The sequence below is a fragment of the Myodes glareolus genome, chromosome 21 (assembly GCF_982192425.1).
Source record: "Myodes glareolus chromosome 21, mMyoGla1.1, whole genome shotgun sequence".
Lineage (NCBI taxonomy): Eukaryota > Metazoa > Chordata > Mammalia > Rodentia > Cricetidae > Myodes > Myodes glareolus.
In genome coordinates this window covers 13,438,970-13,703,866 of record NC_142046.1, presented here as the reverse complement: position 1 = coordinate 13,703,866, position 264,897 = coordinate 13,438,970, and the positions used below count along the sequence as shown (strand labels likewise).

The 264,897-nt window shown below is 50.5% G+C and overlaps 5 protein-coding genes across 10 annotated transcripts; 4 read left to right on the top strand and 1 right to left on the bottom strand.

Annotated features, from left to right (window-relative positions):
* The first annotated feature begins 34,289 nt into the window (after positions 1-34,289).
* On the top strand, positions 34,290-91,687 carry Lamc3 (laminin subunit gamma 3). Of its 2 annotated transcripts, XM_087899774.1 has the most exons (28): positions 34,293-34,772; positions 45,743-46,047; positions 47,937-48,067; positions 50,973-51,139; positions 53,039-53,227; positions 53,309-53,426; positions 56,560-56,658; positions 59,012-59,148; positions 60,189-60,299; positions 61,468-61,660; positions 61,816-61,934; positions 63,201-63,425; positions 65,769-65,957; positions 67,950-68,195; positions 69,051-69,204; positions 69,903-70,045; positions 70,527-70,705; positions 72,002-72,143; positions 72,996-73,201; positions 73,576-73,652; positions 75,107-75,241; positions 77,808-77,955; positions 79,325-79,474; positions 81,188-81,290; positions 83,185-83,384; positions 85,153-85,299; positions 85,797-85,896; positions 90,278-91,687. In XM_087899774.1, exons 1-28 carry the CDS (start codon positions 34,316-34,318, stop codon positions 90,520-90,522), a joined length of 4,815 nt encoding a protein of 1,604 aa, XP_087755900.1. In that variant the 5' UTR covers positions 34,293-34,315; the 3' UTR covers positions 90,523-91,687. The 2 variants fall into 2 exon arrangements, with proteins under 2 accessions (XP_087755902.1, XP_087755900.1); XM_087899776.1 differs by lacking the exons at positions 83,185-83,384; positions 85,153-85,299; positions 85,797-85,896; positions 90,278-91,687 and having other exon boundaries at positions 34,290-34,772; positions 80,547-81,288.
* A 3,514-nt stretch (positions 91,688-95,201) lies between these two features.
* On the top strand, positions 95,202-119,935 carry Aif1l (allograft inflammatory factor 1 like). Its single transcript, XM_048432046.3, has 6 exons — positions 95,202-95,355; positions 95,503-95,564; positions 108,436-108,502; positions 111,340-111,381; positions 115,594-115,756; positions 117,211-119,935. The coding sequence occupies exons 1-6, from the start codon at positions 95,325-95,327 to the stop codon at positions 117,296-117,298; spliced, it is 453 nt and encodes a 150-aa protein (XP_048288003.1). The 5' UTR covers positions 95,202-95,324; the 3' UTR covers positions 117,299-119,935.
* Positions 119,936-121,660: 1,725 nt separating this feature from the next.
* Positions 121,661-202,189, top strand: Nup214 (nucleoporin 214). 2 transcript variants are annotated; one of them, XM_048432050.3, is made up of 36 exons: positions 121,661-121,818; positions 123,556-123,751; positions 124,718-124,869; positions 126,309-126,507; positions 127,040-127,110; positions 128,052-128,115; positions 128,525-128,628; positions 131,428-131,534; positions 132,384-132,450; positions 133,490-133,616; positions 135,125-135,286; positions 138,586-139,039; positions 140,247-140,419; positions 142,458-142,552; positions 146,076-146,162; positions 146,366-146,515; positions 147,731-147,889; positions 150,319-150,422; positions 152,421-152,603; positions 153,218-153,291; positions 153,388-153,471; positions 158,555-158,818; positions 159,129-159,290; positions 161,400-161,499; positions 169,911-169,986; positions 170,948-171,026; positions 174,108-174,198; positions 175,951-176,012; positions 178,720-180,489; positions 183,152-183,222; positions 188,426-188,579; positions 193,515-193,667; positions 197,510-197,681; positions 200,851-200,990; positions 201,594-201,618; positions 201,923-202,189. In XM_048432050.3, exons 1-36 carry the CDS (start codon positions 121,774-121,776, stop codon positions 201,954-201,956), a joined length of 6,210 nt encoding a protein of 2,069 aa, XP_048288007.3. In that variant the 5' UTR covers positions 121,661-121,773; the 3' UTR covers positions 201,957-202,189. The 2 variants fall into 2 exon arrangements, with proteins under 2 accessions (XP_048288007.3, XP_048288006.3); XM_048432049.3 differs by having other exon boundaries at positions 188,423-188,579.
* A 13,789-nt stretch (positions 202,190-215,978) lies between these two features.
* On the bottom strand, positions 215,979-232,367 carry Fam78a (family with sequence similarity 78 member A). 2 transcript variants are annotated; one of them, XM_048432051.3, is made up of 3 exons: positions 231,968-232,367; positions 230,339-231,363; positions 215,979-218,958 (listed from the first exon to the last, which is right to left on the bottom strand). In XM_048432051.3, exons 2-3 carry the CDS (start codon positions 230,659-230,661, stop codon positions 218,430-218,432), a joined length of 852 nt encoding a protein of 283 aa, XP_048288008.1. In that variant the 5' UTR covers positions 230,662-231,363; positions 231,968-232,367; the 3' UTR covers positions 215,979-218,429. The 2 variants fall into 2 exon arrangements, with proteins under 2 accessions (XP_048288008.1, XP_087755898.1); XM_087899772.1 differs by lacking the exon at positions 231,968-232,367 and having other exon boundaries at positions 230,339-231,458.
* A 12,015-nt stretch (positions 232,368-244,382) lies between these two features.
* Positions 244,383-257,631, top strand: Plpp7 (phospholipid phosphatase 7 (inactive)). Of its 3 annotated transcripts, none has more exons than XM_085681377.2 (2): positions 244,383-244,511; positions 256,428-257,631. In XM_085681377.2, exon 2 carries the CDS (start codon positions 256,445-256,447, stop codon positions 256,790-256,792), a length of 348 nt encoding a protein of 115 aa, XP_085537503.1. In that variant the 5' UTR covers positions 244,383-244,511; positions 256,428-256,444; the 3' UTR covers positions 256,793-257,631. The 3 variants fall into 3 exon arrangements, with proteins under 3 accessions (XP_085537503.1, XP_085537502.1, XP_048288011.1); XM_085681376.2 differs by having other exon boundaries at positions 244,383-244,757; XM_048432054.3 differs by having other exon boundaries at positions 244,383-245,093.
* Positions 257,632-264,897: the final 7,266 nt, after the last annotated feature.

The following is a 264,897-nucleotide window of genomic DNA, read 5'->3' as shown; positions in this document are numbered from 1 at the left end:
TGGATAAGGTCTTCTGTAGCTGTGGCTAGCCTTGAGCACACTGTGTAGTCAAGAATGCCTTTTTTTTTCATGCCCCGCCTCTCTCTCCCTAGTGCTGGATTCGTACTACCAGGCCTGGTTCATGTGGTGCTGAGAATGAGACCCTCCCCACATGCTGGGTGAGGGCTTCACCGACTGAGCCACATCCCAGCCCTACTTTGTCTTTTCTTAAATATTTGAAGTGTGACCCATGTGGTGCATCTTAGGGGCCTGGTTTCCTTTGTTTGCCATTGGATCACACAGTCCATCTGCCTGTGTATGTCCTTGGCTCAGCCCTTTTTACTGACCATACGGACTGTTCCACCTGTGGCTCTGCTGCTGCTGTCTCTAAGTCGGTGGGTCTCTGGTCTGCCTCTGTTCAGGCTGTGAGGGAGGGACGGTGTGAGCTGCTCTGGGCGCTTGCGCGCATGCTCCTGGTGCGCACGCACTTCATGTTTAGCCTCCGGACACTCTGCAAGATCATAGAATGGGAGGGGCTCTAAGTCCAAAAGAACTGGCCCAGTTGCTGTGTGGTAGCAGCTCCACCACTCACCCTCGCCCACAGAGGGTGGAGGCCGAGCACCTGCTTCCCTTCTCCACTGCTCAGCGGGAACCTGGGTGGCATCGGCATCGTGAGCCCAGGTGCACCTGTTACTCTGTTCCCTGCCCCCCCCATCACCTCATCACACCCACCCCCTGCAGGGCAGCGTGCCTCATCCAGTGTGAATCCTTAGACTAAGGGGAGGGGTGTCTGTCTCCAAGGAAAGCCTGCCCCCATGGGTACCCTCTCTCAGTGTTGCCTACCAGGGGGCTGGTCTTAATGCTGTGGCAGGGCAGGCAGCTCAGCTGTCACTGCGCCTCTGAGGAGGTTGACACCTGGGTCAACAGTGTCAGTGGAAAGGAAGGGCACGTGGATCATCTCCTTCCAGTTTGGTGGGCTTCAGTGCCCAGCCCCCACTAATGCCACAGCACTGGTCCCCTCCCCAAAGCTGCCTGGTTTCTTTCCTATGCATCTCGACCAATCCCCACTCCCACGTGCAGGGAGACTTGCAACCCCACAGTCCCTTCCTTCCATGTCACCAGCCACTCAGGCATGGCTGGCTTCTGTCTCCCAACTCGCCTTGGTTTGGGGGTTTGTGCTGAGTCCCGCTCAGACTCTCAGTTGGAGTGACAGGTGATACGGGGCAGTAGCAGCGCCCTAACCTCACAGAGGTTTCAGCTGGCCCCTCGAGTCATCTCTCCAGCTCTCTCTTCTGCTGCATCCGTCCCTACACAGAGGCAATCTGCCAGCAAGCACCTTCAGCAAATATTTATTAAGCGCTGCTATGTGGAGTTTAAGCCTAGTGATGTTAGCTACAGTTAAATGGTGTGCGTTTGAGAAAACGGAACCAGGCGTGAGGGGAGAACTATTGTAAGGGGGCCACTCAGACTCCCGAAATAACCACACAGAAACCATATTAATTAAATCACTGTTTGGCCCATCAGCTCTAGCTTCTTATTGGCTAACTCTTACATAGTAATGTAACCCATCTCCATTAATCTGTGTATTGCCATGTGGCAGTGGCTTACCAGCAAGATTCCAGATTATCTGTCTTGGGGGGCTACATGACTTCTCTCTGACTCCGCCCTCTTTCTCCCAGCATTCAGTTTAGTCATCATCCCCCTGTCCCCCCCCCCCCCCGCCTAGCTCTGTTCTGCCCAGCTCTGCTATAGCCTCAAAGCAGTTTCTTTATTCATTAACCAATAAAAACATAGACAGAAGGACCTCCCACACCAGAGAACTCTCTCTCCAGGCACAGGGAGTAGCAGGTACAAAGGTCCTGAGGTCCCAACAGAACTGGCAGGTATTAGGGACAGGACAATGGAGAGATAACGTCAGAGACAGAAAGAAGGCTTTGTGATGCAGGCAGGGGACATGCGGAGATTTCACAGCAGATGGGAGATGGGAGCCATGGGAACACTGCAGGCAGAGGTAGGTGAGCCAGCAGCCAATGGACATCTTTGCCGGTTCCTGCAGGGGATCTAAGGGCATCTAGGGCAGCCTGCTATGGAGGCTGCCACTAGTGCAGGAGGTGGAACAGCTCGGACTACAGTGTTTGAAATTCAAAATGGCCAAGTGAACAGGTTCAGGGCAAGGCTAGGATGGAGCCAGGAGGCCTGAGAGACAGCAGAGAAGGGGAAGGGCGCTGTATCACTCAGTTCTGTGCTGCTGTGAGCTAAAGCAACGCGAGGACACAAAGGTAAGTTTTGGCTCACAGTTTTAAAGGAAACATCATTGGGGATATTACGACCAACAGGAAGCAGGAAAAAGAAAATACGGGATAGAGCCGGGGCAACACAGATCAGAAGAGGCACTCCTGCATTTCTCTCAGGTCTCTGAGGAACTACTGTTCTCAAAGTTGACAGACTGTGCAACAATCCTGAACCCAACTGAGCTACCAGTCAGAAAACTAGATGCAGTTTAGCAAACTGCTGTGTTGGGAATGTTTGTTACACAGCACTGTCACAGCCATAGCTGACTAATACACAAGCAGAGGCAAGCAGTCTTATATAAAATCATGAAGATCATCTACTATTGCATCTAGAAGCTATCTTTGTTACCAGTTTAGAGTACTTCTTTCAGATCTGTTTTGTCTGTTTGTTTTTAGACAGGGTCTCCTGTAATCCAGGCTGGCCTGGAACTTGCTATGTGGCCAAGGATGACCTTGAACTCCTGATCCTCTTGCAACCCTTCCTCAGTGCTTGGAGTACAGATTTGAGCCACCACAGTTGGGTTGTGCAGTACTGGGCATGAAACCTTAGGCATGATGATGCTGGGAGGGCTCTACAACTGAGATTCCAGCCCTTGCGCACACTCTCAGTCACTGCTGGAGACTGTGGACTTACTGCACTCCCAGACAGAAACTCCTTAGGAATCCATGCCAGGGCAGCTTATGATGAGTGAGGGTTTGCCAGTGTGTAGCCCCTTGGGGCTTAGATGGGAAAATAGCAAAGCTCATTTCATCAATATTTACCACAGCCCTGCGCTGCCTGTGTTGTGAGACCTCTGGCCTGTGGGCACTCAGCTCTGTGGGCACTCAGAGCTTGCCACCGTCCCTCCCCACATCGCCTCCCTTTGACCTCAGTGCCTCAGGGTTGTCTTCAGATCTGACCCTTGTATGTACAGCTCCCACGAGGCAGCCAGAGTCATGTGTGCGGTTTGGTTGGTATCACCTTGGCCTTCCTGTCACCTTTAGTGAATTCTGGTCTAACTGGTGTTTAGATTCTGCTGCCAAGGTATGACACCAGCTACGGGATTTGTTTGTGGGGGCACGTGCCATCGGTGTCCTTGTTGTAAAGGGGGGCTCTAAGGCTGAGCAGGGGTGGCCTTTGTGTTTAACCACATACATACACCATTGTATTACCCAGTTGGAAGAAGGTCCCCATATTCTTTTGGGTTTTTTTTTTTCAAGATAGAGTTTCTCTGTGTAGCCTTGGCTGTCCTGAAACTCTCTCTCTCTCTCTCTCTGTAGACCAGGCTGACCTTGAGTTCAGAGATCCTCCTGCCTCTGCCCCCCAAGCACTAGGATTAAAGGTGTGAGCCACCCCTGCTCCCATATTTTTAGGCTTTTCAGATCACGCTTGTTTTATTTTTTTTTAATTTCTATTACATTTTATTTATTTACTGTGCACACGTAAGTGTGTGCGTATGTGTGCCTTCCTGTGTGTGTATGTGTTCGTGAGTATATGTACTGTGTACATGCATGTGTACATTGTGCTCCACACAAGTACAGGTCAGAGGACAGCTTTTGGGAGTCGGTTCTCTCCTTCCTCAGGCCATCGGGCTGGGCTGTTGTTCTTTGAAACCTCTAACTTACACGGCCCATCAAAGACCTTTCAGAGGGTGTGTCTGGCCTGTGGCTTTGGGAAGCCTTTTGAAGATGATTGGGGTCAGCAGGGGAACAGAGAAATATGAGTAGGAAATTCTGGTATCACCATGTTAAATATTCCAAACTTCCTGAATAATTAAGTCTGTTTGACACTGGTATTAAGTGATGTGTATAGAGGGTGTCCTGGGTGCCTGGAGCTGAGCTGAGTTTCCGTGGGTACCAACTGGTCTACCCTCCTCAGGGATCCATCTTTTAGTAAGGTTACCCCATTTACAGATGAGGGAACAGAGGCCCCAAGAGGCCACACAGGTTAGCCTGGAGCCCCCCACGTGCAGCCTGCCTAGCCTGGAGCCCCCCACGTGCGGTTTGCCTAGCCTGGAGCCCCCCACGTGTGGTCTGCCTAGCCTGGAGCCCCCCACGTGCAGCCTGCCTAGCCTGGAGTGCCCCCCACGTGTGGTCTGCCTAGCCTGGAGCCCCCCATGTGCGGTCTGCCTAGCCTGGAGCCCCCCACGTATGGTCTGCCTTCAGAGCTGGAATGGCGGAGCTGTATATTTGGAAAGCTGACTTCTTTTTGGACATCTCTTTCCACTTTGTAGCTGTTGGTAAACAGCACCCCATGAACAGCCTGCTTCTCAGAACAGCCTCACACATCTCGGCCAACCTCACTAATTATTCCCTTAGATGGATTCCCAGGAAGAGAATTACCGAGTCAAAGGGCAAGCCTGTCTTTAAGACACGCCGCCATTCCCTCACCCAGCCCGGCCTTGCTTCTGCCGTTTCAGGATGCCTTTCCCACAGTGCCTAGAGCCCCGGGTGGGTGGGAAGGCTCCAGCCTTGGCCTACCCGTGTCCTACAGTGATGCCTTTCTCTGCACCCGTTGACACGGGGCACCCTCTATCCGACGTCTCGGGTCCAGTCCTGCAGCCCAGAAGAGAGGCTGAGGCTACATTGGGGCCATAGGGAAGCAGGGCTGTGAAGGACTAAGCTTGCTCCAGCACATAGTGGGGCTTGGCTATGGATGAATGAATGAATGAATGAATGAGGCCTGACTGTCTGCTCCCAGTTACAGAGCATCTCCCTGTGGACCAGCCTCTCATCTGATGTCACAGGTATCACAGGCCCCCACATGGGGCAGGCAGCTTGCTGCCGTGGAGTGAAGGGAGGTGGGAGTCAGTGTCTGTTGCCAAATCCCGTCCTCACTCTCATCTTCAGTTTCATCCCCACCATCATTGTCAGCGCCAGCCCCACCCTGATCATTGTCACCCATCATCTTCATCACATCACCATCATTGTTAACGTCCTCTCTACTATAACCATTGTCACCGTCATTGTCAGCTTCATCTCCGCCACCATTACCACCATCACCACCATCACCACCACCACTGCCTTTGGGGTCGACTGTATCTCTTAGAACTGTACCCCTGGGCAGACTCTTCTCATCTCAGAGGCCTGGCTTCCACCTAGGGAGCTACTTACCTTGTTAGTCTCTCCAGCTGGGGTTGGCTGGCTCCTGCTCACTCGGCCTGGCTTTCCTCCTAGAGCGCCCACCCCCCCATCATGTGACTACCCTAGAGGATACCAATACTCAGCCTGTCCCCTTGGGGCTTGCTGTGAACTCCAGGCTGAAGGGATGGCCCCTCTCCCAGTCATCCTTGATGCCATCCAGAAGAATAAGTCACACGCTGCTGCATCACCCACTCTGAACCCAGCAGCAGAGGGAGCAGACCCTGTCCCTCTTCTTGTCACTCAGGTAGTGTGGGACCATCCAGGCTTAGGCTGTGCAATGGGAGAAGGGCCTCCGGGGTGCCCCAGTTCATGACACCCTCTCCTTTCTGCCTAGCCTGCATGTCTGAAGTCTCAGCTCAGAGAAGACAGCCATGTTAATCCTGTCCCGGGCTGGTGGTCACCCCACTTGGCGGGGGGTGGGGGGAGGGGAGTGGGAGTGGAGCCAGCTGCCCAGAAAGCTCGTGCTGAATCTGGGTTGACAGCCAATGGCATCGCAGCGCCACCTGGAGATTATCTACCAGTGGCTAGCTCCCAGCAGCAGGCCCCAGCGCCCCAAAAGAAAGCGGCTAGCTATTAAAGAGATTCATGGGAAGGGGTGAGGTGTGAGGGAGGGCTAATCAAGCTGTCCTGATTGTAATTGTCCAAAGGTGCTGGCCTTGCTCATAAACAGCCGGCCTCACCCGGCCGCCTCGGCATCTCGGCAGGACTTCTCCCTGCTGGGACCATGCGAGGTAATGTTCTTTCAACATAACTCTATTTAAATTCACATTTCCATCATCCCCCAGAGGAGCTGAGAGAGAGCTGAGCTGCGTGGTATAAGCCGGCAAAGGATTAGATGGGGTGGGTGGTGGGGTTTTTTCCTTTTTCCTTTCCCTTAGTGATGGAGATGGGGCCATGGTGGTGCAGGAGGGTGGGGGCTGTTCTAGAATCCTGCAATGTCAAAACAGGAAGAGCTGCTAACAGCCAGTCAGCTTAGCCCTCTTGACGTCCAGATAGGAAACTGAGGCCTGCAGGGGCCCTCAGCATGCCCAGAGCCCCTCTGTGGCTCCTTCTCCAGAAGACCCTGAGGTCAATGACATGGAAGGTCATCCGGGAAAGGCCAAGGAGGGCCTTCAAGGGCCAGAGCTGGGCCTCTGCGCCTGCTTGTTGCCTGGGGACCTGACTTTCCTCCAAGCCAATGGGCAAACCGGAAGGAGCCCCAAGAGACCCAGCTCCTTCCCGGCTGCTCGGCTAAGCCCAGGAGGTGACATAGGTCACCTTTCTCCAACACAGCTGGCCCTCATTTCCTCCGCAGGAGGCCTCTGGGAGCTGGCAAAGGCCATGGCTTCTCAGCGGACGGACGATAAGAGGTAGGCGGGGCCTGTCAGTCTGACCAGGGCCCTGGCACAGGGGTGGATAGATCAGCCAGGAGTGTGACTCCCTGGGGAGGACGAAGTCTGTGTCACAGGCAGCGAGCGAGAACAATTTGGAAGTTAAGGGGAAACTGCAGACCCACTGGCTGCTGAGTTTGGCTGGGAGGTGCCTGTCTCGGGCACTGTCACCTGCGGGTTGGGGGAGCTGGAGACAGCAGCCAGGAGACAGAGAGAGGAAGAACAAGCATTTGGGGGGCTCCTGCCTTCAGAGAGGAGAGAACGCCAGGAGCGCTCAGAGAGGCATCTGTTTCGTTTTTCACATCGCCTTCAGCAGCTTGGGCACTGGGGACTACAGCCCAGCTAGGTCCCCCAGTCCGGAGGCCTCACCACAGGGACAGTGGGGTGAGCATGGGGTCTTCTTTCTCCTGGCAAGCAGACAGAGCCAAGTGCCAGTGCTGGTGCCATGATCAGGAGAGTGACTCCTCCTGCCTTTGATACCCCACTCTGTACCAGCATGAGGGGGCAGCTCCACCTGGGCTCCCGGGAGGCTGGGGAGAACCCGGGAGCCAGGCACTCTGAGCACTTGGTCAGCAGTTTCCTTGTCTGTACTCTGTGACCTCTGTTGAGTTTTATCTTCTCTCTGGACTCAGTTTCCCCATCTGAGTCAGCTTCCCCATCTGTTAATCAGCTTCCTTATAAAAGTCAAAGAGATAAGGGACATGAAGTTACACTGCAGAAGGTCTCATGAGTAGTCCCAGGCTCAGAGGGCAGCTGGCCAAGAGGGAATGTCAATCACCAGAGTAGAGACATGGCCTCTGGTGGGTGCCTCCGGCTGACCAACGTCTGCAACCCTAAGTGCTGGTCCAGCCCTGCTGCTCTGAGGGACCTCAGACAAAGGTCAAAGACAGAGACAGTGTCTCCCAAAGTCTCAACTCATTTATCTGTAGATAAAGATTAAAAAAAATACAGTAGGGGAAACCTGCCTGGGTAGCCATAAAGATGAAACACAGCAAGTTGGCTCTGCGGCATGGGCCTGGCATGTACGAGAGCTATTATTACCATCATCATACCCCTAGCTCATTGTGCTGGCTAGTTTATGTCAACACAAACTAGAGTCATTGGAAAGAGGGAACCTCAACTGAGGAATGCCCCTGCCAGATTGGTCTCTGGGCAAATCTGTGGTGCATTTTCTTGATTAATAATTGATGTGGGAGAACCCAACTTGCTGTGGGTGGGGCCACCCCAGGCTTGTGATCCTGGGTGCTGTAAGGAAGCAGGCTGAACAAGCCAGGAGGAACAAGACAGTAAGCAGCACCCTCCATGGCCCCTGCATCAGCTCCTGCCTCCAGGTTCCTGCTCCGATGGACTGTGATGTGGACCTATGAGTTGAAATAAACACTTCCCTCCCCAAGTTGCTTTTGTTCATCACAGTAATAGAAACCTAAGACACTCACCATCACCAAAATTGCCTTTACCGCCTCACCACCATCACCACTACAACCATCAATCTCTTATCACCATCACCATCATCATCACCACCACCATCACTATCACCACCACCATCACCACCTTCACCATCACCACCATCATCACCACCATCATCACCATCATCATCACCAGCATCATCACCACCACCATCACCATCACCACCACCATCACCACCACCACCACCACCACCACCATTGTTGCCACCATCACCTTCTTTACCACAATCACCCCTCTATCATCACTCCCACCCCATCATCGCCGTTACAGCCACCACCCTCCTTGTCATCAGTGGTCACCTTCACCTCCACCGTCACACCAGCACCGTCTCCGCCACGCCTCCCCACCCTGCACAAAGGCCTCCCTGCCCTGCTCTCTGCAGAGACCACCAGATCCTTTCCCAGGGTCAGACTTAATCTGCACCCTTGAACAGCGAGTACCACAGAGCTAAAACATGCCCACTCACAGACAGCATTAATTCCTTGATTACCAGGCTCTGAAGCGATGCCGGCTCAGGGCCACCTGTGGGGCCTGATTAGGAAGCAGGAGCCTATTTTTGGCCTAGGTTTACTGCTCATGGCTCCCACTCTGTCCCTTATGGACTCCATAAATTATGACTGCAGAGGGCTCACAAAAGAGCCCAGAGGAACAGACCACAGCCATCCCAACTCCTGGGACCCTAACCTCAGAGGGGTGAGAGGGGTTTGACAAGGCCCTGCTATCCTGCCCTGGAGCCTGGCCGCCACTCCCCCTGAGGCCCTGGAAGAGGGCAGGTTTCAGGGACACTGACAGTGAACATGAGGTGAAAGCAGATTTGACTATTTTGTTCTGGAAGTTTCCTCGGACTGCTCCATCTAATCCTTGCAATTTGACTCTAAGCTGTCCAGACCAAAGTCACCTGTGCAGTGGCCTATGTGACACCCCTCACAGGACAGTGCCCATCCTGTGTCCCTAGAGGCTCCCGAGCAAGTCTGAGAGCCAGGGCTGGTGGCTGATTTCCTCCCAGGCCCTGTGGGAGGAGAGGGCACGCTGCCACAAGTCAAGGGTGAACTGTGGCAGAGTGCTCAGTGTGCCAGTACACAGACTGCCCTCCAGGGAGGGGGCTCCATGGCCGTCCTGACCCATCTGTCCTGAGGGGGGAAGGCAGATGTGAAGATCTTTGAGTGGGACCCCAAAAGACAACAGCTAGGATCCCACACTGGAACTTCCTTCCAGGACGGTTGGAAGAATTTTTTTTTTTTTTTAAAGCAAGATAACAAATGGTAGAGGAATTGGAAACACGACTCACATGTGAGGCTGGCTTGTGCACGCCAGCTTGGAGGGTGGGTGTGGGCTGCCTGGGAGGGGGTGGGAACGCAGAGGGGGCTGGGGAGGCAGCAAAGCTACCAGGACACCTGTTTCTGAGTCATGGCCCAGATACGACAACTGGCTCCCAAGCTGGCAGAACCCCCTCTGCCATTGCACCACAGGGGCCCGCTGACCCAGGGCACGCCTGAGCCCCGGAGGAGCCCTCCTGTCATATAGAGCCTGTCCCTGTCTGTCCAATAAATGTCTGGCCTGGCTTCAGTTGTGATGGTCTGCTCAAATGAGGTATCACCCGGGGGAAAGAAACAATACAGAAAAAAAACCCAAACACACCAACAGCAGAGCTGTTCTAGGTCGGCCGTTCTTGAAGGGTCCACATTGCCCTGATGACCTCAGTGTCTGCCTTCAGCCGCTCCTGCTACTGTGCGTGACCTTTCCCAGGGAGACAGAATAAGCCCCTGTTCACCCAGATAGGGCATAGGTGGCAGACCTGTGACTCCAGCCTGTGTGGGTGACCCAGTGAGTTAACCGGGCTTAAATACAGGCGTGGGTGACCACAGCATGGGTGGCCGTTCGCTGTGCCGGGCAGCTGCGCCAGACAGGTCCCCCCTCACCAACTGCTTACCGCTTTTATGACTTTGAAGAGGGGAACTGCGAAACTTACAACTTGATGAGACTGAATATTTTTTTTACATCTTGTAGGAATTGGTTCTCGCCTTCCGTCGTGTGGGTCCCAGGGATCGAACTCAAGTCGTCAGCCTTGGCAGCAAGCACCTGCCCTCCTGGGCCATCTCACTGGCCCCTTCCTGAACTGCTTAAGCCCGTTCGATTCCTGAGTCCTGTACATTTGCTCAACTTGGATCCTGAGATGGGGATTCACTCCATAGCCCTGGCTGGCCTGGAACTCCTTATGGAAGCCAGACTAGCCTCAAATTCACAGAGATCTGCCTGTCTCTGCCCCTGAGTACCAGGATTAAAAGTGTGGGCTCCCATGCCCAGCTTGCTGAGTCTCCCTCAGAGTACTATAGCTACACAACAGCCCCACAGAAATCTCTTCAGAGAGCCAGAGGCTGTAGGCACAGGTGGATGTATGCTTCTGGTGCGATCTCTGTCTCTGTCTTTCTCTCTGTCTCTGTCTCTCCCTGTTTCTATGTCTCTGTCTTTGTCTCTCTGTCTTTCTGTGTCTGTCTTTCTCTGTCTCTGTGTCTCTCTCTGTGTCTGTTTCTCTTTCTGTGTGTGTCTCTATCTCTGCCTCTCTATCTCAGTTTTTTTTTCCCTCTGTGTCTGTCTGTCTGTCTCTCTCTATCTCTCCCTCTCTCTCATGTTGGGGATTGGACTCAAGGGCTTGGGTGTGTCAGGAAAACACTGACCTACATCTCTGCCCCCAACACCCCAGGTCTGCCCACGGCATGGAATCATCTCACTGATACAGCAGCAGGCTATCTTAAGATTCTAAGTAGATCCGGGCCCTGTGCCAGCCCAGCCAGTGACTGTATGGCTATGGCCACTGAGCCAGGGTCCAGACGTCAGCTGAAGCAGGTGATGAGAGGAAGAACAGGGGACACAGTTGAGCTGGTGAAGTGACTCTCAGAACCCAATGGCGAAGGAAGAGAGAGGCGGATTCCTGGGCCTCACTGGACAGCCAGCCTAGCCTGCTGGTGAGTTCCAGGCCAGCAAGAGATTCATCTCTTAAAAAATAAAAGGTTGAAACTGGTTGGTGGTGGTGCATGCTTTTAATCCCAGCACTTAGGAGGCAGAGGCAGGTGGATCTCTGAGTCCAAGACCAGCCTAATCTACAGAGTGAGTTCCAGGACAGCCTAGGCTACATAGGGAAACCCTGTATCAAAAAAAAAAAATTTCACAACTGCTTTTTACACAGAGAAACCCTGCCTTGAAGTAATAATAAATAAGTAAAATAAAAGGTTGGTGATACCCAAAGCTGTCCTCTGACCTCTATAAGCATATGTACACACACATATATACACACAAAAGGAAATGTGTATTAACTGTTCTGAGGGTGAACCCTGGAAGACTTGAAGTCACCTCGTACTGCTTTGGGGTCTAGGGATTAGGGCTCAAGACTTGACGAGCACAGAGTAGAATCCCTGTGTATCCTTGTGTGGCCCCAAACCCCTCATGGTATGGAGAGTCCAGGGGACCAGAAAGGGTCTACACCTGGGTGAGTGAGAGGAGGGTTCCTTCAGAGAGCCCTTTGGAGCAGTGGTGTCAGGACAAGTGATAATCCCTGGACCCCAGTGTGTGCGGGACACGGAGTCCCCAGGCTGGAGCAGGCACAATTCAGCCTTGGGTGTCAGAGAAGCAGCTAGGAAGAATGGTTCTGAGCAGGCATTCAACGTGAGCATTTTGACACGGGCCAGTTCCCCTCGAGGGAAGCTAGGGGGAAGACAAGGTTGGAGTTAATCTGAAGTTTGAATGGACAGGCTGAGCCAGGGCAGACCCTGAAGAGACCCGCGGGGGAGAGGCAATGAGGCAGCAAGGTGGGGACCCAGCCCAGATGGGCTGCGGGTGCAGACTCAGAACTGTGCCAGGGTGCTGGTGTGCCAGGGTGCTGGTGTGCCAGGGTGCTGGTGTGCCAGGGTGCTGGTGTGGGCCTTTGAGGACTCCATGTACCCAGGGTAGGAGGGACTTCCTCCACTGGGGGCTACCCCTAAGGGCAGGTGAGTTCCCCATTGAAGACCCCCAGAATTATCTATGGCAAACCCGGTAATAAATAAAATGTCTTGGAGCCGATGTGGCCGTGGAGCCGTCAGCCTGGGCCACTAGGATTCAGTAGTACCTGGCACAACCCAAGACTCCGGGGCTCTAAGAATGGGTCAGTCATCACAGAGCCTCCTGGGGGACCTGCCCATGCCTCTTCTCCCACCCAAGTGTCTCCAGCTGACCCTCTACCTGCAACAGTGGTCCCTGGTGTTAGATGGAATCCAAGGGAGAAGGGGCGACCCTGAGCCTGCGGTCTCAGGGACGAGAGTGGCCTGCCTGGCTCGGGGGTTCGTCAGAGAGCGCCACAATATTAATAATGAAAGGACAGCTCCCTCAGAGACTCAGGGCCTGCGCTGGGCTCTGGCAGGAGTTTGGAATGCCAAGTCGTCCCAGGATGCCACCATAGACAGATGAGGGGGCACAGGCTATGGTGGGCAGGCTGGCCTTTGTGGCAGCCTGCCCCTAGCCCCCAGGGGCTGTCTGGGATGTCTTTAAGGACGCTTTGTTAAGTCCTATTAAATATGCATCGGCCCCTATTAAAATTTAATGCCCACTTCGAGGTGTCACATTCTTTACCTCCTTTCTGGGGTTGGGGGAGGGATGAGCAGAAGAGAACATATTGGGGATCCAGGCAGAGGCAAGGCTGAGGGGAGCCTGGGCTGTGTGATCTTCAGCCAGTGCCCAGGCTTTGGGCAAGGCAGGGACACACTGCTCCAGCCTTACTCGCGTCCAAGCCTCCAGGCTGGTAGACTCTGTTCTTAGTCACCCGTTAGCAGGAACCCTCAACTCCACAGAGAAACAGCAAACACCTTAGATTTTCCACAATCGTCTTTGATTTGTTTCTTTTGTGAGTCTTCAGAACTCCAAACAACATTCTTAGCCCAGGGCTGAAGGATAGCAGGCTGAGCAGGGTGTGACCCTGAGAGTCATGGTTTGCCTGCTCTTGGGGCTGCACTGTGCCTGCAGAGGTGGGGACCCCTCTGCAGTGTGGTGGTCCTGGGCCTGGCGTGTCAATCTCAGAAAAGCTCATAGCCTGAGCACCTCTGGCTTCCCCTGACGGGGACAGGACAGATGCCTCACCTCCCGGCATGACCCACATGACCCGAGGAAATGAGACAGATGGGGGACACAGAAGTAAATCCACTAAGGGTTCTGGTGCTTAGGAATACCAGCAGAACTGCCGTGAGAGGCGCTCACACCTGTGCAGCTAATGTCCCAAAGAGCAAAGCCAAAGGAAACTACACAGTGTTGTTGTGGATGGAGACAGGAGCCCTCAAGGTGGCTGGCAGTGCAAACAGTATACCATTGTGAGTGGAGAACAATGTGGCAAAACATTAAGCCGAGTCAGAGTCAGCACCAGCCCAGCTCGTCCACACTCAGGTGTATGCATGAAAGGAGTAGGTCAGTGTGCACACAAAAATATGCATGCCCATGCCCAAGGCACACAAAACACACACAAACATGTACATCCATGTCCAAGGTACACAAAACATACACAAACATGCACACCCATGCCCAAGGCACACAAAACACACACAAACATGCACACCCATGTCCAAGGCAGCATTTTTCCTGACAGCCAGGCAGTGGAGACACCTGTCCTTCCAGATGAATCAGGAGAAAGGTCACCTGGACACATAGTACAATGGAATACTCTTTAGCCATAAAAGGAAGAGTTAATGCATGCTCCGATGATGGGAAGGGTAATTTAGGGGAGAAAGGGTTGGCTTTAGCTTGGAATTCCAGGTTTCAGTGGATCATGAAGGGGAAGTGAGAATGGCAGGTTTTAAGGTTGTACTGCAGCCCACACAGCTTAGGGGTTGACCTACCTGAGAGATGGGATGAAGAAACAGGAACAGAAAAGCTGGGATCGAGGGGGCCATGAGCTCGCTGGGCCTCGTACTCTGCTGGAGAGGCTCCAACACTTGGAAACTCAGTGTGTTTATCTCTTGCATCTAGACTGAGACAGGTTTTTTCATATACCACTGAACAGTAGGCAGGTGTAGCTAATCTTCACAGGACAGCCATCTCTGACTACAAACATCCACACAGAGGAAACTGTGGTCAATACTTTCTACAGACACCACCAGCAGACCAGGGGTCTCTGCCGTTCCCATGGGTCTGAGGCACCGGGGACACTGATACGGCAAGCTCATGCCAACTCATTCACCCACAGCCAAGAGCTGAGAAGGAATCGTGCACACCTGTGCTGGGCTCTTTCTCTGTTCTTACGCAGTTCAGAACCCAAAACCAGGGAACGGAATAGCATCGTCCAGGCTTAGACAACCCCCAACAGACACACCCACACCAGGACAACCGCTCATGGAAATTCCCTCCCAGCTGATTCTAGGGCAGGGGTTCTCACCCTTCCTGACTCTGCGACCCTTTAATACAGTTCCTCATGCCGTGGTGCAACTATCCAATTATTTCATTGCTGCTTCATAACTCTAATTTTCTATTGTTATGAATTGTAATGTAAATGTCTATCCTGTATGCAGGACACCTGACGTGCAACCCCAAAGGGGTTGTGACCCACAGGTTGAGAACTGCTGTTCTAGACTGTGTCAAACTGACAATTAAAACCAATTGTCAAATGTACTAAACCGTGAACTGGTCTCAAAATCATGCTGAGTGGAAGAAGCCAGACGGGAAAGGCTGTGGGCCACAATTCCTTTAATAGGAGATGTCCAGAAGTCACCAAGCTATGGGGAGAAGTCAGAAGTTTCCAGGCACTGGGTATGGGGGAGCAGCACCAACTATTCAATTAGTCCCCGTGTAGGGTGCTGAGAAAATTCTGGATCTGGATTGAGATGGCGGTTACACAATACTGAGTGTGCTAGATGTCAATACGTCCAGTAGCCCAAAATGGCTAAAATGGTGACTCTCTGTGTGTTTGTCACGGTGCTAAGAATGAAAGAGTGTGGCTGGGGGCTGGAGAGATGGCTCAGAGGTTAAGAGCACTGACTGCTCTTCCAGAGGTTCAATTCCCAGTAACCACATGGTGGCTCACAACCATCTGTAATGAGATCTGGCGCCTTCTTCTGGCCTTCAGGGACACTGCAAGTAGAATGCTGTGCACATAATTTATTATTTATTAATAAACAAATCTTTAAAAAAAAGAAAGAAATAGTGTGTCTGGCTGTAAAGTACAAACTACCATTTTTATAGAATGGAATCCTGTGCACAGGCTCCTGGGATACAGGCCCGTGGTGAGGAGTCAGGAAATCTGGATTTTTCTGTCTTCTCAAGTAATGCTGGTATGTCGCCAGCGTTGGACACTGCCAAGCAGGATGGCAGCCACCAGACCTCAGGGAGGTAAAGTCTGAAACATGAGCTCACAGGACAGAGATAAAATGGGACTGGAGAACTCAGTCGCTAATGGCCCCTGTTGTAGGAAACTCCCTCTGGGGCCTGGAGCAGCCAACGTCTGTCATGGAGGGACAGGGAGCTTTGGGGGGCAGGTCAGAGGCTCCCCAGTCTTATCTCAGGTGCAGTCTCGGCGAGGACACCTGTGGGGTTTCTGGGCTCAGAGGAGGGTGGAGTCCTGTGGTCCAGCCTTCAGCAGTGTCTGGAACACTCAGTAAAGGCCCAAAGAAGAGCAAGTGACAGAGGAGCAAGTGACACCTCATTTTTCAAAATGTATTAATAATTTACTATAGCCAGACACTGTAGTAGATAATTCACACATGTGGACTGTGAATTTAAGGCTCTGGAAAGAGCAGAAAGAGGGAGAGAGGGAGGGACCAAGGGGTAAGAAAAGAGAGGGAAGTGCTCCTGGGAGGGAGGCATCTGCCCATCTCTAACAAGTACTGGGCTGGTCCCCATCTGTCTGCTTTTATCCTAAGAGCATACTTGGGAGGCAGAGGCAGGAAGATCTCTAGCTCCAGGCCAGCCAGGGCTACAATGTGAGAACCTGTCTTAAAACAAAGGAACAAACAGCAAAGGCAAAAGAGGAGAAGGGTCATAAAGCTCTTTATTCACACCTTTCTTTACTCACACCCTTCTTTACTCACAACCATCTTTATTCACACCCTTCTCTATTCACACCCTCCTTTACTCATACCCTTCTTTATTCACACCCTTTCTTATTCACCCCCTCTTTATTCACACCCCTTTTTGTTCATACCCTTCTTTATTCACACACCTCTTTATTCACACCCTTCCTTATTCACACCCTTCTTTACTCACACCCTTTCTTATTCACACCCTTCTTTACTCACACCCCTCTTTACTCACACCCTTCCTTGTTCACACCCTTCTTTACTCATACCCTTCCCTATTCACACCCTTCTCTATTCACACCTTCCTTATTCACACCCTTCTCTATTCACACTCTTCCTTATTCACACCCTTCTTTATTCATACCCTACACTCATGAGGAATGTTCTAGGCTCTTGCTGTGTCGCTTTGACAGGCCCCCATGTGTGTACTTAGAAACACTATTTTCATCTGAGGCACTGGTGGCTACAGGAACTGACCTCAGAGGAGGTCCCCACAGCTGTGGCTATGTCCCCCCTTCTCTCCTTTTGTCCTCCCCAACTTGCACCCATTTCAGAGGTGGAACCCACTGCTGTGCAGGCTCAGGGACTTGGCACTGTGGGAAGTGACACCTCCCTGTGTCCCTGCACCTCAAATGCTGTTCCCATGAGGCCCCTGTTAGGTCCTGAAGAGTAGGGACACAAGGATGACCAAAGACAAGAAGCCTGTGCTCTAGAAAGGATGCTCCCAACCTTCTAGAAGCTTCTACAGCTTCCTGAGGAGGCCCAGAAGTTTCTGGCTCCTACTTAGCCCAGAGAGAGGATTCCCCAAGTCTGTTTGGGACTTTGTTTATAAAACAAAGGGGTAAGAGAAGAAAGAAGACAGGTTGCCCCAGACCATCCCGTCCTCTTTGGTGGAACCATCATCCTGAAGGTCAGGCTGGATTTGATAACTCTGCGTGCCAATCTTCCAAAGGGTGGATACATCCCTCTGAGTGTGCTCAGAGCCAAGGAATGCCCAGCCCAAGGAATAACCACCCTGGTGGGAAGGAGCTGGAGTGACTGCCCACACTGCACCCTGAGCTCAGGGTTCTCAGGAGTCTCGCCATCCCTGAACTCTGGTTCTGGGAGAAGACAGGTTCAGGGGTGGTGACCCCGTCTGTGCTAAAACCTGGTTCCTCCAGCTTCAGGCCCAGAGGCTAAAGACCCACACTCTACTCCTAACTGGGTCCCTGGACCTTGCATCACAAGGGGTAACCCAGCAAGAGGCTCCCATAAGTTACCAAAACAACCTTCCTGCCCATTACTGGCTGGAGAGAAGGCAGGCCAGTTGGGGGACCCCAGCCCCACCTGTTCAGCCTCCATACAGCCTCACCCTCACCTTGGGCCAGGCTGGTGTCCCCACCTCAGGGCTGTGCTAGCTCGCAGTCTGTGCTTTGATCCTTGCCTGGTCCTGCTGTCTGCCACCTTATCTTCCATCTTCCAGGAAGGGGCCGGTGAGTCACACCCACCTGCCCCAGATCTCAGCTGCCCTGTATGGAGTCTGGCAGGGCTTTCATCTGTCAGAGCCTCAGAACTGGTAGACATGCTGCTTGCTGCCTCTGCGGTCTTGTGAGGTGCAGTAAGAAGTGTATGGATGGCCACTCCTGGGAGGTTAATAAGGTGCAGTACACAGTGCATGGCAGTACCACTGTGATGACAGGGATCACTCTCCCTCGGCTGCAGCATCCAAGGGCAGAGTACAGAGGAAATGGCATGAGCCCGCCCGTGTGAATGCAGAGCAACATGGGATCTGGCCTACTCAGTGATCAAACCTGCTCAGCTCTTACATCTGCCACTCAAAACACAGCTGCCCCTCAGGACAAACACCTGCTCAGCACATGAACCAAAGCAGCACTCACCTGCTGCTGAGCACTCTTGCCTGCTGCTCTGCATTCACACCTGTTCAGCACTCTTGCCTGCCGCTCTGCATTCACACCTGCTGAGCACCCACACCAGCTGTTCTTCATTCACACCTGCTTCACACTCACACCTGCTGCTCTTGTTTACACCTGCTCAGCACTCACGCCTGCTGCCCTGCATTCACACCTGATCAGCACTCAAAACTGCTGTTTTGTGTTCACATCTATGTAGCACTTACACCTGCTGCTCTGCATTCACACCTGCTGAGCACTCACACCTGCTGTTTTGTGTTCACACCTGCTCAGCACTCACACCTGCTCAGCACTCACAACTGTTCAGCACTCACAATTGTTCGCCATGCACACCTGCTGCTCAGAATTGCTATTCCACAAACATCTGCTCAGCACTCACACCTGCTCAGCACTCACACCTGCTCAGAGCTCTCACCTGCTCAGAGCTCTCACCTGCTCAGCACTCACACCTGCTCAGAGCTCTCACCTGCTCAGATCTCACACCTGCTGTCTAGAAGATCAGATTAAGCCATGGCTCAAGGCTGTTCCAACTACTAGGTGAGGCTCAGAAAAGTGTGTCACTTGCCCATAGCAGTAGGCAGGTAAGAGTTTCCTAGACCTGTGTGCTCCCAAAGTCCAAGGTTTTCTGCAGCCAGCCTTCTCTTCATGAGTATGTGTGGTGCTGGTTCCAGACAGATGCTGTACCTGGAGCTGTCCAAAGCAGCACAGTGTATCTCTATGGCCTTGGGAGCACACATTTTGTCCCCCATCATGCCTCTTCCTGGGTAATAATGCTTTCCTTTACTTAGGGGTGACCTCAGCACTGTCAGAAAAACCCTGGGAGATCCACAGAATCCAATCATTGTCATTAAATGTCCTCCATAGTCCCTGCGCCAACTAGGAGGATACGGAGCAATCGGCACAGAATGAAGCTGTAAACAGATTAGCCCAACCCAATCGAGTCAGGGGCCCTGGGCAAGCACGCAGGCTGGCGAGAGCAGAGAGAGAAACCAGAGACTGGGTGGCCTGAAAACCGGGCCACTCAGGAGCTCTGTACTCCAACTCTTGGAGGTGGTGGATTAAAAGGAGGGCATGTCCAGCCAGGCGACTCTGGTGAGCAAAACTACTAATCAGCTGAGAAGGTAGCCCCTCCAGTTGCCTGGAATGGTAAAATCATTTTATTTATTTTTTTAAATATTTTTTATGGTTTATTTAACTTTATTTTATGTGCATTGGTGTGAAGGTGTCAGATCCCCTGCAACTGGATCTTCAGACAGTTGTGAGCTGCCATGTGGGTGCTGGGAATTGAACCCGGGTCCTCTGGAAGAGCAGTCAGTACTCTTAACCTCTGAGCCATCTCTCCAGCCCGGTAAAATCATTTTAGTCCTAAGCTAGCATCACTTGCCCCAAGAAGCCTTAGAGTTTGTAGAAACGTGTTCAGTGAACCAGCAACTCCTGCAAGGGTTTTGTGCCAAGTGTGCATGCCATGGTGGCTTCAGCACTATGCCGTTGTAGAGAATCCTGCTCAAGGCAGAAGCTCAGCCTCTGGCTCTCCCCGGAAGCCTGGCCCTGCTGTAACATGGAATTGTGAATTGCAGTCTTTGAAAAAGTACTAGCAGCGCCAAGGTTCATATTTGCTAACGCAGGAACTGAAGTGCAAGAGATGTACTTGGGTTGGCGGTAAGGCTGGTCTCTCATGGGCACTGAAGACTTAGAAAACCAAATATACAGGCTGGAGAGATGGCTAGTGGTTAAGAGCACTGACTGCTTTTCCAGAGGATCTGGGTCCAATTCCCAGCACCCACATGGTGGCTCATGACCATCTGTAATTCCAGTTCCAGGGGATCCAGAGCCCTCTTCTGGCCTCTGAGGGTACCAGGCCTATATATGGTGTACATATATGCAAGCAAGACACCCATATACATATAAAATAGTAAAATCAACCTGTTAGTTTTTTTTTATTAATCTGAACATTCAAGCATGACGTGGGATTCTCTTCTGTATGCTATGAATATGTTTTGTTGCCATTGGTTAATAAAGAAGCTTCTTTGGGCCAATGGCTTTACAGAATATAGCCAGGCTGGAAAAGGTATATAGAGAGAGTAGGTGGAGTCAAAGAGACGCCATGTAGCTGCCAGAGGAGGCAAACACTGGAGAACCTTACCGATAAACCATGAGTCTCGTGGTTATATATAGATTAATAGAAATGGGTTAATTCAAGATGTAAGAGTTAGCTAGAAATGTGCATGAGCTAATTGTCCAAGCAGTGTTTTAATTACTACAGTTTCTGTGTGATTGTTTTGGATCAGGGCAGCCAGGAAACAAATGAGCAGCCTCTGCCAACACATGCATCTAGGAAAGTGATTTAATGCTGACATATACCTCTGGCCTAAGGAATTTAAATATTGCTGTTACTTTAAGCACCCAGAATATACTCCTCATTGAATTTTTTTATTGTAATGCCAAGGACCAAACCCAGACCCTTATGCATGCTAGGTAGACATTCTATTGCTGAGCCACTTCCTACCTAAAATAATAAAATCTTATAAAAAAAATTGTTCCAGGTCATCCTCAGCTACATAGCAAGTTTGAGCTAGCCTGAGCTGTGAGGTCTATCTCAAAACAAAACAAAACCAAAAAGAAAAGGAACCACACACAAACAAAACAAAAATAAAACTGTTTAAAAATCCAAACAGAACAGAAGTTGTATCTTTTCTGTTTACACCATATCTGGTGGCTCTTTCCCAAGAGATGTAAGCCCTCAGAACTGTAGGCAATGGCTGGGTGTCCCAAAACAGAAGTGGGGGGACTCTGATCTCCCATCCAGGACCTTCATAGGTTTTGTTTACCCTACCACAGTAGGGAATGGGGAGATTCCTGGAGCCCAAACAATGTTCAGGAAACATCCAAAGTACTGAAAGTAGGATTGAAGTCGGGGAGTCAGGGTGGGACAGGGGATGGGCATGGTGGAGTGGGGGGTGGGGATATGGGGTGGGGGAATGGCAGTGGTGGGGGTGATGAGCTCCAAAGCCTTTGCTACAGGCAAGGTCGTGTTGAACCTGGAAGATGCCAACTCTCTCCCTACCGACCCCTGTCACAGCTGAGGAGTCCCAGTCCTGCAGAACTGCCAGCTGCTGATCTGACTGGGAGCTGGTCTGCCAAGCAGCCTTTGTATGGGTCATCCTCCCTCACCTCTGCCTACTGACCTGATTACTCCATTCTACAGACTAGTTAACTGAAACTCAGGGAGGCTGGGATCACAGAGTCTGCAGATCATCCTGGTCAGGGACAAGCAGCTGCTAGCCCCGCAGACCTCTCTGTGGTCCAAGCCCACTGTGGGACACAGACCTCATGGGACATCCATGGAGGACGTTTTGTGGCAAAGAGCAGAGTCAAGCAGGAGGGAGGCTGGCCTGGTCTGAAGGCAGGAAGGCATGGTCAGGGTTGGGTAGGAACCGGGCTGTAAAGGAGCCCGTTACCCTGTAACCTGGGCTCCTGGTGGCCAAGAGGGACATGGGTGGACCCACTGGAGACACAGCCACAGCAAGCAGAAACAGGAGGCCCTGGAGCGGTGGTTCTCAACCCTTCTAATGCTGTGACTCTTAAATGCTGAGGTGACCCCCAACCATAACATTATTTTTGTTGCTACTTCCTAACTGTAATTTCGCTACTGTTGTGGGCTATAATGTAAATATCTGTGTATCCTGACGGTAATTTTGCTTCTGTTGTAGACTATAATGTAAATATCTGTGTCTAAATTCTGATGGTCTTAAGTGACCCCTATGAAAAGGTTATCCAATCTGTGAAGGCCGTGAACCACTCTTCTAGAGGAAGGCCAGTAGGGGATGGGCATAGGGGTGGTACCAGGTGGGCAAAGCCTGGCAGGTGTATCCCAAGTGGATGTTCTCGGAACAATTAGGGTCCCTGGAAGGCTTTAAGTAGTAGAAGGACACTGGCTTCCTGGAGACCAGCAAGGTGAGACAGCAGGGCCACCATGGGAACCCAGACAATGAGGGTGGAACCTGTTCAGCCTTGGCATGAGAGGGAGATGGGGTACCATTTAGGAGTAGGTGAGAGGGCCAGGCTGAACCACAAAACACCGGTGCAGTGTCTCAGAACTTCCCACGTGGCAGGCTGCGTGGGACAGAAAATTGTGACCTCAAGGATGCCCGGCAGGGCTGTGCAACTGGCCTCTTCAGAGCCCCCAGGGCCTGGCCCGAGGTGCCCTCGCCACGACCTGAGCCTCCTAAGTCGTCCCGGAGGAGTGCGGGTAATTCGGTCTGTGTGTTTACTCCTGCGGTGCGCGTCTCCGAATCTTTCATCTTGACTGCTGACTGTATCAAAATTCCCGTGGTAATTGGATCAGGTGCAGTATTTTCCATGAGGATATTAAATCAGGCCTTCTGCCCGCGTCCAGAATGATCCGCTTCAGAATATAAAGACGCGGGAGATGGCATTAACCGACGCATCTTTCCTCCTTTAAACTGGTCCCCCCCACTCTTAATCGGCCAGCTCTTTATTTGTTGCCAAATAAATTGGGTCTTCTTTCCCTCCTCCAGTTAGGAGCTAGAGAGGAGGAAGATTCCTGTGGGCGGAAGGGAGACAGGCTGGAAGTGTGGGCTGACAGAGTCAGGTCACCCTGGGTTGTCCCAACTCTGTCCCAAGGCAGAGTCCCCAGCACGGAGTGGAGAATCCATGTCCTCCACTGTCACCTTCTCAGGCCCGGGATGGCCACATGAGGGGCAGTGGGCACCCAGCGTGGGTGGGAACCCTGTCAGCCAACCTGTTCCCACGGCTAGCTCATTTCACTTTAATGTGTGGGGTGTGTGTATGTGGCAAGGGGTACAGGCACACATGTATGTGGGCATGTGCACATGTGGAGGCCGAGATCACCATCCATGTCCTTTTCCAGGCACTGTCTTCCTTGTTTTTTTTTTTTTTTTCATTTTTACTACTGTTTTTCGAGATAGGGTTTCTCGGTAGCTTTGGAGCCTGTCCTGGAACTAGCTCTTGTAGACCAGGCTGGCCTCGAACTCAGAGATGCGCCTGCCTCTGCCTCCTGAGTGCTGGAATTAAAGGCGTGAACCACCACTGCCCAGCTTTTTCTTTTCTTTTCTTTTTTAAAGATTTACTTTTTGTTACGGTGCATCTGTGTGTGTGTGTGTGTGTGTGTGTGTGTGTGTGTGTGTGTGTGTGTTTCTCTCTCTCTCTCTCTGTCTGTGTGTGTGTTTGTGTGTGTACCACCTGTGTGTCTGGTGCCTGTAGAGGACGGAAAAAGACACCGCATCCCCTAGAACTGGAGTTACAGACAGCTGTGAGCTGCCATATGGGTGCTGGGAATTGAACCCAGATCCTCCGAAGAGCAGCCATCTTCCCAGTCCCTGCCCCTGGCTTCTTGAGACACAGTCTCTCCATCCATAAGAGAGTTCATTAGGTAGAAGCACTTGCCACCAACCCTGAAATCCTGCTTTTGCTGCCCAGGACCCACTTGGTAGAAGAAGAGAAAACTTCTACAAGTTGGTCTCCGACCACTAGATGTAAACTGTGTATTTGCATGGCCACTCCCATAAATTTGCATAGCCACACCCATGAAACAATTTTAAACACAAGGCGTCTCCTTGGCCTGGAGCTCCTGATTTACTTGGGCTGACTGGCCAGGGAGTGCCCCCTGTCTGTCTCCCCAGGGCTGGATCCTGGCTTTTTGTTTTTACATGGGTTCTAGGAATCAAAGGCAGGTTCTTGTATTTTTGCGGCAGGCACTTGGTGAACTAGCGCATCTCCCCAGCCCTGGGCAATTCTGATGTCACCTGTAACACTGTAGGAAGACTTCCAGTCTTATGAGCCTAGGGTTGGAGGGGAGGAGAGGCTCAGAGTGGTTCATGTCTAGAGATGCCTACCTACAATCCCAGCACTCCAGGAGGCACAGGCAACATGAGCTCCATAAACCTTAAGCCACTCTACAGAGCTGGAGAGACGGCTCCGTTAAGAGCACTGACTGCTCTTCCAGAGGACCGGGGTTCAATTCCTAGGATCTACATGGCAACTTTCCGTAACTTCAGTTCCAGGGGATTCAACATCCTTATCCCTACATAGACATAACATGCAGGCAAAACACCAATGCACATTTAAAAAAGAAATCATTAAAAATAAATAAATATAGCCAGCCTGGAGGTCAATCTGAGCCTCAGAATGAGGCCCTGTCTCAAAAAGACAAAAAAAAATGAGGGTTGGCTGTAGTTCAGTGGTAGAATGCTGGCCTAGTGTGTGTGAGGTTCTGGGGTCACTCTCCCAAGGCATTAAAAAAAGAGAGAACTAAGATCATATGAGAGGAGACAAAGTCTTGGCAAGATGGCCACCACGGGAAGCAGCCAACAGGGTTGCACAGCTGTGTGCGAGCGGAACGCCCACAGCTGTTCTCTAGAGAATGTCTGGTTTCACGTTCTGCAAATTTCGCCTTCACACGGCGCTAAGGGGGCTCCTATCAGTTGCCTGCCGGGTTTATCTCACTGTTGATTGAGCCTCTGGCAATTGGCAGACCCTGTCAACCTGAGTCTGTGGGGAGGCAGTCTGTTGTGGGAGGAGAGCGTAGTGGGGTGAACCCTGGCCTGCTCATAGCCTCCTCTCTCCTGTGGCCCCCAATGTCGCTGTAACTACCAGCAAACTGACATCACACAGAGACCAGAGAGGCTGAAGAGGTGGGTAGGGAAGAAAGGCAGGCTGAGTCAGGTTGGGACGGGGAAGGAGACAGCAGGCAGATGGATGGAGGGGAGAAGAGAACCAGGCAGGCAATGTGGGGAGGCCAGAGTCCAGTCCTCAATCACTGGGGGGGGGGGGAGTGGGGGGTGAGGAGTGGAGGGGATAGCAAGGTCCCTCTAGAGGGCTGATGGAGCTGGGCAGAGTGTAGGGGACTCACAGCGGCAGGGGAAGCAGCCTGAACAGCTGGGGTTAGTGGTGATATTGCAGAGCACAGCCATGGATATCCCCGTGCACAGCAGGCACTGCTGACTGCTGAAGTCAGTGGGACGCCTCGGATTCTCACGAGTTGCTGTAGGGGAAGAAATGTCACACTCACTTTGAAGAACAAGGCATCGATGACCAATGATATTCACAAAAGGTCTCACTTAAAGGTTCATAGCTGCTTCCTTCATGATAGCCTCAGATCCGGAACAGTCCGGTGTCCACCCAGGACAGTAGGTGAATGAATGTCCCCTCCCGTGGTAGACGACTGCACAGCAATTATCTATGCCACAGGTGAGACTCATGCATATTCATGAGGGAAACAAGTCAGCCGACACAAGAGCCCAGGTTATGTGATTCCCTTCACCTGAGTTCTTCTGCCTATTGAGTAAGTTCCCGGCCACAGGGACAGGCTATGCTCTGCCACCCCCCACCCCCACCCTCACCCCCGCCCTTGCCATGGTGTGCTGCCTATCACAGGCCTGGCCGGGGCTGCAAAGGTGGAAACCAAAGCAAACCTTTCTTTGCTATAAGGTTGTCATTTCTGTTATGGCGTATTGTTATAGCAATGGCAGGGAACCCAAGGCCCCATACAGAGCGGTTCTGAGAACGTGGTGCTTCATCTCTGGGTCTGTAGCACTATGAATGGCCACTAGGTGACGGAGTCCCTGGGGATACTCTCTACCAACACCAAGCTTTGTGCTTGGAACTAGGCAGCCTGTCACAACAGCCACCTCCTGTCCTTTCTCATGGTGGGGGTGGGTGGCGGCAAACAGATGCCTGCCTCAAAGGGGGCAGGTGGTCTGAGCAAATTTTTATGTATTTTGGGGATCCAGCCTGTTTGTCCTATGGGGAGGGGCTGGCAGTGAGCATCAAGGGGGACCAGATTCTGATTATAACTTCGTAACAGGCGCTGGCTACTCGCGAGGCGCTGATATTTATGGAATAAATACGGTGCAATTTATGGCCGTATCTCCCTCTGATGTCCTATCTGATATGCAATTCAATTTCTTTTATTGTTTTTGGATTTTTGCCACCGAGGAGAACCCATAAATAAATAAATATATGGGCGAATGGCAGCCGGCAGGCCAGGCCAGGGCTGCCAGCCCGGCGTCTCCAATCCCATATTAGGCCCATCGATCACACGTTATGAAGCCGGAGCCTGTCCCCCGGCTGGGATGCGCTGCAGAAGGGCCGGTCAGTCGGTTATTTAGGGGCCTCAGTTGGCAGCCTGCCCTACCTGTCCTCTGCCTGCCACCAGGCCTTGATGTCCCTCTGCCTACCTCCGTTCAAGGCTAAGGAGAGGGTGTCCCCACTCCCGCGTGGGCAGAGAGCACCTCGGGCACCTGACATTTGTCACCTGTCAGGCTCTCCTGCATGCCAGGCAGTCTGACAGGAGGCTGTTCTCCAGGGAATGACCTGCTTCTGGGAGAGCCTCAGGACCCAGGCTCACGTCCTCCGAGAGGGGGTGCTTGCCCCTTGGGTTCTCTTTGGAGATGAGAAGAACCCAGACACATGAGGCACAAACATACAGGTACTCACAGGGCGAAGCACTGATCCCCTTTTGGTGGTGACAGAAAGCTCCACTAGCTGACCTCAGGACTGTCCCTACTAGAGATAGGGCCCTAAAGTGCAATAAGATCAAGCAGGAGCCCTAGGGTGACTTTGGTGCATGGACACATGCACAGCACATGTGTGTCATGTACCCCAAAGCCTCATGCACATGTTCACACACCAGATACACACTGACACATCACAAGCATGTACACCTACATGTCATACCACATGCACATACATGTACATACCATCCATGTTACATGCTATGTGCATACACACATCAAACCCTTCCACAGCACACACAAACATGTACATACATACATACCATCTGTCTGTATGTACATACATACCATGCCATACTGCACCCACTTAAATGTTCTTCCAAATACATGTACACACCATGGACACCACCTTCAAACACATCATGCCTGGATACACAGACACAAGACATTCACACAAACACAGATCCCACTTACCGTGTCCGGTCCGTGTCCCGTCCCCCGCCCGCCCGCCCCCCCCCCACCCCGGCTCTGCCCCCAGGCCCACTGGAAAGTCCCATAGTCCTTAGCTCTCCTTTAAGACAAGTCACCTGGGAAAAGCGGGTTGCAAACAAGGGGGCAATCTAGAAAGGCAGCGACCTCAGCTGAGACCCCACCATCAGGGCAGGGGTGGCTTTGGGTGCTGTGCGCTCACCATGCCCCGAAGCCCAGCAGCAGCTCCCAGTACAAACCTAAAGATGCTGGGCCAATGTGGGTCTCCACCCTTCGGGAAGCAAACAACTCTTTCACAGGGTCATACACCACATGTCCATTATACCATTTACATTACGATTCATAACCGTAGCACAATTACAGTTATGAAGCAGCAATAAAAATTTTATGGTTGGGGTCGCCACAACATGGGGAACGGTATTAAAGGGTAGCAGCAGTAGGAAGGTTGAGAATAGGAGTCTTGGGAGGCCTGAAGGCAGCCTCGCTACCTGCCTGGCCTTCTATGTGTTTTACTTGGCCTCTCTGAGCCTCATGGGATTAAAGAGCTCCCGACCGGATCCCGAGAGGGAATCCCATGACCACGAGGGGCAGGGGGAGGGACCTCTAACGTCTCCGCCCCTGTCTACTTACTTCTCCGGCTGCCCACCCTCTCTCTGCTCCGCCCACCGCCTGCGAGGGAACTCAGATCTGGCAGCCACACTGTTTTTTTCCCCTGTCCCCTGGCCTTAGCTTTCAGCAGGGACCCCAGCAGGCGGGACATAAATTTCCCACCACCCCGAAGAGCCCCATTAGCAAAGCCATGCAAATGCTAAGCGGTTCCCAGAGCAGTCCCAGACGGGAAACTCGCCTTCCTCTGACATTTGGAAAGTTCACGTTTTCAAAATAAAGGCACGTGAAAGCAGAGGAGGCACTGTATCACTTCCATCAAGGGCTTGGCAACTCCTTCCGTGCCCTTGGCCTTCACTTCCCTTTTGAAGGGCCCAGGGCCTCTGTGGAGGAACCCACAGTGGGAGGTGGGAGTCGCCCTTTCTCCAGGCCTGCTGCCTGCTCGGTAGTCCCTCCTGTCTCCTGCTCACTCCTTCATGTGTTCTTCCTCCCATCAGGCTAATTGGGCACCAAGTGTACACCCTTCCTAGGATGTGTCAAACCCATAGCATTTTCTAGAAGAACACCAGCCCCAAGAAGGGCCACTGGGTGCCAGAGAAAGTGGAACAAGCCAGGTCCCAGGTGGGGGTGCCTCAGGGTAAAAGGGCAGCCTGGGTCCCAGAAGAGGCACAGAAAGGCCAAGTTGTTCCTAATACAGCCTCGGAGGCTGCCCTTCAGCTTATAGCTAGGAGTTCTGGGACTCAGAGAGGGCTCCGTCTTGCCCAAGGAAACACAGAGCGGCTTCTAGACACTACTCTCAAATGGTCTCTGGTATTTGCACTTTAAAACAGAAGCTGTCTTCTCTAGGCCATGTTCCTTGGTCCTAACTGGGGCTTCAGTGCCAGGGCCACAGCCTCACCCGGGCAGCAGTTGGGGACCCCCCACCCCCATCCCTTCCTGCCACAGACAGGCCCGCTACCACATGCGTGGGCCACATGGCTCCCTTGGCCCCCACCTGCCTCTGCTAGGCCACCACTCTCCTCAAGGCCCCCATCCCACACCTATGCTTCCATCCCAGCCAGGGGAGGGAGGGTGGGCTGGGGATCATACAAGCCCACCCACACCATTGCTGTGGGTCTTCCACACAGCCTGGCTTCCTGAGCCTTCGGGAAGGCAGGCCCTCAGTCCCACGCTCCTTGCCTTCCTTTGGGCACTTACACAAGTACCCACCTTCCCCTTCATGTCCCACCCGCCTCTTGGCAAACTCCCCTTTGCTCTCTTCCCTCTGAGCCTCTCACATGCTGTTCCCTCTGCCTGGATGCTCTTCCCCATCCTCCCAACTTCTGCAGGTCTCAATGGAGACCTTGCCTCCTCCAGAAATCCCTCCTTGGCCTCTCCAGACAAGCTAGACACCTCCTCCTCCTCTTCCTCCTCTTCTTCCTCTTCCTCCTCCTCCTCCTCTTCCTCCTCCTCCTCCTCCTCCTCCTCCTCCTCCTCCTCCTCTTCTTCTTCTTCTTCTTCTTTTTTCGAGACAAGGTTTCTCTGTAGCTTTAGTGCCTGTCCTGGAACTAGCTCTGGTAGACCAGGCTGGTCTTGAACTCACAGAGATCCGCCTGCCTCTGGCTCCCGAGTGCTGGGTTTAAAGGTGTGCACCACCACCTCTTCATTATCCTCACTGATGGAACTAACACATTAATCCTAGTTAAATTACTGTGCTATTCTCCGGGTCCCCCAGTACAAGGAGAGCTCTAACATCACTCTTCCCGTGGTCCCCTACATCCTACTCCGGGCTCTGCACCTCCAGGAGTACTTTCCTCTTTCCTCATCTCTCTGGACCCTTAGCTGACTCATCCCGCCTTGGGGGTGGAGGGGTGGGGAACTAGCATGGCTAGGAGCAGCTGAGGAGCTAAGACAGTTGCTGGGCTGAGTGGTGACATGCCCCCAGGACAGCCCTGTCTCTCTGCCTGTCTGACGGTGTTACCTCCTTGAGAAAAGATGCTCCCAGAGTTGACAGCTGAAGGACCCTGTCCACTCCAATCTGTCTGACCCCTGCCTCTCCATGTTCCCCGGTCCTATGTGACAGGACTCTGCCAGACTGCCACCTCCTCCAGGAAGCCTTCCCAATTGCCCTGCCCTTGTGCCTCCCCTGGGAGTTCCTCCAGACTCTTCAACAGACACAGAAGCATTGAACTTTTCTGCTTGCTTTTCCCTGGATCCCTGATTTTCCAGGGAAGTTGGTGGCGTCACTGACAGCCCATGCCCCTGCTCCACGACAGCCCTGGTGCTTGGGTGGGCACAGAACAGGCAGCCCTGGAGGAACCAATGAATGAGTGGGTGGGCACACTCAGAGCAAAGCAGAAAGACTACAGCCTGGGCACCTGTTACGGTCCCCCACATCCATGCCCACAGCAGACCCCAGTTCTTTCCCCATGTTCTTGGAACTGCATGTAGAGCAAGGGAAAATTGAGGTGCAGGCACGTGGCTGGGCTCATTCATTGTGCAGGTAGGGAAACTGAGGCGTGGCTCTGCCCAAGAGATCTCAATGTGTCAGACCCGAGTCCTGGGTTCCTCCCAGGCATCCAGGACAGGACCCTGGGCTGGGCTGTGAAGCACCTTTCCCCTCTGGGGTGCTGGACTCCAAGCCCCAACAGGCTGCACTGCACCAAGCTGTCAGGAGGGATCAGCAGCCCCAGCATCTCCCCAGATTTAATTAACGAGTCTTTCATCTCAGGTCCGGGAGGAGTCAGCTATCTTCTGTCTCCTTAATTAACGTTCATTAAGCAAATCAGGCTTTGCTCCCTCCTCCTTGCCTGGAAGGTTTTAACCCTTGGTAGGTGGGCTTTGGGAGGGGAGCCAGGACAACACTGGGTGCTGTGTAGGCACCTAAGCAACCCCACCCCCCAACACAGATGGGGATGAACCCGCCCATCAGCACCTCCAGCCCTACCCAGCTTCCTTTGGGACAGTATAAGCATGCTGTCACTTCAGAACCGTACACGCCCTTGCCTAGATCAGAGTCCTTCTTGTCTCAGTCCATCCCTTCACCAGCCCAGCCTCGCCTCCCTTGCTCCCTACACTCCCATACATTGTCCCTCCCCACTCCTGCTCTTTAAGGCACAAAAGTCCTGTGCACACAGTCCCTTTCCTGCCCAGGTTGCTGCTCCCAGAGAGAGACCAGACAAAACTCTCCTGGAGGACAGGGTTCAAAGTTAGCAAGCCACGTGAATTCAGAAACTGGTGCATGCACGGCCCTTGCAGGGGCATGTGGCCTTGGAATGGGGGTTGGGGCTTTCATCCAGGGCTTAGAGACTGGCCTCAGAGTTCCAGGCTAGAGGGAGATAGGCCATGTGACCTGAAGCATCTGCAGGTTTAGAGTTACGTTGGGGGTTTGGGGTCCTGGCTTTGGGGTCAGACACTGGCCCATCCCAGAGGCTCCTTTTGGGGACCCTGGGCCTTGGGTATGCTAGGCATGCGCTCTGCTACTGAGCCGCTCTGCAGCCCTTCCATACCTCATCTTTACAGAATGGCACAGGGGAGGACTCCCCCCCACACCAGAGGAGTGAATGTGTGAGTTGGCACAGAGTAGACTTCCTACCGCCACCAAGGGCTGAGTGTGGGGGTTGGCACAGGGTGGACCCCCCACTCCCCAAGGGGTGAGCATGGGGGTTGGCACAGGGTAGACCACCTTCCAGAGGACTGAACGTGGAGGTTGCACAGGGGTGAACGTGTGAGTGAATCCTGAACGCACTGAAATGGTAGCAGCACAGGCTCCTTGATGGACATGTGGCCATGCCTGTGCACAGGAGGCACACTGAACTGTGTCCATCCCAAACCCTCTCCTAAGAAGAGCCAACCATATGGAAGGGAGGAACTTGGCCTCTTACTGTCCTGACATGCCACTTCCCCATTAAAGGCCCCAGTTCCCGCTTGGTACAGATAGACCCAGACCTCAGGGATTTTACAGGGATCCCAAGACTCTGAGAGTTGGACAAGTCTCTGCTTGGACAGAGACTCCCCAAAATTTGTGGTGAGTGTGGGAGTGAGTGTCTGTCCTGGATAGTGGGGTGAAAGATAGTTGGAGCCCTGGCTCTGCCCCATCCTGCTGTGTGTTCCTGGGAGCCACTCCTGTCTCCAAGGCCCTCTGGAGTTGTTTGCCCAGTTACAGGACTGTACCAGGCTGTACATACCTGCCATGTGGGCCCTCGGTGGCAAGGGACAGGTCTGGAGGAGAATGAGGCAGGCAACCTTCCCGGGACTTTATTCCCTTCTCAGGCCTGATTGACTGATTACTGGTCAACTCCACACAGCGATGCAACCCTGGGCTACCATGTTTTAGGCCTCTAGGGGGCCAGAGAGGCCTGTCCCTGTACTACAGCCAATGTCGCCACCTGGTGGTTGACATTGTACAGCTTGGGGATTCAGGAGAAAGGAAAGTAGGGACTCTTGGGTGTCCCTTAGGACCTCCACTGAGGTCACCACCCAGGGCAGGGGTGCTGGCCCAGTTGGTGATCATCCAGTTGGCCCTGAAAGGGGCCATCACCTCTAGATCAGGCTCCCAAACCAGCCTGGAATGTTGTGCATTCCTCAAACACGCCCTGGATGCTGTCGGGTACAGGCATCCTCTTTGATGGTCTTTCCCTGCTCATCCCGTCAGGATCGGGGTTGGGGGCGGCTACCAAGCAACCCAGCCTGCTGGGATGGAGAGCAGGTCCTGGTGATGGGACGAGGCTGAAGCAGGTGCCATGGTAACAGTCCCACACCATGCCATGAACTTGTCTTTGTCCTATACAGGGACTGCAGGCTGGGTGCTTTCAAGAGGCAAGAGTCAAATGTACCTCACCCCGGTGTCCCCAAGACCTGCACAGTGAAGGTGGGCAGAGGGTGGTGCTTGCCTGAGCCCAGTCTAGCCAGCTCCCAGGGTCATGGAGCTCTCTCTTAGCGATGTATGTAGAGTAGGATCTTGGCTTCACTGTAGGGATCATTGTCAATGATCTGGGCTCTGAGCTGCACGTATTGCTCCAATGTTTAGGTATTTCTGATGGAGCCTAATTTATGTGCTCAAGTAAAGGTTGGAGGGACCTGAGGGGCTGCCACATAGGACATTGCTCCCAGGGAAGCTGCTGCCGTAATAGTGCAAGCACCTCCGCTGGCTCTGATTGAAACCACCCCCTCCCTGGGCCTGGGAATCAGGAAGCTAAGGCTATGGCTAGCACATAGGGGCCTCAACGTAGACTGTAGAGCTGAAACATAAAAGGCAAACCCTCCCTTCCCTGGGATCTCCTGTGTACCAGAACATTCCGTCAGAAGGGCAAATGACAGCCCCAGGGATGCTGGCTGCAAAGACAGCTGGGCAGAGAAGATTTGGGGGCAGTCTTAGTGGGACAGAGGCTCTGGCCTCTGCCACAGCCACTTGAGCGGTAAAGAAAGGACCCAAATATCAAGTGGCTAATGGCTTCTGTGTCATGCAGCGTGGATCCCTCGCCTACTCAGTCTCTCAAGCAAATCAGCAAAAGCTCCATAGGTTGAACTGAGAGAGTCACTAAGAACCTCACCCAAGTCAAGTCTCTGACTGAGAGTTACTAGGGGTGTGGAGGCGGGGTCGGCTCTGCTCTGCAGCCAGGGGCAAAGGGCACTGGCCTCCCCAGTCTGCCATTTCCACAACACTGTCTCCAGCTCACCCCTTCCTGTGGGTCCAGCCCACACAGGCCACCCGAGTGTTACTCAGAGGGGCAGATCTGATCCGTCTTCATCCTATAATTATGTACAGACTCTACAGGGCTTTTTCCACCAGCTGTTCATGCAAGGAACCCCTGTGACCCCGGTATCCATCCGGGCGAAGAAGGAAGCCCCAGAGGCAGGCAGCACAAGGTCCTCACCACAGGTTCACACTCGTGCCTGACCCCAAGAGAACCATATCCCTAACCCTGACCCTCACGTCCATGCAGGGCTGGAGGCTTGCTTCGTCTCTCCACCCCTAGGCCTGATAGTGTCCAGCTCAGGGGGATGTCCCTATCATGGGGTCATTTTGTTTCACTGTCTACAAGGGCCCTTAGCTGCCTTGGGAAGGACATAGGCTTGGTGGAGAGAAGGGGAGCCTCTGCTGATGAGAGGGAGCTCCCTTGAAAAGTCCCAGTTGGATAAATAAATATATCAACTTTGGGAGAAGAGAAGCCAGATGCGGCGGCCACTTTTGAAGTAGAAATGCGGGCAGGTATGAAAGGAAACTCCCAGAGGTCATTCTGCCAGGTGAAGAAGACCGGTGCTTGCCTTGCCCTTCAGCTCATGAGCAAGGCTCACGTGCAAGGCTTCCATAGAAAAGTCCCACTGGCAGAATGAAGAAGTGTCTCGCCAAAGCCATTTCGCAGAGGGAACCGCGGACCAGGCTTACAGTACGGGTCCGCAGCCCAACCAAAACAAGCAGGCACTCCCGGGCACGTCCAGCAGGTGGGGGTGAGCACGAAGGGACTGAGGTCGGACGGTGGGGTGTCGCCTGCGTGGGTCCCGCCCTCAGATGCCGTCGGGTCCCGCCTGCAAGGGAGGGCTACTGGGCCAGTGGAGCGCAGAGGGGCCGAGTGCCGAATGCCGCGCAGAGTGGACCGCGGCACAGCCCGGAGCCGGGCGCGGGCCATGGCTGTGTCCGGGGTCCTGTCCCACCTGGCAACGGTGGCGTCGGTGGTGCTGGTGACGCTGGTGATGCTAGAGGCGCATTGCGCGGCGGGTGCGGGCATGGGCTCTTGCTACGACGACGCGGGTCGCGCACAGCGCTGTCTGCCTGAGTTCGAGAATGCGGCTTTCGGCCGACGGGTCGAGGCCTCGCACACGTGCGGACGGCCCCCAGAGAACTTCTGCCCGCACGTGGGGGTGCCAGGCGCGGGACCACAGTGCCAGCGCTGCGACGATGCTGACCCCCAGCTCCGCCACGACGCCTCCTACCTCACTGACTTCCACAGCCCCGATGACAGCACCTGGTGGCAGAGCCCATCCATGGCCTTCGGGGTGCAGTACCCCACCTCGGTTAACCTTACCCTGCGCCTAGGTAAGCATGTGTCCCCTGTCACCTTGTCCCCATTCCATGGAGACCCAGTCAGAGGAGGAGGACTGTGCAGCTGGGGCGGGGTGCAGGATACCAGCCTGAGGGGTGCCTCTAAGGGCAGGAGAAAGCCCCCCTCAGCTTTGGCAGAACCGTGGAACTGGGTGCAGCAACAATTCCCAGGAAGGACAGTTAGGGAGGTGGAGGTGGGGGAGACACCTCCATGGATGACCTGGTCCAGGCAGGGACTCCCAATCTGTTCAGCTTCAAAGACCAAGTGAACCTCCAAGGTTGTGAGCACTCTGGGGCAACTGCCACCACACCCTGGGCAGGACAAACAGTTTCTTCCTGCCACTGGATAGTTACCTGAAGCATTTGGTGTAGCCCCTCTGCCTTCCCCATGATTTGCCCCACCCAGCCTGAGCCAAGGTGAGGTAGCATTAGACCCCTGGACGTGGAAACCCAGGGCCCCACTTCCACCCTGAAGCTGAAATATTCTCTGACCACTCCAAGCTCAGAGGAGTCCAATGTCCTTCTTGGGTTCCTTGCTATGTCCTGGACACTGTACAAATCTTACAAAGTTTTGATAACTTGGATTGGGTATTTTCATAACTCATTTTGGCACTAAACCTGACCTGAGGCTTTATAGACTTTGTGTATCCGAGTAAGAGCCAATATTCATACATCTTGCTGCTGAAATCTCATTTGAGTACAGCCTACAGCCCCAGAATGAAGCCCGTTAGGAAAGCGCTCCGTCCCTTAGCTATATACACCCTCATAATAATACCTCGGAGAAGCCCTGAATTCCAAAACACACCTGGAGCCGAGTTTGGATACCAGATGGTGAACGAACTATGTTCCCGTGAAAACCTGGAAGCTCAGAGAGGTTAAGTGCTTTGTGCACAGACACACAGCTGCTAAGTAACAGTCAGGACACAAACATTCCTGTGCCACAGAGGTCAGAATGTAAACTTGGCATGTGCTGGACCACTCATGACTAAGCTGGTCCTCCCTAGACATGGGTGGCAAAGCCTTGGCAAGGGCTGAGAAACAGCCTCATCCTCAGAAAAGAGTGGTGGGAAGGATATTTAACCCCTTCAGCAGCGCGGGCAGGCACATTCCTCTTGTACCCCAAACCCGTTTCCAACGGGTGACGACATGGTCTCTCTGGTGGAACTTGGATGAGGTGGGGTCTGCCCAGACAGGAAGCAGGAAGTTAGGGGAGTTGGTTGATGAGGCTGGCAAGACCCCAAGGCCATGAGAGGAATCTGGGGCAGGGTGGGGGACTGTGAGGGAGACACAGTGTTCCCTAACAAAGGCTGTCACATGTGCCCATGAAATCCAGATGCCAAGGAGAGGGCTCAGGCCTCAGACATGGGGGCGGGGGACAGAGTGGGAAATCCTGCGTTTGCCTTAAGGGGCAGCCCTGTTCACAGCAGTGCTTGTGCTATGCCTGATAAATGCTCCTGCAACCTTTAAATGCTTCAGCCAGATGCCTCCGGGCAGCTCAGATCCTGGACCGCTAGAGTGAGCAAAGATGCCACGCACTCATACATGGTACAAGGCACATACATCGGGTGGGTCCTCCCCTAGGGCAGCGTTCCTCCCATCCTGCTGGACAGCACCAAGCTTATAGGTGGAAGGCCAAAAGAGTTTGTACCATGAATGAATGAAGGAATGAGTGAATGAATGACAGTGTCACACTGCATGCTGGCTCCGAAAGGGGGACAGGGTAGCAACCTTGCAATGGGACTTTGGACTCAGGCAAAGCACAGCCACTACTGGGAAGCTGGGACTCCGTGTTGCACCTCAGTTTCCCTGCCTGTACTGAGGGACAAGAGGGAGGCTGGGGTAGTGACTCAGTTGGTAGCGTGTTTGCCTAGCATGTACGGGCCTGGATTTGATCCCCAGCACTAAATGATACTGACAGTACCCAGGAGGTATAGGCAGGAGAATTAAGGAGTAGGTTAGCCTTGCCCTGTCTCAAAAAAATAGTTGCTGCCTCTGAGGCCAGTACTGCAGTGACAGGCGATCATGTTGGAGCCCTCACGACCCTCATGGTGGGGCCTGAGGCCCGTGGGTGGGCTCTGTATCAGGGAATAAGAGCTCACCCTGTCCCACAAGACATCTGGACCCAGGACCTGACTGTGATGGCCTAGTTGGAGGCTGGGTGTCTTAATTTTGCTGCAGCTAATTCATGGACTCATGAGATCCAGGGATCAAAAGTCCCCTGGCCATTGGCTGAGGTGGGCTGGTGACACTCCATCAGTCTGCTGCCTCTGTCTGATAGGTCTCCTTCCCTTCCATCAAGGCCCCAGGGAGGGGCAAGCAGAAGGCAGCTCTGGTCAGGGTCTCCTGGAGGGGGTGAGGGTGAGGAGTGGGAGAAGAGGAGGCGGAGGTCAGCTAGGGATGAAGGTCACAGCGTTCCCAGCTCCCCGCAGCTCCTGACATCTGGTCCAGATCCTGTCCCGCAGTTGCTGCTGAGCCGGGTCTTCCTGCCTGGGATGAAAGGCCACAGTGGGGATGGTGAGGTTGGCGGCTTCCCTGAGGCCTGGAGAAGACAGCAGGGCTGGGGTGAGGGGTGGGTGGGGAGAGGAGGAAATACAGGGACACGGGGTGACAGACTGTTCAAGGACCAATTAGTGATTATGACTGCACCAAGGACACTTTGGCCAGCGCTTCAGCCAGGTTGAATTTATTCTTCACATATGGGGAAACTGAGGCTCTGAGGATAAGGTCAGTTGTTCAGGGTCACACAGGGAAAAGAATGGCTCAACTCCAGAACTCCGAGGCTGGCCCTGAGCTTTCTTTGCCTCCACTTTTGGTGTCCTCTTGTCTTGGATTGTCATGACTCTCCCAGGACCCATATAAAGGTGCGGCTGGGTCCCAAACCCCCAGATGGAAGGGGAAGTAGCCAAATAGGCCACTGACACCCACCTGCCTGGTACTTAGGGAGCCTACGCCCTTGGTTCTTGGTCATAAGAATACAGCTATACCCATGACTGCGGACCAGCCATAAGACACCATGGGAAGAATCAGAGCTCCGAGAACACACATGAGGCATAGAAGCCTCAGCTGGGGCAGGGGGTCAGCACCGGTCTTTCAAGGCCTGAAGGTACTAAGAGTTAAGAGAAGCCAGAACACCCCAGATCCGAGGGATCAGACAGAGGCCGCTCCGTAGATCTGGACTCTCCAAGCCTAGATGACCCTAGAGGAGAGGAGAAGAGCGTGGAGGTTAGGCAACCACAGTGAAGGGTCTGGCTCAGAATGGGTGCAGGGACCCCCCAGAAGCCCCAAGACTTCGGAGTCTCCTGAGTTTCGGCTCAGTTTTGCCTCCTACGGAGTGGGTGGTATGTTTGCCTTGGCTAGGACCGGAGCCTGGGGACAGAGTCCTCAATCCACCTCCTCAGGGGATTTGACTGGAATGCTAGGCCCCAGGCAGGTCAAGAGTCAAGGCAGTGGTCTTGGATGGCCTCCCTCCACCCACAGAAGTGGCCCTGGGCCCAGCTGGCCTTGCCCCCAGTCCTCAGGTCCTCCCACAAGGATCCAGGAGCTGCAAAGGTGGAATGTCCTGCAAGGGGGGAGGAGTAAGTGGCTTCCCAGTCTCCCAGGATCCCTTTCCACCTTATCTGTTCTGACTATGACCGTGGCTCTCTCCAGGCCACAAAAAGGGCCACGACTCTGCTCTTCCTTCCTGCGGGCCTTGCTGTAAACACCCTCACGTCTTTTCAACTTCTGGTAACCCAGCCTAGCTCATTAGCCAGTGGACACCCACTAGATGCCAGATCCCAATCCCCGGGGATGTGGCAGAGAGCCTGTCTGTCCACTCAGCTTAGGGTGCCCTCCTCGCTGGGCCTGCACTCACCTGCCTTCCTGCCTTGGCCCTGTTTGCCACCATCCCCAGCTCTGAGCTGCCATGGAGAGGAGGAGCGCCCTTGTTTTAATAGCTTCACCCCACACCCTGCTCAGGCTTCTTGGTCAGTGTTAGTCGTGAGTACCCGGAATAACTCAACAGTGGCTGAAGTTCACTCGTGAGCCTGCTGCTCAAGAGCCTCGCAGACATCCGTTTGCTTCGCCCTCAAATAGTTACGCACATTTTGCAGACAGGGAAACCGAGGCACAACACTGACCTACCCAGTTATCAAGAGAGAAGTCAGGCAGTGGGTCAGTGAGTCTCCAGCGCCCAGTGTTCTCTGCCAGAGCAGGGGAGGGTGCTAGTGGAGAAATGTTGAGTGAAAGTCGGCCCTTCTAGAGGCATTGCTGAAGTCTTCCAAAACACGGCCTCCTCCCCGCCTGGCCCGGGCCCTTCTGAGGCCAGCCAGCCCCTCCCCCACCTAATGGCCTGACTTCACAGACTAGAATCATGATCACCCTCTGAGATGACCCTCCCTCTCCCAAAAGCAGCACTCATCTTGGTCCAGCTCTGCACCCGAGCCCTAGACTGGATCATTTAAATAGCTTCCTTGGGCCTCATGCACAGGCCAGGAGCAAAGGCCCCTGCAGTGCTCCCTCCCAGTGGTCAGGCTTAGCACAGCTCAGCTGCGTGAGGACCATCTCCACAGTGCAGGCTTACACAGCCCAGAAATGAAGCAGAGAGATGTGTGCTACAACAGGAACGAACACTGAAGCTATGTGCTAGTCACAAGGCAGCACATACTTCATGATTCTACTTCTAGAAGGTACTTAGAGCTGTCGGATTCATAGAGGCAGAAAGTAGAACAGGGCTCTGAGGGGTTGGGGAGAGAAAGGAAAGCAAGTGTTTAAGTGGACAGTGTTGGTGACTGAATAGATGCATAAACCACTTAATACTGTGGACTGCATGCTCAGAAACCGTGGACTGCATGCTCAGAAACCGTGGACTGCACACTCAGAAACCATGGACTGCTTGCTCAGGAACCGTGGACTGCATGCTAAGAAACCGTGGACTGCACGCTAAGAAACCGTGGACTGCACGCTCAGAAACCGTGGACTGCACGCTAAGAAATCATGGACTGCATGCTCAGAAACCGTGGACGGCATGCTCAGAAACCATGGACTGCACACTCAGAAATGGCTAGGAGCATGTGCTTTGTTTTATATACTTTTTTTAAAAGAAAAGCTCCACCCGCCACTCCCCCATGTACTTAGGCAAGTATTTTCAAGTCAACACCCTCTTCAGCCCCAAGACTTGCTGTTTCCCAAAGTGTTCAGTCCCTCTCTGGATTCCTCATTAGGCCTTCTCTCCACCAGTCCCTCTGCCCTTCCTCTGTTTATTGCGTATGTTTATTTATGTCCGGCTGTGGTTTGGATGCCCATCCCCCTTCTTTATAAACTTGTATCCTGTAGACGCCAGCGATCACAGCTGGGACCGGACTTCAGAATGTTTCTTGACACAAAGCCTTATGCAATCACCAATTAGAGAAAACCTGTTTCCTCTCCAAGCTAGACAACAGACTTGTCAATCCTGACGTGTGTTAGGTGAGGGGCAGAGGTGGGAGGGCCGGTATGGGGCCAGGCCGGGTTCAATCTGGTTCCTGTGGCCTGTGGATTGTGATCTCAGAGGGACCCCAGTTCCTCACTGGGATTCCAATTGCCCAGGACTGCCAAAAGCTGGCTTGAGAAATGAAGTACTTGACAGTGGACGTCAGGACCTGGGGCTCAGGCCTGGGATTGCCCTCCCCCTAGAAGTGACTCCCAGTGGCAGGTATCAGCCTGGCCTGCCCATGTGTTTCAGCTCAAATCTTGCTGCCCCCTCTGGCGCCACCCCACTCCCCATCCCGGATCCCCAGATGGCTGTAATTAAAGTTTGCTTTGCTTCCATCTTCTCAAAATAAGCCTGGCCTACCCACCAGGTCAGTACCGGATGCAGACCAGCTTGGTTATTGGCTGTCCCGTGTCTCGACAGGCTTAATGCCCCAGCCGATGGGGTAGATGTGCCTTAGCACCTGGTACTTGACTGAGGGGCCCCGTCAGCCACTACATCTTCAGGTGCCAAATCCTGGGAGCAAATCTCTGCATCTCCATGAGCATCTTTATCCCTTTTCTGGAAACCCTGTCTCCTGGGCACCCAGGGAGCCCGGGGGCAGGGTAGCTGGCTCTGTATAACCTTTCTGAGGGCCTGAGGACCAAGAGAGATCTGACTGTTTTCTGTGTAGAGATGGCCCCTTCTCTCTGAGCTGTAGGCTTCTCATTAGTGGAGTACATAGCACAGTGGGACTGGAGCATCAGACAGTAGGCAGGTGTGTGCACCCGGCACATAGTAGGTGCTCAGTGCAGTCAGCTGAGCCGGGAAGCACGGGACTGCTTCCACGGGACTGTTGACTGTAACGAAATAGTCCCGCACTAGCTCAGAATGTAATAGACATGGGTTAAATTAAGATGTAAGGGTTAGTTAATAAGAAGCCTAAGCTAATAGGCCAAGCAGTGTTTTAATTAATACAGTTTCTGTGTGATTATTTTGGGCCTGGGTCTCCAGGAAACCAATGAGTGGTCTCTGCCTACAGAAGTAGTGAGGGAGTTGGAGAGAACATATTTTTTTGTTTGTTTTTGTTTTTCGAGACAGGGCTTCTCTGCAGCTTTGGAGCCTTTCCTGGAACTAGCTCTCATAGACCAGGCTGGTTTCGAACTCACAGAGATCCGCCTGCCTCTGCCTCCCGAGTGCTGGGATTAAAGGCGTGCATCACCACCGCCAGGCTGGGAAAACAACATTTGAGGTAGAGGGACAGTACACTGGGTGGCCTAGAGCTGAGGTACAAAACCATCATCCTGGAATGACTCTGGCCCCCGGAGCTCACAGGAGCCTGGGTGGCTGTGGGTCTAATGCCCGTCAATCGTATATTGGGGCCATTTCCTTTCCCTGCTTTTCAGGCTGCCTTCCTCACAGAGCAGGCTGGAGTTGCTCTTCTAATTAACTCTCCAACAAACCATCCCGCTGGGCCCTCTGATGTTGCCTCAGCACCTCTCACCTCCTGGCTCGGCAAGGAAGGGACCACGACGTTCCCCAGCGCAGACGCCACGCTTGCTCTCATGCAATACCAGTGACCCTCTTTTTCCGAGGGCAGCCTCCCTGGCAGCCACCTTTGAAGTGTCTTCTGGCTCCCTCCTGGGAAGCGTCTGACTGCTCATTGTTTACCGGGTTTGCAGCACCTGTGTCCGCCCTGGTGGGTGCACATCTGGGCTGGCGTCCCAGTTGGAGAGCCAGCCAGGCACCACCTGACCTTGCCTAGGCCCCTGCCCACCCCCCAATGAAGGGCTCAGAAGCCCGATGCCAACTGCGCTGCCACGGAAATTTAGAAAACATCTTAAAACGGAACCTGGCAAGGCGGTTGCTTTTTAAAAAGTTTCGTAAAGCTGGGTTCTCTCCAATTTTAAATTAGAACAAGCTTCAGGAAAGAAAATTGGGAAAAACAGAGGGAAACCGAAGGAGGAACAGTTGTGCTGAGTTCCGAGGACAAACATGCTCGCCAATTAGACGGCTGTCTTCGGGGGCCCGTGCCTTTTGTTTGGTTTTTCCGAGACAGTCCCAGGCAGCCCAGCCGGCCTTCAACTCCCTGCATAGCCAAGGACGGCTTTGAACTCACGACTCTCCTGCCTCCACCTCCTGAGTGCTGAGGTGACAGGCATACACCACCGCACCTGACTGGGACCTAGTCTTTTAATTTTTTTTTTCAAATAATTTCTGTGTGTAGTTTCTGTGTGTGTGCACACGAGGTCGACTTGGGGTGTTGTTCCTCAGTGGCCGTCTACTTTGTTCCTTGAGGCAGGCTCTCCCACAGGAGTTGGGGCTCAAGGATTCAAGTAGGCTGACTGGCCAGTGAGCCCCAGGGTTATCCTGTGCCCTCCCTACACCCAGTTCTTTATGCTAAGGATTCTAACTCAGGCCCTGGGGCTCTCCGTCAGGGTCTCCTTTATGACCCCGCACAGTGCCTTGGGTCTTTTCTTCTTTACCGTTTTTGACTCTAACTTTCCTGGGTGTCTTCCACTCTGCTGACGATCTCGGGCTTTGGTCACAGTGAGAACTGCTGTCCTGGAGGTCCCTTTAGCTATTTCTTCAGATCCTCAGTTTTCCCAAGTCTATAAAATGCCTTGATGATTGGTCTGCGCTTTTAGGCCATGACCCCCCCACCCACGAAGGCCTTTTTTTGTCAGTTGCTGGGAATATTCCTGCGGCTCCTCATCCCTGTCACCAGACTGCTTCCCAAAGGGACAGTATATTCACTCTAAATTTTCCTTTTGTTGTGGGGAAATACACATGGCTTAGGAGTGGATCCACTTTTAAGTGTGTGCAGTTTGGGGTCACACATTCCCCCTGCTCTGAAGCTGTACTGAGGGCTTTCAACTTAAGAAACAGAGTAAGCTGCCCTCCTCCAGTCCCTGCAACCCCCTTATAAAATGGTTATTTTTTTAAAAAAAAATATTTGTTTTACTGTTTAATTATGCATATGCGTGCAAATATCTGTGTGTGGGTATGTACACAGGAGCGAAGGTGCCGAGGAGGCCAGAGAGGCTGTTGAGTCCCTTGGCGCTAGAGTTACGGGCAGTTGTGAGGCCCAGTGTTGGGAATTCTAGTACTCTGTGAGAGCCAAATACCAGGCCCTGTACTACTGGCGCGCGCGCGCGCACGCGTGTATGTGTGTGTGTGTTGTGTGTATATGTGGTGTGTATGTGTATATGGTTTGTGTGCGGGGTGTGGTTGTGTGTATGTGGTGAGTATGTGTGTGTGTGTGGTGTGTAGGTATGTGTGGTGCATGTGGGGAGTGTGGGGGATGTGAGAGTGTGGGAGTGTGTGTGGTGTGTATGTTTGGTGGGTGGTGTGGGTGGTGTGTGAATGTGTTTATGGTATGTATGTCATGTTGTGTGGTGTGTGTATGTGATGTATGTATGTGTGGTGTGTGTGATATGTATATGTGAGGGTGTGTGTATGTATGTAGTGTGCGTATGTGGTATGTATGATGTGTAGTGTGTGTGTGCATGTGTACATATGGAAGTCAGAGCAGGTCAACAAGTGTCTTCCTTTATCATTTTCTACTTTGTGCCTTTCGACAGGGTCCCTCACTGAACCGAAAGCTTGCTGTTAGGCTAGGCTGGCTGGCACTAAGTGCTTGGGGTCTGCCTGTCTTTGCCCTCCCCTATTCCCATCCATTCCATTCTGGGGTTACAGGTACTTGCAGCCCTGCTTGACTTTACACAGGTGATGAGATTTGAACTTGAGTCTTCACGCTTGCCGAGCGGGTGCTGCTATCTACTGAGCCGCCCTCCAGCCCCTCCCGGCACTGTCTCTGTGTGTGCGATGCCAGGCATGTTGGCAGTGTTGATCTGATTTGACACGCTCCTTCCATCTAGCACCACACCCTCAGGGCTTGACTGTACTTTCAGGGGTCAGGTTGTCCCACTTTCCCAAGCTGAACAGCTGCCCCTCGCATGGCTGGGCCATCTGTGTGACATGTGCTTGGCTGTCCTCCACCGTGGGTGCTGTGAACACAGACGCACATGTGTCTTCCTTGATGCCTGCCTCAGCTTTTTTAGGATATGTCACTCTGAGCCTGCCAGGCTGTCGGGTAAGACTGGCTTCCGCATTTCTAGTGACCTGCTCCTGTTAGCCACAGCGGCGGCATTTATTAACACTTACCATGCACAGAGTGGCCTCTAGGTTGTCACCAACACTTGCTATTGCCTGGTGTGAGTGGTGTGTGTGTGTGTGTGTGTGTGTGTGTATGGGTGTGTGTGGTGTGTGCGTGGGGTGTGTGTGGTGTGTGCATGATGTGTGTGTGTGTGGTGTGTTGAGCGTGTGGTCTGTGCATGTGGTGTATGTGGTGTGCGGTATGTGTGGTATACATATGTGGTGTGTGAGTTGTGTGCGTGTGGGTGTGTGCGTGGGGTGTGTGCGTGGGGTGTGTGTGGTGTGTGCATGGGGTGTGTGTGTGTGGTGTGTTGAGCGTGTGGTCTGTGCATGTGGTGTATGTGGTGTGCGGTATGTGTGGTATGCATATGTGGTGTGTGTGTTGTGTGTGTTGTGTGCGTGTGGTGTGTGTGTATGTGTGGTGTGTGTAGTGTTTGCATGTGCATGTACAGTGTGTGTGGTATTCTGTGTGGTGTGTGCATGTGTGTGTACGCGTGTGCACGTGAATGCGAAGGGCGCAGCTCAGTGGTACCGAGCTTGCTTAGCTGATGGGAAGGGCTGGCTTTGCCTCCCATCCCTTGAAAGGAAAAGTGAACAGGTTCACGTGCGCACCATGTTTCCTCCAGGCCCCACCCCGAAATCCAGCTCCCCTTAGCAATCATTTCACTATTCCACAGTTTCACCCTGACATGCAAACACTGCTAACCTGTTTCCTGCTGCGGCTTGGCTGTTTCTGGGCGCTCAGCGTAAGTGAGGTCAACTAGCAGGTTCTTCTGTTCTACCGGCTTTGGCATCACCTCTCTGCGGCCATGACTGGGTGGCGCATTGAGACGTCGCTCCTTGTTGCCTAGTCGGTGGGCATCTGGGCCGTCCTTGAGCTGCCATGGACATGCACATCTGAGTCTTCGTGGGTCACACGGCTGCTTTTGTGACTGGAATTCTTGGGTTATATACCAACCCTGTTCAGCATGCTGGCCTGACACCAGCTTGCTTCCCAAAGTGCCATTCCATCCGTACCACCAGTTATGGGGGCCTCACTTACCACACACCCTCCATGATACTTAGTGCTAGTCTTTATTTTAATTAATTCATTAATTAACTAAGTATTTGATTTACTTATTGAGCAAAAGCATTCTACACTGCTGGTCAGGGTATAATGGCTCAGATTCTCATTCAAAGGGGTGAGGTGAATGGAGGTGGATAAAAAACGGACAAGTAGCCCTCCCCATGTTCCGCTGATTGCATCAGCAATCGATGGTGGCGCTCCTGCCCACAGCTCCAGGGAGTTTCTGCTCCCCGCCCGCACCCCCCCCCCCCTCATTCCAGGGCTGTGCACCCATTCCCTTCTATAAGAGGGTCTGCATCTGCCTGGTTGCAGGGAAGGCCTACGAGATCACCTACGTGAGACTGAGGTTCCATACCAGTCGGCCCGAGAGCTTTGCTATCTACAAGCGCACACACACCAGTGGACCCTGGGAGCCCTACCAATACTACAGTGCCTCCTGCCAGAAAACCTATGGCCGTCCTGAGGGTCACTCCCTGTGGCCGGGTGAGGATGAGAGGGTGGCCTTCTGCACCTCTGAGTTCAGCGACATCTCCCCCTTGAACGGGGGCAACATTGCCTTCTCCACCCTGGAAGGCCGTCCCAGTGCCTACAACTTTGAGGAGAGCCCTGTGCTGCAGGTCAGTGGGCAACAGGGCCTGGGGAATCATGGGGCGATGGGCAGGCCTAGGATGGGAGACAGCAGGCCAGCCAGAAGAACTAGGATCTGAGAAGCCCTTGGGACCTCCTGGCTCTCAGACCTCAAACCCTACAACCCTTTTCTGGGTGCCTGGTTCTCAGTTCCACTTTTTTACTTTTTATTTTGTTTTGTCTTGTTTTTTGAGGCAGGGTTTCTCTATGTAGCCATGATTGTCCTGAACTCACTCTGTAGACCAGGCTGGCCTTGAACTCAGAGATTGGCCTGCCTCTGCCTCCTGAATGCTGGGATTCAAGGTGTGAGTCCTCACTGCCCCCTGCTATTTATTTATATATTTATATTTTAATGGAAGAGAGCCAGTGTGGCAACTTATTCTTATTCTTGGGATCTCAGCACCTGATAGGCTGGACCAGGGCAGTCACGAGTGGCAGACCCACCTGCAGCCTGCCTGTTTGCCCCAACCGTGTGAGGCTGCCCCAGGGATAACGTGTTCTACTCGGTGGCATAGTCATGGGACTTCCACTGGTGATTCATTTTGTGTCCCTGCCCAGGCCTTGGCTCCCTGGTCCTCAGAGGCCTCAGCATCTCCCAGGGGTCTTTCTGAGAACACAGAGCCCAGGCTACAATGTGGCTTGGAGATTGCATGCTTGCCCAACACGCCCAGGGCCCTAAATTTGACACCAACACCATAAACAAAAAGAAACGCAGGGATCCCTGTCTGCACAGCTCAGTGGGGAGAGCATTTGCCTAGTATGATGGAAGCCCTGGGGTCCCTCCCCAGCCGCATATAATCTGGGAATGGTGGCGCATACCTGTTTAATCCTAGCTCTTAGGAAATGGAGTTCTGGCCATCTTGGGCTACATGTAAGGCCAGTCTGGGATGAATGCAACCCCAACAGAAGAAGAATAAAAGTGGGAGGGAGAAGAAGAAAGGAGGGAGGGGAGGGAAAGGTGGACTTCAGCCTCGCCCCGACCTCACAGCCAGACCTGCCTTCAACAGACCCCTGAAAGCACAGTGACCTTTGCAAATCCCAGCCGCAGGTGACTTGGAGAGTGACAGGGACCCGCAGCCTCAGTGCTGTACAGGCTTCTCAGGACTGAGTCCTGCTGGGGTGAGGAGCAACTGTGCCAGGAGCTCATTTTCCATCCTGACGGCCTGATTGCTAAGCCAGGGGCTCCTGGGCTGAATTAAAATGTTGATTAATATTCAGCCGGAGCCGCCTCTGATTATAACAGCAGGCGGATGGAAATGTCACTCTCCACGTGCATCCCCCACTTCCTCACCACGCGCTTCCACGGGGAAGCTGCTCATCCAGCCCGTCATCAGCAAGTATTTATCAAGAGTCTGCTATGCGCCAGGCGGAGCCCAGGGGCTCTGACTTGTGGGGCTCATGTTCTGGGGTGTCAGTTCTCTGCATATGAGGAATTACAGGGAGAAGGTAGGCAGCCTGTATACAAGGGTCTCAGGTGGGCTGCCTCAGCCGCTGTACACACACACACACACACACACACACACACACACACATGCTTGCACGTGCACACACACATACACACGTGCATACCACTTTTGTGCAGATGCCAGGCCCCAAACCACATGGTTGACATTGCCACCCTCCTCTTTACACCTCAGGGAGCCTCTAACCTGCTGCATTTTACAGATGGGGTCAGAGGCACCAAGGCATTGGGGCTTCTCACCAGAGCCAGACAGCCCCAAGACTGACCCAGGCCTCCTGATTCCTGGCCTCCCCTCAGGATTTGTCTCAGCGGGACCTGTCCCTATGCCCCAGGATCACCTCCACTTCCTGGGAGCAGGATTTCCCAGCGGAGCAGGCCAGGAGCGCTTGCTGATGGTGTCCCTGTCCCCTTCCCCAGGAGTGGGTCACCAGCACTGAGATCCTGATCTCTCTGGATCGGCTCAACACATTTGGAGATGACATCTTCAAGGACCCCAGGGTGCTCCAGTCTTACTACTACGCTGTGTCTGACTTCTCTGTGGGCGGCAGGTAAGGCTGCAAGCGGGCCCAGAACCCGGGGGAGGCCGAGGGACCAGGCCCCATCCTTCTGAGAGCCGCAGAGTTGGTAAGGTGTCTGGTGTGACCCGGATGAGAAGGGGTGAGCAGCACTGAGCAGCACCCAGCCCCTGCCTGCATTGGGGGCCTTGCTGACAGCTCCATTCTGCCTCCACAGACCACCCCACAGGTCCCCACATCACCTAATCCTCACTGGGAAATGAGAAGAAACAATAAGTTCCAACCCCAAACCTGTGGTGTGGAGGACATGAATCCAGCGGCTCTCGATAAATACATCAATGTACACCAGAAAAAAAAAAAAGCCCAGGGTGGCCTCAGTGTCAGCTCTGCAGAACAAATGATGGGGGGACACAAGGCAGTCCAGGGAGAAGCCTCCATGACTGGGAAAGCTGAGCCTGAGAACGGAGAAGACTGTGAGGCTGGAGTGAGGGTGGGGCTATGGGCAGAGTTAATTCCCATCCCTCTGTCGCTAGGGAGTCATCGAAGGCCTCAGAATGTCAAAACACTCAACCCCCGGTTGTTCGTTGATTTCCCCCACTGCTGTGACAAAATGCTTGACAAAGACAGCTCAGGGGAGGGGAGATTGACTTTGGTCCACCAGAGCAGTTTGGGGTCCAGTCCGTCATGATGGGATGGCCCAGTAGCAGGAAGTGAAGCAGGGAGGCATGAAGGCTGGCTCAGTTGACTTCCCACTGTTATCCTCTCTGGGACCCTAACCCAGGGATGGTGCTGCTCACCCTCAGCTGGGTCATCCCTGCTCAGTTAGCCCTCATCTAGAAACTCTAGAGGCACGCCCAGCCCAGAAGGTGACCTAGGCCCCGTCACGTTGACAATATGAGCCGCTGCACCTTGGTATAGCCGTATGGGAAAGGGTGAGAAGCTGAAGGGTGGAGACGGGGTGCTGGGACCATGCAGGCACGGCCAGGGCCAGGAGCCTGGGGTGACAGTTAACTAAGATGAGAAAGTAGCTCCAAGTGTGAGTGAGAGGCTGTGGATGTGGGGAACGGTGAGGATGGCCCCCAGACGCTGAGCTACCACGATTCAGGGGTGCTTGGGTGATGTTAAAGATGGGGAAGTCAGGGAAGAGCCTGTGCCCAATGGCGGGCGCTTTGAGAGGCCTGCTTCATTGAAGACCAGGTGTGAAGGAACCTGAGTGGACTCTGGTGAGGAACTTCAGATGATTTCTCTGCCGTGCGAGTTGGGTCAAGCCTCCCAGCAAGACGCCAAAGACGGTGGCCATGACCCTCCATCTGCTATGCCTGCTGTTCTGCAAGCCAGAACACATCTGGAACCCAGCTGTGGGACCCAGACCACCCTTGGCTCCACAGCTGTCTGTGACGGATGCCTTCAGGAAGGAACAGCTCCTTCCCTTGGGTCAGCTCCCTCTCAGGGATAGAGATGTCACTTGCGAGTTCTCATGACTTCCACCTTCTAAAACCGATTGGTGTTAGACTCAAACCTCCTGGTCACAGTGGGATGTTGCACACCCTGTGCCCTGCCCCTGAGCAAACAGTACCATCCTCCCGTGTCCCCAAATTAGAGAAGGCACAGTGGGGAGCCTGGAAGTGACCAGTCATCTATTACTGCCCTCTGAGGACAGAGGGAAGGTGGGACTTGTCTTTGGGGAACCAGGAAGGGCTCTGGCTTATAGCTTTGCCCCTTGGGTCTTCCACTGTTGTGTCCCGAGCCTGCTTCACCATCTGGGAAGCTGGGGTACAGAGTCCTTCCTACCTCCAAAGACTCATGCATAGTCTGGAACTGTTTGCTCTGTCTGGGACCATCTCAATGCAAGCCAGGAGCAGGCCATGGTGGGCCCTGAGCCACCAAGGATGTTGGCCACAGAGGGTCACTCTCCACCCATTTCTCCACATTGCCCACCCCCAAAAGCCGTTCTTGGTTCTTGCTGAACTCACCCATCTCTTGACCTCGTAGGTGACATGAGAACATAGACCCAGGGCTGCCTACCACAGCTCAGACTCTGGGAACTTCTTGAGAGCTGACGCCCGCACAGGGCACCTCTTTCTTACCCTTTTAGACACAATTGCAGAATTACCTGTCATAACCTTAGTTCCTAAGAACTGACCCTGTGACCACTTGTCCACCCCCACCAGGGGACTGAATTGGCTTCTCCCTGGGTCCCAAGACCCCCTGAGCTGGGACTCCACTCAGGCAGAGACGTTCTGTGGCAGCCACCTACTAGTTGGCAGCCACGGATGGACAGCCTTCCAGGCCTCAGTTTCCCAGACTGCTCAAAGGGGACAGCAGGAGGTTGGTGACGACAGATGTGCTTGCTAGTTAGTTAGTAGTTTGTCAACATAACACAGACTGGAGTCATTTCTTCAACTGAGAAAACAGCTCCCTCAGACTGTCCTGTAGAGAAGTCTCTGAGACATTTTCTTGATTAATGGTTGACGTGGGGGACCCAGCATACTCTGAGTGGCGCCACCCCTGAGTAGGTGGTCCTGGGCAGTATGAGAAAGCAGGCTGGGCAAGTCATGGGGAGCAAGTCTGTAAGCAGCCCTCCTTCATGGCCTTCCTTCAGTTCCTGCCCCCAGGTTCCTGCACTGACTTCCCTTCATGATGGGCTGTGATGGGGATGTGTAAGGTGAAATAAACCCTCTCCTCCCCAAGCTGCTTTTGACTGTGATGTTTATCACAGCAGCAGGAAGCAAACTGGGCAGCAGGGTTCACTCCATGGAGCATTTGGGAAACACCCCCCCGCCAGTGCTCTATTTATAATAATCCCTAGGCATGTAGTCAGGGCTCAGGGATCCCCACACTTGTGCTGCAATCAAGGGGTGCCTGACAGTGACACCCTTGCTCCTCCCAATGTCTGTGCCAACTGTCTCTAGGTCCCCCCTCCTGGTGCTTTCCTCAGGTGCAAATGTAATGGTCACGCCAGTGAGTGCGGCCCCAACGAGGCTGGTCAGCTGGCGTGCCGCTGCCAGCACAACACCACGGGTGTGGACTGCGAGCGTTGTCTGCCCTTCTTCCAGGACCGTCCGTGGGCCCGTGGCACCGCAGAAGACGCCAATGAGTGTCTACGTGAGTGTCCCTCGGGCAGCGGGCTAGTGATGCTTGCTGGGAAACAATCCCCAAACCTCACAGCGGGGCCTGCTCCTGGGTGGGCCTGGCATGCGGTGTGGAGTCCTCAGCTCTGAAGGAGAGTTAAGAGAGGCTGAGGGGAGCATCAGTCCTCCCTCACAAGCCGTTCCTCCAGGACAAGTCCACCCAGGGAGGCGCCTGTGGTCGGAGGGCAGGAAGGTCCCCCAAACCAGACTTAACCCTTTGTTTTAACTGTTCCAACCCTGGCAGCTAATGAAATCCAGTCCTGCCACCCCCACCCACAGGGCTCTGACCCGCCTACCCCAGCCTTTCCCACAGTCCCCCACAGTCCCCAGAAGTCCTTTGATGTTCCAGCTGTGTGTGATGTGGCTCTGCCTGCCTAACCTCAAAGAGACACTGGTAAAGGGAGGAAGGGGCCCTGGAACCTTCTATATGGACGGTGGGAAGGGAGGAGCCTTCCCACAGGGGTGTGTGTACCGCTGCATCCCACTTTCCCTTGTCTGGCCTCGTCTCTCCTCACAGTCCTCTGTTCTGCCTCGGGCTTCATGCATGCAGTGCCTGGAGCCAGACACAGAAGTTCACACATAGCCTCCTGGGCCTGGGCCGCGGTCTGCCTGGGGACCATGGGAAGAAATCAGCTCTGTCCTCGGGACAGACAGCTTTTTCCTATCTGCAGTAGCTGTCCCAGGGGGCAAATGCAGTGCTAAGTTCCTCTTGGCTTGCTGGCCTGCCTCCCCCAGGGAAGCTGCACTGCTGGCTCTCTGCTTGGGCCAAGCCCATGCCTGTTCCTATGGTGGGGGTGTTACATGCCAGACAGCCCACCTGCCATGTCTAATTTCTGTTCTCATAGTCACCAGTCTGGATTTTCATGTTTGACCCATCACCTCTGACTCCTAGCCCAGGCAACCTCTGAGCCCCAAATTATTTTTCTCTCACGTCTCCCGAATCCATTCCACTGTCTCTGGGCATGTCACTCTTCTCATGACTGTCTCTGGCCTCCAGCCTCCTCCACCTACAGAGAAAGGCCTTCAGAGAGTGCCCTCCCCTCATTACACCCCGTCCCCTCCCTGAATATCTGGGCTTCCAGCCTCCTGGCACCTCTGTTTCCTGGCCACCTCGCCACATGCCAGTCACCTCGCGGTATGCCCATCCGCTGCCCATCACATGGCCTGCTGTCCACACCCAGCTTCTTGGCACACACACACACACACACACACCCCAAGCAGACAATGCTTCTCTGGTCCAGACCTTCTCCTCCTGGCCAGCATGGGCTTCCTGCTCCATCATCTCCCATATCCCAACACATTTCTGACTCCCTCCAGGAAGACATCATTTTGGAATACTTGTTATAGGGACCACCTAGTTCTTACAGAGCCCCCTATCTGGGAATATCAGGTGCCTGGGCTCAGTGGACTTGGTCACGCTGAGCCTGCAGGCCATCCTAGACTCTGGCCCTTGGTGTTAACCTCTTCCCGTTGCTTTGACAAAATGCCTGACACAAAGGAAAGGCTTGTTTAGGCTACAGACTGAAGGTGCCATCCCCTCGTGATGGTGGCAGGATTGTGAGGCACTGGTCACGTCACTTGTGCAGCCAGGAAGCAGAGACTGGTCAGTGTTGGTGATCAGCTTGCTCCCAAGCTCCTTTTTCGTTCCAGGACCCCAGCCCAGGGGATGGTGCCACCTATATTTAGGTTGGGTCTCACCATCTCAGCCTAATGTTGAAACCACTGAGAGGTTTGTGGCCTCTGTGATTCTTGGTCTTGTCAGGTTGACAAGATTAACCAAGCACACCCGTCTCTGAGATGCCTGCTCCAGAGAGCAGAGCCCCTCGCCCTGCGGAGCCTGTCATTCATGCACACGACCCTCCATCTCTCACAGCCTGCAACTGCAGTGGGCACTCCTCGGAGTGCACGTTTGACAGGGAGCTCTTCCGGAGCACCGGCCACGGTGGGCACTGCCATCACTGCCGGGACCACACAGCCGGGCCACACTGTGAGCACTGCGAGAGGAACTATTACAGATGGGCCCCGAGGACACCGTGCCAGCCCTGTGACTGTCACCCAGCAGGTGAGCGGCCCAGCATCCCCTTTCCCCATCTCCCATGCTCAGCTCCTCCTGCCTCCACTGCCCTGTGTCCCTCCTCCCCAGGCTCCCTGGGTCTCCAGTGTGACAACTCGGGCACCTGCACCTGCAAGCCCACAGTGACAGGTTGGAAGTGTGACCGTTGCCGGCCCGGGTTCCACTCCCTCAACGAGGGCGGCTGCAGGTGAGGATGTGGGGATGGGTGGCCTGTGTTGACCATGCTGTGTGTTTGTGTTAAATCAGACACAGAAGGGAAGAATGCTAGCTGTCCCCACTCTACACCTTCGCCCCACATGTTCTCATTCATAGCCACCAGACCCCAGACTTACAAGAACTAGAGCTAAAGACATGGGAAGAACTAACCTGCGCAGTGTGGGTGGGGATGGGATGGGGGTGGGCGGCGTGACCTGGGAGACCCAGTACCGGGAGAGAGAGAGTCCCAGGTTGAACCTGAGAGTGAGGCCTGGTGAGTGGGGGACACTCCAAGTGGGGAGTACAGCCAAGCGTCAGGTGGGGCTCAGGTCTGGAAGAAGAGGGGTCCTTGAGGGGCTGATGGCTGTTGTGAGCAGGGAGCCAAGGCAGGTGGCTGTGCCAGAGGATACCGGAGGCTTCGGCAGGAGTAGGGCTGGCTCAGAGGAGGGGGAGGAAACAGGCAGTTTCCAGAGTCCAAGTCTGTAGTGACAGAGACTGAGGAGGAGGGAGGGATGGAGACTGGTCCCTGTGGCAGAGGGCCAGGTGGAAGTTGGGCAGGAAGCCAGGCATTATATACATATTTAGAGTGTGTGGTGCCTGGCCATAAGGAGAGAGACCAGCGAGGGACCAGCAATCTGCCACAGGCTGGATCTTAGAAGAGGGGCCAGATGCATTTACTGGTAGCTCACGGTGGAACCCACAGTGAGCCATACTGCAGACTCAGAAGGACTTTGTGGGTGTCCCCTTACAGAGCATAGGCTGGCCTTGAAACCACTACAGCCAGCAATGTTAGAAACGGACTGCTTTGTGTGGTGCTAGGGAATGGACTCAGGGTTCCATGCATTCTAGACAAGTACTCTACTGTCTCCTTGAAGCGCTCCTCAGCCAGGACTGAGGAGATGGCTCAGTCGGTAAGGTGCTGCTGCGCATGCATGAGGATGTGAATTCAATCCCAGTCCCCAGGAAAACCCACAAAAGCCAGGTGTAACAGTGCACATCTGTTGAAGGCTAGAAGGCTGGCAAAGGCAAGCGGATTGCAGGAGGTTGCCAGCCAACCATTCTTGCCAAACTGGTGAGCTCCAGGTTCAGTGAGAGACCCTGTCTCAAAAAAATAAGGTGGAACGCAAGAAACCTAACTTCAACCTACGACCTCCATACATACATGCACACACTTCCATGCACACATGTACACACACAGGAAAGAAAAAAAAATAAATGAAAAAAAAACTTGGCTCTAGTGAATAACAAACAACACTGTCTCCATACATTTGAGAGACAGGAGAAGAGCTGGAGAGATGGCTCAGTGGTTAAGAGTGCTGGCTGCTCTTCCAGAGGTCCTGAGTTCAGTTCCTAGCAACCACATGGTGGCTCACAACCATCTGTAATAAGATCTGGTGCCCTCTTCTGGCCTGCAGGCATATATGCAGGCAGAACACTGTATATACAATAAATAAATATTAAAAAAAAAAAGACAGGAGAAGTGTGTTGGGTAGACATGCTGAACGGATTGAAGCCAGGACCAGGTCTCAATGGTGGAGTAAGTGCCTGCCCAGTATGCAGAAGGCTCTGGATTCCATCCATCCCTAGCACAAACAAAAATTCTGGAACTGACTGACCCTGGCTGCTTCCCAGGTCTTGGTCTTGGGGCCTTTGCCCATATTAGTCCCCTCCCCCAGAGCATTTCCTTTTTCCAACCCCGCCTCCTTGGCCTGTGTCACCCGTCCACCGCTAGCCACTTTCCAGTCCTCTGCTAAGGCACCCACTGTTCCCCACCCTGCTCCCTCCCACTCTGCAAGGCTGGACCAGACGCACCTCCCTAGTCCATCTCCTTCCCAGCACACAGTGCAGGGCAGGGGCCACCTGTTGGTCTGTTCTCACTGGATCCTGGGGTCTGCGAGAACGGGAACCTTAAGCAGACGATGTGTGGGTGGGTGGGTGAGAGAGTAAAAGGATGGGTGGGTGAATGGAGGTGAGGAGACGATGAGCAGAAGGATGGTTGGACGGTGGAGGTGGGTAGGCAGATGCAGGAGAGAATGATGGGTGGGAAGCTAAGGGATCGAAAGATGAGTAAACAGGCGGATGGATGAACGCACCAATGGAGGGGCAAGTAGGTGGATGCCAAGAGCATGGGTGATGGGTGGATGGATGGATGGATGAACCAGTGGAGGGTGAATAGATAGGTAGACAGCGGGCAGATGGTAAGTGATAACATGGATGGATGGACGGATGGATGAATGGATGGATGGATGGATGGATGGATGGATGGATGGATGGATGGGTGGATGGACGGACGGACAGACAGGCAGGCAGGCGGGCAGGTGGACAGATAGACAGGTAGATGAATGGGTGGACGGATGGGTGGATAGATGGATGGATGGATGGATGGATGGATGGACGGACGGACGGACGAACAGACAGGCGGGCGGGCGGGCGGGCGGACAGATAGACGGGTAGATGGATGGGTAGATGAATGGGTGGACGGATGGGTGGATGGATGGATGAATGGATGGATGGATGGATATATGGGTGGATGGAGGGTGGATGGGTGGACGGACGGATGGATAGATGGATGGATGGATGGATGGATAGATATATGGGTGGATGGAGGGTGGATGGATGGATGGGTGGACGGATGAATGGGTGGATGAATGGGTGGATGGATGGATGGATGGATGGATGGATATATGGGTGGATGGAGGGTGGATGGGTGGACGGACGGATGGATAGATGGATGGATGGATGGATGGATAGATATATGGGTGGATGGAGGGTGGATGGATGGATGGGTGGACAGATGAATGGGTGGATGGATGGGTGGATGGATGGATGGATATATGGGTGAATGGAGGGTGGATGGGTGGACAGATGGATGAACGGATGGGTGGATGGATGGGTGGACGGGTGGGTGGATGCACCAGTGGGAGGGGTGGGTAGTGGGCGGGGCATCATTGCATGGGTAAATGAGATACTTCCTGGTAAAGAAGGAAGGATGACACCAAGCACAGTCTCTTGGACAGGCCTATCCATGTTTCCTCCGGAGCAGGGAAGGGCATGGAAAGTTCTGAGGACGGACAGTCCACTATGGAGTCGCTCAATAGAGTGTGTGTTCTCTGTTTCTTTGGCAGACCCTGTACCTGCAATGCTGCTGGAAGCTTGGGCACCTGTGACCCCCACAGTGGGAGCTGCCCCTGCAAGGAGAATGTCGAAGGCAGCCTGTGTGACAGGTGGGGTGCGATCTACAAAGAGCTACCAGAAGTGATTGTGGGATCTCTGGGGAGGCACCCAAGCTGTGTAGTAAGGGGAAAGGCAGGGGAGGGCCCTCAGAGACTTGGACAAACCTGTCACCCCAGGTTCTTTCTGAAACCCCAAGGGCCTTCTACCCAGAAAGATAGCCAAAGGCCCCATGGGCACTGCTGATACTCTGATCCAGTGCCACTGAGGGTTTCTTAGCTGGTAGGAAGAGCGTGTCTGATCCAGACAGCAAATACCTGGTGTCATGTTTCAGCTCTTTTGCCTCACATTCATGGTAGATGTCACAGCTGTGACAGCTCTCCCATCTCACACCAGCAGCAAACATCACTAATGGAGAGCTGTCACAGCCCTCCCATCTCACACCAGAGGCAGACATCACTAATGGAGAGCTGTCACAGCTCTCCCATCTCACACCAGCGGCAGACATCACTAATGGAGAGCTGTCACAGCCCTCCCATCTCACACCAATGCAGACATTATTACTGGAACGCAACAATCTTAAGCTTAGATCCTTCTCAATGCCTTGCTCCAAGAAGCCCCTACCAACTGAGCTAAGACAAGAGTCATCCTGAACTCTCAGAGCAGGAACTATTTGAATAACAAAATTAATAAAGATGCGATTGCATGATAAGCCTAAGAATGGGGCAGATATCTTTAATGCCAGGACATGATTGGCTAAATAAACAGATGACAGTGGGCAAATCTTCCTTCAGAATTGTAAATGACGGAGATGGTGGAGTGGGAACTCAGGCTGGAAGTGGCACACCCCAGTGACTGCCCTGCCAACCGCAGCAATGAATGCTGGCGTTAATGGAAACAGGCATTTGCATAGCCTCGAGATTCAGCTCTGGAAATAGTTACTAATTACAATGGTGGCTTCGAGGCGCTTGCAAGCGAGTTCTTTGATGTTTTGTTTTTTTTTTTTTTGGTGGGGTTTTGTGTTTTGTTTTTGCGACAGGTTCTCACTGTGCAGCCCAGGCTGGCCCCACACTATTGGAGATCTACCTGCCTCTGCTGCCTCCTGGGTGCTGGGATTAATTGTGCTGCTCTCGGCCCTCAATTTTTTTGTTTTTTGAGGCAGTGTCTCAGGAGGCCAGGCTGGCCTTGAACTTGCTACACAGCTGAAAATGACCTTGGACCCCTCCCTGGTCCTCCCTGCCTTCACCTCCTGAATGCTGGGGTTACTGGTGTGCACCACCATGCCGGGCCAGCACCCCACTTCTAAAGACTAAACTGCAGCAACTGTTTAGACAAGAAACCTGGTGGGCAGACGGTAGCGGGAGATGATGACGGAATCACGGCCACCGTCACCTGGGAGGCTGAGACAGGAGGACCGTCAAGAGCACAAGGCCAGAGCAGAGTATAAAATAAGACCCTATTTCAAAACCTAAGGGGGCTGGAGGGCCGGCTCCGCAGTTAAGAACACTGGCTGCTTTCTCAGAGCGCCTATGCGGTGGCTCTCAGCCATCTGAAACATCAGTTCCAGAGGATTCAACACCCTCTTCTGTGCGCCACAGGCAGCAAACACGCACATAGACACAGTACACGGATATGCCTGCAAACAAGACACTCATAGGACAGTTTCAATTAGAATTTTTTTGTGTTTTTTTTTTTTTTTGTTGGTTTGTTTGTTTTCAAGATAGGGTTTCTCTGTAGCTTTGGAGCCTGTCCTGGAACTAGCTCTTGTAGACCAGGCTGGCCTCAAACTCACAGAGATCTGCCTGCCTCTGCCTCCTAAGTGCTATGATTAAAGGTGTGCGCCACCACTGCCTGGTTAAAATTTCTTTTAAAAAACAAAACAAACAACAACAACAACAACAAAACCCAAAATCTGTTGGCACCTTTAGTGCCAGCCCTCAGGAGTCAGAGGCAGGAGGATCTCTGTGAGTTCAAGGCCAGCTTGGTCTACATAGCAGGTTCCAGGCCAAGCAGGGCTGCATAGTGAGACCCTATCTCAAGAAACAAACAAACACCCCACAGAAACGAAAGTGTCAAGATCACAGGAGAGGAAGAGGAGATGTTAGCAAATCAGAGGCGACAAGGGCAGGGCTAAATGCGTTAGTGAGAAAGAAAAGAAGCCCTGACGCAGCCTGGAGTTAACGTCAGGTGATGGTGATCTCTGGGCTTTGAGGCTGTGTATCAGCAGCAGAGACACTGATCCTGCAGGCACGGGACTGTCTGCCCTGTCTTTGTAATTCTCGTGATTCTAAAAGAATAATAAAAATTGAAATGTTTTCTTAAATTTCCCCAGGATTCCAAACAGTCTAGCTGGATCCCAGTCCTATCCCAACCTGACTCAGAGATGCGACCCCGCCTCTCTTACAGATGCCGCCCCGGAACGTTTAACCTGCAGCCCCACAACCCGGCAGGCTGCAGCAGCTGCTTCTGCTATGGCCACTCCAAGGTGTGTGCCCCTGCTGCTGGTTTCCAGGCACACCACATCCTCTCAGACTTCCGCCACGGTGAGCAGTGCACAGGAGCTGCCTTGGGGTGGAGTGGGGGTGTCCTCCCCTGGCTGGGGATCTCCCTTTGGAGCTAGGATGGGGACAGCCCTTCCACCAAGGATCCTTTGGAGAGATGCCCTAGGCCACAGAGCCTAGGCTGGTAGAGTGTGAAAGGGTGTCTTCCAGAACCTGCCTGCTACCCCTCAGCTCCTTCCACAACCTCCGCTTTTCCAGCCTCCAGGGCTTTATCCTAAGGGTGGTAATGGAAGACGGGGTGTGTCTGCAGGCACCCTGAGTCCTGTGGTCAGTCTCCATTCACTCCCAGAAAAGTTAGTCTCCCTTAGCATACCTGAGATCCAGCTTAGAGTCTTGGCCTCCATGTATTAAGCACCTGCTGTGTGCCAGGCACTGCTGAACTCCACGGTCCAGGGAACCTCAGCATTGCTGTAGGCAGGTGCTCTCGTTTCCATGCTACAGACTAGATCCGGGCCTGCCTGAGATTGGTTCTGACAGCCATGGTTGTGTGTTTGGACCAAGGGGGGTGGAACTCCAAGCCCTGCAATCCATCAGAGCTGGTGTGTGCCCAGCCAATGCTCCTTGGACCATTCCCCGACTCCTCGGAGTATAGTCTGGGGACTGGTCCTTGAGCCTCCAGAAACAGGGGCAGTGCGCCCTCTGCTGGACACCACACAGAAAGCAGGACAGCTTGTGGCAGTGGCTAGCCAGAATCTAGCATAGTGCATAGTCTCTATAGTCTCATAGGGCTTGTCTTCAGAACCCTAAGATAGCATGAGAGGACTTGGAATGTGGTTGAGTTGGCAGAGTTCTTGCTGAGCTTGTGCTAAGTTCTTCCAGGATGTGGAACCTCTGTCCTACCTCTGGCCTGGCCTAGTCTTCAGAGAGCCATCTTCCCCCACCGTTCCTCTCTGAGTCAGGGTCTCATCTAACCCGGACTGGCTTCAAACTCCCTCCCACTTTAGAACCCTTCGGGACTTGTCACTGGAGACCAGTCTTTGGGGTCTCACGGCTGGGGCAAATAGTCTGTCTTTGATGTTTAGGAGCTGACGGTTGGCAGGCCAGAAGCACGGGGTCATCAGAGCGTCCTCTGCAGTGGAGCCGGAATGGGATCCTCCTGAGCCTGCAAGGAGAGGAGGGACTCTCAGCACCAGGTAGGTAGCAGTCCCTACTGATCTCACCACCCAAGTTCCTGTCAGCTGCTAATAGTATAGTACCTTAGAGAGGATGAGGTCTAAAAGACGGGTTAACTTCAGCTCCTGTACGTCTTGTAGTCGCCTTCCTGTAAACAGAATCCTGAGGCGGCACAAGGCACCATGTTCCTGTTCCTATGAAGTCCCCTACCAAGATTCAACCATGGGGACCCCACCCCAGCCACTTCGCCTCCTCCTAGCCATCTCCCAGAGACCACGCTCCCGACAGTGCGGCCCCACTAGATTTTCACTTCTAAACAGTTTACGAGAGGGGTTCAATTTCAGCGGGTGTTTAGGGGTACCTGCTACAACAGGGGCTGCCAAGTGACCGTGGACTCCATGGCTGAGAACACACACATTTAGTCTGTCGGTATCACAGGCTGTGTTCCTTCAGGCTGCCCCAGAGCAGAGGCCACGTCTCCCTTGCAGCACTTGCTTACATTCACAGCTGACCGCCCTCCAGGCGATAATCCTACAGACCTCCACTATTCCACGGCCAGAGGAGTAACACCCCCCAACTCCATTCACAGCCTTAATCCTTTTTGCCTGGCCAAATTCCCTCTGTGCAAACCATCTCTCAGGGTTTAGAGTTGGGGACACCTTTGGGTACTATGAATCTTCAATCAGACAACACCATATGTGAACTCACCGAAATACCGAGTGTGTCTGTGTGTGTGTCTGTGTGTGTGTGTGTGCGTGCATGCGTGTATGATGCATGTGAGTGGGCACAGTTATGTGTACGGGTGCAAGTGCATGAGGAGGCCAGAAGTTGATGTCAGGCACCATCCTCCACCCTTCTTCCACCTTGTTCTCTGAGGCAGGTGTCTCAATCAAGCCCAGAGCTCGCTGATATGACTAGTCTCAGGCCAGCCAGCTTTACTCTGGAGATGTCCTAGCTCCACTCTCTAAGGCTGGAATTACAGTGAGCCACCATGTTCGTGTTGCATTTACATGGGTTCTAGGAATCCAAACTGGTCCTCTCACTTTTGTGTCTGCGCTGTCTCCAAGTGTTGACCTCGGATTTTCCACTCACCATGGCACACACTGTTTGGATGGCTATTGTTGTGGTCAATACAGATGTTACAATCAAGCATGTGGTGTTATCAAAGCCTTTCCTTCTTGCCTTTAGAGAAGTTCCTGGGAGACCAGAGACTCAGCTATGGACAGCCAGTCATACTGACCCTCCATGTACCGCCAGGGGGTTCCCCACCCGCTGTGCACCTGAGACTGGAGGGGGCAGGCTTGGCTCTGGCTCTGAGGCCCTCTGGTCCACCCAGGCCTCAGGACTCCAGGCAGCCAGGACAGGTTCAGCTCTGGTTCCTGTAAGTACCTCCCTGTCCTGAGAGATGGGAGTGGGGTGGGTAGGCAGGGTGATCTCCGAGGGCTAGGCACTCCGGAGGCTCCTGAGGATCCCCCAGGCTCTTGGCACCAACTGTCCCTACATCAGGCTGTCCCACTGACTTCCTGCCCCTTCCAGCCTGCAGGAGACCTCTGAGAAGGCAGACATCCCTCTGCCTGCCTTCCACTTCCAGCGGCTGCTTGCCAATCTGACTGCCCTGGGCATCTGGATCAGGGGCCAAGGCCTGGGCCATTCTGGTCAGTATGATGGCAATTCACCCCTGAGAACTCGGGTCCTGGCCCTGCATTGCTTGTGGAGGTTCTCACTCTAAGAACTCTGAGACTGAGAAATCAGGACACTTACACAGGCAGAAGTGCGTCTGAGGATAGAGGCAGTGCTGGGCTGTGGGGAACCGGGAGGCCTAGGGGAGAATTACTAGAAGGAACAGGTATACGGTCCCTGACAAAATCCAGCGCCCAGCGCCGCCCCATCCCGCCATAGTATCTTTTTGTGGGCACTGTCCTCCCCTGCTGAGAAATAATGGCACTGCATCTCGACCACACCATAGGCTAATATGGAGACTAAGCTCACCCAACTGCTTTTAAGACAGGGTCTCACTGGTCTTGACCTCTTCATCTTCCTACCTCTGGTTCCCAAGTGCCGGGATTGCAGGAATCTCACTATGGAGCCCTGTCTGGTCTGGAACTTGTTTTATAGATCAGGCTAGCTTTGAAACTCAGAAGATTAAATTTACCACCATGCCTGACAAATTTTTTTATTTATTTGTACATATGTATATCTATGGGCACACATCCATGTGTGTGCCACACGTGTGAGGGGAAGAGGACAGCTGTGGGATCCTGCAAATTGAACATGTGTCCTCAGGTTTAGTAACTTGGGTTGTTAACCTGTTGAACCATCTTGCTGGCCCCAGGCATGCACATCTGCCACACCTACCTGGATTAATCAAGATCTTGCAGTGCTAGCCTTGCACATTCTAGCACTGAGCTGGTCCACGCGGCCATCATCTGGCACTGCTCTCTTTGCTTCACTTGATTCTTTTGCCTGTCGTTTTTATTTATTTATTTATTTATTTTTAAAGATTTATTTATTTCTTTATTATGTATACAACATTCTGCCTCCACGTATGGCCGCACGCCAGAAAAGGGCACCAGATCTCATTACAGATGGTTGTGAGCCACCATGTGGTTGCTGGGAATTGAACTCAGAACCTCTGGAAGAGCAGCCAGTGCTCTTAACCACTGAGCCATCTCTCCAGCCCTTGCCTGTCGTTTTTAAAGCTACACTTAAAACCTGGCGTAGTAGCCATGCCTGCAATCCGAGCACTTTAGAGGGTCAAGCAAGAGGACAGCAGTCTGAAGACAGCTACACAGCAAGACCGTGTCTCAAAAAACAAAGGAAAATAACAGCTGACTCACAGGCCACCTTTGTATGCGTGGGCCTGTCTCACAGGTGCCAGGGAGACGTGCATGGAGGTCTCCCCTTCTCTTCCCATTCTACAGGAGCAGTGGTCCTGTGTGAAGTCCAGCTCACCTCGGCCCGGGCCCAACAAGGGCTTGCCCCACCAGCCTCTTGGGTGGAGACTTGCTCATGTCCCCAGGGATACACAGGCCAGTTCTGTGAACTCTGTGCCCTGGGATACAAAAGAGAGATACCTCGTGGGGGTCCCTACACCAGCTGCATCCCCTGTACCTGCAACCAGCATGGCACCTGTGATCCCAGCACAGGTGAGTCCGGGAATCCCATCCCAAGGCCCCCTCAGCTGTACGTCCAGCATAGTATGATGAGGCCTGGCCGTCACAGGTGGCTCTTGGGGACATAGGCTCTGGTCTGTCCTTGCCGTGCTACCTGGGCTTCTCCTGAGCGGAGCACAGGTGCCAGAGACTCCCACCATCTGCGGAGGCCTGCAGGTGTCTGTCTACAGCCTCCCTGCAGGTGTCTGTCTACAGCCTCCCTGCAGGTGTCTGTCTACAGCCTCCCTGCAGGTGTCTGTCTACAGCCTCCCTGCAGGTGTCTGTCTACAGCCTCCCTGCAGGTGTCTGTCTACAGCCTCCCTGCAGGTGTCTGTCTACAGCCTCCCTGCAGGTGTCTGTCTACAGCCTCCCTGCAGGTGTCTGTCTATAGCCTCCCTGCAGGTGTCTGTCTATAGCCTGTTGGCAGGCCTGGGAGGGGCTCCTCGGGGCCTTACTACTTGGCAGGTGCTATGAGGAAAGGCAGAGGGATTATCAGCACAGACGATGATGAAGGAAGATGTTCAGAGGGTCATACAGGTGACAGCAACTCACAGGTGTCAACCCCGAGCCACAAGTCTACCATCCTTCTGTCGCGGCTGTGGCCTTGGGAAAGTCACTCCCTGGGCACCCCATCGGTACAGTTCAGATGGTGATAGTGTGCGCACAGCCCAGGCCACGCAGACCAGGCCACGTGAAGGTCTGTGGAATTGTCCAGACTTCAAAAAGCAGCCCTGCTTTGCACCAAAGCTCAGGCGTAGTTGACCAGGTGAGCTGAGGAGTCTTTTCCTGGGAGAGGCAGATATGGGAAGCCATTCCCTTCCTCCCTGGGGCCAGCACTACATCTTTGCAGACATCGGAGTGGTACGTTCGCCATTACAGTCCCATTCTCCAAGACAGGAACCTAGGTGCAGAGACCTCATGACCGGTAGGTGGCAGAGACACACCTCCCACCAGCCTGGGGTGAGAGTGTCATTCAATAGAGCTATTCCCCACACCTGGAGAGGAGCAGAAACCTCACTGGGGATCACGTGACCGGGGGCTGTTAGGGGACAGATACAGGCTTCTCCACCTCTGTGCCACAGGCCTTTCACCCTGCTGTCTCCACGGAACAGATGGCGTCTCTATCACTCTTGATACACAGAGCATCATCTACCCATCCTGCACCTGGCAGACATCACCAATCGAGCCTAGATGAGGCCTCATAATCCTTTCCCACTTAATGCTCCCTGCAGCTGCTATTGAGGAAACAGAATCTTCTCATGAGACAGAACTGGAACTAATTTTTCACCCCCACTGAGCCCTTGACTCCGCCACAACTTTCCATTCCATATAAGCAAGCCTTCATTTGTAAAATAGGTGGAGAAGCTGGTCGGAGAAACCAGCCTGAGGGTGCGGGACTGAGGCAGGAGCCCTCCCCTGAGCTGCTTATCCAGGGAATGAAGGTCCCTTTCTTTTCCTTCCAAACCTGGCCAGACACTGCTGGTTGCTCCTGTAGGGGGCAGTCTTGCCTTTCTTTCTGTCCCTGTGGCCCGTTGTTCCCTCTATGCATCCCAGGCGCTGAGCAGACACTAGGGACTGCTGGACTGGAGAAGTGGGTGGTGGTGGGGTGTCTGTGATATCCCGTCCAGGTACCAGCAGGCAGAACAGAGTTGCCATACTGACAGTCGGTGTGTACTCATGGTCACTGCACAGAGTGAGTCCCCGCGAGGCTGGAAGCCTGAACCAGGGCCTCCTTAGGTGGGTCCTTCAGGATGAAGAGAACACAAGAGCAGAGGGGATGTCTCTTCCACTGCTCTGAGATACAAACAAGTAATGGAACAGTACCCAGGCTTCCTCCCTGGCTCTGGTACTCCCTCCTTGACTCCTCTAAGACAGGGATTTGAGGTGCAGGGTGGCCACATGGCCAATAGGTGGCAGAGCTGCACCTCCTACTCACCAAGGGGTGGCCTAGATGGTTTTCTCAGGTCACGCCGGCCTGTTGGACATGAACCCAGGCAGTCTGGTTCACCTGGACCCTTCATCCGCAGACCCTGCTGCCTCCCGTTCTAACTAGTCTACCAGGATGTGCCTCGTGGTCCCTCCACCAGGATACTCACTGTTGTCTAGGCCAGTGGCTCTCACCCTTTTGACAAAACTCTATCTCAAAAAATATTTACATTACGATTCATAACAGTAGCAAAATTACAGTTATGAAGAAGCAACAAAAATAATCTATGGCTGGGGTCAGCACAACGTGAGCAACGGTATTAAAGGGCCGCAGCGTTAGGAAGGCTGAGAACAGCTGCTCTAGGGAGTTCTGGGCCCAGGTGACAGACAGGTATTTGTCTTGCTCTGCAGGGATCTGCCTGTGTGGCCACCATACCGAGGGTCCTTCCTGTGAGCGCTGCATGCCAGGTTTCTACGGCAACGCCTTCGCAGGCCATGCTGATGACTGCCAGCCCTGTCCGTGCCCTGGCCGATCAGCCTGCACAGCCATCTCACAGAGTGGGGAGGTGGTGTGCACACACTGCCCCCCTGGCCAGAGAGGTGAGTGGCCTGTGCTCTATTCCCCAGGGAGATCAAACTCGATGCTCCAATCCTGCCCCAGCTCTAGCTGAGCAGTCTGGGTTTGGGTGTGATGGGGGGGGGGGGACCTGACCTTAGGTGTGGCGGGCATGACTACTGGGACAGTGCAGACCTACCTGGGCCTCGGCTGTGCAGAACTGACCCTTGAAAGACCCTTATATGGCCTTAGATCTTGACTCGTGGCTTAGGATGAAGCCAGGGGACCCGGGATCCTCACTGGGAAGATGGGAAACCTCAAGGCAAACCTCTCCTATGGCAAAGGAAGGCTCAGCTCGTAAAGTGCTTGCTGAACAAGCCAGGTGGCCAGGCCTACTCAGACTCAGAACCCATGTAGAAAAAGGGCGAGCGCTGTGGCACATGTCTATACGCTCAGCACTGGGGAAGCAGAGGCAGGCGATCTCTGTGAGTTTGAGGCCAGTCTGGTCCTCAGTCTGGTCCTCAGGACAGGCTCCAAAGCTACACAGAGAAACCCTGTCTCAAAAAAGAAAAAAAGGAAGATTGATCGAGGGTGATCCCCAACATCTACTTCTGACCTTCGTGCACACACACATATGTATACACACACAAACACACAAGCGCATGCACATACACACATAGGCAAGTATACACACACATGCACACAGGCACATGTATACACACACACAGGCATCTGTTCACACACACATACATGCAGACACGAGTACACACACACACGAATTTTCGGTGTTAGTTTTTAGGAATGTCTATGGGCAACATAAGGGAAACAGAGCCTTCCCACACCCAGGCTCCGTGCTTCTGCACCCCCTCTCCCTGCTGCAGAGCTGATGCTATCCCCAGAGGTGCATTTAATGGCATTTGAAATGTCTACATGCCCCACAAAGTCACCCACTTAAAGTGGACAATTAAATGGCTATTGGTATATTACATCATTAATTTTTTATCATAATAAAACCTATATCATAAAACTGTCCTCCTTGGCCATCATTTTAAGCATGTGATTCATTGGCCTCAGGGGCCCTGGCATTGTGTGCTGTCCCCTGTCACCATGCAGTCCTGTGAGCTCTGTGCCTGCTGAACTGTTGTTTGATGGCCTCTGTCCCCCCACTCCTCTCCATTATTTGACTATGCCTCTGAATCTGACTCTTTGGGGTCTTGTCTAAGCAGAAGTGTGTGTTGTCCTTCTGTGTGGGATTGGTGTCTGCCCTGAGTGGTCTTGTGGAGTGTTCTGCTCACTGGAGCTTCTTCTGAAAGCAGCTTCCTGTCCTGCAGTCGCCCCCAAGGTTGTCTGGATGAGCTCTCAGGGAGCACAGAGCCTGGTGTGTGGACTCTGTACCCCATGGGCATCACGCTTGCCCTGCATCTCTACCCTTTCCCCATGTTTGACCCCCGTGTGGTTCCCAGAGCCTTCAGAAGTGAGTAGGGCTCTGACAGTGAGAGTGAGAGGCTGGCATGGTGGGAGGGACATTCCTGAGAGGGCACATCAGGGAGTAGCTGCTGCCGCCAGAAGGAACCATCCTGAGAGGGCCTAGGGTGACTTACAGATCAGGGACTTCTGCCAGCCTCCAATTCCGCATCACCTCCCGGGGCCTTCCTTGGGAGAGAGTAACATGCAGCTTGTCTGGTCTCCTGAACTGAGCCTGACCGACATCCTCGTGATGCTGCGGAAACTGCCGGTGAAGGGGGAAGGATAAAGGTGGACACAGTGGTACCTGCTACTGCTGAGCGCTTAGCGTCGAGTGCTTGGCACAGATAACCGTGTCGAGGCCTCACAGCAGGGCTTTGGGGCATCTAGAGAGTTATCCTCACTAGAGGCAAGGAGCACCATGGCTTGCCGGGGGCCACACCAGGGGGTGATGCTCTAGGACCTGGCTGCAGGCCAGCTTGTGTCATAGACCCTGCTCAGCTTCCCAGAAAAATGACAGATTTCCTGCACCCTTGTGAGCCAGAGCTCCAAACCTGCCCTTCCACACACAGGACGGCGCTGTGAGAGCTGTGAAGATGGCTATTTTGGGGATCCTCTAGGACTCTCTGGAACCCCCCAGCCCTGCCGCCAGTGCCAGTGCAGCGGGAATGTGGATCTCAATGCGGTCGGCAACTGTGACCCTCGTTCCGGCCGTTGCTTGCGCTGCTTGTACAACACCACAGGCGCCCACTGCGAGCGCTGTGAGGATGGTTTCTACGGGAGTGCCTTGGCCACCAGGCCTGAGGACAAGTGTGCACGTGAGTACCCACTTCCCAGACCTGTAGGGTAAGGCACGGGAGCTACTGTCCTCAGCCCTCGTTCAGGACCCACACAGGATGCTGAGAGAGCTGCTCTGCTAAACTGGGCAGCCTTAGGCAGGCCTTCTCTGTTCTCTAAAACAAATTAGGGTTTGTTCTTCCCCATGGCCTCTTCAGTGTTGGCGTCTCTTAAGCTCTGGTCCTACAGTGCTGTCTCCCCCCCACCCCTCCACTGGTCATTCAGCACCATCTCGCACCCGCCCTTAGCACATAAGGTTGATGCAGGGATGGGGAGGCCATGCCTCATCTCATGTGCCCCCTCTCCCTGCCTGGGTTGCCCTCCACCTCATGCATGTCAGAGGGTCACAGCCTGCATTTGAATTGGGCTCCTGGAAGTCCTGCATCAAAGCACCTCGGCTTTCCCCCCATCCGGGTCCTCAGAGCCCTTTCACACGGTGCCGGCCACACCTCACTGTGGCTGTGGGAGTCCCTCCAGGAAACCCCATTCTGGCTTCGAGAAGGATGCCGCACTATGGTTCCCAGGAGAGTAGACGTGTGTGGCTCCAGATGGGGCTGCCAGGCTCTGCCTGTGTTCAGCAACCACATTGCTGGCCCTCTCTCCAGCCTGCAGGCTTGAGACAGACTTGGGGAAGGACGGTCTACACCCCCACTCTTCTGGGCTGGCTCACCAAGGACCTGGCAAATGGGCTGAGACCCAAGCTTGTACCTCAAGCCTTTTCCAGGAGGGTCTCAGGAACATGGCCTGTCATCTCTGGGGCTCCCTTGGCTTCTTGGCTTCTGCCTGCACCCCTAAAGCTTAAGCAAATCATTCCAACATCCTTTTTTGAAACCTAGCCTGCAGCTGTGACCTGAGGGGCTCAGTCAGTGAGAAGATAACCTGCAACCCAGTGACCGGCCAGTGTGCCTGCCTGCCTCATGTTACCGGGAGGGACTGCAGCCGCTGCAGCCCTGGCTTCTACGATCTCAAGTCTGGGAGGGGCTGCCAGAGGTAGGGGTGAGGCTGCGAGTGCCCTGAGAGGGGTTGCCAAAGGTAGGGGTGAGGCTGCGAGTACCCTGGGAGGGGCTGTCAGCGGGTAGGGGTGAGGCTGTGAGTGCTCTGGGGCGGCTGCCAGGGCTAGGGATGAGGTTGAGTGTGCTCTGGGAGGGGTTCTCACAGGTAAGGTTGGGGCTGTGAGTTCCCTGGGTGTTTTGGCTCGGGGAAGAGGACACCATGGAGCCTCAGGGAAGGGCCTGGTCTGGAGTGTGTTGTCCCAGGCCCTTTTCCACATCCACGGTGCCCTCCCCAAAGGGCATGAAAGCTCAGTCTCTGGGTATCAGATTTCTGGCTCTGCCAGCCCTGAAGGCAGGTCAAGAACAGCCCAAGGGCTGGGCAGGTGGGCAGGCAGCTGGTTTGGTCTGATTCTCCGTCTCAGTGACACGGATCACTGGGTGGCCTTTTGACCACAGCTCCTGAGACAATGTGTCAGCCCCAAAGGAAGACTCTGGGGAGGCTGAAGAAGTGGTGACTGTCCTTGTGTGGCTCCTTGGCGCCCTTAGTGTGGATTTCACCGTGACTTTCCAGACCCAATGCTGGTGGCTTTTTTCTTCAGTGTCCTATGTGACTTGCGCTCCCCTGGACACAGGCAACCATCAGAGGCTGGGTTAAGGGGTGGCAGCATCAACCTTCATACTTGCTTCTTGTTGCAGCTGTAAATGCCACCCGCTCGGCTCCTTGGAAAACAAGTGTCACCCCAAGACTGGCCAGTGCCCCTGCCGACCCGGCGTCACAGGCCAATCCTGTGACAGATGCCAGCTGGGTTTCTTTGGCTTCTCCATCAAGGGCTGCCGAGGTGAGCAAGCCGCATCCCGCTGGGCCGTGGGAGGGAGGGCTGAGGTCGCGTGCTGGAGATGACCACAGGAAGCAGGGATGGTGGGGGAGATGATGGGTAGCCGCTGGCTGGTTGCCTGAGTCTGGCCTTAAGAACATGGAGCTTATGAGTGTGAGGAAGTCAGTGTTGTAGGTCACATCTGTGACCACTGAACTCTTGTGTGTGGCCAGACACCATGTCACATGTGAGCCACTGTTTCCTCACTGTACAGTGGCAGTTCTGGGGCTCTGGGAACAGTGCAATAAGTAAGCCTTAAGGCTTGGTTGCCAGCTCTAGCCTTCTAACCTTCTAAATAGTCTGTGGCATGGAGCCCTGGAGTCTGCATTTGAGGGCACGCGGGGGTTGTGGGAATTTCCAGGTGGGGTTTAAGGATTCGGGGTAGGAGGTGGGAGATGAGTCTGAGCGCCTCATCGGGTCCCCAGAGCTGGCTTCTGTCCCCCAGACTGTAAGTGTTCCCCGCTGGGTGCTGCTTCACCTCAGTGCCACGAGAACAGCACGTGTGTGTGCAGGCCCGGCTTCGTGGGCTACAAGTGTGACCGCTGCCAGGACAATTTCTTCCTCGTGGATGGTGACACAGGGTGCCAGGAGTGTCCCACCTGCTACGCTCTGGTGAAGGAGGAGGTAAGTTGCTGTGCCTAGACTCGCCCACTCTCAGGATCATGTCACACCTCCAGGGAGCACCAACTCCATGCTGTGGACCAGAAGCTGCCTGCTCATTCACAGACCTCGAGCCTTTTGTTCCCGCTGGCTACCTTCTCCTGAGCTCCCCCAGCCTCCTCAGTCCAAGTCCCCTGACCTTCACCTGGTCCTCCTGTCCTGGATGAGCCAGAGGTGGCTCTTGTCACCTCCCTTCCTGGCCTCCCAGGGCCAACATCTCATACTTGTATAGCTCAGTGGGGGTGAGATGACAGGGCACCCCAGGAGCAACACAGACAGCACTTCAAATCGGGAAGCGGGTGGAACTGAAGTCAGGGGCTAGAGCCTGAGAGACCCCAGGCAGAGGGCATTGTTATACCCTTCCATGTTCTACTCCACAATAGCGAGTTCCTGCCTTCCAACCTCTGGGCCCAGTGGGGCTCTGAAAACATGCGGTGCTGCGGGAGAAAGCGGCACGTCCTGAGCTCTAGCTACGGGCGCAGAGAGCAAGCAGGCCAGACCTGTAAGCACAGCCATTCCCAGTTCTGCAGGACAGCGTGCATTTTGCACCCCTGGGTAAATCAAACTACCACCTGGTTTCCTGCTGCCTGGAACAGTGTTTCTTCCAGACCAGGTCCCAATCCATTTGTCATTGAGAAAGGCATAGAGGCTGGGCGGTGGTGGCGCAGGCCTTTAATCCCAGCACTCAGGAAGCAAGAGGCAGGCAGATCTCTGTGAGTTCAATGCCTGCCTGGTTTACAAAGCGAGTTTCAGGAGAGCTGTTATACAGAGAAATCCTGCCTTGGAAAATCGAAATCCCAAAACAAAACAACCAAAAGTACAAAACAAACAAACAAACAAAATATAGCAAAGAGGGTGGTATCTAAACAGGAACAACTTCCAAGGTTGAACTCTGACCTCCAACACATGCACCTCCCCAGGCAAACATATATGCATATGTGCACATACAAGCACATATACACGCAGGCACTTTCACACCAACCTTCCTGAGGCTCCTTTTCTCACCTTCTGTCCCTCCCTCAGTAGCACAGGGGTGTGGCTGTCAAGGTGGCAGCAGGTGCTAGGCTGAGAAGGGAAGTAGTTGGTGAAGCTGGGCAGACAAGACAGGCCTAGGGGCTAGCGAGTCCTTAGCTCTGAGACTCAGGCAGGATTGGAAGGAGAGAAACCACGAAAGGGGTGGACTAGGCAGAGGCCAGGGACAACTCCCAGCACCTAGAGATCCCAGCCTCATTCAGTTTTTCTTCCCATTTGTCCCGGCAGGCAGCCAAGCTGAAGGCCAGGCTGATGCTGATGGAGGGGTGGCTGCAGGGATCTGACTGTGGCAGCCCCTGGGGACCACTAGATGTTCTTCAGGGAGAAGCACCTCGGGGGGATGTCTATCAAAGTCACCACCTACTTCAAGGTACAGGAAACGGGAGAATGGGAGGTGAGGGTGCTGGTGGAGCCCGGGCTGGCTGGACGCTTCAGCTCTTAGGATAGTCATGACATTCCATAGGCCTATCCTACCATGTCCCTAGCACATCTGTGACGATATTGACAAGGGTCTCGGTCCAGTGCCTCATGGGTGTGGTCTCCTGCCCCCTGCCCTGGGCTGATTGTAAACTCCAGGCAAACCATTTAAGCACACCCTCGCCTGGGGCGCTGTTCCAGGTGCTGAACCTGTAGAGTCCTCTGATGTTTTTGCTTTTGGCCTGTTTGCTCCACTGCCACGTCTCCGGGCTGTGTTTGGCAGGTCGCAAAAATGATTAGCAACTAAGAAAAGCAGACCTGTCATTAAACCATGTGGAATGTGGCCTTGGGGCACAGGAAACTTCCAGAACGTTGAGACTGGATTGGCCCCTTTGTACAGCAAATAACTGTGTTTCAGCCGCTGGCTAAAGGTGAGCCAAGTGCCTGTGTGCTGTCAAGCGAGGGAGCAGTCGATTGGCTCCGTGTGAATCTCAGTGAAGAGTCACAGTCCTGAATTGGGTTGGGGGTCCACTGCCAGCCCCGATTCTGGAGCTACTCACTGTGGTTTCCCAGGGTCTGCTTCCAAGTCTCTGTTTGTGACTGATTGGCTAGCCTTCTCTGGGCCTCAGCCTTGGCAGCTGTCAAATGGGCAAGTTTCTCCTTTGGAGTACTGGAGGCAGGGGCAGAGTGGCACTGGGGGCCCAGCTGTGCCCAGGCAGGTGGAGGTCTCAGATGAAAGCCTAGTGAGGGGTCTTCGTGTAGAACCTCACTCAGCAATGATCACTGATTCACTGGCTGCCCACAGAGGCCCGGGAAGCCTTCCTGGAGCAGGTGGTGGACCTGGAAGGTGCCATGAAGGCCACGTGGAAGCAGTTGCAGGTGCTGAGAGGAAGCGTCCGCTGTGACCAGGCTGGAGCTCAGAAGACCTGCGCCCAGCTGACGGAGCTGGGGGAGGCAGTGCGGTCCTCAGAGGAGGGGGTCCTGCGGGCAGCCTCAGCTCTTCCGTTTCTGGTACCATGGTCTCCCCTGAACCCTGCTTCCCCTGGAGCCTGAGTAGAAATCTTTGCCCCAGTTCTGCCCTTAACCATTTGCCCATGGTGTGGTATATGCCTTAAATGATGCTTGGTGTCACACTGGGTCTCATCTACTGACAGAGGAAGGCACTGTTTGCAAAAGTCAAATGTATTTGGAGTAGACAGTGAGTGCATAATGGCAGGCCGAGTCACCGGGCTTTATGTGCAGCCATGCTGATCACCAAGTGCTGGTGTCATGGTTAGCTTTGTGCATTTTATAAAGTTATTGGCACCACCCTATTCCACCCAGTCAGCCAGCTGTGACCCTTGACCTTCCAGGACGAACCTCAGTTTCTTCCTCTGTTATTTAAGGTGAGTCTTCAGGAAGGATCCAGCCCACCCGCCAATTGGAGCCATCTGGCATCAGAGGCCCACATCCTTGCCAGGAGGTGAGCCCTGGGGCTCCTAGGTATTGGGAACTGTGTCCATACTGTTGACATGGGGGCCAGGCCTTCTTGGACAGGCTCCAGAGTCAGGGTTGGTCTCTAGGAGCTAGGACCAGATGAGCCCAAGAGCCGCTCAGTGGGGAGTAAATATTACCAATATGGGAAGGGGTTTGGGGAGTGGAGATGGAGGTGTAGGCATGATGGGGAAAAGCTTGCTCAATGGAATGCATCTCAGCATCTGGTGGCTTTTTAAAAACTCCACAAGTTTATTACAATGCAATTCACATGGGCCTAGGAAGATCGGACTGGCTTTGAACTCAGAGATTTGCCTGCCTCCTGAGTGCTGGGATTAAAGTGTTCACCTCCATGGAAGCACACTTTCCTCTTTTTTAAATATATATATATATATATATATATATGTATGTATATATATATATATAATATTTGGGGCTGGAGTGATGGCTCAATGGTTAAGAGCATGTATTGCTCTTCTAGGGACCTGAGTTCAGTTCCTAGCACTCACGCTGGGTAACTCACAACCTCCTGTAATTCTGGCTCCAGGGGGTCTGATGCCCTTTTTTCTGCCTCCAAGGGCACCTGCACTCACATGCACACAGATACACGTGCACACAGACACACATGCACACAGACACATGCACACAGATACACATGCACACAGACACACATGCGCTCAGACTCATATGCACATAGACACATATGCACACAGACTCATATGCACATAGACTCACATGCACACAGACACACATGTGCACAGACACACATGCACACAGACACACATGCACTCAGACTCATATGGACATAGACACACATGCACACAGACTCATATGCACATAGACACACATGCACACAGACACGCATGTGCACAGACACACATGTACACAGACTCACATGCATACTTACAACTTAAGAATAGGCAAATAATAAAAATTACAAATAAACAGTAAATCTACCCATGGGAGTTAGAAGGTATAGGATTCTGTGGAGCTGGAAGCTCAGGCAGGTGTGAACTGATGCATGTGGCTGCTGAGAACTGAACTCTGCGCTGTGCGTGAACTGAAAGTGCTCTTAACTGCTGAGCCATCTTTCCAGCCCAGTTTTCCTCTTCAGCTTGAGGGACCAAAATCACTTTGGAGATGAGGAGACAGATGCAGAGAATCAATTGGCTCCCTCATAGACACACAGCTTGGAAGCGATAGAGTCTGGGTTCCATCCCAGGCCAGCTTGTCCGCTCCCTGCTGTGATGTTCGTATGAGAGGCCCTGTGGTGAAAGACCTTGGGCTAGGACCACAGGTGTGACTGATCTATGACAGGAGCAGGAACACAGAGCGTCCCTGCTGGTGCCGCAGTGGCAGGTGGGCGGAAAGGAGTCTGTCCTGTAGGAATCTGGACACCTCCTCTGCGTGTGCTCTTAGTGATTGTCATACCAATTCACACAGCCACCAGGACATGGCCATCAAGATTGAAGCTGCTGCACGGAAGGCCCTGCTCGCCTCCAACACCAGCCATGAGCACCTGCGGCATCTGCTGAGAGGAAAGGAGGCCTCGGAGGCTCGGCGGGAACTGGAGGACAGGTAAGGCCTCCACAGCTGTGTGGAGAACCTTGGGCTTAGCTTCCAGGAGCTACAGAACAAGCCAGGGGTCAGTGCCTCCAGAAGCAGCTCCTCTGAGCCCGAGCCCTTCAGGGTGTCTTGGGACAGCACTCTTGTAGGAATGAGGCTGTGACAGAAGGGATGGACAAGGTAGCTAATCTCTGCCCCACAACACTCCCTGAGGGCATCCTGTCAGCTGCAGGGTGAAGTCCCGACTCTCTTGTTGCTGCTCCCTGACACCAGCTTCCTTCCCTGCCTCTGGAGGCCAGGCATCTGGGCATCTCTGTTCAGCCTTGAGCTAGGCAGCGTGGCAGGCAGGGTGAAGTCATGTGGCCCATCTCCAGAGCTGGCTGCTATGGAGTGGTCGCTCAGCTCGAGACCTCACCTTTTGTCACCAGAGAGTAACACACAGTATTAATTATACAAAGAGATTTAAAGGTGGACAGGTTTATTCTGCTCACAGTTCACTGGAGTTCTTCCTCCATGGCGAGGGAGACATTGTTCCTGGACTTGGGGTTACAGCCTGTGCCTTGACAAGCCAAGTTCAGTCACCCATCCTTGATAAACCAATTAAGAAGCCACATTAATAATGAAAAGCAGAAAAAGGAGCTTTATCGATGTGGCTGCATTGGAAGGAGGGGCAAAGATATCCAGGGGAGCTCGTTAGTGCCCCTTTGGTCCTGAGAAGAGGTTAATGTCTAAGCAGTCCTGGTCAAGGTGTGGCCCTGTCCGTGGGAGACCCATCGTTCTTCTGACTCCTTTTCCTGTGATCTTCTGGGGGAAAAGATCTTTCCCCTTAGGCTGGTTCAGACTGTAGGTTTCCCCCTCTGCATGGTTCAGAGTGTAGGTTTTCCCTCTGGCGGGTCCAGATTGTAGATTTTCCCCCTGTGCATGGTTCAGACTGTAGGCTTTCCTCTCTGGATGGTTTGGCTGTGGGCTTTCTCCTCTCCAAGCACTGGACTCCCGAGGGAATTCTAACTCTTGGGATCCACAGTTCCAGTAATTTGATAACAAAGTGAGGGGCATGAGAGACTCAGAATATCTTCATCTCTGTTGGACCAGTTACAACATGGCTTCATGCAGGGAAGGTGGCATGGGGCAGGAACAGGAGGTAGGCTGGTCACATTGCGCCTATAGTCAAGAAGCAGAGAATGAACAGGAACGGGGTCCCACCCTGAGTGACCCATTTCCTCTAGCAAGGCTCCATTTACTAGAAGTCCCACAAATTTCCCAATGCCACCAACTGGGAACTAAGTGTTCAAACATATGAGCTTCTAGGGGACATTTCACATCCAAACAGGAGCATATCTAAAGGTCAGCAGCAGGGCATGGGCAATTAAGATCACAGCTCAGGCCACAGTCCTTCCATCCCAGGTAGATTCCCCTGCAGCCTTCCAGGAGACTCCAGGGGTCTGCAGAATGTGTCATCCTTGGGTGCACTGGAATCTGGAGCCTGGGCAGCGTGGCATGCCCAGGTAATGAGTCTGTTCACTTGAAAGCTTCAGAGGTTGGAGAGATGGCTCAGCTATTAAGAGAACTGACTGCTCTTGTAGAGAAGCTAAGTTCAGTTTCCAGCACCCACATTAGGTTCCTTACAACTACCTGGAACTCCAGCTCTAGGGGATCCGACACTTGTCACCTCTCTGGACATCGGCACTCACAGGCAGGAAAATACACACATACCCTGAAAGCGGAAGATCACAGCTAATTTGTCGGTTCCCTGAACATCTGTACTCACAGGCAGGCAAATACACACACACACACACACACACACACACACACACACCCTGAAAGCAGAAGATCCCAGCTAACTTGTTGGTTCCCTGAACATCTGTACTCACAGGCAGGTAAATACACACACACACACACAAAATCACACACATACACACACACACACACACACACACACACACACACACACACCCTGAAAGCAGAAGATCCCAGCTAACTTGTTGGTTCCCTGAACATCTGCACTCACAGGCAGGCAAATACACACACACACACACACACACACACACACACACACACACACCCTGAAAGCAGAAGATCCCAGCTAACTTGTTGGTTCCCTGAACATCTGCACTCACAGGCAGGTAAATACACACACACACACACACAAAATCACACACACACACACACACACACACACACACACCCTGAAAGCAGAAGATCCCAGCTAACTTGTTGGTTCCCTGAACATCTGCACTCACAGGCAGGTAAATACACACACACACACACAAAATCACACACACACACACACACACACACCCTGAAAGCAGAAGATCCCAGCTAACTTGTCGGTCCCCTGAACATCTGCACTCACAGGCAGGCAACCCCCCCCCCACACACACACACAGAAAACTGTAGATCACAGCCATTTTCCCAGGCCAACTGCTGGGTCCTGACCTGCACAGGGTTGAGGCTGTCAGGAGGAAGGAGAGGCCTTGCAGGCTAACAGCTCCAGCCAGCGGTTCTGATAGAGATAGAGAGGGATGTCCTACAGCCTGTTCTGTGGCTCATCCTAACATCTTGACTTTTTTCCTCCCAGATACCAGGAGGTGCAGGCAGCCCAGACTTCCCTGGGCACAGCTGTGGCAGAGGTGCTGCCCAAAGCTGAGAGGGCACTGACCACTGTGAAGCAAGTCATTGGTGATGCTGCCCCACATCTGGTCTTGCTGGTCACCCCTGGAGCAATGGTCAGTTCAACGTCCCTGGAACTCCTCGTGGGGTGGCAGTGAAGGTTCTAGATCATGGAGAAGTCAGAGGGCCATGCAGAAGTGGTCAGGGATTCTTGTTCGCTGGGAAGTGACCTACTGAGACAGACCAGGCTCAGGCAATCTTCCACACCAAGGCTGGAACTGTGCGGTGAACAAGGACATCAGAGGGGTGGGAATGATACACGTCCCAGTTCCCACACCAGCAGTGACCTTGGCCAAGGATTTCCTTCCCTGAGTCTCAGCCACCAGGGACCCCCTGTCCTGTGGACTCGGGCTCCTTTAGCTTGGTTTTGGAGGTGGGAGCTGGAGGGAGTTCAGTCAGTCTGTCATTCAATACTCATCGTGTTTCCACACCCTGCCCAGCTTGTCTGTCGGGTAATCCTTAGATCTCCAGCCTCAGAAACCCGGTTTTAACAGGGCACTAAGCCGGCTCATCATGCAGCTCATGGGAAGAATGTGTGCCCGGCATGCTCAAGGTCCTGGGTTCCACCCCCAACACCAAAGAAATCAAAACCGGGAAACTATCCAAATGCAGTTGGGACACAGGTTGCCTGTGGCTACTGCCTCATGGCTTCCCCTGCTCTTCTCACGTGCAGCAACCTGGATGACCCGGATACTGTCCGGGGCTTGGGATCATACACATCTCTGCCTTTCTAACATCTGGAACACCCTGTACTCTGAAGCACATTGGTCAAGGTTCAGGAGGAGGAAGAAGCCTCCTGCGGGCTTGAGGAGGGAAGTCCACCTTGCAAGGAAGAAAGGCAGTCCTACCCGAGGGTCAGAACAATTAGCTGCAGTGTCCCAGGGCTACACAGCTAGAAACTGGTAGGGCTGGGGTCTGAGCCTTCAGTGACAGGTTCTCCCAGCCTGGCTTCTCTGCAACCCTCTTTCTTCTGCCACTGCCCTGCCCCTGGGGTATCTCAGGTGCCTGGGACAGCAGGAAGTACTCTGAGACCAGGGTTAAAGCTCCAGTTCTGGGCTAGTAGCCACAGCTTGGCCCTCAGCACTGCAGGGCACAGGCTAGCCCCTCAACACAGCTGGGTACAGGCTAGTTCTCAGAGTAGCTGGGCACAGGCTGACCCTCAGTGCAGCTGGACACAGGCTGGCCCTCAACACAGCTGGGGACAGGCTGGCCCTCAGCACAGCTGGGTACAGGCTGGCCCCTCAACACAGCTGGGTACAGGCTGATTCTCAGAGTAGCTGGGCACAGGCTGACCCTCAGTGCAGCTGGACACAGGCTGGCCCTCACCACAGTTGGGTACAGACTGGCCCTCAGCACAGCAGGACACTTTTCCCTGAACAGAAGATTTGGTTCTCAGTCCTACCTGAACCCACAATCTCCCTGCAGCCTCAGAACTCCCAAGCCAGGCATCTGGACTGGAAAGTGAAGGCCCTGGAGCAGAAGCTGGCTCAGAGGGAGCGCCAGGCAGTCCAGGCTGAAGGAGCCCTGCATGTGGAGGCTGGGGCAGTCCTAAAGAAGATGGAGCCCTTCATGCAGGTCAATTTTGAATCTGAGGCCCGGAAAAGGGAGGGGATGCCCCCAAGGGAACCTGGGGTGGGGTGGGGTGCAAAAGATGGAAAATAACACTTGCAAGTCTCTGCTGCCTCCCTCAAAATGCCTGAGAGTTTTAAAGGCGGCCAAACCAAGGGAGGAAAGGCTGCCTCCTGAGGAGAGTAAAGGGGTGTAGGGAGAGGGGATGGACAGACAAACGGACAGACGGGTGGATGGTAGAAGCCATATCCATTTACCCTCTCAGGGTCAGTCACAACTGGATGGCTCTTGTGTCTCTTCCTCCCTTCTGCCCTTAGATACCCCATGTTCAGAGGCACCCCATGTTCTGAACAGCCCATGGGACTCAGTGTTAAGTCACATAGCCTGGTGTTCAGCCCAGGGAGATGGTACTAGATCAGGGGGTTCTAGAATGGTGGTTTAACTAGGACCTGCTTGCTAACATATACAAGACTCCTTCAAAAACAATTGTGCTAGAGCATTTTTCTTGGGAGATAATTTCAGGCTTATGGGAAGGTTCTATGGACAGCACCCAAATTTCTCATACCCTTCCCGGAGGGCCATTTTTTTTTTAAAAAAATATTTATTTATTATGTATACAATATTCTTTATGCATGTATGCCTGCAGGCCAGAAGAGGGCACCAGACCTCATTACAGATGCTTGTGAGCCACCGTATGGTTGCTGGGAATTGAACTCAGGACCTTTGGAAGAGCAGGCAATGCTCTTAACCACTGAGCCATCTCTCCAGCCCCCCCCCCCAAGGGCCATTTGATGTTGGTGTTTTAGCCAGTCACAGGGCAGGTGCCAAACTCAGGAGAGCAGCATGGCACCGCCCAGGATTCTAGACTACTGGCCTGACTCAGAAGCCCCACAATGGCGGTCATGGCTTCCCCAGAGGCCCCTCAGCTTCCCTACAAACCCAGGAGACAAGGAAATACCTTTGAGAAGAAAGGCTGTACCTGAGGGTTGGATCCAGGGCCTGGCACATACCCATTCGAGCCTTACTGTGTTGAGGACCCTACATAGTGTCCTCTGACCTGACCTCTACTCCCATCTAGGGTGAGGAAGCCAGGAAGGGAGGCAGCCTCCACAGCCCTTCTGGGAGCTGAGAACCATAGCAGGGTCTACACTACTGAAGAAAATGTCTCCTTCTTCTATTAATCATTAGCTAAGTATAAGTCCACGGGGAGGAGCTGAACCCTGTGACACTGCCCCCATAACAGAAAACTGATGTTGAGGGCCCTAACTATATGCAGATCCTGTACAGGTAGTCATGGCCGCTGTGAGTTCAAGAATTCAAAGTTCATGCCATGCCCTGAAGTCAGCTTCCTGTGACTCTTACATTCTTTGTGTCTTCTCTTGCACAATCGATCCTAAATTCTTTACCAGGAATCTCCTCTGGTGGCCATGGGAAGTGATGGCCATTCTGTGAGGAGGTGCTGTTTAATAGCTACGGGCTGACATCACATTAGGGACTGAAGTATGTGGTTGTCTTTGGCTCTAGTTTCCCCATCATTCTCCAAGCTTCTGAAGATGGGGTCTTCTTGGAATTGATTTGGGGCTTGGTATCCATCTAATCAGATCAGGGTTCCTAGAATCAGGACGGTCTCCAGTCAGAGCCATTTGAGGTTTGGGACCCTGCCCATCTGGGGCCCCTTGACAGGTCTCCAGGCAGTCCTGCGTTTTCTCCTCCTTGCAGCTACGCAACAAGACCACAGCTGCCCTGACACAGGCTTCTTCAGCTGTCCAAGCTGCCACGCTGACTGTCATAGGAGCCAAGACTCTGCTAGCTGACCTTGAGGGTATGTGTGTCCTGTTGAGCCCTGGGTTCTATACAAGGCCCTGACAGCCAACTTACCTCAGCCAGGGATGTCTGGCTACAGGGAACAGCAGTATCAGGTAGACCAGTCCCTCTGCCTCCCAGGACTTCCATGCTGTCTGTCTCTCCCTGTCACACATGACACTGCTGGATTCTGGCCCCTGTGGCCACCCTAATTAGCTCCCAGCATTATCAGACCAAGCCCAGAGTTCCTCGGGATCCAGGGGAAGAGAATCTGTTGTCACCGTCAGGGGTGTGGCTCAGGAGGAACAAGCTGTCTAAAGTGTGCAAGGTTCCAAATCCTATCTTCAGTAGAGGTAAAAAGCAAAACCAGGGCATGAGGGTGTGGCTCAGTTAGTAGGGTGCTTGCTGAATGTACGGAAGACCCTGTATTAGACCCCCAGCCCCAAATAAGCCAGTTGGGCTTATTACACCTGAAATACACCTTTACACTCTGCACTCGAGAGGATCAGGAGTTCAAATTCACTCTTGGCTACACAATGAGTTTCAGACTCATGATACACTAGACCCTGTCAAAACAAAAAACAAACAACAACAACAACAACAAAAAACCCTCCCACCCCCAAATTGCTGCATAGTGGATCACACCTGTCCTCCCAGCCCTGGATAAGCTGAGTGGGGAAGAGTGCCTCAAGTGTGAGGGCGGCCGGGGTTACCATAGTAAGTTCTAAAGCAGTTTAAGCTATTGAATGAAACCCTGTATGAAAATGCCCCAGACAAAACAAAACTATGTGCTACAGTGTTTCAGTTTAGAGTGGGCTCGGCTTTGATGACAGCCAAACTTCTGGAACTTTAAGAAAATGAAGTTATACCCAGAATGGTGGCACAGGCCTTTAATTCCAGCACTTGGGGGGCAGAGACAGGCAGTTTTCTGAGTTCAAGGCCAGCCTAGTCTACAGGACGAGGTCCAGGATAGCCAGGGCTACACAGAGAAACCCAGAGAGAGAGAGAAAGAGAGAGAGAGAGAGAGAGAGAGAGAGAGAGAGAGAGAGAGAGAGAGATCCCAAGTGGCCTGTAGACAGAGAAAATCAGTCGCTCATCCATCCTTGAATCAGAGCTGAGCACTCTCTCTCTACCTCAAGGCCCACTGCGTGACTGACTCTTCAATACCGGCTTCAAATCAGAGAGAGGCCTTTGTGGCTCTTTGTCCCCTCCACCTAGCACCTTCCCTTCAGCCCTGCCCTGTTGCAGACTGGAGATGTATTAGTCCAGTGGTGTGGGGGCGGGGCATGTTTTCTAGTTTCCTTGGGTCCTGGAGTCCTGATTACTCATTGGGGCCTCCTATGAAAAGTACACGGCCGTGTGCACGCTTCTGTAACCAGAGTCACATTTTGGGAAACGTAAATCTGTACTACAGAGTGTTTTGTGTTCTTGCGGGGCATCAGAACTGTGGAGGGTTGTGAGATGCCCATTGTATGTCCCTGCCTCGCTGTCCTCAGCCTCCTTCTCTCCACATTGAGGGGCACATGACCTCCCAGGTGTCACCTTCTCCTTGTTGAAAACAGGACTTTGCTTGTGCTGGGTGGGAAAATGTCCCTCTGATTCTGCCCCATAACCTAACAGATTAACTTCCAACCTCAAGCCCAGGCTCTTTCTGTCCAGGGGCTGTGACCACTGTGTGATGAGGCTTTAACAGAGAGGTCACAATACAGACACCATCATAGCACACGGGTCTTGGCATTTGCTGAGGGCAACGTCTCACGCCTCTTGTTATTCCCGGGGGGAGGGGGCACCATGAGAGGGGGACACACAGATCTCCTGTGTCTCCAACCTCTGCTCCTGGGGCTGGCCACACATTGGCAGTGCTCTCCAGGATGAGTCTGTTCCTCCTGCCTCAGCCTTGGCCGGTTTTGCAGGAGTGAAGCTGAAGTTTCCTCTGCCCAAGGAGCAGGCAGCGCTGAAAAGGAGAGCAGGCAGCATCCGGGCCAGGCTCCTGGAGGAGTCGAAGAGGAAGACCAGGCAGGCAGAGAGGATGCTGGGAAATGCTGCCGCTCTCTCCTCCAGCACCAAGAAGAAAAGCAAAGAAGCAGAACTGATGGCCAAGGAGAACGCCAAGGTCAGGTTCAGTACAGCAGCCTTGTTGGCAACAGCTTATTTGCCCTTGGTGTTGAGGGCTGTGGGTCCTGGCTCTCAGCTCAGGAGCTCATGGGGTGACCTCACCAGTGGGCCTGTGAGAATGTGAAGACTCTAGGTGGAGCCAAGTACTCACACCTGGGTCCAGTGGGACGTTGTCTAGATTTCTAGGTTTTTCTTTGTTGTTACTGTTTTAATTTCATCTTATTTACGTTTTATACAATTTTTAAGACGTTCTATTTTGTGTGTACATTGTTTTACCTGCATATATGTATGTGCGCTATGTACATGCGGAAGTCAGAAGGGTCCCCTTGCTGCGAGCCTCCATGTGGGTGCTAGGACCTGAATCCAGGTCCACCGCAAGAGCAACAACTGCTCTTGACTGGTGAGCAATCTCTCTACCACTTTTTAATTTTTGACAATCTCATGCTTTTAATCCTAGGCTAGCCCTGAAATCACTGTCTAACTGAGGGTGACCTTGAACTTTTGATTCTTCTGCCTCTACTTCTGCCACCACCCCCACTTAATCCTGTACTAAAGATTGAACTCAGGGCCTCGTGCATTTGAGGCAAGCGTGTGTCTAATTGAGCAACATTCGCTTTCTTAGGCTTTCTTTAACTGGGGCTGAATTCTCTCCCTCCCTCTCTCTCTCTCTCTCTCTTTCTCTCTCTCTCTCTGTCTGTCTGTGTGGGGTGTGGGGGGTGTATATGTGGGTGGTGGGGTATATGTGTGTTTGTGTGTGTGTGGTGTGTGTGGTGTATATGTGGGAGGGTATATGTGTGTATGTGTGTGTGTGTTTCTCAGATCGAATGCTCACACCCAAGTGAACTCTTTTCTTGGGTACCTAAATTTCTGAAGGGCTGGCCTGAAACTAGGAATTCCAGGTACAGTTTCTTTTCTTTTCTTTTCTTTTAATTATCAAGTCTAGTTTATTTCTATGATTCAAGAATGTATCATTACATGCTAATTAATGACCATACAGCAATTGATAAAAATTAAGGAGAAAATATTGGACACATTTTTCTCTAACAATACAGAAAAGCATTTAACAAAATTTACCATCAGTTGGTGATAAGATTATTAATAAGTATGAAAAATATATATGCCAGTATAGTAAATCCATATATTTCAAGCCCACAGTTAACATATTCTTCAGTGATAAATGTGGTTTTTCATCTAGGGTCAGGAACTAACCAAGGATGCCTTTCCTATCTACTGAGTTAATACTGGGTATTCTTGCCAAATCCAGGTGCAGTTCCTTGTCCCATTGTCCAGACTTTGGGCAGTTCCTCCTCCCCCACCCTGGACCTCTGTTTCCCCATATATAAAAGATAGGTGGAATTTCTCCACTAAGGAGAAATGAGTAGTTTGCAGGAATCTGTACCGAAAGCATATCCTGTGTCCAGTGCACGCCTGTTGATTGTGGGGATGAATGAGTTCTAGGCTATGGCATAGACTTCTTGGCATCATGTCATAAGAACTCTCGTCCAAGTCAGACCTGGTGGGACATGTCTCTATCCCAGCTACTCTGCAGGCTGAGGCAGGAGAATTGCAAATCCAAGGCTATCCTGGGTAACTTAATAAGCCCCGATTTCAAAATATGAATTGGCCATGGCATGTGGGTTAGTCATAGTGCTTACCTAACTTGTATGAGACTCTAGGTTCCAACTTCAATCTGGAAAAAGAAAACCAAAGAACTAAGCCCCTCTTCCCCCAGGGGTTTATTCTTCCTTCCTGTTCCCGTCCTGCAGCTTGCGAAAGCTCTGCTGAGGGAGGGGAAGCAGAGGCACCGTCATGCCAGCCGACTGGCCAGCCAGACCCAGGCCACACTCCGCCAGGCCTCTCGGCTAGTACTCACATCAGAAGCGCGCAAGCAGGAGCTGGAACAGGCTAAGCAGGTGGGTGTGCCCAGCCCTTGCACCGTTTCCTATGCCCGGTGTCTTAGGGTTACCATTGCTATGATGAAATGCCATGACCAAAAGCAACCAGGGAAGAAAAGGATTTATTCCACTTATATTTCCAGATAACAGTCCATCAGTGACAGAAGTCAGGGTAGGAACTCAAACAGGGCAGGAACCCAGAGGTAGGAGCCAATGCAGAGGCCATGGAGGGGTGCTGCTTACTGGCTTGCTCCTCATGGCTTGCTCAGCCTGCTTTCTTATAGCAACCAAGACCAGCATCCCAGGGGTGTCACCAACCCACCATGCCTGGGCCCTCCCACATCAATCACTAAGAAAATGGCCTACAGTCTAGCCTATAGCCCTGTCTTATGGAGGCATCATCTCTGTTAAGGTTTCCTCCTCTCAGACGACTTAAGCTTATTTTAAGTTGACACAAAACTAGCCAGCCCTCCCAATCACCCCAAGGAGCCACTAAGATGTTCTTTCTGGCCAAGGTGGCCTCTGGGCTGAGCATCGTGGAGCGCCAGATCCAAGAATCTCGAGGGTCTTTGGTGAAGGACATCCAGGTCCTGTCAGAGCTGCTCGTCAAGTTGGGTAAGGAGGCTCCAAGGCGAGTCCCTGGGGAGGGGCAGTCGTAGGATACATCTCTGCTTGTCCTAAAATCCAGGGCTCCCACTTCTACCATATCACCTATCACAGGCTTTGTAGCCTTGCAAGCCCTGTGTAGGGCAGCGTGGGTGTCTGGAATTGAATTCACTGTGATTCCAGGGCATGAGAGAGACATCTACCTCCTCTACTCTGGTGAGTCTGGTGTGGGCTGGAGGAAAAGAAAACCCACTCACTTTGTTAAAGAACCCTTGGCTCCCATTGGGTGAGGTAGCAGTTAGAACCTAGAAAGAATGGCAGAAAAGCAAGGGCCATGTTGGAAATAGAACTTGATTCTGACTCTATCCCTTCCTGGGTGGCGGGACTTTGGGCACGTCGCCAGTCCCCTGAGCTGGTTTGCCCACCTATGAAGGAAGAGCGAAAGTGGACGACTTAGGAAGTACATATGTTGGGAGAAGTCAGCCGACACGGGTTCACAAGCGGGAAGGAAAATTCCACGTGAAGCCAGGTGGGATAGCACCTAGCCATAGCCTAACCCTTGGGAGACTGAGGCAGAAGGATGGACCCAAACCTTGGGTACGAGTGAAACCATGCCTCAAAAAAGAAAGAATGTGGGAAGAAGAGGTAGCTCAGCTGTTAAATCCCCCCTGCTTCCTGCGCTTCTAGAGGGCCCGAGTTCAGTCCCAGTACCCACGTCAGTGGTTCACAACAGCCCGTATCTTTAGCTCCAGGGGATCCAATACCTGATTCTGGCCTCTGTGGGCACCCTCAATATAGTCAAAAAGACATACTTACATAAAAATAAAATAAATCTTCAGTTAGGAAGAAAAGGGAAAGAGAACTCTGTACAGGTTGTAGCAAAGAGAACTTGTACACAAACAGCCAGGACCTCTGGATGAAGAGCTGGCAGCCACTGGCAGCCACAGACTTCGATGTCCAGGCAGTGATTAGACAGGTCGGGCTGACATGGACAGCATATACTTTTTAAAACTGTGCTAAGATAGACATAACATAAAATGTACTTTGTGAACATGCTTAAGTGTATATATTTTATATATATATATATATATATATATATATATATATATATATATATATATATATATTTGACATAGGATTTCTCTGTGTAGCCCTAGCTGTCCTGGAACTCACTCTGTAGACCATGATGGCCTCACACTCACAGAGATCCGCCTGTCCCTTCCTCCCGAGTGCTGGGATCAAAGGCACGGGTCGCCACTGCCAGGCTAAGTGCACATTTTGGTGACTGTGTTAGTGGGTTGCTTTGCTAAGCTCCCTGAGGCAATCAACTTAAGAGGAGGAAAGATTTGGGGTAGGAATGTGGCCCAGTGGCAGAGTGCCCTTCTTGCAGGCACAAAGTCCTGGGGGTCCATCCTTGGCACCACAAGAGAGGGTGCAGGGAGAGGCAGAGGTGAAGGCCTACTTTGGCTCAGGGTTTGAGTCCCTTGGCTCTGTTGCTTTGAGACTTTGGCTGCGAAGTGCTTCCTGATAGCACGCTGTGGGAGGCCTGGTCATGTGACACAGAGGAGGCCTGGTCACATGATAGCAGTCAGGAGGGAGCAGAAGTGCTAATATCCCAGTCAGGGCACATTCCTGGTGACCTAACTTCCTTCCACCAGGCCCTGCCTGTGAAGGGGTCTGCCACCGCCTCCCCATGCACAGGTTTTCTGTCCTTAAACATACATTGTTGTGTCTCCATCACCAGATCCATCTCCAGAACTCTCGTGGCTGTCCAAAGAGAAACAACCTCTTAAACACTGGCTCCCCTCACCTTCCCTATGCCTGCTGCCTTTCTATGGCCTTGAGTTCTCTAGGGGGCTCAACTAAGTGGACTCACATGACATTTCCCCTTTAAAAGTTATTTATCTGTGTATGGGGGTGGGGCTTGTGTACTTGTGTGTGGAGGCCCGAGGTTGACTTTGTATATCTTCTCTATCACTCTTCACATTATGTATTTATATTTATTTTTTGAGACAGGGTTTTATTATATACCAATGTCTGTCCTGGAACTCACTCTGTAGACCAGGCTATCCTGGAACTCACAGAGATCTGCCTGCCTCTGCTCCATAGTGCTGGGATTAAATTAGGCGTGTGCCACTGTGTTGGGTTATTTATTTATTTTTAGAGTTTTTATTTTAGTTTGAGACAAGGGCTCAAAACTCACCAGGCAGATTAGGCTGGCCTCCAGTTCACAGAGATCAGCCTGTCTCTAGAACTCAGGTACTAGATTCAAATCATGGACCACTGTGCCTAGATTATATTTATTTTACTTAACTTATTTATTTTGTGTATTTATATGTGTGCTTGCCATGGAATGCAGATAGAGGTCAGGGGATAATTTATAAGAGCCATTTCCTACCTTCCACCATGTGGAATTGAACTCAATGCATTAGCCTTGGTGGCGAGCACCCTTTCTCCCTGAATGACTCTCTGCTTCATATTTTGAGATGGGGTCTCACTGAACCTGGAACTCATGATTTGGCTAGGCAGACTGACCTGAAGTTACAGGGATCCTCAAACACCATAATACACACATACACACACACGCACACACATGCACACACACGCACACACATGCACACACACGCACACACATGCACACGCACACACACACATACTGAATAAATATAATAAAAAAAATTAAAGGATGCAGTCCCTAAGGGATGACACCTCAGGAAGTTAAGATTCTATCAGTGGTTAAATCCATTGATGAGTGTTTACATGATCCAATCTCCTCTTGATGATGGGATCCATCAACTAGGGACCAAGTTTTCAACCCATGAACATTTTAGGAGGCACTTTGTATCCATATAATAGCCCGCCTCTGCCCCTTTTTGCCCTCTGAGCCAGTGTTCCTTGCCTGGGAAGTTCAGAAGGACCTGGGAGGATTAGAAACCTCGTGAGGCTTGAAGGCAGGCAGCACCTTCCCACAGCAGAGGCTGGTGGTGCATGCCCTTAATCCCAGCCACTTGAGAAGCAGAGGCAGGTAAATCTCTGTAAATTGGAGGCCAGCCTGACCTAGGACAGCCAAGGCTACACAGAGAAACCCTGTCTCGAAAAGCCAAAAACCAAGAAAGAAAGAAAAAACAAAACTTTGGGCTGGTCTATCCTGTCACCCTCCCACCCAGTGGAGCTCCATTTTTCTGCTGAATGTCACACTTGCTGACAAGGTGGCCAGGCTGCTGCCACCACACTGCACTCCTGTGTGAGAACCTGCTTCCACTCCTTGTCTCTTGGCGAGGCTCAGTCCTATTGCCTGCCCCCTGGGCCTACAGCCCTTCCTGCCCCACGCCACCCTGGGGCCTGTCTGACTGGACACCCGCAGTCTACTCCATGAACCTACCCGACCAGCTCACTGTACCTGTGAATGTGCTGACAATAGAGCCAGCATCCATCTTGGAACCTCCTTCCCCCAGTTTTGTTAATGAGGATGCTGGTTTTGTAGGGAACTCATTGAGGCTTTTATTTTATTTTTTTAACTGGGCCAGGAAATGGTTCAGGGGGTGAAGACACCTGCTGCGATGTCTGAGCAGCTGAGCTCCAGCCCTGGCTCCATCATGGAGGGGAAAACAGACTTCCACTCAAGCCCGCATCAACAAATAAGTAAATATAAGTAATTATTAAAAATAAAAAAACCTACCAGGTGTGGTGGTGCATGGTTTTAATTCCAGCACTTGGAGGCAGAGGCAGATGAACTCTTTATAAAATAGAGGCTAGCCTGGTGTACAGAGTGAGTTCCAGGACAGCCAAGGTTACACAGAGAAACCCTGTCTTGAAACACCTCCCCCACCCCAAAAAAATATTAAAAAATAAAAAAACCAACCAGCTGTCTTGGCACACGTCTTTAATCCCAGCACTCAGAAGGCAGAGGTAGGAAGACCTCTGTAAGTTTGAGGCCAGCCTGGTTACAAAAGATTTAAAAAATTAAATCCCTGAGACCTTGTTTAAAGATTTTTACTTTTATTTTACTGGGGAATGTTTTGCCTGTGTGTGAGTACATCATACCCTTGCAGTGCCCTCAGAGGCCAGAAGAAGGTGTAAGATGCCCCAGCACTGGGATTATAGAGGGTTGTAAGCTACCATGTTGGTGCTGGGAATCAAACCTGGGTCCTCTGCAAGAGTAATGCCTACTCTAACTGATGAACCATCTTTCCAGCCCCAGTTCTTAACTCTGCATGTGAGCTCCACGGGGCGCACACTCAGGCCTTTACCCCCTCCTGCAGTCCTTCTCTGTCTATTTTTCCCCCAGTAGGTGGTGGACAGACCAGGTTCTGGGTGTCTGACCTGGGTCTTGGGTTCCCAAGGCCTCAAGCAGCTGGCCTCCCCTGAAGCTGCCTGTGCTCCTCTACAGGGTCCCTGGATACCCACCGCGCTCCTGCTCAGACCCTGAATGAGACCCAGAGGGCACTGGAGAGCTTGAGGTTGCAACTGGGCTCACAGGGAGCCCTGCATCGCAAGCTGAAACGATTGCAGCAAGAGTCTGCACGGCAGGAGCTGCAGATCGAGAGCTTTGAGAGTGACCTTGTTGAGATCCGCGCTGACAAGCACAACTTGGAGACCATTCTGAGCAGCCTACCAGAGCACTGTGCCAGCTAGGCCCTGGCAGCCCCTCCCCACCTTGTGTTTCCTGCCCACTCCCCATAGGTGTCCCAGGTCTGCCTGCTGTGTGCGCATGTGAATGACCACACTCCCTTGCTGGTATGTCCAGATCCTCTTCAGTGTGAGCAGCGGGAGTGAGTACATGCTCACGACTCCACAGGTGGCCCTGTGTGCAGCCCTCAGTGTGTGCTCCCTGCACACACATTAGCACCCACCCCAGCATCAGTAAGAGGCATGTCTGCATTCATTCATGTGTGTGTGTGTGATGCATTTGTGTGTTCAGAACCATCTGTGCATAAACACGCATGACAGTCGGAGCTGTCAAGAGGCAGCTATGAGCTTGGATACACTGTGCATCCTGGGTGAGTCCTGTTATGAGAAATTCTACGACTTATCTACTACCCTCCCTCCAGAGAGTAGAACTCAAACAGCGGTGGCACCTCCAAAGCTGAGAAGTTATCCACAGAGATCTTGAGAAGGAAAGACCATGGTCACAGAGCTGGCCCTGGGCCTGTTGTGCCCCCATATTGCCCACTGGTCACCGTCACCAGCAACTCTGAGAACTGAGGTGCCGGGCAGATGAATAAAGGCCAGGATTCTAACAAGATTCTCAGAAATGTCATCCAAGGCCGCGGTGTGGCTTGGGAGGCCCACAGGGCAAGGCACAGATGTTATTGTCTTTTGTGGACTCATTCCCCCAGGGATCTGGATCTGCAGCAGTCTCATTGAGGGAAGAGCCTACCCAGACCCATCCTCCTCAGTCCCCTGATCTACCTGAAGAACCAGGTTCTTCAGGGTCTGGGTCATGAGGCCTACTTAGGTGCTAGGAATGGCCCTTTGTGCCCTGGTGACCTGGTTAGCCTTTGATTGACTTTTCTCAAACCGGTCTTGTGGCCCCACCTGCCATGAAGGATGCCACAGGGGTGTGGAAGCCTGGCTGTCATTCTAGGCCTGCTGCCCATGACTGCCTCTACCCAGGAAGCCCTGGCATTTCTTCCTGCTGTTCCCCATCTTTTTCTGGGCCCTCTCTCAGTACACAGCAGGGCCTAGGCACTGGGATAATAGCCACATTTGCCAGCCCTGTCCCTTCCCCATGTCCCAGAGGAACTGATGGTGATGTGAACCAACTCTGATTATGAGAAAATAAAGGACCCTTTTCTGAGCCGGGTGTTGTGTCTGATCCTCCAGTGCTGGTGGGCAGCCAGGGCCTCCTGTGGGAATGTGGCTGGCACTGCAAGTAGGTAGAGCCTACATTTGTAATCTCCAGATGTGGGAAGGAAGTTGGCAGAACTGGGCCCATGCCATGCCAAGGTCTGTCATGGTAGGCTTTGCAGGGGCCATATGATCACCCCATTTCCTCTCAGATCTGGGGGCTTTCAAACAAAGGCTAGAGGTAAAATGGTCTTCAACTGATTCCTGATTCAGGATGAGATGCTGAGGCAGGAACCTGAACTTAAAACTGTCCAGTAGCACTGCAAGGAGCAAGGAAGGACACCAACATGTGGGAGGAAGGCTTGGGTCTGGACCTAGAAGGATGGAGAGGCAGAGGAAAGAATATCCCAGATCAGAGGATGGGCAGCAGCCAGGGCTGCAGGGCAGAGGCCTGGCCAACCTAGGTCACTGCAAACCTAGGTTAAGGTTAAGGCAGGTTGTAAAGCACACTCTAGTCTACCAAGGCTTTTAGCCACAAAGTCAAATGAACTCCCAAATTAGCTTCAACAGAAAATTAGAGGTCTTCGGAAGGGTGATTTGGAATCTTGGACTCAGAAAAACTGCCAGGCTACAGAGAAGCCTGGAGAATTGGGGCTGCTGTGGTGGGCAGCTGCTTCTTTCTGCCTCCTTTCTTGGTCCCAGCTCTGCTTAGGTCTTGCTTCTGCAAACTAGCTTTCCTCTCTCTCTCTCTCTCTCTCTCTCTCTCTCTCTCTCTCTCTCTCTCTCTCTTCCTTTCATTTTCTTTTTGTTTTTTGAGACAGGGTTTCTCTCTGTAGTCCTGGCTGTCCTGGAACTCACTCTGTAGACCAGGCTGGTCTCAAACTCAGAGATCCTCCTGCCTCTGCCTCCCGAATGTTGGGATTAAAGGTGATCACCACCACTGCTGGTACGCAATAGTCTTTCTAGAACCTGATGGATGAGGATAATGTACATCCCCTTGCCAAAGCCCTGGGCTTGCCTATCGTCAGGTTATCATTTTTATTTTGATATTTTATTTTTATTTTATATATATGTGTGTGTGTGTGTGTGTGTGTGTGTGTGTGTGTTTTGCCTGCATGTGAGTCTGGGAACCATATACACGCCCCAGATCCTCTAGAAGTTATAGACAATTTTTAGCTGCCATGCGATTATTGGGACCCAAACCCAAGTAGACAAACAGACAATTCTTTTAACTACTGAGCCATTACTCCAGCCCTAGGTCAAATGTTTGAGTGTTCAGGTCCCCAGCACGTTCGAAATAACAGGGACTCCTGGTCCAAGGCTTTGTGATGAGGCATGTCCTACACCTCTCTCCTGGAGTTATGCGGGAGGTGGGACTGGTGTTCAGAGGAGAGGCACATTCCTCCAGAGAGAATCTTAAAATGAGGGTTAAGGTGAGGTTGATGTGGTAGGTGTTTTAAACTGAGTGGGAATGACTTGGTGGGTTTGCCAGGGTCAGGGTAGAAAGGTTGAAGATAGGCAATTGGGTGTACAGCCTCTGGTGTATGTGATGCCAAGGAAATGGAGTTCTAAAATAAACTCCGGGACAGGATCTGACATTCCTAACTCCGTTTCTCCACTGATAGAAGTTCAACCCCTACCCATTTGAGCCATGAGGCACAGCAGTACCCAGTCCCAGCATCCCCAGTGGGCGGAGACCAGGCTTCCTCCATTCCTGGGTGACAAGTCTCAGGCCTGACATGTGACTCATGCAGCATGGTCATGCCTGGTGTATGCAGAGCCACTCGAAAGCCCGGAGGTGGGGCTGCTCATAACTGGGTGGAATGTAGCAGCAGCTGAACATCTGGCTAACACGGCAAGCAGCCGAGCGGAGAACTCGGGGTGGCCGCTGCCCTATCCCACAGAACAGCCAGGAACAGCTGTTGTGTACAAGTAAGTCTCCTCTGAGGTTAAGGAAGGCATCCCATCCTGGAGGAGAGCTCCTAAAGCAAGGAACTAAACAACCGAAAACAATAGCTTCAGGAACTCCCTGAAACTGACCAGACTCGCTTGGCCCCTTCCTGCCAGGGTAAGCAGACCCCACTACAAACAAAAAGACTCTCAAACAAAAAGAGCGGCCTGGAAAAGGCTAGACCAACTGAGGTACCTGGAAAGGGCGCTCTCCATGCAACCTTACTGAGCCTTCTGCAGCTGGCAGTGCTCTCCAGGTTCCCAGCTTTGTGAGCTGTCACCATGCTGCAGTGGGCTTTGGTGACACAGCTGTCTGTGAGTCATTTCTGCTCCTTTCAGTAACCCTTCACCCATATTCCTGTAAGTAACCCCAATAAAACTCTTTGGCTCACCAAGTGGGACTTTGGTGGTATCCATACTTCAGTCTGCCCGGGGTTCCCTGAATTGGTTGAATAGGTGTGTTAGGAACGTGTGTTGCGTCTCCCCAAGAAAAGTTTTGGAACACAACAACAGCCAAGCCCAACTAGCTGGGGCAAGAGGCAGTCTGAGACTAGACCAGTGAGTGCCCTGTTCTGAGTCCAGTTCCTGCCCGAGCTTTCAGAGAGAACACTACCATATAGGCTTTGACTTCTCACTTTACACTCCACAGTCCCTGCTCCTGTTTCCCATATTCTCAACAGGGAGCGTGGGATGAATGAGCAGGCAGGAGGGGAGTAACCTAGGAGCAGGGATTCCTGCCCTCTGAACATCTTTGCTCCTGTGGGCCCCATCTCATTCTGTCTGGCCCCTCCCTGTGTGAACCTGACCGTGTTTACCCCCTAAAGAAGGACAATCATCTGGTCCCAGGATCTCAATCTAAGGAGTCCAGACATGAGACAGTCTGGGGAAGGGGAATTCCTGGACCAGTCCCCAGAGACGTACTGGAGGTGGTGGTGGTGGTGTCTCCTTCCCCTGGCCGGGACAATCCTGATTATGTGCCTGTGTCCACAATTGAACAATTCGACTGATACCCTTTCTCTAGAAGAGCGGTCAGATTGGACACCGGAATGCATGGTCTTTTTCTTTATACGTCTGTAGTTCTTGCTTCCATAGCCTGGCTTCATCTGGCTGCTTTCTTCATCACTCAAAGGACTTGTGTCCCAGGCTTCAGCTTCCAGACTACTTTTCTTTCAAATTAGGCATACCTGTCCTATTTCACAGACTGGAGGATGAAATGACATACATAGAGGCAAGTGTCAGGTAACCGTGAGCGCCCAACAAAGTCTTTATTAACAACATACATATTTATCTAATTGACTTAATTGGTGTCATAGTGGCACTACCGGACAGTAAGGTGACGACAGCCTCTATTGGCACTTGATCTTCACAAGAAGCTCTGCGTACTTCTCACGGAGTTGTGACATCGTCTCTTCTGGTGACGAGGACGGGGAGAGAGGGCGGTCCCGTTGTGCATTTTCCGCGTCCTCCAGTAGAGGGGCGGCGGCGGGCTAGGCGTCCAGCAAAACAGCCGCTTTGATGCCCTGGGCACGCGCGGCCGCGGGGAGGGGCGCGGGAGGCGGGTCGCCAGCGGGGCGGGGTGTGTCCGGCCTCGCGGTCCCTCCGCCCCTGGGTCCCGTTGCCACACGCCGCTGAAACTCTGGACCAGGCGCGCTTTCCGCCCCGTCGTCCCTCGCCGTGACCGGAGTAGAGCGCACACCATGTCGGTCGTGGTCAGCAACAGGTTCCAAGGTAGGCGTCTACTGTCCCTGCGCTGTCCCGCGCCCGAAGTCCCTGAGTCGTCACCTGTGCGCGAGGCGCGGCACGCGTGGTAACTCGGAGGGGTCGCGTGGCCCGGGAGGTCGCCTTGCTTCCCCGCCGCCTCTTTGTCTCCCGCAGGAGGGAAAGCGTTCGGCTTGCTCAAAGCCCGGCAGGAGAGGAGGCTGGCGGAGATCAACCGGGTAAGCCGCGCCACCGCGGGGCACAGCGTACGAGTTCCTTGTGCCCCACTGTGCCACCCCATCCCCCAGACAAAATCAGCCCCTCCTTTCCCCATCCCTGGCCTTCCCCCAAATGCATCTCTAGCCCCTGCCGTGTGGCCTCCGACTCCAGGTAAGTCCACTCCACCCCTTAGCTCTCTGCCTGGCGGTCTCCGGTTGCAAGTTGTAACTCTCTGACCAGGGAGGTGGGGCTGGTGAAGGAGTCCGGTGCAGGCGGGCAGGGGCTTCTCGGGAGCTCACTGCGGACCACCTAAGGATTTTGGCGCCAGAAGGGACCCCCTGGGCTAGTGCTGTCTCCGTGGACGAACCACAGAACTTAACATTGGGGTTTGACTGGCAAATGCTGGCATTTCCCTGTCGCCTCCCACCTCCAACCCCAACACACAGCTCTTTTTCACCAGCTTTTAGAAAAGTTGCCCGAGGGAGTGCTTTTTTTTTTTTTTTTTAACCGGTCCGGGGAAGTTCTAGAAAGAAATCCTTCCGCTGCTGCCAGACACACAATAGCAGCTCCGTACGTTTGTTACTGAGCGCGTAGATCCCAGAAGATAAAGAAAGGTGTCAGCGCCTCCTCCATTGGCAAAGCACCGGAGGTGGCACAGCCTGTGGCTTTATGGTTCTCAGGATCCGGGTTCAGACATGACCAGTGTCTTCAGTAAGGGCTTCTCATCTCCCGCAGGGTCACTTTGTGGGCTCAGTAAGGCAGGAGCTGGCATGTTCTGGGGTCTAGCTTTAGGGAGATATCTCTTTAGTGTATCAGAGATTTCTCTTTTTCTTTTTTGCTGTACTGAAGACTGAATCCAGGACCTTCTCCATGTTAGACAAGCACTCTACCATTGAGCTATTAATACACAGAGGTGGAAGAGGTAGCCCACTTACATAAGGCCTTTATCTGCCCCTTCAGTCTCTAGATACCCGGGAGACAAGCTCCGGGCCCCTGGCGGGGAGCTGGTTCAGCACACTGGAGGTCGGGGCTGTAATGCCATTGAAGTATTTCCTCCCGATTCCTTTCTCTATTCCCATGCACTGCCTAGACCTAGGTAGGCATCTCTCCTACCCACCAACTCCAGGAGCCCCTGGAGGGCTCTGGGCCCTCTTATACTGTTCCTCCGTTGCTTGCCTCTCGGTGCTTGTCTTAAAGCATGGCTCCAGGGACTATGTACATCTGGCTGGGCTTGGGGCGGGCCTGCTGGACTTCTGGAAGGTCCCTCAGCACCACCCAGCCTTGGCTGCTTTTGCTTTCTGGACGGGAAACCTGGGACCATGACCTCATACAACCTTCCCTCCTCCACCCCTCTGCCCCAACTTGGTTAGGCAGGTTCTAACCTAGCTGACTCCACCCATAGCCAACAAGACCCTAAACCAGAGTCTGCTGGAGATGGGCACTAGGTGCTTAGAGGAGTTAGAGGAGAAAGAGCTGAGACCTGGGGATAACCTGCGCTGACCCCACCCTTGAGGAGACAGGCTTGGAATGGGGAGGAACAGGACAGGTGACTCTAAAAGGGGAGGGCCCGTTGCTGCCAGGGGCTGAATTTTTGACCATACTGGCACTGCAGACAGTGGGCTAGTGGGAACTGTGATCTAGCCACTCAGGACTTCAGATACCCGGAGAGGGCAAGTATGTGAGCCATTCCATACAGGAGCCACTGCCACAGCTCGCGACCTAGGGTCTCTTTGCTGCAGGATGCCGTTTTGAGATCATCCACGCGAGCCTGGGCGCTATAGGGCTGTAGCGTACGTAATCCAGAGTGTGGGTCCTTAGAGGTTTTATGCTAGATGGTTGAGCTGCTCCCGTGTTACAGCGGGCCAAGGTGACTACAGAATAGGCAGAGCCAGGAGGCATGCTGCCAAGCATTGCCTCTGTGAGTTTCAGGAAACTGCTTCCCCTCTCCGAGCCTCCTGGGCCACAAGAGATAATAGTGGTGATTTTCCCCCAGCCAGATGTTGTTTGTGAAATGCACCGAGTTGGCTGCTGTGAGCATCATTATTGGTTTGTGTGACGTCTCCAGGTATAGGGAGTGGGCATGGAGGTATGTATGCTAGGGACATACCAGCTGCTCCCTCTTTCCTGTAGTGGGAACAATGGGCCCACCCCTTTTGGACCCCCGTAACAGTCAATGGAGAAGGATCAACTCAAGAAATTTGCTTGAGAGTCCCAGTCTGGTTGACCCTTGGCCGTGGCTGTAGTGAATGCAATATTCTAGAGAGCTGTGTTGGCAGCGAGATTGTCTTCCTTGGAGAACACTTTCACTGCCCTGCTAGAGTGGGGATTCTGGGGAGCTGTGCTGTGCTGTGCAGTGCCTGTTGGCCCCATATAAGCCGGAAACCACACAGGCACGGCTTCATGATTCATGACATGGGAGCTGTGTGACCAGCTGTTGTGCCCATGAGCATGGGCACCCCCAGCTGCTGTCTGGGGCAGAGCCCAGCTCTAGGGAGACTTTCTGGACCATTACTCCAGTTTCCCTTAGGGTTTCCCCCTTCCCTGGGGTGGCTGTTTGCATGCGGCAAAGGTTGCTCAGTCTTAGCAACTGTTATCATCAGTGAGTCAAAGTCTAACACTGATGGGGCTGGAGGACAGCGAGGGGCAGCGGAGGCAGGGATTGGCACATCATACAGAGTTCACTTTAGTTTCTTCTTCAAAAATTATTTCTGCTGGGTAGTGGTGGCACACACCTTTAATCCCAACACTTAGGAGGCAGAGGCGGGTGGGACACCTGGTCTACAGAGTGAGTTTCAGGACAGCCAGGGAATTCCTGTCTCAAATAAAAATAACAATAACCAAAAATATTTTTAAACTTCCATTAACTTACTGGTTAATGTAAGTGTGTGCAGCATACACGCCACAGGCTGAGTGTATGTGTAAGTGTGTGCAGCGTACACGCCACAGGCTGAGTGTATGTGTAAGTGTGTGCAGCGTACACGCCACAGGCTGAGTGTATGTGTAAGTGTGTGCAGCGTACACGCCACAGGCTGAGTGTATGTGTGTGTGCAGCGTACACACTACAGGCTGAGTGTATGTGTAAGTGTGTGCAACGTACACGCCACAGGCTGAGTGTATGTGTAAGTGTGTGCAGCGTACACGCCACAGGCTGAGTGTATGTGTGTGTGCAGCATACACACCACAGGCTGAGTGTATGTGTAAGTGTGTGCAGCGTACACGCCACAGGCTGAGTGTATGTGTAAGTGTGTGCAGCGTACACGCCACAGGCTGAGTGTATGTGTAAGTGTGTGCAGCGTACACGCCACAGGCTGAGTGTATGTGTGTGTGTAGCGTGCACACCACAGGCTGTGTCTGAAGGCTAAAGGACAACTTGCAGGAGTCAGTTTTCCCGTTCTACCACGTGGGTCCCAGGGTCTGAACTTGGGTCATTAGGCTTAGCAACAAGCAACTTAACACACTGAACCATCTCAAGACCCCCGTTTTGATTTCTACGACCATTTTCCTGGCTCCTTGGGGTGTGCTGGCACTGCAGCAGGCAGCGGAATACCCTCTAACTGTGCAGTGTTGGCCCTGATGTTCCCATTTTATGCCTACCAGGCTCAGAGAAGTTGAGTTAATTGCCTAAGATGAATCAGCCACAATTTAGCCAGCGGTGGTGATGTGTGCCTGTCATCAAAGTAGGGAGGAGCAGGAAGGAGGCTTAAGTGCCAGGCCAGCCTGGGTCACAGAGGGAGACCCTGTGTCAAAACAAAACAAACAAATGAAAAACCAGCCACAGTGGGACTCAGACTGCTTATATGCATATATTTGCTTCAGCTCCGTGCTTCAGTGACCCCTTCTGTGGACACCCAGCCCCCTTCCACACTGTGTGTGTATATGTCAGCATTACTGGAGCAAGCTGGACCAGGCAAGTGCCTCCTACTCCCTCCACATAGCTGGCATTCCCCACGCCCTGATGGCATGGTAGGTGACCCCAGGCCAGCCAGGCCCAGCCTTATATGGCAATGGGAAAATTTTCTTCTGTCTTCCCATAGGAACTTAAAGAAACCAAGGGGCTGGGCTGGCGACCCCCTTGGAGTGCCTGAGCACTGGAGATGATCTGGAGGAGCTGGGGGATGGGGGTGGGCTACAGTCTGAGCCTGTGATTGGCCAGGATCTTTGAGGATGTGAGCATGGCAGTGTTCCATGCCTGTCATTCACCATGCATCAGCTTGCAGGCCAACCTCAGTGGACCGCTCTATCTCGTATGTGTCGGGTATGCAGAGAGAACCCTGAACATTCCTCCGAGGCAAGAATGAGAATACCCACCTTAGAGATGAGGCAATACAGGGCCCAGCCTAGCAAAATCACCTGCCCAGATCACTCAGCCAAGGAAGGGCTCGGATGAGGTCTGTCTTAACTCGACATCATCCATGGCCTGCTCGGGCCCCAGTCCACCAGAGGCTGCAACTTTGTGGTAGCCCAGGCCTCCCTTGCTTATGTAGGATAAGGATCTCTGGCTATTGTCCCCATGTGTCTCAGCCTTCCTGGGTCAAATGAAGGACACTCTGTGTTCCCTGTCCCTAAGGGGCCTACTGTTGTCTCAGTGGTCCCTTGCCACCTGGGAAGGAAGCTGGGAGGGTGCAGGATAGGGCGCAAGGAGATCTCAGATGTTCGGAGTGACTGTGTCTCCCTCCCGCTCTCCCAGCCACATGGGGCCTCTGAGACTTGACCCAGGGGACGATGCAGGTGTGCCTTTTCCTGTGTCCCTGGCAGTACCACTCTGTCCTTGCTGGTTGGCATTGAGGGCATTCGTCTCTCTTGCTCGTCCCTTAATATATTATAAAGGAGATGGTGATAAGGGGTCACGTGAGCCTCTGGGGATTCAGTGTCCCCTGCAGGTCTGGCCAGTTGTGACCTTGCTGTGGCGTGTCACAGGCAGCTGGAGATGGAATTTCTGTGAGGTCTGCTTTATGTGTGTGGTCACTGGGGTGTTTTTCTTTAGCTGCCCAGCTATTGGCGAGGACACTGTGTCCGGATAAGGCTCCAGGAGTGCCCTGGGGAATGTGAGCCTGCTGTCTTTGTGGGTGCCTGTTACAGGTTCCCGCTGCTCACCAGGTGCCAGGCTGGGCATTTGTGGCCTGGCCCTGGCCCTTTGAGAGCCTGTGGCCTGTGTCAGAGGCCACAGGATCCCAGTGTGGTGCTGCTTGTCCTTGGCACCTGCAGGGCATCAGCCACTAGTTAGTCTGTTGGCTGACTTCTGGGAGGGTGATATCTACTCAGCTTTTCTTCCTTTCTCTCTCTCTCTCTCTCTCTCTCTCTCTCTCTCTCTCTCTCTCTCTCTCTCTTTCTCTCCCTTCCCTCCCTCCCTCACTTTCCCCTCCCTCTCTCCCTTCCTTCCTTTCTTTCTTTTTGAGACAGGGTTTTCTCTGTGTAGTCCTGGCAGTCCTGGAACTCACTCTGTATGTAGACCAGGCGGGCCTCGAACTCACAGAGATCCACCTCCCTCGGTCTCCCAAGTGCTAGGATTAAAGGCATGTGCCACCACCTCCTGGCTTCACCTTTTCTTTTTAAAGTGGTGCTGGGGATCGAGCCCAGAGCCTCAAGCATTCAAGACAACACTCTTCCTATGTTCTCAGCCCTCATGCAACTGATGTGTAAAGACAAGTCGGGAGGGTCAGGAACGAGGGGCTTTGAACACGCTGTTTGGGAAAGGGTTTGGATCGGTTGTGGCCAGCAGTTCATCATGGACTTGCCAGCCTTCGGTGCTTTTGAGTTTTTTGTTGTTTTATTTCTGTTCTAATTTTGAGACAAGGTCTTGTGTTACCCAGGATAGCCTCAGACTCATTTGTAGTTGAGGATACACTTGAGTTTCTGACCCTCCTATCTCTATCTCCTAAGCACTGAGGTTCCAGTGCGCCCCACCATACCCAGCTGGCAGTAAATTCTTGCTCATGGAACTAACCCCTCCAGTCTCTGAGTCTTTGGGATGGGGCTGGGGTGAAGGGAGAGAGGTTTTCTTGTTTATCTCGGATGCTGACCAAAGACAGCCGGGAGCCAGGGTGGCTGGCAGAGATGAGAGCACAGCTCTGTACCAGGTGGACAGCTGTCTCTGTCACAGAAGCCAGGAGTCTGAGGACTAAGAGAAGCTTGCCTTTGGGGGGGGGAGCAGTAACCAGAGGATCCAGCCTCTTCTGGAGGTCTTCACAGATGAGTGTGCCCCCTTTCTGCTTTCTGGGTGTGGCTGGGGGGGCTGGGTGATGGTGACTGACACATGACAGTAAGGCCAGCTTTGTATATGTCATTTTCAGTCAGATGGAGTTCCCTTTATCCTTCCAGCAGACCTGTCTGTCACTGTCAAGGGTCTGTCACTGTGACCTCATTTTATAAAGGAGGAAACTGAGGCCCCGTGTGGGAAACTAAGTTAGGGCCACAGTGAGCCAGAGCCCTGCTAGATGGGGTCCCTGGAGTAACACCCAGGCAACTCGACTCACCCCACCCCTTCTTGTCTTAGCTCTTGCCCTGCACCTGGAGTCCATCCATTATGACTTTAGGGGGCTTGGTTCCTCAGGGGCCTCAGTTTCCCCAGTTAGTGACCAAGGAGCACACCCCAGATGCTTGAGTCCCTTCTGGATTCTGATGCTAGGTGGATGCTGTCTGTCACCTTCCCCAGCCTCTCCCGGAGGCTGAGAAGCCACTCTAGTGTTTCCTGTTTGTCACCTCTTATGTTGACCTCTTGTGTTTCCTGCAAAATTTAACTTTGGGGTTGGGTTGGGAAAGAAGATGGGGGGTAGCATCAGCTACTGGGACAGGACCCCTTGATTCCTCAGAACTTTGGAGGCACCTTCCTTGTTGCCTCAGGAAAAGTGACACCCACCCCCTACCCACCCCCCAGTCTTTCTTTTCCCTGAAATTTGTGGCCTGGCCACCACCTGCTTATTTGGAGCATGGAGGAAGCTGCTGGGATGGCCGAGGGATATAGACCAGGAGGGAGGTGCAATCTTTTGTAACCCTGGACTAGTTCAATGGCCCCGCCCAGTTTCTCATCCCGTCTGTCAAATGGCAGATGGGCCTTGCGAAATCTGCAGCCCCCAGTCAGGCAAGGTTAGTGATGATTCTCAAGAATCTGGTTGATAATGGATGGTGGTCTCTGGAGTGTGAGTAACAAGCCGACAATTAGACCCATGATGTGTAAGTTCCTAACAAGCATTCAGTACTGTCTGGTGTCAGGCAGTCAGTCACTGGTTCTCCCTAGCTCTTAAGACAAGCCTAGGAGACAACTGGGGTCGTCTTACTCCTGTGAGGAGCAAACTGAGGCAAAGATAAAAATACGAATTTTCACACCGCGACTAAGTGAATGAGACGCAGGCATTCTGACCCCGGTTCACCCCTTGCTGATTATTTCACTTTTCTTCCAAATATCAAGGCTGACTGTTATCTCTCTCCACGGCCTGGATTCAAGGTCCTGCTCAAGGGTATCTGCCTCTGAGAAAAACTTTCCCCAGAGGCTGAGCCGGGATGTGGGGGAAGGGGGCCCAGGGAAGGGACCTGCTCTCTGCTTCAGCAAGAACCAAGAATTCAAAGCCTGGATGGGTATGACAGAAGTTGGCACCTTGGCCTCTGTGTTCCCGACCTGACTCCTGCACACCTGTCTCCTCTGCCCCCAGCCAAGGACACAGCTGTCCCAATCCAAGGTTACCTACCCACATGTGAGTGGGTCAGCTGCGTTTCCCACCATGGTCATTCTGGTGGCTCGAGCATTTGTCACTGTTGGCTCCGAAAGAAGCTGTGACTCCGTTCCTGGAGTCCACTCCAGTGTCTGTCACACACACAGTTTTGAGAAACTGCTTATTTCCCAGAGAAGTCTGGAGGAAGCCGTGGGGACAAATGGCATGTTTCTGTGTTGAGTTCTTGCTCTAGGCTGGCCGGCGTAGGGCGCTGGGCATCTCTATGCTACTTTTCTCATGACGGGGACAAAATATCTGACAAAAAGCAACTGAAGGAAGGAAGGACTCAGAGTTTTAAGGGACGCCCACCCTAGTGGGAAGATATGACATCCGCCTGTGAAGTTGCTGGTCACATTGCATGTGCAGTCGGGAACAGGCACTGGCGTTCAGCTTGCTGCCTCCTCTCCTATTTTGTTTACTCTAGAGCTCCGGGTTCCCCTTGGGGACTGCTCCCATTCAGGGTGGGGTCTTCCTTTCTATGCTCTACCTCTCACCTTCACAGACAGCCGCTCCTTCTCAGAGGTGTTTCCATGGCGATTCCTGGTCCAGTGAAGGAGGAAGGCAGCCAGTGTTTGAGGGCACAGCTGACACACGTGTCCCGGGACCCGCCTCCCCACACCTACTGCTCAGGATGGCTTCTGCTCTTCAGCTGTGGACGAGCACAAAGGCCAAGCTGCCTGGCCTCGGAGCTCATCCCCAGCTCAGCCACTTGCTAGTGACAAGCCTGGGAAGTTGTTCATCTTCCCCGGGTCTCTGTTCACCCACTCCTTCCTAAACCCTTAACTGAGCACCTGTTCTGCAGACCCTGCATCCTCCCAAGGGCAGCTGGACGATGGGCAGTATCTGAAAAAAGCAGTGTCCGTGGAAAGTGTGTCAGGGACCATTCGTTGCCTGGGGCAGAAGACTCGGAGCAGGGTCAGGTGGATTAGAAGTGAAGGCAGACTGATGGACAGGCTGTGTTGTTTCAAAGTAGGGGCTTAGGGGAGAACCTTAATGATCAGAGTCTTGAAGCGAGGGGGAGAATCTTGCCAATGTGTGGAGGAACTTTACTCTGGAAGGGGACAGAACTGAAACAATGGTCCTGGGACGGGAGCGAGCTCAACCAATGGGAGGTGGTGTGGAAAACTGGCCTGAATGGTGGAGGGGCAGGAGACAGGAGATGGGAGGAGGGCACATTAACTGAATGATATGTAAGATGGCGATATTTGCTTCCTCTGACTGGGAGGTGGTGGTGCACACCTTTAATCCCAGCACTCGGGGGCAGAGGCAGCCAGATCTCTGTGAGTTAAAGGCCAGCCTGGTCTACAAGAGCTAGTTCCAGGACAGGCTTCAAAGCTACAGAGAAACCCTGTCTCAAAAAACAAGAAACAAAAACAAAATAATAATAATGTTTTTTGTGCATAAAGGAAGTCATCAAAACACACCCCTACTGCTCACCCCCACCCACCCCCACTCACCCCTGCTGTTTTCTGAGAGCACAGTCTGGGAGTCCAGTGAGAGGGAGCCATTATTAGCCTCTCCTGTCGTGTGTTCCCAGCCCTGCCTGTCTGAGGACGTGGAGGGCAGGATAGTACTTACAGACAGACTGTGGTGGGGCAGAACTTCTGTCCAGCTGCATAGTGTGGGAGCAGGGCAGGCCCTCTGGATCTCTCCCCTGAAGTGTCACATACTGGTTGTGTGTGTGTGCGTGTGTGTGTGTGTGTGCACACACACACACACATATACATATGGGGGTCAGAGGAGAATATTGAGTGTCTTCCTTAACCACTCTCTACCTTATTTATTTGTTTGTTTGTTTGTTTGAGACAAGGTCTTGCTGTGTAGCTCTGTCAGGCTGGAACTAAGTAGACCAGACTGGCCTTGAACTCACAGAGGCCTGCTTGCCTCTCAAGTGCTAGGTTTAAAGGTGTGTACCACCATGCCTGGCTTCCACCTTATTTTTTGAGACAGGGTCTCTCACTGAACCCGGAGCTCCTCAGTTTGGTCAGATGAGCTCTCTGGCTGGACTCCTGTGTCTACCTCCCCGGCCCTGACATGTGGCTACACCTGGGTTTTACCGGGCACTGGGGACTGAACTCAGGCCCTCGGGCTTAAGTGGCAAGCACTTTACTGAAATGTCTCTTCAGCCTTTGCTTATGCTTTTGTGTACACTCCACTGCATAAGGCTTTCCAGGCACTGGTGATGCCAACCAAACACGGAGACACAGAGAGTTAGAGGCGGGCTAAATAGATACTGTGTTAAAATTCAGAACTGATTGACTTCTGGTAGCTGTCCATGGTCATTTAAAGAGCCTTTACTTGGCAAAGGAGACACTTGGCAGACCAAATTAGGGTCCCTCCCCCTTTTAATACCCGTTGTCTTCATTGCCCCGAAGTCTAAAAGCCACTGACTTAACCTGTCCCTAAATGAAGAGATGAGGGATCAGGACCCTGGGAGGTACTGACTTGCTTTGCTGGGGCCACCAACGAGAGTGAATTGTTCCACTTTCGGTGTCGTCATGGGGAGCTTAGCGAAGAGCTGTGAAGGGAGCCTCTCTCCACAGGGTCAGCCGGAAGGGGACAGCTCTGGCCTCTTAGGGAGAAGGATCCCTCTCCAGCTAGGTGGGATCGGGGACAGTTGGGTCCTAGGGCCGGGTCTAGAATCCCTCCCTGTATTTCCTCAGTGGTGTGTAGACTAGACACCTTCTGTATCCCCTCTGCTTGCATTCCAGCCCATAGACTAAGAATGTGAGGCCTGAGGATTTATTAAGATAACACAATACTGGCCAGAGTCAATCCACATGGTGCCCTCTGAATCCAGGGCGGGGAGCTGCGTGCAGGTGGTTTTCCCCTTCTGTCAGAGGACACCGAGAAAAGCAGAGGACTCTGAGCTGAAGAAAGGGTCAGACACAGGTCACTTAGATTCTTGTCATCTCACTCTGTTGGGTTCACAATAGGCTGGAGAGGAAGTGAGCCTCCTATGCAAGATGTGTGCATACAGGCTGGCATCATTTAGTGGGAAATGACATCAGGAATTTAGAGATTGATTGGCCCATTTGATCTGAGTGTTATTACATATGTGTGTGTATGTGTATGTACATGTATGCACATGTGTGAAGAAGCCAGAGGTCAACCTTGCTCTGGTGTTGTTCCTCAGGAGCTGTCTATTTGGCTTGTGTGAGACCTGGGGCTCAGCAAATTGGCAAAGCTGGCTGGTCAGCAAGCTGCAGAGACTCTCCTTCCTGTAAAAGGAGCTAGCGGCTAGCTTTACCCGAAATAATTACACAGAAACTGTATTCATTTAAACACTGCCTGGCCCATTAGCTCTAGCCTCTTATTGGCTAATTCTCACATCTTGATTAATTTGTGTAGCACCACAAGGTGGTTGCTTACCGGGAAAGATTCAGCATGTCTGACCTGGCGGCTGGCTGCATGGAGTCTGCCTGACTCTGTTTCTTTCTCCCAGCATCCTGTTCTGTCTACTTCGCCTGTCTAAGCTGCTGTCCTATCAAAAGCCAAGGCAGTTTCTTTATTAACCAATGAAAGTAACACATAGACAGATGACCCTCCTACATCACCTTCCTCTACTTCAGAAGTGCTGGGAATTATAGGCACATGCTGTCTGACCTGGTTTTGGACTTGGTACTGGGAATATAACTCCGGTCTTCATGCTTGTGTGACTGAGCCATCTTCCTAGCCCCCCTACTGTGTGGACTCTGTAGTTCCTGGATGCCTAAGTGCAGCACAGTCTAAATGCATTCAGGCTGTAGTCCCTCGGGAAATGCCCAGTGAGTGAATGAATGAATGGATAAATGGAGGTGTGGTCCTTAGGAAACAGGGCTTAGCAGAATCTAAAAAGCTGGATGGAAACATGCCTGCTGTGTACAGATACCTAGCCTGCTACGAGCTGAGCAAAGGTGTACTTAAGATACCTTGATATTGCCCCGTCCTGTCAGCTACAAGCACTCATAGATAGCATAGGGTTTTTGTTTGTTTGTTTGCCTTTGTTTTTATTTTTTGAGACAGGGTTTAGTTTTGGAGACACTGTTTAGCCCTGGCTGTCCTGGAACTTGCTCTGTAGACCAGGCTGGCCTCAAACTCACAGAGATCTGCCTGCCTCTGCCTCCCAAGTGCTGGGATTAAAGGCATGCACCACCACTGCCCAGCGTAAGATTTTTTTTAATATGTGTGAATATTTGTCCACCTGTATGTCTGCACCGTCAGTGCCCATGGAGGCCATAAAAGGTCATCGGGGTGACTAGAACTGGAGCTACCATGTGGGTTCTAGGAACCCCAGGTCCTCTGCAATGGCAGCCAGGGCTCCCAGATGTGGAACATTTCTCCAGCCCCTTTTGTTGTTACTTTTAAGTCAATCTCTTGATACACAGCCCAGGTTGGCCTTGAACTTGCCATCCTCTTGCCTCAGCCTCCCAAGTGCTGGGATATTTTTTGTTTTAAAATGAGAGCCCAGATGTGAAGAACACCCACACTCTGCAGCACTTCGTGCTGTGGTTTAAGGTGGCTTAAATAAGGTGGAGCTCGGCAGGGTTCCTTAACTGTGTGCGCATCAGTTTCCCCAGAAACAGGCGTGGGAAAGGCAGTTGGGAGATCTGAAAAGAACCAGTGTGCCTGAGGGCCCATGAAGGCTGCTGTTACCTTCCAGTCCTCCCTGGAGCTGCCCACAGTACCCATCTGCTTCTGAAAGGACTCAATATTTGTCTCTTGTAGCTGCTGAAGGGAGGCGCACCAGGGATTGAATCTCATTTTACAGGGGAGGGTAGAGGTGGGGGGGGAGGGGGTCTCATAAGGGTAACGTTCAGCCATTTTCAGGCCAGAGGGGGGTTAATAACTGAAGCCATTCATTGGTGGCATCCCTGCAAACTCAAGGAGTCGGTCAGCCTTGATGCTCACCTGGTGGGGAAGGTAATGGTCCAGTGAGCACACTACAGACTTGGGCGCTGTCTCTGGAGCTCACAGCTTCCCAGATCCTGGGAGCTTGTTCTTCTCGGGACAGCACAGGACACATCCCTGAAGGTGTTCAGTCCCCTAGAGTAGATCCTCTGGTAAGCCCTGTCCCCAAGCTGCAGAGAACACTTCCTGCCGCCAGGGTGACTGTGGATTCACAGGAAAATGGGGTGAGCCCTGCATGGGTTACCTATAGGTGACCTTTGCCCCCTAGCTCAGTACTGTGGTCTCACCTCCCTAGGAGTTCCTCTGTGACCAGAAGTACAGCGATGAAGAGAACCTGCCGGAAAAGCTCACAGCCTTCAAAGGTGAGCCAGGGCTGCCTGCCCAACTGCCCCCGGAAAATCTGGCTGTTCCCTCAACCCATGGCACACAGGACTCCTCGGCTCCACAGGACTGGGCTGCTATTTACCCAGAATGCCCCACTTCCAATCAGGCCCTGTCTCCTTCCTCCTCCCCTGTGGACCCCTGACTGCAGGCCTGATCTGGCCTTGCCCTCTGTCCCATGTTGTTCGGTGTGGCTCAGGTTGGCTCCTGTCCTCCCCGTCCAGGCCCTGTGCACTCTCAGGGCCCCAGCACACAATCTACTCTTTGTGAGCAGCCCTTGCGTCTCCCCCTCCCTGGCGGAGCCGCTCAGGAGCCCCAGCGGAGAATAGACATTTGTGTTGCTACAGTGGGGCAGGGGGGCAGAGTTTCTGCCCATTGAATCCCAACAGCACGGGATGAAAAGAAAACAGGACTCAGGAGCCTGCGCGGGGAGAGGGGCAGTATAAAGGTTTCTCTGTTCGGGGCCCTGGTGCTTGGTCCTCCGCCAGTGACTGAAAGAGAGGAGCCTGGGCATACAAGGAGTGGGCAGACCCACCTTTCCTGCCTCTGGGGTGCGTTTGGGGGGTGGGAACCCTGAGCTCTACAGAGGTCATCCAGGAGGTCCCATCCCTCTCCCAAGTGTTTGCAGTTTGGGCATCCTTCCCATTCCAAGACCAAGTACCTGCCAGTGCGCCTCGCCTGCCTCATCTGGCTCTCAGCATAGTTGTCTCGGCCAGCACGTAGATGGCAGTAATATTAATAATAACCTGCAGGTGCTGAGAGTCAGCCCAGGGAAAGCCCTGTTCGATAATGGCTGGTCCACTCTGCTGACCCTGCTTCCCCATGCATCAGGAGGCAGGTGGTGAAATTGTTCATTTTCAGACCAACAAACTCAGGTGTGGGGAGGTAGGGTTATTGACAGAGGGGTCACATAGCTCATTAAGGGCAGAGCTGAGACTTTAAACCCTTGTCAGTCTCTAGCCCCAAGTGTCAGTCTAGGTATATGATGTCACGGAGTGGGGAGCAGGACAGGCCTTCGGGAGAGGTATGCAGAGGGCACAGGGGCCCTCTTCTTATGGGGATACACTTCTGGGAGGAAAACAGGGTCTGGGGCTCTGAAGTCACATCTTCATTGGGAGGTGAGGTTGCATCTGTCAAACAGAGAGTCTTAGTTGGAAAGGGAGAGACCCAAAGGTCCTCAAGTCGTCCATTCCTCTGTAATCCAGATGGGTGCTCACTAGGCGCCAGGCCTGTTGGTTGCAGGACCGGCGCTAGTGGAAGCTGAAGTCCTGAGGAGGAGCCTGGGCATACCCGGGAGGACACACCAGGCTGAGAGACCAGCTAGGAGCATGGAGAGGAACAGGGTGCCTGTCATTCTGGTGGCCCTGTGGTGCAGATTAGTCCCCAAGAGCTTGCACTGCTGAGGTAGGGGTGACGCTGGACAAGAACTTGCTGACATACTGCCCTGATCAGAAGACGTCAAGCTGGGGCAGCTCCTACTACCTTCCTGGCTGGTCTCGCTAGGTCTTTTGGCTTAGGAGTTGCTGTCTCAAGGTCTGCAGGCTTTGGGGAAGGTCCCACACACGCATCTCTCAACTAGGGAGGGCCCTGGCTTCTTCTCTGTTTTAGAGCCAGGCTTTCTGTACCAGCTGCCCATCAGCACCTCCTGGGATACTTGGAGGCACCCCAAGGCCTGCCCCACCACCCTCCCTATACCCCTAAGTCTCCAAGGGCATAATTTGTTTGACTTTGCAGCCTACTCTGAGGAAACTGCCTTCTTCCTATCAGGGTCAGCGTGGCCCATTGCTGCCTTTTTTCCCCTCAGGGTGCCTGTAAGACAGCGGTGCAAGCAGGGATATTGTGGATACTGGTTCTTTTTGAAAGAATTCAGTTCAGTAATGGCGAGATGGCTCAGCAGACAAAAGCACTGATCACAAAACCCCTCGATGACTTGAGTTCAATCCTCTGAACCTATGAGAGACGGAAGGAGAGAACTGATGTCTCAAAGTGGTCCCATGGCCTCCACACACATGCATACTCAGACGCACACATCATACATGTGCAAACACACACACGCGCTCACACACACATAAATAATTCAATCAAGAGATGTAGACAGTTTAAACAGAAATTGATTTATCCAGACGAAGCAAAGCAAACGTTCCAAAGAGAGTGGAGTAGGCTTTTGCTTTGTAGATGACAAGGAAGTTTTTATGAATATTTATGAGATGAATAGCATATTCATGGGGGAAGGTGATCCAAATCATGGTAGAACAGATCTTTCTTTTAGAGTATTTCTTCCCATGAGCCTCCCAAAAATTCCACAAGGGAGGTTAACACCAACACAATGATACAGCAATAGTATAATAATGTTTTTTTTATTGTATTTATTTTTATCTTATATGCAATGGTGTTTTGCAGTGGGTGTCAGATCTCTTGGAACTAAAGTCACAGACAGCTGTTTGGTCTTTTGAGGATGTAAACCCTATGTTTGTGTGTGTGAGTGTGTGCACGTATGTGCGCACATGAGTGTACCCTTGTATAACAGGAACAACCAAAACGGTGTCTAGCATATTTAGCCACAAGGGACCCCTGTGACCATCAGGAGACATGGCTGCCAACATGCACTATAGTTTCCTCATAGCTGCTTCTCACTACCTGGTATCAGGAAAAGCATTTGGCTCTTTCAGAGACAATAGCTATGATGACAGGACTCCTGGGATGGGGAGGGTGTCAAGGGCTCCCCAGGGTTTAGTCAGCTCTTTCCAGGGAGTCACCAGGTTCCACAGGGAGAGCTGTGGCTTCCAACCTAATGGCAGCTTTTGCTTGTGATTTCCAGAGAAATACATGGAGTTTGACCTGAACAATGAAGGCGAGATTGGTGAGTGAGACTCGGGTGGCAGAGGTGGAGGGTGGGTAGAAGGTTTGAGATCCAAAGAGCCTTACTGGTCTGGCGAGGGGCACTGGATGAGGCTGAAGAACTCCCCGATATTTCCCTAATGGGACTGATGGCCCGGCTACCCTGTCACCAGCAGGGGACACAAGGAAATACTGAATTGTTTTCAGAGACTTCTACTCATTCGGGGCACTGGGATCTTGATTAACACAGCAAAAAAAGAATTTCAGACTGAGTTTTTATTACCTATTTGTGTATATATATATGGTGTGTGCGTGTGTGTGTGTGTGTGTGTGTGTGTGTGATGGGGGAGAGAGAAAGGGGGAGTTTCTCTTTCAGGAGTTTGCCCTCTTCTACCATATAAATTCTGGGTTTGGGATCAAACAGGTTGTCAGGCTTGGTGGCAGGCTCTTCCACCTGCTCAGCCCCTTTCCTTCCTTTCTCCCTCCTTCCTTTCTTCCTTTTTTCTTTTCCCTGTGTTTTGAGACACGGTTTTGCTGTGTGATCATGGCTGGCCTGCAATCACAGAAATCCGCCTGCCTATAGAGAGTTTCCCACCATACCCAGCATCACCCCCTTCTCTTAATGTTCATGTTTGAATCCACCTTAAAACTCTTAATAAACTCCAAATTCACTTCATTAAAAACAATAACAGGGACTGGAGGGGTAACAGTGATTAACAACCAAGGTCATTTTCTAGCATCCACATGATGACTCACAACCCCCAATAACTCTAGTTCCAAATGGTTTACCACCCTCTTCTGACCTCTGAGTGCACAGCACACACAGTGCACATAAAAAAAACCAATCATACACATAAAAATAAATATGTCTTAAAAAATTGAAAATAAAAAGGAAGGGCTGAAGAGATGGCTCAGCAGTTCAAAGTGTATGCTGCTCTTGCAGAGGACCTGAGTTTGGTTCTCAGCACCCATGTGAGGGGCTTTATAAACAACTCTAACTCCCTGGGATCTGGCACCCTGTGGTGGCCTCTGTGGGCACTGCGGTTATGTGCACAAACACACTACACATAATTTTTAAAAGTACAATAAAAAATAGAAAGGAAGGGGGGGAGTGGGAGGGTGTTGGGAGGAGGGGCGGAAATGGAAACTTTCATAATTTAATAAACTTTGAAAAAAAAATAGAAAGGAAAGAGGAGAGTAGTGGAAGTAGTATAGTTTTTTCGCACAAAACAAGCAGAAGCTGCCAAGAAAGGCGCAGCCCGGCTTAGCAATAGCTAGCTCTATGATTTTGGTGACTTTTGACATTACTTTATCCAAAGGGTATAATCAATTTCTAAGTTTGAAAGATTAAGTAAAAAATGTTTTTGCATACTTATCTGAAGAATTCATCATTTCATAAGTGAGATTTTACAGGGTTTCATGAGTGTGCTGTTCCAGACTGAACGGGCTAAAAAGATAAAGTTGTAGGTCACCCAGATCAATGGAGTTCTTACCATCCACGGGTCACTAGGAGGTCAAGACATGTTCCGACTATAAACAGGGCTTGTGATCTTGTCTGGGAGAGTTTTCTCAGAACAGACAACAGGGTGTGCTGGTAAAGTTAACCTCAGCGGTTACACACACGTTCTGTCTGCGCGCATGGCTGGCTGACTGTTTTGTAGGTCTCGTTAGGAGTCTCTTGGGGACTGGAATACTTTCTCTAAGCAGACAATCTTCACAGCACATTTTTTTTCTGTCTTTGGGTTGAAATTCTTGACTCTTTGCCAGTATGTGACTTAGGGCATATCCTCAGGGCCAAGGGGCTCCTCTCCCTCCTCAAGCCCCTTCATCTTCTATCTTTCTATCCTGCCTTAGGCACAGCCTGCCCTGGTTCCTTCCACTCTCTGCCCGGCTTCACTGCCTGGGAACCTTCCTGGGTTGCTTCCCTGCTAGATTCCACAGCCTCCCACTCCAGAGCCTAGCGCTGCATCCCACCCAGGCCTGCAGCGGCTGCTTGTCTCCTGGACCCAGGGACTGCAGCTTCGTTCTCTCCAAGTCTGCCTTGTCCTTATTGCGGTCCCTTGCCCTGCAGGTGACAAGGGGCGTAGACACTGCCTCTCAACCTCCAGCAGAACCCACTGCTGCCTGCTGTCAAGGTGCTGGGGTGACAGAGACACAAAAGTCCCAGGGCACCTGCATTCCGGCAGGAAACTGTAGCTTGACCCTCACCAGCAGGGCTAGGCCGTGGTCCAGGCTGCTCAGTCACCCTCAGGTTGTGGATAGGACTCCAAGACTCAGAAGGAAAGGATTTGATGAGTCCCCGATGTTGGGGCATGGGCTCAGTCCCTGTGTTTGCTTCTGAGAGGGTTCCCTGTTATTCTGTCCCTTCCCAGGATATTCCATTGCATGAATGGATCCAAAGGCGTCCAGCCAACACTTGAAGAGCCACCATTTAGAATTTTAGACTGTAGGTGGCTTCATATTTTTTCTTTAGAGACAGGTCTCATGATAGCCCAGGCTGGCCTGTAACTCAGTATGTAGCTGAGGATGAGCCCCCACTGTGGGGATTACAGGCATGCACCACCATGCTCACTTTGTACGGGGCAAGGGACAGAACCCAGAGCTGCATGCGTGCGGTGCGCTCTGTCAGCTGAGCTGTATCTTCAGTGGGTTTCTTAGGTTGTTTTTTAGTTTTTGTTTTTCTGGCCAAGGTTGACCTAGAATTCACTATTTAGCTCAGGCTGGCCTCAAGCAGTCTCCCTTCCTCAGCCTTCCCCGTGCTGGGTTTACAGGCATGCACTACCACATTTGGGTTACTATTTCTGAGTTTTAAAAAATTTAAATCACATTTATTATTTATTTGTTTACGTGGAGGGGCTGGACCTCTATGGCATGTGTTTGGTGGTCAGAGGACAACTTGAGGGAGTCAGGTCCCTTCTACCGTGTGAGTTCCAGAGATTAAACTATCTCAGGCGCGGCAGCAGGCACCTTTACCCGTATTGCTGAGCTGTCCTGCCAACCTACTATTTTCTATTTTAACTGCTATTGATCACCTCACAGCAACCATCTCTCTAGATGGATCTGGTCCTCTTCATTGGTTGTCTGCAGGGTAAATCTCGCCAGTGAGGGAGACACAGTGGGTCAGGGTGTTCAGCAACCCCATGCCACGTGTCTCCAGAAGTCTTGACAGTTTGAAGGTGGGCAGTGTGTGTGCCCTGAGCTCTTTTCCACAGAGGAACCTGGAAAGCCTAGCAACTTAGGGCCATGTACAAGTGCTGCCCACCTCAACCCTGCTCACAGCGCTGAGATCTGGCCCTGCCCCCCCCCCCCCCCCCCCCCCGCGCCTTGTCTCAGATGTTGGTGGGAGCCCCCTGGGGTGGAAGGACTTTTTGGTGCCTCCCTTGTTTTTCTTCTCTTTTGTCCTTTTGTTGCTTTTCCTGCTCTGAGGGTATTTCTGGCTCCCTGTCCCCCCTAGCCTTGGGAGAGTCCTACAATAGCAGAACGGAAGTGGCAGGTGGCAACGGTCTCTGTGTGCTGTGCCAGAGAAAGTTTGACTTTCAATGCCCGGAGTCAGGCTAACTCCTGGGCACCTTGGCTCACCCTAACTCAGAGGCCCCTCTGGGAGAGAATCGCGTATAACATGTCCGCATACGGCTAATTACCATTTCTTCTGCTTTCTTTCTCCTGGAAACTGATTGTGCGTGTATGTGTGCGTGTTTGTGGGCACACATATACATGTGCACCTGTGTGTGCCTGGGTGTAGAAGATAGGGGTTGGCATCAGGGTCTTCTAAATGGCTTTCCTGTTTGTTTGTTTGTTTACTTATTTATTTATTTTTGGGCCTGGGGCTTATTTACTTGGCTAGACTGGATGGCCAGTGAGTCTCTGGGATCCTCTTGTCTCTGATCCCCCATCCCCGAGATCTTAGGCTTGTGCCAGGGCGCCTGAGTGTTTATTCGGGCTGTGGGGCTTGAACCCAGTGCTCATGCTGGCACAGCTTACCGAGTGAGCCCTCTCCCTAGGCCTTCTCCAATATGCAGCCCAGGTTGGTCTCAGACTTGCAGCGATCCTTCTGTCCCAGCCTTTCAGCTGCTGGGGTTGGAGACTTGTGTTACCTGTCATCCCAGAGAGGTGACACAATTTTCCCCAGGTCCCCCAGCCAAGAGGAGTGATGCTTGATCCCAGACCAGATCTGACTCCCTGCAGCCGGCAGTGTCCTGTCTCCACTCAGCGGATCTGCTTTTCCTCCTGGCAGATCTAATGTCTTTAAAGAGGATGATGGAGAAGCTGGGGGTCCCCAAGACCCATCTGGAGATGAAGAAGATGATCTCGGAGGTGACAGGCGGTGTCAGCGACACCATCTCCTACCGCGACTTCGTGAACATGATGCTTGGCAAGCGCTCGGCTGTCCTCAAACTGTGAGTATCTCCGCACCCCGTGAGGTCTCAGAGGCAAGGCTATCGTGTGGGGAGAAGCCCGGGCTGAGGACACCTTGGCCATCCCCTAGTGGTGGACAATTCATTGTGCTCCCTGTCGAGTGAAGATCTGGAGTTTTCTGAGCCTGTTTTCCTTACCCAGAGAGATTAGCTTGTATTGTGGTGCATGGTAAACCCCAATGGAGGCTTCATGAATGACAAAATGAAGGTGGCACTGCCTGGAACTCACTATGTAAAACAGGCTAGTCTCAAACTCCCAGAAATCCGCCTGTCTCTACTTCCCCTGTGCTGGGGTAAAAGGTGTGCACCACCACCACTGCCTGTTTTTTGTCTTTGGTTTTTTTTTTTTTTTTTACAGGGTTTTCAGAGTTTTAATTGAGTGCTCCCATGTAATCCTAGTTGGTCTGTTACTCACTGTGGAGCCTAAGCTCTCCTCAAAAGCCATTAATTCTCCTGCCTCAGCCTCCCAAGTACTGAGATTGTGGGCATGTAATACCAAACCAGTCCTGACTATGAATACTTCCTCCCTTCCCTTTCTTCCCTCCTCCCTCCCCTCTTCTCTCCCTCCCTCCCTCTCTCCTTCCCTTCTTCCCTTCCTTTTGTACAAGATGCTTATAATCAAACCCAGGGCCTCATACCTGGTAGAAAAATGCTCCAACCATTTTGCTGCACCCCTACCCTCCTGTCAACGTGTTCCGACCTGTTTCCTCCCTGAGGTTGTTGTGAGTTGACGGAGTCTGTAATCACCTCTAGCTGGGCATGTGGTAGGGCACATCTGTATTCTTAGCACTAAGGCAGTAGATGCAGGAAGGACAGGAGTTTCAAGGCTATCCTCAGCTACCTAGCAAATTTAAGGCTAGCCTGGGCTACTTGAGACCTAACTCAAATTCCTTTCACCTCTTCCCTCCCTGAAAAAGTCAATTCGAGTTTGAATCCTGGCACTGTTGCTTGTTCCCTGGTGACTCTAAGCAGGCTATCTTTGGTCCTTGGACTTTGGTTCCTTTTTTTCCTTATGTGTATACCTCTGTGTCCATGTCCGTGTGTGTGTCTGTGTCTCCATATGTGTGGTATATGTGTCCGTGTGTGTGTGTGTGTGTGTGTGTGTGTGTGTGTGTGTGTGATGGTTTTTGTTTTTCGAGACAGGGTTTCTTTATGTAGCCCTGGCTGTCCTGGAACGTGCTCTGTAGACCAGGCTGGCCTGGAACACACAGAGATCCATTTGCCTCTGCCTCCTGAGTGCTGGAATTTAAAGGCACACACCACCGCTGCCTCTGCCACCACCACCTGGCAAGTGTGATTTTTCACGCAGCTCTTCCCAGAATAGCCTTGGGGACATTCCATCGAGGACCAGCAGAGCGAAGGCTGGGGAGAGCTCTGACTGAGGGGAGGAGTCTTAACCCTTTTGTTTTGTTTTATTTTCTTCATCTCTAAACCAGGGTCATGATGTTTGAAGGAAAAGCCAACGAGAGCAGCCCCAAGCCTGCTGGCCCACCTCCTGAGAGAGACATCGCCAGCCTGCCCTGAGGACCGGCCTGGACCCTCCAGGCCACCGTCTGCACTTGGCTCTCTGCTTTCTCCACTCCTTGTCGTCTGTCTTCTGTGTTTTGTCCTAATGGACTCATTTCATCTTCATTTCCGTTTCTTTATGGGAGCACACGTTACTTGCCTTAACGAGACTGGGGAACCCTAAGCCTCAGGGCCCTGCTCTCTGATCCCTGCTGCCCTGCCCTCCCTACACAGAAGGGCTGACATCAAAGCTGGAGAGGGCGTGGGGGCCGCACACCCGAGTTCCCATGGTTGAAGAGGGTCTTGTCTATCAATTCATCTTTCTAGGTTTCTCGAGACAGTGTTTCTTCATGTGACAGCCCTGGCTGTCCTGGAACTCACTCTGCAGACCAGGCTGGCCTCAAACGCACAGAGATCCACCTGCCTCTGCCTCCCAAGTGTTGGGATTAAAGGCATGCACCACCACCGCCCGGCCTCATTCTAGGTTTCTAAGCTCAATTCAGGCCGCAGGGTTGACCCTGTTTGCCCCTCCCCTTTCCCCACCCTCAAGTGATCCTGAGCAGGCACAAAGCTCCAGGACAGCTTGGTGTTTCTGGTGTTCCTGGGTGCCTCACAGATGCAGCTGATTTCCCTTGGTTCTTGCCACTCTCGGTCCTCAGTGACGTGACACAAGGTGGGGAATGGAAGAATTGGAGTCCTTCAAAGGAACCAGAAGGAACTTCTGGCTTTACTTCTTGTGACCACACCTTTACAGACAGCTCAGAGGGACAGTGCAGTTCGGCTGTCCATTGCTGGGCAGGAAAGGGTCTCAGAGGCAGAGGTGAAGATAGTGGCTTTGGGGAGCCCCACTTCGAGGGAGGATGCTGAGGGTGCCAGGGCAGAAGAGGAGTCAGGTGATCATGATGAACCTCAGACAGAGACACAAGCTGACTGGAAGATGCCCTGAATCCGGCTATTCCTGCTTCTCCCTCCACTCACCCACTCCTCAGCAGTTGTTTGCTGAGTGCCTATTACATACAAGCTTTAAGTCCTCCTGTTCGGTGGTGATGTGTGCTATGTCCAACTCCTAGCTCCCTTCTCAGGTCACTCAAGACCTGGAGCCTGGGGATGGGACTGAGGTCACCCGGCAGATTTTAGCTGGGCCAGTCCTCTCATTTCACTGTGTGCCCTACTGGGGTTAAGGACCTTGCTGGAAGGTCGGGGGTTAATCTAGAGATGGGAGAGCGTGGACTGGCGCCCAGGTGGTCAGGTGCCCTGCACCCTGCCCTAGGCTGCATTGGTCAAAGGGAAGGGTGAGGATGACTATCTCTCAGCCTGATATTTGAGAAAGGTGTCATCCCCTCTGAAGACCTTGGGTCAGGACTCACCCTTCAAACTGGCTGTGGGTTCGGGTAAGGACCAAGCCTGCCTTGGCAGTCTGTCTTCCCTTCAGCTTCTTGACTGATCCTCAGAGACCATTTCCAGGAATTACTGCAGTGAATATCAAAGTTGACCCATCTTATCCGAGTGGGGACCTCAGCCTGACCCTGCCCGTGTTCTGGAAACTTTTGTCCTGGCCTCTCAGGACAAGACAGAGTCATTCAGCAAACAAATTTATCAAGCACTCACTGTATGCACTGAGTCCAGAACCCAACAGTGAAACGGGCTGACACGTGAAATGTGGATCTCCTGGGGAATCACACCCAGCCAAGGACAGTGTGATGTTAGGAAATGGGGAGGGGCAGCGGCAGCAAGAGGTCAGTTTCCTGTAGTCCCAGGAATTCCAGCTGACTCGTGTCTTGGTAAGACTGTAGAAGAGCCTAAACCCTAAGAGGAAAAGGCGAAAGAGTTAAGCTAGTGTGGTTTTCCTGGGGCTCCTTAGTGTCCTATAGCAGCTGGAGAGTGAAGCAAACGGCACAAAATGACTGGCCCCGGTTATCCTCTGGTCTCAACCAGTCCAGCTCAGCACAGATCATTTAGCTATGCTTCAAATGCATTCTAGTTGATGTTTAAACCCTAGCGTTCCTCCCTGTAACAGAAAATCCTGTCTACCCTCATCCCATCTATTGACTCTTTTTTTTTTTTTTTTTTTTTTTTTTTTTTTAAGAGTAGCATCTCTCCCCATTCCTTCTGCCTCGTTCAATGGTTGGGTTGGGACTTTGGACTGTATTCAGATGTCCAATTCTCTGTGACAGAGGAGGGTGGAGCCAGTCAGGCTCAGTGGGTCCACAACTCCTGGGATTACATAGCACCCCATAAGGGACAGCAAAGGAGTGTGCCTCTGACCTCTCCAAGGTACAGGAAGAGGCTCTCTATTGGGAGGGGACCCTGCGAGCCCCGTCAGTGGTCTGTAGATCAGCCCCTGGGAAGAGACTTAAGAATAAGCTTTAGAGGGAGGAGTTTGCATATATTTCAAGCTGTATCTATCTTTTGGCTCCAGGGATCTTAACCTCTCTAGTTACGGGCTTAGCTTTCTTGGGAAATCAGCTGTCTTTACTTCTGAAAAAGACCAAATCTAACTGGTGTGACCAGACACATGAGGACTGCCAAGCCAAGTATGGCTTTGCCCTGTGATTCAATAGACTTTTGTCAGGTAGATACGGGTGAATGACGTGTGTGCATGTGTATGTATGGGTGGGACACCATCTGCAGATTGGAATAAACTAGACCAATTCACCAGTGTCTTTGTGCTTCTTGGGGACAGCTCTGGGCTCAGTAAATTCAGAAGAGCAAGCTGACAAAGGTACCAGCTGAATGAGTCCCAGACAGAGGACAGTTGACTTCCTCTGACTAAGCCCAAGACCCACTTTTACCCCACTCTCTGTAGCCCTAGCTGTGCTGGAACTTCTTTGTGGACCAGGCTAGCCTCGAACTCAGAGATCTGCCTGCCCCTGCACCATAAATAATAATAATAATAATAATAATAATAATAATAATAATAATAATAAAAACAACACTGGGAGAAGAGGGAGTGGGAATTTGGAAAATCTAGCCGGGCTGTGGTGGCGCATGCCTTTAATCCCAGCACTCAGAAGGCAGAGGCAGGCAGATCTTTGTGAGTTTGAGGTCAGTTCAAACTGTGGTTTTCAAGGCAAGTTCCAGGACAGGCTCCAAAGCTACAGAGAAACCCTGTCTCGAAAAAAACCAAAAAAAAAAAAAAAAAAAAAAACCAACCAACCAAACTAATAAATTAAAAAAAAAAAAAACCAAAAACCCACCACCACAACAACAAAAAATGTGAGAAAGATGTCATGTGGCAGAGTTCATGTGGAGTTTTTTTTTTTATTGCAGGAAAGGGAATGGTTAAAGGGGGAAGGGGAGGGAAGAAGAGAAAGGAAGAAAGAGAGGGAGAGAGAAACAGGAGGTGGAAAGGAAACCCAACTAACATGCAACACGTAGTGGCTGCAGCTGAGGATGCAGTCTGTCAGGACCCTAAGGGCAGAGCCAGTACAGAGGCCTGAATGCTAACCACGCCCAGCTTCTCTTCTATTTTTATCATTATTTTACAATGAGAAGAGGCATGGGACACATAAATAACTCGTTGAAAACAGCACTTGACAGAATGTGCCCTCTGGACCGGACACACCAGCTCGAAGTTAGGAACTTCTACATTATTTTTACAGAAAGTTCAACATCAGTTAGTACATCTAGATCTTAACCCGTCCTGGCTGAGAGCCACTGGTTAATTTGTTAACCGCTTTGTGTGGAATTCCCTTATTTCATTAAACAATTTTTTTTTTTCCAGACCGGGCCTCGTGTAAACCAGGATAGCTAAGGATAACCAAGTAGCTGAGGATGGCCTTGAGATCCTAATCCTCAGGCCTTCACCTCCCAAGAGGTGATATTGGCAGGCACAAACCACCATAACAGGGTTTCTATTAAGTCACCAAACCCCTACTGGAAGGTTAAAGGAGACACTGTGGAGATGGCTTCTGCTCTGAAATGATTGTCAAACATATCTTTACTCCTTTTCCGCTTCGTTTTCAGTTTTGGGCAAAAGGGTTCAGCAACGGGACACGCAAGTCCACCTACTATCTGAACCTCTTTGCCCGCTCTTCCTAAACCTCTCAAAGTTGTCTCTTGGACACAGTTTTAAGTTCCTAACTTCCCTAAGTCGGAAGCTACTAACAGACCTGCAGCTAGGAGCTGCGGGTAACTTTCCAGTCTTTGATTGACAAAAGTGTGCGCCGCGCAACGACGGAAACCTTTGAAAAACCGGTGTGTGAGCGCGGATCTGAAAGGGAGGGCGTCGGCGCGCGCCTCGTGGCCACTCCCCGGAAAACCGGCCAATGGGGCTGGTGGGCAGGCAAGCGCGCGACTTCGGAGGAGCCCGCGACTGACTCGGGCAATCCCACTAACCGGCGAGGTTGACGTCAGCTATGCGCGCCGGAAGCGCGCGTCTCCCGCGCGCCGCTGGCACGGGGGAGAGGAAGTCGGGGCCCGAGTGGCCTGGGCTGTGTTGGAAAGGCTGCAGGCGGCAGCGGCAGCTTTTTGAACGCCCTGAAGGCGGCACGATGGGAGACGATATGGATGCCATAGTCCCTGAGCGGGAGATGAAGGTAGAGATTGGCTGGGGCCTCACTGCCTGCGGTAGCCCTGGAATTGCCCTGGAACGTCCCCCACTCCCCGCCTGCTTCCAACAGTTCGCCAGGTTCAGAGCTCTCGCCTCACAGCGTCCGCAGTTCTGTGCGTGTCGCTAGCGTGAGTTCTCTCCAAGTGCGGGTCACTTGCCCTTAGGTGGGCTTGGCCACGCCTCTTAAGTTACCCTTGCTACTCTCATGTGCTGGTCGCCATAGGAGTAACAACGACTTTTTGTTTGTTGCGTGCGAGGTGCTGTGGCCTTCGTCACCATAGCCCCTACAACTAGCTCTTAAAGAGAGCAAATTGAAGTTCTGAAAGTAAATTATCCAAAGTCACGTGGCCGAAGCCTTAAGTCTTATTTTGTTTAAGACAGGATCTCTTGTAGTCCAACTAAGTTGGCTTCTGTCCGCTTGAGGCTGGTCTTGCACTCTTGATGCCCCTGCCTCCACCTCCCAAGTGCTGGGATTATTGGTGTGCATCCCCACAGTTGGTGTAGCCCCTCACTTAGCTTTCTCTATGCTGATACTTGAAGGTGGTCCAGACTACCCAAGTGGAACCAAGAAGCACTTCTGCCTTCCAAAACCCCTAGTTAATTGGAATAGAAAGACAATTTGGCCCTGGAAGTCAGCTCGAAGGCAGGAAATTAAAGGGAAGGGAAGTGGCTATAATGATAAGAGGGATGCCCCTCCCCCACCACGTGTGGCTACTGTATTAATAGTTGACTTATATAATCTGGCAGAATGAAAACACAGAACCAAAGACAGCTAGAAATGAGTGAATTGCACAAAGGAGTTAGCCATTTGTGTGAACAGCGAATCGCTAGAATCGCTAAAATGCGTATATGGGAGAGTGGCCATATCATGATTAGAAATAGTGGCTCTTTTCTGGAGCATCAGCGCCTGTGCTGAGCCCCCTGATGGGCATGGGTCATGCTCCTCAGCTATGCTGGGGTGGAGAGGCCTTAGAACCACAGGATGAATAGCAGTGTTTCTGCCAGTGCCAGAAAGGAGAGCTTTTTTGTATTGCTTGATCACACTGATCCTTCACACAAAGGCCATCATGACCCAGTAATATAGTCATGACTATTAGGATGATAATCACAAAGAAGATATGGAGAAAGTTGTGTGAACCTTTGCCCACTATATTCAACTAGATTTGAGAATTTCCGTCTATTTGAGTAAATATGCATTAAACCTGCACTACCAGGAAAATAGTATGTGTGGTTGTGCTAGACACTGCTTATGAGACACTGCTTATGGCTCAATAGAAACAAATTTTCTCTTGGAGCTGTCACATTCTTTTCACTAAAACCCTGACCTAAAGATGGGTTTATTGGGTGGGGCGGGGCACAAATGCAGCTTAGCAAAGTGATTGCCGACTAACGAAGTGTAGGATTGTTGGATTCCCAGAAACTGGAGTTACAGTTGTGAGCTGCTATGTAGATGCTGGGAAGTAAACCCAAATCTTTTGGAATAGCAGCTAGTGATCTTAACCCCTGAGTCCTCTATCCAGCCCTGTGTATTTCATTCAACAAATGTTAATGAATATTAAGCCATGCATCACCAAAAATACAGAGAGTCTAAAAACAGAAAATTGTTGGCCTCAGGGTAATAGTGCATTTTGTTATTTTGAAATTGTGTTTATGGACTGTAATAGTAAACATAACTTAATTTCTTCCTTCCTGGAAATTGATCTTGTTTCACCCCTCAAAACAGGACTTTCAGTTTAGAGCATTGAAGAAAGTAAGGATCTTTGACTCTCCTGAGGAGTTGCCCAAGGAGCGCTCGAGTGTGCTTGCCATATCCAATAAGTATGGTATGCTCTTTGCTGGTGGTACCAATGGCTTGTGTGTTTTTCCTACCAAAAGCCTTCTTATCCAGAACAAACCTGGAGATGATCCCAATAAAATTGGTAAGCACTTTGATATGTTGTATAGCAGAGATGGCCTGTGGTGGCATGCTAATCGACTTATTTCCTTTCCGAGACACAATTTTATTTTATTTTTTTTTAGCGTGTGTATGTATGTATGTATGTATCTATTTATTATGTATACAACATTCTGCCTCCATGTATGCCCGCACACCAGAAGAGGACACCGGATATCATTAAAGATGGTTGTGAGCCACCATGTGGTTGCTGGGAATTGAACTCAGGACCTCTGGAAGAGCAGCCAGTGCTCTTAACCACTGAGCCATATCTCCAGCCCCCCGAGACACAATTTTAATGTGAAAGTTAAAATTACTTTTATGCTTAAGATTGCCTTGCAGAGTAGGGTGCCAAAAACCCCGCCTTTCTGAGTTTTCTCTTTAACCCTCTGTGCTTCTGTTTCTGTGACCTGTTCTCTAAGATCCATTCTTGTGCCATGTTTTTCTTTTGCTCAGTTGAACTTGAACTCTGGCTGCCTAGGAGAAGGCATGACAGAACCAACCCAACAGATGGAAATGTGTATTTGGGGCATTGTAGCAAAAGCCTCTTCAGCAAGGGCAATAGGAAGTCTTGGAATATTTAATGCATCATTACCTCCTTATAGGAAAGTTAAGCTGGACAGTAGTGACCCACGCCTTTAATCCAGCCCCAACCCCAGAGGCAGAGGCAGAGGCAGAGGCAGGTGAATCTCTGTGAGTTCAAGGCCAGCTTGGTCTACAGAGTGAGTTCCAGGACTGCCAGGGATACACAGAGAAACCCTGTCTGGGGGAAAAAAAGAAAGACAGAGAGAAAACCAGTTATCAGGAAAGTTAAAATTAGTTTCTATAACTAAGGATCCAAGGGTATATGTTTATGGAGATAGCAAAATGTTTCATAATTGACTTGGATAAAGGATTGTGGCTGTGTGCCTAGAACAATCTGTTTTTTGCTTTGTTTCTTGTGTTTTTGTAGTTGAGACCGTCCAGGGCTTGACTGTCCCTCTGAAATTCCCAGTCCATCACCTGGCACTGAGCTGTGACAACCTCACGCTCTCTGCATGCATGGTGTCCAGTGAATACGGCTCCCTTGTAGCTTTTTTTGATGTCCGCACCTTTTCAAATCAGGTAAGCTACTGTAACTGTGAACTGTATTTTCAACATGGAACGAAGAGATTTCCTCCTAGATAATCTAACCTGGAAACTGCATAAACTGATGACAGGGCTGCTCCATGGCATGGCTGGGGGGAACGTTTCTGTTGTAGATAGAAGGGAGTGAAGAGTCCAGAGCGTAGAGAGAAGGAAATAGACTGAACATGGCCTGCAGACAGGATGTGGCGAGAGAATAGAGAAAATAGTGTGTGTAGAGGGGAGAGAGCAGACTGGGAATAGCAGACTTAGAAGGAGACGGGGTAGCTTGGGGGTGGTGGAGTCTGTGAACTGTAGGGAATTTAGGATAGGGGAAGAGGTTAGGTGTTAGCATGGGCTTTGAAATGTGTAACAGGTACTTATGATACTGAAGGAACCTGGAAGCCAGCATGAGCTCTGATATGCTAATAGGCACCAAAGGTGAGATGTACCTCTTTGGAGGTAAGGGAAATGACTCCTTTTGGCAGATGGGAACCAGTTTCAGAAGTTCTGAGGAATGCTGGCTCTTAATCTAACCAGCAGAAATCCTCCTATCATCCTGGTTGAACCCATTTCTGGATATTTGCAGTTTGGGGAATTGGAGTAGTTTCCTTTTGACTGACAGATGCATCTCAGGTTGACATGTGAAGTCTTTCTGGATTAAAATATAGGTCACAAAAATATTTCTTAAATATAGACTCGTAAGTCTTTGAAACAGAAAGTATTTTAGCAAATTATTTTATACTAAGCCCTGTATCAAGGTAACATTTCTTGTTTACACACAAGAATGTTACTTGAGAAAGCTTAGAGATTTGTCCTGTGACAGACATGGAACTAATGGAGAAGGTTGGTGTCAGTGTTGTTTGATCTGGTCTCTCCTGATGCAGGGTCTCTCCTGAGGCAGTAGCAGTGTAGAATGCTGGCTTTATGTTTGGGATTAGGTGTTTGTGTGGCTTGTCTTTTTCATGCTTCCTATAGTAGGTACAATGTCTTCATTTACAGATGGACAGACAGACACTGGCCAAGCATGCTAGCACACACCTGTAGTCCCTAGACTACAGAAGGCAGATAGTGAATTTGAGACCAGGACAGGCTAAAGAACCTGCCTCAGAAAGCAGAACAAATAAAGCTCACTCCCACCCGAAACCAAAGAAAGGAATCTAAAAGCCTAGCCAGGGTCGTTAAACAGATCCGAGACTCCTGCTTTGCGTATCCCGATCAGCAGTCCCTTTGAGCATAGTAAAGTAGCTGATGGCCTTTCTCAGTTCCACTGAATTGTCTGTGACTAATAGATTGCTATGCAAGCCCTTCTTTTTTCCCTTGGTTATGAAGAACTAGAGAGTTTGATTTAAGAAAGGATGCATATTCAGTCATTTCCTCTGAATCCTAAGTGCCTTTGTGATTCTTAATTTATTTTGCATTTGTACCCTTATTTTAAGGCAAAGCCACTGAAGCGTCCATTTGCCTATCACAAGCTTTCCAAGGATGCAGACGGGATGGTGACTGATATGAAGTGGAACCCCACTGTCCCTTCCATGGTAGCAGTTTGTCTGGCTGATGGCAGTATTGCTGTCCTGCAAGTTACAGATGTGGTGAAAGTGTGTTCCACTCTTCCGCCCTCAGCAGCAGTTACATGCGGTGGGTAATAAAGGCTTCCCGCCCATAAAGTACAATGATGACAAGCTATTTAAAAATTAATTTCTGGATGACCTTCCTTGTTTTGTGTGGATTGCTGGGGATGGGGAGAGCGTAGAAATTGAGAATATCCTTTATTTTTATAGTTAATGGTCTTGAAACCAAACGGCTTATATGAATTAATTTGAATGTGCTTGGGCTATTGAGAGAAAGAAATACTTGAGCACAGCTCATTTAAAACTGGATTTTTGAGAATAATTGTTGCTGAGTAGCCATCTGGAAGTCATTTGTACCTCTATGAAAAGCACTAGAAGTAACAAACAGAAACATCAGGGTGATTCCTAATCATTTAAACACCTTCATTCTTGTCTTGCAAAGTTCCACTGGTAAGTAGTCATTGGCTTGTATTGTTAAACTGGTTGTACTTTCTCCACTCTTCTTGGGATGATCTCTTTTGGGGTGCTTATGTTGCTGTCTAGATATTGGGGCTGCTTTCTTTTCACTGGGTTTTTAATTGGTGGCATTCTCTTCATAGTGTGCTGGAGCCCCAAGGGAAAGCAGCTGGCTGTAGGAAAGCGGAATGGAACCGTGGTCCAGTACCTTCCTGTGAGTTCCTGCTTTGCACCTGAGAACTTTTCCTATAAGTTACCATTGTTGGGGGTGGTTTGGAACATCTTTGTGACTTTTTTTTTCCTTTTTGCTATGAATAAGTCATTGTGATTGGGAACATCTTAGTGTTAGAGTGCTTGGCTAGCGTGAGGCCTTGGGTCCCATCCTTAGCACTACAAAATAAACAAAAAGGAATTTATATTCATTGTAATCAATCTCTCCATAAATGAAGAAGAGATTTGCCCTCTTTGCTATGTCCCCTGTCTTTCCAGAGACTCCATTGTCCCGAGTATTCAGGCCTCCTCCCTCTTATGTTTGCTCATGCAAACCGCTGGTATGGTGGTGTGGAAATGCACTGTTTTGTTTTCCTGTAAAGTAAAATGTGCTCCTGCGCCATGCGCTGTTTCCCCGAGCTTCATATTGCCAGTTTTCCTTTTTCTTTTTCTTTTTCTTTTTTTTTTCTTTTTTTTTTTTTTTGAGACAGGGTTTCTCTGTAGCTTTGGAGCCTGTCCTGGAACTAGCTCTTGTAGACCAGATTGGCCTTGAACTCACAAGACCTGCCTCAGCCTCCCGAGTGCTGGGATTAAAGGCATGCCCCACCACCACCCGGCTTACTTTTTTATTTTTAAAAGCTTAGTATACTGAGGTTTTCTTTTCAGTTCTATGCAGGCAGCTTTTCTCTCCTTGGAGGCTCTGTGGTAGTCTACTGTGTAGACGGACTCGGTGATCTTACTGATGGGCGTGTGCCTCAGTACTGATAGCTGTGCACTGTGAGTGCTGCTGCATCGAGCATCTCCTCAGCTCCAGCATTTCCTTGGTGCTAGGAGTAGATGGGAGTGTGGAGGGGGTTAGAACATCAGCTTCTAGGTGATCTGATTGGATTTGAGTTAAATTGATTTAAGCATTGTTTCATTTGACATTTTTCAAATCTCTTTCAGACTTTGCAGGAAAAAAAGGTCATTCCATGTCCTCCATTTTATGAGTCAGATCATCCTGTGAGAGGTAACAACTGCTTTGCTTATTCTCTGGGCGCTATTGCAGCCATTCTAGCCATTTGAGACCCTCTGTCCCTGCTCAGGAGAGGGTAGAAGCCAGTTTCTCAGTGTCATGCGTTACTCAGTATAATAGCTTGAAATAGATCTCGCATTTTTACAAGAATTCTTCCTTTTCCCTAATAATAATCCTGTAGAAAACCCACTATTTTTAAGAAACTGGGCTAATTGATACATTCGTATCTGTGAATTATCCTTATTCAATGGAGTATGAACCTTTGCTAAAAGCCGTAGTACTTTTCTTTCTTTGTCTAAGTTAACTCTTGTAGCATGTGGTAACTATTCCAAACATAGATGCATTTAGCTGTATCTTCTTGCTGAGATTGGTGACCTAGGAATCAGGGGTGTATGTTTTTCAGTTCTGGATGTGCTGTGGATTGGTACCTATGTCTTCATGATAGTCTATGCTGGTGCAGACGGGGCCTTGGAAACCTGTCCAGATGTGGTGATGGCTTTACTCCCGGTAAGCATGTGAAAAGAACTTTGTTTTCTGAGAGTCACAGAAGTTGTCTAATAAGCTAACTTAGAATTAAATCCTTTTCCTTATTGACTGTGATTGTCGAGTCAGGTGTAAGGTTTCAATGTTATACTGTGGGCCTGGGACGAAAATGATGGTGTCCATTTAGAGCACTGACTTTGTTACTGTTCTCTTGCTGTGAAAAGGCACCATGACCAGGGCAAGTCTTACAAAAGAAAGCAATCTTGGGGTCTTGCTTATAGTTTTCAAGGTTAGTCCGTGCTCATGATGGCAGGAGACAGACATCCTGTCTGTCTGGAGAGGTAGCCAGAGTCTCCTTCAGACCGCCACAGGCTTGATGTGTGTGTGTGTGTGTGTGTGTGTGTGTGTGTGTGTGTGTGTGTGTGTGTCTGTTTTGAGACCTGGTTTCTCTATGTAGCCCTGGCTGTCCTGGAACTTGCTCTGCTAGGCTGGCCTCGAACTCACAAACATTCACTTGCCTTTGTCTCCCTAGTGCTGGGATGAAAGGCGTGGACACTACTGCCTGGCCCTACTATGAGGTACAGGTAGTTTGGGCACTGCTTTAAAGCTGAGGATACAGGGGACCAGGTCAGGCTTTTAAGGATCCCATGTGCTGATGAATGGGGGAGTTAAAAATCTGTAGTCAGAGTCAAGGAGAGAAGAAAGTGCGATCCACAAGATTACTTAGAAATATTATAGAAAAAGACACCTAAAAAGGCCATCTTGAAAAACAAACAAACAACATTATTTAGTGTTCCTCCTTTAGAACTTCTACTATTGGGAGTTTTTTCCAGTTCTTCCTTAATAAGTCTGTTTACTCCTCTGCTTAAGAAAGAAAGAATTTTAATCCTACCATTCAAAAACAACTTGATATTTTTGTACACAGATTTTCAGTTCTCCACTCTGTTTTCTATCTTGGAGACAGGGGCTCATGGGATAGTCCAGTTGGTCCTCAGACTTTTTTAAAAAATAATTTATTTAGCTTTTTTTTTCTAATGTGCATTAGCGTGAAGATATCAGATCCCAAAAAACTGGAGTTACAGACAGTTGTGAGCTGCCATGTTGTTTTTGGAGGCTGCTCGTTTGTTCCTGGCCGCTTAGTCCTGAAATAATCACTCAGAAACTATATTATTTGAATCATTGCTTGGCCAATAGCTTAAGAGTATTTCTGGCTAACTCTTCTATCTTAAATTAATCCATTTCTATTAATCTATGTATCGCCGCATGGCTATGGCTTACTGGCAAGGTTCCAGCGCTACTGTCTCCTATGGACAGCTACATGGCTTCTGTGACTCTACCTTCTTTCTCCCAGCATTCAGTTTAGTTTTCCTGCCTAGCTCTACTCTACCCTATCACAGGCCAAAGCAGTCTTTTTATTCATTAACCAGTATATAGAAGGACTTCCTGTACCACCATGTGTGTGCTGGAATTGAACTTGGGTCCTCTGAAAGAGCAGCCAGTGCACTTAACCACTGAGTCATCTCTCCAGCTCTAGTCCTCAAACTCTTAATCCTCCTGCTCTTCTCTTAAGTGCTGGGTCAGGAAATGTCAAAATCAAACAGAAGGGTCTTTCTACTCTTGGCTTTATTGGGAGCCTCTCATGTCCGTTAGTGATGTTTGTTGGCAGCCTTGTTCTGTAAGAACAATGTGGGATGGATTTGGTTCTTTCTGTGCTGCTCTATGTCCATGTTTCCAAGAGATCATTTTCTGTCTATGCTGTGTGGTGATTCTGTGTATTTTTTAATATACATATTGAGAAATGAAATCTGTAGGTCAGGATAGCTGCCCTTTTTTTTTCCTTGTAGGGGTTTTGTTGTTTGTTTTTTGATGTTAAGGATTTAATCCGTGCCACATACGTACAAGCCAGCGTTCTGTCACTAGATTATGTCTCTAGCCCTTGGTTTTCTTGCTAAAGAGTTCAATTTGGCCATGAACTCACAATTCTTTTGCCTCTACCTCCCAGCTGCTGGAATTATATGCACATTCCATTGTGCCCAGTTGATGTGTGCCTCTGATAAGCTTTAGAAAGCATGCCTGTCTATTTTAGGAGAATTGTACTAGTTATGTCTCACTACTACCAGGGCTCCCAGCATGGGGTTAGTGTGTGGTGGGCTCACATTTTAGTCCTTGCCAGTATGGGAAAAGGTGTCTTCGTGAATTTTTTTCTTTTCATATTTTTTTTCTTTTTGAGATAGGATCATTTACACTGTAGCCAGGGTGAACTGGAACACACTCTGTATCCCAGGATGGCCTGAAGTTTTCAACAGTCCTCCTGCTTTAGCCTTCCAATGCTAGGCTTACAAGGGTGAGCACCATGCCAGGTTGTTATAGTAACTCTTGGTTGTCTGCTGAGGTTCAGTTTAAAATTACATTCATTGAGATTTTTTTGGCAGTCTTAGTAACTCCCCTTCCTTGGGAGTAGCATTGACAGCACTGCTGGCCGAGTGCTGGGGCCTCCTGCCGTAGACTGAGAGTGCTTGATGACACCGTCTTCATAGCACTCGGGACTAAGGAAGCTTGTGGCTCTGCCACGCAGGTGGGAAAACCAGGTAGCACAAAGGCTGTCCTGTGGCAGGCTCTGGCAGAACTCAGTTCCTCTTCGACTTGCCTGGTGATGGGGTTCCTATTCCTATGAGTGCCCTTCAGAGCTCATCCCTATGTTTGTGCACAGAAATTGCAACAAGTTTCTGATTAAGCTTAAGTGGTTTTGTTTTGAGACTGTGAGCTGGGTAGGAGTCCAGAGAATTTGCACATAAGATTTCTCTCCCCTCCTCTTGTTTATAGAAAAAAGAAGAAAAGCACCCAGAGATATTTGTGAACTTTATGGAGCCCTGCTACAGCAGCTGCACAGAGCGTCAGCATCATTACTACCTCAGTTACATCGAGGAGTGGTGAGCAGAGATCCGTGCCGCGGTCAGAACACACACATCAGTCACTGAGTTCCCGTAGGGAGCAAAGTACAGGCTGATAGGCCTCAGTGTATTGTCAGCTGATGTAATAATGTCCTCATGGCTATGATGTCTACTTCCCAATCCTGATTTATTTATAGTCAGTGTGTACTAATCTGCAAAGTCCAATAAATGTGCCCCCACTCCTCCCCCACCTGTTTTGTTTCTTTGAAACAAGGTCTCACTGTTAGTCCTGTCTGTCCTGGACTCACCGTACAGACCAGGCCAGCCTCAAACTCAGGTCTGCCTGCCTCTGCCTCCAGGGTTGGGGCTAGGATTAAAGGTGTGCACAATAACACCCAGCATCATGAAGTCCAATTTTCTCAACTGCAGTGAGTGCCGACAGTGACAGTACTGATTGTTTTGAAAAAGAGTCATTTGTAGCTCAGACTGTGCTCCTCCTGCCTCAGCCTTCTGAGCACTGGAATTGCAGGCATCAGCTGTCCCCTGGGTTTAAAATGCTGATACTTAAGGAACCCATTCAGAGTTTCTCCAAGAGCAGCGTACCTCTGAGAGTCCATTGGAGCTTCTTCTTGAGCTGGATTTCCCTGCTGTGAGGCAGGATTCTTGTGAGCCCAGACTTGATTCTGTGTGTCCCCTTGTCCTTACATGGATAGTAGTGGGTAGGTTTTCGAGGGCTTTTTGAAACTAAAAAGCCCAGCACTACATCAAGTACCTTCCATCTTCTCTTCGGCCTGCTAGGAAACTTTGCCCTGTGTTGTACTGTAGACCCAGTCAGGCTCGAGCTGCTGGTAGACTTGAATGTAATGGCTTTTTGGTCTTGTTCTTAAGGGATTTAGTGCTGGCAGCATCTGCAGCCTCAACAGAAGTTAGCATCCTTGCTCGACAAAGTGATCAGGTAAATTTCTGCTTTTTTGTCAGTTTGTGTTGAATGACGCTGTTTTGAGAGAGGTCGCGGGAGGTGGCAGTTAAGATGTAATGCATGTTCCTTTCACGGAGCTTTTAGTGCAAAGGTTAAAGGATAAAACGCCTCGGGCAACAGCTTCTCCCTTCCCCCTCCCTCTTACACATGGCTTTACGATGTTGGAGATTGGACCCAGAGCTTTGTGCATGCTCACCACGCTGCACCCCAACCTTGGTGTCTCTTCTCGTTCCACTCGGCCCATTTTCATGGTGCCTTTTCAGCTGTTCTTGCCGGCTTCTGTTGGCGGTCACCACACTGCTACTCTCTGCATGCTGCCCTGTAATGTTTTCAGATCCCTTTTGTTTTGCTTGGAGGCTTACTTAAGAGTTAGAGTCAGCTTGGTTTGCAGCCTTGTGACTGTACCTTGAATACTCCTGTCCATGAATACAGCCATGTAGTATGAGTGTGTACTCTTCCGGGCTGGAACAGCTGTTTTCCTAGTTTCATTACTTGTCTCCTGTTTCCTCTGACCCATGCTGCCCAGTTGGCCACGACAAAAATCTAAACAGAATGTTAATGAATCATAAGACTCAGGATTTATTTGCTGAATAGAATGGAGCCCAGCTACGAAAACAGGAGCAAGAGGGATGTGACTGGGAAGATGTAGAAGTTTCTCGAGTGTAAGCAGCAGAACTGGCCAGTGGGAGACAAGAAGACAGGCCCAGTTGTCTTCTGCCTCAGTGACTAGTGGCATAGGCACCTGCATGTTTAGAAACTGCCAAATTGTGGTAGGCAGCCTGGAGCTTAGAAGATGGGGCAGATACACCAGGGGCAGGTGGAGAAGTCAGGTCACAGATGCTGGGGTACTCTTGACTTAGAGATGTTGTTCCAGGCCAGGGGTCAGAGTCCCCCTTCAGCACAGGAAGCTGACCCATGCCAGGTGTTCTCTGGAGCAGTGCTGAGAAGAAGCAGTGCAAAATGCTAAACAATATACCTCTTTGTGTTTGTCCTTTTTTCCTTCCTTTCTTTTCAGAATAATTGGGAATCTTGGCTACTGGAGGACTCTAGTAGAGCTGAACTGCCTGTGACAGACAAGAGTGATGACTCCTTGCCCATGGGCGTTGCCATAGATTATACCAATGAAGTAGAAGTCGCCATCAGTGAGTGTTGTCTAGTGATTGCTGTAGAAATGGCTGTCCTCTAATGGTTGGTACTTAGAAGCCATTGATACAATTATACCCGCAGAGTGGTGGAGGGTGCATCATGGCAGTGTGAAGCTGCCCAAAGGTGGCTACTCACTAATGAAACCACAGTCAGACACAGTTCACGTGTCTCCCTAGATTGAGCAGGTAATATCTGGTTCCCTCGTGACCTTACAAGGAGTGTCGCTGTCAGCTGGCAGTGCACCCGGTCCTCAGTTACGGGAAGGATGAGGGAGCAGAGCTTCAAGCTCATGTTTTCCACATGGGGCTTGAGCATGTTCTCTGAGAATTCCTTTTCCCTGTGGAGGTCAGCAGTGCGACTACAGTGACCGAGGTGTGATGAGGCCCTGAAGAGTATTTGCCTGCTTGAACTTGACCATATGGCTCTATCCTGGTCAGGCCTGAGTCCTTGTCCTTTCTCTGGTTTGGTAGGCACATTTGGTCTGATGGTCTTGCACTCTGATACTCTTGTGTACTTAAAATTAAATTATGAATGAGTATAAAGTAGCTTAACTTACTGTGTGTGTGTGTATGTACACGTGCATGCATGCGTGTGTGTCCGCGCGTGTGCATGCACCATCTTTTCAGTTCAGTCCCGAAACCAGCATTGACCAGAGACCAGAGACCCCTACTTTTTTTTTTTATTTTTTTTGAGACAGGATTTCTCTGTGTAACAGCCCTAGTTGTCCTGGAACTCACTCTTGTAGACCAGGCTAACTTCGAACTCACAGAGATCCTCCTGCCTCTGCCTCCTGAGTGCTGGGACTAAAGATGTGAGACACCACTGCCCGGGCAGAGACTCCTATCTTGTTGAAGTAGTTATATATTTTGTTCTGACAAATAAAGCTGTCTAGAGATCAGAGGGTAGAGCTAGTCACTAGTTAACCATAGAGGCCAGGCACTTGGGGAAACAGGAAGATGAGGAGTTTGAGGTCACACTGGGCAGTACAAGATTGAACTAGTCTAAAAATAGAGAAACAGAGCTATGCAGTGGTGGTGCATGCCTTTAATCCCAGCACTAGGGAGGTGGAGACAGGAATATAAGGCTGGTGGAGACAGGATCTAGCACCCATTCAGTCTTTAGGGTTCATGGAGTTGGGTCTGAGATGTCATAGAGGTGAAGTCTCTGGTGGCTGACTGCTCTGCTTCTCGGTTCTTTGCGCTTTCACCCTCGATAACTGACTCTGGGTTTTAGAATCACGCTTTAGGATCGTGCTGAGCCCTACTTCCTGAATGGAGGGAAACTGGGGAGTCCTGGACTGCTGGAGTGTCCAGGGCCCAGCAGAATGTAGTGTCAGGAGTGCTAGGCGCTCTTGCTGTAGCTGCTGCATGGAAGGCTGTTCACATCTGGTCAGCTGCTGTTGAACGGAGCCCCTCAAGACCTTAATAAGCAGGACAGCTGCCCTTCTAGACCTCCATCTGAAAATGGACCTGGCCTTTTAAACCTTTGTTTTCTTTTTTGACAGACGATGAAAAGACTCTTCCTGCTGCTCCGGTTCTCCTGTTACTTTCAACAGATGGTGTGCTTTGTCCATTTTATATGATCAATCAAAATCCTGGGGTTCGGTCCCTAATCAAGACCTTGGAGCTGGTCTCAATAGAAGGAGAGCGACTGCCCAAGTCATCAGGTGTGAGCCTCTGTCTGTATGTGGTCATCTCCATAGGGCGGTCTGCCGTGGGAAGGCTTGGCCTGAGGTCCTGGAACAAGTGTGCACGTCTTTAACCTCCTTTCAGCCCTGCCTTCTTTCTCCAGCCCTTACTGTACTTGACAGAGAAAGGTCAGTCATGTTGTGTTGCAGAAAAATTAGAAAACCCAAGAACAGATTCCATAGACCGTCAAGGAGGAGCATAGTCAGCATTTTGGGGTGGAATCTTCATGCACATACGGAGGTGTTAGTTTGTATTATGAACGTCTTTTTATTTTAACAGCTTTATATCATTTGTGAGAAAAAAGTGTCTTAACTTGTTAGAAGTGCTTTTTTTTTCCCATATATTGAAATTTTTTTCTTGAGCTCTGTGAAAAGATACTGATACTTTTCTTCTTGTGTAGCTAAAATGCCCATAATGTCGCTAGTTCTGCCTAAAGACTTCTGACCATTAGGGCGGGATATGGCTGATTATGCTTGGTGATGTTTTCATGTTGCTCTGTAAGCCTGAGTGGCTCATACATCACTGAGCACTGAGGTAATTGGGGCCTTTCAACTGCTGTGTGACCCCAGCTAATCCACCAGGATGCTGGCATAGACGGTGGTGCTGTACTGAACTTTGGCTACCCATGGGTGTACTCTCTGCATTATGTTCTGCCCTCACGATTTTCATGAGCACTTATACCTAGCTTCCCTAGTCTGTCTGTAGTGAGCAGGGCAGCCTGTCTGCTTGACACCTGTAGGATGGGTATTTCTCTCAGTACTATTTTGCATGAGGGACTGAACCATCATGGGGTAGTGGCCATTAGCTTTTTCTAGAAACTTTTCTCCTTCCTTCTCATCTAGTGCAGAGGTAACAGCAAAAATGGAGTAATGAAAGTAGGGGATAGTCTGACCTGGTACCGTCCAGTATGACTAAGTCTAGGTTTGGAAGACATTGATGGTTCTGCTTGTTTCTACACAGCAGCTCCAAAGATGTGGCTTTGAATGGCCAGAAAATAACAGGGTGATGGTCTTTGAATACTCAGTTCTAATTGCCCTAGGAGGAGTGTGCACAATTTTTTTTTTTACGATGTTCTGGTGTAATCCTAACGGGCATTGAATTGATTTATGTCTGCATGTTTCTTTGAAGGTGTTTCTTGCTGGTTCCATAACCATTGTGTAAAAGAGGTATTCAAGTAGCCTACTGAGAGTAGTGTTAGATACTCTTCTGGCAGTGACAGTTCACATCAGAAGGTGGCATTTTCTTTCGCTTTTGTATCCTCTCAGTGCTCTTAGTATCTCCCGTGAACACAAATCTCCATTTAGCCTAATAGCCAAGGCCAACTATTGTAAATTGTAAGTGTATTTATTTTTTTTTAAGTATTTAATATGTAGTTGAATTAACAATTGCCTTACAAAAAGTTGGGGAAGTAAAACAAATTCTAAATCAGCCTTTTCTGGGGAGCTGCTTCCCAGTGTTTCTGCATGAACAGCTTAATAGTTAAAGTTAAAATGTGGACATCATTGGAATGCTGATTCTATTTTTATTTATGTGTTTTGATATTGCTCTATTGCTAATGGGATCTTACTGTGTAGTCCTGTCTGGTCTGGAACTCACAGAGATCAGCTGCCTCTGCCTCCTGAGTGCTGAGATCAAAGATCACTGTCCCCAGCATGGCATACTGATTCTGAATTTAAGCTGTAAACTTTTCTTATGTTCATAGCTAATTTTCATGGTTTATTCAGAAGAATAAACCATTCTGTTGTGTCGTTGACTTTTTTTTTTAAAAAAAAAAATTGGGATTGTATTTACTTGCAGGATGGAGAGCGCACACCTTTAATTCCAGCACTCTGGAGGCAGAGGCAGGTGGATGGATCTCTGAGTTCAAGGCCAGCTTTATCTTCAGAGTGAGTTCCAGGGCAGCCAGGGCTATGCAGAGAAACCCCCTGCCTTGAAAATCAAAAGAACAAAAAAGAAAGAAGGAAAAAAGATTGTATTTCTTCTCATTCTTTAAATTATTTTTATAGGATTTATTCTTATGCAAGAGATCACTGGGGCCATTTTTATGGGTTTGAGACACGTTGCGAAATGTTTTCTAAAAGTCCTGCTTGGTGTATTTGATCCGTGGCACCGGGCAGAGGCTGCAGGTTGGCTTTACCTGCTCTCAAGGGCAACATGTTTTAATTGTGATATTTTAAAGGGAAGTCAAAACTTAACTTTAAATTTACATATCTTTTTTGGTTTTGTTTTTTGTTGTTGTTATTGTTTGTTCTGTTCTGTTCTGTTTTGTTTTTGAGGCATGGTCTCACAGTGTAGGCCTGGTTGGCCTGGAACTCTGTGCAGACCAGGGTGACCTCAACTCAGAGATCTACCTGCCTCTACTGGGAGTACTGGGATTTAATGCAAGGAAGCCTGGCTAAATTTACATTTTTTGTTGTTGTTGTTAAAGAGATTGGATAGTTGTTTCTTTTTGTGAATTAGTCTTTCTGCTTAAATTTGTTAACCTTAAAACAAATACAATTGACAGCTTTTTTAGGAGTTAAAACTTAGTTCTTTTTCCTCAGTTATTTTATTATGTCCCTCAGTTATTTTTATTTTGGAATACTTTGTCTGACTGTATCTTAATCAACTGTGCCAGTTCACTGTTTGCTTAATGTATTTGTAATGCTTTTAAGTAGTGTTCTGAGGCAGAGACCTGAATGAACTAGGGTTGTGTCCTGGTTATGAAGTAATGCGAATGAGGCTGACAGCTCACTCTTCAGTTTGCGGTAGCAAATTTATCGTGCTTCTGCCTGTGAAGTCCTGGTAGCTTACTGCCCGTCCCCATTTTGGCCTTCTTTAAAATTTCAATTCCCTCCTTTTCTGTTGGTTTGTTTTTTTGAGAAAAGGTTTCTCTGTGTAGCCCTGACTGTCCTGGAACTTATTATAGACAAGGTTGGCCTGGAACTCACGGAGATTCAGCTGCCTCTGCCTCCCTCCTTAGTGCTGGCATTAAAGGCGTGCGCCACCACCTCCTGGCAAAGTTTCACACATCTTATCCTGTGGAGTCCTTGGAGAAACCAATTGTCCCACCTTTTGTTTTTTGAGACAAGAGTTTCTCTCTAGCTCTGGCTGTCCTGGAACTGGTTCTGTAGGCCAGAGACCCACCCGCCTCTGTCTCCTCGCCTGGCTACACCTTCTGTTTTCTTAACAGACACTGTTTCCAACTTTATCTGACTTCCGCCCTCTCTCCCTTGCCTCTGCCATGCGACCACCAATTTAACTTTGTTCTTTTGTTTCTCCTTGGTTTTTGTTGCAGGAAGTTTTCCTAGCACTCCAACCTCTCCTCAAGCCCCGCAGAACCTTGATGCTCCAGCAGAAGCCTCTTCGTCTCTTGCACCTGTGTCTGCTGCTGCTCCTACCACCGCCTTCCCTTTGCCGTCTGCTGGGGGAGCCCCTTCTATGTTCTCCTTTGGCCCTTCATCCTTAAAGTCATCTGCTTCTGTCACCGGGGAGCCCCCTCCGTATCCCACGGGCTCTGACAGTTCCCGAGCCCCTGTGGGCTCTGGCACCTCCACCTTCTCTTTTGCCCCTCCTTCCAAAGGCTCCCTGGCAGCGTCCCCCATGGCCGCACCTGCTGCCCCCTTTACTTTTGGATCATCAAGTTTTAAGCCCACTATGGAAAGCACACCAATGTCCAACACCCCACACACAGGGATGAAACCTTCATTTCCACCCTCAGCCTGCTCTGTGAAAGCCAACCTGAGTGAAAAGTAAGTAACCTTCAAAGTTGGATTCTCTGGTAGGATGGTCAGAACTACTGCACAGTGGCCACTGGGCTCGGGTCACTGAATGGAGCACTGAACAGTCTTTGTGAAGGAGTGCTTAGCAGCGGCCCTTCACGCCCAGCATGTCTCTGCCTGTTAGAGGTTTGCACTCAAGCTGTTGCGTTGCTTTCAGACTGTAAAGGTGAGTGCTCCTTATTTTAAAAAGGGAGCTGCCCAGAGCACACACCCTGGAAACGAGTGGGTCTTTTGTAGTTCTCTCTCCTTGTATCCACCCTGTCTCTCAACCGTTTTCTGTGCAGCCACCAAGGTGACTTATGCAGTTAGGGACACATGTGATAACTCCCCTGCTTGACAGCCCTCAAAGGTTTCTTGTTGCTCTCCTGTACAGTTCAAACCTTTTAGCATGGTATGTGCTTTCCTTCAGACCTAGTTCCAGCCAGCTTGCTCATACCTTATTTATTTACCTCTTTATCTGTTTTTTTTTTTCTATTCTCCCCACTAAACTGAGCATCTGAAAGGAATGCTCCCTTGTATTGTTCAACCTTGCAGTCACAATGAGCGATAACCCATCAGTTTTTGGTTCTACTTGCCTCATTGCTGGGACATGCTGCTGCAGCCACACATGTCCATTGGCCGCTCTACTGTGGCCTACTCATTCTTTAACTAAGCAGTCATCTACTGTTGGAATATTAGATTGTCTGCAGACCTTATCTTGACGTGTAGAGTTGACTTGACGTTCTTACTGGGCCATGGTGTCCCAAAGATGGTAACCTGTTTGTTTCTCTGGTGTTTTGATACCCTGGAGATGATCATCTCCCCAAAGATGGTAACCTGCTTGCTTCTCTGGTGTTTTTGATACCCCGGAGATGATCTTCTCAGAACAAGTTCTCATAGTTGGTTGTACCACCTCCTTAAAAACAACACAAACACTTAGCTTGACAGGTTAGAAAATAAGTATTTCCTATCATGGAGAATTTGGCCTTTACTACATGCTCTGGTGGGGCTGTAGCTGATGCCATGTTCCTAAATGAGCAGGTGGAAACTGTGCCCTCGTATGAGTAAGCAGGAAGTGCGTAGTTTGTTGTGAATCAGTGGATATGAGTAGTCAGTTATTCTTGATGTCACTGCTAATGATGAGCGTGGAAGGACCCTCCAGCAGGCTGCTGTGATAGAGCTTCATTTCCATTCTCAGGTTCACCGCTGTGGCCTCTGCACCTGCTCCTAGCTCCACAAGCACACCCTCTGTGTTGCCCTTCTCCTCCTCCCCCAAACCAGCTGCTTCTGGACCACTCAGCCATCCCACGCCTCTCCCAGCGTCATCCAGCTCTGCGCCTTTGAAGTCTTCAGTTTCTCCCTCACCATCAGGTATTCTCTGGAGCCAGCAGCTCTGTCTTCAGCTCTGTTTTCAGAGGAATAGTGTTCAGCATTTTAAGAATCTTTGGTAATATATAGTGAGGCAAGTTTTTTTGTTTGTTTGTTTTCTTTTCTTTTTTTCATTTATTTATTTATATTTTTGTATGAGTGCTGTACATGTGTACCAGCAGGCCAGAAGAGGGCATCACCTACCATTGTATATGGTTGTGAGCCACCATGTCGTTGTTGGGAATTGAACTCAGGATATCTGGAAGAGCAACCTAAACTGCTGAGCTATCTCTCCAGTCCTGTTTTGTTTTCCAAGACAGGGTTTCTCTGTGTAACCTGGCTGTCCTGGAACTCACTCTGGACCAGGCTGGCCTCCAACTCACAGAGATCCCCTGCTTCTGTCCTCAGTGTTGGGATTAAAGGCATACTCCACTATCCTTGTTTGTTTGTTTTGTTTTTACTTGCTTTAATGTTTTGGTGTGCTGTGATTGTTGTGCTCAGAATTGGAAGATTCACAGTGGCTTCAGTTCCCTTAGTCTTCATTTAGCTGCTGGTGGATGTTCATAGACAGCATCTTGTGGCGGGGTGCTCGTCCTTGCACACAACCTGCTGTAATGGAAGGACGGTTACAGAACTGCCCTTCACCATGGCAGGAACAGTCCTCAGTGACTCCCGTGCTTCCTGCTCCTGAGAGTCTGAGAACATTTTTGCCATCAGCCACTCTAAGCTACAAATACAAATAATTCAGACAGGAGTTAAGACTCCAGAGGGCAAGTGCACCTGCCCTACCTTTCTCCCTTCCTGTCCTATGTACTGGGTTTCAAAACTGTAAATACTGTGGTCTTCACCAAGGTTCAGGGCTTCCTAACATTTTTTGGGGGTTGCTTATTTCTTTTTTCCTTATATGTAAAAATTTTAAAGCATGTCAGAGTTAACTGCAGACATTGTGAAACAGTTGACCTCTAGATATGCGGGCTCCCGCCTCCTAAGAGCTAGGGAAGGCCATTACAGCTCAAGGGATCACAGCAGTCAAATGAGAGTCCATTCAGATTTCCCAACTAAAGTTCACTCCCTGAATTTTCTGCATAGTCTCAGTTCATTTCTTTAGCATTTATGAGAAAGCCAGCTCAGTAGTTTGGGGACGGTCCCTTTGTATTTGATTGTTTGCACATGAGAGAACTCAGACTGCAGATCTACGAGCGCCAGTGATGTGCACCCCCAGTGCGCTTCCATTCAGACTGACTGCAGCACGTGTTTCAGTTGGGCTTGGTGGGGGTGCTTGCTGGGTGCGTGCGTGTGATTGCAGTTACGCACAGGCCAGAGGTGTCCAACACCTGGAGTTTGTTCCAGGCAGTTGTAAACCGCCTGAAGTGGACGCTGGGAACCAAAGTTGGGTTCTCTGCAGCTCACTCTTAATTACTGAGCCATCTCCCTGGTTCTCAATATAGTTTTTCAGTTGGTTATTTGGGTAGCCATTTGTTAGGATTTTTGTTTTGTTTTGAAGGCAGTGTTTTACTGTGCAGTTCTGGCTGGTTTTGAACTCACAGATCTGTTTGGCCTGCCTCTGTCTCCTGAGTATTGGGATTCAGGGCTGGACCACACCTGGCCTTGGGTAGCCATTTAGATTTGAATGTCTGGAATATTATTTTGGCAAATCCCGAGTAGATAATGAATGAGGAAATTTCCGAATTCTTTGAGTAAGGGAAGTTTCTTTCCTTTTGAAGTTTGCTGAAGTCACCTAACTAAACCATCTTGTCAGCCATCTTTGTGTTTTTGAGACAGGTCTCAAATGTGACCTAACCTTGCCTATACTTTATCTGTAGTCTAAAGTGCCCGTGAACTCAGAATCCTCCCTTGCTGAGCCTCCTGAGGCTGAGGTTATGGGTGTGCCCAGAGGACCCAGGCTGGTCATCGTTCTCTAACACAGATTGTCAACGTGGAACCAGGGACAATGTGTAACCCCTTTCCTTAGATTTGGGGACAGACGTTTGTGGTGACGGAAGTCTGTTCTGACTGACTTCTCTGCTCGTTTATGCATCAGGCCGATCGACTCCAAGTGGCCCAAGTCCAGTGCCGTCCATGGTGCAGAAATCACCCCGGATAAACACTCCTGTGGCAAAGGCGGGCTCTCCTCAGGTATGTTACATTATCTCACTACACCTGCCTTTTATAAAGTCGGCCTTTGTGCTTTAGAGTTCAGACATGGGAACAGTGATTAGGACTGCACAGGAGATGCAAGCATGTGCTTGAAGTTCTTGACATGTTGTCACAAAAGCAATTATCTATTTACTTTCTTTTGTTGTGTTTGTTTTATTTTGTGTTGTGTTGTTTTGTTTTGTTTTGTTTTAGACATGGTCTCCCTGTGGTAATCTAGCTGACTTGGAGCTCACTCTGCAGTCCAGGAGGCTGGCCTTGAACTCATAGAGATCCCCTCTGTCTCCTGAGTGCTAGGATTAAAGTCATGGGACATCATGCCCAGTTTTTTAATTGAAGTAATTTATGTAGAAAAAAAGTCCGTATGGTATGTGTACACCTCAATAATTGTCATCAGATAGCCAACAAACAAGCTGATAAGAAGGCAGTACCAGAATCTCCAGGCTCTTCTTCATATGCCCCCTTCTGGTCTTTATCCTTGCCAAGGGTCACCCACTCTCTTGATATCTAACAATCTATGGATTAATTTTTCCTGTTTATTGATTTCTATCCACTAGAGATACACAGCATATAGTCTTACTATGCTCATGATATCCATCCATCACTGTTGCTATTTTATCACAGGTGCCCCTTTCATCTCGCAGAGTAGTGCTGACCTCAGCAATGCACTGGATGTCCTCTGAACACATGTACACATTGGGGTTTAAACTTGATCATGGGCCACAGACTGCACATCGTCCTCTTTAACAGGTTGCCACCCATGGTAGACACATCCCTGTTCTTAACAGGCTTGGTATTTTTCATCTTTCGTTGTATTTGGCTTTTTTTTTTCTGATCTTTTGTTTGTGTTTGGTTTTTGTTTTTATTTAACTCACAGTTTCCTTGTGATTCTCAAAGTTGAGCTTTATTTCATATCAATTTTAGCCATCTGGATATTTTCATGTATGTAGTCTCTTAATGTTCTTAATCTTTTTCTGTTGGGTGGTGTCCTAGTTTGATTTCTGCTGCTGTGATAAAACACTCACCAAACGTACCAGTCGGTGGTGGTGCATGCCTTTAATCCTAGCACTCGGGAGACAAAGGCAGGTGGATCTCTGTGAGTTCAAGGCCAGCCTGTTCTACAAGAGCTACTTCCATGACAGGCCCCAAAGCTACAGAGAAACCCTGTCTCGAAAAACTATAACAAAAAACCAAAACAACAGTAAACCACTGTCATAGGGGAGGAATGAGTTTATTATGCTTCCCCTCAAAGTCAGTCCATCATTGAGGGAATCAAGGTAGGCTCACTTACTGTTCCACATAGCAAGCAGTACCTCTGAGGATACTGCTTGCTGACTGGCTCTCAGCCTGGCTTGACTCAGTTTTCTTACACAATTCATAGCTACCTGCATATGACTACTACTGCCCATAGCAGGCTGGGCCCTCCTGCACCCGCAGTCCCCACAGACATGTTCACAGGGCAGCCTGACGTAGAGAGTTCTGCAGTCAAGGCTTCCCTCTCAGGTAACTCCTAGATCATGTGCGTGGGATTGACTCTAGGGTCTTGTGCCTGCTCAGCTTGCATCTTATGATCGGTATCATACTTAGTGTGGAAAGACATAAACACACAGCAAAGCAGATACAGTATATCCTCTTTGTATCACCTGTGGATACAAGATCTTTACTTTAGTATAACAGATTATATTTTTGTTTTTCCTTTCTTTATTTCACACCCCTGGGGATTGAACTAGCTAGGCAAGCATACTACCATTGTGCTCTAACGCACCCTAGTTCTTAAGTGCTTTTCAAACTTGCATTTATTAGGGGTGTGTAGTGTATGTGCACATGAGTGTGAGGAGGCCAGGAAAACCTCGTGTGTCCTGCTCTATCACTTGCTACCTTATTTCCCTGTGCCAGGGTCTGTCACTGAACCTGGAGCTAGGTGGACAGCCAGGATGCCCCCTCTTCCCTCTTCTGTGGGGCTATATGTACCTATGGCCACACCTAGTTTTTGTAAGGGTTTCTCGTGCTTACCTGCTGAGCCATTTCCCCAGGTTCTCATGTCTTGTTTTAGGAATCATTTCCTATTTCTTACTCAGAAAGGTTTTCATATGCTGTTTACAGCTCTGATACTTACTTGTATTTAAGTCAGTGGCCATCACTTCAGCTTGTATGGCTCTAATGTCTGTCAGTTTCCTACTTGAGTATTCCAGGAGTAACAGTCATGCCTTTTCCTGCTGTGCCTACCGTCCTAACACATACCTGCACGGCATTAGTTTGTAGTGCAGTGCCCAGCACATGGGTGTTTGTTCGGTGGCTGTTTGCTGACTGCTTATGCACTCTGAAGCCATGTCAGGGCACGGGAGATTTTACCAGCTCTTGCCCAGCCCTTGCTCCTTCTCTCTGAGAAGCTTTTCCACCTCTATTAGCAGCACTGACAAAGCAGGGCTTTGCACAAGCACAGAAGTGAAAGCACTCGGGTCTGCTTTCTGCACTGGTAGTGCTTCTTCCCGTTCTAGGTCATCTTCTGTAGCATATATCCTCGTATGTCATACATATCTTGGGTTAGGCTTTGGCTGTCTCTTGCCTGTTGGTGTCCTGACTGCTGTATCCTTTTTGGCTTTTTTTCTCTTGCTGTCATTCCTGTCCTTTGAGTAGTAAGATGGTCGTTTTAAAATGATAAATCAAATTTCATTCAAACGCTTCTGAAACACCAGTAGTAGCTTACCAACATGCCTACAGTAGAATCTGAACTCGTTGGTGTGTCCTTAGACACTTTTACTACCTGCTGCTCTGATCCTGTCTCTACGCTTCCTTTCTGTCCTGCTCAGCTCTTAGCTGTGTCTCCTCCCTCCCTCCCTTTCTCTCTCTGTCTCTCTCTCTTTTGTTTTGTTGGTTTGTTTGTTTTTTTTGTTTTGTCTTGTTTTTTTTTTTTTTTTGAGACAGGGCTTCTTTGTGTAACCCTGGATGTCCACGAACTCGCTCTGTAGATCTGACTGGCCTCAAACTCAGATACCTGCATACCACGTGCTGTGGTTAAAGGTGTGCACCACCACTCCCCAGCTCTGCTTAGCTCTTGAAGCCCACATGACTCTCACACCTGGATATACTAGAGTCTTTCCTCCATTAGCTCCTTGTGCTTGCTCTTGCTGCCTGGAAGGTGTTTGCCTGAGCTCTGTCGATAGCCTTCTCTCCCACACCATGTTCCCGTTCAGATGGCAGCCCTGCAGGAGAACTGTTTGGCTATCTCAGTGCCTCATTCTCTTCAGGTTTCCCTGTTACTCAGCAGCAGAAATGGTTAGCAGGTTTACTCACTGTCCATCTCGTCCCTGAGCAAGTTCCCTGAAAGGTGTTATCATAATTGACTCACGATTTTCCCCATGGAGAATATGTCCAGACAAAGTGGAGGTTCAAGAGTGGTGAGCCGAGGTGTAGGAGCGCTCACCATGGCAGCCCGATGGGACTGTTGCTAGTAGCTAGACCTCCGGTGTGGAGCCCGTCTTGAAGCCTTTTCCTTCCATTGCAGGCCAAGTCCCTTCAGCCTCCTGTCACAGAGAAGCAGGGTCATCAGTGGAAAGATTCAGACCCCGTAATGGCTGGAATCGGAGAGGAGGTGAGTTTGTTGCTTGTGTTACTTTCTGAGAGTAGCTCTGACAGTGAGACTGTAGTGGCCTTAAGTGCTGTCAGCTGCATGGCCGTTATTCTAACATCAGGGCCTGATGTGGCCCCTGTGGAGGTTTGTTCTGATATTGTGGAAGCAGTGCTGTTACTGCTGCCACACAGAACCGGTTGTCTCTTTGTTCATGGTTCTCTCAGATTGCACACTTCCAGAAAGAACTGGAGGAATTAAAGGCCCGGACCTCCAAAGCTTGCTTCCAGGTTGGCACCTCAGAGGAGATGAAGATGCTGCGGACAGAGTCAGATGACTTGCACACCTTCCTCCTTGAAATTAGAGAGGCCACAGAGGTTTGTATCAGTGGATGTCTTTCCTGAGTACAAAGGGGCTTTTAGAAATTGTTGTTCCAGAACACTAGTATGAACTACTGTGTTCTCTGAAGACCATCATTGCTGCTGGTGGCGTTTTACCTGCAAAACCCTGAATTCAGCTCTGTCAGAACTGAGGCGTAAAGCTATCCTAGCTGTCTGTCAGTTTCCTCCTGTGTAAAGTGAGATCATAGTTTCTACCTTCTAGCTCATACTAGGTACTCCATTAAAGTTGGTTATAGCTATTTAAGTGTACTTTCAAGGGTTTCTTTTATGGCATTGAGTTAAGATTTTTTGGAGCATGTACAGTATAAAACGTCAAATATTTGCTGCTTAAAGCACTATTTCCTGTTACTCTGGTCACTGCATGATGGGGAAAACCAACTGCATATACCATCTGACCCTGTGCTATACCAAGATCATCTCACGAAGTCCTCACAGCTTTAATGCCTGGGCCATATTGTGACCCTCTCCATAAGAGGCTTAAAAAGGCAAGTGAGTTTCTGGAAAGCCCTGTTAGTAAACGACATTGTCAGACACGTTTTCCTGTGTCTCCATCTCATGTTCTCCAGTCTTCTGGTCTTAAACAGCAACTTGGGAAAAGAAAGTCTGTGGGGTGTTGTCTTTCTGGAGCCGGGTCACAAGTGCTGTCTCTGCTCTTCTTAGTGCCCACATTGTCAGTCACCAGAAACTGTTCTTTTAAAACCAGGAGAAGGATAATTAAAAAGCAAAAACATTAGGACCTAAAGAAATAGCTCAGTAGGTAAGAGCCCTGGCTGCTCCTCCAGAGGACCTGAGTTTGATTCCCAGCACCCACATGATATCTCCAGTCTCAGGGCATCTGACACCTCTTCTGACCTCTTCAGGCACGAGGCACTGAATGTGGCACACAAAGCAAATGCTTGTACATACAAAATTTAAAAATTAAAAAAAAAATTTAAATGACTACCTTTCTAAGCAATGAATTTTTTTTTCAGAGTTTAGGATTTTTAGTGTGTCCTACAGTCACTGAAACAAGAAACATGATATAACATCATTTTTTTACACTCCCCCCAAGACAAAACAAACAAAAAGAAGCTATAGGAAAAAAAAAATTGTTTTGTGCATGGAAACAATTAAACTTTTTAAGGTAGCTAAAATAGTTGAGAGCTTCCACCCTGCTGGTGTCCACAGCAGTTGAATCTCTGCCTTTTCTAGTCTCTGCATGGAGACATAAGCACCCTGAAAACAACTCTGCTAGAGGGCTTCGCTGGCGTCGAGGAAGCCAGGGAGCAGAACGGAAGAAACCATGATTCTGGGTATCTGCACCTGCTCTATAAAAGACCGCTGGATCCCAAGAGTGAAGCTCAGCTCCAGGTAGGCGATGCCCTTACAGCTACTGAGAAAAATACCAGCAGCAGGGCACTTGGTACCGTGGCTACGTCTGAGGTGTGGGTGATGTCCCTTTAGCAAGCTGTCATTTTCTGCTCATAACTTCTGTGCTTTTCCAGACACTTAACTTGTGTTTGTTTTGGTTTTGCAAAACAGGTTTCTCTGTGTAGCCCTGGCTGTCCTGGAACTTACCTTGTAGACAAGGCTGGCCTCAAACTCACAGAGATCGACCTGTCTCTGCCTCCCAAGTGCTGGGATTAAAGACTTGTGCCACCACTGCCATCCTGCCATAAACTTACTTGTAGCAAAGAAAATAGTACACTTTTTTTTAAATTTTAAATTAGCTTTCACAATTTAACTTTACGATAGACTTCTTTAAGCCTTGAACTTGTTGAAGTCCTTTGCTTACATAGGAATGCATGAATCCAATCATGTGTAATAAGTATTCAGTGGCAGTCTGTAAGGTGGTCTGGTGGGTATTTTTTAGGTATTATTTTCAGTCTACAGAAATAGCTGGTTACCCTATATGGTGGCACTTACCTCACGCTCGGGACAGAGGAAGGAGGATGGTGAGTTTGAGGCCAGCCTGGGCTACTAAACAAAGACCTTCTCAAAGACACAGAAAGCACAGGCCACAGTTGTTCTCAGTATGAGGGCTATGCCCTGAGCTCATGCTGGCGAGGAATAGCCCTGTGGGGCTCTGTCATCCGCTGTGCTCTAGCAGAGGTACATTTCTTGTTCAATCTTAGCCTTCATCTTTGCTTTAGCTGGTTGGATTTTGTTTGCTTCAGTGTCTTGGGTCATCTTTCCCTCCCACTCACAGAATCCCAGAGGGACAGTTTGGTTGGCCCTGGTCCTTCTCCCCTCAGACGTCAGTCTGTGAATGTGCTGAGTCCTCTTTTACAAGGGCTGAAGCCTCAGGCCTCTGGCCCTAGTGGTTTCCAAGACAAGGTTTCTCTGTTTATCTTTGGTCGTCATGGAACTCTCTCTAGTCCAGGCTGGACTTAAACTCAGAGATCCTCTTGCCTCTGCCTCCTGAGTGCTGGGATTAAAGGTGTGCACCACCACCACCTGGCTCCTGTTCATAGTTTCTGTCCCGTGCCTGGAGACCTCCTATGCCTGGCAGGTGATTTCCTGGGGCCAGGGCAGGGTGTTCCTGCAGGACTGTTCTCAGGCTGCGGCCCCAGTGTAGGCGGTCGTCTGCCAGTCCTCGCACAGGCCTTTCACCTCTGCCCCAGTTGCCCGGCCAAGAGGAAAGCATTCAGCTTTTACACAGAGAAAGAAAAAATTATCTTCTTTCATCACACTGAATAGATAATGGCAGGAAATGTAATGGCCACTTAACTACATACAAAGCAAGAATATGGAGCTTTGCTGTGACTGTCAGGCTTTATAACTAGTAAAGCCTACACCCATGCTCTTAGCCACTGTGCTACTGCATGTCGTTCCTGAAGCTGGGTAAGGGACAGTCAGGAAGAGGGACATAGAATTTTCATGCGGTTTATGTTGCCATGGGGCCACAGGTGAGAGCAGAGGAGCCATCAAGAAGTGTTTGCAGCAGGCCTTTGAAGTGTGGAGTTTTGTAGCTCCACCTAGGTGGAGCTAGTATGGACCTGGGGTCGGGGCTGAGCTGGGTAAAGGAAAGCCTCCTGTAGTCATCAGAACCTTTGGGGCTCCTATTGGCGTCCCTGGACTCAGAGGACTTTGGCTCTTTCTAAATGACATTCTCTGTTTGCAGTTGACATAATGCTTATATCCAAGAATACTTGTGAAATGCATTGGGGCACAGTCAGATCTGTGCCATGTGTGGAGCACTTACCTGGGAGCTGCTCAGTGTCTCTACACTTATTGATTGAATACTTCAGCTCTGTCTTTAATTTTTGAGTCAGATTATGTAGCCATGAAGGTTGACTGTGTCCCAGCTGGAAGAACGCTGCGACAGTCCTCCAGCTGGTGAGACCTGTAGTGGTGGTGGAGACACGCTCCGAGTGTGAGGTGGTCCGTGTGTTCTGTGCTGTGAGTGTCTGCTCTCGGGTCCGTTCTTTTCAGCACCAGTTGTTGAGTTATCTGTCTGTTTTACAGTTCATTTCATAATGGGAAAGAACTAACCGGGTGCCCAGTGAGCAGTGCACAGGGCACCCCATCCTGCCCACCCTTCCCAGGGCCTGCACTGCCGCACCCATTCTCTTTCCCTTTCTCTTCCTTCTCTCTTATGCTACTGTAGAAATGGAACTTCCAGTTTTCATTTTATTAAATGGTTTGTATTTAATGGCTATAGTAAAACCTAGTGTTTTCCTTGTTCATACAGTTCTCAATATAGAAATATTTCATAATTATTTTTATTACTTTAATACAGCTTTCTTTCTAGCTATCAGAAAAATGAGTCATTAATTTTTAATTTTTTTTTCTTGTAGGAAATTCGCCGCCTTCATCAGTATGTGAAATTTGCTGTCCAGGATGTGAATGATGTTTTAGATTTAGAGTGGGATCGGCATCTGGAACAGAAGAAGAGACAGAGGTCAGTGAGATGTGCCGCTGCCCCTGGCGTTTGTCGGAGCAGGCGAAACCTCGCAGATGTGCTTCCCCTTCCTTACTCATCTCACTTCTGAAAGTTTGATTTACAAAACCGCAAAATGGTGGTGGTGGTGGTGATTTATGTAAACCAGTTGACATCACATTATAATTCAGAAGGATAAGGGTTTGAATTTCATTAGGGCTGAGGATGTAGCTGTAGCTCAGTAACAAAGCAGTTGATTTGTATGTTTGTATACAGTATGTTCAATCCCAAACATCACAGAAAAACTGAGGCATCAAGAATGTGTAAAATACTGTGTAGTCACGGGGGCAAGCCCACACATTTAATCCCAGCACTGGGGAGGCAGAGGCCAGTGGATGTCTGAGTTCAAGGCTAGCCTGGTCTACAGAATGAGTTCCAAAAACCAGCTAGAGTTAGACAATCCTGTCTCGAAAAACAGACAAATGAAAATACTGTGTAGTTACTGAATAACATGTTCTCAAGAAATCATATTAAATGGCCAGGTAGTGGTGGCACATATCTTTAATCCCAGCACTTGGGAGGCAGAGGCAGGCAGATCTCTGTGAATTCGAGGTTGCCTAGTCTACAGAGCGAGTCTCAGAAAAAAAAGAAGAAGAAAAAAGAAATTGCATTAAATGTTTTTAATCTTGTATCAAATATATAAATAATTAAAAACATTTCAGATGATTTACTAGAAAGCACAAGCGTAGGGAAGAAGGAGCAGATCTGTGGGTGGACTCACACTTACAGTCATAGCATTTGATTAAGAGATGCTCCTTGGGACTGGAGAGGATGGCTGGCTGCTCTCCTGGAGGACCTGAGTTCAGTTTCCAGCACCTACACTGGGTACCGTATAGCAGCCTATAACTCCAGTTTCAGGGAATCTGACCTCCTTCTTCCTTTCACAAGCTCTCTGTGTCCATAAATACATTCTCATAAATGCATTCTGGTCCTGACAGACACAAACACACGTACCTTTGAGGAAAAGCATTCTAATTAGTGTGACTAGTTAAAAGAATTTGGCAAGGGGCCCGGAGAGATGGCTCCGCGGTTAAGAGCACTCAGGAAGCAGAGGCAGGTGGAGGTCTGAATTCTAGGACAAACATCAAACCACAGCAAGAGTGGGCGTTCCAGAACTGCACACACTAACAGAAGCCAGCTCTCTACCCATGCAGTGCCTGCTTATTGCAGTGTTCAGGTTCTGGCCATGGTTTCTGTTTTCAACCCTTCTCTAAATCTTACTTTGTACCAACTAGAAAGTCCTGAAAAACTGTGTTCCATCACTCACTCAGCTGCCTTTTTCTTCTTAGTGGTTCTGAGAAAAGGAACTGGAACCAACTGGAAGTTTCTGTTGTGCATCAGTAGCTTTCTTTTTGTAGTCAGTTATGTGGTAATAGACAGAGAGACAGACAGGCAATAGCAAAGAAACCAGGATCACCCATTTATTTTTTTCTTCAAGTTAGTAGAAACATTTTTACTAATGCTTAAGGAATCTAGACCTGTGTCTCTCTGACCTTAGACCTACTACCCAGCAGTAACCACCCATCTCTTTTATTCTCTGGGAGAAATGATCGCTCAGCTGCCAGTACCTGTACCTTCTCCATCAGCAGTCTAAACAACAGCTGGCTCCCACACACTTGCAGGGAACCTGGTTTATTTCCTTATTGAGTGTAATTTATGTACAGAAAACCTGGGGTCCCAATGGGCAGCTTCAGGGGTTTGCCCGTGTTGTTGGTTTCTGTTTCCCTTCTGCTGTGTTCTTTCCCCATACCTCCAGCTTTGCCTAGTTTGTACTCCGTCCTGCTTTAGGCCCCTCATTCCCTCCCTCACGAGATTCTTGTGCTTTTCTTCTTATTTTCTTTATGTTTCTTGTCTGCTGGTTGTTCTCCATTTTATTATTTTCCCTGTTAGAATTTTAGCCTCGTGTTGTGGTGTAGAAGGGAGCTATTTGTGTCTACTTCTTTTCCTTATTGCCACCAGGCGCCTGCTTGTGCCAGAACGAGAGACACTTTTCAACACACTAGCCAACAACCGGGAAATCATCAACCAGCAGAGGAAGAGGTTGAATCACCTGGTGGACAGTCTGCAGCAGCTCCGTCTCTATAACCACACGTCTCCATGGAACCTGCCCTCAACGCTTTCAACACAGAGCAGCACTCACAGGTGTGCTGGGTGAGCTGCTCAGAGGGCACACGAGCGTGTGAGGTGTGCATTGGAAACAGTTGCAGTCTGTTGGTCGTGGCCCTGGTCAGGTTCTACAACCCCTTTGACCTCTGATTTCTGTGTGTGAAAGCAGGAGTGACAGTGCCTGCCTCCAGGGTGTGTGGGCCTAAGTTGGTAATGCATGGAGTGCTGTGCCTGATGAAGTAAGTGCTCAACAGGCCACAGCGGATTCCATAGTAACACTGAAGCAGTTTTAAGGCCAATAGCTAATAATAATAGCTAATATGTTCTCACTCCCTTCAGAAGTCCAGATTTGCCACTCTGCTATAGTGTGGAGCTGTGTGGATCCTTGCAGCTAGCCAGTTTGCCCCAAACTTACCCTGACAGTGTTGTGTTTCTGCTTTAGGCCTATTAATTTTTGTTAAGGCACCAGTATTAGGCTTAGTGTGGGAGAATGTGGTGCTGAGGTTGTTAGCTTTCCTCCTGTGTATTGTTGGGCAGCTGTTTCTCTAGTGAGTATTCGCTAATCTCTTGGGTTAGATATTGAGAAGAGTGTATGCCACATAACCTCACCTTCTTGTGCTTAGTTTGGGAGTAACACTGCCCTGTTTCAGTTTTGACAGTGATCTTGAAAGCCTCCTAAAAACTACCATTGAGACTCACACCAAGCCCTCTGCCAGAGTACCAGGTAAATGTTCCCTTCCAGCCTCCCAGCTTAGTCTGTGCTCTAACCTGGCTTTTAAAGCTAAATCTTAGCATTTATGGGTTGATGAATTTCTTACAGCTAAACTGTCCCCTGCGAAACAGGCCCAACTGAGGAACTTCTTGGCCAAAAGGAAGACCCCACCAGTGAGGTCCACCGCTCCAGGTAAGGAGATCGGGTCCTGAAGCTTTCAGGGTTAGCTGTGGAGTGCTAGGGCAGGCTGAATAGATGAGGAAAATTTTCCCAGAGTCAACTGTCAGGCTTAGTACTGGAATAAGAAGCAGTTCGTATATTTTGGATAAAACAACTCAAGGTGATTCTTTGGACTTTGATATCATCATTCCCTAGGTGATATGATAATGATTCGGAATGACATGGGGTGGGCTGAGTTGGAGCCTTACCTCAAACCTTATATAGGTTTTTAGGAACATTACACTTGAGAAAAGTCTTAAGGGAAATTTATAGGGTAGGCAATGATGATTTAAATACTTGCTAAGGGACTGGTAAGTGGCCCAGTGAGTAAAGACTTCAGTCTCTAGGACTCACAGAGAGACAGGAGAAAACTGGCCTCTACATGTGCATTGTGACTCTCACACACGCATGCACACACCACAGTAAATAAATAATAGATTTTTTAAAAACTTGCTGAAAAACAACAATATAAGAGATGAAGGGTTCTTTTAAATTTTTATCTCTAATTCCTTAATTTTTTTGAATCTAGCACATGCCAGGGATCTCTACTAAAACTATTGAACTACATCCTATCCCTTAATCTTTTTCTTTTCTTTTTTCTTCTTTTCATTCTTTCTCCTTCTTTTTCTTCCTTCTTTTTTCTTCTTCCTTCTTCCTCCTCCTTTTTCTTCCTTCTTGTTTTTCTCCTTCTTCTCTTCTTCTTCCTCTTCTTCTTCTTCTTCTTCCTCCTCTTCTTCCTCCTCCTCCTCCTCCTCCTCCTCCTCTTTTTTTTTAAAAGGGTCTCATGCAGCTCAGACTAGCCTGAAACTCAAATTGTTGTTAGATACAGTTTTTCTTTATAACAGCCCAGGCTGGCCTCAAACTCACAGAGATCCGCCTGTCTCTGCCTCCCAGTGCTGGAATTAAAAGGCATGCACCACCATACCCACTTTGGAGCTGCTTCTTAAGTCTTCTGCCTACAGAAGATTCCACCAGACACCTTTTCTTGGCCACATGTACTCGGGCTGTTTTTTGTGGGGAAGAAAAATGTAAGCACATATCATGCACTCATGAGGATGCCGAGCAAGTGCAGTCAGAGGATGTCGGTGTTCTTCTCTGTCGCTCTATCTCACCCCCTTGAGATGGGGGTCTCTGAACTGGAGATAGGCAGCTCCATTGATCCTTCTGTCTTCGCCTCCCTTCTAGTGACAGGGTTTCAGGTACCCACAGCCATGCCTACTTTTTAGATAGGTGCAGGGGATTTTAATTTAGGACCTCACACAGCATGTACTTTTGACCACTGGCCCATCTCTCTACCTCCGTTAGGCCACCGTTTCTGTTGCAGTTCCTCACATTCTAAGACTTTGCCAAACTATTCCACTTTCCCAGATTCCTTCTGGGTCTGTGGTACTGACTTAGTTATCTTAGTTAGAATTTATTTTTCTAGGGGGAAAAAACCCCACTACAACCAAAATCAACTTAGAAAAGGGTTTATTTCATCTTGTGTCATCTTGTGGTCTATCATGTGGGGAAGTCAGGACAGGGACTCAAGGTAGGACTCTGGAGGCAGGAACTGATGCAGAGGCCAGGTAGGGTTGGTGCTTCCTGGCCTGCTCCTCATGCCTTGCTCAGCCTGCTTTCTTAGAGCATTCAGGACTGTCAGCAGGTGGGTGGCAGCAGTCAGTTGGGCCCCCTACATCCATCATCCACCAAGCAAATGTCACATAGACTTGCCTACAGGCCAATCCTTTCTCAATTTTCTCAATTGAGAGTCCTTCTTCACTTAGAATTCTTGCTTATGTCAAGTTGACAGAAGAAGAAAAAACAGCAACAACAACAACAACCAGCCAGGACAGGCACCAATGCCTGTTATCTGTAGCTAGCATCACCATAATCAACCTTCTTGGCAACTTTTTTCTCTTTGTGCTCTGCACATGTGGCTGATGCTGACTGCAGTACACACCTTGTGTTAAAGAGCCATCACACGTGTGTCCAACCTTGCTAGTCCCGTCTGTTGTCAAAGCACCTTTACTCATAAATCTGATTGAGTCCTTAGATGTGAGGTTTATGTAACTGTTTAGCAAATGTTCTAGATAGTGATAAATAAGATAGCAAGGTCTGACCACTCACAGTGTGAATAAAGAGCATAAACATTACTGAAGCTGCACAGTATACTTGATTAGTAATAACACACATGCTAGGGAGGACAACTGGGGACATGGGGGCTTTGTTTTAGACATAGGGTCTCATGCAGTCCAGACTGGCTTTCAACTCTGCAGAGGAGGATGGCAATCTGAACAGTGTTCCTTATAAACAGTGAGTGAACACATCTCTCCCTCCTGAATGCTAGGATTCCAGGCATTGCCACAACCCACAGTTTACATAAACTTTTTTGTTTTGCTTTTTTGAGATAGGGTTTCTCTGTATATCCCTGGCTGTCCTAGAACTAGCTTTGTAGACCAGGCTGGCCTCAGACTCTCTGATCCAAGTGCTGAAATTAAAGATGTGCATTACCGGGCTGGAGAGATGGCTCAGAGGTTAAGAGCATTGCCTGTTCTTCCAAAGGTCCTGAGTTCAATTCCCAGCAACCACCTGGTGGCTCACAACCATCTGTAATGGGGTCTGGTGCCCTCTTCTGGCCTGCAGGCATACACACAGACAGAATATTGTATCCATAATAAATAAATAAATGTTTTTTTTAAAAAAAGATGTGCATTACCACCGTCCAGCTACTTAGAATTTTTTTTATTTTTAAATTGTAATGTAATACGCCAAAAAAGTACACAAAATAAAAAGAAATGTTTAACCTCTACTGAAGTTAAGAAACAACATCGGGGCTGGAGCGATGGCTCAGCAGTTAAGAGCATTGACTGGTCTTCTAGAGGACCTGGGTTCAATTCCCAGCACCCACATTGGCAGCTCACAACTGTCTGTAACTCCAGTTCTAGAGAATCTGACTCCCTCACAGAGATATGCATGCAGGCAAAACACCACAATGTTCCTAAATAAATCTTAAATTTTTCTTAAAAAGAAAAACGAGAGAGTGAGACAGAACATACCAGGTTCTTAGAAACCCTTCTCTTGGGGCTATAGAGATGACTCAGTAAGATGCCTCCTCTGTGAGCGTGCAGCCCTGTGTTCACATTCTCAGAACCCATATAAGAAGATGGGAATGTTCGCCTGTGCCTGTAATTGCAGCATTAAGGGATGGAGACAGGCTAATCCCTGGATGTCACTGACTAACCAGCCCAACCAAGGCAGCAAATTGTGACTCAGTGAGAGACTGTCTCTAAGTAATAAGGTAGGAAGTGATAGGGGAAATTGGGCTGGGCAGTGGTGGTGCACACTTTTAATCCCAGCACTCAGGAGACAGAGACAGGTGGATCTCTGTGAGTTCGAGGCCAGCCTGGTCTACAGTGTGAGTTCCAGGACAACTAGGGATACACAAGGAGCATCCATCACCTCTCCTCCCCTTCAGCACATGATAGCGTAATTGTGGTTACTGAGAAGCAGACCCAGGCTACATGCGTTAGACAAGTGTTTTATTACTGAACCCACACCCAGCCCTGTTCCCTTTTTTGTTTTTCCTGAACTGTTTAGTGAGAGGACAGGGTATCAGGGCTCCATGAGGGCTTTGTGGTCCTTTATGTGCTTCAGCAAGTCACTGCAGACTTAGTGGCTCAGAAAAACATCCGCTGCTGCAGCCTATGCAGGCAAGTTCAGGCACTGTGTGGCTCAGCCGGCTCCTCTGCTAGGACAGAGGCTGAACTCATGGCCTGGGCTGCTCTGTGGGAACTGTGGTGAGGATACACTTCCAAGCACTTTGAGGTCACAGTTCCTGGAGCTGCAGGATGAGGTACTTGTCCCTCTGTTGGTGTTCCTCAGAATTTAAGAATAAGCTTTAATTTCTTGGTCACTTTTGATTATATAAATATATATCTTGACAAGGTAACACTGTCAAATGTAACAAAGACCATGAAAATGATAGCTGTGCCGTATTTTACAGATAAATTAATTCAGTTGGCTTCCCTAGAGCCCCACTGGACAACTTTTGGTCAGAAATAAATTCTTGACATTAAATAATAACAATTAAGTCATTTGTAAAAAATAAACTTACACATTTCAGACCTTGACATCATATTTTTAAATGGAGTTTATAAGTGGCCTTCACAAAGTTGTTTGCCTCAAAACACTTGATGACAGCATGAGCCAGCTTGTAGTCTGTTGCTCACTGAGCACTTAAAAATGTAACCTTGAAATGTGCATCTGAGAAACAGAACTTTCTGTTTCTTTACACTTGGTTAATTAATTATGTATTTACTTGAGACTGAGTCTACATAGTTCTGGCCTTGATCTCACAGAGATCCACCTGCCTCTACCTCCCAAGTACTAGAATTAAAGGCGTGCCCCACCAAACACAGCTGTACATAACTAACAGCCCCAGTGGCAAGTGGGCAGCAGCCCTGGCGTGGCCCCGGTTTCTGCTTGCATCTGTTGTGTCACACGTATGCTGAGACATGAAAATCTTGTAGCGTGATCTGCCTACGGGTCAGACAAGCAGTGGCGGAAGAATGCTGCTTTGGATACCTTGGGAAGGAACGGGGCTAAGTGTTTTGTTTTTCCAGTGTCAGTGATAGCACGCATTCAGAAGTTCAAGGTAGACGTTGGCATAAGACTGACCGCACAGTATAAAGAAGGAAGAACAGAGAAGACCATGGTTAAGTTCCATGTTGAAATCACCAGACTCATTTCAGTGTGTTGGAGACACTCAGACTGAGGCCATTCCCACTCCGCCAGCCACTGTGGGTGTTGTGAGGTTACTGTTGGGAAGCAGCGGTGACACCGTTTTTCTGCTGTGAGAGCTTAGTCTCTTGCTTTTCCACCAGCATTGATTCTTTTTCAGTTTTGTCTAACAGTTAGGCTGTTCCTGACTTAGCAGCTTAGCTTACAAAGCCCCCTTTGAGCAGAGACCACAGAACATCTTCCTTTACAAGTTGAGTGTGTCTTTCTTAGCGGTGAAATGACAACTTTTGGGTTTGCTTTTTCTCATGTTCTTTTTGGGGTGGGGCTTCTGTAGCCAGCCTGTCTCGGTCAGCCTTCCTGTCTCAGAGGTACTATGAAGACTTAGATGAAGCCAGCTCCACGTCATCCATTTCTCAGCCTCTGGAGGGAGAAGATGTCCGGTCACCTTGCAAAGAGGAGGAGGCTGTGGTCCAGGTCCATCGGCATGCCCCTGTGGTCCGCACACCTTCTATACAACCCAGTCTCCTGCCCCAGGCGGTGCCTTTTGCTAAGCCTCACCTGATTCATAGCTCCTCACCTTCTGCGATGAGCTCCTCAAGTAAGTCAGCAGTTAAAACTGTGACCATGAGCTACATGGCCATGTTGTGGTCACTCCCTGAGGCCGTCTGTCTTGTGTGCTCACTGCTGCAGGGCTGCATCAGGACTTTGTGTCATGGTGACTTCCAGCAGAGACACAGTACTGGAACAAATCCGTTTTACAAGAAACCAAGCTCTGTCTTGCTCTAAATACTTTCTTGTGCTTAAGAATTTTTAACTTTATCTTTTTCCCTTCAGCCTAACAGAATTTACCATTTTAACTTTTCTGTGTTCCCTTCGCTGACTTCTGATAAATTTTCTCTTCCCCTCAGTCTCTACTTCAGCCAGCAAAGTCATTCCTCAAGGAGCTGACAGCACAATGCTGGCAACCAAAACGGTTAAGCATGGTGCACCAAGTCCTTCCCACACCGTTGCAGCGCCCCAGGCAGCGGCTGCTGCAGCCCTGAGACGGCAGATGGCCAATCAGGCGCCAGGTAAAGACTGCAGCCCCGTTCCTAGGAGAGCAGCCGAGCTGCCCGGTAACAGGTGTGGCCTCGGAGTGGGAGGCGCTGGCTCTCTTCGTTGCTCCTCAGATATTTTAAAGATCTCAGCCACAGGGAGGGCGGCTGTAGTGTGCTTACTTGTGTTCTAGTGGGAGAGAGTCAGCAGAGAGAGTTGGCCAAGCTGCGCATCCCAGAGCTCGGCCTTCACAGACGTGCTGTGCTGTGCTGGTGTCGTCACTGGTCTCCGGTTAGGGCTTATCTTGTCGGGATTTAACAGTCCAGGGCTGGACTCGGGGCTAGTGGTCACTCGTGTCAGCTTGGCCAGCCTTTGGTTCTCAGTAAGAGGCTGTTCCTCCCGCCACCGGGCCCATACAGTTGACACAAGTGCTGCCTGGAGATGGTAAGGAAGAATCTTAAAACACAAAACCCCCCACAAGGAAAGGTTGCCTAGTCCCAGAGTGAGGCGTGCCACCTTTGAAAGCTGTTAGTGCCAAATATTTTCACTTAAGGAGACTCAAAGAGACATGGTGGTTTCATACAGGTAAAAAAGAATTATGAGCCAGATAGTGGCTCATACTTGTAATCCTAGCACTCGGGCTGAAGTAGGCACATTGTCACAGGTTCATGGCCAGTCTGGGCTGTATAGTGAACGTGATCTGCATGGACAGAGTGAAACCCTGTCTCAAAAAAGTAAAGCAGGGCTGGAGAGATGGCTCAGCAGTTGAGCCCTGACTGCTCTTGCAGAGGAACCAATTTTAATTCTCAGCTCCCACATGGCATCTCACAGCTGTCTGTAACTCCCAAGATCGGACACCTTCACACAGACATACATAGATACAGGCAAAACACCAGTGAACATATAATAAAAATAAGTAGTTGTTTTTTAAAAGTAAAAATCGCTAAACAGCAATAAATCAAGTTTAAATATTTCTCTGTGTAGTACTGGAGCTTGTCCTGGAACTCGCTCTGTAGATAAGGCTGGTCTCGAACTCACAGATCTGCCTCCCAAGTGCCAGGATTAAATAGAACCTTCTTAAAATACCTAAAATAAATAGTAAAAAGTAAAGACAAGATAGCTCTTTAAGGTACATTTAGGCTTTCAGAGCACATAGTTCTTTGATGAGCTCTTTATCCCGTGAACCACGGGATCTGGACATTACACTGATCAGGTTCCAAGGACAGCAGGTGATTTTTAAAGTTAAGGTCCGTCAGGATTTAGGATGGTGTACCTAGCAAGAAATGCTGTGATCTTCACTGTCTCTTGGAGTAAGTTTTTCAGATGGAGGCATTTTCCCAGCTCTTGTTCTGAAGAAGGGAGTAAGAGTCACCACACCCACAGGCTGCCTGGGATTGTCCAGGAGACCAGACAGCTTTGCTCAGGCCTTTCCAGTTATTAATATCAAAATGTCACTAAGGGTTATAAAATATGGAAAATTAAGATAAAAAGAAGTAAAAAGCCAGGGAGGTGGTGGTATGCACCTTTAATCCCAGCACTCGAGGAGCAGAGGTGGGTAAATATTTGTGTTTGAGGCCAGCCTGGTCTACAGACCAAGTTCTAAGACAGCTAACTCTACATAATGAGATCCTGTCTCAATAGGGGAAGAAAAACCCCTAGTAAAGCTGATGAGGTAAAAATAAATAAGGTTTGTGTCAGATGTATGTCCCTGATGCTGCTCTCTCTTGAGCTGCTGGGCCTCTTCCCGCATTGTTTCCCAAGCTTCGTGTCCCCCACTTTACTCACTGTGTTGTCTGTCTAAGGAGCTGTACTAGGCAGCTTCTGTATTTACACAGTTACACAGAGCCTGTGGGAAAAGGAGGGCAGATGAAGGGATGGCTGTTAAGATGAACCAACAGTGTGACAGATATCTGGGTTTTGCTGCAGAAAACTGGCCAGGGAATTGTCCCTCTATGCCGGTATGTTTTATTAGGTGGCATTGACGTCCATTCCTTGGCCTTTGGTAATTCAAGTCAGCCAGGTGTCCTATTGACCACACCACTGAGCAGATTTATTTCCTTTATAGAAGGTTGTTATTTCTTCAGAGATAGACTTTTTGATCCTTTACAGGAATTAATGTGGTCCTTTCTTCCCTGTTTACATAGCTGTGAGCACTCTCACCGAGTCAGCTTTGAAGAATGTCCCTCAAGTGGTAAACGTGCAGGAACTGAAGAGTAATCCTTCAGCCCCTTCTGTGGCCATGTGGTACGTCACGGCTCTTCTGTGTGTTCTTCCCACAGCGTGCTGTCCTTTCCACCTTGCCATGAATCAGCTGCAGCTCACAGCCTGTGATCTATGAATGCTTTGCTGGGGGAAGAGTTGCATGGGCATACACTAAGCGATAAGTCAGGTGTGAAGTTTGATATATCCATTTGTTTTAATTTTCTCAGGGTTCCAAAATTGACATTTCAAGTCCTAGTGAGCACTGTATAATGATGGTGTTGTAGAGACTGACAGTACCCTCCCTGACCTCCTCTCTCCCAACATTTGAACTTTTTAAACTTAACTTGCCTTCTTCAAGAAGGAACAGGATTTGAGAAGCAAGCAACTGTGTCTGCAGAACTTCTGCTTCTCCATGCTGCTTTAGGCAAGATCCTTGCCAGAGCTCACTTGGATTTAATCTTCTCCAAGGGCTTAGGGTATGTGGTGCCAGCCAGCTCCATGCCCCAGGAGTGTGTGCTGTGTGTGTGTGTGTGTGTGTGTGTGTGTGTGTGTGTGTGTGTGTGCGTGTGTGCGCGCGCGCGTGTGAGTGCGTGTGCATGTGTGTGTGGTGCACACCACTTAGCCTCTACTCACTGCACTGTTTGCAGTCACATTCCCTCTAGAGCAACTAGCCTCCCTGTGCTGTCTGGAAATCCCTTGTCTTGAGTGGATTATTACCAGGGACCGGCGTCTGTAGACGACCCAGTGTCTGGTGCCCATGGCTAGTCAGTGGCAAGGGAGCGACTACAGGCCCTATTTTTGTACACCACACTCCTGCCCTCTATTGCCACTGTGGAACAGACCTAGTTACCCAAGGCTCCATTTTCATTTGGAGTGGCCTTACCTCGATGTCTGCTGGACTTCAGTTGTTTGCATAATGGTCTATTTACCAACACTGCCTGCTGTAAAGATTTATAATTATTTCAGGGTCAAAGTAATAGCCAGGAAACCAAATTTGCCTTCTTTGCTGTCTTGGAATGACTCAAAGCTGGTATTTGTGGTTGCTGTGAACTCCTCAGAGAACTGTGCCCTGGAGCAGATTCCCATCTAGAGAAGGCAGGAATCCACTGGAAGGCAGAGTGCTGTGTTAAACACGGCATGCGGGCACAGTTTGGGCTGGTGCTTCTCAGACACTCACCACTAACCGAGGAAGAGAAGCGCCTTTGCCAGCTCTCAGCTCGTCTCCCTTTCCTAGCTCCTGCTCCTGCTCTGATGGCTGAGTCTAGCTCTGCTCTGCTCCAACAAAAATACCACAGTGTTGGAGGATTTTAAAGATCTGTTCTTTATTTCTGTCTTTGTGTGTGTGCCTCTATGAGTTGATGTGCACTGTGTTAATGCAGGAGTCTGGAGACCAGAGAGAGTGTCAGACCCCTCCTGGAATTGTGAGCCACTCTGCATGGGTGCTGGCTACTGAACCCAGACCCTCTGCTGGAGCAATAATTGTTCCTAATGCTAGGCCATTGGCGCTGAACTCTGATACAGTTATTGAAGTTGTATACCCAGTGCCTAAAACATACCTTTATTTTCATTTTTAGCTTTAAAATAGTTTTCAGGGACTGGAGAGATGGCTCAGAGGTTAAGAGCATTGCCTGCTCTTCCAAAGGTCCTGAGTTTAATTTCCAGTAACCACATGGTGGCTCACAACCATCTGTAATGGGGTCTGGTGCCCTCTTCTGGCCTTCAGGCATACACACAGACAGAACATACATAATAAATAAAAATTAATATTTTTAAAAAATAAAATGGTTTTCAGTTAGGTTCATGTTCCTGTGTGTCAGAAGACAACTTGTGGGAGCTGGTTCTCTTTCCATCCTGTGGCTTCCATTGGTCAAACTCAGGCCATCAGGCTTAACCTCTTCCTAGCTCTTTTAAATAGGCTATTACCTATTCAGTAATTGGTAACCTTAAAAATAATATTTACCACCTTCCCCCTGGGGGATGTTGATAGTGAAATGACTGGTTTTCAGGATCTTGTAAGAAGCTGTCTCTGAAGTATATTAATGTTGCGCTTACCTGCTCTCCAGTGATGTGGCCCCACTATATTGTATGGTTGTAAGGCTGTTCTTCCGTCTGTATTTAGCTGAAACACTCCGCAGCTGCTCACACTCTGTAGTGTTCAGTCACGTAATTCTGCAGCTTCCTGCAGAGCATCTGTTGTGAGTGTGGCTGCCCTGCCAGGGGTTAGGGGCAGGAGATAGTAAAGAAGGCGTTCATCCCTCAGCAAGGAGGTCACCAAACAACCAACTGTATAGTTTTGTTTCAGTGTCGTGTGTTGGGTGTGGGACAGGTTCCAGGTGCTAGGAAGGCATAAAGCAAGTCGCTCAGGTAGATTTGGGCTTGGGAAAGGGGAAAGAGTTAAGGAAGAAGATATTGTAGCCAAATTTTGAAGAATGTCCAGAAGGTGCTAGGCGGAGCAGACAGTGAGAATTCATGCTGCAGTGTGTAAAAATCAACCTTGGGAAGGGCAGAGCATATTCGGGTCACAGTTGAAAGGCCAGAATAGCTGGCTAGAGTCTCGGCAGGAAGTGGAGTGAAATGAGTACCAACAATTGGTAGGGTTTTTTGTTAGTTTGGTTTTGGTTTTTCTAGCAGGGTTTCTCTGTGTAGCCCTGGCTATCCTGCACCTCCATGAACCAGGCTAGCCTGAACTCAGGGATCCTCTTGCCTCTTCTCCCAAGTGCTAGGATTAAAGGCATGCACTACCACCACCAAGTGATAGGATTTTTATTTATTTATTATTAGCCAAAACACACCAGACTCCTCCTCTTCTTCCTCTTTTCTTTTCTTTTTTTTCCCTGTGTTTTTTTTGAGACAGGGTTTCTCTGTATAGTCCTGGCTGTCCTGGAACTCACTCTGTAGACCAGGCCTCAAACTCAGAGACCCACCTGCCTTTGCCTCCCAACTGCCGATATTAAACATATTCTTCATAAGTATCTGTTATATGCTTGGTTCCAGAGATAACACAGCAAAACAGACCCTGGTCATATTTTTTAATGCTGCCCTGGTCATGGAAACATAAATAACATACAGAATAAATATGTAGCATAGTAGAGGATAGTAGGTGTGATGCAGAAAACAGTATAGGGAAAGGCTTTGGGGACTGGAGTAGCCGTTGTAAACATGGTGACTGGGGAAGACCTCCCCAGGAAGGTAGCGTAGGAGTGAAGACTGGACAATCAAAGAGCAGGTATTGTGAGCAACAGGATGGCAGTCATGGGCGTCTGTTGCAGGATTGTGTCTGTCATGTTCCTGTGGCGCCAGGTCTCGGTAGCTAGAATAAGGGGAGACAGAGCAAAAGGGGCCACCGGGGGATCAGCTCAAGAAGCTGTACTGGTATATAATATCTTGATTAGTATTTTTTGTGCTTGTGGTACATTTGGAGGACAGAACAACCTCGGATGTCATCCTCAGACATCCCTTGAGACAGAATGCCTAATCACAGGTCATAAAAGGAATTTTTTGGTTGTTCTGTAACTCCTATGTCTTCTTATTACAAAAATTGGTTCTTATACGTAGACAAATGCACTTAAGATTCACCTACTCACTTCACTTTTAGCTTGACCTTTTAGTAAGTCTTCACATCACTGATTTGGGCTGCTGCATAAGGAGGTCATCGCCCCCTTGCCTGGGAGCTTTAAGAGCCCAATTCATCAGTGAACGTCTCTACTCTTCCCTCACCTAGTTTTAATACTGCCTCCTGTTTTGTCATTTCGGGTTCACACCTTGCTCTGTAGAGCCCACCACTGAAGACAGATTTTGGTAGGCTTTAGGAAACTGTTTCCATCTTAGGTTCTGTGTAGCTTGTAAAACGTAATGGCCTGCAAACCCTGCAGTAGCAATGGTCGGTCCTCCTCCTACTGCTATACTGGCCATGACTTCCATGACCCAGCACCAAGTGCTCCTTGCAGCCCCAACTCAGTGCCCCTGCCTGTCAGTGACACATCCAATCCTTTGAGGGTCTTAAGGTTTAGCATATATGTTTTAGACTTTGAACCTTTTCTTAGTGTACTTCTGTAATGGTATGAGGTATGGCCCACTTCACTCTGCTTATTTCCGCACCATTGCTTAGTCTTTGAATATTTGACCGATCGCCCTTTAAGTACATGATTCTAATCAATTTGCTAACATTTTAAAAATTCCTGCATCTATCTTAATGAATAATATTAATCTAGGGATTGGAGAGATGGCTCACAACTGCCTGTGATCTGACAACCTCTTCTGACCTCAGAAGGTACCCGCATAGATACATACATATAAATAAAAATAATCTTCTAAAAATTTTTAAAAAATAGTAATCTGCAGTTTGCCTTTTTTTGATGTGTGAGGATAATCATCCCCACCCCACCCCCGTCCCTGCGCTCCCCTCTCTCATAAGTCTGAAAGTTGACGTTGAACTCAGAATGTTGCTGAAGGCCCTGAATTCCTGACGCTCCTGTTGTCTTTGTTCGCTGAAATAAATGGCTGGGTCAGTCTTCTGCACTGATTGGTTTCTTTTGAGACAGACTCAAAATTGCCTAGCTGACTATCTTGAACTACAGTACTGCTTCCGTCTGCACTCAGTCCTGGTTTATATTTGTTCTTGTGATTTCCTGACTTGATTTGAGGTTACTGGTTTCAAAGCTTAGTATATATTTCTTTTTTCTAAAATCACAGCAAAGAAAGACTTGTTTATGGCAACTTCTAATAGCCTCTCACATTCTTTACTTGAGTATTTATGTACTGGCTAGTCTTTTTGGTTGGCTTATTGATGATAACTTCGTTCGGCTGTAGAGGATACAATCTCCCTCAGGTATCCCTCAGGTAGTCTGTCAAGTGATCACATTTAGCACACACTTAGCACAGAGCTCCGTTTCTCCTCCTGTTTCTGCCCATCTCACACCCTGTGGTGCATTGTTGTAAAGAGATTACAAATGTACTTCTTATTTACTCTTCAAAATCTGTTTGGTTTTTGAGACAGGGACTCACTGTCTTGAGCTCACAGAGATCTACCTTGTCTCTGTCTCAGAAGAAACTGCAGTTCCATTGAAGAGACTTTTGTTTGGACAGTGCTTTTTCTTCAGGACATTAGCTGATAGGTGTGTCTCCATGGACAGGTTTCAAAAATGCCTCAATAGGTTTGGATTCTTAAATCAGTACTTCTCAACCTTCCTAATGGTGTGACCCCCTTAATACAGTTCCTCATGTTGTGGTGACCCCAGCTATAAAATTAATTTTCTTGCTACTTTATAACTGTAATTTTATTACTGCTATCAGTTGTAATGTAAATATTTTCTGATGGTTGTAGGCGACCCCTGTGAAAGCTTCATTCAACCTGCAAAGTTGTGACCCACAGATTGAAAGTAGCTAGGTATGGTGGTTCACACTTTTAATCCCAGCCCTTGGGAGGCAGAGGCGGGCCAATCTCAGAATTTGAGGCCAGCTTGATCTACTGAATGAGTTCTAGGACAGCCAGAACTACACAGAGAAACCCTGCTTCTAAAAAAGCCCAATAAATATATAAAGTAACATTTTTATTGGTTTCTCTTTTTCCCTCTAGGTTGGTTGTCATTTCTTATTTTCTTGATAAGCTCTCCTCTCTACTTACTTGTGGATGGATGCTAAAGATTTCAGTATTCATTACATAATTCAGTAGTATGTAGTTTGGTTCTACCCCGTCAAATATGAGTATTTATTAAAAGATATGCTAATAATTCCAATCTCTAAAAGAAGACATGTGTTTCTGTTTTAGGCCATTTAAGCTGTTAAAATAGGTGAAAGAATGATTCTTTTTTTTAATTTAACTTTATGTGTATTGACATGAAGATGTACAATCCCAGGGAACTGGAGTTATAGACAGTTGTGAGCTGCCATGTGGGTTCTGGGAATTGAATCTGACTCCCAGTGCTCTTAATCATTGAGCCATCTCTCCAGCCCCATGAAGAATTGAGTTATTTTTGACCCTTTCCAGGCAGTGGACAGAATACTTACCACTAAGAAAGAGCCTGCAAAACCCTGGAATGCCTCACAACAGCTCTGGTTCTCACGGTTTTGTTTTCTGCTATGGTCCTGTGGTAATGGCTTCCTTTTTTAGATCGTGTGTATGGGTTTTTTGCATGTGTGTCGTATGTGTACATCATGTGTGTGCCTGGTGCCAGTATAGGCCAGAAGAAGGCACTGTATTGCCAGGGATTGGTTGCAGGTGACCGTGAACTGCATGTGCTCGCAGCCACTCTCTCGCCCAGGTTTTTCTTTTGAGAACAGAGTGTCCAAATGATTTCAGATCTATTTCAGGATCCTCTTGCTGGAAAGCAGAATATGTTAATTCCGAACCTGGGTTTCCCACGTATTCTCATGAACATTTCTAGTTGCTGACGTCTTATACTTGGCCTTTGTTCGTCCACATCCTTCGAGTGTATTTGTTGGAGAGTGTACTGTTCTTTGCTGTTTAACCCTTTGTTGTGGTAGAGATTTCTTGAAGCTGGCTTATGGGTAGGTTTATTGTCTACTTGTGCCAAACAGCATTTCTCTACAGAGGTGTCACGTGGCAGAGTGTGCCAGTGCTGTGACTCCTGTTCTGTGTTTGGGGACCCGGGGTGCCCGAGAGACGTTTATCATAGTCACAGGTAAATAGAACAGTAACTGCATGCAACTAAGCTCTCATGATTTAATGTCGCAAAATTTTGGGTTTAAATATTTTCCAGGATTTGGACAAATTGCTGTTTCAATCTTCATTTCTGTTTTCGCATGAGAGGTTCATTTCCCTTGTGGGTCCCTGAGTTCAAACTGTTTCTGTCAGCATGTGGACTGAATCCACCTGGGCATCTTGGGGCCCAGCAGTCTCTCCAGCACACTGCTTCTCTCTGTGGGAGACAAGCAGAGCTGCGGGAATGCACAGCACCTGAGGACCTGTGTGGTGGAACGTCTTGGGCACTGTTTGTTCTGACAGAATCATCATGGGGGTTCTGTTTCTGTTTCATTGAAAATGCATCTGTTTTTCTTCCCTAGTCTAATCAAGTCAGGGAAGCATCTCTGTTACTCCCAGAGAGAATCTGGGCAGATGGTAAAGACTAAACTATTTGCTGATGTTCATTGATGAGGTGTGAGCTTATCTTCCCTCTTTAAATTCCTTTTTCTTTTTTTCTCCCCGAGATAAGGCTTCTGTGTTCCAGAACTCTCTCTGTAGACCAGGCTGGCCTTGAACTTAGGGGTCCTTCTGCTTCTGCCTCCCAAGTGCTAGGATTAAAGATGTGCGCCACCACCTGGTATCACATTAATTTTTGATGGGAAGTTATTACTCCTCCCTCAAATCTGAAAAGTTTTCTAGAAAACAGATCCCACAACTGCAAAACCGCTACTATACATTCCAGTTAAGTAGCTTTAGATTGAGGACAATGACATTGAAAAGCTTCCCCTAAATGCTGAGGACTTCCATCTGTGATTGCGGATGTGGGTTCTTCATATGCTATCACTAGCTGGGAGTGAAGCAGTGGTCCCTGAGTACAGTGTTTAGGGCTGGTGAGAGGTGTCTGGAAGTTGGGTGTACGTTCATAGAGTAGCCAAGACGCATGGTGGAAGTGGAGCAGCAGTGCTGTGGAATCTGCCTCCACGGCTCTGCAAGCATCCAGTCTCTGGCAGCACCTTTGTATGTGTGACTGGTCGTGTGTGCCCCACAGAGTCTGTTGAACATCTTTTCTCAGACTTTGTTTGGTTGGTTGGTTGGTTAGTTGATGTTTTCGAGACAAGGTTTCTCTGTAGCTTTGGAGCCTGTCCTGGAACTAGCTTTTGTAGATTAGGCTGGCCTCGAACTCACAGTGATCCTCCTGCCTCTGCCTCCCAAGTGCACGAGCCACCACTGCCCAGGTTTTCTCAGACTTTGTGAAAGAGAATTGGAACTTTCCCACATGGTCTAAAACTAGGGAAGCAGGAAGAAAGAATGCCAGTTGTCCCAGTAAGAACAACATCTGTTTGGAAATGATTGCAAATTGTTTCATGGAATTGTAGAAAGGGAAAAGCTAACAAGAGCACTGTTTTGAATTTTATATAATTGAAAACCCAGATTTCAGGGGCTGGAGAGATGTCTCAGGTTAAGAACACTGACTGCTCTTCCAGAGGTCCTGAGTTCAATTCCCAGCAACTACATGGTAGCTCACAGCCATCTGTAATGAGATCTGGTTCCCTCTTCTGGCCAGCAAGCATACTTACAGACAGAATACTGTATACATAATAAATAAATAAATCTTTAAAAAAAAAAACAACAACCCTGATTTCATTTTAAAAACTAATTATTTCCTTAACATATTGAGTTTGGTTGGAGTCTCAGACATCTATATTCTGCCTCAAAGTGTTTTCATCTGTTGAACAGGGACCTGGCTCGAGGATGAGCATGTTTGTCCCCAGCTCTGTCTCTGAGCAAATGAGCTTTCTATGTCTTTCAGTTCTTCGGTGCCGCACTCAACAGCCAAAACACCGCATGCAGTGTTAGCCCTGGTGGCCGCCAGCCAAGCTAAACAGGTATCTGATGTGTCCCTTAGCAGCCATGCGCACTGTCTCTGTAGCTGAAGATCATTTTATGGCTTGACTTCATTTCAATGAATGTGAATCTCAGAAAGGCTGTTACTTCTTTTCCATAATTCATGCCAGTCTTTGGGTTAACGAGAGTAGTAAGTCAAGGCCTGATACTGTCCTCGCGGACCAGTGACTCTGCTCTAGTCACCGTAGACCGTATGCTCGTAGAGAGCTTCTGGACGAGGTGCTGTAGTTCACAGGGTTTGTTGTTTTGTGTTTAGTTTTGGGTTTTTGATTGTTTGTTTGACAATATTATCTCACTTCATGCAACTGACTCGTACAACAGATGTTTAGATATGTCCCTTTTGAGGCAGCTGAGGTCGGGTGACTTAGTGGGGCTCATCCAGTCAGTAGCTGCCAGGTTTCTGCCCTTGACTTCTCCCGCTGCGCTGTTGAGCGTCAGTGCTGGGTGTGGATTTCTCTCAGATCTGCCTTGGTGACCAGCAGCTTTAGATTGCCCTTGAAACCAGAGTTTGAGGCTGTGTCTTCATAGCTGCCCATTGGGAGTTCCCAGCACACGCTGTTCCTCCCTTTGCCTCTGTTCTTCTAGAGGGTGTGTAGTTAAATCATACACTGTGACAGGTGAGGATGGAAGTATTGTGGTGGAAAGGCCAGGTGGCCTCCTGCTCACTCTGTTGGAGTTCACTAATTGCAAGGACTGTTCCTCCTTTGTCTACTCACTCCTTTACCAAGTATACAAGGGCCACTTTTGTGCCAGCCACTGTCCTAGGCACTGAGAAGCCATCTTTGTGCCACACAGGTGTCTCCAGTATGATGTCATTGGCTGTTTTTCCTTTCCCTTTTTTTGGGTAATTAAGCTGAACTCAAGTTTTTGGGCTTGCTTAGTTTATGGTTTTGCGGTTCCATCTAAAGTATCCATTTAACATTTTTCTTATATTCTGTACAGGGGTCTCTGGTAAATTCTTTCAAGCCATCGGGACCCACACCAGCACCCTGTCAGCTGTCCTCTGGTGACAAGGCAGCAGGTGAGTCTGCAAGTTTGTTGATGAGAATGAAGCTGAAAGATGCTCCTGATAGTTCTCTGTGCAGATCACAGAGCCAGCAGGCAGGCAAACAAAGGGCCATGTTCCAAAGGCCTCTGCTTTGAGAAATTGCAAGGCCATTATAAGCCCTTTGAGAATTTCTGAAATTTGGAGTTGAATTTGAAAGACTTTAGACTCAGCATAGAGAAAACTTTTGATTTTTTTTTTTTCTTTTTGGTTTTCCAAGACAGGGTTTCTCTGTAGCTTTGGAGCCTGTCCTAGAACTAGCTCTTGTAGACCAGGCTGGCCTCGAACTCACAGAGATCTGCCTGCCTCTGTCTCCTGAGTGCTGGGATTAAAGGTGTGCACCACCACTGCCCAGCTTTGATGTTCTTTTTCTAAAAGAAGCATTAGCAATGCCTTCCTGCATGGTCATTGTTAGAAGCATATTAGACAGTTGATCACTGTTCCCTCTTCTTAAAGGGAAAAGATTCTCATGCCTTGTAGCACCCTTACAGATTATAAATTACTCTTTCCTTTCCCCAGTCCCTTACCTTGCCCTCTCTCTTCATTTCCTTTCTCGTCCACTAGGGGGGTCTCATATATGTATGACAAACTTCTGTAGCCTAGGTTCCCCAGTGCTAAGATTCTCTGCATGTGCCACTGTGCCTGGTTTTATACAGTGCAGGGCTTTCTGCATGCTTGGGAAGCACTCTTCTGACTGAGCTACATTCCCAGCCCCCTTGCAATGACTATTCAAAAGCTTTTAAAATACATAAAATAAACAGATTTGTTACGGTGTAAGACTTCATTAGGTAAGCTAATAATACAAGGTTTTGTAGCTTCACAGACTTTCCAATTAACTTAAGCATAGGTGTCTGTAATTAAATTAGTTTTCACAGAAGCTGGAAGTGTTTTCACCTTAGTGTGCAGTGCCTAAGTGCCAAGCCTCGCACAGCTCCAGGGAAGGCTGGCTGGGCTGACAAGGGAATGAGAAAAGACAAACACACAGGCTCACAGAAAAGCAGGGATTAGGTGAACTACCCACAGCATCCTGGAAACTCAGCATGCTTATTTTGTGTAGTTGAACATGGAGGCGGGGTTATTACATATAGGTAAATAGGGAAGTAGGGTTTTAGACATACAGCTAAATAAGGAGGCGTGTTTGGCTGATGTTGGTAGGAGCAGTGTCAGTAGGGAACAGTTTTCAGGCTGTGAGTAGGGGTGCTGGAAAAGGCATCAGTGGACATTTCTCGCACACACTATCAGCATTCACACTTTGACCAGGAAAGAAAGCTTTGCTGTTTCCTTTTGAAAGAGTTGAGCCATTGGTCCTTGGCACGGCCAGGACCCTGTCAAGCATTGCACGTTCCCTCGGGACTTCACTGGCTCTCCACGGTCACTGCAGCTTTCTCCGTGTCTGCTGTTGATCTCCTGTTGCCATCTCGTGGGCACCCCCATCTTCCATTTGATCAGCCTTGCTGACCTCGTCTGCATATCGCCCGCCACCCTGCGTCCTAGCTTTCGTTGTCATTCCCATTCTCAAGCAGCTCTGTTAGAGACTGAAGATCCCATAGCAGCTGTTCTCAGAGTGGCCACCAGTCACCCAGTCACTTCCTTCTCTGTCGTCCAGAGCCTTCTGATCTGAAACTCAGAGTGTCCCTCACACAAGCAAACCACTGTGACATAGACCAGCACAAGTTTAGTGGGTTCAGCAAAGACTTGATTCATTTAGAATTCAAACAGATGTGACTCTTTCTGGCTAATATTTCTGAAAAAGTTTCAGAAGAGTGTTTGCCTCAGTTCTCTAAATGACTTCATTGCAGACCCCTTTGTTCCAGTTAAAATTAAGGCCTCTAAAGCAGCATCTCAGGCGCCAGTGCTCAGCCACTTGCTCTCCTCTGCTGTCTTCACCTGCAGGGTGGTTAAGGCTTAGAGAAGAGCTTTTCTCTTCTAGGCTGAAACCCTGCATGCCTTTGCAGAAACCTTTCATTTTTTACTTGAGGCAGAGTACTACATGGTAGCTCAGGCTAACCTATAACTCACTATATATTGTACACTATACTGTAGTTCAGGCTAGCCTTGTCCATGAGCTTATAGCAATCTTCCTGCCTCAACTTCACAAGTGCCACCTTTTGTTTTTTGTTTTTAGTATTGTTGCATTTCTGTAGCAGAAGGGGTGTGCGTACCAGTGCTCGTGTGGGTGTCAGGACAACTCGCAGAAGTCACTCTCCCTCCGCTGTGTGGGTCCCAGGGGTCCAGCTCTGTCTTTCAGTCTTGGCAGCAAGTACCTTTACCCGCTGGGCCATCTCACCAGCCCATGTTATTGTTTGAAACACGAACAAACGTTTCCCGTGTGCTTTTGTAGCTGTGTCCCCACTCTTCAGCCCTGTTAGAGTGAACAGCCTGTTCTCTTCCTGGCAGATTCACTGTAGACATTTTAATGGCCTCACATCTCAGCAGCACTTCCAGCGATGCAGATGCTTCTCTTTCACAGTTGTGGACAAGGCTGCACTGAGCATGTGTCTTTGACCCACATTGCATTTCAGTATTGAGTCAAGCTTAACATAGGGCTGATTGATGGCCACTTCCCTTAGTGTCTACACTTCTATTTTCTCGAGTAATTATATGTAGCAAATGTTTGTTACCTCTGTAGCTAAGAAAAAGGAAGTTGGTATTTGCTGAATTAAAAAAAAAAAGCAACCATGCTTTTATGAAAAGGGCAGAAATGGGTCGATAAGTAGATCTAAGTCGCCCTGAAAGATTACTCAGAAACAGTATATCATTCTGCTTCTCTTCGGATTTTCTCCCTGCAGTGTAACTTAAGTTCAGGTAATTATAAAACGACTTTATGTGAAAGGCAGTGTGCCAGGCGGTCGGTCTAGAGGAGTGCATCCTTGATTTAGGCCTCACAGAGATTGCTTTGTCCTCTTCTGGGAAGGAGAGTGCGGCAGGCCTGGATCTGACAGAGCCAGAGAACAAGGCTGAGAGACCTCAGCACATGGCGGGCTCTAAGCTGGAGGGAGTCAGACTAGAGCAGCACTCTGGGTGACTTGCAGAATGTCCTTATTTTCTCTATTTCAGGTCCAGGGACAGCCAAGACAGAATCAGCAGTGACCTCGACTCCATCTGCTGTGGGGCAGCTCAGCAAGCCTTTCTCATTTGCTCCATCAGGGTCAGTGGTGAACTTCAGTTTTGTTCTAAGTCATTATCAACCACATCCACACGAACCCTGAGCTCTCATATCTGTGGCAGTGAATCTACAGACAATGGCAATGTTGAACATTGTAATGTGAATCTATTTTCCCTTCAGTTCAGGGTTATTATCATATTTACTCTTTTTTAAGCCTAAACTCATTTTTTTTCTGGCAGAGAATGTTTGTTCACTTCTGTAGGTCAACCAGTGTATCTAGTGCTTATATTCTGACACTGTTGAGTGGTTAGTCAGCATGGCTGTGGGATGATCTGACTGCACTGAGTTAGATCCCTTGACCTGCACAGAGAATGCCGTGAAAGACAGTAACCATTCCGAAATTTTGATCTTTGAGTAGGGAATGGGGGGGCTCAACAGAGAAACTCGTGTACCTCAGGCTGACCCCAAATTTGCTGTATGGCCAAGGATGGCCTTAAGCTCCTGAACCTCCTGCCCCGACCCACTGTGTTCAATAAGGGGCGTCTGGTTTCAAGAAACAGTGGCATGGTATAGATTTGTGAGTCAGGTTGATGAAACAAATCAGACTTTTCTAAATTTTATTCTTTATTCGCTGTGGTCTGACAGTGCCCATTTTCTGGATACCATCGTAAAAGCCAGGCAAGTTGCTGAAGCTGGCGCTTCCTGGTTTTGTTGGAGTCAGACTGTGACTGCCATCCAAACCTAACTGCAGATTTGTTACCACTGAAAGACTGTGTACTCGTTTCTTTTAGAGAAGCTCCTAATGCTTCACTGTCTGCTTCTATACCTGAACCCCACTACTTCTCTCCCTTTCCTCTGAGCCATGTGTTCCTGAGCATCCTCCAGCTCAGTGTGAGAAAAGGGCACTGAAATCAATTGGAAGCTGTACGTGTTCTCCATTTTTGTAGATCATTACATCCATACCTTCCAGGGATAATTAGAGCAGATTTTAAAGAGTAGGTCAGGGCCAGGATTACTGTAATAAATAATAAATAATAATTAGTCTTCATGTCTTTAAAATGACAGTACACTTCCGATTTGTAAAGAAAGCTGGGGGGTAAAAAAAAAAGAGCTGGAAAGGTTTGGGTCAGGGAGCCAATGGCCTATTTGGTTTGCTTTTTTGGGGGTGGGGGGCCAAGGTTGAGGCAAGCTAATTTTAAAAAAAAAAGTTTTTTTTTTAATATGATAAAAATTGTGCAGCATAACCTTGGAAGGTCTTTGTCAATTTGAGGATGGCAACAGCAGATGAGAAAACCTGAATCTTGGCATTATTTACTGTATTTGATAGGCTTTGTTTTGGAGTTACTCTGTTGAAAATGCATGCTCTTGCTGCAGTTTGCAATCTGTTGCTTTACACCCCTGCTGCACCCTCTGCACAGCAGGTCTCCTGACATGCCCCTTGACTTGAGGTGGGTGCCCAGAAGCTGTCCTGTTCTCCCTTCTGCTACCCTGCCAGACTCCTTCTGCTCCCGTGTCTTCCCGTGCTCATTCTTAGTCTGTTTTCACTGCTGCAACTGTACTTTTCTTACATTCAGCCTTTGCCCAGCCAGAGTCTTCCTGCTGCTGCTGCTCTGCTGGGCTGTGCTGACCGGCTCTGCTGCCTCTGAGATACGCATTTGAACTCTGCTGTTGCTTATCACTGGGTGTAAATTCTTCAAAGGCAGATTGTGTGAATGAATTACAAAAAGGACTATTACAGAATGATGTTGTGTCTTAAGTTTGTTCCTTTCTGACTTCTCTTTTTCCACTCATCAGGACTGCCTTCACTTTTGGGACAATCACACCAACTCCATCTTCTGGTCTCACTGCCACACCAGGTACATTCCCCATGTTGCACAGTGTTCTTTTGTGCTTCCTTAAGGAGTGGTCATATATGCATGTGTATTGACATTGTGACTCTCCCTGGGTCTCGTTCACAATTTCTGCAGTCAGGTTGACAATGGTGATATATATTAGAGGCATGTATGTCAAATGGCTAGGAGTAGCTCAGCACAGATGGCACTGAGTTTAATTTGTAGAAGTCTAGCAACAGCAGAATCTTCAATCTAGAGCCTGGTATGTTGCTGGTAAGAAAGCTGAGCACATGGCACATGGTGGAAGGAGAGAGCTGACTCCTGACTACTGTCCTGCCTGTCACACATGCATACACAGAAAATAAAAAATGTTAATGTAGACAGTTTTGGGGGAGGGTTGTTGGTGGGTTTTTTTTTTTTTTTGGTTGGTTGGTTGGTTTTGTTTTTATGGGTTTTTTGTTTTGTTTTTTTGTTTTGTTTTGTTTTGTTTTGAGACAGGGATTCTCTATGTAACCTAGCTATCCCGGAACTCACTTTGTAGACCAAGCTGACCTCAAACTGAGAGATCCTCCTGCCTCTACCTCTAAGTGCTGGTAATGTAATATTTTTAAAAATAACCTGTTGTGAGGAAAATCAATCTGTTTGCATAACAGGGGAAGGACTTGCTTCTCAAATTCATTTGCTGTGACATCTAATATTATATTAACATTTGAATTTGGACCCAAGATAAGGTAGACACGGTACTATGGAAGAAAAGACCAAACCTGGTCCTAGTCTGTGTGTGCTAGGGATCTGTAACCTCAAGTTATATTCTAGACCCACCCAAAAAGGAACATTTTTGTCGAGGTCCTCCAAGCTCTGTCTGAGTAGTTAAATATATTTTATTTCATTTTAAAAGGAAGCCTTTACTATGAAACGAAGTGTTTTTATTAGGAAGTTTGAAATAATCAGCTACTTGATGGAGTTTAGCATCACACATGAACCTCCATGGCAGGTAGCCTGCACTGGGTCGTACTTCCTTTGCAGAGTTTTGTCTTCAGCTAGTTTTCATCTGCCCCAGTGTCTCCTGTCACCTTTGTGGACCTAGTGACACAGGCTTATAATCACAGCGACTTGGGAATCTGAGGTAGGAGAATCACGAGTTAAAGTGTGTCTAGGCTGCAGAAGTAGTCAAGGCCAGCCTAGGCAACATAGCACTGCACAGTCTCTAAGTTAGTAAAGATAAAATTAAATTAAATTTTAAAAAGGCCTGGGAGGTGGAACACTGCACTGTGGCGTATGCCAGCATAGACGACGAGAGGACCTTCAGTCCTGAGCCATGCTTTAATAGTCTGCCTGCTTCATTCACGGTTCTTCTGGGCTGTGCATGGGATAAATAGTCAGTCATCTTTAGTTTTTCACACAACCACACACCTCCCCCTCTTTTGTGTTGGGAATAGAACCTAATACTTTGTATTTAACAAATCTTTTTTAAAATTTTATTATGAAACATGATGTCACTGTTGCTTAGTCTGGTCTCACACTCCTGGAAACAAGTGATCTTTCCTACCTTACCCTCCTCTGAGTACCTGGGACCATACACCACTGTGCCCAGCTAGCAGATTGCCCTGTGTGGCACTCAAGCACTAGAGTTTCCTAGTCAGAAGGATCTCTCCTAATATCCAGATGGGGCCAGGGCATTGAAGGTAGAGCAAACACTCTAAATTCTGGTCTGAGTATGGCTCTAACATTTTCAACCTTTGCCTGCTTTGGTGTAGCTCACCTTTTCCCACCCCACCCCCATGTGTTCATATTTGTGAAGCAAGCATGCATGTGTAGAGGTCAGAGGATGACCTGAGGTCTCAGTTCTGCCTTCCACCTTGTTTGACGTTCCATATGACCTGCTAGCTAACCCATGTTCCACGGATTAGCCTGTCTCCAATTTGTTTTAGGGGACTCTGGGTGAATGCTGTCTTTCTGGCTTTATGTGGGTATTGGGAATTCTGGCTTGGGTCCTCATACTGTGACTCAAGCTTTGCCCACCCAGCCTTCTTCCCAGTCCTGCCCACTCTCACTTGCTAGAGTAAAAATCAGCTCAGAAGTGTGAAAGCTTGGAGAGCAGAGCCGTTGTCCAGATCATAGGAAATGAAAGTACGGACAGGATGTGATTGTGACCCTGTATCAGCTCTGAATCAGTACCACGGTAGATAACAACACAAAAGCCATAAACGTCACCAGTAGTAAAATGCCTGTCTCAGCAAAACCCCAGTAAAAAAAACGTAATTGTAGTAAAAATTATCATTCTTTGTCCTTAAACAGTGACGAGCTTCCAGTTTGGGTCCCATTGACCTGTCGTGATTATCCATAGATTAGCTGATGTGCAGGATGGGGGGAGGCCATTACCCGACACACTTTTGAGAGGACATAGATAGCTGCTTTTCTGCTTCTCTGGGGATAATTTGTTCATTTTATATATCCTAGGTACCATATGTTTGTTAGGATTTAGTGGTCAGAAAAGACTCTTCCCTCCCACCTAGAGCTGTCTCCGTCAGGGCTAATGCTCCTATAGAGAGTAGTCCTTCCATGCTTTCCAGAGAACTCTGCCTTTAGAGCCGGCTGTCCTGACTGAAGAGAGGAGAGAGATTGCCGTAGTGGTGCAATCAGTGGAAATCTGATAAATCACATTTTGCTAAATCCAACCCTTTTCCTGGTTGTTTTGGTTTTTTTTTTTTTTCTTTTTTTTCCTTTCTAGGGGCAGCACCCCCAACTAAAGAGTCAAACCAGCTTGAGGCATTCTCATTTGGCGGGGGAAGCAAGCCTTTCTGTGAGACCATTCCTGGAAGCTCACCCCTTCCTGCAGGAGGGACACCATCACCCAGCACCTCTGTGACGGCTGCCTCCCTGGGAGATTCTGCTCCACCCAGCAGCAGACCTGCAGCTCCTGCTGGAATTACTGTGTCCACTGCCCCTAGCAAGTTGGAAACTCCTGCGTCCAAGCTGGGAGAGCTCCTGTTCCCCAGCTCCCTAGCTGGAGAGACGCTAGGGAGCTTTTCAGGACTGCGTGTTGGCCAAGCTGAGGACTCTGCAAAGCCAGTCAGTAAGGCCTCATCTGCAAGCCTAGCTGGAACCCAGCCAGCCAAGCCCTCAGGGTTTAGCTTTCCCAGCACTTCAGTGTTAGGGAAGCCTGTGGAGGCCACTGTGACGTCCTCTGTGACTCCTGCCCCAGCAGCACCAGTCTCATCTCTGAGTGTGAGCACTGGCAGTTCCTCGGCAGCAGTCTTTGGTGGTTTGCCTCTCGCCAGTGCCGGACCTTCCGGCCTCATCAGTTTTGGTGGGGCATCTCTGGCTGGTAGCAAAGCCAGTTTCTCATTTGGAAACCAGCAGACTAGTAGTACAGCGCCATCAGCGGCCCCCACATTGACCTCAGTTGCCTCAGTTCCAGCATCTTTCCCCACCTTGTCATTCGGTGGCCTCCTGAGTTCAACATCAGCTTCTTCCCTGCCTGTGTCCTCTGGTAAGAGCACAGAGGAGGCTATACCGTCCTCTGTGACTGAGAAGTCAGTCCACAGTGAGGTCTCAGCAGCAACACCCTCCCTTCCAGTACAGCCACAGTCAACACAGCCTCCCCAGGCTTCTCTGCAAACGCCTGACCCTGTCAAAAAAGAACCTGTTCTTGTGCAGACCACAGACAGCAGTTCCACCCCACCAGCATCTGCTGCCAGTCTTGTGGCATCTACAGAGGCTGCTCCAGTAGCCCCAGGGGGCCCTGACAGCAAGACAGAGGCTGTGTCTCCTGCTCCCACCTTTGCAGGGCCTGGGCAGGCTGCTGTTGCAGCAGCTGCTCTCACAGAGGCAGGCTCAGCAGTCATTGACGCCTCGGGTACTCCTAGCACCTCTAGCACAGCCACCAGCAGTGCCCCAGCTTCAGCCACGGAGACAGCCGTCTTTGGGACTGCCACTTCTGGCTCCTCGGTCTTTACACAGCCACCTGCTGCCAGTTCTAGCTCAGCATTCAGCCAGCTCTCAAGTAGCACAGCCACTGCGCCCTCTGCCACCCCCGTGTTCGGACAGGTGGCAGCCAGCAGCACAGCCACTGCCACACCACAGGCCAGCAGCTCGGGATTTGGCAGCCCTGCGTTTGGTGCTTCAGCTCCTACAGTCTTTGGACAGACAACATTTGGGCAGGCCCCAGCCTTTGGGCAAGCAACAAGCAGCCCTGCGAGCAGCTTTTCCTTCAGCCAGCCTGGGTTCAGCTCTGTGCCTGTTTTTGGCCAGTCTGTGTCCTCTACGCCCACATCCACCAGTGCGAATGTCTTTGGAGCCGCCTCGAGTGCCAGCAGCCCCGGGTCCTTCTCATTCGGACAGGCTTCCACCAACACAGGAGGGACACTGTTTGGCCAAAATAACCCTCCTGCTTTTGGTCAGAGCCCTAGCTTTGGGCAGGGAGTCTCTGTGTTTGGTGGCACCGCAGCCACAACCTCCACAGCGGCACCTTCAGGGTTTAGCTTTTGTCAAGCCTCAGGTAAGAACATCACAGAACATTTTCACTTTGTTCTCTTCTGTGCTATTTAAAATATTTGAAATAAGCCTCTACTATTCTTGTAATTAAAGTTGAGGAGCTGTGTGTTGAGAGCATGCCTATAATCCCAACTTTTAGAGGGCAGAAGCAGAAGGATCCAGAGTTCAAAGTCAGCCTTGGCTATATAGTACATTCAGAGCCATCCCAGGCTACGTGAAATCCTGCGTCAGAAACACAAGAGCAAATAAAAAGTGTAAAAGGAAGAAAGAGCAAAGAAACAAAAACTGATATCCAAGATGAAGGAGAACACTTAGTGTTCTGGTTGCCTGCAGTTACTTTGTCCTGATTGGCTGTCCCTGTGGCATGGGGCTGTTCAGCTCTTGTTCCTCAGCAGGCTCTCCTTTGCTGGCCGTAACCAGTGGCACAGGTTAAAAAAGTGCATCTCTCTGTTTAAGGCCACAGTAGGTAATTAAAATTTGGAGGGCACTTTAGAGGCCCTGGCCTTGTCATACTCAGGCAGCCTGACCTCACTGTAGAGGCGCTGGAGAGTAGGGAAGGACCTCCGTGTAGGCCACTGTTCTGTGGTAATTGTTTGGTTTTTGGTTATTTTTTGGTTTTTCGAGACAGCCCTAACTGTCCTGAGACACACATTTTACTCTTTGAAGAGAAGACTGGATGCTTCACTCTGCTGTGTTCAGTCTTGGTGTCTGATCTCACTTCTAAAAGTAGCCAGTATACGTTGTAATGTGGAGATCTGTTCCAAGTATGCCTTTCTGGTGGTCCTCTTATGAAAGGTGATTTTGATGGGCAGTGGTGCACGCCTTTAATCCTGGTATTCAGAAGGCAGAGGCAAGAGAATCTCCAAGTTTGAGGGGGCGGGGGAAGCAATTCTTTAGCAATTAGACTTCAGGCGAAACAACAGATCAATGATTTCTTGATAGGCAAAATGCAAATAATTTCGATTTATTTCTTTGGTGATAATTTATTTGAAATGACTTGTAATTTGTTAAAATGAAAATTTTCCTTTCAACGAATATTAAATTCTTATTAAAAAAAAAAAACTCTAAAGACACAGTGGAAAGAAAAACACAGCTCTGAGCCCCCAGATGCCCTGAGTCTTGCAAAACAAGTGCCCCATCTGGGTGATAGATATGTGATGGCTTAGTTCTAAGAATGGGCAGGGAGAAGGCCTAAGGAAAGCAAAATTTTAATGCTGTCTATGCTGAACATTTATGATAGGACTTAAAAGTCTATGCAAGCCTCCGCAAACCCGCTCACCAAATTTGGAACCTCCAAAGGGTCCTGTGTAAACATAGAGTGCGTGGATGGGAAGGCCTGGAGCTGTCACCTCCAGGCCTAGCGGAGGAATTGTTTGTCTGCACTCCTGGCTCATCAGCCCCAGAAGTGAGTGTGAGCTGCCTGCACACCTCCTCTCCTCCTTAGTCACAGCCCCGCCTTGCTTGCCTCACTGGTGTCCATGAAGTGTAGACATCAGGAAGAAAGATTTCTAGTGTTAGGCTAGTCACACCACGTCCTGAAAGAGACTGATGCAGCCTTAGAGTTTTGTATCTGAGGGTATCCTCAAGGGTCTAGAACTTTCCCATATGAATACTGATTAACAACTGTGTTTAGGTAGACTTTTCTCCATTTCCTCGGTGGGAAAACAATTTTTAAAATAATCATTATATATTCATTCACATTTTCATGGGTGTGTGTATAATGCATTTTGATCAGAATCACGCACACCCATCCCGTTTTATCTGCTCCTGCTCCCTTCTCAGTACACCCTCTGCTTTCTTTCTTTCTTTCTTTTTTTTTTTTTTTTTTGAATGACTGACAAGTTTGATGGTTTGATTATATTGTGCCTTCATGACATGGGTCATGGACAGCTTGCCCATAGCTGCCCTTCTAAAGAAAGATAGCTCCCCTCGCAGTAGACATTAACCAGTAGCTCTTCAACTGGGAGTAGGTCTTCTGTGTTCCCCCTCCTTCCTGGAGTGCTGGCAGGCAGGTAATCACTGCTGCTGCGAGCCATGGGCAGAGTAGCTTTAGCATGTCAGACAACAGCTTCACTGCACTCCTTCCTGTCGCTCTGCTCGCTCTTCAATCCCTTGCACTCCCTCGCTCTGTCCGTCTCCCACGGTGTTCTCAGGGAGAGCCCTTAGTCCAGTTGAGGGTTGAGCACTCAGCTGTCGCTTAGTCTCAGCATAGTTATGATTTGCAGAGAGCTTCTCTGCCCAAGACTGAGAGCAGCACAAACCTATGGGTGTAAGTGCAAACATTTGGAGGGCAAACCCGTCGTGTCCGCTAAGCAGAGCCTAGTGTAGCTTCCCGCCTCCTGCCGCTCCCTTCTCAGCCCTGGCTTCTGACGGACTGCCCTGTCCACAGTGCCAGAACGCCGAGTGGGCCTCAAATCCAAGAGAGGAGTTACTGGTTACTGCCGTAACAGTCAGCCACTGTTGCAGAAATAGGCACATCTTTTCTGGCTGGTCAGTATTGCCACATGCAGAGAAAGAACACCACCAGAGCAGACCAGTGATGGCCTTAATCCCCAGCAGCATCTGTAAACATCTGAAGGCCCTGCGTGTTTTGGTTTGGTTTGGGGTTTCATTTTGATGTTAAAAAAGTTTTATCCAAATTGAACCTTTGGCTTTATGTCTTACAGGCTTTGGGTCTAGTAATACTGGTTCTGTGTTTGGTCAAGCAGCCAGTACTGGTGGATCAGTCTTTGGCCAGGTAAGTGTGTGTGATTGTTCTATTTGTATCAGGATCTAGCCAGTTTCCCTCGATGTAATAGATTCAATTCACTCTCATGGTCCAGGCTAGCAAACAACCACATAGAGTTCTTTTTTTTTCCATTCTTTCCAGCCAGGACTTCTCTGTGTAGCCCTGGCTGTCCTGGAACACACTCTGTACTATAGGCTAAGCTGGCCTTGAACTCAGATACATCTGCCTTTGCCTTCCAAATGATGGGATTAGAGGTGTCTATTACCACACCTGGCTCCACATCTAGTTCTTCTTCTTTTTTTTTTTTTTTATTTACTATGTATACAGTATTCTGCCCGCACATCTGCCTGCAGGCTAGAAGAGGGCACCAGATCTCATTGCAGGTGGTTGTGAGCCACCACATGGGTGCTGGGAATAGAACTCAGGACCTTTGGAAGAGCAGATTCTTAACTATTCAACCATCTCTCCAGCCCCCACACTAGTTTTAAACTCAGTGCTTAGGTGCCTTTAGGGTGCAGAAGACCCCACTGCAGATGAAAGAGAATCACTAGTGTGGTGGTGGTGCTGCTGTTAGGTCTGCTACTGTTCTCTTAGGTCAGGGTTGACTAAAGCCAACTGTTGACCTTGCTTGGTTTATAGGTTTATAGTTATTATAGAGACGGAATCTAGGACCTCGCTCATGTTAGACAAGTACTCTACCACTGAGCTACATCTCCATTCCCCTGCCCCCCCTTTTAATTTAGTTTTTATTGTGAAATCAGGTCTAAGTTGCCCAAACTGGCCTTCACTTGCCATCCTTCTGCGTCAACTTACTAAGTAGCTAGAATTTGAGGCCTGTGCCACCAAATCTGGCATTTTGTTATCATGGTTTTTTTCAGTTGTTGAATGTAGGAAGAAGACTGTAGCAGAAACCACAGTGTATGATCCTGTGTGAGCTGTCTACACTCCTGAGCCTCCTGTTGGCCTGAGCTATGACATTTGAGCCGTGTAGAGTTTGGGGTTCTTTTTTGAAATAATTCATGTAATCAGGTTGACTACTCTGTAGTTCAAGGCTGTTTCTGTCCCCGTTTAAAAGAACAGTGGGGGCTAGAGAGACTAAGTACTGTTAGCACCACAGCTGCTCCCACAGCAGCCTGCCCAGGGCCTTCAGACAGTGTGGGGTGCGGCCAGTGCTGGGCGTGCTAGGTGTCTTCTCATCCTCATGAGCTCTTTGGACTATCTTTTCCCTGTGGAGATGCCCCGCCCTCGTTAGTGATCTGCTTAGAAGGGAGAAGTGCTCTCTGCTAATAAACCTAGCAAACACAGTGGGAAGTACTGTTTAAAATATGGAAAACCTATTTTTAATGATTTATTTCTTTTTATTTTATCCGCATTGGTGTTTTGCCTGGATGTGTGCCTGTGTGAAGGTATCAGCACCCCTGGAACTGGAGTTACAGGCAGGTGTGAGCTGCCATGTGGCCACTGGTCCACATGGCAGAGGTCCTCTGGAAGAGCAGCCATTGCTCTTAAGCTCTGAGCCATCTTGCCAACCCTTGACAACTCTGTCTTTAAAAGCACTACCAAACTTACTGAGCCAAGGTGGGAAAGTGGGCGTGGGAAGGCGAGGTCCTAGAAGGCAGGTAGAACCGGAAGCTAGGCTCCGTGAGCACATTCATTGAGAAACCAGGGTATTTGTAGTCAGTAGCACCAGCACCCATGGTAAATGGTGAGAGAGCAGTGGACGGAAAGCAGGGTGTGTTTACAGAGTGGAGAGTTAGAGGGGACCTGCTCTAGACCCATGGGCGTGGCCTGTGCGAGTGGCCTGATGTTCCAGTGTGGCAAGAAGAGCACAGCTAGTGCAGTTCAGGAAGCCTTCACTGTGTGCCTCAATGGTCCTGCGAACCATTGCCCACAGCCAGATCAGTTAACAAGGAAGCCAGGGGCTCTGAACAAGAGCAGAATAAATATCAGAAGTGCATTTACAGACTTAGACTGTTAGACAGCTGTGTTTTACATGTTTAGAGATGTAAAGGAGAAACTTGAAAATTCCAGTAAAGAATGGGAAATTTTAAGAAGTGTTGTAGCAACTTTATAAGGACCAAATAGAGCTCCTATTAAATAATGTACTGATCGACACCTAAAGGACTGTGGGTGTATTCAATGGCAGACTAGACCAACAGGAAAGCAGCAGAGTGTAGGGTGCTCAGCTTTGCAGCCACTCTGCTCCCCCTCACCAGCACCACAGCAGCTGTGAGCAATCTGAAGAGAGAGCAAGCTATGGGCCGGAGAGACTGCTTCACAGTTAGGAGCGCTGGCTGCTCTTGCAGAGGACCTAGATTTGGTTCCCAGCACAAAAACAGTAAGTGGGGCTTAACTTCTGAGTTGTTTAATTGGCTGACCCTTGAACTAGAACTTAGTGACGAAATCATGGAGATCAATAGCATAGAAAAGAGCCAGCTGGTGGTGGTGCACGCCTGTAATCCCAGCACTCAGGAAGCACAGGCAGGCGGGTCTCTGTGAGTTCAAAGCCAGTCTGGTCTACAGAGTGAGTTCCAGGGCAGTCGGGTATACAGAGAGACTGTCTCAATAAAATCAAAACAAAAAAGAAAAATGATGGAAGACCCTGGAAATAGTGATCCTCTAAGGGAAACCCAACACACGAGTCACTGAGACACTGAGGGAAGAGGATGTGTTGGCAATGTTTAAAGAGACAGAAATTTTCAAGCCCTGTAAACAAAAGTAACCCAAAGAATAAAGTATCCAGCTGATGCCCAGCTGAGAACGTCAGAGGTGAACACAGAGTGAGTACAGTGAAGATGAGGAGCTCTACTGCAGGGAGGAGCCTGCTGTCTGCGGTGGGAACTGACTGGAGTGTGAGAACTGCCAAAGAGGGCGTCCGTCTCCTGCGTGTTCCCAGTCTAGCACAGCCTAGGGATGAATGAGCCCAGAGCTTTGGAAGTCAACGAAAGTGCTGAGCAATTTCACATCCAGCAGATCTGAAGGAAACACAAGGGATATTTTTCAAGAAGAAAAAAGAGACCTTGACAAAATACGGCTTTAATCTTAAAACAAGTGGTGAAATGGGGAGATTGTAGCCTGTGTAACCTGTGGAGTGACTGTCTTCAGATGTGCAAAGAATGCCTACAAAGAGGACCAAAATGGCTCTCAGAGGCCTGCTCCCAACTACCAGGTGAGGGTCAGAGCAGCTGCAGACTCATGCTTGGCCAGTAGTTCTTATGGCCTTGGGGAGCCATCGGGCTTTAACAGAGCTGAAAAGGTGCAGCCTCTGCTGGCCCTGCAGGTCTGCTCTGAGTGTGTAGCCAAGAGAAATAAGTGATGCCCTTTGTCCAGCTCATAGCCATGCATCTGGAATAGGAAGCAGCCCAGCTCTCAGAAGATGAATAGGCAAGTTAGTGCCATGCCATTTAGCAGAAAGAGACAGTAGCAAAATCTAATGTGCTGCTCCTAACCCAGAGTGGCTAGCTCCAGAGAACTGGGGCTCCAGGCAAGTACTGTGGGTCAGAAGTACATGAAAGAAAAGACTTGCCAAAGACTGAGGAGTAGCTGCTGGTGGTGGCATAAATGGCCAGCGAACATGAGGAAAGACAAAAAGTACATTAAACATTGGGGAAATTGAAATCCAGCAGTTGGGCAGCACTGCTGCGTTCAGACTAAGGCGTTGTGGAGAACATGGAGAGATGCAGGCCTTCGTACTCTGTTGCTGGTTCTGTATGCTGTACAGCTATTGTGAAATGTAGCCGAGGCCTCCCCTAAAAACAGGCAGTGCTTCTGCCACATGACCCAGCAGTTTTGACTCCAGGGTTACAACCAAAGGAATTGAGAAAAGGAACTCAAGCAGATGCGTATGCCAGTGTTGGTTGTAAACGAAGCACCCGTGTGTGTGTCCATCACTGGACAGATGAACAGAGAAAGGATGTGGGATGTGCATCAGTGGAATGTTATTCAGCTATACAAAGAAATGAAGTTCTGATTCTTGCTACACATGAACAGCATGGGCAAAGCAAAACAAACCAGCTGTAATAGGATGATTCTAGAGGGCTCTACTTGTAGTAAATGCCTTCAGTGTGTAAACCCATCCGAGCGGGTTGACACTGGCGAGGGCTCGCGCCGTGCTGCTCGGCCTTCCTATGCTGCCACCCTTTAACACGGTTCCTCATGTTGTGGCGACCCCAACCATAAAATCATTTTTGTTGCTGCTTAATAATTGCAATTGTGTTACTGTTATGAATTGTAATGTAAGCATCTGTGTTTTCCAGTGGTCTTAGGCGATCCTTGTCAAAGGATTGTTTGACTCCCAGGTTGAAGACCAGTGAGGGAGAGGGAGACAGAATGGGAAGCTGTGGTTTAACAATAACAGTTTCAGCAACAGATGCTGAGTTCAGGGGACACTAGTGATGATGGTTGTGCTACTCTGGGTTTCAGGTACAATTCTTTAAGAAAAGAAAAACGGGGAGCGCTTCACAAATTTGTATGCCATTTTTGCACAGCGGTCACCTTAGTCTCGGCATGTGGCCCCATCCTTTCTCCGTCCTGCTGCCCTTTCCTGGCCTGTTTTCTTACTATCAGCCAAGGAGATAGGTTCACTAACTGAGCAGCCGCAAGCTGGTCTCCCTAAAAGGGTCAGTTTCTACACAGAAATTGAGTGCCTGGTGCTTGGTGCCGCTCTGAGTCAGCATGCCCCGAGGTGGCAGAGTCCTCCTGAGTGCCTGGATGGAGTTGAGCGGTGCTCATCATTTCAGCGGTGCGGCTAATTTAGGCTTCTCTGCAGCACCGGCAAGTCGTGGTGAATTAAAAGTACACAAATGGATAGAAATGCCTGTGAGTCACTTTACCATTGCTGGTGACTTCAGCTAACACTGGAGGAATCCGAACACATGCTGGCTCCTCCCTGCTTTCAAACCTGGTATTTGGTAGATCTGTGATGCTTGGATTTTTCCTGCCCCTGGTGTTGAGTCAGACAGTGAAGGCATCATGGCAGTGTTGAACACCCAGCTCCTCTAAATACAGTAACGCAGGAACGTCAGATCTGTAGGACGTCTTCCGGAATCTGCCTCTCTGGGGGCTGTTGAGTGTCCCTTCCAGACCTGATGAGAGTGCTCGTGCTTTTCCCTGTACCAGCTGTGCGCTCCCCTGCCAGGATGTGGAGTGCACTTTACCATGGTCTCTCACCCTTTCTTGCTTCCTCTTCCCCTCCCCATTTGTGTCTTAGCAGTCATCCACTTCCAGTGGTAGTGTGTTTGGGTCTGGAAACGCTGCAAGAGGGGGCGGTTTCTTCAGTGGCCTTGGAGGAAAACCCAGCCAGGATGCTGCCAACAAGAACCCATTCAGCTCAGCCAGTGGGGGTTTTGGATCCACAGCCACGCCAAGTAAGTTGAGTTTTCCCGGTCCCTCGGTCCTCTGATGCCATTGTCATCCTGTGGTATCATCAAAGCTACAGGAACAAACACAAAAAGGGACAAAGCTAGAGAGGGTCTATTTGAACTCTACCCACATTGCTCAGCCTTGGTCTTTAGATTTATTTTAATGAGGTGTTTTCTGCAGCCGTGAAAGGACAGCAGAGCTGCAGAGAGATGAGTGTGGTGGGCTGCTTCTCCCTTCTCCCAAGGCCCAGCTTGCTCTGCCTCATAGTACTGAGACGGTGAAGCAGTGTGGGCAGACAGTAGCCATGAGCAGCCCCACACTGGCAGTGCTTCCGCTTGCCTGCCTCTCTGACTCTGAAGGGCACTAGCAGTTGACTTGAGCCTGCCTCTTCCTAGCACTGTCTTCTCTGAGAGGTCTTCACATTCTGCATTGATCTGCCTGTCCCAGTTGGAAGTTGGGGTGGTGTGTGCTGCTGCTGCTGTGGCTAGGGCTGCAAGTTGGGTTCCTGTCATCCTGTCCTCAACTGCTTCCCTTTAACATGCTGTAATGAGCTGTACAAGTCAGTGTTGAATCTTGCACTCCTGTATCCTCTGACTGTTTTCATAATATTAAGGCCTGTGGAATTAGGAGCAATGTTTTCTACCTCAGTTTTGCTCTCTGACTATATAGATCAAGGACTGATTATTCTGATGTCTCTGGTCTGGTAACGCTGGCAGAAAAGGCATTTCCCTCCTAAGTCACCAGACTACCCCAGGAGGGGTTTAGAGCATAGAGTGGAGGGATCTCAGAAGTCCTATTCTCAAAAACTATTTTGCAGATGGACAACAGAATCCTGAAAAGCAAAACAAAAATAAGTGTGTGCCACAGCAGGGACTGAGAGTCCTGATGTAATGGAAATGTTTGACTAGGACTGAAGGACTCTGTGGACAAATGCTGTCACAGTGTGGTCCTTTCATATCAGAGCGAGGAACAGCAGATGTGGAGCTTATCCCAGATACATGGAACACATCGGGCACTGCACTTGACTTGGTATGCTGGTCAGAAACTGGGCTGCTTCCCAGACGGAGGTCAGCTGTGAGGCCCGAGTTACCAACCGGTTTTGTTAATGGCTTAGAAGTGCCAATGTCCCTGTAAGAATTCCTCTGCCAGCTAATTCTCCCTGACACCCTAGCTGCAGCTTGTCGGCTGGCTTCCCCAGAGGTCAGTCTGAGCTGGTGTGCACTAGCTCATGAGCATCAACCTTGCACACCCCTCCACACGCCCATATTCAGTGCCTGAAGTCACTGGAGGGAGTGTGGACCCAGTAGGAATAGCAAAGAGCCACACTCCAGGACCCTTCTCTGTGGATGCTGTTAGACTCACCTGCCTTCCATACCGGACACTAGTGGTCTTAATGCTTTTTTTATGATAGTTAAGAGAGCAGGAACTTCTTAAACACTGTGACCGGGTAAGTGCAGGCTAAGGAGAGGCAGGGACAGTGCAGGAGCTGGGCTGTGTTCATGCCCTTCTCTCTGTGGCCTCCAGTGACTGCCTCTCTCCACACTGACTCTAGCAGCCGATGCTTGTGAGCACTGTTGCTTTTCTGGACTGAATCCTGCCCACTTCTCACATAGGTTCTTCACTGCTGCCTTGTCTCCATTGCTGTGAGCTGTGTGTCTGTCTGTCTGTCTGTCTCCAGTCATCTGGTTTGTGGAAGGAGTCTGCACATGATCTCCTCTTACCTCTATTCCTCTTTGCCATAGTCAGGAAATCTACCACAAATCAAGTATCTTTAAGCTACTTTTATTTTGCCACAGTTCCTGTGTTGAAGCCTTTTGCAGTCTCCTACCAACTGGAGGACAGAATCCAAGTTCATTTCAGCCTGGAGTTGAGGCTGCGTGAAAGACAATCTGAGAGCACTAGCCTGAAGCCGATGAGTTCCTTTATTGACTCCACCAAATAGACTGTTAGACTCTGGGGTCATTTGAAACTCGGCACCCTGTGTGCGCACTGTCACCCAGAAGGGCCTGCTGCCTCCCAGTCTCGTGCTGGCAAGAGTTAGCATTGTGCTCCACACGTTTTTCTCTTCAGAGACCTACAGGGTATTTGTGTTAGAAGCCTGTAAAGGGCCCCTCCGTGGCTATTCCTCCGGAAGCCGTCCTGGAGTAGAGCCCCGTTGAGGCCCTAGGACCTGTGTTCTGTGACCTCAGACCTTCAGAAAGCTGACACCTGACCTCTCTAACAATCTTTATGTCAGATTTGATTTGGAATGGGTCAGCCTTGATGTTGGATATTGTTGGTGATTTTGCCAACAGACTTAAGGGGAGCTATATGAGACCTGCAGGATGGCAGCCCTGAGCCGGTGCCAGCTTTACCTGTCTTTGTTATCCCAGATTAGTCCTTGGTTAGCTCCACAAAGAGTATTTTCTGATCAACCGTTTCCTTTAGAAGTAAAGAATCTTCTACAATGAAACACACTCCATCCGCCAAGACATTTAGTTAGCATGTTATTAAAAACTGGGCCAACAGTTTAATTAAAGGCTTATACCTTTAATCCCAAAGACAAGTGAATCTTTGAGTTCAAAGCCATCCTGGTCTAAAAGCAAGTTCTAAGCTGGTCAGAGCCATACAGGGGAGACCCTCTCTCTAAAATAAATAAAATCTAGGTTGGTGAGATGGCATTGAGAGTGGTGCACTTGCCACCAGGGCCAGCATGGTGGGAAGAATGACGTGCCTGCTCTGTCCGGGCCGTGGCTCACACGTGCCTACCTATACATGTGCATACACAGACAGTCAGTAAATTGCTGTGACTTTTTTTTAAGCTGTTAGTGTGGAGCCATTCGGAGAGAACCAAGAAACATTGTTGGCCATAGAAATGGAAGGCACAAACAGTCTGGTGCCACATTTCAGAGCAACTGAGCTGCATGGTAGACCGCAGTGGTGATGTCGTCTCCACCTCCCGAGCACCTGCCTGCTCTGTGCCGACTCTGAGAGGCCGCAGGAAACCGGGGGTGAAGGAAAGCAGGGAGTCTTTTCAGTCTTCCAGAGCCTGTGTAGTAGAATTGTCCTGGGTGGTGTCGGGGACTGTGACCTAGGGTAGCTGAGTCCTTGCGTGAGGTCACAGCTATCCAGTAGTTACCTTAGGCCTGACTGCAAGCCTCAGTTTGTTCCATTGTAATGAAGGACCAAGGGATCTTTATTTTCAACTAATTATGTGAAAGTGTACATACTGATGGGGTTTTGTGTGATGTCTATATACGTGTAACATGTGCGTGTGTATACGTGTCTTCACATCAGCTCACATGCAAGGAAAAACGTCTTCTAAACATTTGCTATTCCTTAATGGAGGAAATATTTTTAAATAATCTCTCTAGCTTTAAAAAAAGAAACTGAACACCATGACCCATCGTCCCCTGCTGTTCAGTAGAACCCAGAACAACCTCCTTCTATGTGTTTGCTTCTTTACTTCATCGATTTATTTTCTGGGGGAGGGGGCTTGCACACACAGCAGCCCGAGAGTGCAGGCCAGAGGACAGTTTTCAAGAGTTGATTCTTCTACCATGTGAGTCTTAAGGATCAAATTCAGGTTGTCAGCTTGGTAGCAAGTGCCTTGACCCACTGAACCGTCTTCCTGACTCTTACTAGTTGGCATTCTCCTGTCCCTGCTTCCCCAGACTCTGGTAGCCATCATTCTCCTCTCACCTCCTATGAGGTCAGCTTGTTTAGATTCCACAGTTAAGTGAGGCTATGAGGTACTTGGCTTTCTTTGCAGCGTCTTAGCTGGGTCTCCATATTCATCAACTGGATTTTATCTTTTCTGTGTGGCAAAATGGAATATATACTGTGAGACTGGATTCATCTGACAAAAGGATCCTTAGAGAAAAGGATGGAAGTTTCTAAGTGTCTGCTAACTTTATCCCATTAAAGTCTTTGTGTTTCACTTTTTGTGTGGTCACACCACATTTCACTGAGAGGAGAGCCCACCCCTAATCTTGTCCTTGAAATTGCCACCTGAAGCTTGTGTTGCTAGGACTCCGGTCGGGAGGATAAAGCTGGAGTGAGAATCCTGGAATGACAAGCATGGGACGCTCGAGCACAGCCTCCTGGGACGCCCTCAGGATCAGATGCGCTTGACCTCGTGACTGTGGTCTTCAGGGCAGCGGCTGTGCTTTGGCAGTACCTAGAAATTAGTTATGACCATGTGCCTAGAGTGAGACCACTCCCTCCTCAGCTCAGCTCAGGAGCGCTGCAGTAGACATTATTATTATCTGGTGCAAACTCCCGTTAGGCTGCAGCAGAGAGTGGCAAGAGACCTAAGAATGTGGGGGGCGGGGTGGGCCAACCCTTCCGGCAGCTCAGCTTTGGAAGTGACTGTAAGTGCGCCTCACCTCCTTGAGTCTCCTACCCCAGGAACACCTGGTGGCTGGGGAAAGCCTGGAACATGTGTACATGTTTGCATTTTGGCGGGAATTGAAGCCTGTGTCTGCGGCAGTACTCCATCCCCACTTCAAGGCCTTCCCCTGTGTTGTCATGGCTGTGAACAGATTCCAACAGAACAGCCATCAGAATATTGTAAGGACTCTGGGGTTCTTCCTGATCCCTCTTCCGCTCAGGTGCTGTGCTGGGGCCAGACTGCACTCTGACTTTGATTCCTCTAGTCTGGCACGAGAGACCAGACCTTGTCCATAGGAGGCAAGCAACTGGCCATTTTTGGTGGGTGGGCCAAGACCTGTAGGAACCATACTGTGCAGACTCCATTGCTACCTTTAGTTTTCTCCTTAGAACTGCGCCTGAGCACCAGTGTTCCAGACTCAGTATCACCAACTCCCCTAGATGCCGGGCTACACATGGCTCCTGTCTTCCAGACACTCAGCTGATGTGTCCCCTTCTGTCCTCTGAGAAGGAAGTGACATTGCCCCCCCCCCTTCCAGCTCCCTCACACCTGTCCTTTGTCCCTTTAGATACCTCTAACCTGTTTGGAAACAGTGGCGCTAAGACATTTGGAGGCTTCGGCAGCTCATCCTTCGGGGAACAGAAGCCTGCTGGTACTTTCAGCTCTGGTGGTGGAAGCGTGGCATCCCAAGGCTTTGGATTTTCCACTCCAAATAAAACAGGTACCCCACAAGTATGACCTGAGCTTGTGTGTGTGTGTGTGTGTGTGTGTGTGTGTGTGTGTGTGTGTGTGTGTGTTTGTGTGTTTGAAAGCTTATGTAAGGTGGACCTCTGAGAGGCAGTGTCCTTGGGTGCTTATCTCAAGGGAGGAGATTGCAGTAAGAAGGAAGTTACTTTGTTCTCCAGTTTATTTTTGTATTTCTTGTCTTCTGCATTTGTAACACATAAGACATACTTTTTAAAAAGAGGCGCCAATGGTGGTGGCATATGCCTTTAATCCCGGCACTTGGGAGGCAGAAAGGCATATCTCTGAGTTCGAGGCCAGCCTGGTCTACATAGCGAGTTTCAGGCCAGCCAATGCTACATAGCAAGACCTTATCTGCAATAAAACAAAACAAAATTTTTCTTTTATAAAGAGGATATATACACTTAAAGAATTTAATCTTCTCAAGGAAGACTATCAAAATATTTAATAATTGTGGAAAAAAACAAGCATGGCAGTACATGCCTATAACCTTAGCATCTGGGCCACCCTTTTTTTTTTTTTGTAACTTTTTACTTGAAATATATATATCTATAACCAGTTGGTAGTGATGCCTGCCTTTAACCTAGCACTCCGGGAGCAAAGGCAGGTGAGTTCAAGGCCAGCCTGGTTTGGTTTACAGAGTGAGTTCCAGTACAGCCAGGACTACACAGAAAAGCCCTGTCTTAAAAAACAAACAAAAGAAGTAATACACCTCTATAAACTTTTTAAAATAATTTTTAACACATTTTTTCATTCAAAGTCTTAAAAGAACAGTATAGGTTAATATGACATATGCTATTAATGTTTATTTATGTATGTGGATGTTTTGCCTACTTGGTGTCTGTGCACCGTGTACATTATGGTGCTCTTAGAGGTCAGAAGATGGTCTTGGATCCCCTGGAACTGGGTTGTAAGCTGCTACATGGGTGCAGGGACCCAAACCCAGATCCTGGAAGAGCAGCCACTGCTATTAACTACTGAGCCGTCTCTCCTGCCCCATATGACATGTTGCTAATTTCTCTCACCTGCCTGTCTGAGGTCTGTAGCTGCCTGTGTGTTGCTTCTGTTGGGAGATTGTTATGTTGCTACTGAGAAGCCTGTCTAGAGCAGCCTGCCCTGGGGATCCTGGGGGTGAGCCGGGTTGAGTGTCCGTCTGAGGAGGTGACGGACACAGCTGAGAAGGTGGCCCTGAAGTACAGTGTCTTCCAGACACGTGCTGGGTCAAAGACTGTGGCTTGGCAGCTTGGTCCTAGGCTGCCGATTTCTAGTATCTTTCCCTAGGAAATCAAACCTTGCAGCTTTGTTTGGGACACACACACTGAATAAATTCAAAATGAAAAGGCCACAAAATTTTTAACTCTAATTTAAAAAGTATGGGGCTGGTGCTACTGATAGCTCAGAGTCAGCATGACCCCCTTGCTGACTTTTCTCAAAATCCAAGGTGGGTGGCTCCTGAGCGGTGGCCTGAACACAGCTGTAGAGCTTGCGCACTGAGATCCGAGAAGCACTGCTAGTAACCACTGAGCCTTCCCGTCTTTTTAGGCACTCTGTCTCCTTACTCCTGTTGTCATGTGTGGTTCTGTGCTCTGAGTTGTGTCCCAGCAGATTTGGTTTGATCCTGACATTTTGTGTCTTATGTCTTAGAGAAAATATATCTTCCACCCTGAAAATTAGTTTTCTCATTCTGGATTTTCTATTTGGTGAGGGCTCCGACAGGGAGTTTACCGTTACACACATGGGTGCCTTGAAAGTGTGCTCTCCCTTCAGGAGAACTGCGTCAGAACCACTGCTGGAGGCTACCAAGGAAGGGACTGTGGATGGCCTCGCTGCCGGCCCAGGGTCTGCACCTGTTAGTTATTGAGCAGTGTGGCAGAGAGCAAAGTGGGGCGTGAAAGAGCATGAGAGGGCCAGTCCCGGCTCCGCCGTCCACCCATGCTGAGAGCTCGGGTGTTCCACTGGAGGGAGGGGCCGGACTGTCAAGGAAGTGACGGGAGCTCCCAGGAAGCAGCTGCCACCCGCCATACCAGAAGCTCAGAGACCTTAGTGTGCGCCAGTAAATCTGCTTCTTGGTGGCAAGTTCATACTCGCAGGCCGTCTGCTGTGAACTCCCCCTCCTGTTTGGAGTGAGCAGTCTGTCCCCAGAACTAAGAGAGCAACCATTCTATTTCATTTAGTAGTTCCAGGTTTGTTTAACGTGTGTGTGTGTGTGTGTGTGTGTGTGTGTGAGTGAGAGAGAGAGAGAATGCATGTTTGCCTCGCTCCCTCTGTTTATTCTGTCTGCTCCTTTCCGGGTTACTTTCTGTCATTATAAACTCTCATCTTTCACTCACATTCCATCAAGAAGTCTAAACATTGAGTACAAGGTGTCAGCTGAAACCTTGAATGTCTAGGAAGAAAGTGCAATTAGATCCACGATCAATTTTAATAATTAAAGCACAGTGGGTTTTTTAGCACCTTTTTTTCCATTCTGTTCATGTTTGTAGTCCACCAGTCTCCGTAGCACAGCTCGGAATTTCACACAAGGTTTTAAATACAGAATGGCAACCCAAACACGAGCCGTGACAAAACGTATCTCCTCAGCTGTGCAGCCCCTCTGAAAGACAGACACTCGCACTCAGCAGACACCCGGCTGCTCACCTGACCGCGCCCGTGCCTTCTGTCTGTCTCTCCTGATCCCTTGGCGGAAGCAGTAGGGTGACTGTAGTAAGCCAGATCCACCTCGTGGATACTACATTGCTTTCAGTAACAAAGACCCTGCCTCCTTAGTCTCGTCACATCCGTGGTGGTCCAGGGTCCCCATTACTCCCTTTAGCACATAGTTCAAAGCCAACAAGTTTTAGCTGACTGAGAAAGAAAGCGCTGTGCTCCCCCCGCCCCCCAGTAAAGACCCTAGCATCTCCAGCCAACTCCACATATCCTCATTGCCTTTCTCCTCTAAACCTCAGAACTAGAGCAGTATCTTGAAGGTTTGGGGACACCTCAAGAGCAGGGAATTGACTCACAACAGATGGTCCTCCCCACCAGTCAGAGGAGGCTGTCTCGTCTTACCCTAACCCTGTTCTGCTGTACCGCATGCCTCACGTCTCCACCCTGCCTGTTAGGACCTGGAATCTAATGTGGAATCCTGACCTAGACACTCAAGCCAGGTGCCAACCTGGTTCAGTTTACCCAAAGCCTTCCTCAGAATGGAGGGTCAGTATGCTTTATAGTGGGGGCTGCAGAGAGAAAGCACCTGAAAAAACTCCTGTGTACCTCAAGTCAGGGACACTGTGATAGCCATGCGGCCACCTGGCTGTAAATAAATAAAATGCATGTGGCTGAGTGCCAGCAAACATCGCCCTGCTTCTGCTGTGACCCAGTTTGTGGATTCTGCCACAAACTCTGAGCCTCCAGTTTTATTAGTTGGGTTTCCCTGAAGCCAGGAGCCTACTCTGTGTGGTAATAAATAGTAAATCCTATGCTAAACTGCTATGTTGAGACACAAACTTTGGGGATGGAGTTTCTTTGAGGCGTCCCAGACATCATGGGGTTGGAAAGACAGCAGAGCTCTAGAGCTCTCACGGGACTTCATAGAAGTTCTGTCTGCTTCGGGGGGCACCCGGTGCTCAGCTCTTAGAGCTACGGTCCCCTCCCTTAGTGGGAAAGGCAGTTGACTGAGGGATTGAGGTTGGGGTGTTGTGCTTTTTGGGTTCTTGTGTTGGGTTTACTGACGGCTTATCTCCCTTTCTCCTCTTTTGATTTGGTTTCTGGCCGCTTGGTGCCTTCTCTTCCTGTCTCCTTTTCTTTCTCCCTGTTTCTGTTTGCCTCTGTTTTGCTCAGGTGGCTTCGGTGCTGCTCCAGTGTTTGGCAGCCCTCCTACTTTTGGGGGATCCCCTGGGTTTGGAGGGGTGCCAGCATTCGGTTCAGCCCCAGCCTTTACAAGCCCTCTGGGCTCGACGGGAGGCAAAGTGTTCGGAGAGGGTACTGCGGCTGCCAGCGCAGGAGGATTCGGGTAAGCTGCAGGTGGGACCTGGGGAAACCACAAACTTGTGGCAGCCCGAAGCACTGGGGCCTGGAATTCTTACATTTTCCAAACCAAACAGTGACCTGAAGGCCTTGCATTGAAGTGGGCAAAAACGTTGCTAGGAGATTCCTTTTTTTCTCTAGGACAAGGCTCAGTGTAAAGTAGGTTCTTAACCATGGTGGGATGTTGGCCACATTGCTGGCTGCCAGTGTGTAGCTGAAGCCAGGCCTATGCCTCAGGTAGTCCTTATGTTAGGAAGTCCTGAAGAAAGCTCTCAGCTCATCTTCCTCTAGGATTGTTCTCTTAAGATGCCTGTTAGCCTTTATAGACACCTCTTCTGTCCCATTCCAGCCTGACCCAGAGTGGGGTGCCCTCCACACTGCTGCTGTCCTCCTGGCTGTCAGCCAGCTCCTCTCATGGCCTGCACACAGCAGAAAATGCCATGGCAGGAATTGGCTTCTAGGTCCTAGAATTTTAGTCTGGTTGCCAAAACCCCAAGGAAAGAAATAGCCTTTGCTATACCGTAAGTTTCAACTTAACGTATGTGCTGATGGCTACAGAATCCCTCATTTGAAGGAGATGCTGATGCCTAAAACACGCCTGGACAGGCTCTCACTCTTGGTGCTCGGCTCAGAACAGAACTGAAGGTTAGGAGTGACATGGGTGTTTACCCTAAAAATAAAACCTGCTCTTACCAAGCTTGGCTCCACAGAGGGGTGCTAGACTGCTCAAGGAGAGCGTGCAAGTGATGGCATTCCCTGGATTTCTGTGGAGGCTAAGGGTCCTTGGACAGTTCTCCTCAGGAAACTGCAAGAACACAGTTAAAGGAACCTTTCAGAAGAGAGTTCAAAACCGGGCAGTGGTAGCACACGCCTTTAATCCCAGCACTCGGGAGGCAGAGTCAGGCGGATCTCTTTGAGTTCGAGGCCAGCCTGGTCTGCAGAGTGAGTTTCAGGACAGGCTCCAAAGCTTCAGAGAAACTCTGTCTTGGGGGCCGGGGGGAGAGAGTTCAGACCCTCCCAAAGCCTGATCTCCGCAGATCTGGTGGACTCCCATCTGATAACGCTGGGAGTCTTGAGGCTCTGCACATTTATTTGAAAGGAGCTCTTAGCTTTACTAGTAGAGAAGTTTCCTCAGAGGGTTGGAAGTGTAGCTCAGTGGTAGAGATTTGCTGAGCATGCTCACAGTCATAAATGACATCCCCAGCACCACCTTCAAAAAGCTAGCTTTTTTCCTATATTGGTAGCAGATGCCTGTTCAGAAGGCTGAGGAAGGAGGATTGTAGAATCTGAGGCCAGCATCCCAAAAATAGTAATAATAAAGAAATAAAAACAGGCTGGGGAGATAGCTCAGTCAGTAAGTACTTGCCACAAAAGCACAGAGACATGAATTCAGTCCCCACCGACATAAAGAGCCGAGCGTGCTGGCACATGCTTTGTGATTCCTGCACTGAGGAGGTCCATTTCTGGGGCTTTGCCAACACACTGAATCTCAGGCCCAGGTCCCAGTGAAATCCTGTCTCGAAAAACAAGGTGGCTAGCTCCCAAAGGATGACGATTGAGGCTTACCACACACCCAGGAAGCTGGAGAGTATCTGGAATATCTTAGGAATCGTGACTGACTGGCACGTTTCCTGGGGCTAGTAAGTACCAATCCTGACATTAAATCCTTGGAAAGAAACCACTCATCTGCCAGGTCCCTGGTGCCATTCTAACTCTGACCCTGACAGAGAGCTGAGGTCACCCCTTCAGAACTGGGAACTGCTGGCTGCCCTTTGATACATGCTGTAGCATTTACCCAGGTCCTGGCTCTTCTTTCAAGGCACCTTAACTCATCCCTGCCCACCTTCTGCAGGAGGCCCCTACTGAGCCCCTCAGTGATTTTAGTTATATCCTCAACCCCATTTGCTGGACCAAATCTGGAGGGAAAACCCAAAGGTGAGGTAGCAGAGAAGAGAAAACGATGTCTTTTTTACATTGTTTTGTGTATTTATTGATCTTTGTAAATCAAACAAGATTCTCAGTGAAATAACTTGGAAATGGTTGTGTGCACACACACAGTGTGAACAGATGACTACTTTTGTGTACACAGTGCCCTTTGCTCATTCAGTAAAAACAAACAAGCCAGTGATAGTACTTAGTGAGTAAAAGCACTTGCCGTGAGAGCTGATGCTTCTGTGATAAAACCCTTGATAAAAGGAAAGAGTCTACTCTCAAAAGTTGTGCCTGACCAACATCACATGCCATATCACTACATGCCAACATCCATGCACAACACATTACACACACACTACACAAATTCTTTTTAAAAGGCAAGTAGAGGACTGGGCTTGTAATCAGTGGTCGAGCACTTGCAGAGCTCAGGGAGCCTTGGCTGGGCTCCTGCTCCCACGCCTTATAAACCAGGGGTGATAAATGTCCCAGTCTGAGAGATGGAGATAAGAGGGTCACAAGGCATGGTGGCACAAGCCTTGAATCCCAAAGGCAGGAGAATCTCTGAATACAAAGCTATGTCTGGTCTACATAGCAAATTCCAGAACAACGAGAACTACATAAAGAGACCCTGTATCAAAAAAAACAAAAAAAATCAGGTTCACAAAAAGACCTTGGCTACATGGCAGGTTCAAGGCCAGCATGGGATTCATGAGGAATCGGATCCCCAGACTCCATGGCATTAGCTTGTGAAACCAGCCTTCAGTAGACTGAAGCAGGAGGAGCGTTTGAGGCCAACAGGCAACATAGCAGAGTCCAAAAAGAAGCCATGAGAGAGTCGAGGCCAAGGAGGCGCTGGGCAGGTGAACGGGCAGAGCAGGAGGTGATATGTGAGAGCTCTGACTGGATGGCCTGAGAGGAAGGGGAGGGGGAGTGAGAAGCATTCTGTGCTTGGTCTCCGCAACCTGGAATTGCTGCCAGTGACTAAGGACTCCTGCCCCAGGCGGGGCAGATCTCACACTGCATTTCTGATGCCCTTCCTTCCCAGAGCCAAGGTAAAGGCTTTCTCTGGGCTGGAGCCCATTTTCTCTGAGTCTTAGCTCAGTACAAGCCTGTCACCGTGAGTCATATGTGGTGCGTGCAAGCCAGTGACGGTGAATGAGGTATGCGGGTGGCACAGGGATGAAGGGCCGCACTAACCCTGTCCATTTCTCATGGGAACACAGGTTCGGGAGCAGCAGCAACACTGCGTCCTTTGGTACCCTTGCCAGTCAGAACGCCCCCACCTTTGGGTCCTTGTCCCAGCAGACCCCAGGCTTCGGGACCCAGAATAGTGGATTCTCTGGGTTTGGATCAGGCACAGGAGGTAAATGGCTGTGTTCTTTTCTCCCGCAGAGAACAGGTGTTCTGGGCACTCAGCTCGGTGTCTTAAAAACTGAAGTGGCTGAAAAATACAAAGTTCTTTAATTAGACTGGCAGCATTGTGCCATTTCTGAGTTCATTTTCTCTCAGGATTTGAGAACTCCAGATAATGACAGCCTTACAAGGCTTTGTACTCAAAGACGGGCATGGGAACCTTCATGTCTTGTGTGTGTGCAGTGCTCTGCGTCTTCAGAGAGCAGAGGTATATGTCCTCACATAGACAGAAGAAGCACATGCAGAACTCAGCAGAGCTGAAGGGGCTGCAGGGCTAGCAGCATAAAAGGAAAGGAAACAGATGGATATCAATAAGAAATGACACAGCACGGCTGTGTGTGCGCACGCACACACACGCACACACACACGCAGCCAGAGCTAGGGACCCTAGAACAGTGAAACAGCTCTTCTCCCAGGAAAGCCAGTGGCTCAAGAGGCCAGGCTGAGTGTCCCCTGAGCCACTGTTTAGACAGGGTCGGGGAAGGCTCGTTGTAGGACCAGACAGCTGCCCGACCTAGCTCAGTGTTGTAACCTCCTCCTCTCTGTCTTCCAGCGTTCACCTTCGGATCATCTAACTCGTAAGTAGTTGTCTGCTGTGCTGAGTGAACCTAACTCCTGCTGGGCTGTGCTAGAGCGCCGGGCTGAGCAGCCGGTGTCGGCTTTGGGGCTGCTGGCTGGCTGGAGGTCATGAACAGATGAGTGACCTTCCGGGAAGCGGGGCAGGGAAAGGCTTTTCTCATTTCCCTGGTAGTATCCCCAGGGCGGCCCACTGCCGCAGGCTCCAGGCCCGAATCCAGGCTTGTCTGTTTGTCCTGTCTGCACTTCCTTCAAGCAGAGCAAGTGCAGCTGGAGCAGGGGCTGACTCTCCTGCACTTCCTGCAGGTCTGTCCAGGGCTTTGGTGGCTGGAGAAGCTGAACCGGTGCCAGCATCCCTCCTGTATCCTGTGACCCTCTGTGCACATCCCTCCCTCTGCAGAGCACACAGGAACAGGCTGTCCGATGAACTTTCTCATGAAAACGCACACCCAGGAAGAAACATCGGAGACCAAAGTGCAGCAATCCCTAACTGCCTGTTTGCTCCTTTCAAATTTTACGTTGGGTTTATTTTTTTCTCTGCTATTAAAGTGTTTGGACTGGTTCTGTACAGAATGTCTGTGTGTTTATTTAGGTCACAGAGAAGCCAAGCCAGTGTTGTCCTGGGTGAGCCCTGCACATGGGAAAGGCGGTGTGTGGCTGACACCTTTCAGAGGCTCCACCTTAGTGACTGTGTCGCGTCCTTTTGCTTCTTTGTCAGGCTCCTCTGAGGGCCACTGTGCCCTTGGGAAGAGGCTTAGAGACCCCTCCCCACAGCGCTGTCGCAGTCCTTCTGGAAGCAGAAGTGACACCTTGTTGTCACAGCCCCTCTGCCCTGAGCCAGGCTGTGTCTGTATGCTTGTTACCAGGCTCTCCCAAGACCCACAGAACTCCAGATCCCTCTTTCCCTCCCTCCTTCCTTACTCCCCTTCTTTCCCCCCCCCCTCCCTGAGATAGGGCCTCACTGTGTATCCCTGGCTGGCCTCAAACTCAAAAGTGCCCATCAGTTTCCGACTCCCAGTGCTAGGGTCGCAGGCTTTCTGGTTTGGGTGGGGAAAGCTCACCGGGTAATGAGAGTCAGGAGCCAGTTTTGTCAGCTAAGAAAGAAGACCTTGCGGTCCTGTGCCGCGAATTAAAAATGGAAGTCAAAGAGTTGATGAACCAAGAAAAACAACTGAGAGGTAGCCTCAGAGGTGCCACGGTCCTCTCTTAGGCATTGACAGAGAACAGTGGTAGAGGCTGCTTCGGGCAGGATCAGGTTCTGCAGGCATTTTCTGCTGTTGGGCCAAGGTGGAGCAGCTCGGCCACTTGTGTGGTCAGATTTGGTTTTGGTTTTTTTCTCCGAGTAGCTTTGGCTGTCCTGGAACTCACTGTGTAGACCAGGCTGGCCTCGAATTCAGAGTTCTGCCTGCCTCTGCTCCCTGAGTGCTGAGATTAAAGGCATGCGCCACCACTGCACAGCAGATTTTTGGTTTTTTTTTAAGCAGGTACCCAGAGAAAGCTTAATCTTAAACTTGTCTCTTACTGACAGTTCCAGACAAATGCCATGAATTCACCAAACAGCTACAGAGCAAGGGAGTTCGGCTGTCTTCCAGGCTCCTCTCGTGGGTAGCTGTTGCGGGCCGGCAGCCACACCCTGCCTGTTGAAGGCAGGCTGGTGGGCCCACGGTGGCTCTGCCACATCAGATCCTCAGCTTGGAACAGCTTTGGATACAGGCCATGCTGCATTAACAATGCCCATCATCAAGCCCTTGCGTGCTTGTTTGGGGGGGCACTGTTGATCAAGGGACAGAGGTCATTTCTTGCCCCCCTAAACTGAGCATCTGTGGAACCAAACTCAAAGTCACACAAGATCCTGTCCACAGGAGTGGCAGTCACCTCCACTGAGCTCTGGCTCTGTGTAAGGGCCCTCGGGTACCACTGCTTGGCCCAGCTGTCTGCTAGGGGGGGCCCAGGACTGAGTTGTCTGCAGCCGTCCACATCCTTCCTGCAGTGCTGGAGACCTGACCTAGAAACGTCTGTGGAGGCGCAGAAGCAACAGCCAAGCCCTGGAACACACGGAAGGGCAGGGTAATGCCAAAGGGACTACAGGCCCAGCCGTTCACTCATGCAGGAAAGGAGCCGCCGGCTTTATGGGAGTCTCCCTGAGAAACCAACACCTGGCTTCTACCCCTAAGTAGCCAACTTCAGTACTAACTTCATCTTTACCAGTACAACTGGTAAAGCAAAACCAAACAGGACTGGGAGCTTAGGAGACCCACACACTGCCTTCTCCCTCCTTTTAAATCAAGCTCCATGAAGCAGCTGTATGAATGAGACAGCGAAGTCTTCCGGGGCCCAGGTGGCAGCTGTGGTCCATGGGGTGGGGGGCACTAATGGCTCCTGCAGAGTCTCCCGGACCAGGCAAGAACCACCGCACTCCCAGTCTGGCATCCTGGGCTTCAGGACACATGGGATGTTGAATGGCTGATTTGACCCTGTTACCTTCCACTGTAATCCACCCCCAAAAAAGGAGCCCAGAGGGGTTCAGCCCCCAGCAGCACATTCCTCCTGTGCCCCTGCAGGGCAGTGAGTGGTGGGGTGTTATCTGCCCGAACACAGCTGATACGGCCGTATGGCGGGATGTCGCATGCCAACTCGATGGAGGATTAATGTGGAGAATTTGAGGTCAAGGGTTTAGACTGAACTGGCTTCTATTTATAAAAAGGAGCCCATAGGGGACAGAAAGGCAGGTGAATGGCTTGAGTGCCTGGGGGGGTTCAGCGGAATGGCATGCCAGAGCAGAACAGGACTAGTGTCAGTTACATGGCCCTCTGCTGTGCGCTCTCCCCTTGGTCTTGAGAGATTGGTGTGCACAGTAAGAAGTATATGGGAGAGACAGCCTGTCTCAGCGCAGAGGGTCCCAGCTCCTCACAAGAGGCAGAGCCCCTAATTGGTGAAGCATGCAGACAAGTCTGTGGTCATAGATCGTGGAGAACGGGTGACAGTCCCCATGGGCACTGTACCTAACCCTAGGTTGTGGCTCTGATGCCTGCTGGTTAGGAAAGGGTTCTTAGAACCCGGCAGGGGACACTGAGGCAGGTTCTTCTGGAGAGGATAGGAAGCCATTGAGCACACTAGCGGGGTCCATCCTCTATGTCCTCCTACTAAATAAGGACAGAGACTCAAAGAACAACCCATCCAAGGCCAAGGCTGAGACGGGAAGGGGACACACAGCCTGTCGGACCAGAGTCACACTGGCCACACCGTGACATCAGGGTATTACCAAACACCCTATTTCCAATGTGTCAAACCCCAGACCACAGTTCTTCCCCTCTGCCCTTGACCCAGAACAAAGAACTGCCATGTGGTAGCCTGAAAGAGGGCAAGACTGTCTCTACAGAGGGCAGGCTTTGGTAGCGCCTGTCAAGGAGTTCACAGCCCACAGAGCAGAACATGCCAGGCCCTCAAAGGTAATGCACCCGCAGGAAGAAGCATGCCACTAACATGGGGTCGTACAGACAAGGAAGGCCACCTGGCAAGCTTGTCAAGCCTACACCACCCAGAGGTCAGACCTGTCTGCTTAAACAGGCACAGGCTTGCTATGCATAGAACCCAGTGGAAGCAGCTGGCTCTGCAGCCTCAGCTGTCAAGCCCACCCTTCCTGTGCTGTCTCTGGCTTTGGTCTGGATTTTTCAGGGCTCCATGAAGGCCAATCCACAGACCGTTTGGGCTGCAGCTGCCACTTCATCCCCTTCCCACTTATAAATAGAAGCCGTCCACACTGAAGCCCTGGCTGGAGATGCTCAGCATTCTGTGCTAGGGGTGGGGACTGGAAGGCAGGAGCCCAGCTCCATCTCAGGTCTGCTCCTGTCCTGCTCCACCTTGTGGCCCTTCTGGTCTTATGAGTCCAGGAACATGGAGGCAGCTTGCATCCTGCCCTCTTCATGTGTTAGCCTTCCGTCTAGTTCGAAGGGACCTTGGATGTCCATGACCCTCTTTCCAGGCCCTGTGGTCTAGCTCTCCCTTCCCTGTCCCTCCTCTTGCCTCATCTGGATGACTCCCAGATCTGTCCCTCTCCCATCTCAGGCCCACTCTGTCAGGCACTGCTGAAGCCCAGCACCCGATAGGTCTCAGTGTAGGAGTTTTCAGCCTCTCCCAAAATCCCACCACTGCCTGACCTCTATGGTTAACTAGTGGCTAGCTCCACCCTCTTTTCTCCAGGCAAGCTTTATTTGTCAGAACACAAAATAACATATAACAGATATGGGCAGGTCATTGAAGCTTCCTGAATCCCGGTTTCATCACTAATGAGAGAAGGCACAGTCACACCTAAAAGAAATGAAGAGAGGGTATGTAGCACAGGTATTGTCGCTAACAGTGGCAGCATGAGCCGCCAGCCTGAGCAGGGCAGATCCCCACTCTAATGCATTGCTATTCCTGTGTAAGCTGACACCTGGACTCAGCATGTGCGACAGTCACGTCGTTGTGAGATCTGAGTCACTGAACTGCAGAGCAGGCCAGTCGGCCACCCAGAGATAGTCTCACAGGGACCGGGCTCCAACAGGGCTCTGTCGCCCATCCCTGGAGGATGAGGGGAAGCAAGAACACGTGGTCCGTCTTGTTTCTTTCTTTTTTTTTTTTTTTTCAAGACAGGGTTTCTCTGTAGCTTTGGAGCCTTCCCTGGAACTAGCTCTTGTAGACTAGGTTGGCCTCGAACTCACAGAGATCCACCTGCCTCTGCCTCCTGAGTGCTGGGATTAAAGGCATCCACCCCTGCCCAGCTGGTCCATCTTGATCCAAAAGGGCTGGGGACGTGGCTCCACTGAGAGGACTTTCCTAGCATGTATGAAGCCTGGGTTCCGCACTCAGGGCGACGGACCAGGTCTTACAGCACAAACACAAGGCAGGAGGACCAGAAGTACAAGATTGTCCTTGGCTATACAGCAGCTTGAGGCCAGCCTGGGACACGTCAGACCCTGTCCCTACTGTGGAGCTCAGCCCTGTGGAGATGGTGTCCTCTACATGAAGGACCTTCCTGACAGCTCCTCTTGCTTATAAAGGGTGGTTGGTACCCCAGTGACCATCTGGAAGGAGAAAGGGCCCTAGGTCCGCCTAACGGGTAGCTCAGGGCAGGAGAGTAACTTGCCCTGGTAGTAGAATCTAAAAATTACTTAATTTCCAATTGTATTCTTTTTATTAATTAATTTACTTTTGTTTTATGTGCATTGGTGTTTTCCATGGATGTCAGCTGTGAGCTGGCATGTGGGTGCTGGGAACTGAACCCTGGTCCTCTGGAAGAGCAGTTAGTGCTCTTAACCACTGAGCCATCTCTCCAGTCCTCCAATTGGATTCTTAGAAGTGTTTGTTTTATCTTACTGCTGTACTGTCAAAAACAAATAGAACATTCTAAATAGAGAGGCTCAGCTGCCTGGGAACGGGAGACAGGACTTGGGGACCATCACTAAGTTACGGATGCTGGAACACCGGCACCTGGCTTTTCCCCAGGTCTAGCCTTGGGAAGTAGGAGAGAGCGAAGGGCTCGGTGACCGAGCAGCCCCTGTCTGCCTGTCCTAGCGCTCTGTTTGCAGTGGGCCTTGAACCCAGGGCCTCTGCCACTGAGCTACATCCCTGGTCACTGGGCCACACCTCAGTTGTGAGGGGCAGAACCACTCCACTGGAGCCCCTGGATCTGAAGACACAGGCCCTGTGACTGCACAAAGTGGGAAACGTCTGAGGAAAACTCTAGATCCCCGTGGCGACGCGAAGCTGTTGTACAACTTCTCGCAACATGCAGGCGTCTAGGGCAAGAGGGCACCCGGAGAGGGTTGTGGCTCTGCCGTCTGGGGATGTCCGAGTGTTGTCAGTGGCCATCAGCCAGCACGGCCTTGAGCCCAGCCTGTGGATGTGCTGCTGTGCCGTAGCGTGAGGGTTAGTGGCTCCTATGGCGGACCATCGCATTCTTGGGCAAGTGCTACAATGCTGTGCCTTTTTTTTTTTTTCAAGATTTTCCCTTAAGCCCTGGTTATTTGGTTCTTTGAATTTTTTTCTTCAATGTTTGGAGACCGTCTTTTTCTTATTGGGTGCCTGGCCTTGACCTCAGACCCTCAACCTTTCAAGTGCTGGGGTGACAGGTACGGTTTTTTAAGACAGGACTTCTCCATGTATCCCTGGCTCTCCTGGTTCTGCCTGCCTCTGTCTTCCAAGTGCTGGGATTAAAAGCATGCATCACCATCACCCAACTCCCTAGGTTATTTCTAATTTGGCTTTCCTCTGGAAAATCTGTGAGATACTGAACCATAAACTACTTCTTAGTTGAGCTGAGCAGTGTTCACCCTTTTCCAGCAAGATGGATTGATGGGAGGCTGGTCTGCCCTCTTGCCTGAGAAAACCAAAAACTACTCCGTCGTTAGGATAGTTGACCTCAGACATCAAAGGAAGGTGGACCTGGGACCCAAGAGGAAAAGTAAGGGAGCCCTGTAGTTGCCAAGGTTACAGCTTGGAGAAAGTTCCAGACCACAGTTCTGGGAAGGGAACTGGTGGAGCCTAGCAGGCTGGCTGGGGGCATCAGCAGAGTCCTGGAGAGGACAGAGTCACACAGAACACGGTATCTGGAGAGCCGCACACGCGTGCAGCTGAGCGCAGATCAGCACACGCAGGGGAGGTTGGAAAAAAGACTTCAGCAGCTCTTCAGCTCTAGGGCAAGAACTGCGCTGCCTCCAGCCAGAGTGGGAGCGCTAGTAACTCCCTCCCGCTGAGTTCAGACTCAGGTTTGCCTTAGTGGCCACACAAGCGCAGTCTACACAGAGCGCTTCTCAGTCTCAAAGGAGCTTCAAAACAAGACACAAGTGAATCAAAATATTTCCATGTGAGGGCCCAGAACTGGGCTGGAAGCATGGTTTGATGGAGTGCCTGCCTAGTGGACCAAGACCTAGGTTCAGTCCCTAGCACCACATAAACTTGGCATGATTGCAGCCGGTAATCCCAGCACTCAGGGATGGAAACAGCTAAGGTCAGACTCAGTCACGTAGTGAGAGAGTTCAAGGTCAGTCTGAGCAACATGAGACCCTGTTCAAAAAAGAAAGAAGAAAGAAAGAAACTAAAAAATAAAGCAAATGAAAAAGTTCAGAACTAAATTTAAGAACACTATGGGAATACACAAAGTAAATTTCACAATGTCTAGCATCTGACCAGAAATTATACAGTGTGCAAAGCAGCAGAGAAATATTCTCTAAGGAGAAAACCAGAATAATTATTATTATAGCTGAAATTCTGTGTTTGCAGAAATGTCTGAATCCAGCTTTTCTTTCAGGCCCGATGTGACAACAGAATCACAAAGCAAAATTGCCATAATAGCCCAGAGTACATCTTCCTCCACAGTGGCTGGGCAGTACCAACAGGGAGACTTATAGCTAACCTCACAAAGCTCTTCTAGAAGTTAGAAGGGGAGGCAGGATGTGGTGGCACGTGCCTATACTCCCAGCCATTGTGGAGGCTGATGTAGAAAGATCCAGGTTTGATGTCAGCCTGGATTATGTACCAAGCTTGAGGCTAGCCTGGGCATAATGAGGCCTTGTCTTAAAGTAAAGCCTGGCAGGATAGTGAGGGGCTGGGGTATGCACGACTCAATATTAGGGTGCCTAGAGTACACGGGATGCTGGCTTCCATCCGCAGGACTACCAAAAAAGAAAGAAGGAGAGGGGAAGGGAGGGAGGAAGGAAGGGAGGGAAGGAAAAGAAATGAAAGCCATAATAGGCAGAAATAAGCGGGACTTGATAAATCAGAAAAGAACACAAGACAAAAGAGAATAACAATCAAAAGCCTGAAACCTAGATCCATGAGAGAAGCAATTGATAAACTCTAGCCAAGCTGGAGAAATGAACAAGGCCATGTGACTTATGAATTTCCTTATGCCAGAAATCCAGAAACTTTGATAAAAACACTTGAGTTCATAAAAAATACACAGACGAGAACTTTCCCTTAAGAGCTGAATCCTCAGTCACCTTAGACCTGCGAAGGAAACTGAATTTATCACCAAAAACTCCCTGACAGAAAGGCCCAAGCCCAAATGGCTTTCCTGGCAGATTTAGCCAGACGTTAAGGGAGAAATGAAACCAAATATAGACTCTTCCAGAAGATCGCACAAGTGCTCAGGGCCAATGTGAAAGTTCTTCAGAAAATATTAGAAGTTGCTGGGCATGGTGGCACATTCCCAATCCCGCTTGGAAAACCCAATATCGAAAGACTTCAATTCCTGCCAAGTTGCCTACAGATTTTGGGGAAGCCTAAGAGATTTTTTTTTTTATTTGAAACAGTGTCTCTAGCCTGGCTAGCCTAGAAGTCTCTATTCACTTCAGACCGGCCTTGAACTCACAGAGCTCCACCTGCCTCTGCCTCCCGAGTGAGCCCCCACACCCATACCAAGGTATTAAAAAAATGATTCTAGAATTGCTGCAGAAAGACAAGGAACCTAAGACAGGGAAGAGTAATTGAAGGGAAACAATCGAAGGCCTTGTTCTGCTGGGTTTGGAGACTTTCTGGAACTACAACCTGGGATCAAGTGCGTGGCTTTAGTGCCCAACAAAGATGGACAAACAGACAGATGGACAGAGAATAGTGATCCACACAGCCCAGAGTGGTGGCGCACACTTTTAATCCCAGCACTTAGGAGGCAGAGGCAGGCGAATCTCTGTGAGTTCAAGGCCAGCCTGGTCTACAAAGTAAGTTCCATGAAACCTATTCTTTTTTTTTTTCCTCCTCAGACAGTGTTTCTCTGTAGCTTTGGAGCCTGTTCTAGAACCAGCTCTGTAGACCAGGTTGGCCTCGAACTCACAGAGATCCACCTGCCTCTGCCTCCTGAGTGCTGGGATTAAAGGCGTGCGCCACCACCGCCTGGCTGGAAACCTATTCTTGAAAGAAAAAAAAAAGAGTTGGAAGAAAGAATTTTGAATGTTTTTACCAGAAATAAATGACCCATTTTGGAGGGCATGTATATGTTCCACCTGAGTTAAACATGTTGTGAACCTGTATATTGAGCTATGGGGTCCCTGTGATGTTAGCAATGATCACACTGTGGCCATGTGTATGGGGTTCCATGTGGTCCCCGTGATGTTAACCATGATCACACTGTGACTACCTGTATGGGACTCCATGTGGTCCCTGTGATGTTAACCATGATCACACTGTGGCCGCCTGTATGGGACTCCATGTGGTCTCTGTGATGTTAACCATGACCACAAACTTGACAGGCTCTAGACACACAAGTTCACAGCTGGCCATGGAGGTGAGGGATTGTCTTGATTGGGTTAATGGACGTGAGGAGAACTCACTGTGTCATCTCAATAGTCAGCAGGAAGCTTTGCAGCACTGTATCTGAAACAGCCTCCGAACGACCCAGGCCTCACTGCCAACCCAAGGGGCTGGAGAGATGGCGCGGTGGTGAGGTGCTCTTGCAGATGGCCAGGGTTTGGTCATCAGCACCACTTGGTGGCCTACAACCACCCATAACTGGTTCAGGAGATCCAAATGAGCCCTCTTATGACCTCCATGGGCACACTAGGAACACACATAGTGCACAGACATACATGCACAAACACTCATAAAAAATTTTTGAATCTTAAAAATTAAAAGTGAGCAAACACAGTGATTGAGGCATAGTTTGGCGGTGAAGGATGATGGATACAGACTTCTCAACAGGGGCAATGTCATGTAATCGAGAGAAGTCAGCCCAAAACAATGCATGCCGTTGGGTTCATCCATATAAAAACCTAGAAAAGACAATCACACTGTAGTAACAAGGCAGGATTGTGGGTGCTGAGGGATGGTAGAGGCAGAGAGGGCAGGAGGGAGGGCTGATGGCTAAAAGGTGTGTGTGTGTGTGTGTGTGCGTGCGTGCACACATGCACGGGTCTGCATGTATGTGTGTGTGTGTTTACTAGAGTGCAGTGCCCACAGAGGCCAGAAGATGATGGTGTTGGAGCCCCTGGAGTTACAGGTGGTTGTGAGTCACCCAACATGGGTGCTGGGAAGGAAACTCTGATCCCCTACAGCACTCAGTCACTTGTCTCTGAGAAGCTGTTTTTTTTAAAAAGAGCAACATAGCCTTCCTGCTACTCCAAGCAACTCTAATAAGATCAGTAAGATTCCAGGTGTTTAGACCACGTCTGCCATCCCAGGTGGACCCGTGCCTGCTCATCTGTGTTCCCTCATGCAGCCCTGTGTGCCTGGGGTTCAGCACGGCAGGGTGAGGTGGTCCCTCAGAGTGTTCTCTGGACCCTTGAGTCTGGACCTTACGGGCATCTGTCCAACTAACAGGGGGACAAAGCCTTCTCTTTGGGAACATGTTCCCTCCATGGATGATAAAGTGTCTCAAAGGTAGGATTAGCATTTCTGGGTTCTCGGGCTGTGAGATCATCAGCCTCACAGCCACAGCTCCTGTGGGACCCAGGTCTCATGAGGAAGGCTGGCATGCTGTGTGGCTCTCAGGTGTCAGGCAGGACTGCTGAGGGGCTTGGCAGAGTCACTTACAGGAGCCAAGCAACTACTTGGCCTCACCTTCACAGGAAGTGGCAGGTTGTTTACAGGAAATCCCTCAACCTCATGCTTAACGACATCCAAAGCCCTGGTTAACCACTTGGTCTGATAGATCGCAGTGAGAATCAGCTGCAAGGCTCAGGCACGCTGCCACCAGGCTGATAACCTCTGCCCAGCACAGAATTCCCCAGTGACAGACACCTGGTCTCCCCCAATGGAACCCTTTTTCAACTCTAACAGCCAGATTAGGGCCAGTGTCCTGCCACTTGGGGAGCACCCTGCCATGGCCTGCGTGGTCTCCGTTTCCCTATCGCACCTTGGTGATGAACCATATCCGATCAGAAGAGTCAGGGACCCCGGGTTTACAGCTGTAAACACGCACCCCCAAAGGTATCATAAAAGACCTCAAAGGTACAGTGAAGTCCAGGTCACCATGGCACCCAGCAGATGCTCTCCCCCCACACACACCCTGCCCTTAGCATCCTGCCTGTGCACAGAAATAGCTTCATCCCAGAAGAACACAGCATCTCTGGTCTCTGGATAACTTTAGCTTTTAGGACAGAGAGTCCAAGCAAGAGCCCTGTCAATGACGCCTGGCCTAGTGGGGAAGGCTGGCCAGGTGTGCATACTTCCTGCTTGAACAGACAAGACAAGTGTGGTCGCCTCACCAAACCTCACTCAGCAAGACAGGGGGCAGCCAGGAATAGTCCTGGGCGCCTAGCTGCTCTCCCCAGAGAGCCACCCCTTCACCAGTCTGGTTTAAAGTGTCACCTGATAAACTACAAACCAAAGCCAGAACTGGAGTGGAGATAATCCTGTCTCTGCATTCCCAGCCGGCATGTCTGGGGACCAAGTGGACAGGGCTGTGCCCAGGCAGCAAATGGGTTGACTTTTGGCAGGGCCCAATGTGATCAGAAGTTTGTGTCGCTGGACACAGCCCAGAAGCGGAGTTCATGCACACACCTGCTCTTTCTGGGTACAGTGGCACACACATACCGTCTCGGCACTCAGGACTGAGGCAGGAGGATTGCTGTAAGTTCAAGGCCAATCTGTGACGTATACTTAATTCCAGGCCAATCGGGAGTTCAGGGAGAGACCCTATCTCAAGGGAAAGAAGTGCTTACCATGAGCGTGTAAGCAGCATGTCCAGCTTTGCACGGCACACTGAGCAAAGGAGAGTCGAGAGGCCAGGGCTGCACCAGGGAGGCAGAGGGAGATCGGAGACCTTCTCAGGGCCACTGTCTTCCACTGAGAATGTGGAATAGCTCCTGTGAGCCACAGGCAGGAAAGGGTGCGAGGACTGTGCAAGGCTGTAGGCTTTGGGGTTTCCCTGTGGCTACTTGTGTTATGACTTGGTAAGCCGGTGTGTGCGAACGCATGTATCCTCATTCTTGCATGGCAAGCACATCAGCAACTGTCTCTCATAGCCCCTTAATGGAGAATTTAGGGGTAGTGCATGTGCTGTGACCAGTTGCCACCTCGGGTGCCTGGACCCCAACCAGGTGGGAGCCAGTGTCCGTGGAGGACCCGGGGGGCACTGAGGATGACATAAAGCCACAAGAAGCACTGCAACTTCTAGAAATTTCCTCTGCAGGCCTGGGAGTTCCACTATAGCCCCCAGTAAGTCACCCAACTGGGACCCTGCTGCGTTTCCTTTGTGGCCTCATGGCTGATTCTACGAGTTTCTGGCTCTTCTGGGAGAGCGGCCAGAGCAGAGGCTGCACGGAGGAGGAGCTGTCACAGCAGTGGGCAAGCAGGGGGTCACGAGCACCTGCTTCCTGGAAGTTCTCAGTGGTGGGCTTGCCCATTCCAGACACTTGGCCCCAGGCCTGGGGTCCTGGAGGGGACCCTGCCCCTGCTTGTCTAGACCTGGCATCTCTTTCTCTCTCTCAGCCTCGCCTGGACTTCTGAATTTAATTTGCCACCAGCTAAGGCAGGGAGAGGGCTGTCACTGAGCCATCAAATGTCACTTGTGAGCCACTTGACTCCTGCACATTCCAGTCCCCAAACTCAGGCAGCCACACCCCACTGTCATGGCTGCATGTTGCAGCGACGATGGCTTCCTAAGGTCCTCGGCTCTGGCCTGTGTGATCTGACTGAACTTCTCTTTTGATGGACACACGTATGTGCGCAGGCGCGCACACACACACACACAGCCACAAACACCACGGATCTTTGTGCACAATACTTAGAAGCCGATTCCACAATCACAAACAAAACTCTGACATAAGCACCACCCACAAGCCATCCGGGTGGAGCGCGCCAGGGAAACCCATGATGCAACTTCCTGCATTGGAGCAGCAATGTAAAAAACCCAGAGCACTACAGAGAGGCCATGCCCACTCTGGGGAACCAGCCCGCAGGTGAAGCAAGCCCCTCTTCAAAGCCTGCTTTTCTGTGGACCGCACATAACTAAATGCTCAGACTTCTAGGAAGTGCTGTAGGGAGAAAGGTGTTTTCTACCTGAGGACCCTGGGTGGAGGGTGTACTGCAAGCTGAGGGCTTTCTTAATAATAACCAACTATTATTTGGCATCAACTGTATGCCCATAGTCATCTGCAGTGGTCAGTGACTCAGGCCAGGAGTTGAATCTTGGCTACCTCTTCTAAGATATGAAGTCTGCCAGTTCTTGCATGCGCACGCGCGCATGCATACACTGCATACACACACACACACTCCCTGCTTCCTTGTCCATAAGTTGGGGCAGGGGGGCAGGGACCATCATGGTGAGTTCATCAAAGCCCAACTCGTTCATCCACACTAGCAGCAGGCAGTGCTCAAGAGCCGCTTTCCACAAGGTCTGGGTTTCAGTCAAGTCCATGCAAATGGCCTTGTGCCGGAGTCACCACCAGGACACAGAGTCACTCCAGCAACCTTGGGTCCCCAACCTTTCATACAGATGCTCCAGTGAGGAGACAGCGTCCTCCTGGTATACCTGACCCACTTGACTCTTGTCAGCTAGTGAGGGACAGGTGCACAGCTGTGTGCCCGACCTTGTGTGTGTGAGATTTGCAAATGGTCCATGGGTGACGCAAATAAGGACCTGATCTAAACGCCTGCCACCTTTGATACGCATGTCTATTTATCCTAAAAGAAAAAAAAAATTAAGTTTGAAGACTAGATATAGTGGTGCACACCTCTAATTCCAGCACTTGGGGGGCAGAGACAGGCGGAGCTCTGTGAGTTCAAGGCCAGCCTGGTCTACAAAGCGAGTTACAGGACAGCCAGAGCTAAACTGTGAAAACCTGTCTCAGAAAGAAAGAAAGGGGGGGGGAGGAAGGGAAAGGAAGGGAAGGGAAAAAATTCGGTGACTAGGGAGAGGGCTCAGTCACCTGCACAAGCAGAGGGACCAGAGGTTGATCCCCAGAACCCGGGTAAAAGCCCAACATAATGGAATAAGCCTGTGACCCCTGCACTGGGGTCACTAGAGGTTTCTGGGCAACCAATCTAATCTGGAATTTGAGTTTCAGGTTCACAAAGAGACCGTCTCAAAAAATGAGGTAGAGAGTCCTAGAAAACATTAACCTCTGGTCTCCAAACAGAAACATGTGTGCACATGTGTGCACACACAGAGAGAAAGAGAAACAGGAACAACAAAAACACAAACAAACAAAAAACAGCAATCCCCAAGTCTATTCCTGCCCTGGGACCCCTGTCAGAAATATTTCTGCAGTCTAAGAGCCAGTTCCCATGGAAACAGGGCCATGAGACAGAGCAGGTGTACAGATTGACAGGCCAGAGTTCGTGTCTTTCAGCACGGGAACCACAGCCACACAGAATCTTCCCAAACACGCTCACCCTGGCCAGCCACAGTGAGCCTGAGACCCCACGTAATCACCACCAGAGCCAGGGGTGCTTTAAAATTAATTTTATTTCTCTTTATATCTTTTACTTTAAACTTTAAAAAAAGGTTCATTTGACATTGTCTTCAAGAGTCTCGCGCCTGCTGGTAAGTGCACGCATGGACTGTGTTCACAGTATCTCCATGGCCAAGTATAGTTGGTGCTTATTGCTGGAAACAGAGAGTGTTCACGCCTGGGGAGGCGTGGGCGTGAGGGACAGCGGTAGAGGGATCAGGACCCCAGAAAGCCTGGGGTCTGTCACAACATGAGGCAATGGGCTGAGGAAGCCAGCCCAAGGGAAGCTGGGTGTTCTCGGTCAGACCCCCCCACACAGCCTCTCTGGAGTCTCCCCAGCCCTGTCTTGGGTCAGGCAGGAGGGTAGAGAGAAAGGAGAGCCAGAGAAGCCAGGTGGGCAAAGCCAGGCATGCAGCGGGGGGGAGGGATCTCAAGAAACGTGGGTTTGGGAGTCCCCGTGTCCAGGGAGACACCCTTAGTGACCACCCAGCTCAGGGCAAGGGCTCGCCTCCACCCTCACCAGGGCCCATCTTCTTTCTTCAGGGCAAGGAGTCCTGAAAGCAGAAGGAGACTTTCCAGCCAATGGCCAGTCCTGGCCTAGAGCAGGGTGGGGACCCCATGCTCTCCCAGCTAAGGCGACAGCCTCCACACACGCAAAGGGAAGGTCCCAGGGGAGGTCCAGCCATGACAAGTAGCTCTCCAGAGCTCTCTCCAGTACCCCCATCTGCTCAGCTCACTGGACTCCAGGTGACTCCAGCCCCCCAACCCCGCCCCAGCTCTAGTGGCCTGAGAATGACGGGACATTAAGCACCCCTAAAGGAAATATGTCACAAGTGTAGGAACAGAGCTGGGATCTAGCCGTGCCTTTCCATGCTGTCACCAAGACCCCTCTACCAGTGGCTCATCAGCAGCAAAACCATTATTTTTCTTGTATGACGTTTTTCTGTGCTTATTATTGGTTGGAATCCAGTGATGCAGCTGTTGGCACGCTTAAAGGAATATCCCTCAGGCAGCTCAAAGCAGACATTTCTAGAAACCTTGGCATCACTCAAGGCCAAGTTCTAGGGCTCCAGAAGGTAGACCCTAAGACTGGCCAATGTGTCAAACCAGTTTCACAGTGACCTGACATTGCCCAAACATGGGACTCTCCAGCCCTGGGCCTGGGCTTCCTTCTTCAGACAAGAAACAGGGAGTCAGCCGACTGCTCCCCAGACCTCCCCACCCCAGGAGCACCTATGATGGGGAGGGAAGGGGGCCCAAGCACCCTCCAACTGGTGCTTAGAGCCCATCTACAGCTCACCCCCAGAGAGTCTGGGAGCTGCTTCCCCTGAGAATGAGCCAGAAGCCATGTCATTGGCTTCTTTACAGTGTGCTAGCGGATGGGCAGCCTGGGGCACGGATGGGCAGCCTGGGGCACCGGGACCCCGGATTCAAGTGTGACAATACAGGTCAGGAGGGAAGGGTACACCTTCTTTCCCTTAGCACAGCTCAGACAATCAGGATTCGGAGGCAATGCCCCACCCCAGCCCACCCTGCCAGGTATTTGGGACCAAGGTAAATGGAAGAAAAAAAGCCACATACCTAGGGGCGGGTTCTAGAGTTAGCAAAGGTGAAAGTTTCCTAACCCTGACCTAACACTTTGGGACCTGTCCCTTCCTTCTCCCAGAATATCCCACCAGGCAAGTTAAGGCTACTGAGAAGAGAGCCGGGGTCAAGGATCTGTGCCCAGCTGGCACCCCTGGCAGGTACTAAGGAGAGGTTCTACCGGGGCAGAGTAGGGGTTCCAGGCAGAGTCTGTAGTTTTGATTCTGCCAAGACAATGTAATAAAACAGCTGGCTTTAGACCTGAGCCCCCACTCTTGCCCCTCACCCAGACACCCAGGAAGAGTGGGCTCAGGTGGGCCTCCCTCTAGGCCCGCCTCTCTTTCCAACTTTGGCAGAAGAAGGCAGGCCCTGCAGGGAAGAGACCCGGGACCTTTCCTTTCCTCTTCTTTAAATTCAGCTTAAGGCAAAAGTTTGGCAAAGCAAGTCTACATAAGGCCGCATGGCAGAAGACAGACAGAGGGGAGGCGGGAGGGGCAGGCTGGGTCCCCTTACAGTCAGCCTCCTCCCCTGCCCCTGAATCTGAGAGAGAGAGAGAGAGAGAGAGAGAGAGAGAGAGAGAGAGAGAAGAAAGAATAAAAGCAGTGTTTCAGGAATCGGCTGCAATGAATAACTGATTGGGAGGGGAGAAGAGAAGATCAGAGGTGACGGAGCGGGGGACACCTGTGTGTCCTGTGGGGAAGCAGGTGGGAGAGCCAGGAGGCCAGCGGGGATTAGCACAGTGAGATCCGCCCCTGGAGAAGGTAGAATGGTTGTATTTTTCTGAATGACCGGAGAGGGCATCTGGGTTTCCTTCTGAGTAGTAATATTGTTTCCGTGAGTCTCACCTCGCAGCAGCCTGGCTGTTACCGGTGCTTGGGTGGGATCACCACCAGCGGCTGCCCGTACTTGGGCCGCCACATGAGGACCTGAGCATCGTTGGCATTGGGCTTGACCAGGGCACTGGGCGGGATGGGCTCATTCTTGCTCAGGATTTTCGGCTGGTCCTGGGCAATGGGCTCCCGCAGCCGGGCGCGCTGGCCCAGGGGCCGGTTGGGATTCACCTCAATGCTCAGCTGCATCCGCCAGTGCAGCGTCTGGAGGATGATCATGTCATTGGTCGAGGTGTTGGTGGCCACCAGCCACGTGGTGAAGCTCTGGTCCCGGTAGATGTTGGTCAGTTTGGCCACGTTGCTCTCGCTGACGGGCACGGCCCACGTGACGCTGGGGTAAAAGTTATCATTCATGCTGATGATGAACTTGGAGTCTCTCTTGGTGGGGCCCACGATTGTGCAGGTCTCGGTGGTATTGCCATACCACGGGTAGTTCACTCCATCCGAGTCACTGATGGCTTCAATTTTGCCTTCCTGGAGATCAGGGAGCTCCCAGCTGGACCTGGGGGTGGGGGGAAGAAGGCCAGGTTATTTTCTCAGTATTGGGTAAGGCTTTTCTGAAGTCTCATGGTGGGTCAGGGACTGTCCTGGACCCTGGGGACAGACGGTGCTCAGCAGACCCAGCCGCCTTTGCTCATGGGGCTAATGTGGGGCACAGCAGACAATAAACAGGACATTCAATACCAGGTAATATGAGTGCAGTCCCAGGCAGCTTTAATACCTCAGCACTGGGCTGCAGAGGCGGCTCACTGCTCATATACGACTCTCACAGAGCTGCCAAATCAGGAGCTCACAAACGCCTGTAACTCCAACTCCAGGAGATCTGGTGCCCTTTCTGGTCCCTGTGGGCACTTGGACCCATGCACCTACACACACACACACACACACACACACACACACACACACGTTAAAAACAAAATATTTTGGAGGGATGGGAGAGATGGTTCAGTGTGTAAGAGCACTGACTGCAGCTGGTGGTGGCGCACACCTGTAATCCCAGCACCCGGGAGGCAGAGACAGGGGGATCTCTGTGAGTTCGAGTACAGCCTGGTCTAAAAAGCAAGTTCCAAGACAGTCAGGACTGTTTCAGAGAAACCCTGTCTCATAAAACAAAAACCAAAACAAAACAAGAAAGCCCTGGTGGCTCTTCCAGAGATCCCGAGCGTTCAATTCCCAGCACCGACATGGTGGCTCACAATCGTCTATAACTGTAGTCCCATGAGATCCAATGCCCTCTTCTGGCATGCAGATGTACATGCAGACAAAACACCCATATACATAAAATACATAAATAAAATTTTTTAATACGTATATATGATATTTTTTAAAGACCCAGACTGTTTCTTCAGTACCTTCACAAACCAGACTACCCCTTCACCAGAAGATTCTTAGCCTAGTACTAGAAACCAACTGGGATCTGGAAAAACCCTATTTGTTTCTTGACAGGGACTTGTCACTTTGAGTCTATAATATGGACAAATATTGGCAAAACTGGATCTTCCCAGACATCAGTGAGGTAAACACACGAAGCCACACAGTTCTATGACCTTAGAGTGGTGACTATGGCCTCCTGGAGGCTAGGGGCTCTCCTGGACTACACAGCACTTGAATACAGACTAGGATGAGACTACAGCTCAGTAGACCTTCCGCCTGCCACATGTGTCCCTACTGACTTTTGAGTTGGTCTTCTGCAACTGTGGGAACCAATAGGAGGCTCCAGAGTCCAATGGCTATGGGGTCAGCTGACCTGGGGATGACTCTTGACCCCTCCACTGGCTACCATGTGACCTTAGACCTCTGGGCTTCAGCGTCCTCTCCCTCCTGTCCACAACTCCTACTCCTTCCATGCTGTCTCCACCACTCCCAGCAGGAACCAGCAGCAGGCAAGGCTGCAATGCCCCTACTCTCTTGTTACCTGACTCTTCACTCTCTTATCCTGGAAGACTGGCTTCCACGTGGCTGCCACTGAACCAAAGCAAGCCTGGCCAAACCACATACAGGTTTTAGTCTCGGCTCCCTCGGTGGCATGGGAAGCCAGGCAAGGTCCTCCCCATCCTGGGACCTCAGATCTGTCATACCTGGGCTAGGCAGACGGCAAGAGCTGCACAGTAACTTGTCAGCCCCAGGCACATGCACAGCAAAGGCCTGCAGTAGACACTGTCAGGATTGGTGTGGACACTCAGAGAGGAAAGGACCCGCCAGCCCAGCTGGGTTACCCCAGAGCTCCCAAGCTCCTAGGGACACAGTGGCTACTGGAGAACTCACTCCAGGCTTCAGGGCCCCTCAGATTGTTATCAGACCCAAGGACCATCACCTAGGAGAGCCCTACGTGGAGACAGGGAACAAGGTAACACCTGCTCACACGTGGCCACGGAGGGCGGTCTACTGCCCATGAGCCCGACTGCGCCACTGGATTTCCAGTGAGGCCTGGTGACATATCACCAAGGCTCACACCCGCTGCCCCCACCCTTTTCTGCCCACCTCCTCACCCCACTGCTGGCCGGGAGCCCCACTCCTGTTAGAAGTGCATTCCTGGTCAGGCACCTGCCTGGGACCCCAGTCCTCGGGAGATGGAAGCAGGAAGAGGAAGAGTTCAAAGTCATCCTCAGCTACACAGCAAGTTCAAGGTTAGCCTGAGCTACCCCGGGTAGCCAGCCAGCCAGCCAGCTTTTACCTACACTCTAGGGATCTAAACGCCGGTCCCCACACCTGCGTGCAAGCACTTCACAAGTTGGGGCCGCCTCCTCGGCCCCAGGCTCTGCTAAATTTTCTGTTCCTCTCACTGCTAAGTTCAGTCATGTGTGACAGGCTAGGCCTTGAGCATATCCAGGCACAACAAACCTGTCTCTCCACCCCCAGCAATCCCTCCGGCCCAGGTCCACATGCACTTCCGCATGGGGTTGCTGATTCCCCAGGAGGATTCAGACCAGACAGGGCCCCCAGCCCAGCCCTGAAGCTCTCAAGAGCTGCCTGCCTCTGTCTAACTCCCCTGGGTTCCTGCTTTCTTTCTCCCTGGAAGTCTTTTTAGTGCCCTGTCTGTTTGATTTGCCGTGCTGGGAAGGAAACCCAAGGCCCCAGAAAGGCTAAACAGTCCTCTAACCACTCAGCCACACATCCTGAGTCTGGAAAAAAAATGCTATTGTTGTTCCTTTCGGTGTGCGGGTTCTGTTGGGGAGGGGCTTAGAAGATCTCAGTCTAGCCCAGTCTCCCCAGGCTGGCCTTAAACTTGAGGGTGATCCTCTTGCCTCAGCTTCCATCATGAGCTACCACGACCGGCTGAAAGGTGTTCAAGAACAAGGGCCAGTCACATGGCCCATCAGCGACCGCTGCGGGGCAACCCTGAGACCCATATGGAGAAAGGAGAGAAGCTATTTCTGTAAGTCGCCCTCTGACCACCACAAGCTCACAGCAGCACCCCATGCCTCCAAATACATATACAAATGTGAAAGGAAGGGAACAAGCTTGGGAAAAACCACTGCCCCTTTGAGCTTCCAAATTACGACAGATGGACGGGTGCACGTACGCAGAGGGGGATTGCTTCACACTAGCGTGGCCTCGCTCTAGGCCCCACCCTGGAATCCTGAGCGCTGGTCCAGTCACAGACAGGTGACAGCCTTCATGAGCTGGCAGCCAGCAGAGTCTCACGAGAGACGTTACTCAGATAGATGCAAGGCAGAGCCAGCTGCACTGTGGGGGAGTTGCTGGGGGCCGACCAGGGACATAGTGTGAGGAGCACAGCAGCCTGGAATGGAAACTGAGGCAGGCATTAGCTCTCTGACAATCACAAGCGCTCAGCTGCTCATCAACAGCCCACGGCTAATTGCATGTATGCCCATCCCAGGCTTCCTTCATGAGACCATGTGCTAATTCACACCTGCTGCAACTGTGGTCGGACACCTAGGGAGACCCTCAAAAAGAGGCCTCAGCAAAGGTAGGTGTGGCTGTTGGCTCGGACCTGGCCTCCCTCATCTGACCTGAAAAAGCCTTTCTAGACCTCACTTCAAGTTTCATAGTATACACATATTTTTGTTGTTGTTGTTGTTTTAGAGACAGGGTTTCTCTGGATAGCCTGATCTGTCCTGGAACTCACTGTGCCGACCAGGCTGGCCTCGAACCCACAGAGATCTGCCTGCCTTTGCCTCCCAAGTGCTGAGATTAAAGGTGTGTGCCACCACCGCTTGTCAACACTCAGCCTTCCTGACTTGTTAGGATGATACACTACGGCCTGAAGTCCCAGCACTCAGGGAGGGGGAGGCAAAGGGGATCAGGAGTTCAGGTCAGGAAGCTGGGGGCTTAAACTAATGAGACCTTCTCACAAGCAAAAACCACCCAGAACTTGAGCCCTCATGCAGAATGAGAAGACAAGGGTCGTTCCAAAATTAAGAACTTTGACACAGCGACAGCAACTGTGGAACATACTCGTGCCCTTCTCAGCCAGGGTTGGTGCAGAGGCACCTGCTGCCCAGGCCACCTGCCATGCCCTGTCCTCGTCCTCTCGGGTGTGGGGTGCCAAAGAATATCAGGCAAGTCCAGACTTGAACCTGGACCTCAAATGCTTTCAGAGCCCCTAGCATGTCTGAGATGGTGTCCCCGGATCCTCCCAACATCCTAATCCTGCTGCAGACCGCATGGTCACCAACTCAACAAATATCTGCAGATGTCTGCCTTAGCACCAGCAAAGGCCTCAGCACCATCCTGACTCCAGCCCCTGGCAGAGACCCTGCTCCCCTGCCTGGTCTCCAAGGTGCCTCTGATTCTTTAAAAACACCAATCTGGTCACATTGCTCCGACTCTGCTAAGCCTGTCCCTGCTCTCCGCTGACATAAACCTAGAAGCCCCGGGCAGCCACGTATGCACAAGCCTGCCCACCTGACTGCTCCTGTCCTGGTCAGGGGGGAACATCTGCTAAGCTCTGGCCACCACCCCAGGCAAACCACTCTGACCCCTTACACAAGCCAGGAGCCCCTGGCCCGTGTCCAGTACCACTGGGACGCTGTAACTGTCTCCTGGCACATGCCCCAGGGCAATCAAACAGCAATGTGACCATTTGCGGGCAGTCTTTTCCCAGATGAACCACAAAAGCTAAGAGGACAGAGCCACACCTGCCTTGAACCTTACCACACATCCAGGACTCATTAGAGTACCAGGCCTGAACTTGGGCCCCAGAGAGCTTGTAGCCCAGCTCCCTGACGCCCAACAGCATGCTGGGTCACATAAGAAGCACTGAGCACCCAGCGTTGCCCATGTCTCTGATCACCTTGCCAAGCAGTAGGTGGAACAGGCACTATTAGGATCCATTGTCACCAAAGCAATGAGGGTGACAGTCAGCACCACCTACATAGGCTAAGAGCTACCCCTCACACATACATGTACACACAGACACATGAAATGTAGATGTGTGCATGTAAAATCACATGTCTACATGACACACATATATGCATAGACACATATAAGCTATTACATACTTATACAAATGCATATGCACATGCATGTGCACACAGACATGTACACATACATGCATGTGTGTGCTTACAAGAATACATGTGCACACACACACACACAGAGGTTTTAAGCAGCATGTATGACTTGGAGCAGCATGTATAAGAGTGAATGGGTTGTAGGCTTTTTCCTCAGCATGGGCAGCAGATACAGCCCCCACAGGCCCCCATTTCTCTCTTGTTCATTCTCAGGGTCCTGGGCTTGCTGACCACAGATCCTCAATCCTGGGTTCTAGATCCAGCAGAAAAAGGTGGACCTGTCACGGGGCCACATTCCCAAGCAGCATATGTTTCTGTCCACTTTATCTCTATCCATTTAATTTATCCATTCAAAAAATGTAACTGGGACCAGACATGGTAGCTTGCACCTTTAATCTCCATATTCAAAAGGCAGAGGCAGGAAGATCTCTCTGAGCTAAAGGCCAGTTCGGTCTACATACAAAATTCCAGGCCAGCCAGGGTTACACTGGGAGATGCTATTGCAAAAAGTAAATAATTTTTTGTAAAGCAAAAGAATCCAGCATTTGCAAGAAGCACTTCTGCATGGGCGGACGAGCCATACAGAGACCCGAAGTTGGATCTAGATAGGTTTCTTCACATGTGTTACCTATCTTGCTTTAATATGAGATTTGGGGGCCGGTAAGATGACTCAGTGGGGGGCTGGAGAGATGGCTCGGAGGTTAAGAGCACTGACTGCTCTTCCAGAGGTCCTGAGTTCAAATCCCAGCAACCACATGGTGGCTCACAACCATCTGTAATGAGATCTGGTGCCCTCTTCTGGCCTGTAGGCATACATGGAGGCTGAACATGGTGTACATAATAAATAAATCTTTTTTTTAAAAAAAAAAAAAAAGATGACTCAGTGGGTAAGGGCACTGGTCAGTCAAGTCTGATGACCTCAGTTCAATACCCAGAACCCACCGAGAGCAAACTCACTCCCTAAAATTGTGTCCTGACCTCTATACATGTGTGGTGGCATACATACACACATGCACGCACACACACACACACACACACACTAACTAACTAACTAACTAACTAATAATAGGCTTTATTTTTTGGTAATTTAAAATGAAATTTAGCTTTGAACCTAATGATACCGCCCACACACCTTACCACCTCCCTCATGATACATGACACTTTAAGAACACCTCTAAGGAAAAGACAGGCTCTGGGCTGGATTCACCCAACACTTACGGCTGCTCTGCCCTGCCCTGGCCCTACACTCAGCTAGACAGCTTGAAGAGACAGAAGCAAGCTCCCCCGGACAACAACTAAACAGATTCACAATTTGGTCAAATCCCCAAACAGCGCTCAGTCTGGAAAGTTGCGTGTTACAGAAGGCGAGGCCCTCCGTGGCCCATCCCCAGGTCCTGCCTTTATAGCATCCAGCACCTGCCCACGGCTCAAGCAAGGGATGTGTGCTGCTTCTTTCCACAGCCCCACTGCTGATGCCATCTGGAGTCTGACCCCTCCAGACTCGGGTCCCAGCCCTGACCTAACCTGGGGAGGAAGGACCCAACAGTGCCTGCTTAACTTTAGCGTCAAGGCCAAACATTGTGGTCAGAACTACCCAGCACTGGCCTTTGTCAGAGCACCCAATAAACTATTCTCGCTTTCAAATTTTCATTATTTTCTAGTAATGTGTTCTTTAAAAAAGCAAGCCATTAGGAAATAAATAAAGCAAAAACTGAAGCCATTTCTCCTCCGCCCCTCCTCCTGGACGGTACTCATGACAGCATACTTCAGTAAACATCCTAGACATCTCTGCGTGTCCACAGGATGTGCCCCGTTTACCATCTTCCCTACCACGAACCATCCCGATTCCATTCTTGCCCGCTTTGTTGGGTTTTGTGGTGTTGGAGATGGAAGCCAAGGCCTCTCACACGCAAGGCAAGATCTCTACCATTGAGCAGGACCCTAGGTTCATCTTCCATTTTAATGCAACACTGTTTCCATGGAAACCTGGTTGTTTGTAACAGCAGTACTCTGCACAGTGGACAGATCTTACTTCTCTCTCCCAACTGCAAGATGCCTGGGGTATTTGCAGCTCCCTGCTGCCATAGTCCCAGGGCAAGATCTTCACAGAGTGGCATGCAGCCCTGACTCATTTCTCCACATGTATGTACTTTGCCCCTGCTCACTAGACTGGCCACCTATGGTGTCTCTAGAAGTCAGGCCCAGACGAGGGTAAAGTGTTCTCTAAGCCAGACCCTGAAAGCAGAAGCCCTGGACTAAAGGTGCAGCCAGCGACAGCCAGGCTCAGCACACAGCAGCTAGCGCCTGCCTAGACTGGAGTTTTCTCTCTCCACTCTGCTGATCTACGGTGGTGGCTCCCAGCATTTCCTTCGCATTGCCCTCAACTCCCTGGCTGCTGGCGTCCGTCCGTGCGTCCCCAGAACAGGCCACTTGCTTCCCACTCTCAGAAGGCAGATTCAGACTGGAGCCATCACTTGGTCACAGCTAGCCCGGGGGGAGTTCTCCCAGGATGGGCCACCCCCACCACTTCCCTCCCACCCTGAAGCTCGGAAGCAAGGACTTCCCTCTCCCACTCACCCCGCCCTGGCCTCCGCCATTGCCCAGCAGATGGGGGAAGCTGCCTTCCGCCCCAAGACAGGAAGCTTAGTCTTCAATTGTTCTGTGAGGCGCGCAGGCCCTGGCTCCGGGAAGAGGCCACATGGCCAGCCAGGACATTCCTCCTGAGGCCTTCCCCTAGCTCTCAGGTGCTGAGCAAACATCCTTGGGCAAGTGGCTTTGGGGTTTGTAGTCTGAGTTCTCATCCTCAAATTAGGGTCTCTGAGGTTCTGGGGTGCACCCCAGAGATAGCAGGGTAGAAGAAAGGAAAGCTCCAATGTTACTCCGAGTCTCTCCGAGCCCTGTAAGAGATGTGCCTGGCAGAACATGTGTGGTTCAGAAGAGCTCACAAGGCCTCAGGAGCCAAAGCTGCCCTGGGGTGGGAAGGGACCCAGGGAGGTGGGAGAGCAACGGCATCACACATGGGTCCTGGCTTAGCTCTTGGTCGCACAGTATAGAACAATAATCCAATACTCGGGATTTGTAATCCCGCTATCTAGGGAGACGGCGCAGGGAGAGCTCCAGGGTGCTGGCTCTGTGCCAAGCACCCAGCACCTTACTCATCCACTCAGCCCACTGGGACAAGGAAGCAGGGAGGAACTAGCATCCCCATTTCAAAGGTGGGCACCACAAAGTCCGACCTGCTCTCCCCTCGGCCCAGCCCCACATCAGCTCATCCTGAGATACACCACTCCTGGCTTTGGCCTTGATCTCGCCATGGGCCAGGTCCCCAGAGAATGCCAAAGAAGGGCAAAGTAGGGACAGCACGCACAGTGTCTCCCACACAGGCAGGAAACTCTGACTTGTCACTTAGAAGTCTACACCAGCTGACAGGTGGCAGTTGAGGAATTGCGGGGGACAGCTGAGGAGGCAGGTGTCTCCGACAGTTTGGAGGGGGGCTGACTTTGAAAGTACCGTGGGTTGGACGCTCTCATGTGGGCACGAAAGAGCCGCCATCTTCCAGCATACTCCTGCACAGCTGGGCTGTGACTGAGGTGGTGGCTCTCGGAATGGCAATGCTCCCTCTCCAATAACTTCAAGTCCAGAATGCCATCCACCAAGTCACCCTCGCTCAGAGACTAACTTCAAGCAGGGATAATGCTGGGGATATTACAGATTTCAGATAAGCAGTCAGAATTAATATTTCTCATACAGGTCCATTTGTAAAGAATACAAATCCTAATCCAGCCTGGGCCACCTGGCTTTGCCCTCCCAAGGCCCAGAGTCTAGAGTTCATTTTAGAGCCCTAATTCGTATGGGTTGAGTCTAACAGTAATTCCACACCCCTTCCAGAGGAGATGGGATCATGTTTGTGGACATTTGTGGTTGTTACAAGTTAGGGGTGAGTGGTATACTCAAAGAGGAGGAGCCAAGCATCCTCTGTAATGCCCCCCCCAACCTGCCAGCCCCTGTTGCCAACGAGAAGTATCTGACCAGGGCGCAGGCACGGGTAGGGACAATCACCCACTCACTTGGGGTTTAAGAGCTCAGAGACCGCCGTTAATACAGTCAGGCACTGTTTTGCTTTGTCTTTGAAAACAAGGTCTCGTGATGAAGCCCTGACTGTCCTATAACTCACAATGTAGACCAGGCTGGCCTCCAATTCAGAGAGATCTGCCTGCCTCTGCCTTCAGGGTGCTGGAATTAAAAGGTATATGCCAGCGTGTCCAGCCTGGAAGGTTCTTTTAACAACACCATCTAAAGGTTTCTGCTTGCAGTCTGGAGCTATGCAAGGTGGAGTCCAGAGTTCCTGCAGAGCAGCCCTCGGTGTCCATGAGACAGGATGGGGACAGCGCCACGTGCAGTGGGACCGCAGGAACAGAACCACTCAGCAAGCCCAAACTTCGCACTGTTCTGCTGACCAGTCGCGAACAGACAAGTGGCTCCATTCATGGCATTTTCTCCAAAGCACGGTCACCTGCCCCTGTCCCCACACTGCAGCTGGCCATGCCCCACCTGGGACTTAAGTCTGGTGATCTGGGTGAAAGAGCCGAGTCAGCCACTAATCAAGAGAGAGCAAAGAAACTGGCCTCTGCCGCTTTAACCATCTCTGACTGAAGCTATTTTTACAATTTAAAGAGAGTGTAGGACCCAGGCTGGGGCGAAAACTCATTATAAGGGGTAGCCAGCATCTTTTCTAGCTCAGTGGCTTCAGCCACTAGACCCGACTTTACATATTTCTGTCTGGGAGACCTGAAACTGAAATCATAGCGAGGCTGCTGGCCACCTGCTTGCAGATTTTCATCAACTTGGCCTAGTCTGACGGTGCGGGCAAAGGTTGTCTGAGTAACTCTCTCAATAAACCACACAGAAGGAACTATGATCGGCCTGTTTGAGTCAACTGAGGCTCACAGTGGCTACGGCACTTGCCCAGGGTCACACCCTGAGAAGTGACTGCAGAGTTCATCTAACTAGGAACCCAGGACTTGCAATAGTGAAGTATGGTCACCCGGAGGCTCTTGACCCTCAGGGGTGGCTGAGGGGGCATCAGGGAAGCCATTAGGTTCACCCTGAGAAAAGCCTGTATGTCTTAGCAACTCTCGTGATGCTTTGCAAAGCCAAGGAAGAGGTGTGGGACTCGCAGAAGGCTGCTTGGGAAGACCTTCCCTGAATACCCCTCTCGGAGTAGCTGTGGCTGCAACAGTCTTAAAAGGGGAAGGACTCCGAGGTCGACCTGTAGGGAGCCCAGTGATCCATGTGCCCCAATGGTCTTAGGCCAGCAGGGTGACGACCAGTTTCAAATCAGATCCCCTCTTCCTGTTTCCTTTAGAGTTTAGGAGCCGCCGAATGGAGAAGGCACATTTGTTGGCCTGAGTTGGGCCACCCTCAGCCCTGGTGAACCAGGTTATCCCGGACATCCGCCAAACATAAGCGCCCACTCTCCAAGAGACCCCTCTTCCCCACGTGCACAGCTGAGAAGTGAGGCCACACAGAGTGGACACCAACGACCATGAGACAGTATCCGTGAGCCATCAGAGGTCAAGCCAGGGACTGTCCGCCGGGGAACCACTGGGTCATAGCAGCTTTCACGGCTGTTTCTGTGCGCATGATTTCCACATGGGGGATGGCCCTCTTTTGGGACCAGGGAACATGCAGAACATGACCCAGGAGCCTCAGGGTCCCTGTGGAGGTCTATGACATCTTAGGTGACCAAACCACGGAGATGAAGCCCCTGCTCTCCTCTAGCTGTTCCTACTTAGGGCCCCATTGAAGGAACACCGGATGCTAACCTTAACCTCTACTGGGAGACAAAGCTGCACACTGCAGAGTAGATTTCTGAATTCCCTCTCAGACACACACACGCTGCCACCAGCCTCCGCCACTGACAATGGCAAAGCTGTCCTCTGCAGCTTTCTGTGGGTTCCAAACCCCCCACCCCATCCCATGCCCCAGACAAGTCCAGGCCCTGCCACAAAGTCTTCTACAACGGTGTGTGGAAGCTTCAGAGGCCTCTACCACTCCTGCCTGCCTCAAGGGTTCCTGGAGGCCTGAGCCTGGGTTAGGGTAGTGCCTTCTCTGGTTACCCCCGGTAGCCCTGGCACTTGCTTTACCAAAGAGACACAGGTTCCTGCTTTCTCAGCATCGTGCCACGAAGGACAGATCAACTCTGGGCACCAGGGACAATAGCACCGCAGGTCTAACTGAGCTAGGACCCTAATCAGAGAGTAAAGGCTCCAGAGAGTTGGAGAAGGCTTGGAGATAGTTCTGCCTCTGCCTAAAGACCCCTGTGTCCCCAAAACTTCTGCTCCAGCACCCCTCACCTTACCCTGCAGCTTCCCCCACCCCCAGGATGTCCCCCCAAGTACTCACATGCCCTGCTCCCCATACTGGTTGTAAAACTCCATATGGCTGCATGCCTGAATCCAGCCAACGATCCAGGTCTCCTTCTTGGGGATGGGCGGCATGACCACCTGGGCTGAAGCCCGGAAATGGGGTGTCCGGTAGCGCAGGACCACACTGGAGGACTCATCAATGCTGGTGGGGATGGGGTCGATGGAGGCTTTCACATCAATCACCGTAATTCCTTCCCGGAAGACTCTGGCTTTGCCTCCGATGCTCTGAATACAGCCCATGGCACACAGGACCGCTCTAATCTCCAGGAAATGCCAGCAGTCCCAAAAATAACAGGGCATTGAAAGGATGGAGGTTGCAGGACCCAGCGTAGAGCGCGCAATCTAATCTCAAAGCTCAAAAGCGAGATCCATAGGATAGAGAATTTACTGAGTGGAGGGGGCTTGCATAGCACTATCGAACCTGATTATAAATACGGATTCTGCTGCATCTCAAGAGCCCTGGGCTCCCTCTTCTAACAGTGGGCAAAAGCCACCGATATTCTTTGGGTTTAAAAAAAGAAAAGTTTGCAGTTTAATGGATAAGCATGTTGTTCTGACATTCAGCCTTGCGTTCTCACACTTGGGGATGGTAGCTTGGACAGTCTCCCTGAAGTCTTCGGAGGAAGCAGACGAGCGCTGACAGGCACATAAATAAGGAAGGCTCGCTCCCCGCGCGGTCGCGCCACCCTCGCTGCAGAACGCCGACTTCCTGCCCTTCTGCCTTCCGCACCCGCTCCCTGGGACACACGCGCCCTCCCGGCGGGGCCCAATCAATTGCAGCGTGAGCTCTCGTTCAATCGGCAGAGGTGTGGCGCCCTGCGTGGCCGGCACCCACGAGCGGTTCCAAAAGGCGCGCTCCGGACTAGGCGCTCTCCGGGTCTCCTCCGGCGCCCACTCGCGCGCTCCTTTGCTACTGTCGCTGTCGCCGCCGACCTCCGCGTGGGGCCCCGGGGCTGCGCTTGAGTGTCCGCCGCCGCCTGCTTCGCCGCGGCCGCTGAGGACCTGCAGAGAGGTGGAAGGGACAGGGCGTCAAAGTTGAGCCGAACTTTACTGCGGGGGACGCGAGGGCGCGGCGATGCGTGTGCGCCTGGCGCGGGCTGCTGAGCTGACGGCGCAGCTCTGGGCGGTCTCCCCAGAGGTGGCGCCCCCCCTCCGCCCGCCCCGTCAGTAGCCGCCGCACGACTGCGCGCACCAGCGAATAATCGCCTCCCGTGACATCTCCGCTGACACCCCTCTAGCCCGGGGGCGGGGTAAGGGGGTCGGTCAGACTGCCACCGCAGTGGGTCACTAGGACCTCCCGGCCCTCGTGCTGTGTTTTACCACCAAGCCACAAGCGTGGAACGCCCCTTCTCTCTCGGGTCTCTAGGTCCTCCGGGGTCGCAGTGTCATCCCTAGGCCGGTCCTTTCTGCCATGAGGCCCTTAGCCGGCTGAGGTGGCTCGACCCCAAGAGGGCGCGCTGTCCCCTGTTCCCCCCACCCCCGCATCCCTTGCCTCGGTTTCCCCTCGCCAGCCGCTAGCCGCAGCGGAGCACAGCGTCGGGGGCGCTCACATCTGCCCGGGAACTTTGGCACTCACCTCCCCACCCAGGGGGCGTCGCGAACTCACCTGCCCCTAGGGCCGCTCCGGGTGCCTGGGTCACTGCCCTCCGGACGCCCCGACCCCTCCGCCCACACGTTCTCGGGGCGCCCCCCTCCCCAGGGTAGTCCACGGCTCTATTAGGGTCTGGGGATGGCGTGAGCGCCCCGGGTCCCCAAGCCCCTCCTGACTCCCGGGCTGCTGTGGGGATAGCCGGGGGCGGAGGGCTGAGGCTCAGGGCTCTCTTGCCCCCACCCCGAGCGCCTCTTTATTTTATGATCATTGTGAGCGTGCTGTCGCCGCTCTGCCCCGCCGCCGCGCCGCAGCCGCCTGGCGCGCCCAGCGCCGCCTCGCTCTGCTGCAGCATCGGAAAGGCAACCAGGTCAAACTTTGCAGAAACTCGGCCCCTGCGCCGGCCTGGCCCCCGCGTTCGCCCGCAGCCGAGCGACAGCGCGCACCGGCGCACGCAGGACCGCCGCTCGCTTGTGCGCCCCGCGGGATGCAGGTCCGCAGGCGGCGGCCGGCGGGCGGGCGCCGCCTCCTCCTCCAGCCCGCCCGGCTCTCCACCCTCGCTCCCGCACTCAGCGCACCCTCCCCCCTGGTTATCCCTCTCTCCCTGTTTTTCCCCCTCTCTGCAGCTGCTGGGGGAGTTGAGCCTCTTCTTGCATAAACGACATTTCCTTTTTTGCTAACCCTAGGAATTCTGGGTAGTGTAGTCCTGCGCCTCATGCCAGTCCTGGGTGGGGGGTGATTCTACTGCCCTTTGACTTCTGATGTCAGGGGGGTTTCTAGTTCAGAAGACCTAGGGCACTGCCCTGGAAATCCTGTCTGCCTGGGTTGGCAGTTGGGTGGGAACTGTGGAAGCTTTGGGAGGCCCCAAGGTTTGGTGGGTGGGAGAATTTAGTTCCCCAGTGTTGGTCCTTTGCGTCTGTAGGATAGTCAGACAGTAGTTGTCCTCAAGTGTGTGAGAAGTTTTCATTCATCAGACACTATGAGTGGGAAGGCTCTTTATGTACATCTCACAGAGAAGGAAAAAAAAAATCTAGAATGGGAAGACTGAAAAGATCAAGATCGGCCTACCACCCCAACCTGGCAGGGCTCCCTGCTGAGACCCTCTGGTGGTCTCAGAGATAAGGTTCAAAAGGAGTTTATCCCCAGACTGCAGTGGGACAGCAAGAACCTAAGTAGCCTCCGGCCTTAGCTCCACCCCTACCCCGCAGTTACCTTCTAGATAAAGGAGAGTTTGTGACATCAGAAAACCTGGCAACTACACTAAAGACACGCCCCACCGCTGCCACCACAGCCTCTTAAGCCTGACTTTGAAGACTGTCCATAATAGACACAGGCTGGGTGCTTGTAGTTAGCCCCACGGCTAGAGTCTGCTGAGCAGATGACAGAGGCATTTCTGAAACTTTGGGAGGGTCTCTATGAGGAATCCATCTCACTCCTGCTCAACCACCGCAGGCAATGGCCAGTTAAGGTGACAACTGCCTGTTCCCAGCCACACTCTCAGCCTGTCCATTGCTGCTGCCCTGTGTTCCCAGCTAGTGGAGCGATGTCCTTTTCCCATCCAACTTTTAGGCACCTGGTATACCCAGTCCTGCCTGATGTAAAACCGCAGAAGCATATGGTCTCCTAAGGGCCTCGTGTAAAATTTGCAGTCTTTTCCTGGTCTATGAAACCACAGTGGTCTCCCCAGATTCCGCACTACATTCTGTTCTTCTGGGAGCCCCCACAGCCTGCAACACCTCATGCCATTAGAGAATTACTATGCTACTCCATTTATACAGGAGGACACTATTAAATTTTGGGAGACCCAACTCATTTTTCCATCACCCCAAATGCCTGGAACCTATGCGGTCCCAGTTGCCAAAGTGCTTCCATGAAAGCACAGATGTTCTCTCAAAAACAAGACACCACGTTCCAGACTGCTCCCGGTGCACGTGTGGAGCCTATATTTCCTAGGGGAAAGAGGCCACTGGCTACATTGCCCAGCTGCACCGGGAAGACCCTGGAGGTGGTTTCTTGGGGGAGGGATTCCCCTAAAACACTCTGGAAACGGCGGTACTTTTGAGCTCTACAGCACACACGTATCGCACACGTTCAGGTGTTCGAGCCTGAGCACGTGATGGAGGAAGGGCACCCCTGTGTGTCACACCCACACCAGCACCATCCAGGTTCACCTGGACTCTGGGAGATGATAATAGGAAACCAGGAGACACTGAAATCTGGATCCTGGCCCCAATCTCACCATCCTCAAGGCCCACATACTTGCCTCTGAACTAAGAAGTACTGGCCACCAGAGCAGGTCACAGGTACTTGAATGTCCACAGATAAGGATTTGTGTGGTGAAATAAAACCTCCCTTCACTTGCTCTCCCATCACATCACCCCTGTGAAGAATTTCACTTTGACCTGCAGAGGGTCGGCCCAGGGTTGGAAGTTGCCAGGCTTATAATTAAGGGGTAGCTCCTGCAGGAGCAGCAAGGATTTGCTTGGCTCACTTAAAACTTCCCTGCCCCAGCTCCTGCTCTGCTTGCATACCCTTTGGCCCTCCTGCCTCCCCCACCTCCTCACGCAGCTCTTCAACTTGCATGGCTTTCTTGGGAGGTTTGTAAGTGTTGGACACAAACCTATATCAGCTTCAGCATATGTGGAAGATCAGGATGTGGCCATGAGAGTGTAAGATGCTGCGGTCTGTGGAGCAGAGAAAAAGGACCTCAGTTAGAGATGTGTTCTACACAAGTGGACTCACACTGTCCCCATCCCCTCCCCTTTGCCATACGTAGGTCAGGGTTGCACAACCATGGTGCATTAGATGAGGGAGATCATGCAAACCCAAAGATAAACAAGTCAGAGACAAAATATAGCACACAGCCCTGAACAAGCCCCTAGAGACCCAAGACATGACCCAGTGCAGCATCTCTCTGCTAAGCAAACTAAGAGCTAGGGCTTCTGCATGCATTGTCTTCACAGCCTTGGCAATGACCCCCCAAAGGCAGGCCTTGTCAGCCCACTAAACAGATTACTCGGGTGCCTGGGATCGGGGTGAGTGAGGTGGCAATTGAACCCAGAAACTGGGTGATTGGGATGAAATGGGCTTTCTCACCAGCAGTCCCGTGATCAGTGCAGCCATGTTCAGTGGTTAGTTACACAGGTCATGACAAGGTTCACTGACTCTCGTGAACCACCTGCTTTTAGGGCTCCAGAAGATTCACCGGGAGCTCATTACTTCCAAAGGCAAGGTCCTCGTATGTCCAGAAAGACCATTTTAGAGAAAGTCCTCAAACTATGGAGGGAAATGTGAAGCCCAGGAATTCTGTTGCCCTGGGAAGCAGGGTTCTTGCCCCAACTGTTTAGAATCAGACAGAAAGCCAATGGGGAGGCTTGGAATGACCACCAAGGTCAGGTAGGTGGAGCCACAATCCCCGCAGGCTGGTCTGCATCACCTCTGGCTGAAGGGGTTAGCATCAAAAAAGCAAGGAGTCAGACCTAGGCAAAGCTGGGTCGACCTGCAAGTAGCAGACTGAACCTGGCCAGGTGAGAGAGGGCTGGTACCACAGGGAAGTTATCCAGAGACTCTCTGTGACTGAATCTCAAGTCTTCTGACCCCAGCGTAGTGATAACATCGCTGTCCACTGAGGGAGGGTGACCAGGCATAGGGCAAGGCAGAGAGGCAGTAGCAAGTGCATAAAATCCATTGAGCCAGCAACGCCTTTAATCCCAACACTTGGGAGACAGAGGCAGGTGGATCTCTGTGAGTTTGAGGCCAGCCTGATCTACAAAGTGAATTCCAGGACAGCCAGGACTGTTTCACAGAGAAACCCTGCTTTGAACAAAACAAAACAAACAAACAAACAAAACCACATTGTCTGGTCTGGTTGAGAACCTGGGAATTTATACCATCGTAGCCAAATGCTCCAGACCACATTCTCCCAGGGCACTGCTGGCTTGGGACCTCTCCACCAGCCTTTTACCACTGTTCACCGAACACCTCCTCAAGCCTCCTCAGACGGTCAAAGCACTTACATCCCTGTGGGACAGAAGAATGACGAGGGATAACTTCAGGAATGATGAATGGAGGCATGAATTAGCGTAAATAATGAATAGGTATGATTTGATGCTCATAGTGGTTACAAGAATCAATCTCTATCAATCAGGAAGGCAATTGTTTTGATGGGCAGTTCGGTATTGAACTGGGAGTGGAAGGGAAAATGCCTTCGTCAATTGGGGAGTGAGCTGGTGTGTGTGGAAACATGCCCACACGTCTGTGCCTGTGTTTTAAAGTGTAATGGTTTGTATGAGTCCCTGGTAGTATGATGAGTGACGGTGTATGACAATGTGAGAACATGTGCCCATAGCAGCTGTGTGTAATGTGTGCCAGTGTTTGTTTTAGCTGTGTGTCCGAGCATGTTTGTCTGTGGAAGAGTGTCGTGTGCATGCACCCATGTGAGCTGCTGTGGGTGTAGCTGTGGGCGTGGTTGTGATGGAGGAGTGTGTATGAGAGAGTGCGAGAGTGCGTGTGTTTGCGTGGGGTGTGTCGCGTGTCAATGTGGGACTGGCTGTTGGGCGGATGCTGAGCGGCGATCACTGCTGGCTTGATGCCAAGTGCGCTCGCATCCCCGAGCCCACTGGGTCCTCAAGGCTGGCGCTTTCTTGTAGCTGCCGCCTTTCCCCGGACCCCGGAATCGGGTCTCCGGCGCCCTTCTGTCCCCGCCCTGCGTGTACGGAGCGACGGCCTGGGGACCCACTTTGGCCCCAGCTCGGGAGCGGGGTGTCCGCTGTGCGGAGCCTCTAGGGGAAGACAGAGGGGGGCGACAGCAGGTTGGGCGCGGGCTCGGATCCGGTGCGGCACTGAGAGTTCTCCAAGGTGCTAAAATAAACCCAACGCGAAGGATCAGGTTTCCCGACCAAAATAACCCAGCAGCAGCCTTAGAAATGCGAAACGGGAAAATGATCCCGGGCGCGCGCCAGCGCTGGAGGCGGTGATGAAAGCTGTTTCCCGCGGTGTCGGGGGTGGGGGCCTTGCTGGCCGGAGCGGTCACCTCTCCAGGCCCTTGCCCACCATCCCTTTCTCTTCTAGGATCATTGCGTCTTAGAGCAGCCGTCTGTTGGCCTTTGGTCTGTGATGGCCAGGTCTGCAATTTCTTAGAGCCAGGCTCTGAGCTCAGTCTTTCGGTGGTCAATGTTTCCTGGGTGCCTAGTGTGTGCTAGAGCCTGTCTAGCGCATGTCAACAGGCAAACACTGCAGCACCTAGGGGTTATCATTTTGCTAAGAGAGCAGTACGGAGTAAATCCACAGGGTGTTAGGAACTAACATAGATTTTAATAAACAACAACATAACATAACAAACAAACAAAAAAACCTAAAGGCTGTCTGTCAGAGACAGGGAGAGGTTTGAATACCAGGGCACCCTAATGTGTGACTCATTTAATGGCCTGGGTAGCGTTCCTTTGCTTCTGAACTTCGATTTTCTCCTTGACCTGACTGAGTCAGAGTGTATGTTTGTGCAGACTCGGATGTCTGAGGCAGGTGACATAGGGACCAGCAAATTTACTCATACATGCAAGTGTCCAGTACATGCTTATGGTAAGCATGGTTTCACCCTAAACATCCAGGACAGCAAACTGTACCGGCTGCCAGAAACTCCTGCTCCTGAGAGATTGTAGTATGGTAAATGGTTAGAGATGGTGTTGTGAACCCTCAAAACGGAAAAATCCCATAGCACAAGGAAATGCCTTAAGCAGGAAGGTAAACAACTCAAAACAGCTTCAGGAAGTCCCTGAAACTGACCACGTTCACTGGGCCCCTCCCTCCCAGAGTGAGCAAAAAAGCAGCAAAAAAAAAAAAAAAAAAAAAAAAAAAAAAAAAAATTCGGAGATCAGACCAGCTGCCTGGAAGAAGAAACCCGCTGAGCTGTCTGGAAGAGGTTCAGACCAGAGTCACTTGGAAAGAACACTCTCCAACCTACTGAGAGCCTCCAGGCTGTGCAGTGTGCTCCAGGTTCCCAGCTTTGTGAGCTGACTTTCATGCTGGGGTGGGTCTTGGGGATGCAGCTGTCTTTGAGTCACTTCTGTCCCTGTAAGTTACCCCTCATCCATATTCCTGGAAGCAACCTCAATAAAACTGAGTTCACTAAGTTGGACTTTGGTTGTTTCTGTATGTTGATCTGTTGTGGGCTCCCTGTCTAGGGTGATAGATGTGTGTGTATTGTGTCTCCCAAGGAAAAGCTTTGTTAAATACATAACAACCGAGGCCTGGGTCCGACACACTTAGCTTCAACCATCCACAGTCCGTAGTGCATGCAGCATGGCTTGGGACATGCCAGGGAGGCAGTGACTCGGGGGAGCCAGGTCGTCTGTGGCACATTCCCCTTTGTACTCCCTGTGGAGCCTTGCACACAGTAGGACTCAGGAAGTGAATTGTGAGTCCTATTGTGAGTCAGGAAGGGGAATTGTGTGTCCCCTACAGGCAGGGGACAGAGATGCTATAGGGTACATGTGGCCAGAAACACATCTCTGTCACCAAGAGTGCGTGAGACCAGCAGCTTAAGTCTCAGCTCTGGCACTGGTACCTGTGGCCTCGAGATGATGTCACCACTCAGAACGCTTTGTCCTTTAAAGTGGAAAAAGGGTGGCTGTCCTTGTGCTTCCTGGGTCCAGACGGAGTTTGTTAGCCCAACAAACCCTACAGGAATGCCACCCCAGCATCTTGCTTGGCTTGTGCTTGTTTACATCCTGTTCCTGAACGTTGTAGGGATTTGTGTGTGAGTATGTTCACCCCACAGTAGTTCCTGAACGCAGGGACGTGTGTGCAAGTATGCTCACCCCACAGTAGTTTTGAAGACAGTAGCTACAAAACAAAAGCAGGAATGATGGAGGGGCTCTTACATAGGTGATGGCCTCTACGTGACAAAACGTCAGTAATTAAGAAATAATTGGAGGCTGGAGAGATGGCTCAGAGGTTAAGAGCTCTAACTGCTCTTCCAGAGGACCTGGGTTCAATTCCCAGCACCCACATGGCCACTCACGACTGTCTGTAACTCTTGTTCCAGGGGATCTTACACCCTCTCCTGGCCTCTGCAGGCACCAGGCACACATGTGGTGCACAGGCATGCACGCAGGCAAAACATCCATACATATAAAAAAAGAAAAAGGACGAGATTGATGGTCCTGGAAACATGGCCAAATTTATTTTATTAAGTGAAAAAGATAAGTCATATTCTAAAATGTAATCATATTTTAAATGTGTATTTATATATGCAAATAGATACAATATACATGGATAGCATTTGCTTTTTACTTTGTTTATTAAAACAGAAATGTTGCAATAATTGGAAATGAAACAAGTATTCCTTCTAAGATTACCTCCTATGTTAATGTATTAGTTTTCAAGTGATAGAATTATAACTGTCATCTGTAATAATAATTAAGTTTGTTGTAGCAAAAAGTAACATTTTGCCAGGCAGTAGTGGCACACTCCTTTAACCCTAGTACTCCAGAGGCAGAAGAAGGTGAATCTCTCTGAGTCTGAGGCCAGCCTGGCCTACAGAGAGAATTCTAGGACTGCCAGGACGACACAGAGAAACCCTGTCTCGAAAAATCAAATCAAATGAACTTCTGGTGGCAAAAAGAATATTTATTGGTGATATTTTACTGTCTTTTAAGTAGTTCATCATTTCAAGGATGTGTGCCCCGGCTCCTCAGCTAATCTGCAGGAAGAGTTCAATGAAAGCATTGTATGAATAACTGAAGGAATGCCAAGACTGTTGAAAAATTGGACTGTGTCCTGCAGTGGGTGCTGGTGGAGGTTTATGAATTGAGACATGGTACTTGCTTCTCAGCCGTCTGTGAAAATAACCAGCGCTCTCCCAGCAGACGAGTCATGGGTCCTGGTCACATGGGAAGACAGCATCGCCTGTGCTGAGTGAGGTTTTTACAGGGTTCTGATGGGTAGGATGGTTTGCCTGTGGCCACCCAGCTGATGGTGGCTAAGCCAGGGATTGAACCTGGGACTGTTGCTCTCCATGGTCTGTCTTAACCACTGACAGGCTAAACTGGACCCCGTGTCCTCCACAGAACTTACTGGCCACTCCAGCCAGAAGAAAATGCTGACACAACCTTAGGCATTAATAGTCCTGGCTGTCTGGGCTCCTCAGCCCCTGATGAAGCCAGCCCAGGTCATGGCCCCACCCTGGAGGGTACGGTGACTTTCCTGGCAGAGAATTGATCAAACACTTCCAGTCCCTGTGAACGGAAGAATCCGAGTCGAAAGTTCCCATCTTGGGGACTGCTTAGGAGTCTGGGTCTTGCTTCTTTTCAGTTCTAGACTGGATGCCTTCACCTCTCTGAGCCTCAACTTCCATATCTGTACAGTGGGGTCATCATGACTGCTTCTTGGTTGAATGGTGTCAGTCAGTTGAAGTATACTTCCCAGTGTCCACACATTTAGTCACCCACCTTCAGGACATAGGGTCCCCCTGTGCAATGCACATTATATAGGTACATTTTCATATTGTTCCAACTCCCTGAGGCTGACTTTGGAAGTAGGGTCTCCCCACCCCGTTTCAAACCTAAGTATGTTTGTTCCAAAGTTTCCTCCAAGACTCTTCGTCTGGGGATGGGTGGCCCTCAGACCCTGTGACAAGAAAGGAAGAGAACAGCAAAACAATATAGAAACACGATGCCGGGTAGGCTTCCACACACCACTAATCCCTTGCACTTGGAGGCAGAGGCAAATGGATTTCTTTTTTTTGTTGTTTTTTTTTTGTTTTGTTTTTTAAACATTTATTTATTATGTATACAATATTCTGTCTGTGTGTACGTCTGCAGGCCAGAAGAGAGCACCAGACCTCATTACAGATGGTTGTGAGCCACCATGTGGTTGCTGGGATTTGAACTCAGGACCTTTGGAAGAGCAGGCAATGCTCTTAACCACTGAGCCATCTCTCCAGCCCCCGCAAATGGATTTCTTGAGTTCAAGACCAGCATGGTCTGCATAGTGAGACTCTGTCTCGGATGGAAAATAAAAGCAGGTTTTTGAGCACAGCTGAAAGGTGAGCGGTTACCAACAGATGCTACTACTGTTTACCCAGAGATGTAAACGTGCCTGCAGTGGGAAAGACATCACCCGTGGAGAGAGAACTCAGCGGGAACGCCAGCTGCCTCAGGTTCCCCGGGCGGTTTCTGCTAGATGTTGTCAGTACCCACTTTGATGATCTCATTTCTGTTTGTATTTGTTCTCTTACTTGGAAGCCTTGCCCAAGGGGTCCCTCTTCTCTGTCCAGAACCTACTCTGTCAGGAACAACAACTGATTGCCTCAAAGGTGTTTTTCCACTCAATTTCTGCTGGGTGCTTTAAGTATCCAATATGATGATGTGTTGTCATTTATCTGCCTGCCTGCCTGCCTGCCTGTCCATCCATCCATCTATCCATCTATCCTTCCTTCCATCCATCCTTCCATCCATCTTTCCATCTATCTATCTATCTATCTATCTATCTATCTATCTATCTATCTACTATCTACCTACCTACCTATAATCTATCTACTATCTATCTATCAATCTATCATCTACCTACCTACCCATCTTCTGTCTGTCTATCTATCTATCTATCTATCTATCTATCTATCTATCTATCTACCTACCTACCTCTAATCTATCTATCTACTATCTATCAATCTATCATCTACCTACCTACCCCATCTTCTATCTATCTATCTGTCTATCTATCTATCTATCTATCTATCTATCTATCTATCTATCTATCTACCTACCTACCTCTAATCTATCTATCTACTATCTATCTATCAATCTATCATCTACCTACCTACCCATCTTCTATCTATCTATCTACTATCTATCTATCCATCCATCCATCTAGCCATCCTTCCATCCATCCATCTATCCACCCACCCACCCTTCTATCCTCCCTTTCATCCATCCATCATCCATCCATCTATCTATCTGTCCATCCATCCATCTATCCATCCATCCATACTTCTTTCCACCCATCCTTCCATCCATCCATCTAGCCATCCTTCCATCCATCATCCATTCATCCATCCATCCTTTCTTCCTTCTATCAATCCTTCCATCCATCCTTCTATCCATCCATCCTTCCATCCATCCATCCATCCATCCATCCATCTTCCTATCTATTTCAGTCACTTTCCTATTGCTGTGATAAAGTGCCATGACCAAGGCGACTTACAGAAGAGTCTATTTGGGCTTATGGTTCCAGAGGGTGGAGCAAAGGCGTGTTGGCAGCAGCAGCAGCAGCTGAGGGCGAACATCTTGAACTACAGCACACAAAAAAAAGAAAGTGAACTCAAAACGGCACGAGTCTTTAAACACATCCAATAAGGCCACTTAAGCCTCCTTAACAGTGTCTGATGTTTCAAGATCACCAAGTATTCAGATGTCTGAGGCTATGAGGGACACCTCCTTCAAACCACTATCCTTCTTTCTCTGTTATTTGCTATTCTTTTTCCTTGACTTGCTTTATACTTAATAGACTCACTTATTCAAAACCAAAAGTATGTCTGTTATTGTTCATTTTCCAGACCAGACAGAACAACTTGCCTGGAGTCCAAGGTGAGGGAGCTCATGCCTTGTTGCCACACCCGGGAGGACACGTGTGGTGGCTCTCTCACCCCCATGCTTGGTTTGAAATGAACATTCTAGAAGAGGAGGAATAGATACCTAGTCTAGACCAGCTGTATGTGACTGGATTTTGCAAGGAGCCCCACACTAAGGCTGGATACTTGCCTCACCCCAGCCAAGGATGGAACAGAGTCAGGCCGTGAGCTGGGTCCTTCTGAAGGAAGAGGAGACTTGGCTCCATGTCACATGGAAACATCTTCTATTTGAGTATCTTCCCCAATCCTACAAGGTGAGCACAATGACACCTGTTACAGGTAGAAGCAACAAGGCTCAGAGAAGTGACGGGCTGAGCAAGACCTTGCCGTTGGTGTGAGATGGACCCCTGTTTCTGCCTCTAGAGCCTGGGCTGGTCTGCTGAAACGAGAGCCAACAGGACCTGAGTTGGTTTGTTGTCCTTGAGAGCTTCTGTGGTAGCTCTGGGCCTTCATGCATAGGCTCTGTTTTGGGCTGAACTTGGCAGAAGACAAACTATCATCCTAATGTGATGAGGCCCAAATGGTTATTTCTCACTGTTTAGCCAACCACACTGAGCATCTCCCATCAGCAGCTTAGGGCCAGGCAGCCTCAGAGGGCTGCAGGCATCAGAGTTTTAGCCGCTACCCGGGGAGCTGCAGGAGGCCTCCCTCAAGCCCCATATGCTCATCAGGGCCTCTCTGGCTGCCCTCTGGGATGCACCCCCTTCTTCTCTCCTTTCCCATGTACCAGCAACTGATGCTTCATCCTTCCTACGGGATAGTCTCTCCCCCTCAGTTTCTCACGTGTGTGCTCCCTTCATCTGCCAGCCCCTCCAGGCCTGGGTCCTGCAGCGCCTTCCTACAGTTGAGGTCACTTATGTCTCATCTGATTAATCTGTAGGGAACCTTGATCTTCCTGATCATTGGGGAAAGGCCAGCTTCACTCTGTAGTGTGCCCAACCCTAGCACAGAGCCTGGAACTCAATGGCTATGTATGGGTACTTAAGCCCCTTGTATAGTTCCAAGTACTAGAGGCAACCTCTAAGAGGCAGATCTTTTCCCAATTAATTATCCATCTCCCTAATGGAAAGCCAGTCTCACAAACAGCCATTTGACTGCACCGTGATTCTTTTTTTTTAAATTTCTTTATTTATTTTGTATACAATGTTCTGCCTGTATGTATGCCTACAGGACAGAAGAAGGGACCAGATCTCATTATGGATGGTTGTTAGCCACCATGTGGTTGCTGGGAATTGAACTCAGGACCTCTGGGAAAGCAGCCAGTGCTCTTAACCTCTGAACTATCTCTCCAGCCCTGCACCGTTTTCTTTACAGCAAACTCAACCCCATATTTTAAAAAAAGGAAGAGGAGGAGAAGAAAGGAAGGGAGGGAGGGAAGGAAGGAAGGAAGGAAAGAAAGGTGAGAGAGAGAAAAGAGAGAGAGAGAGAGAGAGAGAGAGAGAGAAAGAAAGAAAGAAAGAAAGAAAGAAAGAAAGAAAGAAAGAAAGAAAGAAAGAAAGAAAAGATAATCAGCCCTGAAAATTGAATGTTCTTATTACGAGGGTAGTTGGCATAGGGCACTTGTGAGATCAAGAACCCCCTCCAGCCTCCCTGGGACTACGTTTCCACTGCCCAGCCAGGGGAATAGAAGGGCCTGGCTACTAGGGGGTCTGGACTGATCAAGGGTACAACTGGAAAAAGCAGGTTAATTTGGGTCCATCTCTGCGGGGAGGCCGCTGCTGAAGTCAATAAATGGACTACATTTCCCAGAGTCCTTCAGAGCCCGAGGACCAGCCATTGGCAGATTTAAATAGCCCAGGCCCCGAGGCAGCCAGGCCTCAGCTGTGGACTCATCCGCCCCTCGGGTGGCTCTATTGGCTCTGGCCCCGCAGGGGTGGGCTCCATTGGCTGCCCAGCTGGCACTGACGTCCCCTAGGAGCCGGGTGGCAGTCGGAGGTAAATAGCCATGTGCTACCCTCCTCTCTATATTTAACAGCTGCTACAGAGAAGGTGGCGGCTCTTGTCTTCTGGGAGAAGGCCCTTGGAACTGGGCTGGGACTGGCCTTCTCAGAGTGAGTGAGGTCACCATGCCAGCTTCCCAGAGCCGGGCCCGTGCCAGGGACCGCAACAATGTCCTCAACCGGGCTGAGTTCCTGTCCCTGAACCAGCCCCCCAAGGGGACCCAGGAGCCCAGAAGCTCAGGTAGGAAGGCCTCAGGGCCCTCGACACAGCCCCCACCCTCCAGCGATGGGGCCCGAGAGCGTCGCCAGTCGCAGCAGCTGCCGGAGGAGGACTGCATGCAGCTGAACCCCTCATTCAAGGGCATCGCCTTCAACTCCCTCCTGGCCATTGACATCTGCATGTCCAAGAGACTGGGGGTGTGTGCCGGCCGGGCTGCATCCTGGGCCAGTGCCCGCTCCATGGTCAAGCTCATTGGCATCACAGGCCATGGCATCCCTTGGATCGGGGGCACCATTCTCTGCCTGGTGAGAAGCAGCACCCTGGCAGGCCAGGAGGTGCTCATGAACCTGCTACTAGGTGAGTGTGCCTGCTGGCCACTTGTCACCTGGCCTCGCCAGGCCTTTGGGGAGGATGCAGCCCCACCCCTTCCAGGATCAGCAGGTTCCCTGAGAAACTAAGGAACTCATCTAATGAGGTTAGGCAGGAAGGGTGCCCCAGAAACAGATAAGCCTCTAGTGTGGTGAGGCAAGGGCCCCCTGTAAACTGGGGGGCCTTGAGCATACAGAGTCCAGCATGCAACCCTGGGGGCCAGTTCCCTGCACCCTGCTGCTGCCCAGGCAGAGTACAAAGAAGCCGGAACTATGGGGTGAGATTGAGGGCTCTGCTGAGTGACCTAGAGGGATGCCACTGTCAAGTCGTTGTTCTGACCACTTACAGACAGTACTGAGCTGCCCTCCCCCATCGTCCCCTCCTCCACGCTCAGTTCAGAGACCCTACAAATTGCCCAGGATTTTTCTACAGCGTCTGAAGGTTTGAGGGACCCACCTAAGGTCCCCTACTTATGCACTCTGATCCTCTTGGAGTACTAGCTTGCTCCTTCTCACGGATGTCTCTGGAGGAGGGAGTCTGATGGTCAGTTTCCTTTGCCAACATCTTGGCCTCTAACCCTTCAGGTTAGTACGGCCATGTGCCAGTTGCCTTGTGGTGGCCATGTGGAAAGCAAACCATCCCTTCTACCTGGAGGTGATACCCAGCCCCCACCCAGCTCATCTTCCTGGCGCCTCTGGGTCCCTAGGGTGCTCTGCGAGTCTTTGCTCCCACCCTCTGCGTCAGGCCCAGGCAAAGGTGCTCCTCTGATTCTAGAAGGAGTTTCAGTGAAAACCCAGGTGCCCTAGAAATGGACAAGCCTCTAGTGTGGTAGAGCAAGGTTCCCCAGCAAACTAGATGGGGTGGGAGCAGCTTTGAACATGAAGGAGCCAGCATACACTTCTGGGGCCACTGCCCCTACATGGAGTGTGGTCTCCAGCATCTTAGCCTAGTGGAAGAAAAACATGACAGATAACAAGGTGGGCGGCAGGGACTGAACCGGTAGAGTGCTTGCCTAGCATGCACAAAGCCATGGGTCCCATGCTCAGGACACATCAAACCCGCCATGGTGGCATGTTCCCAAATCCTAGCACTCAGGATGAAGAGGCAAGGTCACATGTTCAAAGCCATTCTTGGCTACATAGTTTGAGGCTAACCTAAGCTACATGAGACTGTCTCAAAACACCGACAACAATCTGGGCATGGTAGCGCATGCTTTTAATCCCAAAACTTGGGAGGCAGAGGCGGGTGAAGCTGAGTTCAAGGCCAGCCTGGTCTACAAAGCAAGTTCCAGGCTAACCAAGGGGAAAAAGAAAAAAAAAAAAAACAACAAAATAGCCAGGTGGTTCTTGGCCCCCACAGTTCAGAGCTCACCTGCCAGGAGGGACCCCAGTTACCTCCTCCATTCAGGGACAGCCATCCTCCACTGAGGAGCAGGCCTGTCACTTAGCCTTGTGATGCCCTGGGGTGCTGTCACCCCTGAAGCCCAGGCCTCGGTCAGGCTGGACTCTATTTGCCTCCCCTCCCCTTACTGTGGTAACAGTGTTGATGAAGTTGGTTCTCACCTCTAAGTCTCAGTTTCCCGATCCATGCCCTGGGCAACAGGTCTGGGGTGGGGATTTGAAGGGGGCTGGGGAAGCACAATGTCTGATGTCACCATTACTAGAACTGCAGGGCCTGGAGGCATCTGTCCAGCTCAGCCCTCACTCAGAGCACAGGGCATGTGATCAGTGCCCAGGAAATCTCTGAGCAAAGGGTGAGGTCTCATGCCTATAGCCAGGACCCCGAGGGCAGATTGGATGTGGTAGAAAACAGGAGCAGGGCCTCAGAAGGTCCCACATGTTGATGGTCCTCCCAGCCTCTGGCCCTAGTCCAGAAGACCTAACCGGAGCAGCTGAAGACTGTGGCCTTCACCTCTTGGAGCCTCAGTTCCCTCATCTGTCAAATGGGTTGTTAGGGCATTTGAAGGCAGTATCAGCATAAGGGCTTAGCATGTGCTAAGGCTAGGGGGCACTTAGGTGAGCAATGTCATCGTCACTAGGTCAGCCTCCCACAAGGTCCCTTCTGTGGCCTGGATGTTAGTGCAGTGACCCCCATCACCTTCACTGTCTCTCCCCTAAGCACCAGGCTGGATGGGCCTACAGGGAGCCAGGTGATGGTCCCAGGTGGAAAGTGGCTTGTGTCTTCTTACCGGTCCAAATCCTTTTCTTAAATGATTTATTTATTTATTTTTAGTTTTCAAGACAGCGTTTCTGTGTGCAGCCTTGACTGTCTTAGAACTAGCTCTGTAGACCCAGCTGGCCTCGAACTCACAGAGATCCGCCTGCCTCTGCCTCTGGAGTGCTGGGATTAAAGGTGTGCGCCACCGCCGCCAGCTGATTTTATTTATTTTTACTTCATGTGCATTGGTGATTTGCCTGCCTGTATGTCTGTGTGAGTGGGCTGGAGAGACGGCTCTTCCAGAGGTCCTGAGTTCAATTCCCAGCAGTCACATGGTGGCTCACAACCATCTGTAATGAGATCTGGTGCCCTCTTGAGGAAGAGACCTGGTCAGTCGTCCTCACCAACTTAGACCATGAAACCTAGTATGGACAAGTTCAACAGAACCGTCATTTACAGGCTGTCCATGCGTGCTTCAGCATTGCCAGGGCATAAATTTCATTTTTCAATTTCATGTCTGTGTGAGGGAGTCAGATCCCCTGGAGCTAGAGTTAGAGACAGTTGTGAGCTCCCACATGGGTGCTGGGAATTGAACCCAGGTCCTCTGTTCTTAACTGCTGAGCCATCTCTCCAACCGAGTCCTTTAGTGACTTCCCTATGAACGTGGCATGGTGTGTACAGGCTGTCTTAGTCAGGGTTCTATTGCTGTAGAGACTATGACCACAGCAACTCTTAGAAGAAGAGATTTAATTGGGGTTTGCTTACAGTTTCAGACATCTAGTCCATTGTCCTCATGGTAGGACATAGCAGCACACTGGCAGGAATAGTAGTGAGAGTTCTCCATCCAGATGTGCAGGCAGCAGAGAGACCCTGGGCCTGACTTGGGCTTTTTAAACCTCAAAGCCCACCCCCAGTGACACACTTTCTCTAACAAGGCCACAGCTCCTAACCCTTTCAAATAGTGCCACTCCCTGATCATTCAAATCTATGACCTGTGGAGGCATGAGTCAGCCCTCTCCCCTTCCTCCTCATTCTTTAAGACAGGATCTCTCCCAGCCTGAAGCTCGCAAATAGGCTAGGCTGGCTGGCCAGTGAGCTCAGTGAGCCACCTGTCTCTGCCACCCCAGTACAGAGATTGAGTCTCTGAATTCATGGCCTCCTGTTGGCATGCCAAGAACATTACTGACTGAGCCATCTCCCCAGCCCCGAACTGACATTTAAAAATCTATTTATTTGTTTGTTTATTTATTTATTTATTTTTAAGACAAGTTTCTCTGCATAGCCCTGGCTGTCCTGAAACTTACTATGTATGCCAGGCTGGCCTCGAACTCACAGAGACCCATCTGTCTCTGCTTTCCAAGTGCTGGGATTAAAAGCATACACCACCAACACCCAGTCAACATTTATATTAAGTTATTTATTTAATCTCTATGTAGAGATATTTTAGTGTTGTGAATGTACAATTCAGTGCTGTGAAGTCATCACTATTGTCTGCCCACAGGACATTTTCACCTGCCCTGCTGAAGCTCTGCCGCCACCACCCCCATCCCTCATCCCCCCTCTGGTACACACAGCTCCTAATCCACCCCAGCCCAGCCCTTGGCGGCAACCGGCTCTTTTCTTTCTGAATATAACCACAGAGACAGAGGCTTCCTATGCGTGGATTTATCTGGCATCTGTCTCTCTGTGACCAACTTACTTCACTTAGCTTGAAGCCCTCAGGGTTTGTCCTGAGTATGTAGCGGTGTTGTCTTTCTTTTAAGAACATTTTTAGCATTTTCTGGGGGAGAATGAATGCCATGGTGCATTGTGTGGAGCCCAATTGTGTGTGGTCAGAGGACAGCCTGCGGTAGCCTGTTCTTCCTTTCTGTCACATGGGTCCTGGGGATGGAACTCAGATCATTAGGCTTGGTACCTTTACCCACTAAGCCATCTCACCAGCCTGACTTCCTTCCTTTTCATGGCTGGATAATATTACACGGTGCAAATGGACCCCATTGCGTTTGTCCAGGGATAAGAGGATCCACTTTCTGGTGCCTACGAACGCTGTTGCTGTGACAGGGACGGGGTGCTGAGGGGGTGGGGGTGTTTGTAAGAGTGCATCTCAAGTCCCCACTCCTGGTTCTTTTGGCTGCTCAGAAGTAGATTGTTGGGTCACCTAGTAACTCTATTTAATGGTTTGGAAGAACCGTTTTTCGTATGTTTTCCACAGTGAGTGTACATATCACCTTCTCCTGGCTGTGCACAAGCACTTCAGAATCTCCACAGCCTCACCAACACTTATTTTATTATTTTTATTACTATTATATTATTATTATTATTTTACTTTGATTTTTTTAGGTTAGCATACAAGTGAGTTTTACCACAACTAATGCTTAGTTATTATTTATTGGGTTGTTTTTATTCATTGGATTCGTTTGAAACTTTTAAGACAGGATTTTTTGTTTTATTTTGTTTTTCAAGACAGAGTTTCTCTGTGTAGCTTTGGGGTCTGTCCTGGAACTCACTCCCCGGTTGGCCTCAAACTCACAGAGATCCACCTGCCTCTGCCTCTGCCTCTGCCTCTGCCTCTGCCTCTGCCTCCTGAGTGCTGGGATTAAAGGCACACACCGCCACCGCCCTGAGAGACAGGATCTTATGTAGCCAAGGGTGGCCTCAAACTCACTATGTAGCTGAAGCTGGCCTTGAGTCCTTGAACCTTCTGATCCCAAGTGCTAGGATTACAGTTCTGTGCCTCCATGACCCACCCTTGTTTGTTTTTTGCAACAGGATCACACACACACTCAATAGCCCAGGCTAGCCCAAGCTAATCATCCTGTTTCCTCTCCCAAATGCTGGGATTACAGGTATGAGTTCAGCTCAGGGAACTAGTGATGTGTGTGCATGTTTTGTAGGTGTGCATGTACAGGTGTGTGCTTGTGTGTAGAAGTCATAGGTCTCTCTGGTATCATCCTCAACTGCCTTTTATCCTATTGTTTTGAATAAGGCCCTTGATTTGGCTAGTCTGGCAGGCCAGTGAGCTCCCAGGACCCACCTGTCTCCAGCAACAGTGTTAGTCTGAGGGTGAGCAGGTGTTTTCTGGGCAGATGTCCCGGGAAAGTGCTTTGGGGCAAAGGCTATGGTGGCCTTGATGCCAGCTTCCGGTCCACAGAAGATAGGTCCCAAAGAACATGGGCCCGGCCCTTAGTCCCTCCCAGTGGCACCATGCCTCTGGCCCTCTCCCTGCATATACCAACACACAGCAAGTGTCCCGTTGTGTTTGACTGGTATGGCCTCTGCTCTCACGGGCCTGCAGTCCTGTCTCGTCCCCCGTGTCACTTTTGCCAAGAACAGAGGACAAAGCCTCTTCAGCCTTGAGCTTCTCACTCAGCCCTCAGACCACTCTGTAGGGGATATGTCTGTCACCCCTCCTATCCTCTGTCTATCAGCTCTTGCTCTTGGGGACACCTTAGGTGACAACCCCTCGTGAGACCATGTGCCTTACCCCTGACTAAGGATATCTAGGCTGATCTCAAATCTTCAGTTTGATATATTTCTATCTCTACAGGTGGGATACCACATGTATTATTTTAGGGGTATGATGTGACAGCCGGCCTCCTGGGGGTCTTCGGCCACCCAGTCCTGGTGAGGGTTCTGAAAGGTGATAGAAAGGAATTCACCATACAGGGCAGAGCGGGTCTGCCCAGTGCATTCACACAACCACTCAGCCAAGACAGTACCCTGGTGACAACCTTCGTGGAGCCGGCTTCTGATATGGATTCCTCGGTTGAGAAAGCATAGGCTCTGTGACAGTCCACTGTGAAGAGCCGCTTAGTTCAGGAGAGTAGGAGGCAGACCAGGACCCACCCGATGGCAGCCTGGTGTGGCACGGGGGTGGCAGGGACTCCCAGGAAATAGAGATAGTAACTGTGTGTGTACAGACCTACACACATGCACACACTCCTCAAGACAGAGCAGGGAACTCTATGCCAGAGGCCAGGCCCAACCCAGCCTTTCTTCCTTCATTCTTCCAACCTATCCGCTTCATAAATGCTCCCCAGGGAGACCATGTTTTTTAGAATGTTGCTTTGATATTTTAAAAATAACTTTTTGCAAATGTGGTTACATATATATACATATATATGTCATAAAAATGTCATTTGAACCTTTCTAAGCACATAGTTCATTGGCATTAAACATTACTGTGTAGCGGCAGCTGTCGCCAGCACATACCCCCAGAAGTTCACCCTCTTAGAAAACTGGAAGTCTGCCCCCAAGAAATCCTAGCTCTCCACTGCACTCACCCACAGCCCCACACACCCCACTCTGCTTCTCTGTGAACTCAGTTGCTCCAGGTCCTTCATGGCAGGAATTCTATGGTATATCCCATCCTGTACAAGTTACCAGGGGTGGGGGCAGGGTCTCGTGGAGCCCAGGCAGGATGACCTTGACCTCCTGACCCTCCGCTGGGCACTACCACAGCCGTCTTAAGCAGTGCTGCGGATTGAACCCAGGACTTCATGAGTGCTGGGCAAGCATCTGCTAATCTACATCCCCAGTCAAGAATAACTTAAAGACCATGTCTACAGAATGCACATTCATGGCCAAGAAATGAGTGCAGAGAGACAATTTAAAACCTCCTTCTCTGCACATCCCAGCCCTCCAGCCCTGCTCAGAGAAGCCCTGATACCAGGCAGGCCCGTACCTCGCAGGCCTCTCTGCATCCAGACACAGGCCTGCGTCATTCCCTTGATGGCATAACTGTAAATCTGTCTTGTAGTTGGCCTTTTCCACTTAGCACAGCCGCCCCATCACTCTCCCTCGGTAGCTATAAATACCCGGAGGCCTTGTCATCTGCAGTGGCTGCTGGGCGCTCATTGTCTAGACTCAGTGGTGTGTTGTATCTGTCTGGCCTTGAAGGGCACCAGGTCGCTGCACAGCATTCAGGGTCCTGAGTTACACAGCAGTGGCCACCCTTAACCAGGAGCCCGATGCACACTGCTGATCACTTCTCAAGAAGGCAGCTCTAAAAAGCAGAAGTCTGGGACCCAGGTGGGTATGGCGGTCCTATGCCAGACGCCCTTATAATATAGACCTATTGCCGTTCACTTCCCGGAGGCTGTGGAGCCCTAGCTTCAGCGTCCCAGCACCAGAATGGAGTCAGAGGGAGGAAGCACCAGGGACTTTAACCTGCAGACCTGTCCCTGTCACATTAGTACATATCTCTGCTCCTTGCTGACCAACAGCCCCATCCCCCTGCTTGCTCCTTCCTGTCTTCTTCCTAGCCTGCAGAGGGGTGAGCTGACTAAGGTGGTCTTCAAGGGAATAACAGCCCAAACCTGAAAGGGGATGTGTGAGATCCTCCCGCTACGTCTGTTCTACACACCCGTGGGCCTTATCTAGGGTTTTCCGGTGTTCTAGATTCCTGGCCACCACAGGCTCAGAGGGATGCTGGGCTGGCCCTCATCACCCCTAAAGCCGGGAGGGAGGCCTTCAGGACAGCCAGGCTCAGGAATGCTCAGACACCAGCCTCTGCTTCCCTGTGGGAAAGGTGAACGCTGCTGGTTCAGAGGGGGAGACACAGCACAGCTTCTCTCTGGTCCTCTGCTGGGGTCCTAGGTGCCGCTCATTCCTGCTGCCTGGGGGAACTCTCAAAGAGGGCTCCATGTTGCTCCCTATGGTATCAGCAAGGACTGGGAACAGGGAGAGATTGGCTTGCAAAGTTCATGTAGTCTGGAAGTGGTAACTTTGAATCTGATCCCTCATCCTGGACCCTAAGTGCCCAGCCACTGCCCTGCTGGATGTCAGTAAGTGGAGGCCCAAGAAGTGAAGTGACCTTCCCCCGCTACACAGCAAATCAAAGGCAGGCAACTTTCATCCTGAGCCCCCTCCCGACTGGGAGGCACTTATCCTACTCGAGATGAGCGAGGTGTAGGTTAGCAAATCCAAGACAGGCAGAGTTCTCAGAGCCGAGGATGGCAATGTTTGCTTCTATTTCTGGCTCCAGATTATGCGACAGTCGCAACCACACCCAGGGCTGGCCACACTGGAGGAAGAGAGGGAGAGTTGTCTTGTCCTGTGCATTGAGAGGACAGCACACAGCCACTTCTGTCCTTAGCCCTCAACACCCAGACAGCTGCAGCCTACCAAGGCGCTTGTGCACGGGCCCCACCCCTCCGGTAACACTACTTCGTGCAACCATTTGGTGACTGTCTGTCTCCCCCTGGGCCCTTAGGGGCTCTGCCAGCCTGACGGACTGCCCCAGGCCTGGCACACACCTGTTCATCTCAAGAGCCAACCAGACCCAAGAATTTGAGTGTGGAAGCCAATAGCTGCTCCAATTTGTTTGCTGTGTCTTGTGAGACAAGATCTCATGTAGCCCAGGTTGGACTACAATTCATTATCCTCCTGCCTCAACCTACCAAGTGCTGAGACAACAGGCATGTATTACTATTACTTGGCCCATCCTCCTCCTCTCTCTCTCTCTCTCTCTCTCTCTCTCTCTCTCTCTCTCTCTCTCTCTCTCTTTCTCTGTCTCACACACACACACACACACACACACACACACACACACACACACACACCACGCTGGGGATGGAAGCCAGGTACCTGTGCAGGGTAAACACATTCTCTGCCACTGAACTGTACTCTGGCCTGTCCTTTCCCGTGGCCATGAAAGTGTTGGCTGAGTCAGCCATTGACAGACACTGAGAGGTGTGAGAGACCAGATCCTGGTCATTCTCCAATAATGGTCACCACTCACCCAATCCTCTGATGGGCCAGGCTTTTGAGGCTGGACCAAATGACACCTAGATACTGGGACTTCCCTACTTTGGCACTTCCTAAATCCCTTGCATGGGACCACCAGTCACCCTTGCAGGCACATACTGTCCCCCCTCAGAGAAATACTATCTGCGATCTACACCTCACAGATAGGGATAGCTAGGTGACACCCCGAGTCACGCAGTCACAGTGGCTCACTGTCTGCAGCTGTCACCTGAGAGGGACTTATATGTGCTGGGACCTCACTGGTATCTCATGAGGAGTGGAGGGGGAGACTCCCTGAGACTCGACTCCTGACCTGGCCATGTGACTGGGCCTTCTGACACCAGCCCTGGCTCCAGAGCAGAAAGATGTAAGCTCCAGCTCTTCATTCTGGCCAGGAAGGGTTTATCTACAGCCCACACCTGCAGCCTAGGAGCCACTGCGACTAGGCAGTGCAACTGGGCATGGTGCCGTCATCCGATGGCCCAAAGAGGTAGAGTAACCCAAGACAACCACACAGTGGGGTGGTGGCAGACTCAGGACAGAGGCAAAGGATTCCCCTAAACTTCTAAAATGGGAAAAGGGCCCAGCCTACTAGTCAAGTTTCCAGCCAGTGATTCAGCTAACATTTGGAGACTGCCGCTGTGTGGGGCCAGGTAACAGACCTATGACAAGACAGGCTCAGCCTCACCTTCATGAGGCAAAGTTCTCAAGTGGCCACTACACAGATGTGGAAGAGAGCACACAGCCTGTGTCTACCATGTCTGAGAGACCAGGATGAGCCCAGAGGCCTAAAGGGGACAATGGAGACAAAGTCAGTAGGTTGGGAAAGAGCAGAACATTCCAGAAAGGAGAAATAGATGAGAATATTCCATACCCCACGACTTTGTAGTCTTCTATGAGGTGGGGTAATATGTGTAACCTGGTCACTGTGGAGTGAAGTTTAGGGGTGCCTCATGATGCTACACACAAGAACCAGGTGTGTGGTACATGCCTGTAATCCCAGCACCTGGCAGGCAAGCCAGGAGCTCTGTGAATTCAGGGCTAGCCTTGTCTCCTGGAGGCACAGCGCTGAGGCTGCATAAATGCCACCGTCTGTGTTCTGACAGTGCTGAGTACAGTGTTCCGGGAGTTAGATTTCAGCTTTACAACAACTCTGCCCTGGGGACTGGGAGAGCTCCGCTACCTTCGAGAGGAATGCTGTATGTAGCTCAGGCCCCGCATCTCAGCCCTGGAACCCTGCAGGTACCTGTAGCCGCCCATGACACCTATCACTAGTGGTGAGGGTGGGGAGCAGATAAGAGTGAAATAATAAAATGTCAGAGGGCGAAGAGGACAAAAAATTAAAAAAAAGAAAAGAAAAGAAGAGAAAATCAGTTGGGTGGTGATGGTAAATGCCTTTAATCCACGCAATCAGGAGGCAGAAGCAGATGGATCTCTGTGAGTTCAAGACTACCCTGATCTACAAAGTGAGTTCCAGGACAGCCAGGGCTGTTACATAGAGAGACCATCTTTAAAAACCAAAACCAAAACAAAATAAAAACTAAACAAAAAACACTAAAAAACAAAAAACCAGAGGGCAAGGAAGGACTGCAGAGATGGCTCAGCGGATAAGAGCACCTGAGTTCAAATCCACAGCACCCACATAAAAAACTGGGCATGCCCATGTACACATGCCTGTAGCCCCAGCATGCCGTGTACACATGCCTATAGCCCCAGCATGCCATGTACACATGCCTATAGCCCCAGCATGCCTGTGTTCTTAGGCCTATAGCCCCAGCATGCCGTATACACATGCCTATAGCCCCAGCATGCCGTGTACACATGCCTATAGCCCCAGCATGCCCGTGTTCTCAAGCCTATAGCCCCAGCATGCCATGTACACATGCCTATTGCCCCAGCATGCCCGTGTACACCTGCCTATAGCCCCAGCATGCCTGTGTACACATGCTTATAGCCCAGCACTGTATAGGGCAGAGACAGGAAGATGTTAAGGCTTACTGACTGTCAGCCTGATTACAGGCTCAGTGAGAGACCCTGCCTCAAAAACTAAGGTGGGCAGCAACTAAGAAAATATTCATCGTTAACTGCTGGCCTCTGTGTGCAAACGTGTACACACACACGGTGGGTAGGAAGGAGAAAAAAACATGTCAAATGGCCAGGTGGTGAGAAAAAGGAAGCAAGAAGAGGGAACTGTGGCTAGAGTTCCTACAAACGACTCCAGGGTGTCTCCTCTGCTGAAGGAAGTGGATAGCCAGAGAAGGGAAGTTCAGGTAACAGTAATGGTCAGTGCAAAGACCCTGGGGTAAGAATGTCCCCTGAGGTCACTGAGGCTGAGAGAAATGATCAGAGGGGGAGGGATGGGGGTTGGAGCTTGGCCAGCCGGTGGTGCTGACACCCAGGCCCCTGTCCTATCCACAGCCCTGCTCTTGGACATCATGACGGTGGCTGGGGTACAGAAGCTCATCAAACGCCGTGGCCCATATGAGACGAGCCCTGGACTGCTGGACTACCTCACTATGGACATCTACGCCTTCCCTGCTGGCCATGCTAGCCGTGCCGCCATGGTCTCCAAGTTCTTCCTGAGTCACCTGGTGCTGGCGGTGCCCCTGCGCGTGCTGCTGGTGCTCTGGGCCTTCTGCGTGGGCCTGTCGCGGGTGATGATCGGACGCCACCATATCACAGATGTCATCTCGGGCTTCATCATCGGCTACTTCCAGTTCCGCCTGGTGGAGCTCATGTGGCTGTCCTCCAACACCTGCCAGATGCTCATCTCTGCCTGGTGAACCTGCGCCCACCTCCCACCCAGGCTCTGGGCAGAGCTGGTTCCAGAGAGGTGGCTAGAAGTGTCTCACTGGGGATGGACTGCCTCGACTTCTCCATCCTGGCTGGAGGCTGACTTGTTAATCCTGTGGACTTCCTGTCTCTGTCACTTGGACTCTGAGGCAACCAGGATGACTTACATGGACTGTCATGCTCCGCCTCCAGTCTTTGTCTGAAGACAACAGACAAGAACAAAGTGGCCGTGAAGGGGCAGTGCTTGTCCCCTCGTCACCGTGAGAGCAGTTGTGCTGTGCTGCCAGTGAAACGGCCTCGGCTCTGACCCAGCAGAGGTGCCAGTCCATCAGTGGTCACAGCTCAGGAGCCTGGGGGCCCAGCCTGCAAGATCCTTCTCGGGGAAAGGCCCTTGTGGTCCAGTGCATTTTGGGAAGTACTGCACGCTGCCCCCATAGTAGATGATCACAAAACATAGATTCTTTGTAAAGGCACTGACGTGTCCTATAGGTCGTGTTTAGCTCAGTGGTTCCTAAGCGCGTTTGACCATAGGAACCTTTTCTTCAGGAATAGCTACTGACCCGCCAAGAACCTCATGAGTTTGAGAAGCTGCTGCCCAGGAGCCAGAGGGCCGGGCCATGAGCTGGTCTCTCTCACAACACACAGCTCTGAAGCCTGAGGGAAGCGAGAGCCTGTGCCAGGACCTGCAGAAGGCTCTTGCACGGTCTCTGGGCACTGGCACAGCTCTGGTCCCCAGGGACCGGACCCTGTGTGACCTCGTAGGTCGTTTCCAAATCAGCCACTTACGGACTGCGCATTTCAGGTGACAATACAGTGATGTGCAAAGGGACCTTGTCCTGTGTGCTTTTTGATGTGTGGGACACAGTGGCATTCCCTGGTGGGAATGGTGGGTTTTTTCATCCCAGACAGTGCCTGGTACAACTGGTCAGAGGACAAAGAGGGCAAAGGTCCCCAAAACAGGAAGTCTGACCTGCTCCTGGGCTCTTCTAGCTGCACAGTGTCTCCTGCAGGCCACCTGGGGGCTTGGTCCACCAGGCACTGCCCTTTCGCCTGAGGCAGGGTTGGGAAGCTCCTTTAGTGGTCAGAAGTCTGACGCGCCCTGCCTCCAGCCGCAAGTCCTCCCAGGGCTCCTCCTTCAGCCCCAGAGGCTAGATTCCTGTCCCCTGGAAAGGGACTGGTGACCTACTAGCTACTGTGAGGGAAGGTGGTGTGTCAGAGCAGGGTGCCAGTGTGAGGATCCCAGAATCCACACACAGATGGAGGGAATGTGAAAGTGAGCCAGGATGGAGGGGAGGAATATAAGGCAGGAGACACAGGCCCACTCGGTGCTGGGGTGAGCCGGAGGCTCCATCTTCCTGGAGCTAGCAGCGCTCAGTGCAGCATGCAAATCTCTGAAGCGTGGTGAGCAGAGCTCTCTTCACAGATGAGCGGCCAGAGTCCCCAGTGGGCAGCACGGGGGGGGGCGGGGCTGCTTCTAAGCATGTGGAGGTGACTGTCCATCCCTGAATGCCCCTTGGCATCAACCACGTCTCTCTATGCCTCTGCCATCTCCCATGATCCTCTTCTGGGGCCTGTGTGTGTTTTTGTCACCCCAGTTCTCTCATCTTAGAACAAATCATGTTGTCTCAGCCCCTCCTCCAGTGTGACCTCACCTAAATTTTTTTTTGCTTTTGAGACAGAGTTTCACTGTACGGCCCTGGCTGTCCTGTCAACACGTAGACCAGGCTGGCCTTGAACTCAGAGATCTGCCTGCCTGTGCCTCCTGTGTACTAGATTCAAAGGTATGTGCCACCCCAGCCCTAAATACTTTTTTACTTTTTATTTTTTTGTGACCAGGTATCCCAGGCTGAGGTCAAGGTCAGCCTATAGTGAGGGTGACTTTGAAGTTCTGAAAGTCTTCCTCTACCTCCCAAGTTCTGGGATTAAAGGCTTGAGCCACCACACCCAGTGTATTCAGTGCTGGGACTGGACCAGGGTTTTATGCATGCTCGGCAAGCTCTCTCCTAACCGGGCCACATTCCAGCTCCCTAAACATACATATTTGGGGGATGGGAGAGATGGTTTAGCAGTTAAGAGTTTGATTCCCAGTATCTCACATGGGGTCTCACAATCATCTATAATTCCATTTCCAGGAGATCAAACACCCTCTTCTGTCCTCGGCAGGCACCAGGGACACACATGGTGCAGAGACATAAATGCAGGCAAGACACTCATACACATAATAAAATAAAAATAAAACATACATGTTAACCATACACACGCGCACAACTTCTTCAAGAAAGGGTTATAACCATAGGTGTAAGAGTAGGGACTTTAAAGCATCATTGGGGGAGGGGTAGTAAACCTATTATTCCCAGGATCCTTCAGGAGAGGGAAGGAGCTTTTTTTGTCCAGCTTACTTGGCACTGGTGAGGATACAGTCTACTGCCATCTAGGAAACAGCTAGGGCAGAGGGACTGGAAGTGGGCACAGTGTCTGCCAGTTTGCCCTCCAGCTAGGACACCATCTTCCATGTGGAGGCAGTATGCCTATGGCTTAAGGCCCCACCTGCCCTCCCAAGGTCCCCACCTGTCCATCTAAGGGTCCCTTTTCCATGCAAAGACTCCATGTCTCCAGCACTGGGAGACAGAAGGTCTTTGACCTGCTCATCATGAAGAGGCAGGTACCAGCAGTACCATCATGGTGGAAAACCCTCATTCAACCTTGAATCCTGGCTGCTTTTGGCATCTTTAAAATACCTTCTGCACATTCCCACGGGTGCTGGAAGTGCCTGGCAGGGTGCTGAGCAGAAGGGTTGAGGGCGGCTTCCTCTCTCCTCACCCCCACCCTCCAGGACCACCATCCACAGCAAAGCCCAATGCAGGAATGGGCAGGGAATGGACTTCCACCTACCTACAGAGGGACCACATCTCCTGGAAGGACATGGCCCTGGAAAGCCACCTCTGAAGGGTCGTGGAGGTATGTCCGAGTTTTTGAAAGAATGAAGATGTCAGGAACGCAAATGGGTGCCAAAGTGCCTGATGGGAGTGAGGATGTCTGCAGAGGCGGACGAGACCGTTGCCAGCCACTGCCTGAAGTGACGTCCTGTGTGGTAGCCACAGCAGCTGGTGCTGATATCCCCACCTGAGCCCTGGTGTCCTCATCTGTTGGAGAGTGATGACATTTGTCCCTTTGGGCTGTTGAGTAGTTCAGGAGTGCCCTCTACATGGGAGGTTGGCACAGTCTGGCTACAAAGACCACTACAGAGGCTAACCTGCCTGTTTCTGAACTTGGCCTCTTTTACACTCTGGTGCCTGTGGAGGTGGCTGACCCAGTGGCTCCTGACCAGAGGCCCAGGCTGTGGAGGAAATGACAACCTGGCACACAGGACAGAGTCTCAGGGGGACAGAGAGGAGGTCGTTGTTCCTTCTGGAACCACTCATTGACTGTGCTCCTGCGGAGAATCTGGGTGAGGTAGGCAAGGGGCAGGGGGTTGATGGCAGCTGCAGGCCCCTTTCTCAGGGACAGAGACAGCAAATGTGTGCACTCAGAATGGAGGAGTCTCCTGCCTTCTGATTTTGTGGAGTTAGGCACTGAACCAAGGCTTCCTGCAAGCAAGGCTTACCACAGGCTAGACACACTCTACCACTGCATCACATGCGTTTCTACTTATTTAAGACAAAGTCTTGTGAAGTTGCCCAGGGTGGCCTAGAAATCTCCCTGTAGTCCAGGTTGGCCTTGTCCTTGCAATCCTCCTGCCTCAGTCTCCCAAGTGCTGCTGGAATGGCTGGCAAGTGTCACTACATCTGGCTTTAGAAGTGGAAATCCCACTGCATCACAGTGTCCCCTGAGATCATCCCTGACCCGATCTCCTGGGTCCCATCCTGGCTGGACTCTGGGTATGCTGGCAACAAGGTTGAGCAGCCTCTCCACAGCTCCCAGAAGGCTCCGTAAACATGGCAAATCCCCTACTTTTCTTCATTCCCGCTCATGCCCCTCCACCATGGTCCCATGGACCCAACAGTGACTCCACACAAAGGCCGTTCTCCCAGAGCTGGGGTTGGCCCTGGGTTTGCTATGGTTTCCTGCTTCTATCTTCTTTCCCATCCCAGCCAGCATCTCCCATCTGATACCCCTGCTGCCAGGCTGCAATGACTGCATCATAGAACATAAAACAGGAGCCTGGAGTCCACCAACACGAAAGATGAGATAGGCAAGTGAATTTTACATTGTCATCCAGCTCCTCAGCAGAGTCTGTGAAGGTCTGATGAACCCTGACTACACACAGGAAACAGGACTGGGCTCAGTGGGTAGAGGGCTTGCCTAGCACACACACAGCCTGGGTTCAATCCCAAGCACTGCAGACAGTCACCTGGTAGCCACAGTGCTAGCACTGGGGAGATGGAGGTTGAAAAGTCACAAGTTCAAGGGCATCCTGGAACACTCAGGCTGTGACACACCCTAAGGACATTGATCCCTCTGGGCCTCATCAGGTCACCATTAAGACCTTAGCAGCTTGGGCCTGATCCCAAAAGTAGCAGCAATCCCAGCATGGGGAAACGTGGCCCTGATGTGCCCAGACTCCAGGCAGATGTCGGGCCTTTGTGCTATAATTCCAGGACATGGTGCTGTCCACTCAAAATAACAACTCCCAGTGCCCACCACATCTTAATCCCAGAACCCATAATTATGTCATGTGATATGGAACTATAGAAGGAGAATTTGTGTTCCCCACAATTTCATGTGTTAGAATCCCAGCCCCAGTGGGACAACATTAGGAGGACACGTCAGGAAAGTCATGATGTCATGAGGGCAGAACCCATACAAACAGACCCCTGGGCGATGCCCCCTTCCACCAAGTGCAGAAGCAGGAAGGCCGACATCTACAACCCAGCCCAGACCCTCGCTCACCAGCACCTGGCCACCGAACCCAGCTTCCAAATGTAGGAGGACCTTTCCGCTGTTTCTAAGCTCCTCCGCCTGGGGTGTTCTGCTGCCGGAAGGCAGACGGGATCCGAGCAGCAGATGGCACAAGGCTGCCGAGCAGCTGGCTAGCGGAAGACATCTCTGGAAGCCCACAGATCACAGGGACCCTCCGTGGAAGGGGGTACACAGGAGAGGCTGGAGTGCTCGGGTGTGAGAGCTTTGGGGTGCAGGAGGGGCCACAAACCAGACCGTGAAGACGTCTCAGAGCTGAGAAAGAGTGTGCTGACAGCACCTCCACCCAGCCCAGAAAGACTGATGTGGATGCTGTCCCGCAGAGTGGCGGGGAAGATGTGTATCATTTTAAGTCACTAAATTTGTGGCAATCTGTTATGTGACCACAGGAAACAGATATGGGACACTTCAGGGCTCCTTCCTCCCCAGCTTCAACATTTTCCCCAAACAACCAATACCCAGCAAACCATGAAATCTCTAGAATCATGAAGTCCAGGGCTCCATTTCAAAGATAGGGAAAGTTCCTGTTGAGGTCACCTCAAGCCACTCCAGCACCTGCCCCTCCCTGCCACCCTCCTGGGCCATAAGGTAACAAAAGGGCTGAGCTGCAGAGATGGGACCTGACCCCTTGCGAAAGCCAGGACTGAAGATGTCACCCGTGAACTCCTCACTCTGAGATAACATCTGATCTTCAGTAAAGTTTAAATCTGTCCTTGTGAAAGGCAGGAGGATCATGAAGTTTCAAGTTAGCCTGGGTCATACAGTACTCAAGAGGCAGAGGCAGGTGGATCTCTGTGAGTTCAAGGCCAGGCTTCGAGTTCCAGGACACTTAGGGCTGCACAGAAGAACGCTGCCTCAAAACAAAACAAAAATGCAGAACTGGGAGACAGTTCAAGAAATAAGGAGTTTGCTATGCAAGCCCGAGGACTTACATTCTAGCCCCAGAACTCACAAAGACAATATCTGAGGGCTGGAAATTTGACTCAGTGATTAAGAGCACTTACTTGTTCTTGGACCCAGGTTCAATTCCCAATATCCACATGAAGGCTCCTCACCTCCTTGGGCACCAGGCATGCATGTGGTACACAGACACACATGCAGGCAAAACACTCATAAATACAAAATAATAAAATAAATAATAATAATAATAATATCCAGGCTTGGCAAGTGCTTATACATCCCAGAGTGCGGAGGAAGCAGACACAAGCTATCCAATCTCGTCTGGTCTAATTGGGGAGCCCAGGGTACCAGTGAGAGACCCTGACTTAAAAAAAAAAGTGAACAGCCCTGAGGAACAACACTAGAGGTTGACCTCTGGCCTCACACACACACACACACACACACACACACACACACACACACACACGCCTGCAACACACATGTGCACACATACCTGCCCTCCACACACACATACACATGGATCCCTCTCACACACATATACATGCAAAAAGCAAACAAAATTGAAAAAGAAAAACAGAGGCACCTGCAGAGAGTCACCATGTGAAGACAAAGGGAGCAGGCATTACCCTGCAAGCCAAAGACTGAACGAAGCCTCAGGAGCAACCAAGGCCAACACAAATGCCCTGGGAAGTAAGAGTAGAGGATTCAGAAGAGGCAAGTGTGGGAAGGGTTGGGGGGAGCAGCAGGAACTAGAAAACCCCATAATCGCAGGATTCACTGCCATCTGGCTCAGCAAGGGCTGAACATCTGGCCACTGGCATTTATGTAACCCGTGTGTGCTCCTGGCCCTCACTGGCCTGAACCAACCATTACTGGTTCTCCTCCATCTGACTCTTCCTGGCTTAGGAAAAAGATATCATGGTCAGGGGTCAGTCATGGGGCCCAGCTGGCACGATGCTGTCACTAACAGGTGAAAGCTCAGCAAGTCTGGCCATCCCCGTGTCCCCGCCGTCCCCGTGTCCCTGCCATCCTCATGTCCCCGCAATCCCCGCGCATACCCAAGCACAGCTGGCTCAGGGCTTTATGTTTCTCTTATGTAAACTCACACGCAGGGATTCCAATCCACGTATTCTGCACAGTGATCATTCTCCTGTGCCTGTATGTATGTACCCCTGTACACGTGTGCCTTTAAAGCCATACACATTTACACATTCACATGCTGCACTCGTGTGTACATGCACATGCGCACACGTGTTTGTAGGTACAGGTTTCCACGCCAGATTTAGCAATAAAAACCCAGCCTGTAAAATGTACATTCAACAATGATTTGCTTGCCAGGTGGTGGTGGCACATGCCTTTAATCCCAGGCAGAGGCAGGTGGATCTCTATGAGTTCAAGAGCAGCCTGGTCTACAGAGTGAGTTCTAGGACAGCCAGGACTGTTACATAGAAAAACCCTGTCTCGAAAAGTTTTAAAATAAAAAACTGATTTGCCTATCTAAAGTTCAACTTCAACTCAGTGTCCTGCTTTTATTTAAGACAGAATCTCATGTAGCCCAGGCTGGCCTCTAGCTTCCTATAGCCAAAGATGACCTTCCTATAGCCAACTTCTGATCCTCCTGCCTCTAGGTCTGGAGTGTGTGGAGGGGGGGATATGGGCGTGTGCCTCCTCGCCTGGTTTATGTTGTCTTAGGACTTGAACCCAGGGCCCCAGGGTTTCATGCATGCCAGGCAAGGACTCTATCAATTGAGCTATGTCCTGTACTTTATTTGACAAATCTCACATATACATATCATACCCATCAAAAGTCCTAAAGCCACTAGGGTCGCCAGGCCCCACTGTTTGCCAGGAGAATTTCCAAGTCTGGTCATCGGCTCACTACTGCTCTCTGGCCCACAACCCCAGGCACCCAATTGCAGTGCTTTCTTGTCTGTTTGTTTTTGTTTTGTTTTGTTTGAGAAAGAGTTTCTCCTTATAGCCTTGGCTGTCCTGGAACTTGCTCTGTAGACCATGCTGGCCACAAACTCACAGAGATTCACCTGCCTCTGCTTCCCAAGTGCTGGAATTAAAGGTGTGCGCCACCACAACTAGCCAATTATGGCTTTTAATAACCTGGCCCTAAATCTGGCAGGATGTCTCAGTGGATAAAAGCACTTGCCACCAAGCCTGATGATCTGAGTTTGGTCCCCAGGCCTCACATTGTAGAAGAGCAGAACTAACGCCTGCAAATTGTCCTCTGACCCCCACATGCATGCCATGATATGTTCGAAATACCTGC

Bases quoted from the DNA above. Each gene is read 5' to 3' on its own strand.
- Lamc3 (XM_087899774.1), top strand. From the start codon at position 34,316: ATGCCGCGCAGAGTGGACCGCGGCACAGCCCGGAGCCGGGCGCGGGCC. The intron at 53,228-53,308 runs GTGAGCGGCCCA...CCTCCTCCCCAG, and splicing joins CTGTGACTGTCACCCAGCAG to GCTCCCTGGGTCTCCAGTGT. The intron at 61,661-61,815 runs GTAAGTACCTCC...TGCCCCTTCCAG, and splicing joins CAGGTTCAGCTCTGGTTCCT to CCTGCAGGAGACCTCTGAGA.
- Aif1l (XM_048432046.3), top strand. From the start codon at position 95,325: ATGTCGGTCGTGGTCAGCAACAGGTTCCAAG. The intron at 95,356-95,502 runs GTAGGCGTCTAC...TGTCTCCCGCAG, and splicing joins GGTCAGCAACAGGTTCCAAG to GAGGGAAAGCGTTCGGCTTG. The intron at 108,503-111,339 runs GTGAGCCAGGGC...TGTGATTTCCAG, and splicing joins AAAGCTCACAGCCTTCAAAG to AGAAATACATGGAGTTTGAC.
- Nup214 (XM_048432049.3), top strand. From the start codon at position 121,774: ATGGGAGACGATATGGATGCCATAGTCCCTGAGCGGGAGATGAAG. The intron at 139,040-140,246 runs GTAAGTAACCTT...TTCCATTCTCAG, and splicing joins AAAGCCAACCTGAGTGAAAA to GTTCACCGCTGTGGCCTCTG. The intron at 174,199-175,950 runs GTCAGTGGTGAA...TCCACTCATCAG, and splicing joins TTCTCATTTGCTCCATCAGG to GACTGCCTTCACTTTTGGGA.
- Fam78a (XM_048432051.3), bottom strand. From the start codon at position 230,661: ATGCCCTGTTATTTTTGGGACTGCTGGCATTTCCTGGAGATTAGAGCG. The intron at 218,959-230,338 runs GTGAGTACTTGG...CCCCACCCCCAG, and splicing joins CAGTATGGGGAGCAGGGCAT to GTCCAGCTGGGAGCTCCCTG.
- Plpp7 (XM_048432054.3), top strand. From the start codon at position 244,643: ATGCCAGCTTCCCAGAGCCGGGCCCGTGCCAGGGACCGCAACAATGTC. The intron at 245,094-256,427 runs GTGAGTGTGCCT...TCCTATCCACAG, and splicing joins GCTCATGAACCTGCTACTAG to CCCTGCTCTTGGACATCATG.